Here is a 288358-nt window from a genome sequence, read left to right as displayed (position 1 = left end):
CGCTTTTATACATCAGTCGTCGAATGTTCCAGAGTAATCGCTGGGACCCGCTTGCCTTCTACAAAGTTCTACATTATTCGCGTCGTGCACACATGCGATCAGATTACACAAGGTCTGGCCTGGTCTTTTGGTTGACAGAAGTCTAAGGTGTTCCTAATTCTATTTGCTATAGAATGTCTGTATGGGGAGTTTTCAGCTTACAACGACACGAAAATTTCCTTGGACGTTAGACGTATACAGCTTCGCTGTAAAAGATTGAAGACTGGGACAAGAAAAGGCGACTGCCAGTTTCCTCCAGGTGTGTTAGTCTGGAGGTGCCGTCTTTGTGAAGCAGAGGCGAAAGAGGTGTATTGCCTCCGCCGGGTGCCTTAAAGGTCGAAACACGGCTTCGGCTAAAACTCCATATTCCCCTTGTCCTAGACACGGCTCAGCCATGCGCGGCTACACGCGGGAGGGTCTGACCCCCATGTGCTCTGGTACGTGGTGTCGCATGATGGCAAAGGCCTGCTGACGTAGACGCTTACGCAGGGTTTTGATCGATATGATGCGCTATAATGAACGCGTGTAAAATGTACGTGTGTATACAAATATCTGTGTTGGTGGTATGAACATCTCTGCGTGACGGAAATACACAGACGTATGTTATACACTTATATGTATATACGCATCGTGTACAGCATATTTTATATTTATATAGGCGTAAAATGACTATCTTCTCTGCTCTTTTTGTATTTCTCGTGGGAAGAAAGCATGGATGAGTATATTCTTTTAGCTTCTTATATCGTTTGCCAAACTGTAATTGGTAAGAAGGATTTGTCACACATTTTAAGCCATTAGCCTCGGTCCCTGTAGTAGGGTCTGTATTAAGTCTACTGAAAATAAGAACGTGATTATCCAAACCTAGGCCGCACTTATATATACATGTTATTTCATGTCTGCAACAACATCTGGAAACATCATGCAAACATCAACATCTGGAAATTGGTTATAAGTTCATGAGTGTGCGGCAAGGAAGGCGACGTGAAGTGCGGCCAATGAAGGCGCGGCGAGAAGGCCTCGAATAGGGCTACGTGCTCCGATGAAAACATCTTGATCTGCATTTCTCGCGTCTGCACAAAGTAAAAGCAATCAAAAGTATGCGCTGTTTGCGTTATTTTGCGCAGGAAAGCCTCAGGACAAGTCGCTGGGTATTCAAGGGGGCAGTCGCTGCGGCATGTACAGCTGGCTTCCTGTACCAGGCGGTTGGACTAGTGCTGTACTTTCGCGGATACCCTGCGCTGGTGTCAACTGTATTCGCACACAACGCAGCCGAGTTCCCGGCTGTAACCCTCTGCCTGGCCTCCTGGTTAGTACGATTGGTTACTGCAATGCGTCATGGTTAAGTCACTTGCAAATTCCAGCCGATCTGAACATCTTTTAATATGTAAGCATTTTTGGTGAGTACCCAGCCAAATCTGTCTTTTGCCCGAGAAGTGTAAAGCCTTGTATCAGCAGAAAAAAAGCGTAATACCGTAAGCTAAGACATTTTCTTGTTCTCATAGTGTAAGTGTGGACGGATGATAGCTTTATAAGCAAAAAGTAACAATTGAAACTGTAGGAACCGAAGGCCCACAGTGAATTGCCAGTTATTAAACACATGACTGCGTTGACGTCGCGGCTGCGATCGTCGAGCCTATGTGCCTGATGGCAGTAGTCCAGTCTGTTCTTGCACTGCGAGGCTCTGTGAGTACTGTTCACTACATGGCTCCGCACTCCCCCCCCCCCCTAGCGATGAAGGCACTGCCATTGAGCGGTTGAAGTTGTGGAGATGGCACTGCAGGAGCCGCGATTAGCTGGCTTCAAGCGGTCAATGAAAATTGCCTGTTCACGGCCGTTGAAAAGAAGTGTAAAAAACTTGGATTCACGCTTGTGGGCTTTGAAAGGACCGTCGTAAAGAGCTTGTAAAGGAGTGCGAGTACCGTCATGACAGATAAATACGAGGCTGCTATAAAGTAATCATGGGCTCATGTAAACATTTCTGCGGTCGTTACGAAGCGGCGGGGGTATAACAGTGGTCATTGCAATGCGAAGGTGGTCGGCGTCAAATTGTAGGTCAGCAAATGGCAGTTCTGAGGCGAAGAACTCACCGGGAACGCGAAGTGTCGTGCCTAAAACGAGTTCTGCTCAGGAACACAGTGCATCTGTTTGCAGAGCTGTGAAGATCTAGTGGCACAAAAGGCAGCCGTTCTGTCCATGGAATCATGGAGTCATGGGAATGAAGTGCTGCTTTTAGGTCACGATGGAAGCGTTATACCATGCCAATGGAATATGGGTAATAAGCTGTCGTTCGTATGCGCGTTGCACCCGGAACAAGGGAGACAGTTTGAACCGGGAAACAGTTGAAAGAGGGACGAGTCGAATTGTCTTCCTTTCTCTGTCGTTATGGTGTTTGGCACAGCGTAACGAGAAATCTAGGTATTTAAGGTGGCCCGGGCTACGGACTCTCAACCAACGTGAGAGAGTGGCATTGCTTCAGGCCAGCGTGTGAAGCAGTCGATACAAGCATGTATCGCTGGTTCCAGAATGGTGGCAGTGGATTAACCATGTCGATTTGATGAATATGGCCGAAACGAACGTCTGGTGGTGATAAATGATGAGGCGCGCTCATAGTGTGCCGAGTGACCTTGGCGAGCTGACACTTCATGAATGCCGGAGCCCAGCCACGGACGTCCGCGTTCATACGCAGCCACCGATAGCGGGAAGTGATCAGAAGTTGTGTGGCACGTACTCCAGGGTGCGATAAGGAGTCTAGTGCGTGAAAAACTTGCTGCCGAAATGGTTGTGGAAAATATGGTTGACGATTACCCATAGACATATCGCATATCACTGTGACGTTGCAGCCAAGCCGTAAGATAGCTTTAAAGCGCAGAGAATTGTTGGCAGAAAGAGAAAATAATTAAAGCAGGAAACCAGACAAACAAACCCGCTTTGGTGAAAGCGGTTGTGATGGCGTTCCGGTCCCGTTGATACGATGACGTTGAAGGGACGACGCATCGTCCTGACAACTCTTCCCCACTGAGTTCAGTACATACATTTCTTTCTTTGGCACCGGAAAAAGGGATGGATAGACATACTTAGGCAAGCGAAAGCAAGTAAGCAAAAGCGAAGTAACAGCCGAAACAAAAAATGTTTACGCCTTATTCGGCAATTCTTCTTATTTCGGCAGCATTTTTCAAGCGCACTCTAAACTACAAAGCCGAACGCTGCCACCAGTAAATAAAGCAGAAAATGAAAATTTCTGCACCAGCGGGCTTTGGAAACAAAGTACAGTGAACCAAATTCATCCACATATTGACTGCGCCTATCTTCACGCAACCACAATTAATTAAAATTTTCGGATGTTCCTCAATAACTTCTCCGATCACAACTGCTGAGGTCGCCCTCGAAGTGCTGTCGAAGCGCAGGACCCATTACCTCCAAGAACATGCAGCATGAGCCTTGCTTTGCGCCACCTTGCTTGTCTGGATTGACATTTCGTATCAATACTGTATAAAAAAAATTTCCCCGGCCTGGGGCATATGTTGGCCTGCAGAAATTCTATGAAAAAATATATATGGCGTAACGGTAAGCTTCATATCCGAGCAGAACCGAAGGCAGGCAATGGGCGTTTCTGGGTGAGATAATGAAACCCGCTGAATGCACTGCCTGCTGCATGGAGATAGAAAGGCTGATCCCTGCATGGAGCATTACTGCCACCGGTACGAGAAAAACCGAAAGGTGTTTTAAGAGGCGGCGTTAATGATAGACATGAATGCCTACAGAGTGCAAGTGCTCGCTTTCAGTTGTTGAGAGCGCTGCCGATGCGTCGGTCGATGCGTTGGTGAATGACGCCGCACGATGTGCGCAGGCGTGTCAGCGTCGATGCACCACGCAGGCAGCTGAAGTTCCGAGCGGAATCGAAGGCATGCTATGAGTGGTGCTGGGTGAGATATAATGACACCCCCTGAATTCACTGGCTACTGCACGGACCTTGAATGCTGCATACACGCGTCCAGCATCATTGCCACCGGTACGAAAAAACAAAACGGTGTTTTAAGCGGCGGCGTTAATGATAGACATGAATGCTGCGGGATTCTCACCCCCGTGCTCCTTGGACAAAGGAACGACAAGACAGTAGTGCAAACAGTCACAAGGGCATTCATTGCACCTTTCCTAGATGAATGCCTGCTACCCGAGTTGCTATCCCCAAAACATGCCGGTGGGTGCGCGATAAATCTAGGAAGTCGGACTCACCGCGACCGGATAACGAGCGAATATGTTCGCCCATACGGAATCCCAACGCCTGGTCGTTCGCGCATACGGTCACGCGAACGTTGGCTCGTTCCGAGGAGGCCACGCGAGACGGTCTCGCAGAAGCATGGATCGGCGCACGCGCGGGACGTCCGCGGCTCTCGCCGGCCCGTAACCCAAGGACAAGAGCTTTCTCCTTTTCGCGGCTAAGTAACCCCGCCAGTAGGCGGCGTTAGCAGCGCAACAGTCGCGCCATCTCGCGAACTGCGCTTCAACCACACCGACCACCGCGGACCCCAGGGCACGCGGCGAAGCCGCATTGCAGGAAAGGGAGCTATGCGGAAAAACAAGGCATCAGGGGACGCGTGAGAGTCGCGCGTCCGCACAATGCCCACTGAGTGCAAGCGCTGGCATTCAATTGTTTAGAGCGCTGCCGATGCGTCGGTCGATGCCTTGGTGAATGCCGCGGCACTATGTGCGCAGGCGTGTCAGCGTCGATGCACCACGCAGGCAGCTGAAGTTCCGAGCAGAATCGAAGGCATGCTATGGGTGATGCTGGGTGAGATGTAATGGCACCCCCTGAATGCACTGGCTTCTGCACGGACCTTGAAGGGCGCATACACGCGTCTAGCGTCATTGCCACCGGTACGACAAATACAGAACAGCGCTTTAAGCGACGGCGTTAATGATAGACATGAATGCCCACTGAGTGCAAGCGCTGGCTTTCATTTGTTTAGAGCGCTGCCGATGCGTTCGTGAATGCCACGCCACGATTTGCGCAGGCGTGTCGCCGTCGATGCGCCACGCAGGCAGCTCAAGTTCCGAGCAGAATCGAAGGCATGCTATGGGTGATGCTGGGTGAGATGTAATGGCACCCCCTGAATGCACTGGCTTCTGCACGGACCTTGAAGGGCGCATACACGCGTCTAGCGTCATTGCCACCGGTACGACAAAAAAGAACGGTGCTTGAAGCGGAGGCTTTAATGATAGACATGAATGCGCGCTGAGTGCAAGCGCTGGCTTTCAATAGTTTAGAGTGCTGCCGATGCGTCGGTCGATGCGTTGGTGAATGACGCCGCACGATGTACGCAGGCGTGTCAGCGTCGATACACCACGCAAACAGCTGAAGTTCCGAGCAGCATCGAAGGCATGCTATGGGCGGTGCTGGGAGAGATATAATGACACCCCCTGAACGCACTGGCTTCTGCACGGACCTTCAATGACACATCCACGCGTCTAGCATAATTGCCACCTGTATGATAAAAACAGAACGGTGTTTTAAGCGGCGGCGTTAATGGTATGCATTAATGTCCACTGAGTGCAAGCGCTGGCTCTCAATTGTTCAGAGCGCTGCCGATGCGTCGGCCGATGCGTTGGTGAACGCCGCGGCACGGTGCTCGTAGGCGTGTCAGCCTCGATGCACCGCGCAGGTGGCTGAAGTTCCGAGCAGAATCGAAGGCATGCTATGGGCGGTGCTAAGTGAGATATTGGGTGCGATCTTGCACGCGTTCCAAAATAGAACGGAGGCGGTCCGTTCCATCGAGCCGCGCAAGATTGGTCAATTTGAACCGCGACGAACGCGATGACGTCAATTGTCACGTGAGCCATGAAGTCTCACTGCTGATAATCATTCCTTGTCGTCTGCTAACGGAAGAACACCACGGAACGGACGGAGAGTCGGTCCGAAGCGATAGAACAGATTAGAACAGCTACCAGACGGCTTGTATTGGATTAGAACGTAAGTGCTTGGCAGAGTTAGCATCTTTCGTATCCGGTTCAATCCAATTCCGCGCTCCCAACTGTTGAAGAACATGGCGTTTGCTTTCTCTGCCGTGCCTTTTCGTGTCGCCTGTGCGGCTGCTGCAGACGCACAGAGACGACGACCCGAGGTAGATGATGCACTTGAAGAGTTGACGGAACACAAGTTCCGTCAGTATTTTCGTCTGTCCAAACGAACAGTGCGTAGCTTGTGCGACGAGCTTGACCCTATCGTTGGATTCCAGTGAGCCAGTGGCCTTTCCACAGAAAGGAAGGTGTTGTGCGTGCTGCCATTCTTCGCTACCGGAAGCTTCTAGAGGAGCGTTGGTCGCGAGGAGCACGTAGGCATGGCACAGTCGGCCGTGAGCAGCACAATTCACGAGATGACGGAGGCCATCATTTCCGTGTCTGCCCGGAGAAAGTTGGTGGACTTTCCCACCGTCTGCCAAGGATGAGGCAAAGGCGGCGTTTGCGCGACGCGGCGCCATTCCAGGCGTGCTAGCGTGCGTCGACGGCACGTTGATCGCCATTATCAAGCCAGAGGGACTCAGCCCGGCCGACACGGCGAGCTTCATGTCGAGAAAGGGTTATTACGCCCTAAACATCATTATCGTAAGTACCGTTGGAATGTTTTACTTCAGACTGTGGTCGCCATTTTTACTCGCCCATAGTAGCAATTGTTCAGTTTAATGTCCAAGGTGGCATAACTAGTAATGTAACGATTAAAAGAGGACATGCGGGGAACTGTTTACGAGCTCGTTGAAGTCTGACATGCCGGGAGTAATGATGAGTGCCATGTGTTTGTGTGCATAATCCGTCTGCCGTTGCAAAATTGTGTTTTAAATGGGCAGCAGTCGTAGCAGAAATGGATACACTGTAGGGAAGACACGATGGAAGCATTTTGAACGCGGAAGTACTTACATCCATTGCATGGGCTGGCTTTGGCTTGTATGGGTGTTCTCGCGCAATATCGGGCCTGAAGTTTTCATTTAGCTAACAATTAGTGCGAGCCATAGGCGTACACAAAAGGGGGGGGGGCATTTGCAAGACCCTGTGCACGCCTATGGCTGAAACAGTCTGCTACTTGTACCAGCGTACATGTATTCTGTTCTGCATATGAATGGCAAAACGGATTTCGAGCATATCTGCAGCGCTATTTCGTATTGCTCCCCATTACAGGTGTGCAACGCGGAACTTCGCATTCTTGTTGTGGACCCCCGGTTCGCGCCACGACTCTTGGGTGTGGCAGCATAACCCACTGCGTGCACGCCTAGCCGCACAACTGCAGCCTGGGAGTGTCTGCTTGGTTAGTATTCGTAATGCGTACCCCTAACTAGGGCAGAGCACTCACTTGTCACTTTCTGTAATAGGAGACTCAGGATATTCCCTCGAGCCATGGCTGCTTGTTCCAGTACCTGGCAGCCATGCCGGCACCACCTCTGAAGGCCACTACAACCGGGAGCACGCATCCATGCGCAATGTTGTGGAGAGATGTATCGGGGTGTTGAAAAGCAAGTTCCACTGCTTGCAGCACTTTCGGACACTGCTATACAGCCCCGATAGAGCAGCGCGAATCATTTATGCATGCGTTGCTCTCCATAACATTGCCTTGAACGCGGGCGACTGGACATTGGACGATTATGGTGCGGAAGTGCCACCAGCTGAGGAGCCAGAGGAGCTAGGAGACATCCAGGTGCTGGCACCACACGACGTGTTCCTCAGAGGAAGGCAGCAGCGCAGCCCCGTTGTCAACCTTTTCTGAAAGACACAGGACTGGTGAGTTTTCATAATATATAATTTATATATACAAATTGCAGCGCCCTTAGGCTATCACAGGGCTGTGTTTGTACAGCGGAAATACATTAAAAAATTTGTATACACAACAAGTGTACCTTCATACGGATGGTCAATGTTCCAAATCCACACATCCGACAGATTATGATAATTTAAACACAAACGAAGTACACTTATACAAACAATCCTTTAAATAGAATTCAACAGCCGTGGACTCGAAAACAATTGTACCTTCTTCACTATGCAAGAGTCTCCAAGGCTGCCACTTATTAACAGTAGTACTCGTGAAGCAGTCGTAAGGCAATGCTTCATACCCCTTCATCTGTGAAGAACTGCATTTGCTGCTGCTCCCAATCTAGCATTGTTTTGTGCAATATGCACATCACAGAGTGCTTCTTTCCTCATGTAACATTAGAAACACGACGCTACATCAGCTTGTATGTGTTGTGTGCATTCTGTGATATGCCACTTTCTGTAGATGCAGCAGTTACTTTCCACTCATGTCCAAACATGTGTTTGTTTCGCCATAGTTGGTGGTTAAAGTAACGGGAAATTGGCACAAAGTACTTCTTTCCTAGTGCAACATGGAACACGGTATCAAAGTGAAAGTGCAGCCTTTTCTTTAAATATCACATGAAATATGAAATGGACACATCCCTTGACCCATCATAGTCATGACAGACTTGATTGAAGCAGTACATATGATTGGCACTATGTGCTCATGGTGACCATCAGCAAAAGGTGCGCAAAATTTTCATGATAACACACCAGAATGAACGCAACCGCGCATCCTGTGCATTCGGACGCTCAGTGTGCATTGGTAGGAACGAGGCAATATGCTTGGTAGCCATCTCTTGTGCTACGTGTATCAAAACTTCTGTGCAAGCATGAATACGCAGGCGAGGCAAGCAAGTAAAGCGTAATGAATGCGGATTCAAACACAAACAAAATGTAACGCTGAGTGTAGCGACAACGTTACACTCGTCGCATGATGTCCAAATGGTAGACGTAAATTAACGTAAAAGCACAAAAAATAGATAGGTCAACTTTATCACACTCTATGATGACAAGTACATCACAAGCCTTGTAGTACAACATGCTTCAGGTAGCAAAACATGTGACAACATTGCAACATCAGCATCACACAATTCGTTTTCACCACGGCACATAAAACTTGCAGTTACATTTACGTTACCTTGCAAGAAAGTATGACTTTCACAGGTATGTCCGTTCCCTTGTCAGTGTTATGAGCCACTGACTAGAAGCATTCATTTCTCGGCAGCAATTGTAGTGCGATGCTAAACACCAGGTGAATCACAATTGCAAAAAGGTGAGTGCACGTGCCAGCTGTGATGATACATGTCACATAAAACATGAATAATTGGCTCTACAATTTCACAGCACCCAGAAAGTGTCAGACGTGAAAGTTATTCTTGCAATGACTCCTTGGAACGAAGACTAGAGGAAACCAATCACTGGCTTGGTGCAATGATGATGGTCATTTTAATTTGTGAAAGTATGCAACTTAAAGAATGACTAATTTGGGGCTCTGAAAAAAGGGCACATTGTAGTTGTTGCACCTTAGCCTCACTGTGCCGAAATGAAAATATCACAGTGCAAACACTATGCGGTAATGCTTCATAATGAGTGCAGTAAGCAGTGAAGCAATATAAATATCACAGTACAAAACCCATACACAGAAATCGACCACTATTTGTAATGATTCCGGTGTCAATGACTAGGCGCCTTCGAAATATGTAAATAAAGAAAGCACGCTGGCATTGCCGCTGGATAAGAATACATAGAAAGAGGCCAATACTACAGAACAAAAAATGGGTCCACGCATTACACCTTTCAACCAAAAAATCCTCCTGTATTACTCATAAAGGAAACTTAAACACTAAAACTCAAACAATAAATAAATAGCACAAACGGAACTGATGAAACACAAATGAATAAAATGATATTGAAGAAATGATAAAGTAATTTGTCTTGTTGCAGGTGCGCAGCGATGTCTTGCGCTATGGTGCGCACTTGCTCCCAGATCCCTTCCTGAGCTGCTGCCGTCCGCTCTGCCGCGACAGCGAGGTGGGTAGTGAAGGCCTCGATTCTCCGCAGCACCTGCAATGAATAAACATGGAGGAACTCTTCGCATCAGTTGCTGATTACTCGCAACCAGCTCACGGCTGGAAGCTGCTGTTTTCAAGAATTGCAACATGCACAACGATTCCCTCTCTGTTGAAAAGCCACTGGCCTGATGACATCCTTCGGCAGCGTCAAGCGTCGCGTACAAGCTATGCCCTCTTTGTTTGGACAGACAAAAACCTGCCGGAACTACTCTTCCTTCATCTACTCAAGTCCATATCTCACCACCAAACAGTCCTTTGCAGGGCTAACCAACCTTTTGCCCGGCGGCTGATCGTTGGCAAGACACGATACCGAGTCCTCTATACAACGCATATTTCTTGTTTACATCCCAAGCTGATTTGTTTTTCAGATTCATGATTTACTTATAACAAAGCATAAAGAATATTTATGTCCTTCATATAAAATGACACCAAAGGACCTACCAACCTGCAGCATCGCGTCGCCCTGTTCCACGCTGCGGGCGCACTGCGAGGACATCGTCGTCAATGTATCCACCCGTCGCGGTCGCTGTCGACGTGGTGGCCGAACAGGGTGCTGCAACACTGAAAGGATGCAGCATTTTCTACAGTTGCACTGCATTCTACGGTACGAATAAAAGTAGCTATGGCCATTTTATGGCTTATTGGGCTAGTTTAAAAAAAATACGAGAGCTCATTTTCTTTAACAGCTTGAGGATCAATAGCTTACCAGGTTCAGCGGCCACCCTTTCGGTACGTGACGCACCGCGCGGTGGATCCTCTGCCGCTGTACAGTAAACACATTAAAAGTTTACGAACTGCACACACATTTGGCGATAATTAAAACACTCATTCCTCTGATGCTTACGTGTCGCTGTGCTCCTCACGCCCGCAGCCTCGTGTGTAGCTTGGACGACGACTTCCATGGCGGAGGTAGGGACGTCAGCCTGCTGGAAAGTGTCATAAGCGTGGCTATTCGTTACAGTGCCTATGTTACAAGTTTTCGTACTACACATTCGCGGAAATATTCTGCAATTATTGAGTGCTTAATGCTCCCATGTATTGCCGTCCTCGTGCACTTCCCTGAAGGCATTTTAATTCTGTGTTGATCACTTAATCCCCCTTTTCCCGAAAGCGCAGCCAACTGAGATTCTAGTTGATTAACTTACCTGTTTTTCCATTCTCTCCTACGCTATTTTCCTGCTCACCAACGGTGTCGCGTTCCGCTAAAGGTACCAGTTACAGATAATGGCCCACTCTAAACCGGCACCGTTCAGGAACCCATGATATTACGGCGGCAGTGTGCTTACCTCTTGGTAGGGGAGGTCGGTCACACCGTGGAGGCGGACCGTCCCGGTGATCTGTAGGACTCGGCCACGAAAACCGTGTAGCCGCCCCCCTCCTGTGCTTCTGAAAATACACGCCAATGTCGAAGGACAAATCGCCCAGATCATTAGATGGTCACCCACCTTTGTTCTTGGGCATTTGCGGCAGCGTCGCGGCGGGCCTCAAAAACCTGTTTGAAGGAAAAATCACACATCCACCCGTTCGTAGCAATTGCTACAAAGGAAACCCATACGGGTTCCTCCAAAGGAAAGCCTCAAAGGTGAAGAAAAATTCGTCCTGGTCCGGGACTCGAACCCGGGACCACCGCCTTTCCGGGGCAGCCGCTCTACCATCTGAGCTAACCAGGCGGCTAGCAGATGGCAGGGCGAAGTCGAATTTGTCGACAACACGAAGCAAAGGCAAGAGACTCTTACTTCTCTCCACCTTGCGGGTTTCCGCAGAACTACTACGTCAAAAACCTGTTTGCGCCACCACTCCTGCCACTGCTCAGTGGTTTTGACAACAGGGCCTTCGCTGTTCAGCGCGTCGGCCAGCTGCTGCCACAGCCGTCAGCAGTCGCCAACAGTGAAGCGCGGCCCCAGCTCGCTGGATCTTATAGCCAGCTGGGGATGCTGCTCCATGAAGGCGACCACCGTCTCTCTCTGTGCCTCCGACACACGTGGCCCCTTCACCTATGCTGCCACGTTTAGCGCCATGGCTTCCAGTGCTCGACTGAACGACTGAACCAACCGCTTCAAAATTCCCGCCGTGTGCTTGAAACGGGGTGGTGCCTAGCGCCATCACTAAATGTTCGTTTCGCAAAACTGCGACACCACCTAGCGCCATTTGAAGATATTAACCGCAATATTTTGTTTAAGTCGTTGCGCATTCCAAATTGAATCTTTGAAAAGCAACACCAACACATTTTGCTACTCAGTCATAATAGCAAAATATTTCTCAACATGTTGGAAACACTTCTCAATATATTGTTACGTAGGAAGACGCCGACGAAAAGCTATTTACAAGTATATTTACAAGGCAAGACGCCGCAGTTGACCAAGAGGCAACAGCCCGCGCTAGCTTCCAATCGTCGTCTTCGTCTTCTTCCTACTCGGCTCTTCGTCATTGGGAATACTACCCCGTAGCACTACCCCCGGCGGCAAAAGCGCCGTCCGGAGCGACTAAAGGCCGGACTCTAAAGCAGTGTAGTAGCTCTTGGGCCTACTGACGTGCACGACATCACTAGACACCAGAGTAGATGACGAGGTTGAGCTCACAGGAGCAATTTCATAAGTCACAGGCGTCACCTGGCGCAGCACGCGGTAGGGCCCTGTGTATCGCGAAAGGAGCTTTTCGGAAAGTCCGACGTGACGACAGGGCGACCACAGGAGCACGAGTGCACCAGGCGAAAACTGTACGTCACGGTGGCGGGCGTTGTACTGACGCTGCTGCGTGGTTTGCGAGTCCGTCAGTCGAGCACGGGCAAGCTGGCGTGCATGATCGGCGAGGGCGATGGCGTCGCGCGCATACTCGGTTGTTGAGGTCGCAGCAGGAGGAAGTACAGTGTCAAGGGGCAAGGTCGGTTCGCGACCGTAGAGTAGATAAAATGGAGAAAATCCGGCGGTGTCGTGCCGGGAAGAATTGTAAGCAAAGGTGACGTAAGGAAGGGCAACGTCCCAGTCGTGGTGGTCCTTCGAAACATACTTGGACAGCATGTCGTTAAGAGTACGGTTTAACCGCTCTGTCAGGCCATTGGTTTGAGGATGGTATGAGGTAGTCAGCTTGTGTTGAATAGAGCAGGAACGCACAATGTCGGCGATAACTTTCGAGAGGAAGTTACGACCACGGTCAGTAAGCAGCTGTCGCGGGGCGCCATGCACTGAGATAATGTCACGCAAGAGAAAGTCCGCGACGTCAGTGGCGCAACTGGTAGGTAGAGCCCGCGTGATAGCGTATCGGGTGGCGTAATCAGTTGCGACGGCTACCCATTTGTTCCCAGAGGATGACGTGGGAAAGGGACCGAGGAGGTCTAATCAAACAAGAAAAAACGGTTCCACAGGGACGGTGATCGGCTGGAGATGACCGGAAGGTAGCACCTGAGGCGTTTTCCGACGCTGGCAGGGATCACAGGCAGCAACATAGCGTCGGACGGAGCGAGCGAGACCAGGCCAATAGAAGCGGCGGCGGACGCGGTCGTACGTGCGGGTTACCCCAAGATGTCCTGCAGTGGGTGCGTCATGCATCTCAAAGAGCACAGTCTGTCGTAGATGTTTTGGCACGACAAGAAGAAGATCAGGGCCATCAGGGAGGAAGTTCCTTCGGTACAGAATGCCGCCCTGGAGGACATATCGGTGAACGGATGCGTCGGTAGGTGTAGAGCGCAGACGCTCGATAAGTACTCACAGCGATAGGTCTCAGTACTGCTCATCGGCGATGTTAGCGAAGGCAGACACAGAGAAAATGCCGTCGGCGGTTCTACTGTCGGCGTCGTCAGGCTCGTCTACCGGATAGCGAGACAGGCAGTCAGCGTCCTTGTGTAGTCGGCCAGATTTGTAGGTGACAGAGAACGAATATTCTTGGAGGTGTAAGGCCCAGCGACCAAGTCTTCCTGAAGGGTCTTTCAATGAGCATAACCAACAAAGCGCGTGATGGTCTGTGATAACGGAAAAGGGTCGGCCATATAAGTATGGGCGGAACTTCGCAACCGCCAAACTAGGGCCAGACACTCACGCTCAGTGATGGAATAGTTGCGCTCCGCGGGCGAGAGGAGCCTGCTGGCGTAAGCGATAACACGGTCGTGGCCACGCTGGCGTTGTGCCAGTACTGCGCCAATTCCGTGACCGCTGGCATCAATACGGACTTCGGCAGGCGCAGAAGGATCGAAATGGGCCAGAACGGGAGGCGTTGTGAGAAGATCGATGAGAAGCGAGAATGCAGAGGCCTCGTTATCGCCCCACTGGAAAGGGGCGTCTTTTTTCAAAAGCTCGGTTAGGGGTCGGGCTATGGCCGCGAAATTTTTGACGAAACGGCGGAAGTACGAGCAAAGGCCGATGAAGCTGCGCACATCCTTGACACACTTCGGAACAGGGAAGTGCGTAACAGCATGGATCTTGCCTGGGTCCGGTTGCACTCCGTTCGCGTCAACGAGATGTCCGAGGACGGTAATCTGACGACGGCCGAATTGGCAGTTCGATGCGTTGAGTTGCAGACCGGCTCGCCGAAAAACGTCCAGGACTGCTGAGAGGCGCTCGAGGTGCGTAGCGAATGTTGGGGAGAATACTATAACGTCGTCCAAGTAGCACAGGCACGTGGACCATTTGAAACCGTGAAGAAGGGAGTCCATCATGCGTTCAAAAGTGGCAGGAGCGTTACATAGGCCGAACGGTATCACCTTGAATTGATAAAGACCGTCGGGTGTTACAAAGGCAGTCTTCTCGCGGTCGAAATCGTCCACGGCAATCTGCCAATAGCCTGAGCGAAGGTCAATAGAGGAGAAATAGCGAGCACCGTGGAGGCAGTCAAGGGCGTCATCAATCCGAGGTAGGGGATACACGTCCTTTTTGGTAACCCTGTTAAGGTGCCGATAATCCACGCAAAAACGCCATGAGCCATCCTTCTTTTTTACCAGCACAACCGGTGACGCCCATGGACTACATGACGGTTCAATAATGTTCTTGGCAAGCATTTTGCGAACTTCGGTGTGAATAACTTGACGCTCAGCCGGTGATACTCGATACGGGCGGCGATGAATAGGAGGGGCATCTCCGGTATTAATGCGATGTTTAACAGCTGTTGTTTGGGCCAAAGGACGATCGTTAAAGTCAAAAATATCTTGGTAGGAAATCAGAACGCGGTAGAGCGCACGAGCGTGCTCGGACGGCATGTCGGGTGCAATCATTTTCTGTAAGTCGGCGATGGGACAAGTTGCCGACTGCGATGGTAGAGGAGGATCGGTTGAATTGTCGTCTACTGAAATCGATGCTACAGAGTGATCCTCGAATGAGCAAAGTTGGGCCAGAGACATCCCGCGTGGCAGCACTTGTGTCGTCAAGCCAAAATTGACCACCGGCAGGCAGACGCAATTCGCCGTAATAGATAAAACAGTATGAGGTAGTGTGATCCCGTGTGTAAGGAGGACGTCTTGCATAGGAGCCGCGATGTAGTGACCGTCGGGCAATGGTGGGGATGACACGAAGTCAACGTAAGTCAGTGCCGAAGGTGGCAAGCGAACGAAGTCGACGGAACTGAAGCGAGTAAGGTGTTGTTCAGCGGGATCCAGAACAGGCAGGTCAAGGCGGAGAGTACTGGCGGAGCAATCGATGAGAGCAGAATGGGCGGAGAGGAAGTCGAGGCCGAGGATGATGTCGTGGGGACAGTGAGCGATGACTGTGAATAGCACGGTAGTGGAGCGATCGGCGAAGGAGACGCGGGCGGCACACATACCAATTACAGGGGCTGTTCCGCCATCGGCGACACGGACAACAGGCGTCGTGGCGGGCGTGATTATTTTCCTCAGCCGGTTACGAAGATCCGCGCTCATTACCGACAAATGCGCCCCAGTGTCTATGAGAGTTGATACAGGAACACCGTCGACTTGCACGTCAAGAAGGTTCAGATGAGTGGGCAACGTCAGGAGAGGATTTGGCGGCGTAGGGAGCAATGCAGCGTCACCTCGAGCGCTGCATCGTCCAGTTTTCCGGCTGGGAGCGGCGTCCGAAGGCAGTCGGCGAATAGGAACGACGGGGCTGGGGAGAGCGAGATTGTCGTCGTTGGGGCGAAGGCGAACGAGAATAAGGGCGGTTCGGCGCAGGAGAATCGGTGGCGGCATTATCTGAGCGGGCAGCATAGGGACGAGAAAGGCCACCTGGGGGGCGAGAGTAGGCAGTATATGTAGACTGGTTCAGGGAACTCCAGCGACTGCGACAGTGCCGAGAAATGTGCCCAATTCGATGGCAGTGAAAACAAATTGGCTTGTCGTCTGCAGTGCGCCATTCAGAGGGGTTGCGGAAACGTGGTGGGTAAGAAGGTGCGGGACGGGGTGGAATCGAAGAAGCCGGGTGGGGATCAGGGCGATGGGCCGAGCAGATGGTGTGAATACCCATGTTGGCGAACTCCTGGCGGACAACTGCCTGGATCAGGGAAACAGTGACTGCAGGTGCATGGGAGGGGCTGGATTCGAACGCAGCCGGATAGGCGGCCTCGATCTCACGCCGGACAATCCTGGTAACATCGCCAGTGTTGTTGGGACGAGGAGCGTCGGCACAGGAAGATGTCGCTGGGGTGTTGGGCAGAGGGGCAAACTGTTGGTCGATACGTCGGCTTTTAGCGAATTCCAGGCGGCGGCACTCTTTTATAACGGCATCCACCGTCGCGACGTTGTTAAATACGAGCAAGTTGAAGGCGTCATCGGCAATGCCTTTGAGGATGTGAGAGACCTTGTCGGACTCAGTCATGTGTACGTCAACTTTGCGGCATAGAGCCAAGACGTCCTGAATGTACGTGACGTAGGGCTCCGTTGACGTCTGCACACGACCGGAAAGCGCCTTCTGCGCGGCAAGTTGGTGACCGTAGGGATTGCCGAACAAGTATCGAAGCTTTTGCTTAAGCGAATCCCAACTGGTCAGCTCATCTTCGTGCGTCCGATACCAAACTCGAGGTGTGCCACCGAGGTAAAAGACGACGTTGGCGAGCATGATAGCAGGGTGCCACCGGTTATTCCGGCTGACGTGTTCGTACAGGCTGATCCAGTCCTCGACGTCTTCCTCATCTTTTGCCCAGAATAAGCCAGGATCACGGGGAGCGGAGAGGGTGATGTAGGTCGTCGAAGTGGCAGCAGGTGTCGGAGCCGGCGGTGTCGGGTTGTCGTCGCCGGGAGCCATGAAGGTAGGCTCGACGTACCGTCCACTGCGAAGCTCCGTGACGAGGTACAGGGAACGTCCACCTCCACCAAATATGTTACGTAGGAAGACGCCGACGAAAAGCTATTTACAAGTATATTTACAAGGCAAGACGCCGCAGTTGACCAAGAGGCAACAGCCCGCGCTAGCTTCCAATCGTCGTCTTCGTCTTCTTCCTACTCGGCTCTTCGTCATTGGGAATACTACCCCGTAGCAATATTATACGGTCCCCAAACAGACGTCAAAAGCGTGACGCAGCCTTCGACTTCGCTCATTGGCTGTTTGCTTCCTCTAGTTCTCGCGAACATTGCGGACCGCCTATTTCGTGACGTACAGAACGGACCACCTCCGTTCTATTTTGGAACGCGTACAAGATCGCGCCCATTATGACACCCCCTAAATGCACTGGCACGGACCTTGTAGGGTGCATACACGCGTCTAGCATTATTTCCACCAGTAGGATAAAAACACAACGGTCTTTTAAGCGGCGGCGTTAATGATAGACATGAATGCCCACTGAGTGCAAGCGCTGGCTTTCATTTGTTTAGAGCGCTGCCGATGCGTTGGTGAATGCCACGCCACGATGTCCGCAGGCGTGTCAGCGTCGGTGCACCACGCAGGCAGCTGAAGTTCCGAGCAGAATCCAGTGCTCGCTATGGGTGATTCTGGGTGAGATATAACGACACCCCCTGAATGCACTGGCTTCTGCACGGACCTTGAATGGCGCATCCACGCTTCTAGCATCAGTGTCACCAGTACGATAAAAACCGAACGGTGTTTTAACCCTTTACTGCACCTTGTTGCATTTGCGCAACATTCTGATGAACGGTGTTAAACAGAGAAGCAAAGTCCAGTTAGAGCTGCCTGTACATGTTGTTGCATTGCCGCAACATTCGTATAAAAAACGAGCCACCATGTGCTGCCATCTGTGCTGATTCTCCGCATCTTCTACCAAAACAAACGTGGCGCAGGCTGCACGCGCCTGCGAGCAGTAATACGGATAAGTTTTGCTAATTGTAAATGTATTTCTCCATAAAACAAAGCCCCCCCCCCCAAAAAAAATTCTTACGCTAAGCTCCACATCCTCCTAACTCTGTAGATAAAAAAAACATTGTTACCTTGGAAGTTTGTTCCTGGCGACGGAACGTTGCTATGTCGCGCAAATGCAAGAATGGGTGAAAAATGGCTCCCGAACGCTTTTATGGCCGAGCAATTCCTTCCGATAGTGAACGCACCCACCTTTCTAGGAGCGACGACAACCACGAGTGTAAATCCGTTTCGATGGAATATGTGTGCAAAATGTTTTCTGGCCGATTTTTTTTTTTTCAGAAGGATGCGGTGCATCCGCACGCTGCTGTGTCGCATCGTCACGTGCACAGCCTTACGTCTGTCCTTCTATGTTCTAAATTTTGACAATAACACGAAAACACTGCATTGTCTCCTGGATGCACGGGAATCTGCACCACCTAGTGCATGAAGTGTAGGAACAACCTGTGGCGCACATGCAAGTACAATTGCTTAGTTTTGTTCCACACTAAATCATAGGTGCACCAATGATTGTGACGCGCAAATACATGCTTGAGTATTAATCGCACTAAGTCTATCTTTCACCTTCAACTTCTTTATTTGTATGTTGTTGCAAATATGCAACGTACCCTTTGCAACGTTTCCTTTTGCAACGTACCCTTTGCAAACGTTGCAACGTTTACGTTGCAATATGCAACGTAAACCACAGAAATTCTCTAAAGTTAGTTTCCATGGGAATGCAGGTACTGTTATCCTTCCCTACAACTCCACGAAAAATATTTTGAGGAAAGAAAAAAAATTGTGCAGTAAAGCGTTAAGCTGCGGCGTTATTGCTAGACATGAATGCCTACTAAGTTGATGCGCTGGCTTCTAATTGTTTACAGCGCTGCCGATGCGACGGTCGATACGCTGGTCAATGCCGCGGCACGATTTTTGCAGGCGTGTCAGCGTCGATGCACCCCGGCTTCTCATCCGTACACTCGAATGGTAAACGTAATGTTACCGTGATTTATATTTTGTAATTTTAAATATTTGGGGCAGCTAAATAAAACTCCCTGAACGCCCCCCCCCCCATCACCCCGCACACACACACATATCTATATAGTTGTGATGGTCAAAAAAGCACCATGACTCCATTGTTATAGCATAAAAGAAGAAACACGACGTACGTGGGAACACTTTTTTTTATTGTCAAATGTTTATGTTGCTGGGCCACCAATCGTAAGCGATATCTAACAGGACATCAGCAGCCATTTTACACATTTCTAAAGTGTTGCTACTCATGCGCAAAATTACTCGGCAGTAAATTGATGCGACAGTGAAGATACACAGACTTCAAGCATGCATGAGGTAACGGTGCGCACGACGTTGACCTTTAATCGCCATAAGAACCTGAATGTGCGGTATGCTACATTGTGATACGAGTTAGGCACGGCATGAATTACGTGTCTTAACGGCACTATGCGCACATGGCAAACAAAGCAGAAGTAAACAAAGCTATAGGACGTGCAACATCACAAACAGAGAAATATGCAAAAAATAGATACAATGCGCTGTGCAAAAAATAAGAAAAACATAAAACCACTGGATGACACGCAATAAAATCTCGTTAAATTGTTGAAGCTAGACTGTGAGTGCACTTGTGTGTTAGTTTGTGCCCGACCTTACCGTTTTAAACTTAGAGATGAGGAAATATTCGCGAATTTTCCACTCATGGCGCGAGGGAAACCGGATTCCGATACATCTGCGTTAATTTTATCAAAGGACTCACCAGGCATCATGACATGCTTACGTAGGGGCAATTTCGGAAGTGTTTTGGCTTGACGCGTATGGTAACTAAATCGCGTTTTTAAACGACCTTCCTTTTCGGCCAACATATTGCATGTTACAGGTATCGCATTCAAGCATGTACATTTTGTTGGGACTGTGACAGTTTAATTTGCTCTAGATTTTTAACTGAAAACCAGTGAAGGAGCTGGTGACGATTTGCGTCGTTGCCATGTGCGCACAGAGTTTGCTGCGCGATTTCCCACAATGAGCGCAGCTATTGTGTTTATGGACAACGAGCTTTGCAGATGAATGGATATCGCAGAGGTTTCTTGACTGTCTGTAAACGACCCTCACTAGTTCTAGAAAAAATATTTTTTAGCCTTCGTTTCCACTACACTATTAAATAAATTACACCCTTTTGCCCCGCAACAATAATCGTCATCTGTTTTGGCCGCATTTACTTTCTTTAACGCGGCGAGCCCGGTACTTCCCAGTAACAAACGGCATGCGCGCTATCAGCATGACATTCCCGACAGTATTCCCGACAGAAAAGGAAGTAGCGGGCGCGGCGTTTTCAAGAAAGGAAGCGCAAGCAGGGCATATGACAAGTATTGTTATGTGGCACACTCTAAAAACAAAGAGAGTGCCTGGGCACTCTCTTTGAGGGAGTAGCGGCTTGTCCCATATTTCACTCTCTTTTCGAGAGTAGATCTACCCTCTTTGAGAGAGAGTAGGTCAACTCCTGTTGACAGAGTTTTGTTGCTCCACCGCAAGGGATTGCTAGTACTCTTCCGCAGAGTGATAATACTCTTCCCACAGGGAGTGCTAGTACTCTTCCGCAGAGTGCTAATACTCTCACCGCACGGGTAATGGCACTCCACCAGACCGAGTACTTCTACTCCCCCAAACAGAGTGCTAGTACTCTTCCCAATACCCCCTTAGCGAAGTCCTGGCCACGCATGCAGGCAGGAAATCAGATCAAATTAGGGTCGCTGATATACCGTTCCCTAGGCGGCTCCTCAGAGTCAGTGGCCCAATTCCAAGCGGCCTTCAGAATAGGCGTGAGCAAAGTTATGCAGGATTTTAAAGTCATTTTTCCTGGCTATTTGCTGCCTACCATGAGGCGTGACTGCTCGGAATCGGCCTATGCGTATGCGTCCCGAACGCCACTGCGGAAAAAAAAAGCTAATTAACATTTAATTAGCTAATGATCTTCGCACATTTCACAATCAGGAGACACATAGTCTAATTAGAACACAAGAGTCGAGGGAAACACATACTTATCGTGAACCACATTACTCTATACATCACGTAGATTCGAACCCGCGTACACTCGCATCTATACATTTCAAAGCACACATGCTAACCATTACACCACAGAGCCACCACGCTCAGTCGTGTTCTTTTAGAGGTTATATATATAACTAATGTATTTGAGGAATCGGCTGCGGTGGGTGGAGTTTCTCTGCAGTGTGCTGTGCTGTTGTGTACTGGAATACGTTTGCGTTTGCATCATTTCCATTCCTTGCTACGACTAACAAAGGAATACAACGTAGACGACGACGTGAGAACTATTCACGGCTTGTCGTCACCCCAGGAAAATAACAAATGTGCCGTTCAGCTCACGATCGAGTGCTTTTCCAGTCCATGCATTATATGTTCTCCGAAAATACGCGGATACAAAGTATCGTGCCAACCATCCACGTATGTGAATTTAAGTCGCGCGTATACTGGTGATCATTTCTGTTTATTTTTTCCGCCAGTTCCATTCGTATGTGGTCAACTGCGACGCCAGTACCAGGCATTTCGACGTGCCTCACGCTGCCGTGTAGGCGTTCTTTTCAAGTGCGCTAGTTTAGAGTTCGGTTCAGTCCGCTGTGAGCTGTTGTCCTGCATTAGCAGCGGATCGTTAGCGTTTTGAAGAGCATGCATTCCAGGATTTGGAGACTGCTTATGCCGACAGCCGCGTCACATGCATTGGCACGCATGTTTAAATGACTGATGTGTCCACTTGTTACGCGTGCACTGCTCGTATCCTGTGGTAGTGCTCGTTCTAAAAGCTTCGAAGACCATCTACATTCATACGTGTGTTCAATATATATGCACAGGATGGACTTGCCGGCTAGTTGGTTGAGCATTTTAGAAGAAACAGCGCAACGCAAGGACGACGCAAAAGCATGGACCACACCACGAAGCGCTGGTGTGGTTGATGCTTTTTTTCATCCTGGTGTTTGCGCTGTTTCTTCTTCCTCTGCGCCTAGATGAGCACGGAACCCGATTTGGCCAGGATGATACCATGAGTACTGCTCGAGCCAATATGTAATACGTGCTGCGAGCATACGCTCCATCAGCTTGTCTAACGTTGAGGTTAGTGCTATTGGGCTCATATGAGCGATATTATCTAAGGGTTTTCCGCGTTTAGGACTAGGGACAATTTCTGCATGCAGCCAAGAATCGACCATGACTCCTGTAGCCCAAACTTCGTTTATGAACCCCAACAGCACTTCGAAAACCTTGCCTTCGGTGTTTTTATAAAGCTTATACGGTATGCCATCCGGCTCTGGTGCCTTGCATGGCTTCGACAGGTCTATTGCCGCTAAAGATTTCGCCATAGTGAAGACAGCTTGTATACCCTCGATGTCGGAGAGTGTAGGCGGCGCGACTGCGTTCGCGGAAAGGCAGTTTTGAACAACGAAAGAAGGCGGTGCTGTGTCTAAATCCGGAAAAAAATGTGTGGGCGACAGTTTCTGCGAATATTGCTGGTGTCTGGCCCGATGCTAACAGGGAGCAGGCTGCGGGTTCTGGAGGGCGCCGACCCCGCTCCATTACTCGGAAAGTGGGTCCAATAGAGGCATTGGACGACGAAGGTCCAAGAGAAGAGCACCAGTCCATCCAGCAGCCAAGTTGTAAGCGGTGTTTATGGCGCCGAGCTACTGCAGTAAGTCGTTGGGCCTCTAACCGAAGGGTATTTGATGCAGGGTCACGTTCTGATGCAAGTTCTGCTTGGCGGGGCGACGCCCAGACGCAGAAGTTGCAAATCAGGAGCGGTTCGCGATTCACCAACCCACGACGTACGTGTTGCCTCAGCTAATGGCGCCTTAAGGCAATGGGACGGGTCCAGCATGCAGTTGGATACAGTGCTTTCTGATATCGCCCTGTATCGATCCCAGTCCACCACTCGACATAGTCGGCGGAGGCGGCCTTTTCCGCTCGAAGATAAACAAAGGTGAATCGGATGATGGTCGCTACCCCAGCGGTTGGGTTCACATGACCACGAGACGGTCGTCCTTCCTAGCCACCAAGATAAGTCCCGTGAGTGTGGCGGCGCGCGAGGGTGGTCACGCCAACGAGTAGGCACTGGCACATTATTAAGCAGAGTGAATTGGTCGTCGATAAATGTGTCCAGCACACACGTACCACTCGCACTGGAAATGGCGTCACCCGATGTAGTGTGGAGCGCGTTAAAATCTCCTGCTACCCAATGGGGAAACCAGGATGTTTCTGTCGTATACGTGCGCCAACCAGCCGAGACAGAACCGAGCCGCACGACCGCTGCAGGGGCGGGCATAGTATGAAACGATGATAACGTCCGTGCGTTGGAGACCAACCAATACGGCCACGACTTCTTGCCATAAAGTACACCATTGTGAAAGATCAAAGAGGGTCTGATGAAGACTGCATGTTACATAAGCTGCAGCCTTTCCTGGAGGGACATCGGACGTAGCACTCCTACGATCTAACATTGAAGGCGATGAGTATGCCACAAATCCTGAAATGGGTGACAGGCCGTTGGATTCTTGAAGCAGTAGAGCCCAAACACGCAGCTTCCTATATCTGAGACCCTGACGCAGCTATCCGACCTTTCCCGCGATGCCGCGACAGTTCCACTGTAAGATGCCTTCTGGCAGACTTGAAGACGTAGCAGCCATCATAGATTAAGATTGGCCACTACAACTGAGGTGAGATGCTGGAGCTGTTGCGCAACGAAGCGCAAGAGTTCTTGGGGTGAAAGAGGTTTCGGCGCACATGCCAGGTTAGCCATATGAGCAGGACTAGACGCCGACCACGAATGGGACGACCGCGCTCCGTCACGACGACGCCGGAGCACTGTGCGGTGTTCCTTGAGACGTTGGACTTCCTTTTCAAGGGTTGCCAGGCGAGCGTCGATCTCGAACTCTTCTTTTGCCAAAGGAAGCGGCGTGTCTTCTATCGATTGTGATGGAAATAAAAATGACAATGCTGGAGTGAGGCGGGATGCTCACTGGATCTTCAAGCACACTCAAGGCGTGGTGACTACGAAGGTTCTTCGGCGATATCCCTTGATCTTCAGATAGCGTTATCAACTTCGACATCAAGTCGGTGATTACGCCGTGTTGCTTCAGTAAATCCATGCCGAGGATGGCGTCTCGTGGGCACTGTTCGAGGATAACGAAAGTGACTGGATAAGTCCCGTCATGAACGCTAATTCTTGCTGTGGAGATACCAGTCGGCTTTAAAAGGTGCCTTCCAGCTTTTTTGAATTTGAGGGCCGTCCCATGCAGTCCCGCATTTCTTCAGCTTGCCAGCGAACAATCCAGTGATGACTGAGTAGTCGGCTTCTGTGTCTACTAAGGCTCCAAGTTCCAAGGGCGTTTTGATGGCGAGCGGACTCGTGGCAGCATCTCCTGGAGGCCGCGGAATCTACAGAGCGCATAGATTTCAATTCCAAAAATTTATGGGTATAATGTTCTTTTAAATTTTTGGTGCGAAACATGCATTGACATTTCCAAAGTCATGCTTTAAACTTTCAATTCCGCAACTTTGTGGGTTTAATATTGTTATAAACATTTGACGCCAAAGGTGCATTTTCTTTTCTAAAGTCGTACATTGGACCACGCAACGCGACAAGGAAAGTTGACAAAGCACGCATCAAGGTCTGGAAAGTTTTGTCTCGCAGGCGTACGATACCGAGCAGTATGCGTATGTTTCTCTATGGACCAAGCGTCTCACGTTTTCCTCGATATTCCACTGGTAGGTGCCCGAAGTGCGCATTTGATTGCGGTGAATATGCTTTCCTTCGCGTTTTTTTTTCGTTTCGGTGCCCCCGCCCCACAAAAGAAAGAGAGGAGACGTTGCTGTGGCGTAGTGAATTGTCGCATCGTAAGAGTTCGATTTTGGTATTCTCCTTTTGCGCAAAGTAATGGGCGACGCGACGCTTCAGTTTCCGGACACTTTTATTATACCATTGCGATAACAATTATACGGACATTCCAGGCGCATTCCAGCCGTCGAAGTCGCCCGCATGTTCCGTAGAAAGTCCAAGGGCGGTAACATCGGGACCGCGTGCCACATGCTGCGTGTGCGAATTAAAGCGCAGGGCGGGGGGTGGCATGGGTCAGCCGACGATGGTGGCTCAGTGTTGTATGCGTAACGGTGAAAAGTGAGGAGGAAGCGCGCCGCCTTCTGCCGCGCGCGGTTATCAGGGAGAGTGGAGCGAGCAGAAGCGGACCTTAGGATTCTGTGATCTGTGAATCTATGATTTCGCAACATGTTTACTTGCCTTGTTTGACACACTTTTGCCCTTTATCAAGCTGCATCTTCACATCTGTATATTCCATTATATATTCACATTTATAAGGTACGAGGGCGAGCCAAATGAAAGTGAGCCAACCTACCTGGCGCAATAATGCTTCAGTTCATTCCCTGCGAGGCACGCGCGTTGCACACAGGTATCTCTCATTCACAAAACTGACACGCAGGTGTGGGGACAAATGCTTTTTAATGCTCTCATAGACTGGGTTGAACATGGTTCCGTGAGATGATGGGCGCTCAAAAAGTTGGACAGCGTGGTGTCGTGAGGTTTTTGACAGCTTCAAGTGTTACCAAAAAAGAAATTAGTAGCCGTATTACTGCCTTTTACGTTGAACTTTGCATTTCATTGGCCGCTCTGAAGCGCTGCAGCAAAGAGTTGAAAAAAAAACATGTGAAAGTTTAAAAGACGATCGAAGAGTGGACCTAAGCCACCGTGCAGTGACCTCCAACGCAGTTGCAAACGTTGATGAGCTGATTAGACAAGAATGGGGGATAAGTACCGATGAACTGACAGAGCATGTGAGCAACATTAATGCTTCGGTTCACACCTATAATTCATGAACATCTCGGTTATCGGCTCTTGAGTGCGCAATGGATGCCCAACATTTTGAAACACCGCCAGAAGACAGAGAGGTTGGGCGCTGCCTTTGCTCATCTCAACGGTATCACAATGAGGGTTACGACTTCTTATCTGCAATTGTGACCGGGGACGAAGAGCCTGAAGCAGGATGTCCAAGCTTACGCTGGAAACATTCGAATTCACCACCCCCAAAGAAAACAAAGGCCGTCATTTCCGCTTTAAAAGTCTTATTAATTTTTTTTATCGTCAGGGGCCATTACTGGTCAAATTTGCAAAACCTGGATAAAATATCAATCGTTTCCGGTATTGTGAAACGCCGCATAGGCTGCGTGTCGCAATCTTGATCAAACAACGTGGAAAATTGACGATGGGGTCATCTTGCTCCACGACAATGCCCGCCCTCTTGTCCCTGATGTGGTTAACACAAAATTGGCAAAGGTCAAGTGGAAAACGCTGGAATATCCGCTCTACAGCCCAGACCTGTCGCCTTGGGACTGCCACATTTTAGAGAAATTGAAAAAAGAGCTCAAGGGAACCAACCTGATTCGTGTGGACGACGACGGGAAAGAGTGAGCTACAGACGTTTTGAAGCAGCAACCCGAGCAATTTTATGTGTGTGTATGTGTGAAAACTTTTACTTCCGTAAGGGGTGACACCGGATTTCCGGTACGGCTCGCAGGCGTCCAAGGAGCCCGATGTCATCCTAAGGGGCAGGGGTTAGTAGACGAAGCAGTTTGTCGCTTCGAACCACTGGGGAAGCCCAGGGACTTGAGGAAGGGTTCATTATATGCCGGTCAAGCATGTCGCATACATTTTTTAATAACTGCGTTTGGTAAGAGACACTCTATATGGACGGTGGTGAACTGTGCGGGAGCCATGGGTCTGAATGTGATAAGTGGTGACAGGCGTTTTACCGATGGCGGGTGCATGGACGTCGAACAAGGCACCGTGTTTTTTTAACAAATCGAGTAGATCACCAGTCTGAGTAGGCGAAAAGTCTGGGCTGATGGAACTTGTCACAAGAGAGCAAGAAGAGTCGAGAGGAGGCAAAGTTGACTACGCCAGTGCAACCTTCAACGGAACGAGGACAACGGGTTGAGTATCAAAAGCGGATGTGATAACTTATCCACAGGCCAACAATTTGGTATCGGGAGTAGTATTCAATGCAGTAACCACTGCACACACATTAGTTAAACGAAGAAGGCTGGGAGCGACCACAATTCTTCTAGATGAATTGCGACCATAAGGGTGTATGAACAGGTGGACGTGTAAAATATTGGCGGAACGAACGGCGATGACTTGTTCTCTAGGCGCCCAAAGCAGATAATCTGCGGCTTTTACGAAAGGGCTATGCGCATCATTGTAGAATGGCATCGCTGACAGGTGTCGGTCAGGGAAAGGAGGCGCTGGCGACAGCTGATAAACGCGGAGGCGGACGACAAGAAATCCCAATCGAAAATAAGTTTGAGAATTGTCCCACCTGTTGTAGCTGCTGACTGGATCGTACTAATCAAGCCAGTCTTTTGACTGGCTTGATTAACCGCGTAATCCGATGAATACTTGGGGGTCAGGTTGACGGCTGTTGATTGTCGAGACAGAGGAAGACAGGACATAGATTGCGGCGTCAGTTGTACAGTGTGGGCTTTGACTGGACATTGCAGCATAGGGCGTGTTGATGCGACGACCCGGGCGGAGCTCCAGGGGGGAAACGTTGAGAGGTCTTGTGGAACAAGGAGCAGCTTCCACGACTTCTGAGGAGACAAAGAGAGAGAGAGTAAAAACTCTATTGAACATAAATAAAATAAAATAAGGCACGATGGTTGGAGCCCCTATTCCAGGGCCCCACTGGCACGAGCGGCTCGCTGGGCTTGGTCCAGAAGAGCCAACTGACTCTCCCGACCCTCGTCCGCAAGCCATGCCTCCCACTGCCTATTCTTTATTAGTGGATGTTGGTGTAATATGGGGCTGTCTATGTGCGGAGGCCTCCTGGGGCACTCCCATGTAATGTGTTTTAGTGTGGGTGTGTCTGTGCACCACGGGCACTCGTCATTGAACCTCGTGGGGTGTATTCTGTGTAGGTGGTGCAGGTTGGGGTATGTATTCGTCTTAATACGACGCCAATCCCTCTCCTGTTGGCTGTTTCAATCGAGGTGAGGATGTCCAAAACGTCTCCGCTCCTGTCTTTGCGGTAGAAGAATGTCACGACAATTCGGTGGAAGGTAGTCGCTAGGCCATGCCGTTGCTCGGACGTTTAATCCTCGAGCAATGCGGTCTGCCCTCGCGTTTCCTGCCAGTCGCTCGTGTGCCGGACACCATACGATAGTGTGGTGCTCCTCTAGTTGAGTGGCTAAAATTTCGATTATTGATTTGGGTGCCGTTCCATGTAGAAACCGGCGGCAAGCCGCTTGTGAGTCGGATAATATGACAGCCGAATTGGTTTGGTGCTCGGTGTCCTGAATGGCCAAGGCGATGGCTGCAGCCTCTGCCACGCATGCCGAGGCGATTTTGAAGGATGCTGTTGTTATGTTATTGTTGCATGTAGATACTATGGTGAAAAGGTCCGAGCTAGCTCGACTGGCATCCGTATAATACACCACCAGTCCCATGCCAAAACGTTTGTGAAGGGTCTTTACCCTTGCTCTGCATCGTCCGGGAATTGGTACTTGGGGTGCATGTTTTTGGGAATTGGTGCCACCACGATGTGCGATCGAACGGGGCGATCTATCTGTGCCATTTCCTCTCCGCAATACCGGGGTCTCAGGGGAAAGCCTCACCTCGCCAATACTTCCCTGCCCTGAGTTGAAGAACAAAATCGTTCTTTCTGAGCATATAACGTCGCGGATGCGTACTCGTCAAAATATTGTGCACGCCCAGTCCCTCGAATCTCTCTGTGCTAGCGCATTCGGGAAGACCAAGGGCGGCTTTGAAGGCTTTTCTTATTATTGCAACTGCCTGTATAATATCTTGGTTTGTCAAGGCCTGATACGGAAGGGCGTATGTGCTTTGGCTAATTACGAATGCGTGAACCAGGCTGATGGTCTCTCCCTCAGTTAGGCCGTCTCTGCTTCTTGCCACTCTCCGTATTATTCTGGCCACGGTTACTGTGACCGCCTTTACTTTTTGAAGGGTGTGGGATATTCCAGCGTTCTACTGTATCCACATCCCCAATATTCTGAGTGTCTCCACTTCACGAATTGGCGCCCCGTCGAGAGTCAGAGCGGCACCCAATCCTTCTTTCTTGCGTATTTCGCACGAACCCGAGTGAATTCCGATTTTTCGGGCGCGCATGCTATGTCCGCCACCCTCGCGTATTCCACGACTGCGTCTATGGCCTTTTGAAGGGTTTCTTGCTGGTCCCCGTAGGACCCCTGGTGAGCCCAGAACGTGATGTCATCGGCATATATCGCACAGCCAAGATTCGGGTGTTTATCTGGCTCCAGGGCTAGGTTTCTCATCCCTACATTAAATAGCAGTGGAGAGAGTATAGCTCCCTGAGAGTACCTCTGTCAGGACAGTTGAAGGTGTCGGACCTCGTGGAGTCTAATCCGATGGTGGCCGTGCGGTCGCTGAGGAACGAGCGCACGTGGTTATAAATTCGCGTTCCGCAGTTCACCGCTTCCAGTCCCTCCAGAATAGTGTGGTGGCAGATGCTGTCGCAGGCCTTTTTGATGTCCAATGCCAGTGCAAACTTATCGTCCGACCCTCTGTTGGGGTGCAGGACCTTGTGCTTTAGTAGTTGAAAAACGTCCTGCGCCGACACGTGGGGTCCTAAACCGAACATGTTGGAGAGGAACATGCTGTTTAGCTCTATGTGGTTCGAGAGCCGCACCTGCACAACCTTTTCAAAGAGTTTCCCCGCGCACGACGTTAAGGAGATGCGTCGAAGGTTGTTGATGTTACGAGGCTTACCTGGTTTAGGAATGAGAATAATTTTTGCTTCCTTCCATTCTTTTGGAAGGACGCCGTCCTCTGTCCAGACCGTGTCGTTAAAGAATTTGGTCAAGCCCTTTTAGCGTGTCACCACTAAGATTGCGAATCATTGTGTTCGTGACCTGATCCATGACCATGAAAACCATGACCATGACCATGGTCATGAAAACATGACCCCAGGGGTCATGTTTTTCCTGAAGAGGAGTGTGCCGCTGCATAAACCTCTTCAAAGGTTATGGGGGCGTACAGTTGCGGCTGGTCCTGACCTTCGTAAACGGGTTTGGTGGACTGCCCGGTCGGAACAGTTCCTACGTATATCTGTTTAATTTCCTCTTTCATGTCAGCTTCGCGACCTTCAAAGTCGTTTTCAAGCAGATTGAGTGTGCGATTCGCGACTGTTTTTGTTCCTCCCGGGTCAATCATACTTCGAAGAATGCGCCATGTTTTCTTTGTAGTCAACGTGCCCCGAAGCGAGTCGCTGAAATGACGCCAATTTTGCCGCTTAACATTTGTGCGTATTCGTTAGCTTCTTGCGCTAGCTGAGCTATCCGTATCCTGAGTTTGCGATTAAGCTTCTGCCTTTTCCATGTTATTGTGAGGCCTCTCCGGGCTTCCCAGAGATGCAAGAGGTGACGATCCACGGCGGGAGCCTCTGTTGTCGTTTCAATTGTTGTTGTGACCCCAGAGTGAATAACTCTGTGCTGCTCCACCCATTCTCCTACTTCTGTTATACTGCCGATTGTTTTCTCTTTTTCACGAAATTTGGTCCAGTCGGATAGCCTTGCCTTGCCAATAGCCCTTGGAATCGACGCTGCATTAACCGATATGCTTAAGATTAAGTGATCGCTTCCTAGGTTTTCACCTACGTTCGTCCATCGCGTCTCACTTTCCTTGTTAGTGAACGTGAGCTCGGGGTAAGTGTCCTCGGACACGCTGTTCCCGATTCGCGTTGGCAGATCCTGTTGAGTTAGCTGGAAAAGTCTGTAGCGCTCTAAAACGTCTGCTATCAAGATACCCTTGGGATTGACTCTACTGTAGCCCCAGTTTGAGTGTTGTGCGTTAAACTCGCCTAACAATATTAATTTGTTCCTACCTTGAGCTAATCGCAGCGCGGTTGCCACCAGGTTTTCGAAATCCGCCTGTTTTTCTCTGGGAAAACTATAAATGTTGACAATAATTGTTCTAGGTTCGCCCCTTTTTTGCTGCCAAATCGTGATTATCTGGTGTTGAACAGGTTCCCAAAAAAATAATTTACGCTAATCGCGACATCTTTCTTGGCAAATGTGGCTACCTGAGGGTAATCTGGGTGAGCATAAAGTTCTTACCCTTTGAGTGTTTGATTTTGTTTCCCTATTTCCTGAATACAGATAACGTCTGGAGGGATTGGCGCCGATTCTATGTAATTCGTGAAATTAGCCAATTTAGTTCGTAGCGCGCAGAAATTCCATTGCCAGATTTCAATGTGTCCGGTGTTTGTGCTGTTTGCCATATTATCCATGGATATTACTGTCACTGTCAGTGTGCTCTATAGCTTTCGGTGTCCTGGTAGGAGTTCCCGGACTTTGACTGCCCCTCTTTCGGGGGACGGCTGCGGCTTTTGTTTGCACATGCTCTACCATTGGCTTGTGTTTGTGTAGCTCTGCGAACATTAGTTGCATCTTTTGTGCTAACTGTTCCAGCGTTACCGATTGAGCGCTGGAGGCAGTACTTTGTTGCAGTGATGTCTGCGGTGGTGATTTGGAAGTGTGGTGCGTAATTTGTATGGGTTGCTGTGATGTGCTGTTGTTTGCCATGCGCTTAAAAGCTTCAAACTCGGCTCTTAGCTCCGGTAAATTGTTTCAAAGTATTTGTTTTCTTCTACTATTTTCTTGTACTCTGGCTTTTGTGTGATTGGTGTAGGTGTATTCTTAGCATTGGCAGGGGGAGATGCGACTTGCACCCAGCTCACCTGATTATTTTGAGGGGTGCTGCATGCCAGTAGGATCCCTGGTTACTTGTTTCTTGGGGCCTTCTTCTTTTTTGTCTGATGTTGCTGCTGAGGCGCCTCGGGTCGGGATGCCGACCGTCTTCTCTGGCCCGGCTGCCCGGAAAAAGATCGGCTCCGCGACGGCGAGCGGGTTCTGGAGCAGCTGCGACGATCCATCGCCGGAAGGAACTCCAGCTCGGAGTCGTCGTCTTCGGCGGCGAACCACCGTAGCTGGCTCTTCGTTGGTTTTTTACCCGCCGTGGTTGCTCAGTGGCTATGGTGTTGGGCTGCTGAGCACGAGGTCGCGGGATTGAATCCCGGCCACGGTGGCCGCATTTCGATGGGGGCGAAATGCGAAAACACCCGTGTGATTAGATTTAGGTGCACGTTAAAGAACCCCAGGTGGTCAAAATTTCCGGAGTCCTCCACTACGGCGTGCCTCATAATCAGAAAGTGGTTTTGGCACGTAAAACCCCAAATATTATTATTACTTTCACAGCTTTAAAGGCACCGTATCACGAGCAGAGGGCGCGCTATCTACACTAACTAGACCATACACTGCGCATCATAAATCATTATCATTGCGCATTATAATGATTGTCCATGACACGCATTTTGGAATATACAAAAAATGAAATGCAGATGTGTTCACGGTACAATACATACAAACATGACTCTCAAGTAAGTGCCAGCGGTTACAATGGTTATGTGTAGTGAAAAGAAAATGACTTAAACATGCAGATACGAAGGCGTGATGTTTAGCACATGGCATCTCTAAGTGCAACCTCGAATTATCTAAAAATTAATATGTTAAGCGTACAACTTCGAGCCACAGCGACATACGTCAGAAAAGCCACATGTAAAATAAGAGACAGAAAAAAGCGCTGAAATCATGTGTGTACACTGTGTGGGAAGTGTATATTTGTGCTCAATCTGAAGTTAGACAGGTTAGTTTTCCTTTGTTTTCATTTATTCCAGACGAGACAGTGTTAAATTTGTCAATCAGGTAAGATTCGCCAAGCTCGCGGTCATGGTTGGTGCGGAATCCAGATTCGAGTATTGTTACTTTGAGATTATTAAATGAGTGGCCCGGCATGTTAACATGTTTCGAGAGTGGTAGATTTGGTTGGGATTTGGCATGTGACCTGTGGTTGTTAAAACGGATCCTGAAAGGTGTTTCAGTCTGGCCTATGTATTGCATGTGGCAAGTGCCGCACTCGAGCAAGTACACTACGTTATATGAATCACAGTTGAAACTGCCTTTAATAGTGAACATGAATTGGCTGGCTGGGCTGGTGGCAGTCAATGTAGGCGTTATATGAGCGCAGACTTTGCAACGTGGTTTATTGCAGCGGCTGTAACCGGTCGGGTTAGAAGTGGCCATTTTCGAAGACGTTAGTATGTCACCTATGTTTTTCGAACGTCTATACACGACACGAGGTGGCTCAGGAAAAATCGCTTTTAACCTGTCGCTTTGGGTAAGAATGTTATAGTGTTTGCGGAGTATGCCTGGGAGCTTAGGGTTAGATGCGGAATGCGTGAGTATCAAATTAGCCGACTGGGAGCCACTGGGCTTGTTTCTGCCTTTAAGAAAGTCCATCCGGTCATATCCTGCCGCTCGGTGTATCGCGTCATCGATCATCTTCTCTGGATATTTACGGTTGAGAAGTTTCTTTTTGAGTTCCTGGCAACAAGAATTAAAATCGCCTTCTTCGGAACATATGCGCTTAAAGCGCTGTGCCTGGCTATATGGAATCGCAGTCTTACAATGACGCACGTGGCTGCTTTCAAAATGAAGAAATTGATGATTATCAGTTGTCTTTTTGTAGAGTTTTGTGATTAGGCGTCCATCGGCAATGGTAATCGTGACGTCAAGGAAGTCTACAGATGACGGTGAGTAATGATGTGTGAATTCGATAGCGGGGTGTGCCTGGTTGAATCCAGCAATGAAGTTTAGGAGTTCCGTTTCGCTATGTGCCCAAATACAAAATATATCGTCGATGTAGCGCTTAAAGTAGATGGATTTTAGTCGTACACTATTAAGGAACGCGTCTTCGAGCACTCCCATAAAAACGTTCGCATAGTTGTTGGGGCCTATTTTAGTTCCCATCGATGTTCCACTAATTTGTACATAATGAGAATTATTAAATTCGAAGTTGTTAAACTCGAGAACTAACTTAAGCAGAACCTCGAGGGTTGAGCTATCAATCTGGCTATTACATTGGAGGTGTTCATAGGATTTCAAGACAGCCTGAATGCCATCCCTATGGGGAATATTCGTGTAGAGGGAAGTGACATCCATCGTTACCAGAAGCGAGCCTTCGGGAACGGTTAGATCTATTATGTCATTAAGAAAAGCATTAGTATCCTTAATGAAAGAAGAAAATGTGGCTGGAATAAATTTGATTAGAGTGTCGACGTAACGAGAGATGTATTCTGTGACTGTTCTGATGCCGGATACAATGGGACGGCCTGGATTATCTGGTTTATGTATCTTGGGCAGCAGGTAAAAGCGCCCGGCTATTGGACTAAGTGGGATCAAGGAGCGTGCTGTTTTATCGTCGATCTTCTGCTTCTTCACCAATGCTTTTATGGTCTCCTTAATGATGGAAAGGAATTCGTCGGTAGGATCACAGGGAAGTTCTTTATAAAATGTGCCGTCAGATAACTGTCTTACGACTTCTTTTTTGTAATTTTCTTTTGTCATTATCACGACCGAGCCACCCTTGTCCGCCGGTTTAATAACAATATCATCGCGCGTGCTTAGGCTTCTAAGAGCATCGGATTCGCTAGTTGAAAGATTTCTCTGGAATGGGGCGCGTGTCTTGTAGGTGTCGAGCACGTCGCAAGAAACAGCTTTGATATATAGGGCTAGGCATTTGTCCCGTTGTGAGGCAGGCGTCCAGTGTGTGCGGACGGTATAGCTGGGTGGTCCTGTTTACTGCTAGCGCGGCCATGAAAATATTCTTTGAGTCTTAAGTTTCGGGAGAAGTTTTCAATGTCTTTCATTAACTGGAATTCGTCGAAGCCCACGGTGGCTGGACAGAAATTGAGGCCTTTTGAAAGAACCCTTTCTTCCGTAGGCAGAAGCGCAACATGGGAAAGGTTAACTATGGCAGTGGCCGGGATGGTTGTTTCCGGCAATGCTTTAGCAACTGGGATTACACAAGTTGCCGAACAGGTTTGTTTGGTAGAGTATGTTATCGCCCGGACATTGTCCCGTAACAGTTTCCGACTTTTTATTTTGTTTAACGCGTTCACCTTTCTTTCTTCGTAAACATTCAGCAAATGTACTTCATGCGGGGCAAGTTGGCCAACCAAGGTTTTTCCTACATTTAAAAGTGAACTCGTGATACGGTGCCTTTAAAGCTGTGTATGTGTTGTACACGCGTTACTGTACTCTGACGAAGGCTGGTCCACCAGCTGAAAACGTTAAGTAAAAGAAGTCTGCCAAAAAGTTCGTCGTCTCTTTCCTGCGTATATATATATATATATATATATATATATATATATATATATATATATATATATATATATATATATATATATAGATATATATATTGTCACGTGGTGGTGACGTTGAAGCACACAGTAGCAATACTGTGAAGGAAAAACTAAATTTTATTGGGCGAACCTGTGCCCACACAAACAGGCTACACTTATTGCACAACGATAGCGGCGAACACGGTCGGCGATCGTCGAAAATCTGATCAGCGGGTCAAGCGCGTCGGCTTTTATACATCAGGCGTCGAATGTTCCAGACTAATCGCTGGGACCCGCGTGTCTTCCAGAAAGTTCTACACCATTCCCGTCACGCGATGAAATCAGATAACATAAGGTTCGGCGACAACAGACAGCGGATTGAAGCATCGATAACTTTCCCGAAACTTCGTATATATGCAGGCGCGTTCCGCGCTGTGCGTTAACATTTTTTTTAGGCGGCGAAACGTGTCCTCCGATAAAGACAAGTACACGTGTCAGTATATATATATATATATATATATATATATATATATATATATATATATGTTGAAAAAACCAGGCTTAGCTTGGTTAAGCCAAGAATGCGTTGCATATTGCGCGGTCAGGTGGTGGCTGCGGCCGCGCGCAACCGCGCCAGTTGGGGCCCAGCTTTTCCTCCGTGACGTCACGCGCCAGCGCAGCGCCCCTAGCGGGAGGAGCGGGAGTCAGGTGGTGGCTGCGGCCGCGCGCGACCGCGCGAGTTGGGGCCCAGCTTTTCCTCCGGCTGTCGTGACGTCACGTGGTTGCGCTAAAGGTCAATGGTCGCCGCCCGGTCGCGCCCAAGGGCTGAACTGAGTGATTGCAATATGCAACGCATAAAAACCAGGCTTAGCTTGGTTAAGCCGAGAATGCGTTGCATATTGCGCGGACAGGTGGTGGCTGCGGCCGCGCGCGACCGCTCCAGTTGGGGCCCAGCTTTTCCTCCGTGACGTCACGCGCCGGCGCAGCGCCCCTTGCGGGAAGAGCGGGAGTCAGGTGGTGGCTACGGCCGCGCGAGTTGGGGCCTAGCTTTTCCTCCATGACGTCACGCGCCGGCGCAGCGGCCCTAGCGGGAGGAGCGGTAGTCAGGTGGTGGCTGCGGCCACGCGCGACCGCGCGAGTTGGGGCCCAGCTTTTCCTCCGGCTGTCGTGACGTCACGTCACGTGGTTGCGCTAAAGGTCAATGGTGGCTGCTCGGCCGCGCCCAAGGGCTGAACTTAGTGATTGCAATATGCAACGCATAAAAATCGACTACCAACATTATGAAAGCACTTTAGTACCGTTGTGGCCGAGGAGGATGTCACCAGCGCAAGAGGGGACACAGAAACCAAGAAAGGCGACAAGGACAAGCACCTTGGGCCGAAACTGCACTCAAATGTTCAATGTTTTCGTATCGTTCGTGGCCTCACTTTTCTATTCGAACCCCTCATATATATATATATATATATATATATATATATATATATATATATATATATATATATTGCAACAAAGGGCGGTCCACTCCGAATCGCCGTCAGTTGCATTTCGCTTCTCAAAGAGACAGGCAGCGTATAGAGTGAGCTCCGCAGCCCTTTGCAATGTGATGAACGCACATTAAATCATGGATGCTCGACCTCAAAGAGTTCTGAAGTGATGGCAACCCATTTCCCTCATATTTACCCCTAACTTGCATTTGTCTTATTTTGATGCTGTAACGCTTTCGAAATTTTGACTTTTGCTTATTGTTGTACATTCATTGGTACATATATGTCTGGCATTTCGCAATAAAATATTTTTTTTTGCAGGTACAACACTACCAAAGTTTGCGACTACTTTCCGAAGAACTGCACAAAAAACGACATCGTAAGAAGCACTCTGCGCCAGCGGCAACCATCATTAGCACATGAGCCGTTGCTTGTTTTAGTGGCACTCTGACTTCTTTCGCGAATCACCATCTCAAGTATCTTTCCCATGGCATGGGCACGAATTTAGTTCTTGATAAGTGGGTATTACTTGCACAAGAAAGCAAAAGGGCTATTTTACTAAATGCCAAATTTTACTAAGTAACATTTAAGCTAATAACTTCTTTTGTTCATTCACTTTCTACTTCGGCATACAGACATAAGACAACAGACATACCTTGCTACATCTCATCAAAATTCATCAAAAGTTGGCGAAGGAAGAGCAAAAGAAGCACAACAGAATTGGATGCGCGTGGAATTGGATGGCGAGCAGGCAGTGTATTTCGTCCTTGTCATTATTTAGACATGTAAATGCGTATCGCTTTCTTTTTGGTTTCCTGAACAACATTTCCCAAATAACTGTATGCTTTCCCTAAGTGTCAGAATTTCATCATTAGCACCCCATGCTACTTACAAGTCTTCCGATCCCCCCAAGACCATGGATGCGAGGACTTGTGCAATGACAATAGAGATTGCCATGGCAACAACGCCTGCCTGGGACGTGCTGATGTCTGGAAATTACTCGGTGTTCAAATTTGCGATATAAACTACCACTATTTCGGCTTCTGTTAGGTTTTCTATAGAAAACAGTATCTGATGTACGTTCTGCAGTAATGTTGCTGCGTTATGGCCCGCCCTAGAGGGATGACGTCTCGACAGCATCTTCTCGAGCTTTCTGGTATGGAACGCTCTTTATAAGAGAAGGCGACAGTAAGACACACAGATAAGCAAAACGTTGCCCGTGTGCCTTACATTGCGCCCTTGTCTTGGAAAACAAAGTACGTTCGCCTTTTCTGTGAAACTGCTGCCACATGCGAGTTCACAAATAGACGTGGACAAAGGAACGATAAGGAAACACGTGGCACAATCTTTCGACTGTTTTTAGAGCGTTGTCACCGAATGTATATGTGCATACGTATGACACGCGAACATGCACATATCACCCTTGGATCAGCCAAGAGGCACTTTTTTTCGGAAGCCATGTGACGCCACATCAGTGCAGTGCTCATGTTCGTGTATTACATGTATGAGCATGAATATTTGAATCTGTAAGCGAAAGTTTAGTCTGTTTCGATATAAAGCCGGCGCAAAAAACGGACAAGCGTTTGACGAGCTCATAGCCACCCGTAGAACACTTGACATTGTGCACAAGCACGCCGTAACAATTTCACAATGAATTTTACAAGCACAGTAAACATGATGACGCAGTAAGTTAACATGCATGAAATTTGTACAAGGGAAAAATGACTAGAATGCATGCACAACAAGCGGTTTGACTTCGACAAATAAGGCTTAGGTGGTTAGCTAATGAGCAGATATGTAGTTTCGCTAAATAGGCATTTACCATAGCTTTAATTTGGGACAAGGAGCAGGACAAAAAGATAGATCCGTATCGTCAGCGTAAATGACCAGATTAGGTGATTCGTGAATGCTAGCGGTATCATTGTGTATAAAAAGGAAAATTGGTCCTCATGTGGATCCTTGAGGAACACTGTGCTAATTGCTCGGAGCGTATGGAATTTACCTGAACCGAGTGCGATCTATTATTCAAATAGTTCTTTAGCAATTCAGGTTCAATACCACGTATGCCAGGACTGTTAAGCTTGCGTAGAAGGGTGTTGTCATGAACGCAATCGAAGCCTTTTGGAAATCTAAGAAAAGGAAAAGAGTTTATGTTTTTCGTTTTGATATTGCCAATAATTTGTATTTTACTGGGAACAGTGTCTGACCAGTACATTTATATTTAAGGAATCTGTACTGCGAGGAAGTTATAACGTTGTACTTTCGGAAAAAAATTTCGAGATGAGCATTGCTGACTCCTTCAAAGACTTTTGACAAACCGGTTAGAGCAGAAATTGGTCTGTAATTACATATGACATTCTTTGTTCCACGTTTATAGACTCGTATACACGTGCTATCTTCACCTGATCTGGGTACACTCCACTTTCTAACATACGATTTGCGATGTAACACAAGAGATTGTATATAAAGGAAGATGCATGCTACAGTGGTACTGCGTCTATAGCATGATGTCCAGGTGAACCATGATTTTTCACAGTATGAGAATTGAAGGTATTTCATGAGTAGACATTGGCATAAGCGCAATATAATTTCGCAATGGAATGACTAAGTTAGAATGTGTGTGCAGCACTGATCTGGTCACCGACGTTAATTTAGAATCTCCCGTACAAAAGAAAAACTAATCGAAAATGTTTGCGGGGTCAGTGCCTGTAAGTTCACAATTGTCCGACATAACAGTAAGAGCCGAATCTGAATTGCGTTTATTCGCTACAGAAGGAATTTCACGCCAGATTTTTCAACAATAGGTCTGTACTTATGTAAACTGATCAATGTAGTCAGTTGCCTTAGCTGTTCTTATGTCATGGTTGAGTTTATTTGTGCGTTTTTTTATTTTGTGAGAAGATTAACATAACGGCTCTAGATAAACTTCTGATGCAAACATTTTTCCGTCCTAATTCTTTTGTCCAATTCCCCATTGATCGATGGCTTTTTAAACTTCTTATAAGATTTCACTTCTGTTAGTGTAAAAGCATTCTTGTAGAACTATATTGCAAACGGATGGACAGTTGGGCGAGTTGGAACGGTTACGTATTCTTCGTTGTATCGCGAAGGTACACAGACGAAGACTAGGAGGAGGCAGGATAGCACTCGTCCTGTCTTCTTTCTCTCTTCCTGTGTCCCTTCGCACTATATACCAAGAATTCTGGTAGATCCTGATAAACTGTTTAATACATCCAGATTATGTCTCCTTTAGATCAGTTGTATTGTACAAATTATCCCAATGTGTACTTTAAAGTAATAGTTTACACGTACTCATCGTATTAGCCTTAATTACTCCGTATAACCATGGGGCGTTCATATCGCTGCATCACAGGCAGGAAACAAACAATAGGAAAATTATCGCTGATGTCATAGGAGAGCAGTGGCTTAGCCAGAGATTTCGTTCGGCTGGGGCTCACGTTGCAGCTCGGCCTCCTCCTTATTGAACTTGTCTGGGGATCAAATACATGGGTAAGTCTATTGCCATTGCCATCGCCAAAGATGCTGCAAAAGAATTCTTGAATGCTACGCAGTGTTAAGATAAGTAAAATGTGTGTTTTTATGAAAGATTATACGCTTGTAAAAAATTGCGCCAGAAATAACTGATATCAATGCTTCCATGTTTTTTGTCTATTTAATAAGTGATGAAAATATCACACGAACTTATGAAATATATCAGATTGAAACCAGAAAAGCAGTGCATGCTGCTGATATGAAAAATGTAAAACCCATGAAATTAACAAGTTGAGGATAAATATTTTAATGAAACTTTTTCGTTGACGAACTTTACATTTTTGTAAATATGCAATGGCCAGGAAAAATCTCCATGACGCTGTGTTTTGTTCCAATGTATTGAACAAGAGCAGCTGTCAGCGGTCGTGTATTGTGAGCAATGCCCGGAAATTATAGTCTCAACAGAGACAATATATAGAAAGCAGTTCTGCAAGATATACGAGGGCGAGAACAAAAGAAACTGAGCCAATGTGAATATATATCACAAACGGGGTACTTTATTTAAATGTGGCCTCCATGAGCCTTTAGGCATTTGTCCCACTGACTGAAGAATTGCATGATTCTTGTGTCATAAAACATCTTGGGTTGCAGCTTCAAAAAATATTGGAGGACGAATAAGCTTCGCCTTTAAGAGGAACCTTTAGCTCGGGCCCAACTCCGACGCAGCGTATTCAATGTTAGCGTTCTTCCAAGATTCCGGTACGCTCGAGGTCATGAGGCATTGCGTATACAGGGTGGCCAGTTTCTCTAGAACAATCTGTCCACCATCCTTCATCAAATCTGTGGTTACCTGATCCTTCCCAGCTGCCTTCCCCCTTTGCATATCTCCCAAGGCTTTCTTTACTTCTTCCGGCGTTACCTTTGGGATTTCGAATTCCTCTGGACTAATTTCTCTTCCATTGTCGTCGAGGGTGCCACTGGTACTGTATAAATCTCTATAGAACTCCTCAGCGACTTCAACTATCTCATCCATATGAGCACTGATATTGCCGGCTTTGTCTCTTAGCGCATACATCTGATTCTTGCCAATTCCTAGTTTCTTCTTCACTGCTTTTATGCTTCCTCCGTTCCTGAGAGCATGTTCAATTCTATCCATATTATACTTCCTTATGTCAGCTGTCTTACGCTTGTTGATTAACTTCGAAAGTTCCGCAAGTTCTGTTCTAGCTGTAGGGTTAGAGGCTTTCATACATTGGCGTTTCTTCATCAAATCTTTCGTTTCCTGCGATAGCTTACTAGTATCCTGTCTAACGGAGTTACGACCGACTTCTACTACACACTCCTTAATGATGCCCACAAGATTGTCGTTCATTGCTTCAACACTAAGGTCCGCTTCCGGAGTTAAAGCCGAATACCTGTTCTGTAGCTTAATCTGGAATTCCTCTATTTTCCCTCTTACCGCTAACTCATTGACCGGCTTCTTATGTACCAGTTTCTTCCGTTCCCTCCTCAGGTCTAGGCTAATTCGAGTTCTTACCATCGTATGGTCACTGCAGCGCACCTTGCAGAGCACGTCCACATCTTGTATGATGCCAGGGTTAGCGCAGAGTATGAAGTGTCATTTCTAGTCTCGCCGTTCGGGCTCCTCCACGTCCACTTTCGGCTATCCCGCTTGCGGAAGAAGGTATTCATTATCCGCATATAATTCTGTTCCGCAAACTCTACTAATAACTCTCCCCCTGCTATTCCTCCTGCCTATGCCATGTTCTCCCACTGCCTTGTCTCCAGCCTGCTTCTTGCCTACCTTGGCATTGAAGTCGCCCATCAGTATAGTGTATTTTCGTTTTGACTTTACCCATCGCCGATTCCACGTCTTCATAAAAGCTTTCGACTTCCCGGTCATCATGACTGGATGTAGGGGCGTAGATCTGTATAACATTCAGTTTGTACCGCTTGTTAAGTTTCACAACAAGACCTGCCACCTTCTCGTTAATGCTATAGAATTCCTGTATATACCAGCTATAGTCTTATTATTCAGGAATCCGACTCCTAGTTCTCAGCTCTCCGCTAAGCCTGGGTAGCACAGGACGTGCGGACTTTTCAGCACTGTATATGCTTCTTTTGGCCTCCTAACTTCACTGAGCTCTATTTAGACTAGATAACGTTCTAGCATTAAACTTTGCCAGGTTCATATTCCAATGGCGGCCTGTACGGAGCCAGGGATTCCTAGCACCCTCTACTGTGTCGCAGGCCTGACCGCCGCCGTGGTCAGTTGCTTCGCAGCTGCTGGGGACTGAGGGCCGGGGTTTGATTGTTGTGTTCATATCGGAGGTTGTGGCCAAGTACTGCACCAGGGTGGCCAATCCTGCTCTGGTGAGGGAGTGTGTTACCGGTTCAGGTCACCGGCCACACTCCAGGCCTGTTTATGCAATTTTATGAACACGCGGATTTTTTTTAATCCGGTGGAAAATTGCGCGGCACTGGGATTCGAACCACGGACCTCTTGCACGCGAGGCGGGTGTTCTACCTCTACGCCACCGCTGCATCTATTTTTGACCGTTTTATTTTGACCAAATATTTGACCGTTCGAAAAAAATAGAAGCACGAAGTTTACAAATTCATAGGTCTGAATCAAGAACTGATATCGCGGTTCTGTAAACGGCATCCATTAGATCTTTCAAAGCGGACAAATTGATTATGTCATTTGACATCTTACGTGAATTTGTTACGTTGGTTACAACGGTTTTACAAAAGTTGTATTTCCCTATCACTACATTTTTTATATTCATGTGTAACATATCAATTTTTTCCGCTTTGGATGTACTATTAGATGCAATTCACAGATTTGTATTATCGTTTTAGTGGTTGAGTTACAGAGCTGTAAACTTGATAGTTTTCATTGAAATTTTTTTATTTTCGCCAATTTTTAATAAAAAATTGACGACCTAACTCAAAAATTCGAAACCAACAGTCACTAGATTTTAAGTTTCTCTTTTAAATGCAACAAACCTCGTCAAACATGGTGCAGTGGTTGCCGAGAAAAACGAATTTTCCTTTTACATGTATTTAGATAGGAGCACTCGAGCTAAAGCTTCCTCTTAAGAGCGGAACGTGAAAACATTCAAAGATCCCTGGCTGCGTCTCACGCTTCCCGGCAACTGCAGCGTATGTAACCGCAATGTTTGCCGAGAAACGCTCGCGTAGAACGCTATGCACGAAGGCGGGCTTCCTGGTCGAAACACGGCTTCTTGCAGGGGCCGCGGTCAGGTGGAGGCGAGCGCCATCTGGAAGCCTTTCAAGGAAGTGGGCGCGCTGTTCCGTGCACTTTGAGATATTTATGCGCCGGCGTGCGCAAATGGCGGACGCCGTGTCCGGTCTGTGCTTTGTAGAAACGCTGCAAAAAGGTCTTGTTTGAGTTTTAGCGCAACAAAATTATGTTTTCTCATATTAAACATCACAATCCCAGAGTAATCATTTCTGTAGGTTGTGTGTAAGTCGTAGTTACGATATTTCCACCTATTCTAGCTTAAGAAATTCAATTAGTTCAGTGAATTGCTTGCGACCTATGAACGGCCTGGCTGTGTCTGGTTGGAAAACCTTTTTTGTCAATGCGACATGTGGCATCGGACGCGGAACGCCGACGCCAGATTATCTGCGACACGGGCTCCTTGACACTATCGTTTGAAAAGTCTGTGACACTTTCATGTCAAATTGACGAGACGAATTGGGTTCCCTTGAGCTGTTTATTCTATTGCCCCAAATGTGGAAGTCCCAAGGTTACAGGTCTTGGCTGTATGGCGGATATCACAGTGTTTCCCATTTGAACATTGCCAATCTTGTGTTAGCCACATCAGCGTCGTGGGGACGGGCTTTGTCGGGGAGCAAGACGACTACATCATCAATTTTCCGCGCCGTTTGGTCTTGATCGGGACATGCAGCCAATCCGGCGTTTCACAATACCGGAAACGATTGATAGCCACTCCACGTTTAGAAAATTCGGTCCGTAATGTCCCCTCACGATCTAAAAAAATTCAACAACCCCTTTTCCGCGAAAATGACGACCTTTGCTTTCTTAGGGGGTAGTGAATTCCAATGTTTGTAGTGTAAGCTTTGCCATCGTGTTTCAGGATCGTAGTAGGGGCACCATGATTCCTCATAGGTCACAATTGCACGTAAGTAGGCGTCACCCTTACTGTGATACCGTATCAGATTTGTCAAGGCAGCGCCGAACCTCTCCGCCTTCTGGCGATGGTTCAATATGTTGGGCATCCAATGCGCACATAAGAGCCGATAGCGGAGATGTTCACGAAATATGGTGTGAACCGAACCGTGACTGATGTTCACACGCTCTGCCAGTCCATCGATGCTTATCATCCGTTCTTGTCTAATCAGCTCATCAACATTTGCACTTGTGTTTGGGGTGATTGCACAGTGACTTTGGCCCGGTCTTGGATCGTCGTTGCAACTTTCACGTCCTTTTTTGAACTGCTTGCTCCAACGCTCCACAGTGGCCAATGAAATGCAATGTTCAACGTAAAAGGCAGCCATACGGCTACTAATTTCTTTTTGGGAAACACCTTAAGCTGTCAAATACCTCACGGCATCAGGCTGTACAACTTTTAGAGCGTCCATTATGTCACGTAACCATGTTCAACCTAGTGCATGCGAGCATCAAAGAACATTTATCCTCACTACTCCCGCATGTCACTTTTGTAAATAAGAGATGCCTCTGTGCTAGGGGCATGCCTCGCAGATAATGAACCGAACCATTATTGTGCAGGCAATAATGGTTCGCTTTCTGTCTCACTATCATTTTACTCGCTCTCGTACGTTAGAAATGCGAACATACAATGGGGTATACAAAACTGAAGATACAGCTTGATAAAACGCAAAAGTGTGTCATTGGATACAATGCTCAATGCACATGTACACAAAACTTCTCAACAAGAAAACAGAATATACGTAGAAGCCTCCTATAGATCTTGGTATGTAAGAAAAAAGTCACTGTATATAGTGCGTGAAACAAGGCAAGTAAACATGTTGCTAAATCACAGATTCATAGATCACAGAATCCTAAGGCCCGCCACTCCCCTTCTCCTCCACTCCGCATGATAATCGCGCGCAAAAAAAGGCCACGCAGTTCCTCCCCACTTTTCTTCCTTGCACACACACAACACTGAGCCACCATCGTCGGCTCATTCATGCCACCCTATGCCACCGCCCCCCCTACGCTTTCCCTCGCACAGGCAGCATGCGGCGCGCAGTTACGACGTTATCGCCCTTCGACTTCATACGGAACATGAGGGAGACGGCAACGGCAGGAGTGCGCCTGCACTGTCCGTATAATGGTTATCGCAACAATACAATAAGACTGTCCGGCAACTGAAGCGTCGCGTGACCCATTACTTTCAGCAAAACAAGAAGCACCGAAATCGAGCTTTTATCATGTGACAATCTTGGCCAATCCCCATGAGAGGGTATGCGCCAAACTACAGCTCATAATCATCATCATCATCATGCAACGATTCACTGCGCAGCAACAATGTCTTTTCTCTTCTGTGGGGCGGGGGCACGGAACGAAACGAACGCGAAGGAAAGCATACTGACAACAATCGAATGCCTTCTTTGGGCACCAACCGATGGAATATCGAGGAAAACCTCAGACGCTTGATCCACAGAGAACGCAAACGCATACCGCCCGGTATCCTACACCGGCGAGACAAGACTAACCGGAAAAGTTGCCCTGAAGCGAACCCGTTGCAATCCGCCGAGTCCCCACAGTGATGGCAGCGAGCGACTATTGTTTCGTTTAATCGTCTGCTATCCCGAAAGCGTCCAAAACATTGCCAGGCGAAAATTCACTCGGCCAGAGAAAAACAAGCTCGCACCGAAGTGCGCCACGTGGTGTTCGGGGCAATACGAGAGAAACGCATGCGCTCTGGCTGGCTCTGGCAGCCCGCGGGTAGCGAGAACAAGAAAATTGAAGAGGCTCAATGTGGTCCTCGCGAATAAAAGTCAAAGTAGAAAATTAAATAGGAACGTAGTTACCTTTGCTGGCTATAGTGTCTTCACATGGATGCTTTGCGCTGGTAAAAAAAAGGTTGATATTATTTTCTGTGACATGACAGCACAAATTAACCACCACAACGCGTCGTCTTATCAGATCTCGAGGCGTGCTTTCTCAACTTAAGAGTAGTACACTCTAGTCAACTTATCTGATAGTACGTTGATTTGGCTTGTCTCATTGTGTGGTCCAATGTACGACTTTAGAAAAGACAGTGCACATTTGGCGTCAAATGTATATAACAATATTAAACCCGCAATGTTGCGGAATTGAAAATTGAAACCATGACTTGGGAAATGTCCCTACACCTTTCACATCAACGGTTTATAAGAAGTTTATATTCATAAAGTTTCGGAACTGAAATTCATACGCTCCATGGATCCTGCGGCCTCCACCAGATGTTACGACGAGCCCGCTCGCCATCGAAGCACCCTTGGAATTTTGCGTTTGGATGAGGCTCCTTCCTTTATGCGATTCCCGATGTATGGGTCTTGCCACGAAATCCAACCAGAGTTCGTAATGATCGCACCGAAATGTCTTTTCTAGAATAAAAAAGGCATTCTAGACAATGTCCGGAATGATTTCCGGTGACGGGGCTGTTTTGGTCGGCGGTGCATAACAGCACGAAAAAATTTCGGGGGAGTGCTGAAGACCCATAAGCACCCCTGCCCCCTTGGCTGGGGCCCTGTCGGAGAGCACACCAGAGATAATGTTATTGTACATCGTATTTGTAATACATACGTCTAGTAGACTACTTGTTTCAACAATTACCCTTGTGGGTAAATATATACAATTCCAGCAGGGAACGGATGCGAAAGTAATACTGAATTTCATATCACAGAAATTGTTCCATACTGAGTAAATATTTATTTCACCCATAACAAGTACACGTCGGTAATAGGTCAGATACACCAGTAAACTTTCTTGGTAGTCGAAGAAATGCCGTTTGTTACCAGTAGGAGGTTTGTACATGGCACATAACTATACGTTGGTAAGAGATACAGTAGTGCATTCAACACTACAATCTATTACACAAAATTCGTCTATGACAGAATTTTTGTACAATTTTTCCCATATACCGCGAGCCTACCACCGCTACCACGAGGCCTTACTAATCCATTTAACCCATGTAATCATATAATCCAGTAGATTTGTCAAAGTCGGAATGATCCTAATGTGATGTTAGCCATGTCTAAATATACACCAAAAATCAAGTTTACAATTTATGGAAGTAAAAACAAGTTCATCTGGTCATCCTTGTGCTTGATACTACGAGCATTAAGATGAATGGCACTCAGTCGTTTCTCTACATAGCCGAACTTCGTTCTAAAGTCTTCGACATTATAGCCAGCACAAGTTGGTCGGCATTTCGTCGCCATGATACGACAGTCCATCAAGGAAAACTTCACCTTGTCATTTTTTCCACATTACAGTCATCAGTGATCCCGGAGCGTCAGTCAATTCACTTTGACGTGCAAGTACGTTGCCCCCAATAGACATTGATTTCTTGCGTTCAATGGTGGCATCCCAACACTGCTTACTAAACTGCTATTAATGCTTATTGACATAGAGAGGCTTTCCATATTAGGAACTGAGCACATTGTTATTAAGCTCTTCCTTCCTTGCTTTAGAAAGTAACGCTTTCCTCTTTCCTTGTCGAACAAAAAGAACTGTAATGTTCGTCCCGTGGGAATTCCTTGTTTGGATGTGGCGACATGTATCGATGTCTAAGTGACAGACCGGTAACGTCGCCATGTTTTATTACATCAGCAGGCTCTGCATTCATCTTTACACCCTTTACTTCCAAATAATTGGGCTTCGTGTAGTGCCGTAGCTCTTCAACTTGTAGTCCCAACCACTTGTTATGGCTCCTCAAACCTTCGTACACTTAGCAAGTTCACTGGCTTCCTTTAATAATGGCTTAAGCGCAGAGGTGATCTTCGCCTCAACGCAGGCGTCGCTAAATATTTCACTCTTTTTCACAGAACCTAGTTTGAATCTCATTTCGCGTTTGAAATCATGAAAAGCTTTTTCTAACTCTATAGAGAGTTTAGACAAAAAGAAAACAAACAAGAGTAATGAAAAATATGGAAACCGCCAAAAGAATGGCAGCAGTGCCACATTTTTACACCACGCTGTAGCAGTATTGACCGGGTTTTTATATAAACCATTTCAAGTAAGCACTATGTTTGTCCTTGCTTGTGTACCCCTTTGTTAGGGGCGTGTGAATGTTCGAAATGCTCAATAAACTCGCCCATCTGGACGTGCGGACCACTCAGACACCAGATTTCACTCCATTTCAGATTTGTTGCACTTATGTGTGTCCGTAAACAAGAGACTAGTGGGTAGGTATTAGCGTGAGGTAGAAAGACACGAATAATATATTGGGTGTTAGTAGGAAAAAACAGACAAAGAGATAAACAGACGTATCGCTAATGCACTTCGTGCCTTTTTCTTTTATTATGAACAGCCTCCAACAATTCTCGTGCGAGCCTGCCACTACTATTTCCCACTTTTCAGAGCACAGCTCTTTGGCGCCCGTTTGCGGCTCGCGTCGCCGTTGAGCCTCGCCGTCAGCCAACCAAGGTCACCATCCGTGCGCTGCCCTAGCTGCGCGCGCTCCTGCTGCCATCTCTTGCGCGCGCCTGACGTGTTCTCGCCTATCCTCTTGCCCTATCCTCCGCACAGCGCCGTTGCGGTGACTGTCGCCGCTACCGTCCACTCCGGCTTCGCCGTCCCTTCTCTCGCTGTCGCGGCACAGCCGCGGTGCCGGCAGGCCCCGCACACTCTCAAGTTCAAGAAATGGCCACAGAGGGCGAGAAAATCGACCGCGCCACTGCTAATAAAACGAGCATAGTGGAAGCACTCAAGGGATGCCCCAGTTAGTTTCAATGTCTCCCGCTTGGGGCGCCGTATTAAGAGCAATTTTTACTTACAAACTTTCTCCTACAATTACCGAAGCATGTTTATTACATAAAATAGGCCATAATATTATTATTGCTAATTAGATACTGCACTTCTCATTAGTAAGTTTGCTGTTTTTGTCATTATAAACGCAAATAGCGTTCAGCTTCATCGATCTTCCACGTGACCTCTGGCCTGGATTTAATATTTTCACCGGCATTTTCGAATGCATGGCTGCACGGAATCATTCGTTCGGACACTTAGACTGGTTGCTTTTTTGTTGCTAAAACTAGTTTATTGCGCTTCGATGTCTCCCGTTATTTAACTTGTGGTGAAGTGACGTGTTTGTAAGCGGACATGTAAGCCCGAAAGCTACGTTTCGGTCGTGAGCCATGCATCTGCATCGAAACGGGAACCGCATTCTGCGACTGAGGACAGCAGTACCGGTGAGTCGTTCAATATCGCTGCCTGAATCCTTATGTAATATCGCTCTCGTTAACCTACAGGCGGAGACAAGTTAACGAACTAGATGCTGCATTACATATAGGCAGTCAGGATCCTCCGTTGCTGCTTCTGAAATAAACTTTTAGTTGCAAATTCACGAAAGAGAAAGCGACATCGGAACACGCGTCACATTTTGTATCTCGTTGTTGCTGTAGCCATGGATGACAGAGTAGCTTTACCAATTTATTTTTTTCGAGTCCGCCTGCAAGTTCTTTCGCCCACAGAATTGAATAACCTTTTGATAAACTGAAGCTTAAGCACTCAATTTAATCTATCAGACAGTTTCTCGCATGATAATTCACCCATATTTCGTACCTGTTCGTTCCAAATGTTCATGCTGTTCGGTTTACCTGAGGACATTTCTTTTTGCATTAGTGAAGAGGTGCATCAGGTTCATGCAGAAAAAGAATGCACCATTTCTAATAGCTTCACGTCTTTTTTTGCTTGTGAAGCCAGCAGTGTGATCTCTTCTAGTGTATAAATGAACGCACAAATGTTCTCATTTGTGATCTTAATAATACTTAAGCTGCTGACATGCGTTTGAGTTAGGCAGACATGAATTTTATGGAGAGTAGCAATATTTATTTACCATGCTGCTAAGCACCCTAGAACAAACAGTGTAAATTTGCAGGTGTTCTGTATTCACAAACCATTACAATGTATATGCCACACCTTTTCGCATTTCATATTGCAGAATTGTGCTTATTAAATTTCTGATCCAGCCAAAATTTGTTCCAGACATGCAGTAATGAGGACGGCACCAGCATAAGCAACAAACTCCACGAAATAAAGAGAAGCTGCTGCCTGCTACAACAAGGTCACTGTGTGGACTTTGGCTGCTACTACAAGGTAAACAACACCTGGTTCAGAAATAAATATGCTTGATATATGCTGTATTGGCTTGCTAGTCTTGAGATACATGCCATTTTTTGTAGCGGATGATATGATCGTTTGTTGGTATTTACAGTTCAGCATAATTGGTTCGAACATAAAAGAAAACACTACATGAGTTTGGATAATCTCTGCTGTATCTCAAGTGTCACTGTTCTGCCCCAAAAGAGTCTGTGCCAAGCACATCTTGGTCATCACGGGAGCCCCCAGCTACACGAACAGGAAGGGGCCAGAGTCGAATTCGCAAGGCTTTGCACCACGTACAAAGTCGTTCCAGAAGTATTTGGATGAGATATCAAGTCTACAGACGACTGTGTCAAGAGTAAAAAGAGCCTCTGCCATCATTCCACCTGTACAGATATTGGCCAAGTCATCCAGGTACCTGAACAACAAAAATTCTTTGTCTTCAGATGTATCTGCAACCTCTGAACAAGTACAGACGCCGCTGGCCAAAACAGTTCCGCCAGCTTGCCCTTCCTTAATGAGCTTCGTGGCCTTTTTAAATACCATTTGTGCTTAATATACTTTTTTCAGTGAATGAAAGCTTTTTTCATTCCACGTTCTCGTTAAAGATCATTCCTGTTTCTCATTAAAACATTAAACGCCAACCAGTTCTTTGCTCATACTTAATACCGGTCACTGTCTAGTAGCATAACATATGTGTATCAATATATTGTAGTGTACGTTGCCATGTGCAATTCCTCTCCTGAAATAACTGATGTGGCATTGGCGTGTGTCTTGCATTAACATTTGCAATGTTTGCTATGTAGCATTAAACTTTTCCTAATGTTTTTGACTTTCAGTGCTTGCAAGGTAGAGTGGCTTCTTCCTTGAATGCAAGCTTTCTTATTCCCATATTTAATTCCTAGCCTCGTTCAGAATTGCTATTTTTGCTCGACACCCTGTGTTTTTGCGCAAGCTACATTGAAGTGATCTGTTGCGGAATCTTGTTTCGCTGCGGTCCGACTTGGTACTCGTCACCGTGTTGCCTTTCTCGTATGTGGAAGCCTGGTCAGTTGCATTGGGAAACAGTCTCTCGAGACAAGCACCCGCTCCTGCAGTCCGCACAGCGACATAGACTCCGAATTTTACACGCACCGTAATTGGTGCTCCCCATTCCATCCTTTCCTGCTGCCTCCAGTGTGCAAATTTTGCTTGTGGCCACCCTCGGCCATGATTTGGCGTCAACGAATACTATCAAAACATGATTACATGGTTCGAAGTGTATGAAGCTGATATCCACATTGGAGGAAACGCATGCAAAAGTGGCTGCAAAATGGTGATGCCCACAAAACTGAACATGCCCATATTTAGAGAATGTGGGGCACCACGTGTGAGTTGCATATTAGCGGCACGCGAAAGAACCAAAAGAAATGTGCAGTTTAGAAAGGAGGTAACGCTGAAATACCGGGTACTTCGTGTCGCTATGTTGGCTGCGGAAGCAGATGCTTGCGTAACCCGATTGCATTGCAATGCAAGTTGCAAGTAGCAACCAAAAGACCAAACAGGATTCCGTAAAGGCTACTCAACAATAGACCATATTCCCACCATCAATCAGGTGATATAGAAATGTGCGGAATATAACCAACCCTTATATATACCTTTCACTGATTAGGAGAAAGCGTTTGATTCAGTCGAAACCTCAGCAGTCATGGAGGCATTACGGAATCAGGGTGTAGACGAGCCGTATGTAAAAATACTGAAAGATATCTATAGTGCCTCCACAATCACCGTAGTCCTCCATAAGGAAACCACCAAAATCCCAATAAAGAAAGGCGTCAGGCAAGGATCAAGGATCAAGGAGCAAGGATACGATCTCTCCATTGCTATTCACAGCGTGTTTACAGGAGGTATTCAGAGACCTGGATTGGGAAGAATTGGGGATAAGAGTTAATGAAAAATACCTTAGTAACTTGCAATCCGCTGATGGTATTGCCTTGCTTAGTAACTCAGGGGACCAACTGCAATGCATGCTCACTCATCTGGAGAGGCAAAGCAAAAGGGTGGCCATAAAAATTAATCTGCAGAAAACTAAAGTAATGTTTGACAGTCTCGGAAAAGAACAGCAGTTTACGATAGGTAGCGAGGCACTGGAAGTGGTAAGGGAATACATCTTCTTAGGGCAGGTAGTGACCACGGATCCGGATCATGAGACTGAAATAATCAGAAGAATAAGAATGGGCTGGGGTGCATTTGGCAGGCATTCTCAGATCATGAACAGCAGGTTGCCATTATCCCTCAACAGAAAAGTGTATAACAGCTGTGTCTTACAAGTACTCACGTATGGGACAGAAACCTGGAGGCTTACGAAAAGGTACAACTTAAATTGAGAACGACGCAACGAGCTATGGAAAGAAGAATGATAGGTGTAACGTTAAGGGATAAGAAAAGAGCAGATTGGGTGAGGGAACAAACGCGAGTTAATGACATCGTAGTTGAAATAAAGAAAAATAAATGGGGCATGGGCAGGACATGTATTGAAGAGGGAAGATAACCGATGGTCATTAAGGCTTACGGACTGGATTCCAACGGAAGGGAAGCGTAGCCGGGGGCGGCAGAAAGTTAGGTGGGCGGATGAGATTAAGAAGTTTGCAGGAACAACTTGGCCACAATTACTACATGACCGGGGTAGTAGGAGAAGTATGGGAGAGGCCTTTGTACTGCCGTGGGAGTAACCAGGCTGGTGATGATGATGATGTAAGTTGCGCATCTTCGATGGCGACTATCAGTGCAAATAGGTAGGACAAACTTTTCAATCTGCTTGCGCTGCTGGTTGTTGCTTGTTACCAGACCACCATGTTCGACGAAGGCAAGCACTATGCCTGCAGCCGGACGGTTTAATGTGCCGTAATCGACCCGTGTGCGTGTATGCTCACTGTTGTCATGTCGATCATAGCCAATGTGTAGTGCATATCGCCAATGCCTTCTGTTAGAGGTATGCTGAAATGATTTCATTGCATAGCCTCATTTCAATACTTTACCACTTGGTCATGGTTGCCGTGTTACATTCTCGGATGTGGCGGCCTGGTCAGTTGCATTGGGAAACAGCCTCTCAAGGTAAGCATCTGCTCCTGCAATCCGCACTGCGGCATATACTCCCTCTCTACACGCACCGTGATCGATGCGCCCCGTTCCGTCTTTTCCTGCTGCAGCCTTGTGCAAATTTTGCTTGTGGCCTTTCTTGGCCGTGATTTGGCGTCAACGGAGGCTATCATACGTGATTACATTGTCCGAAGTGTATAAGGTTGATATCCACATGGGTGGAAAGGCCTGCAAAATGGCGATTCCCACAAAATATACCATGTCCATATTGAGAGCAGGTGGTGCACAAAGTGTGAGCAACGCATTAGAGGCCACTGAAAGAACAAGAAGAAACGTGCAGGTTGGAAAGGAGGTAACGCTAAAATGCCAGGTAGTTCATGTCGCTGTGTTGGCTATGGCAGCAGATGCGTGCATCACACAATTGATTCGCAATGCAACTTACAGCGATTTCCAATGCAAACAGGTGGGGCACTGTTAGTAGACCGCCATGTGCGACAAAGGTAAGCACTGTGCCTGAAGTCGGATAGCTGAATGTTCTGTACACGACCTGTAGTGCGTTAATGCTCACTGTTGTAATGTGGATCTTAGCCAATGCACAGTGTATTGTATGAACCTTATGCGGGGATTGAATGCGGAGCCTCATTTGATCATGGTTGCCGTGTTATGTTTCTTGCATGCCGCGACCGGGTCAGTCTCACGAGGTAACTATTTGCTCCTGCGGTTCACAAAGCGACGATGACTGCCAATTTATACACACCGTAATTGGTGCTCCCCATTCGACCTTTCATGCTGCAACAGTGGGAAAATTATGCTTTTGGCCCTTCATCAGACGTGATGAGCGTGAACGGAGACCAGCATACGTGATTACATGATTCGAAGTGTATGAAGTTGATAGCCACATGGCTGGAAAGGCCTCTGCAAAAGTTGCTGCAAAATGGTCATGCCCACAAAACTGACCATGCGCATATTGAGAATGTGAGACATCAAGTGCGAGTTAAACAGTGGCACGCGAAAGAACGAAAACAAACGTGCAGGTCTTAAAGCAGCGAACGCTAAAATACCGGCTAGTCCATGTCCCTCTATTGGCTGCCGCAGCAGATTGCTGCGTCACCCGCTTGCTTTGCAATGCAAGTTACTGCGACTGTCGTTGCAAACAGGTGGGGCACTGTCCAATTTGCTTGCGCTGCTGATTGTCGCTCGTTATCAGAACGCCCTGTGCGACGACGTAAGTGAGCTTCTCAGCGCATTTCAATATGGATATTTTATTTCTGCTCTTGTACGAGAAGGTGCACTGCTTTTCTTCTGCCAAGAAAGTCCCACGTCCTGTTCACTCACTTGTTGGTTATTTGTATGGGCGTCAGTAGAGGCCCTTTGGTATCCTGACAATTGGAACGCACCATCTACGCAGCAGTCTAAGCACTGAAGCATGCCGCATAGGCAACAGGGCGAGCACTGCGCGTATCAGCGCACGCCACCGGCGGAAAGCGGCCATATTGTATTTTGCTCTAAATAAACTGCACTTCCGCTTTCTGTTTGAGCAACGCCATCTGGCGTCCGCCCCGCTAAGTTCCATTCTAATCCTAAGTTCCAAATAAGCCGCTGCCTATTTTTGTACCACTTCAGAAGGTACAGTTTCCCTTCTCTAATGTTTGTTCTTTATTCTATGGTGCCAGAAGCGGGCGCTCCGTTCCTCTGTCTCTGTCTCCGTGTAACTTGGCCGTGCGGCTCTCGGCCGTGTCTCTCGCTTCCCCGTTGGCGGGGCGCCTTCCTCAGTGGCATTTGTCGCCTCTGGCAGTGTGCCTGCTTGTCCTTGTCCCGTCCCCACTCTTGCCCTAAACCTCCCCTTACGTGGCGCAGTGCCGTTGCGGTGCCTCAAAAGACAGTTATAGCGTTTTGTACCCTTACTTGTACTTCCCACCCAAGCTTTGTGCGGCCACATTAAGGCCTGTCTGTGAGTTAATAAGTGTGTGATCTCTACTCAATACCCCTGTTTTCCACCCGTCACCTCATCACACCTCAGAAGAAACATTAAATAATAATTGCTTATCTGCCCCTCTTCGCGGCGGTGACGCACTATCAGATGGCACGATGGTGTGTCGCGAGAACGCCGGCTAGATAGCGGCGGACCGCGGCGTGTGCTGCCTAATCCTAAACGTAGAACCGCTTCCTTTCGGCACTGCGTATTCTCTATGCGGTTGCCAGTTGTTGAATAAAGGCAGCAGCTGCGCTCAAAGATCACATCACCAAGAAGCGTAATCGTCGGCCAGTTTTTTTTATTGCGAAAGCAATACTGCTCGCACTTTCGACTCATCGGTGGTCGTGGCGCCTCCTTACACAGCTGCGCGTCACGTGACCGTGTGACGTCACGCCAGACCGAGAGACGGGGCCCCTGCTCGCGGCATCGATGGTGGAGGCGAAGCCTTGCGCGCCGCTGCTGTGGCGCTACCGAGAGAGCGCGCGCTCGCTGGTGTGACGTCACGCCAGACCGAGAGACAGGGCCCCAGCTCGCGGCATCGATGGTGGAGGCGAAGCCTTCCGCGCTGCTGCTGCGGCGCTTCCGAGAGAGGGAGCTCGCTGGTGTGACGTCACGCCAGACCGAGAGACGGGGCCCCAAATCGCGGCATTGATGGTGGAGGCGATGCCTTGCGCGCCGCTGCTGCGGCGCTACCGAGAGAGGGCGCTCGCTGGTGTGACGTCACGCCAGACCGAGAGGCGGGGCCCCAGCTCGCGGCATCGATGGTGGAGGCGAAGCCTTGCTCGCCGCTGCTACGGTGGCTAGAAAGGGAGGTGTGAATACCGGCGGCGCAAACGTGACCCCACAGCGCACCGATGCCGCGGGGCGGCGCTGTTGACAAAGGCGGGGTAAGCACGCAGCCGAAATTAAAGCCGAAATTAGCGCCTCGCCAGCCTCGCGTCGGCTGCATGTCTATCACCCAAGTGAAAGTGAGCCCGTTTCGGGTATCGCGCGCTTTCTGCGAGCGTCAAAGAATGAAGCTTTATCATGAAAACAATGTTATGTCAGCCCACATCATTACTCCTGTGAAATTTTACGGGCCCAATGCGCACTGTATCGAGATTCAAACACGTTTTGTCTCTGCGCATTTCGTGAGACGGCTTTGGGAGTTAGGGGCTAGTGGGGGGCTTCGAAAAAATTTCGACCACTTCGGTTTCTTTAACACGCACTGACATCATACGGCACACAGGCGCCTTGCATATCGCCTCCCTGAAAATGCGACCGTCGTCCTCGAGATCACCAGTCAATCACCCTATGGGTGCCGTAGGACCTGTAAACTGCAGACATTACCTGATAACGTCTGGACGTATTTACAAACCACTTTTTGTCTGCGCTTGCAGACCTGTAGCATGTCATTTTGACGCTCATATAAGCAATTTACTATGATTGCAGAGAGTGAAGCAACAGATCTGGTCATGAAATCGTTTATTTACCAGTGAGGAAAAAATGTACAACACACAAGGTTTCTGTGTTTTTCGTTTCTTCTCACTGCTGTGCTCATTGACACCTTTAAGCAAGAAGTGAATCATTGTGAGGCAATAAAAACGTATAACTGAGGCTGTCAGGGTAGCAGAATGGTCTAGGCAGCCAACCTTTGGTATTTCACCAATTGACTGCAAAATCTCGGCCACAGCACGCAAGCGTGTTATAAACGAGTGAGTTTGTTTTCAAGGGCATAGTCCAGCTTATAGAACGATTCTGAGGGATATAAAAGGCCCCCAAGGTCCCACTCTTTGGATGCCTCTGATGGAAGCTCTCTGCAGGGGGATATTGCCTTTATCACTAAGACATGCTGCTTCGCAGTCTTCACAATGAGTGGGCAAAACACGACTTCTCGCCACATAACCTGCAAAGTAATAAACTAGCCGTGCGTCGCTGCGGTTCTCAACATAACTTTGGTGGTCCACAGCATCTCGCCCTCGAATGACGGAATGTCCCGAGGAACACTCCAAAATAGGCGACGAGACAAACTGCACAGCGGAGGCGCAGGTCAGCGCGGGAGTACCACGCCGTAATACCACGCCGCGAGCAGCAGCGCCACGTTCCCCCTGGTGGAATCGGTGCGCAAGGGGGTCACGCGCGCCCGAACGAAAGCGCCGGCGGTATTCACACCTCCCCTTCTAGCCACCCTACCGCTGCTGCGGCGCTACCGAGAGAGGGCGCTCGCTGGTGTGACGTCACGCCAGACCGAGGGACGGGACCCCAACTCGCGGCATCGATGGTGGAGGCGAAGCCTTGCGCGCCGCTGCTGAGGCGCTTCCGAGAGAGGGTGCTCGCTGGTGTGACGTCACGCCAGACTGAGAGACGGGGCCCCAGCTCGCGGCATCGGTGGTGGAGACGAAGCCTTGCGCGCCACTGCTGCGGCGCTTCCGAGAGAGGGCGCTCGCTGGTGTGACGTCACGCTAGGAGGATAAATGGGGCTACAGCTCGGCTCCTCGCAGTGGTCCACCCATTGGTCAACCATGTCGCAGTGGTCCAACCACGCCCACACCATCAGCCGAACCAAGGCGCAGCCAAGGGTATTGCTTTCGCAATCTTCCAGGCTTAACCAAGCTAAGCCTTCAGCCAATTTTTCATTCCGTTCTCTGTGGCTCACACTTGCAGACAGTGCAATGAGCAGGTAAGTGCGCATTGCCTTTGTTCTTTAATGATTGGTTGTGCTCGTGCTCATTGCCTCCCTGCAAGCGTGAGCCGTAGCTTCGTGCGATGAAAATACTGGACAAAAATATAGTGACACGTTGAAACGAGAATAGTTGAAGGCGTTCCACATAAGAGAAGAATAGGTATGAACCATGTTTCATCGCCTAACAAAGGCAATCGCACACCGCAGGACGCGCCTGGTTGCATCGGAAGTTTCTGGAATGCTATCGATTGTTCCAGCAGCTGTCTGTCACCGAACCTTGTGTTCTCTGATTGCATGTATGCGCGACGCGAATAGTTTAGAACTTTATGGAAGACACGCGGGTCCCAGCGATTACTGCGGAACATTCGATGACGGATGTATAAAAGCCGACGCGCTTGACCCGCTGGTCAGATTTCCACAACCACGGATCATGTTGGCCGCTATTGCTGTCACTTGAACATAACTTGCTTATGTGGGCACACGTTCGCCCAATGAAACGCAAGTTTCGCCATCCCTCTCTTCACCGTCACTACCACGTGACATATGGTGGAGGTCCTTGTTTTTGCATGTACCGGATGCCCCCGACAACCAGTGATCCAAGCCCGGACCGCAAAGACAAAACCAACGTCATCCCGGATCATAGAGCAAGTCGCCGGCTGCAACAGCTGCCCCCGGAACACGGACTTTTACCTGAAACGACCAAGATCGTTGAGAAGACAACGCCAATGGTTGCCCAAGCATCCCCCATTCTCCTGCAACAACCTCGGGACCCACCACCCTTCCATGGATGAGCGACTGAATACCCGAAATCCTGGCTCGTGACCTTCGAACTAATCGCGACTTTCAACAACTGGGACTCCGACGACGAGCTGCGCCATGTATACTTCTCCTTGGAAGACGCCGCCAGAACGTGCTTTGAGAACCGGGGGTCGACCTTAACAACATGGTACCTATTCCATAGCGGCTTCCTGCGGGCCTTTACGAGCGTCGTGCGGAAGGAAAAGTCCGAAGCTATGCTAGAAACCCGAATGCCACTACCAAACGAGAATCTTGCCATCTTTACAGAAGAAATAATCCGACTATTCAGCCACGCCGACCCGGAAATTTCCGAGGAGAAGAAAGTCCACCTACTCGTGCGTGGTATGAAGGTGAAACTTTTCGCGGGAATGGTACGAAGTCCACCTAAGACCATCGACAAGTTTCTACGCGAGGCCACCAGCATCGAGAAGACACTCGAAATGCAGAACCGGCAATTCAACCGCCGCATGAACTCAACAAACTACGCCGGAGTTCAGTCATTGGCCACCGACAACCTGCGCGAGACTATCCGAGTGGTCGTGCAGGAGGAGCCACAGAAGCTGTTTCCTTCATCACAGCCTCAAGTGGCTTCCATTGCTGACGTTTTACGTGAGGAGTTCCAAACTCGGAGTGGCCCCTGAATCGTATCGCCGCAGCCTCAGCCGCAGGCGGGGACGTACGCCGTTGTAGCCCACCGTCAGGTTCCCCCTCCGCGTCCACGGCAGGGCCTAGTGACGACACATTCCCGTCATCCACAACCACCCCCGCCGCCAGCACGCCAACCCATCGCTCCACGCAGCATTTCAAAGAAGACACGCTCCCCCCACCACCGTCCGCTTTGCTATCGGTCCGGAGAAGCCGGGCACATCTACCACCGATTCCCTGACCGCGAGATGGCACTGCGAGGGTTCGCCGTCAATCCACCGCGTCCATAGCAAGGTGAATGCCCACGTGAATCGCCGACGATCTCGCTGCCACACAGTGGAGACCTCGATGACCGTCCCGTTCGCGTCACCAGGCCGCTACCTGTCGCCGCAGCGCCGTCCATACACTGGCCTAGCCCACGGCCGGTCCGTCATCCCATACCAGGAAAACTAAAGCCAGCAAGCGATGGAGGTGTGGTTGCTCTTCATCGAACTGACGAAGATCCTCCGCCGCCGACGAAGACGCCGAAAAGCCTTTTTCAACGAAGTATTGCCACCTGCAGTAGTGGGCACAGCGCAAGAGAAGTGGCAAGAAGAACAAGATGGAAGAAGCGCCCGTGCTACCCCGCCCGCTCGATAGCCAGTTCCCACCACCGTGTTTTTCTGCATTAAACGCCGTGAGTCCTCTTTGAAGACATGTGACAAAATGTTAAAAGTGCAGGGTATTTCTTACTCATGCCGCAGACCCCGCCTGGAAGCGGAACCACCAGCCCAGTACCAATGGCTCGACCGAGACTCCCGTCCATCGGGCGAGCCATAGGGTTCAGTGGACTGCCTCTGGAAGACCACACTGCGAGTGCAACCACCTCAACTCGTATGGATATCATGATGACTACCAGTTACACATTTAAGAACCCACGGGTTCCGAAGTCGTTCCATGGCGACGTGTTCGAAGACGTCGAAGTCTGGATGGCTGACTTTGAGCGCGTGGCCGACTACAACGAATGGGACAGCGCGACTAAACTTAGAAACGTCTGTTTTTGCCTGGTGGATGGCGCGCGCTCGTGGTGTCAAAACCGTGAGGAGCAACTGACGTCATGGCATGAGTTCCGCCGTCAGCTCCTATACACCTGCGCCAGTGCTGATCGCCGCGAACGAGTAGAACGCGCGATACAGGCCCGCGTCCAGCTTCCCACCAAAAGTGTCACCACGTTCGTCGAAGACATGACGCGCCTCTTCAGATCAGCAGGCCCACTAGTGACTGCTGACAGGAAGTTGCGTCACTCGATGCGAGGAGTCAAGGAGCAGCTTTTCGATGGTCTTGTGCGGAGCCCTCCGAAGACTGTCGCCGAATTTTTATTTGAGGCTGTCAGTATGGAGAAGATGCTTCAGCAGCGATCGAACTACTACGAGCAAGAAATGAGCGCGACTTCTCATACCGATATTTTTTGCGGCCACCGTAGGCAACAGCGATAACCTCTGAGAAATCATCCGCACCGTTTGCGCGAGGAAATGCACAAGGTTTACAGAGCGTCACAGGCTACAGTGAGCTCCATTGCGAGTGTTGTAAAAGATGAGTGCACCTAGCGCTCCGGTCCACCTTTCCTCTTGCTAGCACCGCGCCTGCACCGCGACGGCGTGCCACCTACACGGAAGCCTTCAGGCCCCCAGCTTCATCATCCCCGTTGTTTATTCACGCCGCTCACCCCGCTGCACTTTCACCAGCCCAGAAGGTACACTACAATCGCATAACGACGCACTCCTCCAGCTTTTCCCCCAGCCGGACCTCCTGCTGCGCTTCAGTCGGAGCAGCCAGTGCATTACGCCCACGATCGAAGCATGAACCCTCGGAAGACGGGTTTGCAGTCCTCTGTGCTTCCGCTGCGGGGAGGCAGATCATTTGTACCGCCAATACTGACGTCTCGGGTTGCGGGGCTCTTTCGCCTATTCGCCACCACCTAGAACTTGCCAACGACCACGGGATATTGAAGATTGTCTGGCTCAACAGCGCACGCCACCGCCTACTGGGCGACACTCATGCTTGCCGTCGCCAAGGCGAGTTTCACCATCGCACCAGCGATATTCGAGCGCAAGATCTCCAAGTATCCGCCGGGAAAACCAACTACAGCTACTTTTTGGGGTGAGGCCGCTGGGAGCAGACGCGCTGAAGACCTCCGATCGAGGTGAACAAGAACGGGCGCCGATTCGACGTCAACTACAGCTGAACAGAATGACGGGCTTTCGCTCGACATACCGGTGGTGATTGATGGTTACGCGGTTAACGCTTTAGTGGATACCGGTGCGGACTTTTCTATCTTCAGTGGGAAAAAGGCGACGCTTCTGAAGAAAGTAATTACCCTTTGGCATGGTTCGCAGATTGTTCGTCTCCTGCGATAGCTTACTGGTATCCTGTCTAACGCAGTTACCACCGACTTCTATTGCACACTCCTTAATGATGCCCACAAGACTGTCGTTCATTGCTTCAACACTAAGGTCCTCTTCCTGAGCTAAAGCCGAATACCTGTTCTGTAGCTTGATCTGGAATTCCTCTATTTTCCCTTTTCCCGCTAACTCATTGATCGGCCTCTTATGTACCAGTTTCTCCCATTCCCTCCTCACGTCTAGGATAATTCGTGTTCTTACCATCCTATGGTCACTGCAGCGCACCTTGCTGAGCACGTCCACATCTTGTATGATGCCAGGGTAAGCGCAGAGTATGAAGTCTATTTCACTTCTAGTCTCGCCGTTCGGGCTCCTCCACGTCCACTTTCGGTTATCCCGCTTGCGGACGAAGGTATTCATTATCCGCATATTATTCTGTTCCGCAAACTCTACTAATAACTCTCCCCTGCTATTCCCAGTGCCTATGCCATATTCCCCCACTGCCTTGTCTCCACCCTGCTTCCTGCCTACCTTGGCTTTGAAGTCGCCCATCAGTATAGTGTATTTTGTTTTGACTTTACCCATCGGCGATTCCACGTCTTCGTAGAAGCTTTCGACTTCCTGGTCATCATGATTCGATGTAGGGGCGTAGACCTGTACAACCTTCATTTTGTACCTCTTATTAAGTTTCGCAACAAGACCTGCCACTCTCTCGTTAATGCTATAGAATTCTTGTATGTTACCAGCTATATTCTTATTAATCGGGAATTCGACTCCTAGTTCTCGTCTCTCCGCCAAGCCCCGGTAGCACAGGACGTGCCCGCTTTTCAGCACTGTATATGCTTCCTTTGGCCTCCTGACTTCACTCAGCCCTATTATATCCCATTTACTGCCTTCTAATTCCTCCAATAGCACTCCTAGACTCGCCTCACTACATGACGTTCTAGCGTTAAACGTTGCCAGGTTCATATTCCAAAGGCGGCCTGTCCGGAGCCAGCGATTCCTAGCATCCTCTGCTGCGTCGCAGGTCTAACTGCCGCCATGGTCAGTTGCTTCGCAACTGCTGGGGACTGAGGGCCGGGGTTTGGTTGTTGTGTTCATATAGGAGGTTGTGCCCAAGTACTGCACCGGGGTGGGCAATCCTGCTCTGCTCTGGACGAAAGATCTGATCAAGAAACGCCAATGTATGAAAGCCTCTAAACCTACAGCTAGAATAGAACTGGCAGAACTTTCGAAGTTAATCAACAAGCGTAAGACAGCTGACATAAGGAAGCATAATATGGATAGAATTGAACATGCTCTCAGGAACGGAGGAAGCCTAGAAGCAGTGAAGAAAAAACTAGGAATTGGCAATAATCAGATGTATGCTTTAAGAGACAAAGCCGGCAATATCATTACTAATATGGATGAGATAGTTCAAGTGGCTAAGGAGTTCTATAGAGATTTATACGATACCAGTGGCACCCCCGACGATAATGGAAGAGAGAATAGTCTAGAGGAATTCGAAATCCCACAGGTAACGCCGGAAGAAGTAAAGAAAGCCTTGGGAGCTATGCAAAGGTGAAGGCAGCTGGGGAGGATCAGCTAAAAGCAGATTTGTTGAAGGATGGAGGGCAGGTTGTTCTAGAGAAACTGGCCACCCTGTACACGCAATGCCTCATGACTTCGAGCGTACCGGAACCTTGGAAAAACGCTAACATAATTCTAATCCATAAGAAAGGGGACGCCAAAGACTTGAAAAATTATAGAACGATCAGCTTACTGTCCGTTGCCTACAAAGTACTTACTAAGGTAATTGCAAATAGAATCAGGAACACCTTAGGCTTCCGTCAACCAAAGGACCAGGCAGGATTCCGTAAAGGCTACTCAACAATAGACCATATTCACACTATCAATCAGGTGATAGAAAAATATGCGGAATATAACCAACCTTTATATATAGCTTTCATTGATTACGAGAAAGCGTTTGGTTCAGTCGAAACCTCAGCAGTCATGGAGGCATTGCGGAATCAGGGTGTAGACGAGCCGCTTGTAAAAATACTGAAATATATCTATAGCGGCTCTACAGCCACCGTAGTCCTCCATAAAGAAAGCAACGAAATCCCAATTAAGAAAGGCGTCAGGCAGGGAGATACGATCTCTCCGATGCTATTCACAGCGTGTTTACTGGAGGTATTCAGAGACCTGGATTGGGAAGAATTGGGGCTAAGAGTTAATGGAGAATACCTTAGTAACTTGCGATTCGCTGAAGATATTGCCTTGCTTAGTAATTCAGGGGACCCGCTGCAATGCATGCTCACTGACCTGGAGAGGCAAAGCCGAAGGGTGGGTCTAAAAATGAATTCGCAGAAAACTAAAGTAATGTTTAACAGTCTCGGAAGAGAACAGCAGTTTACGATAGGTAGTGAGGCACTGAAAGTGGTAAGGGAATACATCTACTTAGGACAGGTAGTGACTGCGGATCCGGATCATGAGACTGAAATAATCAGAAGAATTAGAATGGGCTGGGGCGCGTTTTGCAGGCATTCTCAGATCATGAACAGCAGGTTGCCATTATCCTTTAAGAGAAAAGTTTATAACAGCTGTGTCTTAGCAGTACTCACGTACGGGGCAGAAACCGGGCGGCTTACGAAAAGGGTTATACTTAAACTGAGGACGACACAGCGAGCTATGGCAAGAATGATAGGTGTAACGTTAAGGGATAAGAAAAGAGCTGATTGGGTGAGGGAACAAACGCGAGTTAATGATATCTTAGTTGAAATCAAGAAAAAGAAATCGGGGGGGGGCATGGGGAGGACATGTAATGAGGAGGGAAGATAACCGATGGTCATTAAGAGTTACGGAATGGATTCCAAGGGAAGGGAAGCGTAGCAGATGGCGGCAGAAAGTTAGGTGGGCGCATGAGATTAAGAAGTTTGCAGGGACAACATGGCCACAATTAGTATATGACCGGGGTAATTGGAGAAGTATGGGAGAGGCCTCTGCCCTGCAGTGGGCGTAACCAGGCTGATGATGATGATGATGATGATGGTTCGCAGGTTCGGATGGCTGGTGGTCACGTACTTACTCCACTGGGAACTTGCACGACTAGAGTTCGGATTGGAGGATCGACATTTGTGGCGAACTGTCTTGTCCTGCGCGAATGCTCCCGTGACTTGATTCTCGGGGTTGACTTTCTACAAGAATACGGCACTGTTATTGGCCTATGGGATCGTGTAATCACGTTCTCAGCCGACCGAGCAATCGAAGGGTACGACGACAACCGACGTAACGACGCCCTTCGTGTTTCCGCCGAAAGCGTTACGCTTCCTCAACGATCCAATGTCCTAGTCGAAGGTATGTGCGGTGGAATGCGCGAAGGTGAAGTTGTCGCAGAAAGCAACTTATCTCATCTACGGATGCAAGGTGTTTGTGCGGTTAGGTGTGTGCTACAGCTAAGTCGTGGCCGTTCTCAGTTGCTTGTCACCAATTTCAGCAACGAGCATCACCACCTTTTCCGCGGTACTTCGATTGCGTTTGCCGACAGAATAGAGAACATGACTGAATATTTTGCCTCTGAAGCCGTGGGGATGCCTGACAACTCTCTGGGCAATACCGACATTAATTGAGAGCTATCGAAATACAACCAAGCAGCACTGCGCGAGCACTTGCTTGAATTCAGGGCATGCTTCGCAAGTTCATCTAAGCTACGCCAGACTTCAATCACAAAGCACAGGATCATCACACGCGACGACGCACGTCCGATACGCCAGCAGCCCTATCACGTGAGGCGAAAGAACGAGAAGCATTTCGTACGGAAGTAAAAGAGATCCTTGAAGACCGCGTTATCGAACTTTCCAAGAGCTCATGGTCGTCTCCGGTCGGTCTTGTCAAAAAGAAAGACGGAACACTACGCTTCTGCGTCGACTACCACAAGCTATATAACGCAACTAAAAAGCACGTGTCACGTATCGACGACTCGTTAGACAGGCCGCAGCGTGCCCAGTATATTTCGTCACTCCATTTGAAAAGCGGGTACTGGTAGGTTGAGGTAGACGAACGAGACCGCGAGAAAACTATCTTTGTGACTCCGGACGGCCTCTACGAATTTCGAGTGCTCCCTTTCGGCTTCTGTTGAGCCCCTGCTACTTTCCAGCGAATTATGGATACCGTACTCACTGAACTGAAGTGGCAGACTTGTCTCGTGTACCCTGATGACGTAGTAGTCCTTTCTGGAACATTTGAGCAACATCTTCACCGCTTGCGGCATGTGCTACAAGCGATCCGTTTGGCTGATCTCACGCTTAAACCAGCAAAGTGCCTCTTATTATGAAGAGCTCAAGTTTCTCGGACACGCGTCCTAAGCGCCAGAGGAGCTCGACCCGATGTCGACCCGATCCCGACAAGCTTTCCGCGATTGCAACAATTCCTGCTCTGGCCGACAAGAAGGCCGTGCGACGTTTCCTAGGCTTGTGTGCGTATTATCGCCATATCATTAAAAACTTATATCTGTTAGCGGAACCCCTGACTCGCCTTACGAGGGATGACACGCCATTTGCCCGGACGAGTGAGCAACAAATGTCCTTCGCTGAACTACGTCAACTCATGCAGTTAGCACCCACTCTGGCACATTTTGATGACGACGCTGACACCGAGGTTCATACTGCCGCCAGTAACATCGGTCTTGGTGCAGAACTCGTCCAACGTCTAGACGGCATTGGAAGAGTAATAGCTTATGCTGACCGTTCGCTGTCCCGTGCTGAGTCGAACTATTCTGCCACAGAAAGAGAGTGTCTCGCGGTTGTGTGGGTGGTCACGAAGTTTCGCCCTTATGTTTACGGCCGTCCTTTCAAAATGGGGAGAGACCACCATGCCCTGCGTTGGTTGGCAAAAACGCGATCTTTCAGGACGACCGGCAAGGTGGAGATTGCGGCCAGAGGAATTTGACGTCACTATCATTTACAAGTCTGGCCGCAAGCACGAAGACACTGACGCACTGTCGCGTGCACCTGCCGAATCACTCAGTCAAGAGTCAGGGGCTGATGACGGCTTCCTGGGGGCCATTACTGCATCGGATTTGATAAGACGGCAGCGTGGCGACGCGGAAATTCGACTTATCATTGACCACTTAGACTGCAGGCGAACAACCATTCCACGCCATCTATGTCGCGATTGACGTCTTTCTGTCTACGCGACAACGTGCTTTCAAAGAAAAACGCCCGTTGTAATGGCGGAACCTACCTCCTGGTGGACTCGAAAGACTTGCGCGATCACATTCTTTTCAATTGCCCCGACGAGCCAACATCTGGCCACTTAGGCTCCTCACGAACGCTTGCCAGAGTACGCTATATGTATTACTGGCCCAGGCTTTCGGCAAGCGTCAAACAGTATGTTAAAGGCGGCCGTGAATGTCAGCGGCGAAAGTCACCGCCCATGAAGCCCGCCAGGTTATTCCAACCTATTGAACCACCTCATAAGCCATTCGATCAAGCCGGCTTGGACATTCTTAGGCCTTTTCCTCTCTCGACCGATGGCAACAAGTGGGTGATTATCGCGGCTGAAGATTTGAATGAATGAACAAATGTATGTTTATTTCATCTTGCGTACAATTTCAAGAAAGGAGCAGGGGCAAAAGGCGCACAGCGCCTGACGGGGACCCTGTACCCGCAATATGCGCTATTATTATACATTACTTAGTGGTAGTTCTTTGGCAGTGAGCGGACACACATAACATTACATATTTTTACACATTGTACACGAGTTTACACAAACTGAGAAACAGAGTTCACAACATAATTGGGTTAAAGTTTGTTTACTGATATAGACGGTGAAATAATAAAATGTTCCCCTTTGCCCCCTCCTCCCCTTTCCTCTCCCGGTCCACAAGCAAAAAAGTACAGGTTACACATGTAAATTACCATAATACACTACACTGCAGCATATAAACGTGAACATGTATGTATCCCCGTAAAACATAAAAAAGGAAAAAAGCAGGTTATATATTTATGTTGCAACAATCGCTCTCTCAAACACTGTGTTAGCAACAATTCCTTCACATGGTTTTTGAAGGCGTTTCTAGTCATACTTAAATCAATGTTATCTTCTAGCTTATTTAGGATTGTTAGTACTTGGTACCTGGTTGTTTGTTTACTATAATTGGTCCTTGTGTTTAAGGTCTGTTTTCTTTTTAGTCTCATAACGTAAGGAACTTCATTAATGTTTTCGTGTATATATAGTGAATTTGTATATATATACTGTAGTAGTTTAAAATCATAAACGTCGTTAGCTTTAAGCATTCGGTATTTAAAAATAACGGTAATGTTCTTAGTTCAAAACATGGTCCCTGATAGTTTTCATAAGTGCGCAATATTTTCTTTTGTAGAATAATGAGCCTGTTGTAGTTAGTTTTTTTTGTGGTACCCCTTACCAATGTGCCGCACGATCATCTGGAGTAGAACAGTGAAGTATATATGTTTTGTTTCAGCAAGATAGGTATTAAGTGTGCAATTTTATACAAGCATCCAACAGATCGGGAGAGTTCGGTAGCTAAATTATTAATGTGTACATTGCATGAAAGGTGCTCTTGGAACCAAACACCAAGAAACCTTTGCTCCTTAACCCTGGTTATCTGTTGCCCTTCAAAAGTTCAAACTATTTCCCTACTTAGTAGCGAAGTAGAGCTATGCCACAACGAGATGAGCCAACACGGACGCGCTCCCATAAGCCACACCTTCTGAGGTCGCGCAGTTCCTCATCTGCCACATTGTATTGCGCCATGGTGCACCGTTCACTGTAATTACGGACATAGGGACGCGTTCACAGCACAGCTCATGCAAGAAATTTTTCAACTGAACACCAGGCATCGAGAGGCGACTGTGTACCATCCGAAGTCCAACGGACTTACTGAGCGACTAAACAAGACCATCACGGACGTGATCTCTATGCATACTGACGTCCAGCACAAAACATGGGATCATATTTTGCCTTTCGTGACCTTGGCGCACAATACCGCCGTACAAGGAAGCACGCGCTTTACTACGTTTGGTCTCCTTTACGGCCGCGAAGTGCAGACGATGCTAGGCGCTATGCTGCCGCGTCAAGTCGACGAACGCCTAACTACAGACGCCGAAGAATTTGCTCAGCGCGCTGAGGAAGCTCGCCAGCTTGCGCGGCTGCACATCGGTCAGCAGCAGCATGCACATGCACGGCGCTATAACATCCGCCACAGACAAGTATGCTACAGCCCTGGTTGCCAAGTGTGGGTGTGGACTCCCGTGCGCCGCCATGGCCTTAGTCAAAAATTGCTCAGCCGGTATTTTGGCACATACAAAGTGCTGCGCCGCATTAGCGACCTGAACTACGAGGTCATTCCGGACAGTGCGGCTCAAAAACGGCGTAGACAACAACCTAGCCCTGATATCGTTCACGTCGTACACATGAAGCCATATGTTGCGCATGCGTGATTATTATTTTTTTCTTCATTTTTTTTTTCATTTTCGATGGTTGTGCTCATATTTGCAGCTATTGCGGTTACCTCTCCGGTTCATGAAACTCTGCATGTGACGTTTCGCGACTGCTGTACTTAATGTTTTCCTGTCGCTGTGACTGTGATCTTTGCGCGAGCATCTGTCTTGACCCATGTTTCTTTGCCACCTCTTTTTCTTACACCACTTCTTCACTATCGAGCCGATTCTCTTTTCGAGGAAGGGGGAAAATGCCACCTGCAGTAGTCGGCACAGTGCGAGAGAAGAGGCAAGAAGAACAATAAGGAAGAAGCACGCGTGCTACCCCCGCCCGCTGAATATCCATGCCCCACCGCCGTGTTTTTTCGGGAACCAGCTGTCTGAATTAAACGTCGCGAGTCCTCCTTGAAGGCACGTGACAATATCAACGCGACGGCGCCATCCCGACGGAGCCAGAATGTCAAGAATATGCCGACTTAAAACGATCTAAAGACGCGACAATCCAGCTTCAGTTCAACACGACGTAGCCGTGATCCGACGCCAAGACCTAACCGCAACGCAAGAAAAAGAACCACAGATCTCGGCGTGCTTCTCGAAGGCCACGCAATCACCGCCTTAGTGTACACAGGAGCCGACTACTCCATCAAAAGCGGACCCATCGCCGCACAGTTGAGGAAGGTTAGGTTGCATGTGAAGGCCTTCAAATTCGGACCGCTGGCGCACAGCTAATAGCGCCGGCGGGAATCTGCACCCCAAGAGTTCCATTTCAAGACCGGACCTACCCTGCCGCCTTTGTTATCCTCCAACACTGTTCACGAGACGTCATTCTCGGCATGGACTTCGCGAACCAACACGGCCCACACGAACCAACACAACCAACCAACCCAATTCAAAGTCGATAACGCTGTCGGAAGATCAAGTGATACCGCCGGAGAGCTGTCGTTGTGACCACGCCTTGAGCGTGCTCGAACATAAAGCCAGCATCCCGCTCCACTCCATCATTGTCATTTCCGTTGGCACCAAAACACCTGCAGGCGCAGAAGGCGTCATTGATGGTGACCAACGTCTAGTACTCGACCGTGAAATTTGTTTCGCAAGAGTGATCGCTCGACTGCACGGAGGAAAAGCGAAAGTGTTGCTGACAAACTGTAGCCAGCAGCTCAAGCACATCAACAAGGGCACGACGATCGCATACATCGAGGAAATCCTAGAAACCAGCAATGCGTTTCTCCTCTTGGATTGTGCCGCATTAACACCGACGACTGTAGTTCCTGAACCACACTTCGACATAAATGCATGTCTCCCCGTGATTAAGCAGCAACAGCTGAGAAGTATGCTTCGACGATACAAAGACTGTTTTTCGACGTCATCAAGGATTCGAGAAACACCAGCTACAAAGCATCGCAAATTAACCAAACAGTGCGCCTAACCACTCCGCTAGAGCCCTTATCGAGTTTCGACGTGAGAACGTGAAGCTATAGACAACAAGTCGGCGAAATGCTGCGCGACAACATAATCCAGCCGTCTAAGAAACCGTGGCCATCTCCTGTTGTCTTAGTGGAGAAGCAGGACGGAATCCTACGTTCTTGCGTCGATTATCGCTGACTGAACAAGATCACTAAGAAGGGCGTACAGCCCCTCCCACGAATAGACGACGCATTGGATCACCTCTGGAACGATAAATATATCTCGTCGATGGATCTTAAGTATAGCTGCTGCCAAATAGAAGTCGACGAGAGAGATAGCGAAAGACTGCCTTCACCACTCAAGACGGCCTCTACGAGTTGAAGGTCATGCTATTCGGACTGTGCTCGGCGCCTGCAACGTTTCAGCGCATCATGGACAAGGTGTTAGCGTGGTTGAAGTGGCAGACCTGTCTTGTTTGCTTGGATTACGTCGTCGTCTTCGCCGGAAATTGCGACGATCCCCTTAGGCGGCTTGCGACAGTACTAGAGGCCATCAAGTCATCAGGGCTCATTCTGAAGCCGGAAAAATGCCGCTTCGCTTACGATGAGCTTCTGTTCCTAGGCCACGTAATAGGCAAATCTGGCGTGTGCCGCGACCCACAGAATACAGCCGCCATCGCAATGTTCCAGCAGCCCATCGACAAGAAGGCAGTACGTAGATTTCTTGCCATGCGTGCCTATTATAGGCGCTCTGTCAAGAACTTTTCACGTATTGCTGAGCCGTTGACACATCTAACTAAATGTGATGTCTATTTCAATTGGGAAACGCCGCAGGCCGACACATTTGAAGAACTCAAACGACGCATGCAGTCGCCACCGGTACTTGCGCACTTCGACTAGTACGCCGATACTAAAATCCTAAACTGTACTCAACCATCCGCCGCCAACCGCTCTGTCGCCTTCACACAACAGCGTGATGCAGGTACCTTTTCCGACTCTAACAACACCGACGTCGAAAATTCGCTTCAACTGTATGAACGGGTGAGCACTAGCGACAACTGGGACCCGCTCTGATGCTCACAAACATAATATTTTACCTGACGGGTACAGCACAAGTGTGGTTTCTTAATCACGAACAGGAACTCACGAGCTGGGAGGTATGTAAGCAAAACAGCACATCGATCTTTTCGGCAAACCCCTCGAACGCCGCCGTGTTGCGCAGATAGAAGTTGCATGCCGAGCTTAGACTTGCACCAAGTCCAATGTGACGTACTTCCAGGACGTGCTCACGCTTTGTCGCAAAGTCGATGACAAGATGCGGCAAACGTGAAAAATTGCGCATATCCTCAAAAGTATCGAGAATGGCACGTATACACTCCTGGTTTTTAAGAACTCGTCCACAGCGCAAGACGTCATAAATGAATGCCGATGCTTTGAAGAAGTCAAAAGTCGCCACGTTACTCCGAACTTTACGCGTCTTCCGAACACAGCTGCGACGTTTACCAGCGAGGACCTCCTTCTCCCACCCGTTCCACCCGTTCCTGCTGGATGCGATACTAGTGTGTGCATCATCCGCCGTGAGATTGGAGCTGCCTCCTCAGTTCCCCTTCAGGTGCGTAACCTCGACAAGTCCTATGCAGCCATTTCCCTAATCCAAACTGTTGTGCGTCAAGAAGTATCAAACGCAGGATTACAGCCGCTTTGCCCAGCCAACAAACCTGACCGCCGCCCATCCGCGGCACCTTAATTACACGGAAGCCCAACCATTCGACCTTGTTATGAGAATTCCACAGAATAACGCACTTGCAAAGACAGGCCCATTTACTTCTTTTCTGGACGCCTTGGACATATTTCCCGCCATTATCGCAGTGCTTGGAACTCGCAGCCTCGACCGAGCTATCGAAACATCCGACGTCCAGGTGGTAGTTCCCGAGGGCCGCTACACAATGACCACGACAGCGTTCCGCCATCATGGCTAGCACGATCAAAGTACTCCTCTTCGCCGTCCCGACAGCTGCCCCGCTCACGTCTGCGTCGTCGCTCTCCTTCTCCCTCATACTCCCGCTGCTCTTCAGAAAACGGACTGGCGCATCTCCGAGAGGTAAGCCTGCACGACGAACCGGCCCGAAATCCCTCTGCTCACACTACGGCCATCACAACTTCCTCAACGTAGACGTGGATGGTACACCTGTCATCGCACTCATTGATACCGGCGCCCACATACTGGTCATCGACTGAAACGTTCGTATTCGTCTGAAGAGAGTTCTTACCCCCCCTCCGATCGATATAGTCGGAGGAGCCGGTGGTGCGACTCCGGCTCTTTCGGGTTTGTGTACCGCCCATGTAACTGTTGCCGGACGTCACTCTTCAGTTTTGTTTTACGTTTTGGATCTGTGCCCACATGCAATCAGCTTAGGACATCACTTTCTTCCAGCACATTCGGCTCTTATTGACTGCTCTGCAGGGGTTATCTGGCCTTGCCTCATGTCATTGAGCCTGCTGATTCTGCGCACTATTGGATGTGTTCCTCAGTTTACACTCGTGTACCACATCTTGTCGTGACATACTTCGACGTCTCTCCTGATCCTTCTGTGGACGACGGCGATTACATCATGTCGCCCAACGCTGCCGTCCCCTGTTCGCAGAATGGCATGTTCCCACACTCGGTCATCAGTGTAAAGGGCAATGCCGCATGTCTCCCTATTGTGAATTTTGGACTATGCCCTCAAGTGATACCTTAGGGCATATCTCTTGCAACCCTAGCTCCAGCCTCCGACTATCATGTTACCCCTCTTAGCTGCTACTGCTGCTGCTATTTATTCGAACCCAACGACGTTAGATAACATAACGAAGATGATCGCCACTGACCGAACAAACGCACACGGTTCGGGCCCTGTTGATGTCGTATGAGGACATTTTTGATCTCAGTGACCGACGAATGGGCCAAACAACACTTCTTAAGCATTGCATTAACACCTGCGATGCCAAACCCATACACCAATATTCCTATCGTGTCTCTTGTGCTGAGCGATAAGCTGTACAAAAGGAAGTTGACAAAATGCTTGCCCTTGATATTGACACAATGATGTGGGGCTTCCACACCGCGGGACGGCGCGCGCAACGGCCGGCACCATGGAAGACGACGAAGCGCGTAAGCTGCACGCTAATCTTCTGGCCCGCCATTAAAGAGAAGCGTCTATTTTGTAAGACTCGTCTTCAATCTACATTTTTCTGGTGGAGGTGCCGGGGTACATGCTACCATTCCCAGATCGAACGTCGCCTACAAGCCTAGTACGAAGTCCGGTCGAGCTGACTCATGTTCACGTACGGAGAAGCCGTCGACTTCAAGGACTGCCACCTGAGCACGAGCCTCTACCCAATCGAGTCGCAAAGATGGAGTACATTAGTTCCGTCTTCTTCCTCAACGGCACCGACCGAGGTCGTCCTTAACCAGCCGCGAATCCTTCCATGGGGACACTTTCGAGGATGTTGAGGACTGGCTCGATCACTTTCAGCGTGTCGCAGAATTCGACGGCTGGACTCCAGAACGCAAGCTACGCAACGCCTACTTTGCCCTCGAGGACTATGCGCGGACATGGTTTGAGAACCGTGAGGCGGCCTTATCGACATGGGACGAATTCAGACGCCAGCTAATCAGCACATACGCCAGCCTCCATCGCAAGGAGCGAGCCGAATCTGCAATTCAGGCGAGAGTACAGCGGCCGAACGAAAGTGTCGCAATGTTTGTCGAAGATACGTGCCGACTTTTCCGACGCGCGGATCCATCCATGCCGGAAGAAGAGAAGGTCAGGAACCTGATGCGTGGTGTCAAGCAAGAGTTATTCGGTGGCCTAATACGCAACCCACCAAAGACCGTCGCAGAGTTTCTCGCGGAAGCCATATTAATGGAAAAGGCACTGCAGCAACGAATAAGGCAGTACAACCGCAACGTGGCGACCCTATCGCGTGAGCCTGTCGCTATACCCTTGGACAACACCGACGCCTTGCGGGAGCTCGTTAGGCTTGTTGTCCGAGAAGAGCTCCAAAAGCTACAGGTGGCTCCCGTATCAGTACCGCGACTCGCTCTGGCTGAGGTCGTCCGGGAAGAAATCAGGCAGGCACTACAAGTCACGGAGCGAAGCGAGGCACCAGAGCCCGAGGTACGGCAGCCACAGCCTCGCATGTCGTATGCGGAAGCTGCGCGAGCTTCGTTTTCTCCGACTTCTCACGATGCGCGCGATGTCCCGGACTTTCATGGTGTGCGCGCCGTTCAACAAGCGACTGCCGACTTCAGGACTCACCACACGCCATTCATGGCTGAAACACGACCACCCCGCATGAGCGACGTATGGCGCACTGCAGACCGGAGACCCTTGTGTTTCATTGCGGTGAAGCCGATCACCTATACAGGGCTTGTCCTTACCGCTGAGCTGGGCTTCGTGGATTTTCACTGAATGCGCCATGGCCACGCAATGGTGAACGCCCACTCGAGATTGAAGCCTACCTCGCGGACGCCACCAGCTCGTTTGGCCCACGATTCCGTGACCCCCGGTCACCGTCACCTGCCCAATACAGGTCTTCCAGCCCCGTCTTCACGCCGAGCGCAACAAGGCGTCGCTCACCCAGCCCTGCCTCCCGGGAAAACTGAGTCCAGCGACCTGCGGAGGTGAGATCGCTGACGTTGCGAACGCTGAAGATCCTCCACTACGACGACCGCGAAATGACGTAATTGAGGTGCAGAGAAAGCAGTGTAGTTCTGTGTCAGTATCTTGCGACGTACCAGTTACCATAGATGACCACGAAGTCACGGCGCTAATCGACACGGGTGCGGACACGTCTCTTATGAGCCAGAGTCTCGCGCGCACACTGAACAAAATTTCGACGCAATAGACCGGAACTCAGATTCGTACTGCAGCAGGGCATCTCATAACTCCAATGGACCGGTGCACGGCACGAGTCAACATTCGGGGCTTCACGTACATCGGCGACTTCGTCATTCTTCCTCAATGTTCAAAGGACCTTATACTCGGCTTGGATTTCCTTCAGGCGAACGGTGCCACCATCGACCTGCAAGAGTACAGAATTAGATTCGCTACTACGCGAGCCATAGCGAACAGTAATGACAACGGCAGTGACATCGCGCTTCGCGTAGCTGACGATCACGTCACGTTGCCACGCAAGAGCAGGGTGCTTACCCTTGTCCGATGCGACATGGAAGACGACGCCGAAGGAATTGCTGAGGCCAACATCCCCCTGCTTCTTGAGCGCCACATTTGCATAGCCAGAGGGGTTCTTCAGGTGCGAAACAAATGTTCAGTCGTTTTGCTAACAAACCTTAGGAACGAGTACCGCGAGGAACGTACCGCGAGGAACGACAATCGCATTTCTTCGCGAAATCATTGATGTTAATGCCATTGCCACATTGGAAATCACATCGTCTCAGCAATCTGAGTTACCCAGCCTCAACGAACGGATTCATGTTAACGCTGCTCTACCGGCCAGACCATCAAAGAGACCGTCTACTGAGTCTCGTGAATGAATTTGCGGACTGTTTTTCAATGTCGTCCAAAGTACGGCGCACCTCCATCACAAATCACCGCATTCTTACGGACGGGTCTGCACGTCCTGTTCGTCAGCATCCTTACAGAGTGTCTCCAGTGGAAAGGGAAACGATCAAGCATCAGGTGAAAGAGATGCTCCAAGACGACGTGATCCAGCCGTCCACAAGCCCGTGGGCCTCCACTGTAGTGTTAGTCAGAAAGAAAGATTATACACTACGGTTCTGTGTAGATTACAGAAAGTTGAACATTGTCACCAAGCGCGATGTTCATGCATTGCCACGCATCGACGACGTATTGGATCGTCTACAACATGCCAACTTTTTTTCTTCGTTGGACCTTAAATCAGGGTACTGGCAAATCGAAGTTGATGAACAGGATCGTGAAAAAACAGTGTTTGTGACACCTGAAGGGCTTTATGAGTTCGACGTTCTCCCCTTCGGTCGCTGTTCCGCACCTGCCACCTTTCAGCGGATGATGGATACCGAGCTAGCTGAACTCAAATGGCGAACCTGCCTCATATACTTGGTCGACGCCGTCGTGTTCTCGCGCACGTTTCACGAACCTCTCGCACGACTCGAGAGTGTCTTCGCTGTGATCCGTACTGCCGGCCTCACCATCAAGCCTGAAAAATGCTACCTCGGGTTCCAAGAGCTCAAATTTCTTGGCCATGTCGTTGGTCCTAAAGGTGTCCGACCAGACCCCGACAAGTTAGCTGCCGTCGCCGAGTTTTCGCCACCCACAGACAAAAAGGCTGTCCAATGCTTCCTTGGTTTGTGCGCATATTATAGGCGCTTTGTCGAGGGATTCTCGAGAATTGCTGAGCCTCTGACACGGCTTGCACGCGACGATGTACATTTCATTTGGGCGGACGAGCAGTAGCAGTCGTTCAATGAATTGTGCCAGCGTTTGCAAGCGGCCCCGATACTTGCTCATTTCGACGAATACGCTGACACCGAAATCCATACTGACGCCAGCAATACGGGTCTCGGTGCAGTACTTGTGCAGTGGCAAGCTGGTGCGGAACGCCGCATTGCTTATGCAAGCCGCAGTCTCACCAAGGCTGAGAAAAACTACTCAACCACTGAAAAAGAATGCGTAGCAGTTGTGTGGGCAATTGGTAAATTCCGACCCTACTTCTACGGTAGGTCCTTTAAGGCTGTCAGCGATCACCACGCCCTGTGCTGGCTTCCCAACCTCAAGGATACTTCAGGCAGACTAGCCCGTTGGAGCCTGCCCTTACAAGAGTACGATATTACAGTTTTATACCGATCTGTAAGGAAGCACAGTGACGCTGACTGTTTGTCACGCGCACCACTCCCTACGACGTCATCGGACCCTGACCATGACTTGCCATTTGTCGGCGTTATCGACGCCATAAAGATGGCTGAGCACCAGCGCGCTGACGCTGAGCTGCTGCCGCTGATCGAGCACCTCCAAGGAGCTGAAGGTGTTTTACCCCGCTCGCTCGTGCGCGGCTTATCATCATACCACTTGCACTGCAACGTCCTTTACAGGAAAAACTGCGGAAGCGGTCCCAATACGTATCTCATTGTCGTGCCGTCGGTGCTACGCCAAGACATTTCGAAAGCCTGCCATGATGAGCCACGCGCGGGACAGCTGGGATTCGCTAAGACATTAGCATGGACACGACAGAAGTATTTCTGGACCCGGCTTTATTCTTCTGTGCAACGGCACGTGCAGACCTCCTGCCATTGTCAGCGCGGCAAGAAATCACCAGTTAAACCGGCTGGCTTTCTCCATCCTGTAGACCCTCTTCAAGCACCGTTCCAACAAATAGGAATGAATCTACTTGGCCCATTGCCACTGACCTCTTCGCGCAACAGATGGATAGTCGTCGCTATCGACTTACGACTGACCAACTTAGAGTGCGCCGACTGATATGGGAGCACTGGCTTGTTCGCACGAGGCTCGTATTTCCAGCGTACATGGTCGTTGAAAAATAAAAACTTAATGTAAAGAAATCGGATACTTCCGTCAATCGGCATTTCATACGTTATTTTTAGAGGATATAAACCCCCGCGTATGAAAGAAAGTGCATTAGTGGTTAAAAAATCAAAACAGTTAGAGCTGCACTCAAGTAGAACTAAAAAGTCATCGACGTATCTAAAAACTAAGTTGGTTAAGACGGGAAACACAAAGACATGCTTGTGAAACGCATTATGTAAGTCATGCCCGGAGCTGATGACCGAAAGCATCGAGGATCAGATCCCCCGTCTTCGATTGGCAGGTTACCCTAAACATGTACTTATTAGCGTTGCTGAGGGTCTGCTCAAGTCGAAGCTATCAAAGAATTCTGCCAGTGCGCATTGTGTAGATAAGAGGAGCGTTGCTGTCATCCCATATATCCACGGCCTATCGCACCGTTTAAAGAAAATAGGTCAACGTGCGAATGTTAGGGTTGTGTTTTCATCTTCTACGAAATTGCAATGTCTGTGCAGACTAACCAGACCAGGCCTCTCTGATAAGCGCACGTGCAAAAAGAAACACCAGGAACCGTTTGTTGAATGTGTGGAATTAGTTGTTTACAACCTTCCCTTAAAGTGTGGGAAGAACTACGTCGGGCAAAGCGGAAGGTGCCTCAACGAGCGTTTAAAGGAACACCGGTATAATGTAGCAGAAAAGCAGGGGTGGGTTCCTTGACGCCCACTGCAGGCATTGCAGGTGCACTGTTGCCGGGGTGGATGATGGTGACCACTCGACGTGTGCTCCAGCATACAGGGACTGCTCCATTGTGGGAAGAGCCCGAGGTAGGATAACTCGCGAAATTATAGAAGCAGAAATGATTGATAGGCTTGGGGATAACTGTGTGTCAAAACCATCGATTGCCCTGTCTCGCAAAGAGTTATCGTACCTGCCCGATGGTCTGTAAGGGTTTTTTTTGCAAACAGCGCATGTATGATGTACGCGAAAAAGTTGTATATATGTATGGGTCGCTTGCTCGAAATAAAGATTGTTGAAAATTAGCGCCTGTGTGTGTCACGTCTCACTTACGTCCTTGTCTTTTTCACGCGCTATAAGCATCCACGATCGGCTTTAATCTCTCGTACATACAGGCGGGTGCAGTAGTAGAGCAGCAGCTTCCAGGTTTATATTATGCGGACGACATTGTGTTGCTGGCTAACAAGCAAAGTGACTAGCAGCATCTGGCTGATATCTGTGGACAGGAAGACAACAATTTAGGTTTGAAATTTACTGCAGTAAATCAGGTGTTATGGTATTCAACGAAAAGAGTGAACAGACAGTGGCGATACAGGGCCAGAAAATACCTCGGGTAACAAAATATAAATACCTTGGTATATGGATAAACTAAGACAATATATGTATGTTGAAACAGGAAAAAACAATAACAGTGAAGGGGAAGAGAATTGCAGTCATAATGAAGGACAGGGTGCTATGGGTATACAATAGGTACGAGGTGCTCCGAGGTATGTGGAAAGTTGTAACGGTTCCGGGACTTACTTTTGGAAATGCGGTTGTTTGATTTAAATCAGGGGTAAAATCAGGACTCGATGGGAACCAAAGGCCAGTGGGTCGCCTCCCATTGGGCGCTCACGGGAAGACGACAAATGAAGGTGTGCAGGTTGATGTGGGCTGGACTAGTTTTGAAGTGAGGGAAGCTCGCAGTAATATTGAGTAGGACGAGCCACTGAGGAATATGAAAGAAAGCAAATGGGCTGGGAGAGTGTTGAGGTATCTGTACAGGAAAAAACATTGATTCACAGTGGAGGAAAAGAACTAGGAAGCCTACCAGCAAGTATGCGGCCTGTAGGGTGGGCAACACACCAACAAGGAACGTCGAGCATAAAGTCACAGAGGCTGAAGTAATCTCACGGGCGGCGGCAATGGAAAAGAAACCTGCCATGAGGTTTATTTTCCATTGATACAATTGATGATGACTCAAAGGGAAGCTCATTACTTTTCAAAGTGAGATCGGGATGCCTTAGAACATGCACCTATAAGGCGAGATATAAGAAGGAAGTAGAAGCATGTGCATGCTGCCGTAGAGCTAGGGAAACTATGGAGAATTTTTTATTAGTATGTGAAGACGTCTACCCAATGGTCTATTTAAGTGCTACTGGCCTCCTTGAAGCCCTTGGGTTCATCGAGAGCCATGGGAAAGTAAACATGTCCGCAATAGGCATTAGTAAGAGGCCATTGGAGGATTGGTGGAAGAAAAGTATGCAAACGACAAAAAAACTGAGACGTACAAGAGCACAGTTCGCAATAGGGGATCAGAAAATATTGGTTGTGGGAGTTCATAGTGTTTCTTTTTAATTATTTAACCTAGGTAGGACATTAGGCAGTGTAATAGCAAGAGCTTTGTGGCGCAACCCACAGCGCCGTTCCAAAGGGGACGCTCATAACATCCATCAACCCATCCATCCATCCATCGATACCCCATCGCGTGCCTGTGTCAACAGCAGCAACGAGAGAAGGTAGCTCCTGCGTGGAAGTAGGTTTGGGCAAAGGCGCACGCCAGAAGGCGTCAGCAACTTTGTTTTGCGCAGCAGTGCAATGTTCGATGGTAAAATGATATTTTCCAACGTGGATAACTACCGAGAAAGGCGACCTGCTGTATTTTGTAAACGCTGCAGCCAACTAACGCAATATGATCTGTTTGTACGGTAAAGAAGGCACCGCCCAAGTACATGTCGACTTTTTAAGCGCGAATACAAGGGCAAGATATTTGCGCTCAGAAACAGTGTAATTATTTTCTATGGGCGTTAGAGTGCGTCTTGACAACGCAACTGGCTGCAACTCACCCTTAAATTCCTGTAGCAAACAGCGCCTAGACCGTAGTCTGTAAATTCTGTTTGTAACACAAAGCGCTTGTTTAAGTCGGGTAGTTTTAGAGCTGTGATCTCAGCAATTGCTCTAGTCGGTGTTCTAAATGTGTTGTGCTGAGATTCACCCCAAGTGCATTTAACGCTTTTCGGCACTAGTTCATAATGCAGAACCGTGAGCTCTGCTTAGCGCGGTATGAAACAACGCTAGAATAGAATCATCCCCGGAAAACGCTGCAAGCTCTTGACGTCCCGCTGGCAAGGGAATCCTGCAATGGCGTGATGCTTCGTGGCATTACGACTTAGCTGGCCATCGTCCCCAATAAAACCGAGCAAGTGTACTCTTGAGCACACTAATTTGACTTCTTTGTGGTTCACGGTAAGCCCCGCTCTGTGCATTTTTGGAAGAACGACGGCAAGGTGTTCCAAGTGTTCCTTAATATTGCGCGTGAAGATGACGAGATCATTCATATCGCTTAGTTATTTCATTTATTAAGCACAAGTAATTTCCCCTATGTTGTCCTTGGTGTCAGTGTTTGTTGGCTGCTTATGATATAAGCCACTGTTAATTTGCACCGCACTTCCTTTGGAACAACATCCATTAGGTGTTGGAAAGAACTAGGGGAGTTCTTCACACCAAATGGCATGGCGACAAAATTAAGATCTCTTCACAGCAAGTGAATGCTGTTTTGCGCATGTCAGCTGGCTCCATTTCAATTTGCAGAAATCCCTGAGAGCAATCGACTGTAGTCAACACCCTTGCACTGCCCAGACTTGATAGAATTAACTCAATTGAGGGAAAGGGATAAATAGCCCGCACATTGGCATCCTTTAAGAGTCGATAGTCTATGCATATGCAAGTTGTGTCAGCTTTCTTTAGGCGCTAGAACGATAGGAGAAGCCCCAGAGCTTTCGGATGGTCACACCATACTGGTGTCAATTTATTGCAGAGCCACATCCAGTAGCGCCCTTTTCTGCACGCTCAGTGGCCTTGGGTTGCAGACACAAGGTTTTGTGTTTTCTTTATTGATGCAGTGACGCAGTACAGGAGTGGAGCCCGGATTTTCCGTGAACACCTGGCTGCGAACACCTACAGCACGCACACGAGCTGTCGTTTCTGCGCATCCTCCAAAGTGCATTTCTCGACAGTTTCCCGTATCTTAGACGGCAAAGCAGAGTTAAAGAGGAACTTGGCCGAGTCATGATCGCTGCGCACTCAAGGAAAAGCCAGAGCAAACTTACACGAATCACTAGTGCAAGTCACTTGAAAGCCGCCGTTTGCCAAGTCCAACACTCTGTTTTCACGGGCGATAGAGCCCCGGCCCAGTAGCATTGGGTACTGTCAACTCCGGGCGGCAATAAATAAAATGCTATCGATACGTCTTTTCCATGAGAGAGAGCTTGAGGGACACCGGCACTCGAGCTGTTATTAATGCCACGTTAACAGCTCTCAAGCGCGTATTCCATTGGGCAAGTTGCACTTTATGCGTCTGGCACAAGGGAAAAATGTCATCTTCAACGAGAAAGATTCTGGCACCAGTACCTAGAAGTGCGGATAAATCCGCGCCTAAAATCTGAACCTTGACGTATGGTACAAGAGGTAGCAGAGCTAGTGCGCTCTACGCCGCAAACAGAAAGAATGTCAGTTTGCTCATCCTCGGTAATTTAGGCCTTTGGCGGTGTTGGGGAGTTCGTTGCCACCACAAGCCGTAGCAGTTTCCCTGGGTTGAAACACGTCGAGTCAAGGATGTCATCGGACACTCATGCCAGTAGTGTCCATGTCCACTGTAGCATGAGCCAGCCCGGCATGCATCTTCCCTGTACCCTCTTGGTGCCCACGGCCTATAAGCGGCACGAGAGGGACCTCCAGTGATCACAAGATTTCGTTGCCGGCCTGATGGAGTGGAATGGGGTGGTGGTTGGGAAACGCCGTTGCGGGTTCCCCTAGTCGTGTACGGCAACGGCCACCGCGGAAAGTTTCCACTAATTGGGCCAAGAGAACCGAGTTCTCTATGTGGGCCCGCCATGGAACTTCGTGTCTGGGGACAGCACGACGATAATGTGTCAGTATTTGTCTCCCTCCAGGCACACGCTGGCTCTAGGAAAACGTCGTCAGGTGGTTGCAGAGCGCATCCGTGATTTGCCGGGCGAATCCCGCAAGTTTCTCAAGGTAGGGTATTGAATGGCAAGTAGATATGACCTGATTCGAGGGCGGCACCTTCACAAAATATGGGCAACCTTAGTGCACTCTGTGGCGCTGGGATTAGCACGTCGATAAGGTTCCTGCATCACCCTACATATTTTCGCAGACCGTCATCTGGATGTTGCGTTCGCGCATCCAGCTCCCATCGCATGTAGTGGTGGTAGTCCACAGGCAGGAACACCGCCTCGAACGACGCGACGCATTGCAACCAGGAGAAGAACGGAGGCTGCAGGCGCAGCCACTGTGTCGCGTTACCTCAAAGAACAAAGGGCAGCACTTGTTCGAGCAAGTCAAGCGCCGAGAAACCCAAAACCGTCCTGTAAAGACTAAATCATCCAGAAAATCAGTGACATATTTCCCGGTGTAGCGGTCCCTAAACGTTGGAACGTCCAACGTCAGCTTCGTCGGTACCACGGGCTGCACGCGTTCATGGCCCGAACGCACGGCTGTGGCTATGTCCTCGAGCCAAGCCGTTCCTGTCCTGCACAACGCGGCGATCTGCCCCATAGGCGACGAGGCCATCGCGTCTTGTCGCTCATAGGCTTCACCGGCTCCACCTCCACCACAGTTGAGATTGCGAATTGCTGTTCATCGGCTGCCGAGATTGCCTTTAGCGGCGAAGAGCGCATTGAAATGGAAAAACACAAAGCAAACGAGACAAACAAGGCGCAAACGATATGGCCACACAAATAACGCCGCACAAGAAGTTGAAACCCAACCGCAAAAGACACTACAACCACTACCGTCAAAATACCAAGAAGTCCAGGTGCCCTGGTGCCTATCTTCCGAGAGCCACCAGCTGGTGCCAAGTTACATGCGCCAAATGTGGGCTGAGGGCTGAGGCTTCAGAGCCAGTGGCCAGCTGACGCTCTCAGACACGACACAGCATAGACAACCTTTTCTGTCCGAAATCCTAGGCCAACTGGGTCTGCTTCTTAGTCGCCTTTCCTCGCGCTCGTTCCTCGTTCCTGGCGTTATAGCTAATGGAAAGTAACATGCCACCCCTGTCACCCCTCCATACATTCCAATGGCTATCGCTTTCGCCTTTTCTGCCTTGGCGACACGACTGAACACTCGTGCGAAAATTTTCACATGTTCACGCGTGAGCTAAAAAGGTAACTATTGAATTCTTGTTAATTACTCAAGTTTGCATTTCAATTGTTTGTGCAAGTAGTGTCCGCCGCTTCGAGTAGTCAGCAGGCCAAGCCAGTCACTGCAAGACATACCGTCAGCGGTCTCCAACCATGCGCTGCAATCAATCCAATGAGATCGGCCATTACAGTTGAGACTGTGTGCTTCAGACGCCTTCATCTGAAACCTTCAACGCGGGCAACCGAGAGCAGGGCGCCGCGTAAATCGTCAAGTCCTTCAACTGTCACTAGGCCCGTTGACAGGCATGCCCACGTAGCTACTCCGGCTAGGTGAGCCACTGGAAAGCGTTGAAGCCTTAGTGGTCAGCGGCGCATCTTTTAATTTCATGACACCAAATTTGCTCCCCATTCGGTGCCATCTGAAGATGGCTACGATCGCACCAGCCGGCCTCCTCATATCCGACGGCATTCGTCTGCCATCCCTTGAAAAACCTCGATGATTGTGACTGCTTTCGGAAAAAGAGTAGGTGTCCTATTCACTGTGTTTCAAATCCTCCATAATTACTTTGTTTAGCGCAAAATATCGGACACAAGAAAGACGACCCAGGACAAGGCGCTACTCTCAACTGACATCGTTTTATTGCGTCACTCCTTTATAGAGAGCAGAAACTATAGGAACATGCGCCGTGAGCACCATGTGCAGGAACCACCAACATCGGATCACAAGAACGCACTCATGCCACAAAATCTAAAAAACCATATTCAGCACTGTACAAGGTTAAAGAAGGCACACTAATGCACTGTGACCCCAATGAGTGTATGAAGAATGCTTCCGATAACTCTAGCGCGTTGGTATCACGGATCTTATTCAAAATCATAGTATCACGAAACATCGCTTTGCACTTGCATATTTTACAATGTTGCGCCAAATGGGAACCTGTGCCTGTTGGTATGAATCGCTCATGTTCCCTAATGCGCTCGCTAACACAGTGGCCTGACTGCCCTACATACACTTTGCCACATGACAACGGAATATTGTATACCACAGCGGCGCTGCAATCTACAAACTTCGCGTGGTTCTTTTCACAAACTGGTTTTCTACTTGTTTTAGAATTACCACTGCACAACATTGACAGTTTCTGAGGAGCAGAAAACACTACCAGAATTTGGTATCTAGTGGCGACATTCTTTAGATTGTGAGCCACTCTATGGCAATACGGCACAGCTTCAGGCCTCTTCTTTTGTGTAATAGAGTTACTTTTGCGCCGCTTCCCTTTCACTTTCTGAAGAAAAACCTCTGAGACTGACGTCACGACCACACTTTGATAACCCGCAGCCTACAACCTATTTAACTGTGCAATGAAACTTTGGTTCACAGAATGATGACAAGATTTCATTAATTAACGAAGATTCTAGAAACATCAAAGCAAAGGCGCGTTTCACAATCTTTGAGTGCGCAGACGCATTAGGTAAATGTTCCTTACGTGCACGTGGTGAGTACATCCAACAGACGTGACCTGTTTGTATGGATAGCTGCAAATCTAAAAACTGGAGTTTACCGTCCCTAGATAGCTCATCTGTGAAAGTTAAACCTTTGCCATTGTCATTGAACAGAGTTAAAATGTCAGCTACCGTAACGGTGCATTCGTTGTTAGTCTATATTATCACAACAAGAAAATCGTCAACATACCTAAAAATTTGATCCGAGTCATTTTTAAAGCACTCTGAAGAGCGCGGTCGACAAACGATAAAAAAATATTACAAAGAACAGGCGCTACACATGAACCAATACACACACCATTTTTCTTAATAAAAAGCTTATTTTCAAACCAGATAAAAGTTGCACTTAGATAAAATTCAAGAAGGACATGAAATTTTCCGAGGACCCCCCCAACCCGGTTGTAGTGCTAAAATCTACTTCACCGCTTTCTTCAATGCACGTCATGACACTACGAAATAGCTCATCGTGCGGTATTGAATTATAAAGATCTTCGACGTCTACACAAAAAATGTCGGCTACTGAATGGTTGTCTTCCAGAAAGGAAACAACATCGAAAGAAGTCTTTATGCCATAAGGAGCATCAATAGTTAAATGCTTCAACTTTTTCTGCAAAAAGTGGCTAACAAAAACCTGCCAACAGTTGTTTTCACTGACTATTGTACGGGAAGGCACATACGGTTTGTGCGTTTTTGCAGTAAAAAAAACCTCTAGAGCAAGCACCTTGCATTGTTTTACATCTTTCACAATTTTGGTGAGGCCTATATTTTCCAACAAAGAAACGGCATTGCGTTTTACCTTCTGAGCTTTCTCGTCTGCCTGAATGAAGTTCTTGTCGACAGCCTGAATTGATTTTTTTTTGAAGGCAGCAGATGGAGCTATCACGAAACCGCCCTCTTTGTCAGTCAGTAACAATCCAAGTTCATTGTCTCTGAAGAAAGATACTGCTCTCTTGATCACAGCTGTCGAAGGTGGCGCGTTCTTGGTGACGGTCCTACGAATACAATCCACTCCATCGAGGAGGCACCGCTCCTGGTCCTCTAGTCCTGGTCCTCTAGCATCGCAAGGAAAGTAGGGCTCGAGGACCAGGAGCGGTGCCTCCTCGATGGAGTGGATTGTATTCGTGGTTTGTCTTAGGATTTGAGCTATCGTTCAGATCCTTAGCCCACCCGTAATTTGGAGCTTCAACTGGTGCCCAACACCGGGCGTATGCATGGACTTTAACAACGCCAGGTGCATCATAGAATTGCTCCGTCACGAGGCGGTACCTGACTTGCCAGCCAACACAGTCGGAAATAAAATGCTGTCATCGCGTATGCGCTCTATATTTCGGTTGGCCAGCCACGCGGTCGCGGGAGCTCGCTTCTTTCTAATGGCACTTCGTCGTTGTGTAAGCATTTATCTTACTGTCGTACGAGAGTAGGCACCCTCTCAACATGTGCACTAATGCGCACATGTTGAGAGGTGCACTAATGTGCACTAATGACCGTACTTCCACCTAAGCACAGAAAAAATGAACATGTTTGCCCACTACCACCGCTTTCTTTTCCAGCGCTGGCAACATCTACGGTAACTATACCGTTGTCTTCTGCTGCGTGGGTACCCGTTCGTTGCTACATGAACGGATGCTTACATGTAGATGTATTTGTTGACTGCACTATCTACTCACGATCGAGCAAAGAATTTGGAGACCAACGCTCTTTGCTGCGCGTCTCCTTCTGTATTTGCTGCCCTGATGTTCAACCTATCAGACAGCCCGCTGCGCTTACTCTGGAACTCTGTTGGCGTCCGGCGCAGCCTTTCAGCCCTGCTTCGTCCTGGCAGCACTGTAGCACTGTACTTCTCCAGCGAGTAGCGATGACTCCGTCGAATGAAACGTATTGCACTTCGGCCCAAACTTAGTGGCATCCAAAAAGTTCGATATCCAAGCATTTGTTGTAAAAATTCGAAGTTGGTTAGCCTCATCACCACCCGCCGTGGTTGCTCAGTGGCTATGGTGTTGGGCTGCTGAGCACGAGGTCGCGGGATCGAATCCCGGCCACGGAGGCCGCATTTCGATGGGGGCCAAATGCGAAAACACCCGTGTGCTTAGATTTAGGTGCACGTTAAAGAACCCCAGGTGGTCCAAATTTCCGGAGTCCTCCACTACGGCGTACCTCATAATCAGAAAGTGGTTTTGGCACGTAAAACCCCAAATATTATTATTATTATTAGCCTCATCACCGAGCGAGCTTGGTTGTACTACTGTTGCTCCTCACAAAATCAACACTGGCTCCTACGCACCCGTTCCACACAACTCTCCTCGTGTTTGGGCTTCTGAACGCGCTTAAATTACAATTCATGTGGAAGATATGTTACAGCGCAGCATCATATCTCCTCGTTCAGTCCTTGGTCGTCCCCAATAGTTCTCGTGAGAAAGAAGGACTGCACTATGCGAGTTTGCGTAGACTATCGCCGATTGAAAAGCATTACCACGCCGGATGTATATCCTCTTCCCCGCTTCGACGACGCATCCGATCGGCTTTACGCGGCCAGATTGTTAACTACATTCGGCCTCCTCTCCATCTGCTGGCGTGTCGCACTCGCCGAGAACGACACGGAGAAGATTGCTTTTAGCACAACGGGCAGCCTGTACCATTTTAACCGCCTTCCTTTTGAGCTCACAAATTTACCTGCAACGTTCAAACGACTAATGAACCAGATCTTTGGACGCTTGAAATGGTCGACGGCGTTTGAACATTTGTATGACATCATCGTTTACGCTCCAACGTTTTACAAACACGAGCGGCGTTTGAAGCTCGCCTTGCACACTCTACATGATGGCGGGCTCCACATAAAGCCTTCAAAGCGTTTGACTAATGAGAACTTCTGCACTTGGGCGATGTTGTGAGTGTCCATGGCATCAGCCCTGAGCCTTCGAAGTTACAAGCTTTAGCTAGCATTTGGCCTCTTTAATGGCCGAACAAGTTAAAAGTTTTTTGGGCTTCGCTTCCTACTTACGCCGTGTGTCGTCCCGGGCTTCGCCACTCGTACTGCACCCCTCGATGAACTTCTCAAGAAAAATCAGGAGGGGCATTGGGGCCCCGACCAGGAATCAGTCTTTAATGGCATTAAGGTGACCCTGACGGCTTCCACCGACATTCGCCCACTATCAAGATCACGCCGAAAGAATCACCTACACTGACGACAGTGGTCTTAGGGAGCTTCTTATACAATCAGAAGGGAATGAAAAACCCGTTGTCAATGCCAGACGCCGCCTTAGTGAACGAGAAAATCGCTACCGCGCTTTAGAACTTGAGTGCGTCGCGGTAGTGAGAGCCATTCAGAAGTTTTAGTCTTACATTTACGGCAAGCATTTGGCTATTGTTATAGAGAACGGTTCACTGCACTGGCTCCAAACAAGGAAGATCTAAATGCGAAACCGGCCCGGCGGGTCCTCAAGCTTCCAAACTACAGCTTCCCGGTCGTTCATCGCGGTTGTTCCTGCTACTTAGACACCGACTACTTGAAAAAAAGGGTACCAGCGAAACACAACGGACGCGCACACAAGGAAAAACCGTCCGTGTCTAACGCCTTTTCCTTGTGTGCGCGTTCTTTGTGATTGGTTGATACCCCTTTTTTCAAGTTCATCATGCACCAACTGGCCGAAGGGCTTGCGCTAATGCACACTGACTACCTTTCACGCAACCGTGCCGTTATTAACTACTATGCACCGGCATTTTCAGTAATCGCTCTCCGAGCTGCACAATAAAATGATATTGAAATCTGTGACATTGTCCGGAGCTTCTCCAATGATACCATACCACTACAACTAAGTGCCGCCTCGAAAGATTTTTATCAGCGTATACAGTACGGTAATGCATCCTTTGTCATCGACGTACGGGAAGTGAATCGTACCTACCTGTGGTGCCTATGCCCTTGCGACCACTTTTCGCGTGCGGCGACGCCCCCTCTGTTGCCCACCTCGGTCAGCAGAAGACTGGTTCGCGTTAATTAAGAAATGTTTCGGTGGCCTGGTATGAGCGCCGACGTTAAGCTGTACGTGTCATCCTGCACCAGGCACGTACCCAGGGAGGGCCTCCTCCCCCGCCCCCCCACCCCGAAATCAAGCGGCATACCGTCCCCCTCTCTGCCCACGCCACCACTCCTCAAACGTTCCAATAGCGCTGCTAGACAAATGTTGAGACTTGGCAGTAATTCAGCGGTGAACATTTTGCTGCCCTTTTCACTCCTTTTGGATGGCGGTAGTTATCGGCATCTCGTGGGGTGTGCAGGCCAGTTTTCTCATGAATTCGGTGCCCGCGCGATTAACTCGAGATGCATTCACAGCTGTCACCATCTATTCAACGGTCACACGCATCGCTTTTGCTCCATTAGTTCAACCTTCTTTGTTTAGGCTGACCCTGGAACCCGCAGAGGGATTCGGTTCTTAGTCAGCTGATTTGTATGCTCGTGGAACGAGTTGTGGCCGGGAAAAATGCCAATGGCTTTTAACTTTCCCTTTTGCTTCATTATTTCCTCGAACGACGGCTCGCCGCGACGCTGGCAGATAACCGGTACCATATACACGTGATATGGGTTATATAAGGTGGCAAATAAAATAATTTGAAACAGCGTCCATCATGAAACCCTGCAATAACCCATAAACCCATAAGCAATATGACTGTCACTTGTTACCACGTCTGGTTTTCCCTAATTTTACAGCACTTTTCGTGCAAAATTGCCAACTGGAAAAAAAAATCGCGAGGAGTTGAGAAATTAAGCAATCTACTAAGGCAAAGAGCCAAGGCCAAACAGCCAAACTAGAAGAAAAAGCGAAAAATAGCAAATTTAACCGATATTTATGAAAACGTTTATGGGTCAACTTCTCTTTATTTAAAAAGGAAGTAGAGAACACACCGCCGCAAGTGGGGAACAATTACGTGTGTTTTGAATGACGCTTCTACAGTTATCAGTCGAACGGCCTGACGTAGCCATTTCTCTGCTTTCCTTATGTGGGTATTTTTCTAACCTTTCGTGGTGGGCGTAGTACGTCTAGAATCGCAGCGTCCTGCCCTCTATGCGGTTGTATGGGACTGACGGCCACACATCGTTGCGCAACTTCCCAAATAACAATACGAGTCAATTTTTGCACTTGCTAGAGCAGTAAACGAGGAATCCAAAAGAACTGTGATTGTTCCTCAAATATATATTTCTGTATAATTCTTCCAGAGCTAATTAAAAAAAATACTACTATATTATACAACTTAAGTTTGCAGTGAAGCTCTACCCACGCCCTCATAACCGCCACCCACTAATCCTCCGCGAGGCTACAAATAATTCGTACTTCAAACTTTTCCTGTTACCCAAATAAGGCAGTACCCACAGAAATAAAATGACTAGCGCGAAATTTTATACATTTTCCCTCGCTTATAACAGTGGAAAGACGAAATCCTAATTCTTTATTGAACTGAAATAAAATGCTTGCTTCGCTTCAACTAGATATTGTCAAGTTTCACTTCAGTTGGCAGTGAAGTTTCATGAGCAAAACAGGCTCAGATGTGAAATAAACTGTACCGCAGACTTTTGAAGACCGAAATATACTCACAATCCAGACACTTTGTCTATGTCTGTTGCACACCTCATTGCTTACCCGCCGTGGTTCCTGAGTGGCTATGTTGTTGGGCTGGTGAGCACGAGGTCGCGGGATCGAATCCCAGCCACGGCGGCCACATTTCGGTAGGGGCGAAATGCAAAAGCACCCGTGTAGTACTTAAATTTAGGCGCACGTTAAAGAAGCCCAGGTGGTCGAAATTACGGCGTGCCTCATAATCAGAATGTGGTTCTGGCACGTAAAACCCCATAATTTAATTAATTTAATTTAATCTCATTGGTTTTGCCAATGAGAAGACTCTTCAAGAACAGCGGACGCTCCGGAGCTATCAAGCACGCCGCCATTTTGAAAAGGCCGCATGACGATGATTTGTTTGCTTCTGTGATTGACAGGCGGAGTAACACAACCCCGCACGATGCGTTTGCCTAGGTTGCTAAATGCTGTTTGTTTTGAAGTTTTATTTTACGGTAGAGATCTCTATTTACACTTTCACGTGTTTACTTGTCCTGCGCTTCTTTCCTGCGCGAGTCTATTTGATGTGGTTCCTTGTTTGCCAAATTTTATACTGGCGTATTGCTAACTTCCTAACATCCGTCAATTTCTTTCCCCCTAGCCAACATGGTTTCGGCAAAAATTATTCCTGTGACACCCAACTTGCTCTTTTCTTGCACGACTTACATTTAAACCTAGATCGTAACATACAGACTGACACAATATTTTTAGATATTGAAAAAGCGTTCGATAAGGTCCCTTATGGTCGTCTCTTAATAAAGTTATCCCATCTTAACATTCATAATTGTGTTCTAAGCTGGATTCGAGGGTTTTAACTAACCGTCACCAGTTCGTATACGCCAACTCACAATCTTCATCCTTACCACCCGTGCTTTCAGGCGTACCTCAAGGTACCGTTCTTGTTTCCCTCCTTTCCTTAATATACATCAATGACCTACCCTGTAACATTTCTTCTCATGTCCGACTCTTCGTAGATGATTGCGTGGTTTACCGTGCAGTTACTAACCCCACCGACCAGTTGTCCTTACAAAATGACCTATCACGCATACAAAACTGGAGTAACACTTGGCTCATGTGATTAAATCCTCGGTGCGTGCCTGTCCGGCACCATTTGTCAAGCTATTAAGGTCGTCACAAACCCACAACTTGTGCGCTTGCAACTAGTCGCCCCTCCTAAAGAACCGTTCGATATCGTGGACTTTGATCACATGGGCCCGTTTCCTCGCAGCAAACATGGCAACAAGTTTTTCGTTCTGGCCATGGACAACCTGACTAATTGGGTAGAAGTTTGAGGAGTCTCCGATTCTGCAGCCGCTCATGTCATGACCTTCATTACCGAATGCCTCATATTTCGGCACGGCTTTCCGTAGTTGCTGATTCCCGACCGTGGCACGGCATTGATGTCGCGTACCTTCAAAACTTCATTGTCTAAACATGTAATACGGCACGCTGAGGCATCACCAGCACGTTCACAAACAAATGGAGAGGTAGGGCGCACCAACCGCATCATAAAATACATTATTTCCTCTTACGTCTGTCCCGCACGCGACAAATGCGATGACAGCGTCACTGCTGCGGGTTTCGCTCTAAACTCGTCTCAGCAGGAGGTCACTCGCACCACGCCCCTTCAGCTGCTCTACGGCAGGGCGTTAAGGTTACCGCAAGAACACCTTCTTCGTTTCGACATGTCTCTGAAAAACGCCCCACAAAGGTGCACCCCTTTTCTGCCGCAAGGCTTTGCCTATCAAATGCAGAAGTGTTGTATACTGATATCGCGTGTCACACTGCATTTTCATGATAATGGCTTATCGGCCACGCAACGAGCAGTGGGCAGATCACATGTCCGGCTGATACGCTACAAGAAGTAACGACTGAAAGGGGGCTTATTGCAGCTCGTACGAGGTATTGCAAGTAGCTCTTGATCGCGAGTCCTAGCCGTTCGCATCAGCAGCCCGAGTTCGGGTCTCGAGCCGCAGCGGTGGCAGTCCGCACAGCGCCACATGCATGTTACCCACTACAATTGCCCCCGCGGCGAAGAGGAGCCATCCTGGCGACCTAAGGTGATTACACGATAAGGGGGTCGTGGTACGGCTTCAGGCGGCTGACGTGAACCGTCTCGCGGCCACGGCGGCGTTTGTCCGAAGATGGCGTCACCGGTTCGACCACATAATTCACCGGCGATGTACACGCGACGATCCGCTACGGACCCTGATATTTCGGAGGAAGCTTTGGGCTAAGGCCTGGAGATTGGCAGGGCAGCTGAAGTCAGACGTGAGAGTCCACGGCGAAGGACTGTGTGGGCTGCCCGTTGTCGTGGCGATCTTTGTGGATTCCTTGGGTTTCCGACCTGAACGAGCGAGCCAGTTATCGGCACTCTTCAGCATGGCGAGCAACTTCGGAAAGAGGGGTGAATTCAGAGGCATCCGGATGATATGGTAGCACGGTGTCGACGGTAGTGGATGGTTCACGTCCATAAAGAATGAAAAATGGGGAGAAGCCTGCGGTAGCATGAACGGCGGTATTATACGCGTACGTCACAAAAGGGAGGACATCGTCCCAATTGGAATGATCAGACGCAACATACATGGTGAGCATGTCACCAAGAGTGCGGTTGAACCGTTCCGTTAGACCGTTAGTCTGTGGGTGATACGCTGTAGTGGTACGGTGAATAGTGTGGCAAGCGGCGAGTAGCTCATTAATAACTTCGGACAAGAAGACACGGCCGCGGTAGCTGAGCAGTTCTCGCGGTGCGCCATGCCGTAAGATGAAATGCCGTAACACGAATGCGGCGACATCGCGAGCAGCAGCCGAAGCAAGTGCAGCAGTTTCGGCATATCTTGTGAGGTCGTCTACTGCGACAATTATCCAGCGATTTCCTTTAGCAGTGGATGGAAGAGGCCCATAAAGGTCAATGCCAATCCGATCAAAAGGACGTGCAGGACACGGTAAAGGTTGCAGAGGGCTCGTCGTATGAGGAGATGTCTTACGTCGCTGACAGGCTACACATGACCGAATGTATTTCCGGACATAAGAATGCATGCCGCGCCAGTAGTAGCGCTGGCGGAGCCGCTCGTAGGTTTTCAGGACGCCAGCATGAGTTTGTTGTGGGTCGGCGTGGAAATACGTGCATATGTCGGAGCGCAAATGGCGAGGGATGACTAGCAGCCATTTGCGACCGTACGGCTGATAGTTTCGGCGGTACAAGATGGCGTCCAGTAGCACGAAATGGGTGGCTTGGCGACGAAGGGCTCGAGGGCATGTAGCCGTCGAAGAACAGTGAAGAATGTCAATGAGAGACACAATCCACGGATCTTTCCTCTGTTCAGACGGCATGTCAGTAACAGCAAGTGTAGCAATGGGGCACTCTATGGGTGAGGGTGGACTTTCGTTGGATCGCATGGGCGATCGGGAGAGTGCATCGGCATCAGAATGTTGGCGCCCGGATCGATAGATGACACGAATGTCATATTCTTGGAGCCGAAGAGCCCAACATCCAAGGCGGCCTGACGGGTCTTTCAGTGACGCCAGCCAGCAGAGCGCGTCGTGGTCTGTCACAACCTCGAATGGATGGCCGTACAAGTAAGGGCGAAATTTGTTTAACGCCCAAACTATAGCCAAACATTCTTTTTCTGTGACAGAATAATTGGTTTCTGCCTTCGTGAAGGCACGACTCGCATATGCAACCACATATTCCGGAAAGCCAGGCTTGCGTTGCGCAAGGACGGCTCCAAGACCAACGCCACTGGCGTCCGTATGAACTTCGGTCGGTGCAGTCGGGTCATAGTGGCGTAGAACAGGCGGTGAGGTAAGCAGACGACGCAAATTGGTGAAGACTTGGTCACATGCCGGAGTCAAATCGCGAAGGTCACCTGGGCCAGCCAGCAGCTTCGTCAGGGGAGCGATGATGCAGGCAAAATTGCGCACAAAGCGTCGAAAATAAGAGCAAAGGCCGATAAAACTTCGGAGCTCTTTCAGTGTAGTCGGCCGCGGAAATTCTGCGACAGCACGAAGTTTGTCAGGGTCCGGAAGGACGCCGTTTTTGCAAACGACATGGCCAAGTATGGTCAGCTGGCGGGCGCCGAAGCGGCACTTTTTTAAGTTAAGTTGAAGGCCGGCGGTGGCAAGGCAAGTAAGGACTTCGCGTAGACGAGAGAGGTGAGTGGTGAAATCAGGGGAGAAGACTAGCACGTCGTCTAAATAACACAGGCACGTCTTCCATTTGAGGCCTCGCAGAATATTCTCCATCATTCTTTCGAATGTCGCGGGCGCATTACAGAGGCCGAATGGCATTACTGTAAACTCATACAGGCCATCAAGCGTAATGAAAGCTGTTTTCGAGCGGTCGGATTCATCCACTGACACTTGCCAATAGCCCGATTGCAAGTCCAAAGAAGAAAAGAATTCATCACCATGTAGACAATGCAGGGCGTCATCTATGCGTGGTAGAGGATAGACATCTTTTCGTGTAATCTTGTTGAGGCGACGATAGTCCACACAGAAACGAATCGAGCCATCTTTTTTCTCAATGAGTACTACGGGCGATGACCAAGGGCTGCAGGATGGCTTGATAACACCACGGTCAAGCATGTCTTCAACTTGCTCGGTCATGACACGACACTATGTGGATGAAACGCGGTACGGACGCTGGCGTAATGGTGCGTGATGTCCCGTATCAATGTGGTGAGAGACAGTGCTTGTGCGGCCTAATGATGCTTGGTTCCAGTCAAACGAGGCGTGAAAATCATTTAAAAGAGTAATTAGCCACTCACGTTGTGCCGGCTCGAGGTCATCGGCAATGGAGCGACAAAAAACATCCGGTGGTACTCGGTTAGATGGCAGATGGGGTGTCAGTGCTGCTACGTTGGCAGTATCTACGTCGTCGGCCATAGGGAAATGCACAATAGCGTCAGCGTCCATAGACTCGACGGTACCAATAGTCTCGCCACAGTTCAAAGCCAAAGTGTACGAATTTGGGTTCGAAATCAGTATTTCTGCAGCACCATGCTGAAACGTGAGGAGGGCGAAAGGCAACAATATAGGCTGGCGGCGAATGAAGACGGCAGCGGGTGTAAACATGACCGTCGCTTCGGCAAGCGATGCGCATGTAAGAGGGACTAATACAGCACTGTGAGGAGGAAGGTCAGTATCTGAAGCTACACAGATCCTGCTAAGATCCTGAAGTTGACAGTCGTGAGATGGCAAATCGCACAGAACGGAGAACTGAACCTCAGCACGTGCACAGTCAATGACTGCATGATGGAGCGACAGAAAATCCCAACCGAGAATGGCATCGTGGGAGCAACAAGTTAACACAAAGAAATCAATCGAATACAATATGTCTCGAATCAGCACCCTGGCAGTGCACATAGCGACTGGCTGTACTTGTTGCGCACTGGCTGTTCTAAGCAATGGAACCGAAGGCTTCATGGTCACTTTCCGCAATGTACGACAAAGCTTCTCACTAATCACGGATACAGCAGCACCTGTATCGACGAGCGCAAGGGATTTGATGCCATCAACGGACGCTTCAATAACGTTAGCGGGGGGAAAACGAGGACTTTGATGTTCCGACGATGACGCAGTTCGTGCCTCAGGAACTGCAGAAATCAGTTTTCCGCCTCAGTAGTACTGGTACTGGGTCTACGACGCATGGGTGAGAGTGAGCGCCGACGAGGAGAAGGCGAGCGACGAGTGCCGTAGAGCTGTGACTGCGGTGCCGGTGTGTCATCAGCAGCGTAGACTTCCGGTGGTGGTCATGAAGGCATACGGAAAGGTCGGAAGTCGGAGCTGGGTCATCGGGGGGTGCCCACGAAGGCCGTCAAGCGCCGGCGGCAGAAGCGCACTACATGACCCGGGGTACCACCGGCATAGCATATTGGGCGGTTGTCAGCAGTGCGCCAAGGATTTGGACCCTGCTCTTGTACACTGAAAAAGGGATCCGGCGGCTGGCGAAGCGAAGGCGGAGGAGAGAACACGGGCGGGCGAGGCGCTGAAGGCGGAGGAGAGAACCCCTGTAGACGAGGCGCCCGTGCAACGGCTTCAGCATACGTCAGAGGCGCGGCCACGGGAGCCGGCTGACACGCAGGTGGAAGAGCTTCGGTCGCCTGCTCTTGAATTATCTGTCGGAGCGCTGGAGCCAAATATTGAGAAGGCTTCTCCGTGGTCGGCAAAATCGAGAGCTGTCGTGCGACCTCCTCGCGCACAAATTCTTTTATCTGCGTCAGCAATGTTGTGTGGTTGTCGCCAATAATGCTGCTAACGAATCTACCGTAGGCGGTGGGCGCCGAGCTAAGATGCGTTGTTTCCGTAGCTCGTCAAAACTTTGGCACAAATTGATAACTCGGCCACCGTACGCGGATCCTTCGCTAACGACATCTGAAAGGCGTCCTCATCAATGCCTTTCATAATGTGTTTTATCTTGTCCTGTTCTGACATTGACGGATTCACGCGCTTACACAGGTCAATGACATCTTCGATGTAACTTGTGAAAGTTTCACCGTGATGTTGCGCACGCCCCCGTAAGCGTTGTTCTGCACGAAGCTTGCGCACAGCGGGGCGCCCGAACACTTCTGCGAAACTTGTTTTGAATGTGCTCCATGTTGCAAAATCGTGTTCGTGGTTTCGGAACCAGAGGTTCGCGACGCCGGTTAAGTAAAACAGCACGTTGTGCAACTTGGTGACGTCGTGCCACTTGTTATGCTGGCTCACCCGTTCGTAAGATGACAGCCAATCCTCCACGCCGTGATCATCGGTGCCGCTAAAGATGGCAGGATCACGCTGGCGCAACACACCGGAAACGATGACCGCGGGAGGCTGTGGTGCATCTTCCTGGGTGGTTTCGTCAGGCATGGTCGCAGCAGTCGGTAGCGCCCGGCTTCGGAGTTCCAGTTTCCGAGGTCTACCCCGCAGCTCCACCAAATGAAAGGGGGTCTATTGCAGCTCGTACGAGGGATCGCAAGTAGCTCTTGATCGCGAGTCCTAGCCTTTCGCATCAGCAGCCCTAGCTCGGGTCTCGCGCCGCAGCGGTGGCAGTCCGCACAGCGCCACATGCATGTTACCCACTACAATTTCTGAAAAAAAAAGTGGACTCCTGCCAGGCCCTCCGCCAGGCTCGGCTCCGGGCTCCGCTAGCAATACTGCGCCACCAAGCGCCTTTCTATACGTCTTCTCAGCTCGCACTTTCCAACCTGGCGATTTAATCATGGTTCAACGGGCACTGCGTTTACCTCGGCGCTGCGAAAAATCCTTACCCCGGTTTCCTCGCCCTTTCCGTGTTGTGGAATCTCTGGGTCCTGCGACATTTCATTTAGCCGCGAATTCCGAACTTGATGACAACTGTCGCAAACGCACTTTTCCAACATATGCCAGCCAGATGATGCTTTACGTCCCGTCCCTCCTAAAACCTTCCCTGAACTCCTGTCTTACTTCTGTGCGAACTCGACGGGAGAAGGAGCGGCGAGTCTAACGATAACTAATAAGGCCGCAAGTGAAAAAGGAGGAAGAGAACGGCAAAAAAGGGCATAGAGTAACAGTGGGTAAGGGGAATAGCTGGTTTTTGGGATGACTTCGATTTGGGTGCGTCGTGGGCTGTTTGGAACCCTGTCAAGGCACCGGACTCCCGCTACAATATTGCCAGCGCCGAAATGCCAGCACCGAAAAACACCATCGACGCTCCCTGCCGGGCGCCTTCAACCGCTCGACATTCCTTTGGAGCCGTTCTTTCCCATGGGCTTGCACTTAATTGGCCCTTTTCATCTATCAACATCTGGCAACAAGTGGGTCGCTGTAGCGACAGATTACACCACGCGCTACCTTATCACCAGAGCTCTTCCAACGAGCTGCGCCACGGATGTTGCCGATTTTCTTTTACGAGATGTGATTCTGCAGCATGACGCTCCATACTAACTGCTCATTGACCGTGGTCGGACATTTCTTTCTAAAGGCATTGCCGACATCCTGCAGTCCTGCTCAACCAAGAACAAGCTGACTAGGTATTACCATCCACAGACTACTGGTCTCACGTAGCGTCTAAATTTTACCCTAACAGACATGCTTGCAAAATATGTCTCGTCCGACCTTACTGATGGGGCTTTGCCCAACACTATGTCACTTTTGCATATAATTGTTCGCGTCACGACAGTTCTGCTTGTTCCACGTTCTTTCTGTTCTTTGGCTGAGAACCCACATTGCCAATAGACACATACCTTCCATCCGACGCAGCACACACCAGCGAGTATGCATTGGACGTCATCACCAGGGCAGCCCAGGCACGCGAATTTGCCCGCGCTCGCCTCTTTACCTCGCAATAGAAGCAATGGCGTTTGTAGGATACCCAACACAGAGACGTCCACTTTTCGCCTGGATCTCTAGTACTCCTGTGGCCCCCGAGTCGTCACGTTGGCCTGTCAGAGAAACTCCTGTCTCGGTACACAGGCCCATATCGAGTGCTGCGTGCCGTGATTTTAGTTACGTACGAAATCGCCCCAGTCAGTACCAGTGCCTCATCTGCCCCGAATTCCCCTGACGTTGTGCATGTCGCACGCCTCACACCGTATTACTCTCCTGTTATCGCCGATATTTAGACGCACCGGGACGTTGCTTGCGCCGCCAGGGATAACGACAAATGCATACTGCGTGTTTCTTGTGGCCGATGCACGCGGGCGCCCCGATGAAGTCGACGAGCGCTCTCTGGCTCGCGAGCTGTCCGCTGAACTGGCCAGCGCTGCATTGTCCTTTGTAAATATATTTTGTAAATAGTCTCCTGTTCTTCATCCTTCGTTCGCATAACACTACATATAATTGTCCTTTCAATCCCCTTAGTGAACCGGTACGTTGTATCCCGGTGTACAAATATATCACACGCGCTTGGCATTCACTCATTGTTACACGCATTTTCATAATCGTGATTTGAGAAACCCATTGAAGTGTGTGACATTAATTGTCACACACTTCGAGCCCTATATAATTACGTATTAGAGGAAAACAATATCGATTTCAAGAAAAGCACTTCATACAAGTCAACGGCATATGAAGAAGCACTAAAATCGGTCCCAATTACGCCACCATACACATGTACATAGTGGAATAAAAAAATGACTAACCACATAAATAACGAGACGTACATACTGGAAGAGACGTAGCGCTGACACTGCACATGGAATAGTAATGCAGACACACAAGTGGAGAGCAAAGAAAGGGGTACGCTAAAAGGAAACCTGATGTACTATAAGTAAACTGGAAATAAGTGCTAACTTGTGGCGGTTGCTACATGAACGAAAATGAAAGCGAGTAACAGCGCAAAGAACGAGACGCGCCGACTGAGACAGAGGAAGCGCTGAAACGATGTAGAGGCTCGAAGGTTCACGCACACAATTGGACAGAGAAGAAACGGATAGGGCAAAACAGGACCCGAGTTACAAGAAATAAACTTCAATAAAATGCCTGCCTGGATCAGTCGGTACAATCGATCAGTCAGTAAAGTAAAAAATTACGAGTAACAGCTCAAAGAACGAGACGTCCGGACTAAAGCAGACGAAGCGCTCCCACGACGCAGTGGCTAGAGCGTTCACACACAATAGTGGAGAGCGAAGAAGCGGGTGCGCTAAAATGGCACCCGATGTAGGAGACATAAACCGTAACTAAGTGTCAACTTGAGCCAGTTGCTGCTCCCTTGAAAAAAAAAAACGTGTAACAGTGCAAGGAACGAGAGATGCATACGGAGACAGACGAAGCACTGAAGCAAAGCAGTGGCTCAAAAACATGCACACACACAAGTGGACAGCGAATTTGGGATTAGTGTAAAACGGCGCCCCATGTAATAGAAATAAGCTGCAAGAAAGGGCTATGTTCGGCCGGCCACCACATGTCTGAAATGATAAATAACAGCGCAATGAAAAAAGACGTGCAGAGTGAGACAGATAAAGTGCTCACACAATGCCGTGAATAAAAAATTTGCACAAACAAGTGGAGACCGAATAAAGGGGTCGAGTCAAAGAGCGCCCGATGTACCAGAAATAAAGTGCAGAGAAGTGCTAGCTTGGGCCGATGTATACACGCCTGAAATAAAAGGAGTAACAGCGCCAACAGCAGCACGTCCAGAGTGAAAGAAACCAAGCGTTGACAAGAGGCAGTGGCACGAAGGTTCACTCACAGAAGCAGAGAGCGAAGAACGGCGTAGATAAAAAAGGTCCAATTTGCTGTAAATCCATTCCAATAAAAAACTAACTTGTGCCGGTCGGTAGATTTCTCAAGTAAGCGAGTAACAGCGCAAAGAACGATATTTGCAGGATGAGACAGACAAAGCGATGACAGGACGTAGTGGCTAGAACGTTCATACGCACAAGTGCAGAGCTAATATGGGGGTTCGCTAAATGGCGCACGATGCTGTCTACTAATTTGCTACCACAATCGATGCTTCGTCTTTCGGCCGAAACTGCGACTTTTTGTTAATTAGTTCAATTTGTACCTGTATTCTCATGCAAGTAATGTCCATTTCTTGTAATATTCCATCTCAAAGAATGGAATCATGCTCTTTGCCACAGGTGATACACAAAAACTCTAAATCTTAAAAATCATCAACCTATACATTCACCCGAGTTCACTCGAACTAATGCTCGGCTACCAGTGCTTACTAACCTTTCTGCTCGCGCCTACTCAAAGCTGTGAACTCAGGTTAGAACTCAGGTCCACTCAATATAACTGTCACTCACTTTCGATGATACTTGGAATCACTTCTCTTCAGACTCACGTCTACTCAAATTCAGCCGCACTCATTCACACTCATGTCCAATCGCGGATTGCGTCTGTGTTCCCTCTTTACCCGACGTATATACAATCACTATGGACCGAATAATAATGAATCCCGAAGTATGTTCACGAGTGCTCACCCGCCTTTTTATTATTGCTGTGTCAGTGCCCCGTAAATCACAGCTTGCTGTTCCCCTTTTAATATTCATCCGATAATGCCACAGCTGTCAGTTGACGCCCTAAAGGAGCCCTAATGATGTACGTATAGCACATTTAGGAAATTGCGTCGAGCCTTTGTATGCATAGTGAATGTTTATATCTGTATAATGTTTTGAACGAGTAAGGGCTGCTACAATAAAATGTTGCCTCTTGTGCACTTGCATCATTATTCTGCACGTGAGTTGAGGCTCTGCATCTTTATGAAGAACGGCGGGAGCGTCACTGTGTCACGACACAAATGAATGCACAGCGCATACTTAGGATAATTGAAACGCATCGACAGCGAAGACAAGCAAGTGCACACATGAAAGCGCTAACTTCAACATTAGCTTAAAGGTCCTTTATGTCTACTGAAATCACGTTATTACTCCTTACCCCACGACAGCCTGCTGGCTTGCGTAGAGGAGTGTATAGATAACTTTGGCTCAGTGGTCTTTCATAACTATGCTGGCAGTTATGCTAGCGATTTCCTACAACTACTAACATTTTACCTTCGGTCGACCTTCATAGAATAAAACGCCCAACCACTTTCGCAAAAGCAAGGGATTTGTATCGGCTGTCCCATTGGTCCTGTTTTGAGTGATCTGCTCCTAGCAAAACTGGACAGGGCTCTTGACAGCAGATTCAAATTTTCCAACGTTCTTAAACGTTTTTAAATTCGTCGATGACTCCCTTTTTTTGCGAACAGCGACACTAACCCGATTGATTCCTGTACCACTAGCATTATTTTTACCCTACGCAAAGGCTTGACAACTCTACAACTAATCTATAAGCGGCCGGTTGCGGAAAAATTAAGATTTTTGATATTAGGTTTCATTTTAGTAGTGATAACACCTGTTGGTGTTATGAACCGCTAGCGAACAAACATCTGCTGCCGTCCCATTCTTAGCATGCAAAGCTTGCTGAAAGGATGGTCCTACTTGACGCTCCTAAACACTTCTTTGAAACCTTGCCCACATTTCATTGATCAGGCGCCCTGGAACCAGGTCGAAAGCTGATGTTTCAATTAGTCCACAGGTCACCGTGGCGGAAAGAGTGCTTCATAAGATAAACACCTGCACCACCGAACTAACTGATAGAGCCCATAAGATAGCTTTAGTGCCTCACATTCACAAGATTATTTACAATCTCGTAAAGGTTGCGGTTCGAGCAAAGGTAACTGTGGTGTTCAGTGCTCCTAACAAGCTTGTCAGCTTCTACAAAAGAAGCATACCTGAAAATAAAAATCTGAAGGGTTGCTCACAGAAGCATAAATCTAAGTTTGTTGATTGTGGTAACTAGGCCGTATACAGAATCCTGCTAAGCTGCGGCTAATAGGTCATGTGCGCAAGTCGAATGACGGCCTTCTCGCCTTGCGCTACAGCACGTGCGGTTGTCACCAACATTTTCACGATGCTTTTGTCACAGCCGAAAAAGAAAAGCTAGTAAGAAAGATTATCAAGGCCCAGTGGATAGACAGACTGGGCACGCTATATGTCAGCACGCGATCTGTCGATTTATCAGAAAATAACTTGTGTTTGTTCGTGCCGATATTGAATAGTTTTATACTCATGCGCACTCACTATCATTTACGCGTGCATATAGGTGCGTAGCGCTTAAAAAAGAAAACCCAGGACACCTAAGCACTTATATGTTGTGAATGCTAAAGTAATAATGTCTAATTGAACGCCGATAAGCGGTCCTCTGATTCTTGCGCTGCGAGTTGTGCTCTGGGCAGTGTTATCGAGTTTTGCAGCTCTAATGCCATCTCACTGCATCGGTTCGACGCATCTGCACTTCGCCTTTCTGCGCTAAATGCTCTCTGCGTTCTTCGCCGCCAATCGATGCCGCTCCGCTTCGCGTTTTCGAGCCGAGTACACGCTCGTCTTCCGAGCCACAGTTCGCTGCATATCGCAGGCGTTCTGCGCTTCGTCGCTGTATATGCGTTGTCGAGGCGCGCTGGTGACGTGGTGTTGCGGCGATGCCTCTCTCGTCAAGCAACACCTGGCGCGCTAGATTGGAAGTAGGTGTTCCGATTCGGCCGCTCTTCCGCGAGGAGTGGCCGTGAAGTAGCGTCTCAGCCAATGGGAATTTGGGCGACGTTTCGCTGCGGCAGACAAGTCCGTCTTTTTCGTTCAATAGCCCATTGGATGTTTTCGCATCAAAAATAATTGTTTAAATTAGCGCATGTGTTGTCTTGGCTCTTGTGTCCCTGTCTGAAGTTAGCGCTATTTTTGGGATATTATTTTTTCCTCCACCATGCTTCGCCGTGCGCCTCGATGTGGCAGCTTTGAGTGATTAGGCGTGTAATTTTACATTTCATTTCTTTGGATGTGAACTATATATATTGTAAGCGGGGAGCGCAATTGCAATTATGACAATGTGTATTCTCTTTTCAGATGTTCTTCTACATCCAACCAAAATTCCTCGACTCTGTGGACATGCGCCGTTTTGGATTCCCGGATAACGAAAAATTATTCACTTGCCGTATGACTTCCACAGTGGATACTTGCGAGCCGTTCGATTGCCGAAGTTCGTAAGTCAGGCGTTGTACTCTCTGTACATTTGGAAATCAGCAGAAGCACTGATTGTTACGTGCGTGCATTTAGGAAACATTGGCTCTAATTCTGTCACGTAGTTTGTTGTCGTACCATGCCGAACGCACATGCGGTATTCTCTTGTAAAGGTTTTTCAGCCAACAATCCTGAGGGTTTGCGAGGATGGAGGCAAGAGATGTGTAGGACGTCATTGTTGAGTACACACACAAGTGTATTTGCAATAAGGACGACAGAATTAGCTGGCCATCTGCCGCTTGTCTTCTCGCCGCGTTTGTCCCTCCTCTACAACTGGACCACATCCCGTGCACGCGTGGTCCAGTCGCGGTGAACTGCGTCACATATCGTCGTTTATTGTCTTCTTGAATCTTCTTTTAATGCAGTGGTATTAGGAGTGGCAGCGGCAAAAAGGGTATGACTGAAGTGTAGGACGCCTGTCACGTGGTATACACAACACACACACACACACACACACACACACACATATATATATATATATATATATATATATATATATATATATATATATATATATATATATATATATATATCTGGCGAGACAGCTGTTAAGCCTCAACGATTTATTGTGCCGGTCGCGCGCTGAATACGATGACGCTGGCCATGATGATGAATATATACAGATGAAGAAGATGCAGTGGTAATATAATGCTCACACAATTGCCCCCGCGCGTGGAAGCGGCCAACCTGGCCGCTGGTTATGGCGAGAAACGCCGTATGAAATGCTTTAAACGAGAAACATGCACAATCTCCGTGACACGGCAGCGGCCGTCCAAAGGTGGAACAACTGGAGTGACACGATAGTTAACTACCGAAGTCTGTTCCCGAACAATGTAGGGCCCGATAAAACGGGACTGAAATTTCTCGCACAATCCAGGAGCGCGAACTGGCGTCCACAGTAACACTTCGTCTCCAGGGTGGAAGGAAAGGACACGGTGAGATGCATCATGGCGAATTTTGCGGTCTTGTTGACTGGCGTCGGTGTTGAGGCGGGCACGTTGGCGACATCGGGCAATGCGCGAAACGAACTGCTCACACACTGATGTGGACGAAGGCACCGGGACAGCGAAGAAAGAAGCGTCGAGGATAGTGAGCGGTTGGCGACTATACACGAGCAAAAACGGCGAGTATTCCGTAGTGCGTTGGACAGCCGTGTTGTATGCGAAAGTGACGAATGGTAGAATGACATCGCAATTGGTGTGGTCGGGGTTGATGTACATAGACATCATGTCGGACAGGGTGCGATGAAAGCGCTCTATGAGACCATTAGTCTGAGGGTGGTAGCTGGAAGTCGTTTTATGAATGGTATTGCACGCACGGAGAACATTGTCGAGTAGTTTAGAGAGGAAGGTCCTGCCGCGGAAACCCAAAGGACACGTGGGGCTCCGTGCCGTAAAAAGATGGCTTCCAAGAAAAAGGTTGCAACCTGCTCTGCGGATCCCGAAGATAGTGCGGCTGTTTCAGCGTACCGTGTTAAGTGGTCTACAGCTGTGGCGATCCATCGTTTATCGCCAGTAGTTAAGGGTACCGGTCCATGGAGGTCGATACCAACGACTGCGAAAGGAGCTTCAGGACACGGGACAGGTTGGAGCAGTCCAGCCGCAGGTGAGGTCAGTCGCTTGCGGTGTTGGCAGAGCGAACAGGAAGCCACGTATTTCGCTACGCTGGTTGGAAGTCCAGGCCAAGAGAAGCGGCTGCGAATTGGCTCGTAGGTTTCATGGAAACCAAAGTGACCGGCAGTGGGATCGTCGTGAAAGGTCTCCAATATCTGGGCCCGAAGTGATCGGGGAACGACAGGAACCCAACGGTGTCCTTCGGGATGAAACACGTACCGGTATAATATCGAATTTTCGATCTTTAAGTTCTTCAACTGCCGACGGAGTCGAGCGTAACGTGGGCGAGACGATCAGCGAATACGTTCCATAACGGAGTAGCAGTAGGAGTCATTACGTTGACTAGAGGCAAACGTGTGACAATGACTGGATGGGATCCGGTCGAGAGCTGCGAGCGAAGGGAATGCATGCGACGCGCCCTGCGGTTCCCTCACGGAAGGTGGCAAGCAAGCAGCGTTTGATGACGGTGGTAGGGGACAACGAGAGAGAGCATCGGCATCCTGGGGTGCGATCGGAGATGGTTGTTCGGCGCGTTCGTTCGGTTACCGGCGCGCGCGGTTGGCCTACTCCACGCCGACCTCGCCAGCCGCGGGGCGCGGCCACGTTTTTGGTGACGTCAAAATGACGACACGCTCCTGTCAATCATCCTCCCACCGAGCATTTCGTCTGCTAGGCGCCGAACGCTACGGGAGCTGGGAAGTTTGGAGCGATCATATGGCTTCGCATTGCGCGTCTGGTGGATTGGATAGGATCGAACAGGCGACTGCGGCATGGCTCGTTTGAATCCAATCCATAGTTTAATTCGAGAAAATGGCGCTTCCGCTGGGAACTTAGGTTGTTGCGCTGGCGTTTCTAGAGGAAGGAGGAGAGCGGGTGGCGGTGCGAAACGCGTTTGAAGAAATGACAGAAAGTGAATTCCGGCATCGTTTTTGTTTCTCGAAAAAAATAATTCGTTGGTTGTACAGAAAAATCGACCCCATCATCGGTGCCAACGAGCCACTGGAATGTTGTCGCTGCCTCTTGAAAATTGCACCACTCTTCCCGTCGTGTTTTTTTTTTTTATCTCGCTGTGCGCGACACCACCTAGGGACGACGCAAAGAAACTAATAGTTATAAATTGCAGTAGTCACACGAACTACTATTTCAAAACGTGTTTGGGCTTGAGAAGAAAAAGTACATTTTTTTAGATAAAGATTTCATTCATTTGGAAGAGGAGAAACAATTCGTTTTGTAGTATACTGTCCGCAAGCAGACGGCAAACGACGGAAGTAAACTTCCGGGGAGGCCACCGTTTCCTAATTTGCTGCTCTCTCCGCCCCGCTGTCACAAATTTTGCGTACTGCAACTTTGTAACGTTGCAGCAACTGAACAGAACGCGTATCGAACAAAATATCTCCGATCGCGCCCCTGGTGTTTCTTTCCAGACTTGTCGGTGACGTCGAAGTCGTATTCTTGTAAGCGGAGTATCCAACGGCCGAGACGTCCCGTTAAATTCTTTAGCGTCGCCAACCAGCACAAGGCGTGGTGATCAGTAACGAACGTAAAGTAGCGGCCGTGCAGATAAGGCCGAAATATTTGGACGGACCAAACAACGGCAAGACACTCTTGCTCGGTAATCGTATTAATTTTCTCTGCATCTGTTAGCGTGCGACTTGCGTATGCAACCACACGTTCTTCAGAATTTTGCTGACGTTGCAGAAGAACAGCGCTGATACCGTGTCCGCTGGAGTCAGTATGTAGAAGAGTGGGTGCGGTTTTGTTGAAATGACAAAGCGCATGTTCGGACGTGAGGGCACGCTTGAGGGCGTCAAAAGCAGTTTGGCATTCGTACGACTATACGGAGGTTGCTCCAGAAGGAAGGAGTTGGATGCAGCGGCGCCGCAATGGCGGCAAAGTTACGTATGAAGCATCGGAAATACAAAGCTAGGCCAAGGAAGGTACTATATATATATATATATATATATATATATATATATATAACCGAGAAGAAAGGGGGTTAACCGAGGGGCCCGATTTTTATTAGTCATATCATAAGAAACCAACAAACAGACACCAAGGACAACATAGGCGAAATTACTTGTGCTTAATACATGAAACAAAGAAACGATAAATTAATGGAAATTAAAGTGGATGAAAAAACAACTTGCCGCAAGTTGGAACCGAACCCACAACCTTCGCATTTCGCGTGCGATGCTCTACCAATCGAGCTACCGCGGCGCTGTTTTCCCATCGACTTTCTTGGGTATTTATGTGTCCTAGTAGAATCCTGGGAGTGTTAGCCAGCGCCACCACTGACAGACTTTGGCGGCGGACGTGGAACGTCCTTTATTGCCGCAGGCGTCACGAGAAGGTGATCTTTTTTGGTGAAGGCAACCGGTGAATAAACCACATATGCTACCTGAAGGCATCAATGTTGCCGGATTCGAGACCCTCGTTATGTAATAAACGAGAAGAAAGGGGGTTAACCGAGGGTCCCGATTTTTATTAGTCATATCATAAGAAGCCAACAAACACTGACACCAAGGACAACATAGGGGAATTACTTGTGCTTAATAAATGAAACAAAGAAACGATAAATTAATGGAAATTAAATTGGATGAAAAAGCAACTTGCCGCAGGTGGAAACGGAACCCACAACCTTCGCATTTCGCGTGCGATGCTCTACCAATTGAGCTACCGCGGCGCTGTTTTCCCATCCACTTTCTTGGGTATTTATGTGTCCTAGTAGAATCCTGGGAGTGTTAGCCAGCGCCACCACTGACAGACCTTGGCGGCGGAAGTGGAACGTCCTTTATTGCCGCAGGCGTCACGAGAACGTGATCTTTTTCGGTGAAGGCAACCGGTGAATAAACCACATATGCTACCTGAAGGCATCAATGTTGCCGGATTCGAGACCCTCGTTATGTAATAAACGAGAAGAGAGGGGGTTAACCGAGGGGCCCGATTTTTATTAGCCATATCATAAGAAGCCAACAAACACTGACACCAAGGACAACATAGGGGAAATTACTTGTGCTTAATAAATGAAACAAAGAAACGATAAATTAATGGAAATTAAAGCGGATGAAAAAGCAACTTGCCGCAGGTGGAAACCGAACCCACAACCTTCGCATTTCGCGTGCGATGCTCTACCAATTGAGCTACGGCGGCGCTGTTTGCCCATCAACTTTCTTGGGTATTTATGTGTCCTAGTAGAGGATTAAATCTAACATATTATTACCCCGTGTAGGCTGCGTAACAACATGAAACAGGTAAAAATGTGAGGTTAAATTCATGAATTCTGTAGAAGTATTACAGCATGAAGTAAAATTAACACATTCGACACAGGAAAATTGAAGTCGCCTATATAGATGGCATCAAACGGGTGAAGCTTCGTCACTGATTCTATGCTGCTGCGCAATCCATTAATAAATGATATAGTAGAATTTGGAGGTCGGTAACATACACCTATAAGTGCTCGTGAGGATTAGAACATGCGTGCAGCCAAAATAATTTCTAGGCTAGAGTATCAGTTAGTTACATAAGGTGGAAGTGTGTTTCTTATTCCTAGAAGGACGCCACCGCCTCTTTTAGCTTTGCGGTCATATCTGTGAATGTTTTAGTCGTGAACCGATTCAAATATTTCTTTATCAGATATATCCGGATACAACCAAGTTTAAGTTAGTGCAAGTATGTCAGATTTGCTAACTTCAAGGAAGGAAGAAAGCTGGTCACGTTTACGCACAATGCTTCGAATGTGAGTGAACGATAATGATACCGCAGGAAAGGCATGATAGGAGTTAGACCGGTTATAGCGTTTTGGACACGTGCTGTCCCGGAGCTATCTGTTGGCAGGAATAACAGAGTTAGTAGCGCTATAAAATGTGCATGTCTTGTTGTCTATGCGGAGCCTGTCAACTTTTAGTTTGAATTGTTTTTTCTGTGTCTCGCGGATACAATGAGCTATCGTCTTGCCTGCCGAGTAGCTGGGGAAATGTCTTCACTGATACCAAATGACGATCCTTTAATTTACGTGCAGACATCAGAATGTTTCCTTTGTCCTTAAAAAAGGTTAATTTTGCTATTATCGGCCTGTGTTTATTGTCACTGTGCCTGCCTATGCTATGAACGCGTTCAAATTGGTTATTTGTTACAGTAATTTGAAGCTTCTCTGAGCAGAACTTCATTATTTTTTGTTCTGATGCAGTGCAGTCTCCATTAGGGGCGTCATCAATTCCAAATACACAGAAGGTTAGAGCGTCGCATCCGATTTTCAGTGCTATCACACCTAGATGAAATGCTAGACAGCTGGTCAGTAACACTGCACGTGTTAGTTGTAGTCGTGACAGTATCGGATGTTTGCTGTTGAGATATCTTGCATGTTTCCAAAGCTGAAATTCTGGCATTTAGGAGCTTAATTTCATTCTCGGCGGCTGCGCACCTTTGCTTGCTTAGGGTCAATTCGGCAAGTAAATTAGCCTACCCCTCCCCAAGTTTAGAAATTTGTTCCATGGCTAAGGCAAAGGCATCTGCCTCCGCCTTGCTCATAGGACCTGGATTACTTTCCACATCGCCGGAAGACATAAGCAACAGACTCGACAAGAAAGAGCATGAGCGTTTTAAAATAGACAAACCGCTGTTCAAAGGATCAAATAACGGTGGTGGGCACGACACTGCAATGAAACAGTAAGTACTAGACCTAATTTAAGGTGCTGCTTCCAGGTAAAAAAAAAACTAGGGGGTTTTACGTGCCAAAACCACTTTCTGCTTATGAGGCACGCCGTAGTGGAAAACTCCGGGAATTTTGACCTCCTGGGGTTCTTTAACGTGCACCTAAATCTAAGTATACGGGTGTTCTCGCATTTCGCCTCCATCGAAATGCGGCCACTGTGGCCGGGATTCGATCCCGCGACCTCGTGCTCAGCAGCCCAACACCATATCCACTCAGCAACCACGGCGGGTGCTGCTTCCAGGTAGCTAACGTGTAACAACAACGGTGGTAAGTGCGGCATCCTTGCTGCGGTGTCGAGCCCCAAGTGGATCGTTGCGTACTGACGCTTTTGTACTGCTCTGGCGGTTCCAAGCGAGGCAAACCCACGCTCAGGTTGCCAGCCCAAAAAGACGGTTTCTTCTAGAAATGACTCTAGGCGATCCATAGTTCACTTAGCCCAAGAGGCGACGTTGGAATACTCCCGGCTTGAGCGAAACGGCTCCGCATGAGGCGGACCAGGCGAAGACGGAAAGTTGCCGCAGGAGTGGATCCGGGAGGAACCGCGCGTCAATGGGCACATCGAGGAAGGCCATTCTGGAGAGGCGTCATCCGGAAACAGTTGGCTGGAGCTGAGCGGCCCATAGCACATCGCCAAGGTAGCGAGTGCCTTTAACAACAACGGTAGTAAGTGCGGCATTCTTGCTGCGGTGTCGAGCCGTAGCAAGGATGCTCCCTTGGACCATCCAGCAAGCAGCCGGAGCAAGTCGAGCCGCATATATATATATATATATTTATATATATACACAGGACTGGAGCCGCGAAACATGCACGATATCAGTTCTTGGTGGGGTAGGAAACGTCGAAGTCACTGGTGATGTCTCATATGTTAGGCTGGTGACTTGGCGAAGAACTCGGTATGGCCCGACGTATCGCGGCAGCAGTTTTTCGCAGAGGCCGACACGACCGGGGGGGGGGGGGCAACCAAAGCAGGAAAAGTGACCGAGGGCTGAAATGAGCATCCCGACGACAACTGGCGCAACGATGCTTTTGGGTAGTTTGAGACGCCAGAAGACGATCACGGGCAATGCGACGTGCTGGGCCGCGCGAACAATGGCCTCGTGAGCGTAGAACGTGGTAGCGTTGGCATCGGAAGGGAGCAGCGAGTCAGGAGGCAGGAGTGGGTAACGGCCATATAGTAGATAGAATGGAGAATAACCAGTGATATTGTGACGCGACGAATTAATTGTATGCCAACGTGACAAAGGGTAAGGAGCAGTCCCAATCGCGGTGATCATCAGACACGTACATGGAGAGCATGTCCGTGAGCGTACGGTTGAGACCCTTTGTAAGTCCGTTTGTCTGTGGGTGGTTAGCCGTCGTGAACTTGTGGGACGTTGAGCGAGAGCGAAGGTCGCCGACAACCTTAGAATGAAAACAGCGGCGTCTGTTAGTCAGTAGCTGACATGGCCCAGTTGAAGAAGACAACAGGAATTCTTGTTGCAACTACAGAAATTTCTGTTGTACGACAGAAGTTCCTGACGTTTCTGTAGTTGACAGACATTTCTGACGTTACGACAGAAATTCTGATGTCGCAACAGAAGCTTTCTGTCGCGATGACCAAGAGTTCTGAAGTCGCAACAGAAACGTTCTGTCGCGACAACAAGCGTTCTGAAGTCGGAACAACAGCTTTCTATCGTGACAGCGACTCTGACGTTACGACAGCAATTCTGACGTCACAACAGAAACATTCGGTTGCGACGGCGAAGAGCTCTGAAGTCGCAACAGAAGCGCTTTCCGTCGCGGCCCTTTAATATTGTATGTCAGTTTTGCATCGGTTGTGTACACTGTACTTTTCTCTTGCGCGGTATTCAATCGTGCTTCTCTGAAGCCGGCAGTGCTGATAGCACCGACACCGGTATTAGAGTCGACGTGGCCAATTGTTATAATTGTGCCTTGACGATGCGGCAGCAGCAACGCCCTACCGGCCTTCTCAAAATCGGCCGCTGATCGAAATCATACCATGTGCGGGAACGGCTGCGTATCCGTTTTGTTTTATTTGGTAAGATGTGGCACACACGCCTGTGGACTTACATGTGCGGTTACACTGACACATTAGTTATTTTCCCAGAAAGAGCGCACAAGCTTATGCGAGGCGGAAAAGAAGTTTTGGGTTGTTCCACAAAGTTGCGTAAAAAGCTGTCTCACTCAGGTCTCATTAATCTGGTACAGTAATGAAGACTCATCCACGAATGTTTATGTACCTATTTTGCATTGAACACACGAATTATATGCGCGCTCAAATGTGTAAAGAGCGAGAGACAACTGTAGAAATTAGCAGTAACAACCCTAACAGTGCCCCGGTCACCATTGTCTATTTCTGAATTTCTTATTCAATATGGATATCGTACAGCGAAATCGATGTTCTCTTACTCCACGATGTACCTGTCGATGCTAACAACACTTTTGCTTTTCTGGAGATGCGGCAGTTGACGCGGTGGAGTGAAAGCGCATCTTGGCTTTTAAAATGCAAATGGAAACACCAACGCAGACAGGGATTTTTACTGTTGACATAGCCAAAATGTACTCTGGCAGACATGTTCGGCGTGGTGCAGTGGTAAGATGCTGGGCTCGGGTTCATCAGGTCACAAGTTGGATTCCCGGGCGGAAAGTTTTTTTTAAAACAACTTTTATCTTTTTATTTTTTGTACTAGTAAATTTACTTATCCTTAAATAGGTCGCTGTCAATTTTTAATTTAATATTGATCAGGAACTACAGAACTTTCGACTATAGGACGTCACACAACAGACAACATAACTACAGACGACAGAACTATAGAGAACAGAACGACAGAAACAGCGTCCCAAAATACGACAGACTGAAAATTTCCTGTTGTTCTTCAAGTGGGGGGGGGGGGCACCATGAAGGAGGATCACTTCATGGAGGAGAAAATCAGCCACATCAGTTGCGCAGCTCTTAGGGAGGGCCCGCGTTATGGCATAACGCGTGATCTAGTCCGTCGAAACGGCCACCCACTTGTTGCCCGAAGATGAAGTTGGAAATGGGCCAAGGAGGTCCAGGACGACGCGGAGAAATGGCTCACTGGGCATATCTATAGTCAGAAGGTGCCCAACGGGAGACAACGAAAGCTTCTTGCGGCGTTGGCAAGGTTCGCAGGTAGCGACGTAGCTTCGAACAGAGCCATATAGCCCAGGCCTGAAAAATTGCCTGCGCACATGGTCGTACTTACGGGAGGCACCCAAATGACCAGCGGTGGGCACATCGTGTAACTGCGAGATAATTGGTGAGCGCAGATGTGGGAAACGACGAGAAGCAGTTCAACACCATGTGGTTGCATATTGCGTCGATATAAAGTCCCCCGTCTTGGAGAACAACAAATATATGGAGCAAAGCATCGTGTGGTTCCGAGGTAAGGCGTTCGATGATGAATCGTGAATATGGGTCACGACGCTGCTTGTCGGCGATGCGTGAGAAGTCGGAGATCGACAAAACGCAGGTTTCGGGGTCATCGGGTAGGTCGACAGTATAGCGGGAGAGGCAGTCGGCGTCATTCTGGAGCCGCCCAGATTTGTAGGATACGGAAAAGGTGTAGTCTTGCAGACGTAAAGCCCACAGGCCAACACGGCCTTTCGGGTCTCTGAGTGAGAATAGCCAACATAACGCATGATGATCTGTCGCGACGGCGAAATGTCGACCGAGCAGGTAAGGGCGGAACTTAGCAATGGACCAAACAAGGGCCAAGCATTCACGTTCTGTTATCGAGTAGTTGCGTTCTGGTGCTGAAAGAAGACGGCTACCATACGTGATCACGTGATTGTTGTACCACTGTCGCTGGGACAAGATAGCGCTAATCCCATGGCTGCTTGCATCAGTACGAACTGCAGTGCAGGCATGCGGATCAAAGTGACCCAACACGGGTGGATTGATAAGGTAACTTATAAGCGTGGAAAACGCTGCAGCCTGGTCGCGTCCCCAACGAAAAGTAGCGTCCTTTTTGCGAAGGTCTGTGAGAGGACGAGCGATTTCGGCAAAGTTCTGGATGAATCGCTGAAAACAGGAACACAGCCCTAGGAAACTTCGGACACCAGTAGAAGAATGCGGAAGAGGAAACTCACCAACGGCGCGAACTTTATCAGGATCAGGCTGGACGCCAGCAGTGTCAACCAAGTGACCAAGTACTCCTATTTGGCGGTGGCCGAAATGGCATTTTGAAGAGTTGAGTTGTAGGCCAGCTCGTCGGAAAACAGCAAGATTAGCTAAGAGTCGGTGGAGGTGGCTCTAAAACGTCGGTCAAAAAACAATGAAGTCATCAAGGTAGCAGAGGCATTACACAGTCCGAAAGGCATCACTTTAAATTGGTAGAGACCACCCGGGGTGACGAAGGCAGTCTTTTTGAGATCTAGTTCATCCACTGCGATTTGTCAGTAGCCAGAGCGCAAATCAATCGACGAAAAATAACTGGCACCGTGTAAGCAGTCCAGCGCGTCATCAATACGCGAAAGCGGATACACGTACTTTTGGGTAATCTTACTAAGGTGACGGTAATCGATACAAAATCTCCAGGTGTTGTCCTTCTTTTCAACCAAAACGACAGGTGACGCCCGCGGACTGCAGGAAGACTCGATAATATCTTTGGAGAGCATTTTGTCCACATCCCTTTAGATCGCCTGGCGTTCAGCCGCAGAAACATGGTAGGGCCTACGGTGTATAGGAAGAGCGTCACAAGTGTGGATTGGATGGGTGACGACACGGGCTTGACCTAGCGGGCGATTGCCAAATCAAAGATGTCTTCATAGGACATCAGCATGCGGTGAAGGGCGTCGGCGTAAGCAGGTCGTAGGTCAGTAGCGATCATTGGCGTAAACTTTTCGTTGCGTGAAGTAGGAGGGACACAAGCTCCATCATTGTCGAATCGTGGTTCGGGCGTAAGAGCAGCTACTCCACAGTCTTCCAAAGCGTACAGCACAGCGAGAGATACACCTGCAGGAAGCACTAGCAGACACGAACCAAACTTCAGAAGAGGAAGCCACACTCGATTGTTGGCCAGAGTTACAATTGAGCTTGGTAGTGCTATTTGACGTTCCAGGAGGACGTCGCAAAGTGGGGACACCACGTAAGGACCATCTCGATGTGGTGGAGAAGGCGACATGAGGACGTAAGTCGCAGCATCAGGTTGCAGTTTAACAAATTCAGTAGAATGAAGGCGGGACTTGTCGTTGTCGGTCGGGTCGGCAAAGTATTGGGGCAGTTCAAGGCGAAGGGTGCCGGTCGTACAGTCAATAAGGGCTGAATGAGCAGTCAGAAAGTCGATTCCAAGAATCACTTCGTGTGGACACTGGGCCAGTAGCGCTAACAGGGCTAACACTGGACCGCCGGCAATGGTAACACTGGCGGTGCACATTCCCATCACGGCAGTTGTACTACTGCCATTAGCTACTCGGACGGCCGGCGACCGGGCAGGTGTCAGGACTTTACGGAGACGGCTGCGAAGATCTGATCGCAAAACCGACACCTGAGCGCCAGTATCGATGAGGGCATGAACGGGTATATCATCAACAAAAATTTCAACAACGTTAGGTGGAGCAGCAAGGGTCAGCAGAGGTTTTGCAGTCCGAGTCGTCAATGCAGCCTCACCTCCAGGGGCTGCATTGTTTAGTTTCCCGAGAAGCGGCCCGCGTAGGACGTGGACGAGGGACGTCGAGGCGTAGGCGAACGGGATTGACGGCGTTGCGGCGAGGGCAAGCGGCTAGTGATGTTTGCCCGAGAGGGAAGGCCGGCATGGTAAGGTTCAGAAAGGTGCGACAGAGGCCGAGTGTCTGGGTCGAAGCGGCGATCAGCATATGGTCGAGGCGAGGAGTACTAGCGGCTACTACGGTAGTGGCGGGAGATGTGGCCGATCCGGGAGCAAGCAAAGTAAATTGGCCTTTCATCCGGTGTTTGCCACTCAGAAGAGTTCCGATATCGATTCGGGAATGACTATCGAGGGGCATCAGAGGCAATGACAGGAGCGGCAGGGGCGGGACGTGGGCGGACGGCCGACTGGATGTCCATGTTTGCAATTTCTTGGTGGACAGCAGCTTGAATAAGCGAGATAGCCATGTTGTTATGCGTATGAGGGCAGTGAGAACTTGGAGCCATAGCCTCAAGTTCGCGACGGATGACCTGTGTCAAGCTTGGCGTTGTAGGCGGGTGTGACGCCGGAGGGTCGTTGCAGGAGGAAGTGGCAGCCGTATTCGGAAGAAATCGAAGCATGTACGATGCTCTTCGCGTGCTCGAAATTCCGGCATTCCCTAATGATGGACTCGACGGTTGAGCAGTTCCTGCAATGCAGGAGGTTGAACGCATCGTCCGCGGTGCCCTTCAAGATGTGTTCGACCTTATCGACCTCCAGCATGCCTGCGTCCGCTTTACGGCAGATAGCCAGAACGCCTCGAGTATACGCGACGTAGGATTCAGTTGATGTCTGGGCTCGAGACGCTAGCTCTTGTTTGACCTCCATTTGACGTCCCAGAGGTCTTTCCAAAAGATCGCTTAGCTTTTCCTTGCAGGAGTCCCAGCTTCCAATGTCGGCTTCATGCGTCTTGAACCATACCTTTGCGGTTCCTCCCAAGTAATATATCACGCTGCCCAGCAAAAATGTGGTATCCCGCTTCTGGTGCTTACCGACGCGCTCATACGACGTCAGCCAGTCTTCGATGTCGACCTTGCCAGTGCCGATGAAGATTCCCGGGTGACGTAGCTGGGTTAGCACTACTTCTACTGGTGTCTGAGCGGCGGAGGAAGCGTCAGTAGCCATACTGTGTCACCCTGCTCAGCGGAACAGCGGAACCGATGTGACGCCCGCTGCGAAGATCCAGGATTGGCTTGTGGCGATATTACCCCGCACGTCGACCAAAATGTTACGGGGAGAAAATATATGTATTTACAATATGTACAGTTACAAGGGGGCAGCTCGTGACCAGGGTAACACAATCAACCGATCTTCCATACCCAGTAATCTCTTCTTGATGTGCCACCGTCACTGTGTCGTCAACGGCACAAACGCATATGCCACTATATATATATATATATATATATATGTGTGTGTGTGTGTGTGTGTGTGTATGTGTGTGTGTGTGTGTGTGTGTGTGTCACTGATGCTGCTGCTCCACTACCTTTGAAGCACTGTAATATGGCTCCTCTCGCTGAGGAAGCCCTCCGAGTGAGAAGTCAGTGGGGCTTTTGTTGAGTAAATGGCTTCAGGCGGGCGACATGCGTGATGTCGGTCTTGGATGACCGTCTTCCACTGGATGTAAGGCGCGCAATTCTATAATTCACCTCGCTGAGACGCTCATGTACAATGAATGGTCCAACAAAGTCGGCGAGCAGTTTCTGACATAGACCGCGTTTACGCACGGGAGTTCATAGCCATACTAGGTCACCCCGATCGTAAGTGACTTGCCGGTGTCGACTATTGTATTGGGATTTGGATTGCTTTTGTAAAGCTAAAGTACGTAATCGTGCGAGGCGCCGAGCCTCCTCCGCTCGGCAGAGGGTTTCCGCGATACAAGCGTCCTCGTGATTACCAAGAGGAAAGATAGTGTCCAATCTGTACCTCGGGAGAAAAACGGACTGTATCCAGTGGTCTCATGTTGCGCCGTGTTGCATGCGTAAGTGACAAACAGCAATACTTCGTCCCAGTTCTTGTGGTCCAAGCTTACGTACATGGAAATCATGTTCACAAGTGTTCTGTTTTTACGTTCTGTCAAACCATTCGTCTGCGGGTGATAAGGCGTTGGGTGACGCAGTTTGGAGGCGCCCAAACGTAGAGGTTTTTCAACAACATCAGCTATGAACTGACGGCCACGGTCGCTAATGATCACTCGAGGGAGACCATGACGAAGTATAATGCAATGCACCATAAACTTTGAGACCTCGCCTGCATATGCCGGGGGTAGTGCTGCTGTCTCGCAGAAGCGAGTTAGATAGTCGGCACATACTATAATCCAGCTGTTGCCTTTGGAAGAGCCTGGGGACGACCATATGAGGTCGATGCCTGCAAAAAAAAAAAAAGCCGCCTGCAAAGCGCAAGTGGCTACGTATGTCTCCGTTGTCTTGCGCATTTGAGGCCAGTAAAATTTTTCTTTGGCACGATGGAGTGTCCACATAGACCCTAAATGACCTGAAGTGCGATCATCTAGCACGGCGCGCAAAGCAGAAGAGCGGGTGGCTTCTGGCGCCACGAGAAGAAACCGTGCACCTCTCGCGGAGAATTTTTTATAATACAGCAGTCCATCCCGAACACCAAAACTACACGATGTCGACTCTTTGCGCGGCAGAGAAAAATGGCTCTGAACTCGGATCATGATGTAGCTCTCTTGCGAAGGTTGTGGCATCTGGGAAATCACGGTGTACGAATGCGATGAGGTTGTCAAAACTGTCTGCGTCGCATTCCGTTGTACTAAGAGGCATCAGGGAAAGGCAATCGGCGTCAGGATTTCGTCGGTCGCGCTTGTAGGATACAGTGAAGATGTACTCTTGTAGACGCAGGGCTAATCGTGCAATGCATCTAGATGGATCGCCAACATTCACGAGCCAGCACAAAGAATGATGATCGGTGACGATCGTAAAGTGACACCCATACAGGTACGACCGAAATCGTTGTACCGCAATAATCACAGCAAGACATCCCTCCTCAGTCACCATGTAGTTAAACTCGGATTTCTTTTATGACCGACTTGCGTAGCCGATGACGTGTTCTTTGTCATCCGAGCGTTGAACCAGAACAGCACCAAGAACTACGCCACTCGCATCTCTGTGGACTTGTTTTGGCGCGGAAGGATTCAAGGGTCGGAAGATCGGTCGCGACGTCAGTAGAAACTTCAGCTGTGGAAAACAAACAGAAAAATGAGGCGTCCACTCGTAAGCGGCGTTCTTGTGCAGGAGGCTTGTCAAGTGATGAGCGACGTCAACAAATCGAGGAATGAACCGCCTAAAATAGGAGCACAACTTTAGAAAGCTGCGATGTTGTTTGACAGAGTGATAGTGCTTGGAATGCTTCTACATCCTCTGTCTTCGCAGGGTCAGGCCTGACGCCGTCTTTGTCCACAGGATGTCCGTACCCCAAGGCTTGGCACTCACAAAAGTGGCGCTCTTTAGAATTGCGCACAAGACAAACAACCTTCTGTATGCAGCTGAGGACAATGCCGAGACTCATGTTGTGCTCGTGAAGCGTGCGCCCAAAGATAACACCGTAGAGGTAGCACATGCATATCTCCCACTTTAAACCTCACAGAATAGTATCCATGGGTCGTTCGAAGGTGGTGGGTGCGTTGCACAAGCCGAACGGCATGAGATTGAATTCAAAAAGACCGTTGGGAGTTACGAACGCTGTTTTGCCGCGACAGCGTGAAGGAGCTCGTGTCGTAGAAAAGACGGTCTCGTCGGCGTCGTTGGCCGTGAGCGAGAAATCCTGGTAGATTCACAAAAGACAACTTGCAAGATGGGCTGGGTGGGAATCGAACTAGGGTCCCCGGAGTGTGAGACGGAGACGCTACGACTCAGCCATGAGTTCTTTTTTTCTTTATTGCAAGTTCTCGACGTTTTCACATACTCGTACATCATTTGAGCAACACAACCAAAAACAACAAAGTAAATAAATATTCCACGCGTCATGTAGAAAAAGAAACATTCTGTAATACAGCGGCCGGCACAACTTGGCTCACCTTGTATATTAAAATTCGTTGAGGAATGCCAATGCTTCAATCCTCGGTATCCACTCAGGTACAACAACTTCTCCTTTTTGTACTTCAATAAAGCGTGACATGTGTCCACGAAAATGCAGGCGCGCAAGCCGCGCGTCTGGGTCACAATAGAAGCCTTCCATTCGGGCTCGCCATAGACAGTAGAGGCCTGTGAGCATGATGAGGTCAAATGGGACCCCGTCCTCATTATCTAACGGCAGAAATCTGATGCCGTGCGGATCCAACAGGAAATCTTTCTTTATGGTTTTTTGGGGGACATTCCAAAAGAACACCCCCTCCCAACAATGCAGGAAAACATGGTCTACTATTTCTGGTTTTTTGCAAATCAGAGTTGGAATCCCAAAGGCATGTATAAAACCGCGTTCTTCCAAAAACGTTCTCACTGTCAGAGTGCCCGTGTGAAGCTTGAAGAAACTCCTGGCTGCAGGTGCACTCTTCTTACGCGTTTTAAAACATTGTTACCTTGACCTCTACTGTATATGGTTCTGTACATTGCCGCTGGAAAGATAACATCACACAGGTCACTGCACAATTTTTCTTTTTACACTGAACGGATAGTCATTCGAAAACCGCACTGACAAAAAACGGACACTCGCTACTATCTCTTTAAAAAACGAATGCAGTACCAGGCATTATTTCACTGCTGATAACAAACTCTGGTAACGCATAACAAAGTCTCACTTGACACACCGCTCTTAAGAACGGGTCATTGACGTCATGAAAGAAAAAAAATCTATTTACAAGCTTTCGCACGAAAAGGTGTGCCAGACCCAGGCCCCCATCTTTCACTCGCCAAAAAAAAAAAATTCGTGCGGCTAAAGCGTTCCCAGCTGGACGCCCAAATAAAGACAGCAAAAACTCGATGTAACTTCTGCACATACACTCGCGAACCATACAACACTTGCATAATATACCATAATTTACTAACAAAAAATAATTTGCACACTGTCGCTCTGGCCAAAATTGAGAAGTGTGCACCTTTCTACCTCTGCGCTTTTTCTTGTGTTCCGTTCTCTTTTTCTAGCCATAAATCATCAGTTTTCTTGTAATTTTCAAGGGGAACGCCGAGGTACTTTACTGGTGTTTCAACCCATCTCACGCCAGCAAATCTGTCGGGGCCTGACGGCCACTCGCCACGCCAGAACCCCAGGCAGTTTCCCAAATTCACAAAGCTCCCCGTCACTTCTCCAAACCTTGGTACTACCGCAACGGTCTCCAGCAGACTCTCTTTTTCCGTACAGCACACAGCTATATCATCAGCCTCACAGCTATATCATCTCCGGCGCGCGCCTAAGCGAGCGTGCTGAAGGGCCCCAGCCCTGCACCCAAGCATCCGGTACCAGCCCCTCGTGCCTCTCAACGCCAGCACACGCACGATACTGCTGCTCACCATGCAAGCAGTCAGCACCATGCTGCCAGCTGACCATCCGCTCCAGGCCATCTGCCTGCAGGCAGTGGCATGTCAACAGCGACACAATCACCATGGCTAGTCGCCCAGCCAAACGTCGGCCGCGCATCCTGCAATGGAACGTGCGCTCGCTGCGCCGACGACATGACGAACTGTCCGAACACCTACTCCTGCACGAGTACGACGTGCTCGCGTTGCAAGAGACATACACGCGCGACTGGGAGTGCAACCTTCCGGGATTCGTGGGATACCATAGTGCGACCACCTGCGAGTTACGGACTTGCGCCAACGTGCAGTGCTGTGATCCGCTCCATCCACCCGGTCGCTCCCACGCGTCTATTTACGTCCGTGCGCGCCTTGCCCAAGCCCGTCGTTCGTGTGGCCGACATCGTTCCCACCTCCGTAGAGTGTGTGGCTGTGACTGTGCGCGTTGGGGGGGGGGGGGCGACACTTGTGTCGCCAGCGTGTACGTGCAATCCGTGCAGCGATGGGATACGTCTTTCGTGGAGAGCCTTACCGCGCGCATTTAACGGTGACTGTGTTGTGTGCGGCGACTTTAACTCTCACCACACGGCATGGGGCAGCAGCCGCTGTGAGCCTAATGGCAGGAACCTGCTGAACTCAATTCACTCCTCTGGTCTGTTGATCGTCAACACCGGCAGTCCCACTTTCGTGCGTCGGAAGGTGCGCGGGAGTGTGATAGACTTATCGCTGGTTAGCGAACGGTGCCACTATGAGTGGGTACGCAGCCCTGACACTCAGGGTTCGGATCATTATCCGATCTCGCTTGAACCACTCGGTCTGAGCCGCGACCGGACCTGTACCTATCGCATCACCGACTGGTCTCTGTTCAGGACGCTCTGTGCCACGCCCTCTCCGGCGAACAACGACTTCCTCACGCACATTTCGAGGTGCGTTGTCGCCGCGACCAAGTCGTGTACGGTGCCCGCTGGAACGCCGGCGCCCGACATCAAACTTTAGAACTTACGCGCGGCACACCGACGCACTGAATGCCGCGCCATCAAAAGCGACAAGGTGGAGCACTGGGCACTTTACAACCGCCTTGATGCCGCGTGCCGTCGTCATTCCAGGCAGCGTCGCAACCAGAGCTGGCATAGTCTCTGCCTCTCCTTGGAGGACACTCGCGACAAAGCACGCCCCTGGCGCATTCTCGCCGCCCTACTTAGTCCCATGGTCCCCCGCCGCTCTGCACTCTCCATCGCAGTGGCCCGGGGCTTGAGTGCAGAGCAATTAGCCGAACTCTTCGCGGATACGTTCGCTCCGCCGTCTGTGTGCCCTGTCACAGCCGCCGTCGAACTTCCTCCACACAACATGGTTGTACGCCTCGCTCCTATGCGCTATTTCCCAACGAGCGCAATTCTGGAGCATGTAGAAGTGCTGTGTTCTGCTGAGTTCACGCTCAGCGAGTCGCGCAATGTCTTGAACAGACGCAAACGTCGCTCCGCTCCCAGTTCCGACAGCGTTACTCATAAAGTCCTGAGGAACATTGACGCAGCTCAGCTTCCGTCACTTCTCGAGGTCTTCAACTCGGTCTGGCGCAGCGGCATCATTCCTGCCGACTGGAAAGAGGTGATCGTCGTTCCCATTCTCAAGCGCGACAAACCAGCCTCGAACATCAACTCCTATCGCCCAGTATCGCTAACCTCGGTACCCGGCAAAACAATGGAGTCCATGGCTTTGCACCGCCTTGAATGTATTGCCTCCGCCCTAGACGCCTTTGCCCCTGAACAAAGCGGCTTCCGCCAACTGCGCTCGACAGCTGATTCCATCGCGGATGTTGTCGCTACGCTCTAGGACGCGGCAAGCCGCCACGAAGCCGGAAACCTGGTGCTGCTCGATGTGGAACGCGCGTTCGACGGCCTCCCGCACGGCACCATCATTCAAGCGCTTCACGAGCTGCGTATCACCGGCCGCCTACTGGACTATGTCTCGGCCTTTCTTAACGACCGAACGCTCAGAGTGCGCGTGGGTGACGCGCTCAGCACCCCCCGTAGCGGGACCTCTGGTGTTCCTAAGGGCAGTGTCCTCAGCCCTTTCCTCTTCAAGTTGGAGCTGGCAAGGCTCCCTGATTTCATCCCGAAGCTGACAGCCTTCGAAGTCCGTGTGGCGATTTACGCTGATGACATCGCTCTTTTTGCTTGCGGGCCTACGCACCATGGCTACCAAGTGCGTCACTCACTTCAGTCGGCGATCAATGCCGTGGAAGAATATCTTGGCAGCATAAGGCTTCAGCTCTCCGCGTCAAAAACCGAGGCGCTGCTAATTCACCCCCGTGCGAGCCGTGCACGCTTCGAAGTGCCAACTCTCTCGCTGCGCGGAAGCGCCCTCCCGTGGCAGAGAAAAGTCCGATACCTCAGCCTCCACATCGACTGCCGCCTCAACTTTAACGCGGTCACCACACAACTCTGCAGGGACTCCAGGAAAGTCGCAGGCGCCGCACGCTCCCTGCTTGCCCGAGGCCGCGGCTGCACACCGCATCTTGCGCTCCGAGTTTACAACTCGATCGCGACGTCGCGAGCGCTCTACGCGCTCCCACTCATCAACGCCAGTGCAGCCAACTGGAAGGCCGTCGACTTCGAGCACCACACCGCAGTTTCCCAAATGTACGCGCTTCCCCGCTTCTCGCAAGTGAGGGCAACTCTCGCCGAAGCGGGAAACTGGCAGCCCTCACTTCGCGCGCGGAAACAAGCGCTTCACCATATCGAGCGTCTGCAACGGTCGCCACAGGATCAGCGTCTCATGTGCCGCCTCCACATCCTCGAGGGCTCGGGCGTGGGCCATCGTGCCACCGAGTTCAGCACTCGCATCGCATATTTGCCTCAACTCCTCCCCCTGCCGCCTTCGCCGCACGCCTCCGCGCTCCTCGACATAAACATCACCGTCCCGGGCGTCAAGAGCAAGCGACAAACAGCACTGTGTGCCATGCAGCAGGAGACGGCTGCATTGATCTTCGAACATCTGCGCGACCGACTCCTAGTGTACACTGACGGATGCGTGTCCAGTGACGGTTCCGCCGCTGCCGCGTGCACGGCACCGGACATTTCTGCGTCTCGACAGTGCCGCCTTCGTTTTCCTGCCTCGTCGACAGTCGCCGAACTCGCGGCGATTGACCTCGCGGCTGACCTACTTCTTCAGCAGTGCGGTGTCTCGTCTGCCGCGATACTGTCGGACTCGCGTGCGGCTCTGTGCATGCTGAGGAAGGACTATGCCGGTCTTCCGCTTGTGCAGCGCGTGGGGTCAAAACTGCGCCATCTCGTAAATCAGGGCTGCGATTTGGCATTGCATTGGGCCCCCGCGCACATCGGCCTGCCCGGCAACGAAGCGGCCGACGCCCTTGCGAAGCAAGCTCTCTCGACTCGCTTCCCCGTCGCCAGCTCCGTCACCCGTTTCGACGTGGCCAAGACGGCGATACTGCGCATCCTCCGCGCGCAGCACCCGGATCCGCGTGTTGCTGCAGGTACGCCCCCTCGCCTCCTCCCCCGTGCGGGACTCTCCCGCTGGGGCCGCTCGTTTCTCCTTCGGCTGCGCGTCGGCTGCTACAACACGGCCGCCAGAATGCACAGACTGCACGGAAGAGGCAGCCCCGCGTGCTTGGATTGCGGCGAGGAGGAGACGCTTGAGCACCTTCTGCTCCGCTGCCCGGCCTTCAAGTTGAGCGCACTGCGCTCTTTGCATCATACCGTCGTGTGGGACTGCCCTGTGACTCGGAGGGAGCACTTCTCTTTCCGGCAGCCCACCCTTCCATTGTCGAAAAAGTGCTTGCTGCCCTACTTGACTTTTCCTGTGACACGCAGCTGAGAGCGCGGCTGTAAGCCCCGCATTGCTTCTTCAACCTTCTTGTTATTTTTTTCCGCCTTCTTTTCATTCTCTCCCTGATCTTTTTCTCCCGACTCCCCTTTCCCTGTGCAGTGATGTTGAGGTGTCCTCCTCTGAGACAGTTACGGCACTGCACTTCTCTCTCCCTCTCCTTCAAAAGTCACTACAGACACACACTGAACTTGCTCGCCAGTTTATATTGGGCTCTGTCGGCGATACTCTGTACAGCTTCTATCGTAAAGGGTGCGCTGATGCGGTATTTATGCGATGACATATTTGAGGCATCGTAATTTGAGACGTCTTGTAACTCTGTGAAAAGTCATACACTTGCGAGTGCTTGAATAGAACATCCAATAACGTGTACCGCTCACTCGTGGTGAGCGACTTCACCATCTGAAGTAATGTCGAGTGCGATGGGCATGGATGGAGGGACTCGTCTGCGGCCTCAAGTACAGCCAGTAACGCCGATGTCTCTTCTTTGAAGAGAGCGAGTTTCATGCCAGAAGGGAGAAGTATGGGCTGGGCCGCGTAGTTCATTGCCCATAATCCAGAGTGTCCTTCAACCACCGACACTAAACAATGCGTAATGAAAACGTTCTTTACACAGGCCGACTGAAGAAGCTGCGTTGCAGCATCGGATGTGGCGGGCTTGGTATCAGAGGAAATGACTGGAACCTATACCACGCAAAGAGAAGGGGGGGGGGGAAACGATGATGTCCTCAGAAACACAAAAGGCACTGTCTTGACGTGACGAGTTCTCCATGAGTCCTGTTATAACCTCGTGTTGTATCAATAGCTCGCCACATCGAGAGTCAACGGTTGCACCACACTCCTGCAAAAAATTGATGCCTATGATAACATCGTGCTTGGATCGAGGAATAACGGCGAATTCAGTGGGAAATACTTTGCCGCACAATCAGACATCCGCAGTACAAACACCGACCCGCCACAACCTGTCACATCTAACACTACGAAACGTAGAAATATTGTTCCAAGAAAACATCACTTCTTGTCCCAGTAGGGCTTCAAAATTTACTCATCACGGAAATTGTTGCCCATTATGCACAACAGCCATTGTATGTATATCGTGATCAAGCACGTGAACTTTGTTTTTCAGCCTAAAATTGCCGGAGGAATGTCGGTTGGCAGCGAACAGTATCCAACAGCTTCACCACCTAGTTTTCCGGTGGTGGCGATAGCAGGCGACGCCGCGGTGATGCTGACGGCGCAGCACGTGGAGCAGGCAGTGGCGTTAACCTGTCATTGGAAGCTGGTGATGGGTTCCGGAAGCTATCTCGACGAAGTGCACGATTGGTCGGCGGGCGTGGAGCCCATGGCGTGAAATAGGCTCGATTATTTGACTGGTATGTCGCTCGACGAAGTTCTTAGAAATATCGGCTGCGGTCGCAAAACCTGGCGATGTGGCCAGGGACACGGAAACTATAGCATACACGAAGAGGCCGAAATTCTTGGTGCCGCTCAAAGCCTTCATTTCCGCCAGCATGCATGGAGTATCTGTCATGATCGCCATATTCTCTTTACCCTGAATAAGTGGTACGGTACCGCTGCGCCGGATAAGAAGTGTGGCGCTGCAGCTCAGTGTTCAAGCGAGGCCGGTTCGTGGGTTCAAACGGAAACACAGTTCTATAATCGGCCACGTCTGCTGCATTAATAGAGGGTTGCCACGACGCAAGCGGTATTCCGGGCTCGTTTCCCCGAAAGTCGCCACTACCACAACGGCCGATTTTGGGGCACCGGAGGAGCTCTTCCCGGACTCTCTGTGGCATCGCCGAGGACAGATCGGATGGTGTACCTACGGCAATGTTGAATTACGTCGGCCACATATCTGTTTTCTTTGGATATCAAGAACTGGTATACATCTTCAGCTATGCCCTTAAGAAGAGACGCACCTTATCTTCATCGGACATACTTGAATTCACGACTCTATATAGCTTGAGGACCTCTTCTATGTATATAGAAAAAGTCGCGCCAGCGAGTTGGGCCCTTTGGGGCAGGGTCTGTTCAGCTCGCTTCTTCCTCGTTCCGGAGTCCCCAAAGCACTTTTTCAATTCTTGGACAGACGCATCAGACATATCAGAGACATGATAACCGTACCTCCAATACCCACGAATATGCATCCTACCCGCCATCAGGGTAGACGGGAAAGCAGAGCACGCAATGTACAGAAGAAATTCGGTAGCAGCAAGGATACCACATTTGTAGACGCAGCCAGATACAGACACAAGCGAGCCTACACAGCAGTGGTGATAAATTACGAGGGAAAATGCACGACGAGCGCTACAGTCAACACACTACATGCAGAAACCGCGGACAACACACTACATGCAGAAACCGCGGAGGAAATAGCTATTGCGCTAGCCATTGCACGAACACCAGCGGGTGTAATCATCACTGATTCCCAGACGGCCATACAAAACTTCGCCAACGGTCGAATCTCCCTAGAGGCACTACGACTCTTAAAATTAGCTAATAACCGCGACAAAAGTGTCCATCTCATCTGGACACTCGCTCACACACTACCAGACGGTAGCAATGAGGTGGCGCACCGCATGGCTCGAGAACTTATGGACCGAGCCTCGGTTAACCCCGCCTCGCCGACTACCGATGAGTGGCAGTGGGTAGATCGAATGACCTGATTTCACGAAATTACACAACACCATAGATTGCAGAGGCGTACATTCCCACCGCCGCACCCAAAATTAGGCAAAGTCCAGTCTGTAGAATGGCGGCAGTTACAGACAAGTGCAGCTATTATGCACCTAATACACCCAGATTTATACCCAACGGACAAGTGCAGACATTGCAACTATAGACCAACCCTGGAGCATATCGTATGGGAATGTACGGCTGTAATACAGAGTAACGGTGATGCAGCCTCAAACAGCGACATCCTCCGCGCGCGCTGGGAGTCTGCATTGCTCAGCTCGGACCTGCAGCACCAATTGTGGGCCGTCCAGCGAGCCGAAGAAGCTGCCAAGGGCCAACAACCCTTGGCTGAAACCTAGGCAGGGTCCAGGCCCACCCCACCAAATCACAGGGCAGTGAATAAAGTTATTTGAATGAATCAGCGCGTCCCAGGTCGTAAGTGTGTTCTGGTGGTTGTCGTACCACATGAGATCAGTATTTGTCAGCGCGAACACAACATTCGACAGATGAGCGGCGGAGTCCCAGCCGTTATGTTTGCTGACCCGTCGGTCCTGCTTCAAACACTCGTCCACGTCCTCAACGCTAGTCCCGGCAAAGCCTGGCGGCTCCTTGTACAGTTGCGAAGAGCCCATCGGCCTCGGAGTTTCAGTTTCTCGCGACAGGCCTGCTGTTGAGGATGGTGAAAGTCCCGCCAGTCGACGACTGCGACGAGCTTTAGGTGGTAGCGATTCCGTCGTTGGATGCTTAGATATCCAGCACCTCCACCACTGTGTTACGCGGTGTGTAGGTGTTTGTTTCAGGGATCCGTAGGGCCCAGTGGGTGCCGGTACTGCACGTCGTCTTTCTCTTCCTCGCTTCCCTCCTGATGTTGTTGTTGCTGCTGAAGCTGCTGCTCCACTACCTTTCACGCAGTGTAACAATATGAACAAGAAGGTTCACCGACTGGCCCAATTTTTATGGATCATATCATAAGACGGGCCAACAAACAAAGAAACCAAATAGAACGTAAATGACATTACTTGTACCTAATAACTGAACTAAAACAATAAAAAATAAAGCGCAAATAAAGTGTATATATATATATATATATATATATATATATATACACATACATACATACATACAAACACCTGTGCGTGTGCGTGCGTGTGTGTGTGTTGTGCAACTTGCGGGGGTCTCCTCCGGAACAGCACCTCAAAATGTGCTGAAGGTGTTTTAAATCATGGATCCGAAACATCGACGATTTGCGATGTAATGTCAACGCATTTCTCTGGTATTCACCGCTACATCGGCACTGAACATTTTTTCTTAACGCATCAGGCCCTATTTACATGCATTTGTGAAGAAAGAGATAAGTGACTTTGTACTACGATTACCCATAGTACATAGGCAGTATAAGTACAAACGCATCAAAGCCCGCGACAATTGTGAAAGCCGAAAAACAATCAGTGGCCATTCAGTATTATGTACACAACCCACGCTTTTGCATTGTAATTCGAAGACGTGGTTTTGTATCCCACCTGCAGCCAGTCATTTCTTCAATCAGATTCAGTTTCAATCATTTACCATTTCTTTATTTTTAATTAACATCTTAAAATAATTTCCCCTATGCTATTATTTGAGTAATTGTCTCTAGCTTCTTATCACTAATAAACACAGGCCTATCGATTTCCTTTTTCTCGTTCACACATAAAAACACATACATATATAATGTATGTATATATGTATGTATGTATGTACGTGCATAGCTACACACATTTTCTTCAAAGATCTCCGATCTCCTCGCCACCTCTACGACGTAACCACCCACCCACACTTCACACTCACACGTTTTCCACTTCGGCACTCCTATTCCACACGCATTAAAACGTTGTTTGCTAGAAAGGCCGCGTGCAATATTGAGTCCTAGACAGACCATCGTGATGGGGGATTATGCTCGCCATGCAAAATTCTAACATTGTTACTTGTGTATTCGCTCCTATAGGCACACAACTGTCAACGTTGGTTTGGCTGTTTGGCGCGTGGCAAAAACGGAACACGTGACCATGTTTTTTCTTTACTTCCACAGAATCAAACTGCAGTTTCTCAGGACCCCCGCCAACATGTGCTTCACTGTGGATCCGGAACTTCTGGCGCGAGATCACGTGTTCTTTAAGTGCAATGCTCCCTGGATGTACGGTACGTACCCGTGATAGTCCGTTTTCCCACCTGTATTATGGGTGCATATGGGTTTCAATGCTACGTTTCACCAGTGGGGTAATCAATTATATCCGGCGCCTCTAAAGACGGTATCGCGCTCGCGATACCAGTAGCGAGCTTGGGGCCCCAAAAAACGTCCGGTCATATGCCTATGCATCCTCTAGACTCGAGCGAAAGCTGTGTTTATTACTTGTCGCGATTTATAGAAAGATGCTTGTTGCACTTTCATATTAAATAATGGCGCATAATGCCACATGAGTAATGCTTCCCATTTTTCTGTGTATTTACGGCATATGTGACTTGTAAAATTGCAATTTGGTACTTATTATGAGACAATGTACATGATAAAAATGTTCACAATTTTACGGCTTGTTTTAAAAAGAGCTTAAGCTTCGGGGCTCCTATCTAAATACACGCGAAAGAAGTCGTTTTTGTCGGCAAGCAGTGCGCCAAGCTCAGTAAGGTTCAGTGCAATTTTTTTTGTTTATGCCTTCGATTTCTCGAAAAATATGATTGAAAATCACCAATTTTAAAAAAAACGAAGCCATCAAGTTTACAACTCCAACACATCAATGAAAAATTGCATCACAATCCTGCAAATGACATCCGAGTCATTCCACGCAAAATATCCCTATCCCTAAGCGAGACTGTCGCCGATACTTTAGGGGAAAATTGGACTAGTTGGTCAGTGTGTGAGTGAAGTTTCAGCAAAGCATTTTTATCCAAGAAATATTTTGGTGACGCAAGCGCTCTTTAAATTTTCCACGAAGAAGGAAATGCTGGTTTGAGATAAACTTTCTGCACTCAAGGGTAAAATTAGGCACCAGTGACAAATATTATTATATAATATTCTAATGGCACGGTTCTTTCTTGGCACATTATAGGCGAACAAATTTATCAAATATGCCAGTTAATTTGGCTAAATACCAAGCGAAAAATTCTGCGTTTTTATTAGGTTTTTGCGTAAACCTCACTAATGCTTAATTCACAATAACATTTTACCGCTTTTTCTGCAGCTAAAGTTTTTAGTAAGCCTAATGTTCGACAACCACAGGAAGCACTTTTCCAGAAAATTATTTCCGAACTTGACGACAGGTTACATTTTGACGTTGTTCCGAACTCAATAAAGCATTAAGGCATGTCAGATAAAAATAGTTGAGATAGCTGATGATTTGGATAAATTTTAAGCTTGGGATCTACAAATTTTATTTCAAATAAATTTTGTTTCAGGAGGGAAAATATTCTGGTAGGCCTCATTGGTGTGTGTCTTCACTGCAAAGCAAGTGTGGGCCACATTCGAATTCCCGTCATTCTTATGAACTCTTTACGCATATAATATGGCATATGCTATTTGATGCGTGGTAGATTTTTCGTTTACGGTGTTTGAATGTTGCTGTCTCCTCAACTACGTTTACGATAATACATTTGTGTGATGAAACTAAACCATGAAAAGTTATCAGACACGAGATATTGAGCACGGCGCTGATTCACTGTCTTATAAAAACTGTCTTGTAAGATATTCAAGAATCTAAATCATTGATACTGAAAAAAGAAATTTGCCTTACTTTACAGAAAGTTTGCTGGTAATTTGTGACCGAACACTCTTCCGTAAATTAGGAACGGTCATTTCCGTAGGACGGACTACTGTAAAAGAGAGACCGTAATACAATATACGAGTGCTTCTGTACCTAGAAAACGGAAGACTCTGTATTCTGAATCTGTACTATAACCGTTAAAGTACGGTGCTTCTAGTATTCAGAAAACGGAACACACTGTATGCTGAATTTGTACTATAACCGGTAAAATACAGGTGCTTGCCGTATTCAGAAAATGAATGACTCCGTATGCTAAATCTGTACTATATCCGTTAAAGTACAGGTGCTTCCCGCATTTCATCTTGCAGAGCATATCCATTGTTCCAAGAATGTGCCATCGGGGACAAAATTGCCCAGGACGTGCGAGAGTCGATCGAATGTTATGGTGCACTATTTGCTGGGATCAGCCGTGCTACCATCTGCGTTCGGAATGTGCTTACGTGACCCACTGTTTTCAGTGGTCTTGAACAGAAATGCAATTTGGTGAACGCTCGCACTTCCAGGGTACTTTTGTCCACGATAGTACATCTCCTTTAATGCAAATGTCATGAAGGCAGCTTATAGCCAAAGCAGCAGGTCACCATTGAGAAAATTGTATTGCCAACACACTGACATGGCTGCAGAGATAAAACACTTTGCACTTTGTGATATGAATGCACTGCATAGCATATATACAAAAAGGTGCAATTTCAGTCCTCAAGTTCTTAGATCACAGAAGCAACTTTATTTTCTTCAATCACTCGTCTTGCACTTCTTCCTGGTGAAAGCTGTTCTTGACCCCAAACGCTTGCAAGGATAAACTTGCTGCTGTTAGGAGAAATAAATAGTATTCGTGAATATCCATCCTAAAGAAAGCGGCAAAAAAGTATAATCACAGAACACGACAAAGCAGTAACTTCTGTGTTAGGAAAACATGTAAGTAGACCAAGATTGTTGGAACAAGGGATGTTGCTGTAGCCAACATTTCGACATAGGTGCTTGTCATTAGGGTAGCAAATGTTTTCCTTGGCTGTGTTGTTTTGAATTGTGCATAGCTCACTGGCCCCTAGCCTCATTGGGGGAGAAGAAACTGGTGCATATAATAGGTGAAGAGAAGCCAAAGTGTTAAAATAAAGGAAGGAAGGGTGTGCTTAGCAATGGTGATTGTGATGGAGCGGGTATGAGCACTGCTGTCAGTACTTGCTAAGAGTAGGGGTGGCCAAAACAGAAAACGATGTACACATGTAAGCAGTCATTAATCCAGTAGACCTAATCTTCCCAGAAGACAAAATAGGTATTAAGATAAACAGTTTGCACTTTTGGAAAAAGGAAACGAAGAGTTAAGGAAAATAAATTTTGTATCAAGATGCATCTGGTTAAGATCACTGTAAATGGTAAATGAAGGCGCATTATGAATATATATTTTGTTGAAAGCCGATGAAGAAAATATATATTAACCAAATATTAAAAATAGGGACATTAAAATTAAACTGGGTATCACCATAAAACAGTAAAGAACAGCCTGTGGAAAAAAATGGGATGGACAATATGATAACCAGGTGCAAGATTGCAAAACGTCGAGCGCTGTTTATATTCATGCTGCTGTTGACGGCTTCACGTTTCTGTCTTCCTACGGAACCTTTGTCTTACTTGAACAAGGAAATGGCTCATTTTTTAAACAAGTCAGCTCAAATGCAGTTCCAAGCTTCAGCATTATTATAATGAAAGAAAATATTGTCAGTTCTCCTGGGTGTGCTTTCATTCACCAGTTATTTCCACCGGTGTAAGCTCAAAATTTAATGGTCTAAATGGACCTTAGCTCATGGCAAACCATAAACTGGTCTTTTTTTCAACATAGATGCCTGCACATTATATGTGTTGGCAGGGGTGCTAGCAAACTACATTATACTTGTTGCCACAACCAAAGTGAAACTTGGTAACAGTGATTGAAAAAAACCAGCATTCCACAATACTGATTCAAGTCATCTGGAAAAGTTGCTTAAGTTAATGTACACCCCCCACCCCACCAGACACAATTATACACCACACTGACTGTCATGGTGTCAACCATGCTATTATAATGCTAGGCATCAAGTAGGAGAATTAAGGGATAAGAGGGCACAATGCTTTTTGTTAGAACATCAAATGTGATTTACATAAATGCTACATTCCAACAAAGGAGCAGCCGATAGTGACCAATGCATACGAAAGCTAATGACATTCTGTGCAGCAGAATGTTGACGATGAGGTGTTATGCGCACAAGTGCATTTTGCACAAGTGCAAAATGACATCCTGCAGTTAAACCTTGTGCCAACATTAGAGTTTGAAAAACACCACAGTGGAAAGCAAAAAGTGCTAAATTTGTTGAAAATTACTAAAAATTATTCGATTATTCATTATCTTTACTGTTCGTTAAAGATTCACAGATTGTTCCCTACGGGTGCTGTAAACAGGCACCCTGCTTTTACAGTCGTAGCAACAATAGTCTGTGGCACAGACAAGAATAAATGCTCATGAAGTTTATGCAAGAGTATACCCTACAAATTACACCCCATTTCACATTCCAATGTCGTAGAAGAGGAAGACGAAAAAAACTACTTTCTGGTGGAGGATGCCTACCCCAGAATAGAAGAAACAAGTGTACCCTAAACGTTGCTGCTGCCGATACCTGTGCACTAGCAGTTACATATAATATGGCAGTTACAATTGTTTTTCCACAAGCACTGCAAGCTGCTGCCAGTTTACCAGTACACAGCTGTAATAAATTTAGGGTAAGGTAAAGCTCTCTAATGGATTTATCTCATATGACACAATTGGAATGCAATATTCTGCAAATAAGTGAAGCGCGATGTGCCATCCCATACAATGAAACACCTTTGAAGAATCTGAATCACCCCCTGCACTCTTAGCAAATGTAGCAAATGTTTTCCTTGGCTGTGTTTTGGATTGTGCATAGCTCACTGGCTATGCACAAGTTGAAAACGCCACGCCTGCTACTTTCCTGTCGGGAATGCTATCATGCTGATAACGCGCATGCCGTTCTTTACTGGAAAGTACAGGGCTCGCGGCGTTAAAGAAAGGAAACGCATCAAGGCAGATGACGATTATCGTTGTGTGGGAGAAGGGGCACTCTAAAGGGTGTAACTTTGCCTAAGAGTGTGGGCAGTGACGAGGTAAAAGAGTGTGTTCTGTGTAAAGTAGTGCACCTGTATAACCTAAAGCTGTGGAGAATGCATTTAGTGTCAGCTGTGAAGGTTTCTAATTTTAATTGCACACAGTAAAAACATCCGTGCGGTTTTGCAAAACGCAAACCCCCTACCTTTTTGTTTTTCAAAGGTAATGACACGTAGGGCCATAACATGTACATTATGGGTTTCGTTCCCAAACAATCAATGTGAATAGCACCACCCTAAGTGTTATGTGCCTTCTGTCTCACATTTTCTGTCAAAAATTGTTAGTGTCAAATGCTGCGATCGGCAGAGAAACGGATTTCTGGAGCAATACAAAGTATTAAGTACTGTAATCTCAGTACTTTCACTGCTGTTTAAGTATTATCGGGTCTTAAAGTAAAAAAAATGAGGAATAAATACAACATGTACATTTCACGTCACAACCCTCATGAGGTATTTAGTAGTCTGGATTATAAAGGATTCCAGATTTACAACGCAGGACAGATTTTATTCCACTGAAAGAATGGCATCATGCAAATGATTCTGCATTTGGTGCTATATTTATTGGTATTTAGTTCAGTTGGAATGTGTGTCTATTGTTAGCGATATTGCTTGACATGTTTTAGATTGACTGTTTACCTAAATTTAGGCAAATTCGTATTCGCAAATAACCTTGTATGACACCAAGAACTTGCTTAGCAGGAGTATTTCTAAGATTTGCAAGATATGAGGCTCTTGAACGCATATCTAAGCCTGGGGTGCACGCCGCCCCCTAATCTCATCATCAGGTTTCTGGAACTCATCTACGAGGTTTCTTATGATGTATGTAAAGTTGCTTGAATGGGAGAAATAGGGAAATTAAACAGGTGAATTACGCAGCATAAGAATGATGTCAGAAGGAAGCAAGCTTCAAGAAGCACTGTCACTCAATTTGCATAGACTATCAAATGCAAGAATTATTTGAGGTGATTTAAAATTCTGGCATTGGAACGAAATGTCTTTTAATCTATATATAAACTCCGATTATTCACTCTACTAGCACTACCTTCACCAGAAACATTCATAATCATTATCCTGTCTAAGCCACATCATCCTAGCTAATATTCAAGCCTTCATGAGCTGCTTTTTTTACTGCTAATTCTCTGAGGGAAAGAGGTATTCGTATGAAGACGATATCTTATAGTTATTACCCGTTTTTTGATAAATGATAAGGGAAAAACATCACACCAAAAATGTGTTGAGCTTGAGCAAGCTCTACGTTTGAAGCTGTTGATTCTTTTTTCCCTTTGCCATCATTGACCCACCTGGTTAGCTAAGTAGACAGAAAAGCTGCAGGAGAAAGGTAGGGGTGCCAAATTAGACTTGTGCCCCAGGGGACCTTTTCATGGTCACTGGAGGAACTGCCTGTGGCCTCGGCATCTTCCTTGAGGGCCATGGTCATGTCTATGAAACCTTGTCTCCACAGGCTGCACAAAGAAGGATAATTTTCTGAGCTAAGTCTTTGTCTTAAAAGAACCCATTTAAGTTGCATTCGTGGCTTTGCACCACAAAACTGACACATGACTGGCCACTCAAGACACTTTATGTGTATTCGCAGGCTTATTCCTTGGAAAAACACTTTTATGTAGCACACAATGAGTAACAGTAACAAAAAAGTGTATCAGGAGGCTTTCATATTGCTCTACAACTTTTCATTGACACATTTCATTTACTTATTTGAGATATTTATTAACTAATTAAGAATTATGTAATTAGGCAGAATGCAAAAAATAATCAGAGTATCTCCAAGCGACGGCAAACATTACCTTCATTTTGTCTAGTTACATCGCATTTACATATTTCTAAATCTTGGTGCACGATAGTTAAGACACCCTGTAGATCAAAAAAACAATATTACAATTTTCATAATCATCTCTTGCGTGTTACTGGTGCCTATGGCTGCTTCAAGTTATTCTTTCAGTACGGTACAAGCAGTTTTGAAGTGAAATTGTTTTGCATCGAGGGCGTGTAATCTAGAAAATCAAGCAAAAGGTCAAGTTGTGTTCACTATTCAGATGTTTAACTAAGAAGCTGCAGGAAAAGGAAACAGGACACAACACCTAATAAACAATGCAAAATTTGAAAATTTAAACTGAACAAGAAACCAGTTTTTCAAAACACAGAAAAAAAGCCAGCAGCTTACGTCGAATACACCCTTGCTACGTACTCCAAGTGAAGTTCTTACCGCAATGCTTGGGCACCATATGAACGTAACAATCAACAACTTTGAGCATAATATTAACACCACTAAATGAACTGGCCTTTGAAGATTCTTGATCTGAAATCCTCAACGACTTGTTCTGGCATTTAATCTGTCGAGCTCAATCTGTATTCTCAAAAGCTGGCTCTCGGCCATAATTTCTCTAAACGCAACATCAGCTTAAATATCAAGATAGGGTTGACCCGTAAATAAAGTGGATAATGCATGGCAAACATCATGAACACTCTTACATGTTAACCAGAGGGTTCACTCATGCAGCCATGAAATTGTGATGCAGACACGATATATTGAAGCTGGTTTTGTGAAGTGTCTCATGATTCCAAGGCTTCTGCTCCAGTTGTGAAAGCTGTCTCCACTACCTAAATAAGCGATGACAATAAAAAAAGAACTTCAACATGCTCACAATACGTTGGCCATTTGCAAGTAAACAGGGGTGCTATGCAGGATGCGCCGAGTTTCTCGTTCACCCGAGTTTTACCCGAGTTTGCTCGACGGCAGTCAGTGAACGGAGATAGCGCGAAACGCGCCGAAGGTGCAGGCAAAAAAATATGTAGACAAAAAGCCGCGTATGACAACATGAGCGCACCCTGCGCGGCACGCTGCTTCCACGTTTCAAGCGCAGAAGGCTGCACAACGAAACGCGCCAGCGCCGCGTATTGTTCTCAACGGATTATCGCAACTTAGCGATACCGTGACTGTCGCGCTGTCTGTCTGCACACTTGCCGTGAGCCGCTTGCCACGCCTTTCCCGGGCGCGTCAAGGGCGTGCCTCCTCTTTCGGGCGCTATCTTTCTTTCCTCTATCGAATGCGAACAGGGTACATGCGGCGCATTCTTGCACCTACACTTTCACTCAAACGAATATGTTAGAATACAACAAATAAAATAACGAAAATTTTTATTTCTCTAAGTACCTGTTTATCGTTTTCAACGCTAGAAATTTGTGATGACAAACGGAGATCGAGCAAATTATTAAATTTTGCACTTCTTGCCGCGAGTGGCGACAGTGAGGCGAAAGCTTAGAAGCGGTACATTGAAGCGTGTCGCACGCACGAGGGCCTTCATACGGTGATAAGTCGCCTAGGGGAGCTGCAGAGCTATTCTCAATAATGTCGGTCATGATCCATGGAGGGTCATGGCCACTCTTTCTCTATTAGGCGAATAGAAACGCAGCGCCGCGGTACGGCTGTTCATCGCAGGCGCTTCACTAGGCGATTAAGGCCCCCCGCTTTACCTACTAGGGACGAACAACGGCTGTCGCTGCGAAATGGCGGTATGTTATTTTAGAGTGCGTAGTGACGCAGTTCAGTTAAAATGTACCAGTTTATCTTTATGCGCGAAGCCTCTGCGATACATTGCGAAAAGTGCGTGCCTCCCCAGCGACACAATTCATCGCTTGTCATCGCTTGCCCAGTGAAGGTGCCTCTGAGCGCATGTACGCAGTATATGAGTGTGTTGTGCAGTCGAAGGTGCTTGCGGATTACCTCTGCTGGAGCCAGCAGCGATCGCAGATGGATAGCGTAACGACACCGCAGCACTCGCATTTGGCAGGTGAGGGCTCTTGTGTGTAGTTATGAAATCAGATTTCGAACGGAGAGAGGTGTTGGAACTGTTGAGTGCGCAGTGCTTGTGATGAAGAAATGCCATTGCACTGGGTCTAGAAGAGCGAGCGATTCTCGGACGCTGAACGTGTTTACGACGCTGTGGCTCCGTTTCATCACCGATGACAGAGCAGCCATCTCAAACGACTGCTGCAATACGCACTCCTCAGCATCGTCGTCCCCCTCGCCGCATCGACGCCTTGTGAGCAGCTACAGTGACGTGCCGATAATTATTTACTGTGCGCTACGCGCCACAATGCAGGCAATGAAACCGTGTTGTGCGGCCATCTCAGCCCGAGAAGATGTATGCATAAGCGAGCGAGTCAACGCTTTGGTTTTGATAGTGGTGCTCAGTACATCACCGATGACAGTGCGTTGTGCGCGTTTTATGTCGGCGGTCAAGATTGTTGATGCCTCTCAGCTCGACACCGCGTCGCTGTTGCCGGAAGATAAGTTGGGCGTGGCCCAACTGTAGTGGGTGCGCGCACAAGAGTTACATGCCTCGCGCCGGGCGTGACCTCTGGTTTTGATTGACAGGCGAACTCGTGCTAAACTCGCACATCGCGAAACCCCCTCCGAGTTCAACTCGGAAACATGGCGGCGGCAGCAGCAGCCTGTTTCATTGCATCTAGCGGCAGCAAGCGGCAGTATGACCGTCCGGACCCGTTCACCTACATGACCGACGGGGAGTTTCAGCGTCATTTTCGCCTGTCGAAGACATCAGTGCGCTGGCTGTGTGACGAGCTAGGCGAAGACTCGTCTGCGGAGACAGCGTGGCGGGCTTCATTCGCTCACCGTCGTAGAGCAAGTCATCTGTGCGCTCCGTTTCTACGAGACTAGGAGTTTTCAGAGAAGCGTAGGCGCCGAGCGTTACATTGGACGCCATCAAACTACTGTTAGCAACTGTGTCAGAGATGTGTCTGACGCACTTATCGATGCGGCAGTGCGTAAGCGGTGGCTAGCTTTCCAGAATACGGCGGCTGAGCGGGCATATATAGAAGAATGCTTCCTACTTCGTGAGAACATTACGAACGTAGTCGGGTGTGTCGACGGAACGTACGTAGGAATTAAGGCGCCTTCAATGTCAGCGTTACTGTGATTAACATTGAAGCAATGTTTAGACATGCTATATTGCCAAATTTGTCACTTCTGTGTAGCCGACTTAAATTTTGTGTTAGCGACATCTCACATGCGGCTGCTTATGATACTGATTTTTTCGCTGGTTGATGACTTTTTGCCGATTGTTCTACTTGTCTGTCAGGGTGCCTTCCAAATGGCTCACTTTCTTGGGAAAGAGGTTAATTAAGTATAGATGGATAAATGGATATCACAAATCGTGTAAAGTAACCTATGAATCCTAATATCATAAAGAATTTGGGGTTCTTCATTGGCGAAGTTACTTAGTATGCACAATGCTGAATTTTGGTCATGCGTAATCTATCGGCCGCACTATAAAACAGCGAGGCATTGCACAATTTGTTGCAGCGTGAGATGTGGATGTTGCGCCAAGCCGGTTGTGCCTGTGCATTTGTGGCGAAATGAAAATGCATTGAGAATCTTAGTGTGTTGGCTTGCATGAAGAAAATACTTCAGATTGTTTGCTCTGTTCACCGTCGATGCATGTGCCAGAGGTTCAGTGTATCTTTTTTTTTTTTTGGAGGGGGCGGCGTTATTCTGGATGGATAAATTGTATATTTTCGTCTCATAATGGGGCTCTAATTCTTAAGCAGTAGAATAATGCACATCCAATGCTCTGCAGAACTCTCTGTACGTGAAGATGTCATGAACCACCAAGGCAAAATTACATATCGGGAGAAATGGGGTGCAGATGCCAATGAAAAGTGGGTCTTTAACCCACCATGATAAAAATAAAAATTGCAGAGCAAATAGACCATTTATACAGCGTTAGAGTAATGATTACACAAAACGTGATATGCTCAAACGAGTAAACGCTTGCCGCAATGCCAAAGTAGGCTGAGCGACATGCAGCGTATATTGGCATTGAACATGTCTCGTAACCGTTATTTTTATTGTAAGCCCTCGCTGTCACACCTTTCCCTCCGACACTCCCTTTACTGAAACGTGGCACTGTCTTTCCATTGGTGTCATGATGATAATGGTAACGGCAGCAGCAAGGCTGGTTAATGCTTGCCCCTTTGATTCCTGTGAGTTTAGTGGTAAAGGATATGGCACGTGCATACATACACCTGTGCTGCAAAATTTAACATTTGTGATTTTTTGGAGAGCTAATTTGTGTTGGGAAATTTCAAAGATGTGCACCATTGTGGCCTAATAACTAGAGCATTGGTGATGTTGAAGACTGGGTGTATTGGTATAGTAGCTTGAAGTTTAATTGCACAACAATTTGACGGGACACAAAGAAGAGAAATACACACAGCAGAATGCTTTGCTGTGTGTGTTACTCTCCTTTGTGTGCCGTTGAATTGTTGTGCGATCCAACTTCAAATAGAGCATTGGGCTTCCTTGGTGCAGGACCGAGGAAGTGTGAGCTATTCGACAACATGCCAGTGCGTTGGCACACAATTATGGAAGTCGGAAGGTTTGCAAACAAAGCTTTGCTTTCAAATCCACCTGCTCATGTTATACAAGCACTGATTGAAAGAACCATCATACAAAAATAATGGTGAAATCAATGGCCTGTGAAAAGTGTAATTTGCATATTGACTGTTGACATAATAGGTGCCATACCGGCCTCAAGATTGTACTGGACAGAGCAGTTTGTTTCCTATGTGAAGCACAACCTCCCATTACATCCTGTGCAGACAACCAAGCTCAGTTTGTTTTGACGTGCTACACTACATTCACTGTAATCTGTTTTTGATTCTAAAGAAGTGCCAAACACCACCTCTTTTTCAAGGACGTCATGGGAATATTTGGCAAGACCTTTTTACAGCTCCTCATAATGGAAGTGTGGCCAGCCAGCTTTGCTTGGATGCCTTTATAGATTTCTGCTCCTGATCATTGTGTGCTATCAAGTTGCAGAAGTCTATGCAACTGGTGCAAGGCATTACGTGTTTCTATAGTCGGATACAACTTTAGGAGGCTGCGGAATCTGCACTTTAAGGCAGGTGAACACAAGCTTGCACCAATGGGCACACACTCTACACTGACCTCGTGCCGCCGGACAGACTAATACCTGCTCGTTGGAGAGGAACTATTTCTTTTGACGTGGAGGCAATCAGCTGCTGCACTTTGGTCTTCTGGGCGGGGCCTCTCTTGTCTTCTGAAGTTTTATCCGACTGTAAAGGTTGCTGCTTTTCATACAACACAAAAGGACAAAGTGTACAATTATTTGGCCTATGAAATGGATACATCAGAACTGTGCTATGCAAGGGCTTAAGATGTGTGAAATATAGTACATGCAATTATAAGACAATGTTAAAAATATGTGATATCGAACATGCATGTAATGGCACATTTGAATCGGGGTGTGTTGCAGTCATATGCAGTCTATAGGTGATAGCATTATTAAGCTCCTGCTCTTTCCTGTCTTCATTGTGAATTACACACACCGTTCATCTTGTGGCTAATCAACACGCACTGTATTCTTGCACATAGAAAGAACAAACAGCACAATGACGTGTATGCTGCATTAGTGTATTTTTTATTTACATGGTTCAAGAGTGGCACAGGTTGTCTTACGTTTTTGCCTATTTTGAAGGGACACCAATGCATGTTACAAGTCTCCTAATATGCACAGCACAATGTTTATTGCAATAATTTTATTCATGCTCTTGAATAATAAACAAAATAATAAACTGAAAGCTCCTTTATAAGGTGTCTTCTGGGGGCTCGACTGGAGAGCAGTGAGGGCACAGATACTACTGTTGCAGAACAGCCCTCTGGACCTCTGCCACACTCTCAGGAGCACGTGCCTGGCGCTCGCCTACTGCCACCAGGCAGATGAGTGCCTCCAGCAGCAGAATGTTTTGCTGCAAAAAAGTGTATTGGAATGAATCAGCCGCATACAAGCCTTTTCTTACAAAGGAAAATGCTTGTTGCACTATTAGTACTAAGTGCCCTTAACTGCGGAAACCTCTAGTGTAGTATGCATAATAAAAGAATGCGTTGGGACAACGTTGCTTTATTTTTCATAACTGGGGTTTTCTTTTTCAGAGCCAATTGTCATGTTGATTAATGTGCCAGCAGCTAAGATGGCCCCGCACCTTCACGAGTCTCTACTGTCAGCACCACAAACCTATTTTGGTTTGCTGCAAAACAAATGCCTCACCCTACAATCCCGTCTTATATGAGCTGATTGCATCCTATGCCTACAAACATCATATTTTTGTCCCATTACGCAATTTTCTACCATACTCGGCTGTAGTTCCCTCTCCTTGACATCCATTCTGTCACGCTTATGTAATCACCTGTTATGAATTGGCAACAAGTGACCGAATACGTGCATGGCCTGCCTGCCGATTCCATTTTTTTTCTTAATCTCAACTAGCATATCATTTGCCACGGTTTACTACGCCACTGTCTTCCTGCCTTAATGTTATCTCCAACAATTTTTGGTACTTCGCTTTCTGCACAGTCCTCGACATCTCAAGTTTCTTTGTTAACCTCCAGGTTTATGTCCCATATTGCATAACCGGTAGAATGCAATGATTCTAAACTTTTTTCAAGGATATCGGTAACGTGGCGATCACGATTCGGTAATGCCTTCCATGTGCTGTTCAACCCATGAAATTTTTGTATGTTTCCTGCTTTACATCAGTACCTGCTATTGATATTTCACCTGGATAAAGATACTCTTCCATAAATTTTGCGGGCTTAATGTCACTCATGAATTTCTGTTATCTCACCAAGTTAGTGAAGGTTACCTTCATCTTTTCCATATTTTCGCGGGCCCACTTGCATGTAGAAGCACGAACACTCATTGGTTCTCACTGCCTTCTTTAAACTGCTGGACATTCAGTTCGGTACTACGAAAGCGACTGAATCCGTGCACTCTTATTATGCTAAATATGAAACAGTAGAAATATACTTATCTGCAGTTTGTCGATGTCTCCTCCACTGTGTTGGTAGCGAGATCCATCGTCGGTACCACCTCCTTGTCGCATCGTAGCTATATAGGATGTCTGCCTTTTGCCCACACTATGTAATGTTCGTGACGCTCGCAGTCACGCAGAGTGGAGAAACTCAGCGCGCTCGCAGAAGCAGCACCGGAAAAGTTGTTTCTTCAGCACTGCGCCGTAAACAGTAGGTGCGCGTTGCGATCTGTAAAATCGCCGAAGCTATTGGCAGTCTTTCGGGGTGCACGGAAAGATTGCTCACGGAGGAACAGAACTATGCAAGAAATAGTGGTCATCGTCGAGCCTGATCACTACGTCGCGCACCGCAAGCTCGTTGTACGAGTTTGTTTACACTGGGCGCCTCCGATGCTTAGCCGCCATGCTCGCCCGGTGAATGGATGTGATGGCGCTACCACAGCGTTCCCTCGTGGTATAATGCGAAGCGTACTAAATTACAAATTATTCTAATGCACATTCAGTGTACATGTTGTAAGCTTTAAAGTGATTTTAAACCGCGTTAAACTAACTAATAATATTGTACTAAATGCGTTTGTTTTATAACTCGCTTGTGCATGTAATGCACTCGGTGGAACGACAAACAAGTGAAAGAAGGCACGACCATGCACCGACGGTATGATCACGTGAGCCCCAGTTTGTCGACCGCCCAGAAGGCAACGCCCAAGGAATGATAGCCACCCAGAGTGAATCTAGATAAACCAATGAAACTGGAGGCTTGTCGAAAGATAAACTGTGTCTCGGTACCATTCGTGCTTTCATCTTGGGGTGTCGCCAGAGCTCGTGAAGATCCCGAGTTTCGCCAAACTCGGCGCATCCTGCATAGCACCCCAGCAGCGTTTTTGGGCCTTCAGGTTGCCTGGTGCAAATCTACTAGCCACAGTACTTGCGTCACCCAGTACCAGCCACTTTAACATGCAATGTGTTCAGAGCCCTTTCCCTCTGTTTTTCTGGTTTGGAAACAGTTTACCATGTGTTCAGTAGGCGTCGAGAAAGGGGACAGAAAACACTGTGCACCACAGATTTCTAATATGTTTCGCTGGATGCAGCACACCGCACCAGATGCAGGTGAAGCCAGTGGAAATGCGGTGTCATGTAGTCGCTTGTCCTGGAAGCAGGGCCTATGGAGGACTAACTAGTGCGTGCGATCAGATAATATCGCTGCCGAAAAACTTTTCTTTGTGGTTTTCCACATTTTAGGAGGTCTGTACATGTCTCGTAAGCGCTTTTATGACAATCTGAACCCGTATACGATAGTGTTCTCTGACATCAAATTTTTTCTCATTTACCAGTGTTTCCATTGCACGCCACTTATGTTAGCAACACTGTAGACACTGCAATGGCAATGAAAAAATTCTTAACACCTCGAAACACTGCTTGGGTAGTTTATGGCACATCAGGCAGCCATGTTAGGGGAAGAAATGGCACACACCCGTGCAAAGGAAGTGGTGCCGCAAAGTTGTGAAGCACCAACTTCCGGGACAAGGTTGGCTTCCGTCGAGGGCGCTCGATCTGCTGTCCATCCCCTGTAGTAGAGATCAGTGGTGTGAACCCTTTTATACTGGCTTCTTTTCTAGTCGGAACCTTGACAACAGCTTCCACCATACTTTTTTGAATCTGCAACATGTGCAGAGAAAGTCACATCACTGTGCGTTGATTGTATGGCTTTATTCTTCTACACATTCTGTCAAATCATGAAATAATCCAGTTCGCACATTTTTACTACTGTATATAGACAGTCTAGTTACTAGACACGCGAAACATTACCATCTCTCTGACAGAATGCAACAACAGAAGCGTACACTGTAAAGCTACACTAAAATTTAAATTGATGTGACACCGTATGAGCATACAGTATGCTTACTGTATGCTCTAGCCCTGTGTCAAGTAAAAGGTAATTGTCAATCATTTATGGTGTATTTCTACTTATTCTGGGTCATCAAACTGTACAATCAATGTTCCAAGTTTACACATTGTTCGCTTTTGATTGCCTATGTGATCCGTTTCCTACTTACGCATGCATTAATACCACTGTAATAAGGAAAAGGAGTTAGAAAAAGAAATGTCGTGATAATCTTCCACATTTGCTGAGGGCAGGAGCAATGGCCAATAATAGCATGTGGTTGAAGCTACATAAATACTCAGTTTTCACACAGCTTAATTGTTCAGCAAGTAATAAAGAGGTATGCTGTGCACCTCTGCATGACCAATAAAATCTGACTACTTGACACTGCACTGAGGCTGCTGCTTGGTACTGTTCGGCAGTTCGGCTTTGGTTTTCTGATATACAGAACTGTTTAGGTACCAGTAGTTTACTTTGCGATAAAATGGAGCTTGGAGCACTGGTCATTTGCAGATAAATAATGAGACAGCAAATATAACACAAGGATAGGAATGTGGGTCTCTTGGAAAAAGTACATACACATTATGATTATGATGTGATGGGATGCCACAATGAAACAGAAAGCAACGCATAGAAGTGGACGGCACTTCCATGCCACCAAGGTTATTGGACAGACAGTACTACAGAAGTGCCCGCAACACAATGTGTTGGCGGGCTAGTTGGTGTGAATCCATAAATACTTTGTTAAGCGCAAAACAATGGACACAAGAAAGACGACCCCCCCCCCCAGCACAAGGCGCTACTCTCAACTGACATCACTTTATTGCGTCGGTCCTTTATAGATTTAGAATCTAGAAGAACATGCGCAGTGAGCACCATGTGCAGGAACCACCACCAACCGATCACAAAAGCGCACTCATGCGACGGGATCCAAAAAACCATATTGAGCACTTCACAAGGTTAAAGGAGGCACACTAATGCACAGCACTTTTCAAAATCACAGCACTTTTCAACATCACAGCATTTTCCAAAATCGTAGTATAACGAAATATGGCTTTGCACTTTCATATTTTACAATGTTGAGCCAAATGGGAACCTGCGCCTGATGATGGATCGCTTATGTTCGCAATGTTTCGTGATACTACGATTTCGAAAAAGAGCCGTGATACCACCGCCAGAGAGTTATCGGAAGCTTTCTTCATACAGTCATTGGGGTCACAGTGCATTAGTGTGCTTTTTTTAACCCTGTACAGTGCTCTATGTGGTTTTTGGGGATTCTGTCGCATGAGTGTGCTCTTGTTATCAGATGTTGGTGGTTCCTGCACATGGTGTTCACAGCGCATGTTATTCTAGATTCTCCTGTCTGCAAAGGAGGGACGGAATAAAGTGATGTCAGTTGAGAGTAGCGCCTTGTTCTGGGTCGTCTTTCTTGTGTCCGTTGTTTTGCGCTAAAAAAGCAATTATGTATTCCTTGTGTGTGTTTGAAGACAGCTCCACACGCAGTAGCGATTCCAGTATTGCTGCCCAGTGGTTTAGCTCGCCGCAATTTGTAGTGCCACAAAATATAAGCAGAGAAACCTGCATTATAGTCTTGTTGCAAACAAGAATATAACGTGAAGTGCATTCTGAGGCCAGAAACTATAAAAAAAATTTCATGATGCACCACTGTACAGAGTTTTATAGCAAAGTCAAATACATTTAGTGTAAATATCACACTATGATGGTACACAATGGTGGTAATCTGTAATAATATAAAAGGTGCCTTAATGTTACAACAAAAGTCGACACTACTTAATAATAGCGCTGTAAAATTTAGCATGCAGGGGCACCACTTGGTTAAACAATAGTGATGTAATGTCTATGTACACAAGTATTACCCATGCATTTCTGCCATTGTCCAAATAGCATAAATGAATGGGTAATACTTGTATACATAGATATTACATCTCTGTTGTTTAACCAAGTGCGTCAGCTATTTCTGCCTCATAGAAGATTAGAATTAAACCATAAATTATATATAGTCACCCTAACAGTAACACCTCATTTGAACTTCACAGTAAGTAGACGCCTGTTGATGCCAGCCTCCCCCAATGCTAAACTGTGCTGCATGCTTTACAGAGAAATTATTGTGGTATCACTCAACTCTGAAGCTATTCAGGACTGCAGCAGTGTAGAAGACATCTACAAATGTCCCATTTCATGTATAACAGCCTGAATTGCTTGCACATCTTACCAAGTGCAAATTACAATTACTTCGCCTTGTTTAGCATTTTTGCCTGCTAGACCACAATCCAATGCCATCAATATATTAACATATTACCTCAAAGAACCTAATTTGGCTTATAGATTAACACCTTCGCATACTGCCACAGCTGCACTCTGTCATATGCGTTGCAATCATAAAGGAGTGCTTGTCCACCAGCACTCCAATGTCACTAACAGTGATCACCTACACAGCTAAGTAGATGGTCATGATTCAGGTAGCAAATATAGCTAAGAGAAAAAAATATCCACTCACTTTTTGAGCTACAATGCTGCGATAACTTGAGAGAGATGGACCCATTGCAGGCAGCAGACCTCTTCTCACCTCCAGCACCAACAGCAAATTGCCTTTCAGTAAAAGAAAAGGATTGATTAGTGATGATAATTTACCTTGTTTTTGCTGAGTATCAATACAATCTGACTTTCATGCATATCCACTCTCCGCTTTAGTAATACAACTGTATTCATAAAATAAAAGAGTCTATGATGATACCATTCGCTTCTCTTGTATGTCCAAATTTTTTCACAGGTAGTCAGCGACTGCTATTGCCTCGAACGTTTATTTCCGTATTCTAACAGAAGTTCTTGTGTCGGATACAGTATGCTCTCAAGCCAATACAAGCGTCAATACAAGTGCGCAACTGAACGCAGCTTTATTCTACACTTTAAACGCGAGTGAGCAAAAGGTTAGAAGTACCTCACGGAAATTGCGATCGAGCCGATCGCGCTACTACTGGAATCGACCTGAAAAGATAGGGTGATCCCTTTCCCCATCCATGCGTCATTTTTGCCCTAAGACGTTGCATGGTGGTCTTTTGAAACAATATTTCTGTTCGCGACACCGGCTTACCACACATCATTTTAACACCTACGTTATGCAAACTAAATAAGATTAAAATGGGCTTACCTCATGAGCAAGTTACGAGCGCGCGTAGACTGTTGAACACCCGTTGAGAGCAAGCAGGCTATCCGTGTCCAAGCGCATACGTGCACCCAAACACAGGACAACTTCTTCGATGCCGCAGCGTGCAGAGTTTTGTACACGAAGTGAAAGACATCCAGCACAAATATCTCCGCGCGATGACGGCAAATGACGGGCGCACAAGCGTACACAACACAGCGACAAATTCGGAACTTTGCCAATTCGAACTTGCCGAGACCCAAGAAGCGTAACCATCCATCGTTTCTGTTCTTCGCTCCCGATGCGTCAATCTCTCTTCCTTGGGGTCTTGCTCCACTCTTGAGTACAAATCAAGAGATATTTACGGCAAATTAACAACTTTTACAACACGACACCAAAAATTCCGGCTGACTACACATGTGCAGCTCCGTCTGCCACTCCTAACGGACGCGCAGCGCGCGCGGCCCCCTGGTGCCGCACTCTGTGAGCGCTGAGAACAGAACAGAATCGGTTTCGTTTTCGCATTTGTGCTCTAGTTACTGGAACTGCAATATAATTGCTTGACAATTAATTGAATTATAAAAGAGGAGAACGCTTTCTCTCCCACAAGTTAGTGCGGTTTATACAAAGGGAGAGAGAATGCAAGAAGCAGAAAGGCAGGGAGGTCAACCAAAGCGTTCGCTACTGGGGATAGCAAAGCCCTGTGCTGCAATGAAGTGCAAAGCAGTGCACTGCGATGCGTCCATAAGCTCTAGTATAGTGATAATTTGGGCTACTTGGTGCATGTAATGAACGGGTAAATAATGAGTTGTGTCGTAACATTACCCATATATAAAGCACATGGAACTAATGGCGTTCCATTTTAGGTCAAAAAGAAATAAAGCTTGAATCGTTACATCCCGGCACTGGCCATTCTTTCTTTCCGTATTATTTTTTCTTCTTTTTGACAGTACACACAGTACTAGCACGGTAATAGGTCCTTCATCTTCAGTGACCTTCCAGTAGTTTACACACATGTCGGTGCACGTTCGCGTTCTTTATTCTACCGTACAAGAACGAGCGCACTTACCGGTCTTGTTTCAAGATGACGCGCCAAATGTTTGCGATTACATCTTATCACAAGAATTAACACATGAACAGTGAAGATTATGCGTAATCGATTTGTCTCAATGAATGGGCAGTTATTGTCACAGACGAGATATTTTGTAAATATTATGGGAATGAGTTAAACCAACTACATTGCAGTTCAGCAGTGCCCTTAGACATTTGGGTTATTTGCTTGCCGCATTCGAAAATTTCATCCGACCGTTGTACCTGGATCTATAGGCCGCCAGTCCCCTTCGAGACCATTTGTTGCAAAATGTAAACGCAGTTACGGTCATTATACCACTCCCTGCGTTTCGGTACTGATTTAGAGTGCGCACAATTTTTGGCGTATAGAGCACCAATGTCATTCCCAGTGCACCAGCACCTGAATGCTGCAAGCTTGTTTACGTATGCACGTATGTCCACGGCTCTTCATTCACTTAAACATACATGCTGTGTTATTAACTACAAAGCGCTTAATTTGAGAACATTGCTAGAAAACGCATGTATTTTCGCATATGATCAACGTTACAAGGCCCATATGCGCGGCAAACTGCGACCGCAACAGAAGATGCGTATATTTATACGATCTGTTATTGCAGCTTTTGGTAGAAGGCTAGCTCTCACATTTTGTACGCATCCTCATAATGCGTAAAGTTTGCGTGTTCAATAAAATATTGTTAGCTGAAACTTTATGAGTACGAGCGCTCATTCAGACAGCTTAAGTTTTCTCACAATAATACGGATGTTCGCATCACAAAAATACGGAATTCTGTCTGTTTCGTCCAAGACAGTGAACAGCCGTTATATGTTTACAGTGAAAATGTCCGTAAAGCTTAAAACGGAGAGCACTTTCCGTATATTAACGGCAGATTTTGCCGTATTTTTGAAATATGACATAGTTTCCGTATTTTTACCTGCAGTTCTCCGTATAACGACGGAAATCCTCGGTATAATGACGGAAATTTTTTACAGTGATATATACTCCGCACCAACCGTGGCGTATGAGACAAACGTCAATATTCTAGTGAGTAGGCTATTGTGCGCTGTGAGCCTCCGTGGGCCTGGTCAAGGCCCGTTTTCATTCTGCTGTGAAACAACAGAGACGAATTCAACATGCGCTTATTCCGCCTCCGCGATGGGCATAATGAGGCTAAGTTAGCCACTAACTGCCGCTACAAAAAATTCACTGACGAGTGGGATACACCCTAATGCGAAATTTAAGCGCAGCTCCATACGTGTTTTAATTTCACGATATATAGGCTTGCGCAGACAATCTGTCTCGTGTGTACCGTGCGTTGCAAACAATGTGGCACGCTGCAGAATTCTAATATTCCAAGAAGATTCCATGGTGACGCTTTTGAAGATATTCAAGTTTGGCTGGACAAGTTCGAGCATGTCGCCAGTCATAATAACTGGGGCTCCCAGTAAAAGCTGGATAATGTTTATTTTCTTTGTCAAGACAGTGCGTGGACGTGGTTTATGAACCGGGAGAGGATTTTGACCACATAGGGTGCCTTCCGCACCCAGCTGCTGCAGACATTCTCTAGTAGCGACAGAAGAAACAACGCGCAGCACCTTCTCGAATGCCATATTCAAAAACCAAATGAGAGCGTTGCCATGTTTGCAGAAGATATGGCCCGCCTTTTCAGCAGACCAGACTCTGAGATGTCCAAAGAAAAGAAGTTGCGCTATCTCTTGCGCGGAGTGAAGGAGGAACTGTTTGCCGGACACGTGATGAATTACCCGAGGCGTGAGCGGCCGCATTTACCAAAGAGGTTACCACTATCGAACGGGCACTATAGCAGTGGTACCGCCAATATGATTGCAAGAACTCACAGGTGAATTCTACCTGAGAGCTGCTGCACTTCCTTGCGTGAAGTCATTCGAGAGATTGTGCGAGAGGACATCCGGCAGTTCAGGATTGCTCCCATGGCACCAGCGGTGGCTTCTGTCGCTGATATCATCCGGGATGAAGTTCGACAGGCCTTTTCTTCGCCCGACTCGCAGGCGGTGCCGCAACGATTAACTTACGCGGCAGCTGTTTGTCGTCCACCTCCTGCCACTTTGATGCTGCTGACACCGTCAACCACTACGATGTAGTCATGACCGCCACCCCGACGCCCGATTTTCGACAGTCACCGCCGCTGCCAGCTATGCCGTATCGCCGACAGCCGATCGCTGCGCCTCGGTCTTAGGGAGAATTCCCTGCCGGCTACCCGCTTCTAAAGACCGATTTGTGGCGCACTGCTGACCTCCGGCCGCTACGCTTTCATTACGGCATAGCAGGACATGTTTACCACGCGTATCACTACCGCGCCACCGAGTATACATTTTCCAACTGCAGTTACGCTCTGTTTGATGGTGCATGTCCCTGTGACGGAATTCTACAAACTTCCAGCCGGAACATTCAAAGACACCTAGATCGCGTTCCCCATTTCGGGCTAGTTACAGCCCACCGACCCGTCACCATTTTCCTGACGCCTCTACGGGCAGGTCCCCAAGCTCGCGCCGGGGAAAATAGAGGCAGCGACCTCCGGGGTGAGGTTAGAAACTGTCTAGCTTTCCAAGAAACGTCATTACCGCCAATTCATGACTCTACAATTAAAAACGATTCCAACCACACCTCGTTTAACCCACGCCGTCAGCGCCGATCTTGTCGTTCGCATTGACAGCCACCAAGTGGCCGCTCTCGTCGATACTCGTTCGCATTTTTCGATAATGAGTCTAAAGCTGGCTGACAGACTAAAGAAAGTGAAGACGCGGTGGACCAGGCCCAACACCTGAACTGTCGGTGGCCAGTTGATGACGCCGATCGGAGAATGCACATTCAGAACTGTAATCGCCGGTTCAGCCTTCGTCGCCACGCTCATTATTCTCTTTGTGTGCTGTAAAGAACTTATATTGGGGATGGATTTCATTAGAGAGAGTATGGTACCGTGAATAATGTCCGCGACCTCGTTTTTACATTTTCGATGAGCTCAGACGACGTCGACCCCGCGGAACACCAGCGACCCTGCTTAGGTATCGCCGACGAGGACGTGGCCCTTCCACCGCGAAGCTGTTACCTCGTGCTTGTAATCGGCGACAACTTGCACACCGGTACTGGAGTCGCTGAACACATCTACGCACTGGTACTGAGTCAATCGAGGCGTTTGCATCGCCAGGTCCGTAATTAATGTACTCGACGGACATGCTGAACTCCTACTGATGAATTTTAGCAAGGAACGTTTTAGCAGGGCACGGCTGTTGCTTACTTCAACGAATTTACCCCACTACAATATTTCCTCAGTGCAGTACGTGGCGCCTCCCGTGCTTATGCCTGCCCCTGTGGTTAATGTCAGTCTCCCTTTATCGCCCGTCAAACGCGACAGCCTCCTTCTGCACATCGATGAGATTAAAAGCTGCTTCTCATATGCGTCACAGGTTAGCCAGACGCCGCTCACCAAGTACCGTATTGTCAGCGAAGCCAAAGCCAGACCAAGTCGGCAGAATCCTTATGGTGTAGCACCGAAAGAGCACGATGCAACACAAACACAAGTGAGCACGATGCTTGAGGACAGGGTTATTCGTCGATATAAGAGTCCTCGGGCATCGCGTGTCGTATTGATGAAAATGAACGGTAGCCTTCACCTCTGCGTCGACTATCGGAAACGCAACCTGATCACAGAGAAAGATGTTTATCCGCTACCTTGTATTGATGACACACTGGACAGGCTGCAAAACCCACGTTACTTTTTGTCGATGGTCTTCAAACACGGCTACTGGCAAATCGAAGTTGATGAGAGAGCCCGTGAGAAGACCGCTTTTGTGACGCCCGACGGACTTTATGAACTTTAGGTGCTTCTCTTCGGTTTCTATTCTGCGCCAGCAACATTTCAACGACTAATGGACACGGTACTCTCCGGCCTCGAATGGCAAACCTGCCTGGTGTACCTCGACGACGTGAATGTTTTCTGCGCCACGTTCGAGGAACACTGACGGAGACTGAAGAGAGTCTTTGAAGCAGTACGCTCAGCTGGTCTAACTTTGAAACCGGAAAAATGCCATTTTGGTTTTGAAGAACTATAATTTTTTGGTCGTGTCGTTAGTCGTGAAAGTGTCCGACCTGACCCTCCTAAAATCGCTGCCATCGCTAATTTCCCTACGCCATCTGATAAAAATGTCCTGCGACGTTTTCTGGGCCTTTGTGCCTTTTACTGACGGTTTATTGCGAGATTTTCGCACATCGCGTGGCCATTACCACATCTCACCAGAGAGGATGTCCCCTTCGTGTGGGACGAAGACCAGCAGAGGGCACTTCACGGCCTCCGGCAACGATTGCAGGTGCCTCCTGTGCTCGCACACTGATGAAGACGCCCCGACGATTCTTCATACCGATGCCAGTAATGTCGGCCTTGGCGCAATGCTTGTACAGTTGCAGGACAGCACGGAAAGAACGATTGCTTACGCCAGCAGGGCGCAATGAAGAACGGAGGCTAACTACTGCACTACGGAAAAAGAATGTCTAGCACTGGCATGGGCCGTCGTGAAATTTTACCCATAATTGTACGCTGCCTGTTTCCCTGTTGTCAGTGATCACCATGAACTTTGCTGGCCGACTAATTTAAAGATTCAGCTGGTTGGCTTGCGCGCTGGAGTCTTCGGCTCTAGGAATTCGACTTCACTGTTGTACACAAATTGGGGAAGCGGCACACCGACGCCGACTGCCTTTCTCTCTCCTGTTGAGACTGCAGTGCACGACGAAGTGCAGTGCACGGCTTTTCTAGGCATGCTAGATACCGTCGCCGTTAGAAGCCAGCAACCCGAAGATGCAGAACTGGTTCCTCTTATCAGTTACCTAGAGGGACGAAGAGGCAGCGTGCCAAGGTTATTCGCCAGATGGTTGCCTTCATATTGCTTTCGTCGCGACGTTTTTTTCTAAAGATAACGTTTGACCTAGTGGCGCCAGCTACCTATATACTCGTCATTGCCGCATCTCTGCGCGACGAAGTCCTACATGCCTGTCACAAAGAGCCAACCGCCTGTCACTAGGGCTACACCCGCTCGTCGGCGAGAATTTGGCTAAAGTACTGCTGGTGGATACTTGCGGCGGTCGTGAAACGTTACATCCCAAAATTCCTGGACTGCGAGTGCCGCAAAGCGCTACCTGGCAAGTCAGCTGGCGTGTTTCATCCTGTTCAGATACCGTAAGCGCTGTTCGAACGAGTTGGCATGGACCTTATAGGTCTGTTTCCACTGTCTACTGTGGCAATAGATGGACAATTGTCGTCAGAGATTATCGTACTCGATACGACGAAACTGGTGCTATGCAACGGGCAACAGCAGCCGAACCAGCACAATCTATTTACAATGTATGTACAAGCAGAGTCAATGGCCTTAAGATGGATGACTACCTACAACACGCAGCAGCCAGTGTCTCGCGATCTTCTTCCTCTCTCTCCTTTTATCCTTCCGTAATAGGACCCCTGGGTGCTGAAGCGCCGTTTAGGTGCATGTTAGGCGAAGAACTGCGAACGAAGTATGACTTCAGCCAGGGAAGGAACTCTATGTCAATCAGCGGCGGACTTGAGGATGGATGAAACTGTAACGGCGCGATCTTGTAATTGACGTCGTTAAGTTGACGTAGGAAATCATAAATCCCTGTGTAGCGCGAGAGAAGCATCTGGGATAGGCCGACCTGATGACATGGTGACTAAAGGAGCACCAAAACACCTGGGGCGAACTGAACATCGCGATGGCACCCGTCGTAACGTTCTTTTTGCCTGTGCTGCGAGGCTAATAAACGAGATGAGGCGACTTGACCCGCCATGTGAGCGCGATGGATAACTTCACGAGCGTACTCAGTCGCAACACGTGGCACAGAAAGTGGGATGGTGTCAACCGGCAATGCGGAGCCGCGACTATACAAAAGATGAAAGGGCGAATATCCTGCGCTGTCATGTCGTGACGCGTAGTACGCTAATGTCACGTAGGCCAGCGTGGCGGCCCAGTCGCGGTGATTGTTGGAAACGTACATCGACAGCATCTTTGAGTGTTCCGTTGAGACGTTCCGTAAGACCGTTTGTTTGTGGGTGGTAGGCGGTTGATAGCTTGTGCTAAGTGGCACAAGGGTGGAGGAGGTCTTCCACAACTCGAGAAAAGAACGAGCGGTCGCGGTCTGTAAGTAACTGTCGAGGAGCACCATGCTGGAGAATGACGTTGGGAAGAAAAAAATCGGCGACGCCAGTTGCGCAACTAGTCGGCAACGTCTTTATTATCGCGTAGCGTGTCGCGTAATGAGTAGTGACGGCAGTCCACTTATTCCCTCTAGTCATTGTCAGAAAAGGGCCAAGCATGTCAAGGTCTATGGGAAAGAAAAGTTCATAGGAACATCAATTAGATGGAGTCGTCCGACAGGTGGCAGGGGAGGTTTCTTCCGGCACTGACACAATTGGTAAGTTGCGAAATAACGACGCACAGAGCGTAGAGACCCGGCCAGAAGTACCAGCGTCGTAAGCGGTCGTATGTACGCAAAATTCCAAGGTGTCCCGCCGTCGGTGCGTCGTGAAGTTGTTCGAGAACGACGGATCGCAGATGACGAGCATATCCAGCTTTTCCGGACGCGTACCGACTAGCGCCCCAAGCGGGCCCGGCACGAAGCTAGCATGTTTTCAATGGAACGAGCAGGTTTTTCGCGAATAACAAAAGCTGCAGGCGAATTATTGAAAAATGCAGGTGACAAACGTGTTCTATAAGACAATCTACACGATCCAAATGCAGTGACCACGCTATGGCACGTAAGATTTTTGTTCCCACACTGGTTAAAGATTTAGCAATGGAAGGCTATGGAAACGACGAAAATTTGTACTCGATTTTTGAGGCCAGAACGATGCCCGTGATAAAACTACGTCGTCTATCGTAATACCCAGTGCAGCGTATGTACTCCGGAGACTCAGCTTTCGATTGATGCCTATCTCGACTCTCCACATATGGCGTAAGACTGTTCCCAAAAGCGATTTTTGTAACACTGTCGTGAAAAATCACGTGGTATCTATAAAAACATGAGCCTACCGCTTGGCCAAGCCTCGGAAGCCGTGCCCGAGCGGTAGAATAGCGCGCACCTTTATTCCCACTTCACGGTGGCCGCGGTTCGATTCCCGCTTCGCAGTTTCTTTTAACCCGCATAGAACCTAGTTTTGGAGTCTTTCACTAGATGGCAGAAACACAAAACCCAAGATTTGGTTTCGGTTCTGGTTTTTCAGCAGTCTCCTATCAGATGGCAGAAACCAAAGCTCAAGATTTACTTTCGGTGCTGGTTTTCCATTGGTGCTCTTGAAGTATTTGGTTTTCTATTTTTCCTTCTTAAAACGTAGCAGTATCGTGTTCGTTTGTTAAGTCATCGCTTTTATGAAGATTTTATTCATTGGACATCACAACTAGAAGCTTGCGCATAGCTTTGTGTTATTAAAAAAAAAAGCTTTCGTGCTTTGTAGCACGGAACCTGGGAGAACAAAATGGCTACTCTCATTGCGTTCTTCCGGAAGGTCCATTTTCTTCGACTTTCGGCTGTCCTTAATGGCACACACTCCGAGCGAATCAGGTCCACCTGGGCCACAATGCCACCCGGTGGCCAGTGCCATTCCTATGCAACATTCGCGTGGACAAAGGGTCTGCTAGGCGGAGTCGCTGCCCGAACGTTAATTATTTTGAAAGATTCATCCAAATGAAGATGTGCAGAGTCTGGATTAATAGCTACTGTCAATGTGTTCTCTACAGCCAAGTGGTATGAATCCGTAAGTGTGGCCGAAAAAAAACCATTTGAATAAATGTCCCGTGCTGTGTCTGCCCCGGTAGCTCTACAGAGAAGCTAGCTTGGCTAGCCGTCAGCATTTAGGATCAACATATGGTGTCCCTCGTTCGGTGCATTTGCTTTTAATGCGCAGCATCCTTTGGCGAGTACCGCAGCAGTTTGGTAGCAAAATCGTGAAAAATTGTGTCTGTAACGCCAAAAGCTTGACGCATTTCCCATATAAATACATAGGTCTTCATAAAAAGGGCTGGGGTGACCAACTTGAATTTGGAAGTGGCATCAGCATAAATTTGGGCGTGATACAACGATGGGCAAAGTTGGACTTGGTAGTGATATGAGAATAGCCCTACCTAAATTTAGGGTGACATGGTAGTGAGCCAAGCTGAAATTGAGGCTGATATGGGGGTGGCCCAACCTAAATTTGAGGTGATATAGGGGTGGGTAAGCCTAAGTTTGGGGGAATATGGGGGGTGGGCAGGCCTGGATATGGGGATGATATGGGTGCGGGAGAACCTAAATTTGCGGGTGATATTGGGGGTGGGCCACCCTAACCATGGGGGTTATATGGGGCTGGGCCAAGCTGAATCGGGGGGGGGGCGGTATGGGGGCAGGCTAACCTAAATTTGGGAGTGATTTTGCGGTGGGCCATCCTAAATTTGTGGTGATAGAGGGGTGGGCCAGGCTAAGTTATGGCTGATATGGGGGTGGGCCAACCTAGATATGCAGGTGGTATTGGAGTGGGCCAATCTAAATTTGGTGGTGTGTGGAGGCGGGCCTATCTGTATTTGTGGTGTGATGTGGGGTTGGTGTTACCTAAATGTGGGTGCAATCTCGGGGTCGGCCAATATGAATTTAGGGGCGATATGGGGCTGAACCATCCTAAATTGTACGGTGCATCGACTTGAAATTTGGGGTCGATTTATTGAAATTCGTGGGTTGACCAACTTCAAAATTAGGGGTGGCCCAATTGAAATTTCGGATTGGGCCAACTTGAAGTTTAAGGCTGGGCGAAATGAAAATCGGGCGTGGCCGACTTTAAATTTGGGGCTGGCCTAATTTAAATTTGAGGGTGTGTGAACTTGAAATTTGGGCGTGGGCCTAAGTAATGTTTGGGGGTGGGCTAAGTGAAATTCGGGGGCCTGTTTACGAATAGTTAGACAACACCAGTGGTGTTTCTGCATCCTTTTCATCATCGCAAAGTACGTATATTATTAATTGTTAGCCAACACCCCTCAAGGTGAGCTACCACCCGAGCCTTCCCAGCCCACTGGGCTAATAATGTCACAGGAGTACTCTCATCGTGACGACTGCGTCGTTCAATGTGGAGATCCAAAAGAACTTATCGCAGACCGAGCTGACAATTTTGACACCAATGTCATCGCTAACACTACTCGCTCGTGCTAGACGCAACACAAGCTTACAACGATCATAATTCAACTTTCAATCGCAGACTAGTCGACACGCTCTCTGTGCACAATTTCGCCAATCATCTGGATAGGAACCTTGCTGGATGTTTTCCTGTTATGTTGCGTCGTTTTTCACGGAGGCCTTCTCCCGCAAAGAGAATACATTTTTGAGATTGACGAGGCAAGCTAGTATATAACTCATCTCATACGAAAATGAAAATAAAGAAAATCTCATAAGAAAATGTATAAAAGTTATAGTGATTTTTCAAAAAAGATATATATATATATATATATATATATATATATATATATATATATATATATATATATATATATAAGTAAATAAGATTTAAAATTATATTTTTCGACCGGGCATGACAATGATTTCTTCCCGCCTGTCACAATGCTTTGACCGAAAACCTAATCATTTTGATCGAACGTGTTGCCGCAATACTATATGGGCTAAACGTACAAAAGTGCGGTGCGTGGTGACAGCTTCAAAGCCAGTCTATTTTGCGTACCGATGTTGATATTGTAGTAATGTGGAGTTTTCCTCTTCATAAGAGCACAGAAAAAAAATATTACAGATGGTAACTGAGCGCAAAGTACGTTCGAAGATCTGAAACCAGCGATTTTTCGCTAATTTGCAGGTTGGCCTTCTCGGCTGGTCCATCGCTGTCCGATCACTTCAACGAATTTTGTTTGTGTGCAACTGCAGCAAAAACGTCGATACTACCGTTTCATTGTCAGGACCTTTATGCCCTCCACACACAGAAAAAGGACACCACATAATTGGCACACACACTTTTATAAACTGATCTTGTTTTCCTAATTTCAGTGTAGCGAGGTGTCTGCGAACGGAGCATTTTCTTAGTATCAGTCCAGTGTTAGCAGTGAGAAGCAGTTTGGTCGACCATGCCATTAGTGCATACTAGCCATTGTGGCACTTTACTGTAGGGCAGACCGCCGTGGTTGCTCAGTGGCTATGGTGTTGGGCTGCTGAGCACGAGGTCGCGGGGTCGAATCCCGGCCACGGCGGCTCCATTTCGATGGGGGCGAAATGCGAAAACACCCGTGTGCTTAGATTTAGGTGCACGTTAAAGAACCCCAGGTGGTTGAAATTTCCGGAGTCCTCCACTACGGCGTGCCTCATAATCAGAAAGTGGTTTTGGCACGTAAAACCCCAAATATTAAATTACTGTATGGCAAGTGAAGTGCTAAAAACATGGTGTGCCTTGCCATTTCGGCAGGTCGTCCATCCATTATGCTATGGTGACGATCAACGTTGTGTCCGTCAGGCCTCCTCTTCATTTTTAGCTTCACCATCGCCAGAGCGGACAGAGAAAGGGAGCTTTCTTCGCAATCAGCCCCAGTGGGATTCCACCACTCGTAACTGTTGCAATTTGCATTCAGTGGCTGGGCATGCTAACCACGTCCTCAGTTTCACAATCGCTAGAGCGCGCAGAAAAAGGAGAGCTTTGGTCGCCATCACTACCACGAGGTTATTCCTGTGCACAAATTTGGTACCAAGCTCCATGTCGTTAATTACAGGCCAATTAGCTTGTTGTGCACCGCAGGTAAAGTGATGGAACACTTTGTTTTCAAACACATCGCCTCAATCTTGGAAGACAATATTTTTTCTGGAGCTCAACATGGATTTTGTCGCGTGTATCTACTGTGACACAGTTAATTCACACTACCAGTGATTTTTGTAATACCTTTGACAAAGCAGAACAAATAGATGCCATTTTTCTGGACTTTGAAAAAGCCTTCGACCGCGTACTGCATAGTAAACTTTTGCTGAAACTTAGACACATCTTGCAGAATCGACAAATTTTACAGTGGCTTGATTCATACCTATCTCACCAGCAACCGTACGTCCAGTTATCCGGCTCAAGCTCGCCCATCGCTCCAAAATTTTCAGGAGTGCCACAGGGCTCAGTCCTTGGGCCGCTTCTTTTTCTTGTATATTTAAATGACCTAAAACTTGACTCTCCTGTGCGGGCCCGTTTTTTCGCAGATGACTGCGTAATTTATCACACAATTCTTACCGAAGGTGACCAGCTCATTCTAAATAACTACTTGTGTGCTGTTAGTAATTGGCGCCAAAACTGGTCGATGACATTAAATGTCACGAAATGCAAGCAAATGACCTTAACCCGAAAGAAAGATCCACTGAAGTATTCTTACAAAATTAATAGCGCTCCTCTAGAACCAGTACAACAATTTAAGTATCTCGGCGTAACGATCTTCTCGAACCTGAGTTGGAGCCCCCACATTAAAAACATAGTTTCAGTGGCATCCAAACGACTACGGCTAATAAGACACCGGTTAAAACATGCAACCCCTAAAACAAAACTTATAGCTTATACTTCGCTCGTGCGTCCCTTACTGGAATATGCTGACGTGATCTGGGATCCGCACACTAAAACGAATGTAAAAAGTATTGAGCGGGTTCAGAGAAAGGCACTGCGATTTGTACACCACGCCTACGGAAGACAGGTATCGATATCTGATCTTCTTAGCCGCTCCGGTTTTCCCACCTTGGAATCTCGTCGAAAAATGCACCGTCTGAAGATGTTATTTGCAATAATTAATAATCGGACTAAATTAGAATTCCACACTTACATGCAGTACAACAGAACCCGACAGACTCGGCACAAACACGACAAAACAATTATAATGCCTCAGTGCAGAACCAACACATACAAGCTGTCCTTCTTTCCTAGAACGATAGCAGACTGAACAAGTTACCCTACGATGTGGCCACCTTATCATCACCCGATGCATTGTTTTCAGCAGTCAGTTCTAGCCAATAACCTTTGTGTGCCCTGTTTCTTTTTTGGCTTTAATTGTAACGCGTTTGCGTCTTGTTTTGTTTGTTCCTGATTTGCTTCGCAGTAACCTTACTGTGTGCCTGTGTGGTTCTCTGTTGTAACTGTTACTGTTTTTTTTGTGGACCATTATTATGCAAAACGTCATGTACCCACTCCTGCCCTGGCAACCAAAAGGCGGCCGGCAGTATTGAATAAAAAAAGACCCATGTCGATGCAGATATAAGTACGTGCAGGGGCTGGGCACGCTAACTTCTGCGCTACCACCTGCCGCCACCAACTTAAATTTTCCATGCGTACCTGCTTCTTGTTTTCATAGCAGACGCATGCAGCACTAACGCGGATAAGAAAAAAAATCTCAGTGCCTTTCCACTCTGTGAAGAAGGAGGACCTACAAAGCTGTGTATGTGGGCCCCTTAATGGCGAACTGCACCTCTGCCGCGGGTCGGCCCGGCATTGCACTATCTTCGGGATCGGCCCACGTATGGGGAATGCTTAAAGCTTCCTTCACCGCCGCCGCGGGTTTATCCGGCATTGTAATATCTACGGGATTTTATTCTACATGCGGACACTATAGTGGAGAAAGTAGCCCCTAAGAGGAAGCTTTAGCTCGGATGATTTTATCTAAATATATGTAAAAAGAGAAATAGTATTTCTCGGCGACCACTGCACCAAATTTGACTAGGTTTGTTGTACTTTAAAGAAAACGTAAAATTTAGTGACTGTTAGTTTCGTATTATTGATTTAGCTCATCATTTGTTTATTGAAATTTGGCAAAAATCGCAAATTTTCGGAAAACGAAACCATCAAGTTTACAACTCTGTCATTAGGCAATGAAAAATGATGTCACAATTCTGTGCATTGCATCTTACAGCACATCTAAAGCGGACAAAATTAATATATTACACATGAATATCAAAAGAAAATTAGCGATATGGAAATACAGCTTTCGCAGAACCCTTGTACACAACGTAACGAATTCACGTAAGATATAAATCGACATATTGAATTTGTCCGCTTTGAACGACCTAATGGATGCCGTTTACAGAACCGTGATATCTATTCTTGATGCGGAGCTATTAATTTGTCAACTTCGCGCTTCTATCTTTTTCGCACTTTCGAATGTCTAAAATTCTTCTAAGAACATTCAGGCCCTAAATGGAAAGTCCGCTTCCAGAAGTCACTAGAATTTACCTTTCTTTTAGAATCCAGCAAATTTCAGTAAAATCGGTTCAGGAGTTATCTGAGAAAACCGTTTGGGCGTTTTACATCTATTTGAATACGCCGCGCTGGAGTTGGGCCCGAGTTAGAACTTCCTCTTAAAGGCTTAGCTATATACAAAAAAAAAGAATTAAAGAAAACAAATGCCTCAGCCGTCAATACCGACGCCCAAGATTTCGTCACGATGGCACTGTCACCATCGGCACGGCTCCGTGAAGAGCTACCAAGCTGTTCACTTTTCTTATCTTCCTTTCCTCGGTGGCAGTGCATTGTCTTGATGCCAGCGACGCGCTATATCTGCACAATCATTGCGTCATGCATTGCTTCTGCGACCAAACAAGCTTTCGGCGGCACACGTCCGCTGCTATATTGACAGTAAGAATTTAAAGGGCTTGCCTTCGAAACAAGAGCGTGAATAAAAATCGAAATCCGACTGGCCGGCCACAAAGAACATGCTCACGGGGCCATACTATTGATGACAGCATCACAAAAGACTAGGTGCGGTCAGGTTGACTTCACAGGTTTGCAAGTAATGACTGACGGTCTAGTTGCTTCATTACCACAGAAATAACAGCGCTTCAAGTTCTTAGCGCAGTTTGTGTGTGGTTCCTCCTTTGTATCCCGTCTTAAAGTGCTATTTTGTGACTTTACACATGATCTTTTTCTGCGTCAGTTACGCCCTCCAAGAGCGTTTACTTGGAAACTTTTTGTTCGCATGCCTCTTACAGAAGCATGTTTATTCGAAATTTTTTCGCTTGCGGGCTGCATAATCTCGAGGACGGGCTCCAAGCGGCTCATTTTCTTTAGCCATGTAACATAAATCACTGAAAGGTTAATTAACGTAGCCTTGTTAATATGCACACAATTTCTCAACGTACTCCGCATCCAAAGGTTACAAATCTCAACACTCACATGATAAAATGATGTCACAACTGCTTGTCTTGGTTGAACAGTTTTGTTCGGTGCAGTGAGAAGCAGCCGGCATATTAGTTGTGCGGTAGGCTTCTTATAAAGTAAGTATGACAGTATGGACAGGTTATCTTGGCGCAAATCAACTTCATGAGCTTTAGAGGAAGCTTTATAGCTAGGGCCTAACTTCGACGCGGCCTATTCATGTACATGTAAAACGCAAAAACGGTTGTCTGAGATTACCCCTGGACCAATTGTAATGAAATTTGTTGCACGTGAGAGAGTAAGTTAAATTCTAGCGACTGTTGGAAGCGGAATTTCGATTTCGGGTCTGAATTTCGTGAAAAGAATTTTTTAAAATTCAAAATTTCGAAAGTAATCGACGCACGAAATTTATAGATTAATAGCTCTGCATCAAGAACAGATATCGCGGTTCTGTAAACAGCATCCATTAGATCATTCAAAGCGGACAAGTTCTCTATGTCAATTTATATCTTACGAGAATTCGTTACGTTGTGTATGAGGGTTCTGCAAGATCTGTATTTCCATATTACTGAATTTTTTTAGATTCATGTGTAACATATCAATTTTGCCCGCTTTAGATCTACTATTAGATGAAATTCACAGAATTGTGACATCATGTTTCATTGCTGAGTTACGGGAGCTGTAAATTGATAGCCTCGTTTTCAAAAAAATTATCAATTTTTGCCAATTTTCATAAAAAAGTGGCGACCTCAATCAAGAATTTCAAACCACCAGTGAATAGATGTTAAGTCTTTCTTTTAAATGCAACAGACCTCGTGAAATTTGGCGCAGTAGCTGCCGAGAAAAGCGAATTCTGCTTTTACATGTACTTAGATAGGAGCATCCGAGCTAAAGCTTCCTCTTAAGCACATGTGCCCAACCATGAACTTCTGCCTTTACAATGGACTATTCTCAGCGCCACGGCACATCACACAGGGTGTGCGGGAACATTGTCCAGGCTACTCTTTAGATTTCTGAGCGCTGGTGGCGTCAGGCTCGGTTTCGTGCCATCATCAGGAATTAAAACAGCTGCCTGGGGGAAAGCATTGGAACCATTTTCCTGACTTGGTAACATATGAATCACTGCGGACATGTACGTTAGAACGAAAAGTACTGAAGTATTAGGATGACGGTTTCGCTGCATGTATTTTGGCTGTCTAACGTTAAGATATAAAGAAAAAATGCTGTGCTTTTGTGACAATTAATGCTGACATGAAATATGAGCTGCGACACAGTACCCGTAGTGGAACTGGCCCCTGGACTACAGGGCTACATTGAACCACGAAGTGCTGGTTTGATAAATACCAGTTTTTTGAAAGTGTTTAACTGTTGAATTTTCTGCATGTCGGCGCCGCTGTGCAGTCCTTGGGGGACCTTTTTACCACGAGCACTATGTTTCAGCTAATATTAAAAGCAACTGTATTCTCTTCTTTATTTTGGGGGGGGGGGAGGAAGTTTTTTTATCCTCTAATCACTGTTCCAACGTTATAGGTTAGCTCAAGACGCACCTGCATGTGTTCCTAATATCCAATATGTTGTCACGGATTAAATAGCGAAAGAGCGTTATCTTATCAGATTGCGCGCGTGAAGCGAATATTGGCGCACATTCTCCATAACATTTGAGGACCCGAGATTGCGCTGCAATGTACGGGCATTCCAATCAGATCAACCGATGTCTTCATCCGTAGATCAGATCCAGAGGGAGCACTACTATGCGCGCAGCAATCGTTGTGCTTGGAGTGTTTTCCAGCGCAAGCTCACCTTTTAAAATATGTCATATTCGTCACACTCTTCTCGAAGTGTTTTGTTTTTCACATCACTACAACGGGTGAGAGTATAGACGTTCTCCATCTTCATTGAGTGAACACTGCAAAACGAACTAGGACTCTTCTTGGCGTCTGCGTTTACACATTTACCGCAGCAATTTGTTATTCATAACTCACTTTTAATTTAGGAGGCTGTAAAAGACCGCAACCTTATATTAACATAAGGTCTTCATAACACAGAAAATTTAAATGCTTATTAGTCGGCTTTCACCTCATGCTAAGGAATTTCAATAAAGATATACTTATCATAATTAAAAGCCTATCCGCCTGTCAACGATTCATCGGAGTTCCCCTTTGCAAGCGGATACCGACTTGCAGGTGGTTCATATCGGGGGCCCTTGACATATGTCCTACCGTCAAAGAGTTATTCCGAATGTTTCATATCAGGAAGGCGTGTTACCCTCCTGCCTTTCATTCCCGTTCGAAAACAGGCGCAAGACGAAAGTGCTGCATGAAGAGCGTCGTTAGTCCAAACCAACGAGCTACCGTAAGTCACATCGCCTATATCGCTGTCATTTAGGCTGAGATAAGAAATGTATATTTTAAATCGACGCATCACGAATCATTTCGGTTCCCGACCAGCCCAGATTGGTTTCGTTCATTTCGTACTGCGCGCTAGCGGCTAATAGTAGCTCAAGGAGCAGGGCGCTAAGTGTGGATGTGGCAGAGAAGGCGCTTTTTATACTGTCTCGACACTCACCGAAAATTGCACGCCGTGCTGCTGGCCATTCCTAGAAAATTGTACATCTGGCGCACAGCCATTTGCAACAGAGCAACATTGTTTGGCGATGAGAGAGTCCAGGTGAGAGGCAGGGTAGTTATGGAGATCAAGACACGCTATTTTCAGCAGCAACTTATGGTTGAATGAATGAATGAATGCCTTCATTTATTGAGAAAAAGGAGCAGCAAGCATCAGTGAAAGCACGTCTCGGCACATTGGGAAAGAAGCGAGGCACAAAGAGAGGAAAAGCTGGAGCCCGGGTGGCAGGCAATGTCGCATTTTAGGGTCGAGATAATATAAGCGAGAGTTGGTGAAACCAGTTGAATTCCGGTGTAGACGTGTGATGTGGCAAGTAAATGATTGGAGTCACCGCCCAGCATCCGTCCTTTGCGGTAGCATAAGAACGCGTTAGAAGACAGCGTGCCGTCTTGGGCCTCGTTCCAAAGATATCCAAGCCAATAATATATTAGCAATCATGCTGTCGTTTCTATGCAAAGAGGTTATATATTTAAACTTCTGAAGTGACAGTCCAATTCGCCGCCTACGGGAGCGCGTGAAGCCGCCGGCTGCCATATTGTTAGGCGAAAAGGAAGGCGCCTAGAGTACGTGGCCGCGGTATACGGCGCAGCACTCCCTGTGCTTATGGTTCTGCGAGGAAAAACAAAATTAAACCCCTTTAAGAAGTGTATCAGTCCGCCTTTGTGTGTCGCTGTTGTCAAAAAAATGTCATGTTGGTGGGCGCCTGGTGTTCTGTGCCTAATAAGTTGCGTGAACTGAAAAACAGTCGTGTTTCCTGTTTTCATCATTCAGTAACCTGCCACATGCATCGACAGTGTAATGCCCTTTCGTCGATACATGGTGCTGCCCGCATTGACAGCGACATAGCCTCGAAATATATCATCCTTATGCAATTATCCGGACAGGCCGCCATTGAAATATTAAAATGGCAACGTTTCACGCTAGAATGTTATCTAGTGAGGCGAGTCTAGCAGTGCTATTGGAAGAATTAGAGGCCAGTAAATGGGGTCTAATAGGGCTCAGTGAAGTTAGGAGGCCAAAGGAAGCATATACAGTGCTAAATAGCAGGCACGTCCTGCGCTTCCGGGGCTTAGCGGAGAGACGAGTACTGGGTGTCGGATTCCTGATTAATAAGAATATAGCTGGTAAGATACAGGAATTCTGTAGCATTAACGAGAGGGTGGCAAGTCTTGTTGTGAATCTTAAGAAGAGGTACAAAATGAAGGTTGTACAGGTCCACGCCCCCACATCCAGTCATGATGACCAGGAAGTCGAAAGCTTCTATTAAGACGTGGAATCGGCGATGGGTAAAGTCAAAACAAAATACACTACACTGATGGGCGACTTCAATGCGAAGGTAGGCAAGAAGCAGGCTGGAGACAAGTTAGTGAGGGAATATGGCATAGGTTCTAGGAATAGAAGGGGAGAGTCATTAGTAGAGGTTGCAGTACGGAATAATATGCGGATAATGAATTCCTTCTTCGGCAAGCGGGATAGCCGAAAGTGGATGTGGCGGAGCCCGAACAGCGAGACTAGAAATGAAATAGACTTCTTACTCTGCGCTAACCCTGGTATCATACAAGATGTGGACGTGCTCAGCAAGGTGCGCTGCAGTGACCATAGGATGGTAAGAACTCGAATTAGCCTAGACCTGAGGAGGGAACGGAAGAAACTGGTACATAAGAAGCCAATCGATGAGTTAGCGGTAAGAGGGAAAATAGAGGTATTCCGGATCAACCTACAGAACAGGTATTCGGCTTTAACTCAGGAAGAGGACCTGAGTGTTGAAGCAATGAAGGACAATCTTGTGGGCATCATTAAGGAGTGTGCAATGGAAGTCGCTGGTCTCTCCGTTAGACGGGATACCAGTAAGCTCTCGCAGGAGACGAAAGATCTGATCAAGAAACGCCAATGTATCAAAGCCTCTAACCCTACGGCTAGAAAAGAACTGGCAGAACGTTCCAAGCTAATCAAAAAGCGTAAGACAGCTGACATAAGAAACTATATTATGGATAGAATTGAACATGCTCTCAGGAACGGAGGAAGCCTAAAAGGAGTGAAGAAAAAACTAGGAATTGGCAAGAATCAGATGTATGCGTTAAGAGACAAAGCCGGCAATATCATTACTAATATGGATGAGATAGTTCAAGTGGCCGAGGAGTTCTATTGAGATTTATACAGTACCAGTGGCACCCACGACGATAATGGAAGAGAGAAGAGTCTAGAGGAATTCGAAATCCCACAGGCAACGCCAGAAGAAGTAAATGAAGCCTTGGGAGCTATGCAAAGGGGGAAGGCAGCTGGGGAGGATCAGGTAACAGGAGATTTGTTGAAGGATGGTGGGCAGATTGTTCTAGAGAAACTGGCCACCCTGTATACGCAATGCCTCATGACTTCCAGCGTACCGGAATCTTGGAGAAACACTAACATAATCCTAATCCATAAGAAAGGGGACGCCAAAGACTTGAAAAATTATAGACCAATCAACTTACTGTCCGTTGCCTACAGAGTATTTACTAAGGTAATTGCAAATAGAATCAGTAACACCTTAGACTTCCGTCAACCAACGGACCAGGCAGGATTCCGTAAAGTCTACTCAACAATAGACCATATTCACACTATCAATCAGGTGATAGAAAAATATGCGGAATATAACCGACCTTTATATATAGCTGTCATTGATTACGAGAAAGCCTTTGATTCAGTCGAAACATCAGCAGTCATGGAGGCATTGCGGAATCAGGGTGTAGAGGAGCCGTATGTAAAAATACTGAAAGATATCTATAGCGGCTCCACAGCCACCGTAGTCCTCCATAAGGAAAGCAACAAAATCCCAATTAAGAAAGGCGTCAGACAGGGAGATACGATCTCTCCAATGCTATTCACAGCATGTTTACAGGAGGTATTCCGAGACCTGGAGTGGGAAGAATTGGGGATAAAGGTTGATGGAGAATACCTTAGCAACTTGCGATTCGCTGATGATATTGCCTTGCTTAGTAACTCAGGAGACCAATTGCAATGTATGCTCACTGACCTGGAGAGGCAAAGCAGAAGGGTGGGTCTGAAAATTAATCTGCAGAAAACTAAAGTAATGTTTAACAGTCTCGGAAGAGAACAGCAGTTTACGATAGGTAGCGAGGCACTGGAAGTGGTAAGGGAATACATCTACTTAGGGCAGGTAGTGACCACGGATCCGGATCATGAGACTGAAATAACCAGAAGAATAAGAATGGGCTGGGGTGCGTTTGGCAGGCATTCTCAGATCATGAACAGCAGGTTGCCATTATCCCTCAAGAGAAAAGTATATAATAGCTGTGTCTTACCAGTACTCACCTACGGGGCAGTAACTTGGAGGCTTACGAAAAGGGTTCTATTTAAATTGAGGACGACGCAACGGGCTATGGAAAGAAGAATGATAGGTGTAATGTTAAGGGATAAGGAAAGAGCATATTGGGGGAGGCAACAAATGCGAGTTAATGATATCTTAATTGAAATCAAGAAAAAAGAAATGGGGGGGGGGGGTGGAGCATTGGCAGGACACGTAATGAGGAGGGAAGATAACCGATGGTCATTAAGAGTTACGGAATGGATTCCAAGGGAAGGGAAACGTAGCAGAGGGCGGCAGAAAGTTAGGTGGGCGGATGAGATCAAGTATGCAGGGGCAATATAACCACAATTAGTACATGACCGGGGTAGTTGGAGAAGTATGGGAGATGTCTTTGGCCCTGCAGTGGGAGAGGCCTTCGGCCCTGCAGGCCTTTGGCCCTGCATCATTATCATCAGCCTGCAACCAGGCTGATGATAATGATGACGATGATGCAATTTCTTTAAAAAATCACTGTTTGTGGGAATGAGTGTTTTTGGTTTAAACTTGGAAAACAAGAAAAAAATACAACGGTGGGTCTCATTTTAGTCCGGCGTTTCAGTTTTATCCGAAAAGAGTCGGTGAAAGCAAATTTACAATAAAGCTAAGGTGGCGCACGATCTGCACTTAGCCGCAAGCACAAGCACTCCAATGAGAGTAAGCTGCCAAAGTTAAGGTCATGTGTCAGCTGGCGGCACAAGCAATCTTTACTTTTTTTTCGTTTCTGCGTCCGTTCTGCCTGCGTCTGCGACGAAAACGAGGAGTGGGAAGGCAGATAAACAGAAATTGGTGGAGGCAGGTGGTAGCGTAATGGCTAGCGTGCCCATCTCCCAAATGCAAGATGATGCATTTGGGAGATGGGCTCGAATCCCGGTGGTTTGTTTGTGAAGACAGCTTTGTGTGCTCTCTGGTGACTGTGAAGCTCAGAATGAGGCGGCAGCCTGACGACAACCGTCGCCGTCAACGTAACAGAATAAGCGGGCGTGCAAGGGCACCCCTAAAGCCGAAAGCACATTCAGCGGAAATACACTATGCTCTTGTCGACAAAAAAAAAATGTGATGAATAACGAGCGTTGTTGAGCGAGGCTGTAGACGTATAATGTCACCATAGACAGGACCACGGTCCAATCCCGGTGCTCAGCGGAAATATACATCTACAGCGTGTCAACTAGCGTGTAATTGATACTTCATTAAGGTCGTTGCGTGTTTGTGTTATGTCTAGCAGGAGAGAGTAGTCTAAGAGATGACACTGGAGAGAAGGCGGTGAGAGAAGTCCGCGAAAAGTAATTGAGGATAGCCATATTTAACGTCGACGCCATGTTGAATAAAGCCTGCGACTTCAGATGCTCAGCCGCCAAAAAAGGCTTGAGTGGTACCATACCGCTGGGCGTATTTGGTAACCACAACGATAAACACACACTTTGCGGAAGTAAACACAGGAAAGGAACGTAGTGAGTTGGCCGCCCTTTTCGAGCTCTGGCATAGTTTTAAAAATGAATGTGGCGAAGTATGACGCACAAAATAGTGTACGTAAACCCAAATGAATCAGCGTGGTCGTACTTGCGCGACACGCCATGGTGGCCTGCCACCTGGACATCATGAAGTTGCAGCGATGAGAGTTTTCATTGGGTACTTGAGAATAAAAACCAGCACATCAGAGACGTCCGAGGGACATTTCTAGGGTACAAGAGCACATCCCCCCCCCCCGCAAAAAAAATATGAATCACGTATATAAGCTTACGAATGGGGACATCATAAGATGGAGCACTACGGCGCTTTTTGATCTTGTTTAGGATGACGTCAGCATTTCATTCAGCGTTTATTTCTGAGAAAATGAGCTGAAGTGCCGTTTATTTGCATCACAATGGCAGGCGTAATCAGGCAAACATTGACAGCATTTCATTAGAGAGTGCCTGTCTACTCTGTGGAGATTACGTATGACAATGACAACAAACACAAAAAGCTTTGCTTACGTCGATTCGCACATACGTGTACACATGATTATTTAGACTATCAATATATATGCTTAAGAATAGCAATTAATAATGCAATATTTGCATAGCATGCTAACGGACGACGACACAGTGACAGTGCTCAGTTCTTGTGTACTGACTTTTGTGTGAAGGTGAAAAACCAACATATCCAGGTATACATCTTAATACTTAGGCAGATCTTGACTTGCAGCTGCGGCGGTAGCCCATGTGCGGATAGAAAAGTCGCTAGCAAAATAATTGGGGGCATCTCAACAAAACCGATAGGTCAAAATCAAAAGCCGTCCACGACGGCGTCTCTCGTAGACGCTGTCCGATGTTCGGACGTTAACAATGTGTGCCGACTGAACAAATGCTGCCACGGAGTGCTTCCTCTGACGTTTAACCTAGCTTGTTTACTTCGTAGCATCAAAGGAACGAAAATAAAAAGGGAAATAAAAAAGGAATAAAAAGAACCGTATCAAAAGCCCGGAATCAATCATCGCTCGTCGCGACTAAACGCTTTTAGGATGATGAGTCATTTCCAGGCGACGAACGGCTACGCTTTATCAAGAACACCGATAACGCCGGCGGGAGAAGCATTGTGACGGAGTTCAATGCGCAGGGATAGCTTTTAATTATTTTATTTTTGTTTTATGGATGTTATCACGCGTCACCGCGGGAAGTTTGAAAAGTTGAGGGTCAGTACATAACGTGGTGGCACTCACGCGAACTAAACCGTCGTGTCCAGAATAGCTGGATACGCGGAAGGACAAGCAGCCGTTCAGGGCTGTCAGGGTTGATATTGCGGCGGTAGAGGATGCCGTCGTGCAGCACGAACATGCGGCACGTGCAGTTGGTGTTGCCAGATTTCACTCTGGCGATGAGGGACTGTATGGATGCGTCGCGTTGTTGTATGTCGGTCATGTGAGTCAAAGCCATCATGCAGGTCACCGGATCATGCGCAGCAGGGTGGGGAGGATCCATGGGGTTGCGAGAGAGGCAGTCAGCATCCTTGTGGAGACGTCCAGGCTTATAGTTGACAATAAATGAAAATTCCTGGAGCCACGAAGCCCCGCGACCAAGTCGTCCTGTGAGGTCCCGGAAGGAAGACAACCAGCAGAGGGCGTGGTGGTCTGTAACGACCGAAAACATGCGGCCGTACAAATATGGCCGGAATTTGGCGACAGCCCAAACTAAAGCCAAGCACTCCTGCTCCGTAATGGAATAAGTTCTCTCGGCAGATGACAGCAGGCGGCTGGCGTAAGTTATCACGCACACGGTACGATTCTGTTGTTGAGCCAGAGTAGCGTCGATGCCATGGCCGCTTGCGTCAGTATGGACTTCGGTCGGTGCGGATGGAACAAAGCGGGAAGTATGGGAGGGGTGGTCAGAAACTCGATGAGAGCGGCGAACGCGTGAGCTTGCTCACGGCCCCATGAGAACGGCGTGTTCTTTAGAAGATCTGTCAAACGTCGAGCAGCGTCGGCGAAATTTTTGACGAAACGCGAAAGTAACAACATAGGCCGACGAAGCAGCGCACGTCAGAAGCAGAACGTGGCACAAGGAAACTTCGAACGGAGCGAACTTTTTCCGCATGTGGTTGTACACAGGATGCGTCGACGAGGTGTCCCAACACGGTAAAAATAACACGGTAAGTGGGTAGACGCCTTTTGCAGTGATCTTGTTTAAGTGGCGTTAATCGGCGTAAAAACGCCAGGTACCATCTTTTTTTTTTCACAAGGACGACAGGCGAAGCCCTCGGGCTGGCTGATGGTTCGATGACCCCTTTGCGGAGCGTTTTGTCCACTTCTGATTGGATGACTCTACGTTCAGCATGCGATACACGATAGATACGCCGAGGAATAGAATTCGTGTCTCCAGTGTTGATGCGGTGGTGAACAAGAGATGTTCGGCGTAAAGGCCTGTCGAAGAAATAAAAGATTTCACGGTGCGATTCGACGAGGAGACGTATGTCCATGGCCTGTGCAGAGGTGAGGTCAGGTGCAAAAATCTCCGTGAAGTCATCGTTAGTGCACAGGAACTGCGAGCTGAAATTGGCGCTAAAGAACCACTCTCAGCATTCAAACTTTCAATGTAAAATTTGGAAGTATTAGAAACGCTGGCCAAGAACATGCCGGCTGGAAGCACATGAAGCAACAGGCTGAAATTCAGAAGCGGAAGAACGACGCCGTTATCAGTAATCGTCACCAGCGTATACGGAAGAGCAACGTTTCGGTTAAAAAGCACGTCGGTGATGGAGCGAAGGATATATACACCGTCAGGAATATGTGGCTGTGAAGTCAAAGTGACGTAAGTGACGGCCTCAGGGGACAGACGCACATCTTGAAGCGAACACAAGTGCGGCGGAGCGGTGCTCGGAGCATCGGCAGCTTGAGGCAGTTCCAACTGAAGAACGCCGGTTGCGCAGTCGATGACAGCGGAATGAGTGAATAAAAGTCCAATCCATTGATAACGACGTGAGGGCAATTGTCGATCACAGCAAAGAGAAGTAGGCCGGCCGGCTATACCTAAACGCACGGTACACATCCCAAGAAAAACCCGTACGGTGCCGTCACCCACACAATGCACTCGGGCAGCTGCTGGGTCGAGGACCTTCGTTAAACGTCTACGTACTCTAGCGCTCATCACAACGTGGGCTCCAGTGTCGACGAGTGCTTGGACAAGTACGCCGTCTATTTTAACGTCAGTGACACTTCTCTTTATGGGCAGGCAGAGGATTTGCTGCAGTAGTAGGCAATGCAGCACCATGTCCGAGGGCTGCATTTCTTAGTTTTCCGAAAGGGTGCGGCCAAAAGCCACGGGGACGAAAGGCGATGTCTCTGCGGCGAACGGGAAGATGGGCGACGTGCTTGCGGTGAACGAGACTGGTGTCCGCGCGGCGTTCTTGAGCGACTGTACCACGTGCCACTGCTGAGTGCTAGTTCTTGTTCCCATACATGGACTCATCTAGCACTGTAGATAAGAGAGAAAAAGAACTCACCGACGATAACAATACTCCCTAAGGGGTAAATTGAGCGCAACTCTATACGTGTTTTCATTTCGCGATATATTGTCCGGAGCGGGCAACCTGCCTCATGCGGCATATTGAAAGCAGTGTGGCGCCACTGCCTTGGAAATCGGAAGATCGCAAGAGGCAGCATGTGCGATTCAGAGCAGTCGCCGCATACAGATCTCCACTCATGCAGTGCTTTTTTGCCATATGTCGGACACACGCTACTCTTGTGCCATCTCTTGTGCCTCTGAGCCTGAAGATTTTCTGTGAAGAGCTTTGTGATAGAGAGCCACATTCACATGTGTTTTAGCCTTTCCTATAAGCGCACTTGAATACTGAAGCTTGTTGCTGCTACAGGAACGCTAGACAGCATTCCTAACGCTTGGTGCCGCCACAAAGTAGAGGGGAATTCTGTACCCAAGTACAACTATTGCTTTTAATAGTATACTCACACTGGTATTTGGCATGCGTGACGGGACGTCTCAGGAGGTGACTTCTAAGCTCGGAGACCTTCAAGGACTCCAAGGCCACTGTTATACAGTAAGATAGCTGTCATTTCAAGCAAATTGCTGGGAATTTTCGAAATGTTTTTATTTTCAACAGCTAGTATTCTGGGCACGCACGAAAATGTCAACCGCACCCGGCCATTTCGTGAATTTTGCAGCGGGAAATCTGTGCTGAAGTTCAAAGGAAGAGCGTTTGGTGCTGTTTACATCCTACTGCCTTGCAGCAGCAGTATTGAAGGACAAACAGGTCGATGATTAAGGACTATATTAGGAAGCACGCACTAACTCTCGAAACACGATGGGGAGCGACGTAGCTATTGATAGCGCTTTGTGCAGTTCCACACCAGTTTTAGCAATAAAGAATCCTCGTGACATATTTTCAAAGCCTACAGAACTCGCCGAATAGCCCTTCCCCCCCCCTCCATATGCAAACATGTCATCACTTAATCTGCTAGGCGAATTGAATTATTCAGATGAACTGCAGGAGCGATCTGATCTGGGTTCGTTGGTGCATGCTTAAAAGGGAATCGAATATGGTGCTAAAGACAGGGCGAATGAATACTTTGTTACGTCTTTCGCCTTCGTTTTCCCCTGGCAATAGCGCTGTTCATTCTCGTCAAAATATTCGTATATTTTGGTCGCCTGACCATGTGACACAGCTGCGTCGTCAGGCTATTGTTTTTCCTTTGTATCCTGCCTTCAATGTCGCACTTTATTCTATCGGCTCATCTTCACTATTATAATTAGCTGAACAGTGTCTAACAGCTTAACCGTGGCTACACTTAGTAGCCATGGAGCGCATGCGCGGAAGTGCTAGAGGCAGTCGACGCGGCGACTCTGCGGCTACGGTGCAGCGCAACTAAGGACGACGTCACGAGGTCAAATCTCCGCCGCGACTGCGGCATTTCGATTGGGTCGAAATGCGAAAACGCTCGTGTCCCGTGCCTTGGGGTCACGTTATAGATCATCTGTTGTTCAATATTATTACGGAGTCCCCCACTACGGAGTGCCTCATAATCAAAACGCAGTTTTTGCACGTAAAACCCCAGAATTCAATTCAATTCAGTGCTGATTCAGAATGCATGTTGTTCATTCATTCATAATGCAGAAAGAATGTTGTTGCGCGACGCGCAGTAACAACGAAAAAGGACACTTGCAAGAAATAACGAGCCGCTGTGTGATGTAAACGCATGGCGCAGTAGTTCGAACACCGCAACGACACATGCGAGAGCCTAATGCACTATTTAAAGATTCTTTCATCGCGTGTAGGCTCGATGAAAGGAGGTGCACAATGCCAGCGCTCAAATCACCTTTGTTTTTAGAGTGCAGCGTTTAGGCACCCGTTCCTACGGCGAGTGTCGGCGTCGGCGGCGTAACCGAGCGAACGAGCATGGCAAAACATGAAAAAGCGAATGCGGAGAGGGATATCAAAGCCACGAATGGTGGAAACCAATGAGAGGGTCAGCTTCCGTGACATGCTCGCCGGAAACTGGTGTCATGAGAACCTGCCCGGCCGCTGTATGCGCACCGGTAACAAACTCGTGTCAGGTCCCAGCCGGAGCGCTCGTTTCGTACTACAGCGCCTCAACTCTCGCTCGCGCTTGTTTGGTTTACTTGGCTTGTTCTCGTTCACGCTTCTTTCGATTGTCACGGTTTGCGATTGTTACAGAGTGCAGCTCATAGGCGCCCGTTCCTGCGGCGAACGTCGGCGACGGCGTCGGCGGCGTGACCGAGCAAAGTAGTGCGTAACCTAGCGAACGCAGAAGCGGAGAGGAGGATGCGGCGGCGATGGCTACAAGGTGGCACCAGAGCCGTCCGTGTAGTCTGGTAGATTTGTAGGCCGCAACTCCTATGAATCGCCCATCATCATCATCATCATCATCATCATCCTGGTTACGCCCACTGCAGGGCAAAGGCCTCTCCCATACTTCTCCAATAACCCCGGTCATGTACTAATTGTGGCCATGCCGTCCCTGCAAACTTCTTAATCTCATCCGCCCACCTAACTTTCTGCCGCCCCCTGCTACGCTTCCCTTCCCTTGGGATCCAGTCCGTAACCCTTAATGACCATCGGTTATCTTCCCTCCTCATTACATGTCCTGCCCATGCCCCCCATTTCTTTTTCTTGATTTCAACTAAGATGTCATTAACTCGTGTTTGTTCCCTCACCCAATCTGCTTTTTTCTTATCCCTTAACGTTACGCCTATCATTCTTCTTTGCATAGCTCGTTGCGTCGTCCTCAATTTGAGTAGAACCCTTTCGTAAGCCTCCAGGTTTCTGCCCCCTAGGTGAGTACTGGTAAGACACAGCTATTATATACTTTTCTCTTGAGGGATAATGGCAACCTGCTGTTCATGACCTGAGAATGCCTGCCAAACGCACCCCAGCCCATTCTTATTCTTCTGATTATTTCCGTCTCATGATCCGGACCCGGCGTCACTACCTGCCCTAAGTAGATGTATTCCCTTACGACTTCCCGTGCCTCGCTGCCTATTGTAAATTTCTGTTCTCTTCTGAGACTGTTAAACGTTACTTTAGTTTTCTGCAGATTAATTTTTAGACCCACTCTTCTGCTTTGCCTCTCCAGGTCAGTGAGCATGCATTGCAATTGGTCCCCTGAGTTACTAAGCAAGGCAATATCATCAGCGAATCGCAAGTTACTAAGGTATTCTCCATTAACTTTTATCCCCAATTCTTCCCAATCCAGGTCTCTGAATACCTACTGTAAACACACTGTGAATTGCATTGGAGAGATCGTATCTCCCTGCCTGACGCCTTTCTTTATTGGGATTTTGTTGCTTGCTTTATGGAGGACTACGGTGGCTGTGGAGCCGCTATAGATATCTTTCAGTATTTTTACATACGGCTGGTCTACACCCTGATTCCGTAATGCATCCATGACTGCATGACTGCTGAGGTTTCGACAGAATGAAACCCTTTCTCGTAATCAATGAAAGCTATATATAAGGGTTGGTTATATTCCGCACATTTCTCTATCCCCTGATTGATAATGTGAATATGATCTATTGTTGAGTAGCCTTTACGGAATCCTGCCTGGTCCTTTGCTTGACAGAAGTCTAAGGTGTTCCTGATTCTATTTGCGATTACCTTAGTAAATAGTTTGTAGGCAACGGATAGTAAGCTGATCGGTCTATAGTTTTTCAAGTCTTTGGCGTCCCCTTTCTTATGGATTAGGATTATGTTAGCGTTCTTCCAATATTCCGGTACGCTCGACATCATGAGGTCATGAATCGCCCCTACGCGTCGTCAACGCGCTGGCTCTGCGCGATCTCCAGATTAGCGAGGCAATCGCGGCACACGTTGCTCCATTTGCTACGTGCCGCATGAGACAGATTGTGTGCGCCAGCCACTATATCGCTAAATTAAAACACGGACACAGCTGCGCTCAAAGTTCGCATTAGGGAGTATCGTAATCGTTCGTCAATTTTTATTGTGTTTTACTATTCACCTGCGAATAATGTTCAAAAGCGTTATGTGGCATCATACTAGGTAACAAAGTGTCTTTTCTTTATATTCTGTGCCTGTCGATTTTTTCTCCTAATAGGTTTAATTGCCCTCTACATCAAAATACGGACAGCTTATCTGTATTTCGAAAACGGAACTCACCTCTGTTTCCTTTATGTATAATCCCACCGTTTTCCATAAAACAGAAACATCTACGTAATGTTTACATTGGGTCTGACCATAAAATTCCGGAATTTTTCCGCAGTTACTGAGTGATGAATAATCGACAGTTAGAGGCAGGGGGACCATGAATATGGCACATCAGTTGAACGGTGTCCCGTTAGGTGGAGGCCAGTTTCCTCTCCAAATTTCCTGTGGCTTGCATGAGTATCAGACCGGAGCGATTCTGCACATGTATTCTGTGTATTTCAGACACGCGCGTAAACGACAGCAACACTCCCTGCGCTCCCCTCTGTCACTTGGTGGTGGCATTTTTAAAAGCGTTTACTCTCTAAAATTGTTTACAGCCTTAAGAGTGTTTGCTTGTTCCTTGGGTAACACCCCTACCGCAAGCGCTTTAAAATATTTAGTGCCCTTCCACTCTTGGAATAAAGATGGCCAGCGAAGGTGCATTTTGATCAATACATTGATTTACATGGTTATTTCTATAATAATTGAATAAACGCATACACGTAACTTCGTGGTTGTTATCGTCTTTATTTCTTCTCACGTGTTACCACAGTGTCCATAGCTGTACGGTCACTGTGGTACACCGCGATCGGCGTTGCTGCTATGCTAGACATGTTCTTGGCAAAATAAATCAATACATGACTGGTGACGCATGGTCGGCACATCGACGTACGTGTAGCACTCAATTCCAGATTGTTCCAACAGGAAGGATGCAATCCACTTGCCGTCGGAGCGCACTAGGTCGACGTTAGCTTCTCCCACTGTGACGATCGACTTCGACGAATGACATCGAATGAAAGACGTGTATTAGAAAGGTCTCAATATCTGGTTTGGACGTAGCCGGAGCGACGTAGTCCGTCACGGTGACCATCCGATCTTCTTTCTGAACGGCACATACTCGATCTTCCCGACCCATCGGTCGCTGCGCGCTTGCCGGCAGGGGCTTCTCGTCGCTTTCACGCCCATTCGCGCTTTTGCTCTCGTTGTCGCTCTCTGAGAGCACGTTCTTCTTTCTAGCGAACTACGCGCGTCTCTTCCATAGCAAGTCCAAAGCAGCGGGGGGAAACTCCCCGGTTTCTGTGGCAGAGGTAATTGGCGCCATCTCTGTATTGGGCGAACGCAAAAATCCGTTTCCCTTGCGTGGCCTCGTAGATCATCGCGCGCACGCGCGTCGATCCAGATGGCCGAGCCCTTCCCCCTCCCCATCTCCTCTCCAATCGCCCTCCCTCGTTACACCCTCTCAACGCTCTCACTTACGACTGTCTCCGCGCACACGCCGTGCGGCACCGCCGGCCCGGAGCCAGCTCAGCCCGCTGCATGACGTTTCATGTTTCGTTATATGCTGTTATCGCGAAGCGTGTGCTACTGTGCGTTGACCGGCGTGGCTAGTTTCGTCAGTTTCATGGTCCTCGGTAGCTGTGTGCTTGTGCTCCGCGATGTTTCACCCGTTACATGACTTGTACCGCTCGTGCATCGTGTAGTGGTATACAAATACCTAAAGAACAAGCCCTGAAAGGTAGTTCTGGGTGCGTAAAGACAACAGGTGAGCGCTCAGACCCAAGGACATCAGAAGGTTCATGTACACGAACACAACCCTGTCCATGTGTGTGCTCCATGAGGCTCCGGACGTCGTTGCGCCTTGATTGTGCTACACTTGCCTCCTCCCGGTAGAGAAAGCTGACAAATAGACGTTCCTCCTCATTGTCACCTGGTCTATGACTTGTGTTTTTCTGTGCCAAGTCTCATTCTGGAACTTTAGTAACTTGCCCAGCGTTCCATACCGCCCTCAGTGCTTTTTCTCTGCATCGCGTTCTACAAACGTACTAACAGCTGAAAAATTATTGTTAGTGTTTGTGTACTATCACAGCAACCCCCGATGGGAAAACCGCGCGAATGACCTTCATGTGTAGGCATGATACGCTTTTTTTTTCTTCTGGAAAGCATGAACATTGCAAGTCTCCTACACGCAGATTTTTGCAGTTCGTGTTTACAATACAAAGGAGAGCCCAGTAGGTACGACTTAGTGCATTAAGTGACGTAATTTTATTGGTAAGCATTGCATTCGGGTGGAAAGGAAAGTCGTGTTGTTGGCTTATTTTACCTGGTCTTTGATTGAGGAATGCCTTTCTGCGAATGTTTTCTATGTGCTGCTGCAAAAGCCGACTACCTTCTGTTCCCCTTGCCACCGTTAGTCAAGTTGTGGCCAAGTAATAATAATAATAATAATAATATTTGGGGTTTTACGTGCCAAAACCACTTTCTGATTATGAGGCACGCCGTAGTGGAGGACTCCGGAAATTTTGACCACCTGGGGTTCTTTAACGTGCACCTAAATCTAAGCACACGGGTGTTTTCGCATTTCGCCCCCATCGAAATGCGGCCGCCGTGGCCGGGATTCGATCCCGCGACCTCGTGCTCAGCAGCCCAACACCATAGCCACTGAGCAACCACGGCGGGTATGGCCAAGTACAAAATAATGGGATAATGTGTATTTCAGTTTTTAGTACAATGATATTTTTTTCTGCCATGTTTTTTCAATTTTTTCAGCAGTAATGAAGATGTCCCAACTCTCTTATAGGAAGTAGCACTCAGAGTGCTGGCTCCCGTATAAGGCGCGCCGGTAAAAGCATAACCACCGATGACTCATAGTGACAAATGTCAGCTCAATTCTGCAGAACATGGCAAAAGATTGATTTGCAATAATCAGTTTCTCTTTCCTTCGAGTTGTCGATTGATTGGCCCTGGCATTGCGATTTCCTCGCCTATTGGTTAGTTGAGATAGTAGAGCGGCGGCCCCAGAGTGACGTTGGTCCCTTGTTCGAATAGCGCATCAGGACTACTTTTTCATCAACTGCGAAACTTTCTTGCTGAAAAACCGTAGGGGTTTACTTTGTAGCCTGGTGCTAAATCGGGTGTATGAAATTTTTTGTACAACAGTGTACAACAAAATGACACCTTCTGAAGCATGCAAACCGCGTCCTTGAATAAAAATAAATTACGGGGTTACGTGCCAAAACCGCAATCTGATAATGAGGCACACCGTAGTGGGGGAGTCCGGAATATTTCGGACCAACTGATGCTCTTTAAGGTGCACCTAAATGTAAGTACACGGCTGTTTTCGCACTTCATGTTTATCAAAATGCTGCCACCGCGGCCGGGATTCAATCCCGTGAACTTGTGCTTAGCAGCCAACACCATATCTATTAAGCAACCACGGCGGGTCATCTTTGCATAGTTGGATAGATCTTTAGATAGATAGAACCAGCTGGGATGGTTCTTGATAACGTTTTATTGATCGTGCTTGAAAAAAAAAAAGAGTTGCTCTTTATTCGAGAGGTGTTTCTTGCATTCACGTGATGCTGCGCAGAACTGAGCCTGGAGGCCACTTGGGACCGCAACCAGTTTCTGAACACGTATCATTCGTACGCACATCCGATGCTCCTGCACAAGTCGCGGCGCCACCTGCCGGGGAAACTGGAGAGCGTCGTGCTTCACGACGGGCGTCTCTACGAGGTCTCCATTCAGCAGGTAAGGACTTCGCCGTGGCTACTTGCGGTCATCAGCATCTGCCTAAATTTATGCCCACAGGAGGACGAAGGGCTCTCCAAGCGATCTCCTGTTTACCCTATGATGCGCTATCCCGCTCTAAGTTGCGCCTGGAAATTTCCTAATTTTATCATTACATCTACTATTCTGCCGCATTCGACTTCGGTTCTCCTCCATAAGCACCCTTTTTGTAACACTAATGGTCCACCGGTTATCTGCACCCCGCATTACACTTTGAGTACTAAATGCTGTTTGCGGTACTCGGCTGCAAAGTCAAAAAGTCGCAGTTTCACCCGAAAATGAAAGCTTTACTTACACTAGCAAAGACACAACTGCACAAAGTAATGTTCGTAACTTTATCAACCGTATACCTTTCATTATAATAGCAATCTTTAGTGCATCCTTCCCGCCACACTTAAATATGCAGCACACATAAGCAAAGTTGCTTGTATGCGATGTTGGGCAGTCGGCAAGTAGTACTCCCTTTATAAAGATGACTATTGAAATGTTATTGGCATTTTGGTGATAAATTGTTTATTCAATATCATTTCAGCAATATCTCATCAACAGTTTTTGAAAGCACACATCTATAACTCAACAAAAAAGTTTTGAGTAGTTCAGAACAATAAAGGCGTTGACGAAATGGTGTTAACTTATTGTTGAATAATATTCAGTATTATTGAGCCTGACTGAACAATAGTTAGATTCTAAACATATAAAACGTAAGTAGATATTTACGTACTTTGCATATATATATATATATATATATATATATATATATATATATATATATATATTAATGCCGGGCGGAAGCATCTATGGTTACTGCACGCCTTTATTTGAAAAGGTGATGGCAGAGAAAGTTAAGAAAGTTCGAATCTGGGATTTCACATGCCAAAACCACAATTTGATTATGAAGCACGCCGTAGTAAAGGACTCCGGATTTATTTGGACAACCTGGGGTTCTTTAATGTGTGTCCAAGGCACGGTACATGGGTGTTTTTAATTCCCCCGCCCCCCCCCACCGAAATGCCGCCGCCGCGTCCGACATTATATCCCGCTCACTGGGGTTTAGCAGCTGAACGACCCAGCCACCTCGGCGGGTGCGGCGGAGAAAGTGGTGAATATGGTTTTAAAAAAAAAGCGTTTCCCTTTTTTGAAATCCCTTAGCGCACACTAGAACGAAGAAAAAAGTTTGGCACCCGTCCTGGTTACTTAGTGGCTATGCTGTTGTTCTTCTAAGCAAGAGGTCGCGGTATCAAATCCAGGCCACGACGGCCGCATTTCGATGGGGCCGAAATCCGAAAACACCCCTGTACTTAGATTTAGATGCACTTTAAAGAACCCCAGGTGGTGCGAATTTCCGGAGTCGCCCACTACGGCGTGCTTCAAAGTCAGATAGTGGTTCCGGCACGTAAAACTCCATATTAAAACAAGGTTTGTCCGATATCTCCGACATGGTGTTCATATTTTACATAGAGGCAAAGATCTTTTCTGTGACGTAGACCGGGGGCTGGCCAACGTGGAAATCTGCTTGGCCACCAAGCACAATCCGTGCTGCTATACTTTTCCGGTGAGAAATATTGTAATGCAGAAGCGCACGCACAAATGTATAAAGAATAGAACGACAGGCCGTCAGCGATTTGCCATGATGTTGAACTGAGAAGCACCAACTGCGATAATTCTGTGCTTTTCTGGTGAATAGTTCAGTTCGCATGGTTGCTGCACGTATTACTTAAATTTTGAAATCCAAACAATGATAACTGTGCGCGCACACATGGCGCGGCGTTTGCGGCATTTGCGGCGTTTGCGGCGTTTGAATTTTACACCATGTCCCCTCCACTCCGTGAGCTTCGTTCGGTGCACTGCGTTACTACGACAAAGAAAGTATATCATAAAAGAAGCCAAGCAGAAAACTTTCATACACTTGCAAATATCAGCAATGGTTAAGAAATGACATTATATTACGAAATGTATAATGACAGTTACAATTACTGCCAATGTAAGCGTATATTTGTATGCGCGTACTTGCATGAATGCATGTTTTGGCTGTCAACTCTTTGGCGCATTCCTGGAGTACGTGCGCGCGGTTTGCTTGATAGCTTCCTGTGTCTTCTGCGCTCTTGGTGTGCTTCTATGTGTCTTCTATGGCATATTCTGCTTGTTGCTCGCTATTTATGGGCTTCTTGTCGCGTCGCACGTAATCATGATCGCCTCCGATTCCGCCACGTCAAAGGTGAGTGAGCGCAATTGGTGAGTGTTTCGAATGCCCCTTGTTCGTCCATTGCGACGGGCTGAGCAAAAGCGCGCAAATGCCTGTGCGCTTCTTCCGCGCGCCTGAGCGCTCCTTTTCATTGCTAGTACTATCCTTCCGTTGCGAGAATTTGTTGTACAGCACTAGGTTTGTGGTAGTCAACATGGAGTTTTGTCCTAGTTTCAAGTCGGAGTGCGCCTGTGGCGACGTAAAGCAGCAATGTGGCGCCATCTAAACCAGGGCATGTTGTACGCCACGATTTCTGGTACGGTGTTCGAGCGCCCATTGAGTTCGCCTATTAATGAATGCAAAATAATGCGACGTGAAATCATCCGCACTGTACTGTAATCAAACATATTTCGTTCGCATCACGCCGTCTAGTACATGACGTGTGAGCAGGCCTGTAGCACCTAGGGACGGTGGAATCGGCGAAAATGTATTCTGTTGCGCTGTTCGCTTTGGTATCCCATGCTCCCGCGTTGGGGCAAGGACGCCGGCACTCCATGCGGTCGACGTTCGCGCGATCAGAAAACATGTAGGAGGCTATATATGGCGAGATAGTAATAAACAGTTTCAATGGTGTACGTGCGATTCTATATTATAGGTGAGATAAAACAGGGGTAGTGCCACCGAATGCTCGAAAAACACCGGTTATGCTCCTTGCCAGCTGCGTGGGCTTTGTCTTCCACCAGTTCGCGCGTGTTCAAATTTCATTTTCGCATGTTCTCCGCTCGATGGCATCGAGTGTTTCGCGGAAGTGGCTTCGGGTAGGCGCTCTTTGCATTCACGGAAAAGGCAGATTGCAGGACATTCTAGCTTCCAGTTTACTGGGATAGAACATTCAAAATAATGTAATCGTGTGTAATTACAGCTTTTGGCATTTGAGTCACTCATTGATTTCACCAAGTTCTAAAACGAGTAGCCAACCAGATGCGTGGGCATATCTGTTGTTTGGTCCCATTGTGCTTACAGACGGCATATATGCATTATCGACAACATAAACGCCAAAAAATTAGCAAAGTTTCTTGCGATCATAGAAGTAAATAGTTATGTCAAAAAGCAATTTTTGTCTTAAAGTCGCACACTATAAAAGAACCGAGTGAAGGGGAGCCCATTCTTGTGAACTAAACGCTTTGCTACAAGCTTGGAACAATGCTTTGTCGGTGGAGCAGTTCTATGAAATGCTTTCTTTGAGAGTAATCAAAACTTCAGTTGCAGGAGCTAGACGGGGACTAAAAAATGCAACATTATCATCTTATTTAAAGCAGCTGCTTTTAACATGTGGCACGAACAGCTAAGCAGGTCAGCAAAATTAATTTCATAATAAGGCGAGGAATTAAAAATAAATTATTTGCCTACCTGACAATGTCTGTGGCAAGAGCAGCCACAGTTTAATGTTCTCAATGAGCCATTTATATCCGTTGATTTATGTCAGCTTAATGGTGCATTTAGCTCTGCTGATTGTTGCTTTCGGAGCGTCAGGGCTTCACATTTTAATGCTGGCATCGTTTTCAGCTCCAAAATGAGCGGGGGGACACCACAACCGGAAAGCGAAAGGTGGATTCCTCGACCATTCCTTCTCTGGTTTCATCGTGATCAAATGCAGTGATGCCATGAGAATGCAGTGCAGGGAGCAGAAGAAAAATATTTCTGGTGCAACTGCAAGCCTTTCTTCCATTGATCGATTGGTGCGCAGTGCCTTCAAAGCAGTCATCATGACTTTAAGCACTCTGCTGAGAGACTTTGCAACTGCGCCGAGACTAGGAGCAAATTTCAGTGTCACTTGTGAACAAATAAACGTAGAAGTGAGGTGAAACAGCGCGAAAAAGACGAGTACACAAGGAAACAAATACCACAGACAAGCGCTGTACTCTATCATGATAGATGACAGCGTACTCTGTACCCTGTCATCTATCAAATACCGCTCAGCTGTGGGAAATCTTATATAGGTCAAACGGGACAGTGCTTCAATGAAAGAGCTCGTCAGCACAGCACCAACCTAAAGAATGGCTATGGGAGTCATTTAGCTGGACACTGTAACAAGTGTCAATGCACCCCCATTTTGTAAAGGCAAAATTCATAGGGAAAGGAAATAGTAAGAAGGAGAGGGAAATAGTAGAGGCCTTTCATATAAGAAAGGAAGGCGAAAAATGTGTAAGCACTCCCTCTCTTGCCTTGTCGGGAAAAGAAATCACATTTTTGGAAGAAAGATTAAAATGTTTATGTGCAGATGTTTTTGCGACTGATGTGCGCATGCCTATGCTGAAGAAGGTATAAATGTCCGGTGAATTTCAAATAAACTTCCAGTTGGCAGTAAAAAAACAGCGCTTGTCTGTGGTATTTGCTTCCTTGTGTACTCGTCTTTTTCGCGCTGTTTCACCTCAGTTCTAAGTATGAACCAACTAGCCCTCATTAAGATCTTACTAAGGTAAATAAACGTAGAGTGTGCCTTTTCCGAATATATGCCTAATATACGAGGGGCATTCGGAATTCAATTCGGGTCAAGTACACATATTTCTACCTCTAGCAGAATAAATGTATTATGTCCTATGTCCTACAGCAGTGCACTGCTAGGGCCGTGAAACCAAAAGAGCAGCACCCATTGAGAAAGAAGGTTGAAGAGCGAGCATTGATCCGGGCTTTCTGCATTTCAAGGGCTAAAATGCAGAAAGATTTATGCCGAGGTGCACGGTGCGCATGTCATACTGTACCCAGCGTGGCATGAATCTCCTTGTCATTATGCCTTTTTAAGATGCGAAACTGGGTTAGTGCTAATAAAACAATTGGAAAATGGGATGCAGAGGTGGCGGGAGGTGGAAGGGCACCGCTCTTGATCAGCCGGTGCACGCCCTCGGTCCTAATGCCAGTGATACCTTAATGACAACCAGTGATGCATGTCATCCTATTATTCAGCCATGTGCATTCCTTGTTTTGTATTAAGGGGACATTAATGATACCTAAAGTCAATTTAAACTAAAAGACATCGTTTTAAATATCCACTTTTGATAATTTCTTGATAGTAGGTTGACTATTCGAGAAAATGAAGCGGAAAGTTCAATTTTGATTATCGCCTCAAAATTGTGGCGCTGATACCTGATTGTGACATTACGGATTTCAAGTCTTTTTACAAACATGGGTCGTTTTGGTTCAGTACAAGTTGACGCTTTTTTAATTTCCGTCTTTGGGTTTCTTGGTGTACAATGAAGCAAATAAAAAGTTAGCCACACCCGAGCAGACACAATCAAAATCTATGACGTCACAGAAAGCTGGTGCGGGAACTTCAAGGCAGCAGTGCCACCAATCTTTCCTCTTGCGTCTTTTAAAGTTTACTTAGCCTTTCCATCCGCTGTCTGTGACCGAATCTTGTGTAATCTGATTGCATGTACGCGCGACGCAATTAATGTAGAACTTTCTGGAGGACACGCGGGCCTCAGCGATTACTCTGGAACATTCGACGACTGATGTATAAAAGCCGACGAGCTTGACCCGCTGATTAGATTTTGACGATCGCCGACTGTGTTTGCCGCTGTCGCCGTTCTTCAAGTGTAGCCTGTTTTTTGTGGGCACAGGTTCACCCAATAAAAGTATTGCTACTATGCTCTTTATACGTCACTACCACCTGACAATATTTTGAATTGAAATGGCTCAATAGTGCTTCGACAATATGCCATGGGTCGATTATCAACACAGCTCGATACTTCCTCAACGATTTTTCAACATTGCGACAACGCGCGTTCGATGCGACTTGTTGACGTTGACCAATGGCATTCATATCTCCTAACTATTTTCTAAGGGCCATACGTTTAGACAACGGGACAATACCGGACTACTAATAACAAAAAATGTAGCAGATCTTTGAATATAGCGAAACTTCCCATGAATATATAATGAGTGTTTTCTGTGCAATTTGTTCGCCGTACCCGACATCCCTTTGGGTAGTGATACAAACAGGGCAAAAGCAGACACAGAAAACAAGAAGTGACAAGAAAAGCGCTGACTCCAGCTGGCGTTTTTCAGAAAAATGCCATGAATATAGAACCTCGTGCACGTGACCACAACCACATATATTTGTTCACATTATCAAGACTACAGCATATGTGGTAGTGATCATGTGTGCGAGTGTTTATATTCACGTTTCTTCCTATAAACGCCATTTCGAAGTCAGCGTTTGTCATTGTCACTCCTTGTTGTGTTCTGTGTCTGCTTTTGCGCCTTTATATTACATGGAATACGGACTAGCCCAGTCAGACACCTTGCTCCCTTTGGAGGCGCAGATGCGAACATTTGCCAGGCGGCACAACCCATGCGCAAGGTGAGGCCATCTCTTCCAGTGCCCTCTCATCGCGGCTATCCGCGTCGTGGCCTCCTCGCCCTTTCCCCCAGCGGCCAGTGACCCACATGTGAAGGTCGGCTTCCCCCCTCTACCTTCCACTGCTACGGTCGAAGTAATGTAAGCCATCGGTCCTAGATGGCGCCGCTTCAAGCAGCCAAGTTTGGAACTACACCTGGCGACAATTTTCTGTGGCAGAATGACCTGGGCTACGGAGCCGAAGCACACTTGTCTCCCTAATGTCTCCCTAATGAAAACGTCTGTAGACTATTCAGGGCAAATGAGAATTTACCAATGACTCTTTGTTTTATAACGAAACGTCCACTATGCCATGTCTATCAAGGTCATTCATCACGTCGCAATGACGTTGAGCCGCCGAAGCGCATGTGACAGGTGTGAGGTCACGCCATGCGATCCGCTTTGGAGAGGCGTCGCAGTTGCACTTGCTGTGGCACCAGGTGACTAGGTCCGCTGGGCACCAGGTGAACAGGTCCGCTGCGGCAGCAGGTGACTAGGCAAAGGTTAAAGGGATAAATATAGTCCGACATACCGTGAGCGCGCGCTCGCGTTAGGTCACGTTGGCGTGAATGGTGTGTGTAGTTCGACCGATGGTTCGACGCACTGCCACAGCCAACGTAACTGGACGCGGTGAACTCACTCCGATACGCCCGGTCTCACGCACCGATTACGTCGGACTATAAAGGCGTCTCTAACGGCTACTTCGCCGGCGCTTCGTCGCTCAATCTCGCCATGGATGAAGCACGCGCCGGTGCGATCGCGTCGACTCTTCGCCGCAGCCACCAGGCTGTCGTAACACCCTGCCCATAAAGCTCGCCGGGAAGAAGAACTGAAGAACCGTGTCTAACTATGCTTAAGAGCGCTTTCACTCGCATAACTAGGTTCAAGCCACGTTAAACCCCAGAAAATCTATGTACAATATTATTTCATAATTATTTAATAAAAATATTGCGGAGTAGAAGGAATTCCATTTCACGCCTTTCAGATTTTGTGGTTTTTCGGCGTCCGTAGCTCTTTTTCACCACCTTCAAACAAATATGGCGTTCCCCCGCTGCAGCTCGTCAACGTCGCCTATGGAAGAAAGTTCGCCGCGTCTCGTCAGTTCACCAGTTTTGCCAAGAGTTCTCAAACCAAAAGCTCTCCGTGCCGGCCAAGACACTGGTGCATTCCATTTACGTGCAAGTAAGGAGAAGCGACTCGCAGCTGTTTGTGAGAGCTGCATGTCGGAAGGTCAGTGAGCTCACTGATGTTAGCCAACGCAGTGTCTTCCGGATCAAGCGCGACGTAAGCTCTGGCACCCGGAAGTGACCAAAGCGGAAGCGCCGGTGTCTCTCAGCCTACATGTCCATGCAAAAACCGGGACAAGACTAACTTCATGAAAGTTTCTCTTCGCAGCTCTACGAAGAAAAGTGTATCAGTACTTTGTGCGAAATAAAATTCCGAAAGCTGCAAAAGTGGATCAAAATGTGGACAGTGACACTTGCACCAAAATGCCTATAATGAAAGTGCGAACGATGCAAAGGCTCCTTATTGATATCGGTTTTTCCTTTCGAAGGCGGAAGAAAAATTGTGTGATGTACGGGAGAAACGGCGTTATCATGTGCCGACGGCACCACCTGCATACCGCCTGAGAACTTCGCACCGATAAACGGTACGTACGAAAGTCGGTCCATTTTTGTAGCGTGTAGATGAATAACTATATTTTTTTCATTCACCCAGCAACCAATATAACGAAAAACGTTCTCTCGAGACGCAACATACGCGACGCGCGTTTGGCTGCAATTACGTGGAATCGTAGAGGATGCGACGTCAGGTTCCGCCCAATACTCTTCAGTGAGATCACGGTCGCGTCCAACCTTTCGGTGCTCGCAGCCGAAACAAACACAAGCGATCTTGCTTGCCAGTTTTGTGCATGCATTATTTCAGCAAAACACTCATTGAAGTGTAAGCAACAAACGCCGCTGCATTTTCCAGACTCACGTCATGCATGATCGCATTTCTAGGGTAGCAGTGCCGCTCCCGCCCCTCACCTGGCCAGCCTTTTTATGACGCACTAAACCATACGCCTTCGTTGTTTGGTAGCAGGAACAAGCGGCCCGTGCGCATTGTTTGATCATATTAGCTGAACAGTGCTGACTGTCTCATTGCTTCTCCTATCTTTCGAAAGTGCGGTAGTTATAGCTGATGACAGCCTTCAATTAATTTTTATTGTTTGCCCTTGCAGACCAATACACTCCCTTGACGAGACGTGGGTCAATACAGGCCACACAAAGGAGAAAGTATCGGAGGACGTGAACGTCACCGCAGGAGGAAGATGCTTTTCGGCAAGGTTTGACAACAGGGCTTCGTGCTCCATGCGGCAAAGGTGGCAGGCTGATCCTGTTGCACGCCGGTAGCGAGGATGGCTTCTTAAATGTTGCGTGTTTATTTTTCCCAGCAGCTAGAAGAACTGCTGACAGCCACAAGGAAATTAATAAGCCGCGCTTTGAGAAGTGGTTCACTGAAGAACTTTCGTCTAACATCAACCCGCGCAGTGTCATAGTAATGGACAATGTCCCTTACCATGCATAGCGTTCACCTCGAGAAAGTTAGAACGTCGTCAACACGAAACAGCGACATTCAGTGTTGGCTCACGGAGAAATACATCGCATTTTGCCTGGACCAATCAAAGGGATAGTCATTGGAGCTTGTGAATCAACACAAAAATATGTTTACCGCCTATCGCGTGGATGTTGTCGCAAAGGCTGCCGGACACGATGTCTTGAGGCTCCCTCCGTATCATTGCGAGTTCTATCCTATCGAACTGATATAGAGCCAGGAGAAAGGTTACGTCGCTTATAACAATACCACATCCACCCGCTGCGTCGAAAAATTGCCACATAAAAGCATCAATCTTGTGACCGCAGACAATTGGCTTGGGGCATGTGCTGCATGGGCATGTGCATGTGTTAAGAAACAAGAGGAGTTCTGTCAATGGGACGCAGGCCTTTGACCAGATTGTAATTTCACTGGGATCGCACTCGAGCAGCGGGAGGGATGCGAGTCACAGTGACATAAGCAGAGTGGAAGAGCTGACGTGAACCTCACCGCAATCGCGGAAGGCACCGCAACATTTTGATGTGTACTTCTACATATGTCACACACTTTTGCTAGTCCCAAAGCATTACAATCGTTTAATTCTGAAGTTTTACGTGTTAAAACACAATATGATTCACGGTGTAGTTAATGATTCCACAGTTTACACCGGCCTGTGTTTTTAGAGGGCTCCTAAATATAAGTGTATTGGCACTTTTTCATTTTGCCCACAGCGAAATGTCGCGAAATATTTTGGAAATACAGCCTTTTTTCGTAGAAGGGATTAATAAAGTGCTTTGCAGTGGAACACCACATGGAAAGTCGTTGCACTGCATTGCTATACAGTCTTGCTCTCTCTCTCTCTCTCTCTCTCTCTCTCTCTCTCTCTATATATATATATATATATATATATATATATATATATATATATATATATATATATATATATATATATATATATATATATATATATATATATATATATATGATTGAGCACTTTCAATGACGAATCTCGCACTTTTATGATCACAGAAAAATGATAGCTCTGTTACAAATAATATGTGGTTTCGGATTTGATATGACCCGAGCATTCTGCGAAAGTGCGTTGTTCATAGCATTGCCATGTGTACATGCGGTAAATATGTATGATCCGTGTGAAAGTGGCTTAAAGTGTAATGAAACGTGTGTCAGATTTATGGAAGATATATATATATATATATATATATATATATGTATATATATATATACTTAATAAGAGGTACAAAATGAAGGTTGAACAGGTCTACGCCCCCCACATCCAGTCATGATGACCAGGAAGTCCAAAGCTTCTATGAAGACCTGCAATCGGCGATGGGTAGAGTGAAAGCAAAATACACTATACTAATGGGCGACTTTAATGCCAAGGTAGGCAAGAAGCAGGCTGGAGGCAAGGCAGTGGGTGAATATGTCAGGGGCACTAGGAATAGCAGGGGAGAATTATTAGCAGAGTTTGCGGAACACAATAATATGTGGAAAATGAATACCTTCTTCCGCAAGCGGGATAGCCGAAAGTGGACGTGGAGGAGCCCGAACGGCGAGACTAGAAATGATATAGACCTCATACTCTGCGCTAACCCTGGCATCATACGAGATGTGGACGTGCTCGGCATGGTGCGCTGCAGTGACCACAGGATGGTAAGAACTCGAATTAGCCTAGACCTCAGGATGGAACGGTAGAAAGTGGTACATAAGAAGCCGATCAATGAGTTAACGGTAAGAGGGAAAATAGAGGAATTCCAGGTCAAGCTACAGAACAGGTATTCCGCTTTAACTCAGGAAGAGGACCTTAGTAATGAAGCAATGAACGACAATCTTGAAGGCATCCTTAAGGAGTGTGCAATGGAAGTCGGTGGTAACTCTGTTAGGCAGGATACCAGTAAACTATCGCAGGGGACGAAAGATCTGATCAGGAAACGCCAATGTATGAAAGGCTCTAACCCTACAGCTAGAATAGAACTGGCAGAACTTTCGAAGTTAATCAACAAGCGTAAGACAGCTGACATAAGGAAGTATAATATGGATAGAATTGAACATGCTCTCAGGAACGGAGGAAGCCTAAAAGCAGTGAAAAAGAAATTAGGAATTGGCAACAATCAGATGTATGCGTTAAGAGACAAAGCCGGCAATATCATTACTAATATGGATGAGATAGTTCAAGTGGCTGAGGAGTTCTATAGAGATATATACAGTACCAGTGGCACCCACGACGATAATGGACGAGAGAATAGTCTAGAGGAATTCGAAATCCCACAAGTAACGCCGGAAGAAGTAAAGAAAGCCTTGAGAGATATGCAAAGGGGGAAGGCAGCTGGGGAGGATCAGGTAACAGCAGATTTGTTGAAGGATGGTGGACAGATTGTTCTAGAGAAACTGGCCACCCTGTACACGCCATGCCTCATGACCTCGAGCGTACCGGAATCTTGGAAGAACGCTAACATAATCCTAATCCATAAGAAAGGGGACGCCAAAGACTTGAAAAATTATAGACCGATCTTCTTACTGTCAGTTGCCTACAAGCTATTTACTATGGTAATCGCAAATAGAATCGGGAACACCTTAGACTTCTGTCAAGCAAAGGACCAGGCAGGATACCGTAAAGGCTACTCAACAATAGACCATATTCACACTATCAATCAGGTGATAGAGAAATGTGCGGAATATAACCAACCCCTATATATAGCTTTCATTGATTACGAGAAAGCGTTTGATTCTGTCGAAACCTCAGCAGTCATGGCGGCATTACGGAACCAGGGAGTAGACGACCCGTATGTAAATATACTGAAATATATCTATAGCGGCTCCACAGCCACCGTAGTCCTCCATAAAGAAAGCAACACAATCCCAATAAAGAAAGGCGTCAGGCAGGGAGATACGATCTCTCCAATGCTATTCACAGCGTGTTTAAAGGAGGTATTCAGAGACCTGGATAGGGAAGAATTGGGGATAAAAGTTAATGGAGAATACCTTAGTACCTTGCGATTCGCTGATGATATTGCCTTGCTTAGTAACTCAGGGGACCAATTGCAATGCATGCTCACTCTCCTGGAGAGGCAAAGCAGAAGAGTGGGTCTAAAAATTAATCTGCAGAAAACTAAAGTAATGTTTAACAGTCTCGGAAGAGAACAGCAATTTACAATAGGTGGCGAGGCACTGGAAGTGGTAAGGGAATACATCTACTTAGGGCAGGTAGTGACGGCGGATCCGGATCATGAGACGAAAATAATCAGAAGAATAAGAATGGGCTGGGGTGCGTTTGGCAGGCATTCTCAGATCATGAACAGCAGGCTGCCATTATCCCTCAAGAGAAAAGTGTATAATAGCTGTGTCTTACCAGTACTCACCTACGGGGCAGAAACCTGGAGGCTTACGAAAATGGTTCTACTCAAATTGAGGAAGACGCAACGAACTATGGAAAGAAGAATGATAGGTGTAACGTTAAGGGATAAGGAAAGAGCAGATTGGATGTGGGAACAAACGCGAGTTAATGACATCTTAGTTGAAATCAAGAAAAGAAATGGGCATGGGCAGGACATGTAGTGAGGAGGGAAGATAACCGATGGTCATTATGGGTTACGGACTGGATTCGAAGGGAAAAGAAGCGTAGCAGGGGCGGCAGGAAGTTAGGTGGGCGGATGAGATTAAGAAGTTTGCAGGGACGACATGGCCACAATTAGTGCATGAACGGGGTTGTTGGAGAAGTATGAGAGAGGCCCTTTCTCTGCAGTGGGCGTAACCAGGCTGATGATATATATATATATATATATATATATATATATATATATATATATATATATATATATATATATATATATATATATATATATATATAATACAGATTGCCAAAAGCTCTCGACAACGTTACACTGCCCGGCAAAGTGATTTATTACACGCAAATAAGCCCATTCTCTCCGGCAGGGGCGAGTAGCCACTGCTGGAGCGATTGCCGGCAGCCATCGTTTATTACTTTCGGAGCGGGGCAGCCTGCGGCTATTCAGAAGACAGTCCAGTTTTGTTGCGTATATTAATGCATTCTTAGCGCGTACGCGTCACTTTCACACGGTAAGTTTTTGCTGTTTTGTGACTTCGCGTGAGAGGCAGGTGAAGTGGGTGCAGCTCGAAAACTTTTGACCAATAGCCTAGTGCTAATTGCAAAAAGACGCCGAATCAGAACTAACTATTTTTATTTTGTTCGGTCAAATTATGCATGATTAGTGTGTACACGTCGTATGGGATGAGGAGCTATCGCGGTTTTCGTGACGTCGCGTGACAGACAGGTGAAGTGGGGGTGGTCCAAAAAGGTTTTTGACCAATCGCGGTGTGCTGATTACAGAATTGGAATAGCTTTTGTTATAACGCTCCTGGTTGCGTATGAGGCGCGAATTGTGTAGAACTTCCTGCGAGACACGGGGGCACCACCGATTATTCTGGGAGCTTTGATGACTCGTGTACAAAAGCCGACGTGCTTGACCGACTGATCAGTTTTCGACAATCGCCGACCGTGTTCGCCGCCTATCGTTGTGCTTTGAGTGTAACTTGCTTTTGTGGGCACAAGTCGGCCCCAGAAAAAGTTAGTTTTGTCATTCACAGTTTTTCAGCTGTATTCGTCAGCGGCACTAGTACGTAACCATCAAATAAACAAATAGTTCAGTCAGGCCATCGGTCTGAGGATGGTACGATGTAGTGAACTTGTGCTTGGTACAACAAGACTGCTTGGTACAACAAGACACCAAGAGGGCCTGCAATTGGTGCGTCACGAAGCTCACGGAGAAAGTGTGAGGGAAGGTGTTGAGGGACGACAGAGAGAAGGGAAGAACTGTTGATGTGAAAATTAAGGCGTTGAAAAACGCCGTCCTGGTGGACGAACCACCGTATGGATAGGTCAGTAGGCACCGATTCAACTCACACAATGAGGGTCCTCAAGGTGGCATCACGGCGTTGCTGGTAGGCACGTTAGGATAACCTCGAGGCTATACTGAGGTACCGGTCACCAAAAGCTATCGGCGAACTGAGACCCTTTCTGGAACTGGTGAATTTTTATCTCATATTCATTCCAGACTGCGCGTCAGTATCTTTGACGAAGCCTTTGAGGAAAGACGAGTGGTGGACTTCGGGTGAAGAGCAGGAGGCGGCACTGCATGACTTCACGAGGCTGCTCGCTGACAGGGCCGGGTCTAGCAGCCCGACTTGAATAGCGAGTTTGTGATTCAAAGAGACGCAAGCGACCTGCGTTTATGTGCAATTTTGCTTCTGAAGCAGGGAGGCACTCTCCGACCGGTTGCTTTCCCGAACCGTTCATTGATCCCACCAGAAAGCAACTACTCGGTAAAATAGAACGAGTGGTTCGCGATAGTCTTCACTATGTGAAAGCTCGTCGATGGCGTGGCATTCGAGATAGAGACTGATCACATCGCTCTCACTTGGTCGAGGCGCTTGAGCGGGCCGAGTGGCCAACTGGCACGTTGGGCACTGCTGCTGCAGCGTTACGACTTCACCGTGCGCTACCGCAAAGGAAAAAGCAATGGCACAGCTGACGCAGTTTCGCGAGCGCCAGTCCGAGGCGAGGGAGAAACCCCAGTCACAGCCCGAGTAAGGAACCCTAACAACCGTGGATCCTGGGCGAGAGCGTGATACACGTAGACGTTGTCTGTTCCACAGGAGTTGTCTTCAGCATAGAGGAGCTGTTGGAGGCTCAGCTGAAAGACTCGTTTTGACGAAAAGTGCTCGGTAAGCTTCGGAAGCAGAGAGGCGTGGCCGTTGCGCACATGGAGGCAACTGGTATTGCTGTTGGTGCGGGACGCTCGGGAGCAGTTGGTACTGCTGTGAGCGCACTGGATTCTTCTCTGCTGAATTTAGACGGCGTCCTCCTTAGGTATATTAGGTACAACCAAGGAAGACACAAGTAAGGCGTTTAATGTGGTGATACCGCGCGCGTTGAGCGGAGCACTGCTACGCTACTTTCGTGACTCGTGCATCGCTGTGCACACGAGCGGCCCAAGACTTAAGTTGTGTCGCCTCGCTACCTGGCCAGGCATGAAACGGGACTTGATTCCCTACGCCCGCTCGTGTCATGTGTGCCAAAGCGTGAAGTCCCGAGGCGGACGATCGCCCGGCTTCATGCGGCCTATCGACAACCAGACATCCTGGCAAATCGCGGCGTGTGATGTCATGGGACCGCATCCCACCACACCACGCAGGAACAAATTCTTGCTGGTAGTTACAGTGAATGGGTGAAACCTTTCTCTCTGTCAAAACTGACTGCACGAGTTATCATGGATAAGTGATGGGGGTTTTCACCAGGATTGGCTCCCCGGAGCAGTTGATAACGGACAATGCGTCCTACTTCACTGCGACGGTTTTCGTTGACTCGTGCGCTACTCTTGGCATTAGGCACAACAAAGCGACAACCTACCATACTCAGTCGAACCCCGCTGAACGAGTCAATCGCAACATTAAGCACATGCTTGCCGCGTTCTCTAAGAGGCATAAGTACTGGATGTCTACTTTCCAGAGGTTGGGTTTGCACTGCGATCGACAGTGAACCGCTCAACTCCGTATGCGCCTTCTTGTCTCAACTTGGGGAGAGGGCAGCCAAATCCGATGGGTAGGGTTCTCGCGTTTCGCAGCAGAATGCCAGTCGTGCCCGTAGCACGAGCTAAATAGGCGACGCACCTACGTACCTAGGTGACGGAATCTTTACACAAAGCACGCCGTAATCTTCGCACTTCGGGTGCACAACAGAAGGCGCTGTACGACCGCTCACATCGGGACCTCTGCCAAAAAGTACGCCGTCTGGTGCTTCGAAGCCAGCATGTTCTCAGCTGGCGCCGAAGTGGATGCGGCCGTTTGAGGTGAGAGAGAAGGTTTCCTCGCTTGTTTACCGGCTCTAGAATATGAAGGGAAGCCGATCGGCGGGCTGGTACACGTACGTGACCTGAAACGCTACGCGCCCTCGTCATGAGCAGTGGGATGAAGGTCAGACCCTCTCTCAATCGCGTCGGTGAGAGAGAGCAGCCGCAAACGAACAGCGAGCCCGCAGCCGCGCTGCAACTTGCGTAGCAGGCGTAAGTAATCTGTCTACTATAGTTTCGTAGCCAGATGACTGCGAGGAACATCCGTAAGTCCGGGCCATGTGGCATACCGCGTGAGCACACAGCCGCGCCGTGCTAGCACCTTGGTAGTTCCTGCCGGGAAGCAAACGTGTAGTAACAGCACAGCGCCGAGCATTGACGACGAGTCTTCGTTCCAGTCTTGAAATAAACACACAGGCCACGGAGGCAAGGTGGCGTGAACGTTCAAGGCTTTTGGAAGCGGCGTGTGGATTGGCCAAAGACTATAGTGAAGACCAGTGCGGTGATTATCCTGTGCTGTGAATCATTGATGATGCGTGCGACCATTCTCTCTCGTAACGCGCGTCGATGGCGTTCCCCGATCCCGCCAGTCATGCTGCTTATCACAATGTCGTTCCATGCAGTTGGCTAATTCAATTTAGAGAAGCAGGAAATGAGACACGGCCGTGCGAACGGCCTGCAGTACTCGCGGGCACAACTGACTCACTTGCGGTGCTGACGGCGCTTCGCTGGCCTTGCAGCCACACGAACCGCTAGCCGGCACCCAGCAGGCGACCTCCCGTCTTGCGTAGCCGACGCTTGGGGTGCATGAAGAGCCACCTTCATGCCCCGACTAGGATCCCGCCTCGCAAGCCCGAGCAGTGCCGCTGAGCACGTGCCATCGAGTCGACACCGCCAGCGCGACGCTGAAGCCGGCGCCTGCAACGCTTGCTTGTTCGCCAACGTTGGTGGAAAGTTAGGCGAATGGGCGAACGAACTCCTCGGGCGTACCTAGGTGCCAGCGTCAACGTACGAGGAGTTAAGGGGAGGAGGAAATGTAGGGAGCACATGTGCCCACCTTCCCCTGCGTCCTCGCGTCATCGCGGTCGCACGTCGCGGACGCGTCGAGAGCCGGCATAGACACGCAAGACACTCTCCCCGTTCTCCCACACTCTTGCGAAGTGCGGACCCTTTCTCTTGACTCGAGGGAAGGTATCTGACTGGGCGAGGAGATTACCCTCCCAAAGGTAAAAGGGTATCAAACTGCGTCACCGGGAGAGCACTCTCTCTGGCGCCCGACCACTATCCTGCCGGACTGGATTACCTGCATCAACGCGTGAGTGACCTCGTTTGCCTGACTATCCCAGGCCACGAGGCAATGCTACTTATTACTTATTGCAGAGAGGACTTCCCTCTGCCAGTGTGGTTGCCAGTGCGAACCCGACGTAGCTACGTCTACACGCTCTGCGGGTAGTGAGTGGAGTACCGTGGAACCACTGAGTGTGGCTAGATCCGGAGCTCGCCTTCAACCCTAGCCGCATGCAGAGCGTACCTCCACAATCTTTAATAAGTATCGCCTTCTTGACTGCCCTAGAAAACTACCAAGGCAAGCCGAGCTTCTCACTATAGAAAATTGAGCCAGATTACTTCGTCTTAAGTTTATTTTCTATCTTGTTAATGACAGCGCGAAAATTAAAGTGAGTAACTACACGCTGCAGACAGATACACTTAGTTCCCGAACAGAACACACTAAGCGCTTAACGGAATACAGATTTCACAACGACGTACTCAGGTACTCTTTCTTTGCACATGGAATCTATGAAAGCAACAGTTTGTCTGATGCTGTCAACTGCACATCGAGTGAAGCTTTTATCTCCAATACGTTTTCTTACCCCGCTTTTTGTTTTGCGGCTCATAATTCTCTCAGTACCTCTGCCGGGTCTTGCCTCTTGCGCAATGAATATTCAGTGTATCTACGCTTTCTTTGCGCTCCTTTTGTGAGCTATAACATTCAAGACGCCGTTGACTACTGTTTTTCTAATCCTTCTACAACGCTTGTATAATGAATATAGAGTGCATATGTACTGCCTTGTTCCACTCAAGTTATCTATGTCCGCCGTTCTGGTGGACGAACCACCGTATGGATAGGTCAATAATTTTTTTTTAATATATGGCGTTTTACGTGCCAAAACCACTTTCTGATTATGAGGCACGCCGTAGTGGGGGACTCCGGAAATTTTGACCACCTGGGGTTCTTTATGGTGGATCCACACGACGGACGAAATCCATCTTTCTCGCGACGGACGGCGCATCACGTGACTACGCGTCACGGATTTGTGCCGTCCGCGCGTCGTCCGCGACCCCCACGGACGGAAAATGCCGAGCTATTTTTCGCATCCGGATTTTGGGGGTCGAATGCTGCGGATTTAGCCTAACATGCTCTACAGTCTGGCAACAAGCGTGGCTTTGGGATCTTTCTGTGACAGCTTCATCGCTGCTGACATCATTCGTGTCTGTGCGCGCGCGACTCTACACGAGGCACTGAAATGAATCTGAGCGACGACGCAACAGTTTTTTTTTTACATCTGGTAGAGCAGTTCCCCGCGTTGTGGGACATGACGCTCACCGAATACGCCGACACGAGAGCCAAGGAGACTATTTGGCAGCGCATCGCCAGCGAAATGGACCTGGAATGCCCAGCGCACGGGCCATATGACACCAGTAAGTAGTCTTAACTATATATTTCGGCGCTGTCACGTGGATAGACTTCGTGTACATAGCGTTGGACACGTCGGCGTCTAGGAGTGACAGGATTCGTTTGCTTACTGCCAAACATGCTGTTGCAGCAGAGGCACGGTCGCTCGATGAAAACGCAAGGTTTGATCAAGCGCCCGTGGCATAGATCCCAAACGCTGTTACTAGCGGATGCCGACATCCCTGGCCACCGACGCTAGTCATACGTAATATTGCGGCGAAAGTGAAGATATTCACGGAAGTAGCCGTCGAAGAATAGCACGTACGTCTGCGTACTGTAATGTGGAAGGCGTTGTGGAATAATAAACGTTGTCTGTACGTGTGACGTCGTTCCCACGACAAAGTGATTTATTTATTTATTTGTACATATTGCAGTCTATACAGACCAATCAAGTGGACGTATTTCTGCAAACACTCATTTAAGACAAGAATAATATGTGTTCTTGTGTTAGACATATGGAACAGAAAAGGAAGAGAGAAAAAAAGAAAGAACAAGTTCGTCTTCTTGTACTCTAATAAAGGACGATATTCACACTATCAGAAAGATGCACTGGGAAAGTCAGTGTCATGTCATATGACGACATGGCGACTGACATAACAACACAGCGAAATTTTTATGTGGTACTAATAAATATCTTTTCATTTACAGAAGCCCTACGACGCTTCTTCGACAATAAGAGACGCACCTACCGCTTGGAGAAAAAGATGGTGGAGACAACAAAGAGCGGCATGGCATGCTCAGATGTTTACCGAGGCCGTTGGCGCTTCTATAGCATTCTTAAGTTTTTGGACGCGGCGAAAGTGAACTGCCAGCGTTCGGTGAGTGGTGAAACTCACCAAGCTATGCCGGAGAGCTCAGAGGTAAATTTCCTTTTTTCGTCTGTGTGATAAACCGCTTCTGCTAGATGAAATATTGGAAGATATGTGCTATTTTTAATGTGCGCTTAGCTGCAGTAAGATGTTACAATAGCAACATGCCGTAATACGTGTCCATTAACATATCTTGTTAAGCATATTGAAGTAGCTGCAAATGCTGTTAGGTGTAGATCGGATATGATAATAGTTTTGGCACTTAAGTTCAAATTTTGCATTTTTGTTTGTGTGCTGCAGTAATAAGTTATTGCTTGCAGATAATTACTATATAGGTTTTAATAGCAAACGATCCTCTTGTTGTTGTCTGAAAAGAAACTGATAAATTGTGGAAGTACAAGAGACTTAATACATTATTTTCCTTACTGCAGACAGCCCAACTCAATGAGACTCCAGATGCCACAGATACAGAGACCACAGCGCTGGAGGATGACAGCAGTACCGTGGCTGACGTACCGATTGGCAAGGCATCTGCTGCAAGCTGTTGTTCGACAGTGGGGAGGAAAAGACGACAATCTGCTATGTCGTCAGCTGATATGTGGACCAAAAGGCAGCATGTGCTGCAAAAGATAGCAACTAGCATGGACCAACCAGCAAAAGCTACACAACCTGAAGATGCAGCTGAATGCTTTGGAAAATTAGTTGCTGCACACATGCGCCTCGTTCCCAAAGCTGACATTATCGCATGCCAAACTGCCATGCTGAAGACCCTAGAAAATTATGTAGACAGGACTTAGCAAGTTTGTGTGACATCATCTCAAATGAGAAGTTAGAAAGAAACTCAGTTGTTTGAATAAAACACTTTTTGTTTGTATTCTAGCAGTTCACTTGTCATTCCCATAGTTAAAAATGCCAACACTTTGGCAGGGCACAAGACGATTTCTCCCTTATAATAGAGACAGCATGTTCAATTTCACAAAACAAGTTTAATGCATGATACAGCATAATACAAGTGCAGCTTGCATTGTCTATACAACCTTAAGGTCTTCTGTATGCGTCTGCATCCAAGTGCGCTGATTGCTGCTGCCATGACACAGCACCCCTGCCATTTAGAAATGCACATAAACTCTCTCGCACTGCAGAACCAACAGCATTAATTCTTCCACGGGAACTGGGCTGTGCAGAGAACAGTGATCCGGAAGACGTCTCAGGACTCGAGTCAATAGAGTGCAAGTCCATGGCGAGAAAGTTGTGCAATACACATGCGGCATTTACCATTGCTATCACCCTTTCGGGCTCAGCATTGATTACAGTGTGCAGAAATCTGAATCGATTTGCAAGTACTCCAAAGGCGTTCTCAACGACACGCCGGGCCCTGGATAACCTGCAATGTAAACACAAATCGTTATGTTTCATATCTGTTACACCACTGGAGAAGATGACAGCAGGCTTTAACTACCACTAAATATTACAATGTGTAAAGTGTCCCCACTGGTTTGCTTGCCCCAACCCAGCAAATGCATTAATTACACTGGGTCATCTCGAAGCTTTCTATTATTTCATAATTGCGACAATTCCGGAGTTATCACGTGTTCGATATCACCGTTACATTTCACATAGTGCCGCTTCAGTATAGAGGCATAAATTACCTGTAATTAAAGATTGTCTTCTCTTCTGTTAAGGAAGAGCCCCCATAGGGCTTCGTCAAGTTTCTTCCTATAGGGAAGGCGTCATCTGCGACGAACACGGGTGGCAGGAGCACATCAGGCGAGCTTGCGACCTTCACAAGTTCTGGAAGACCAGCCGTCATGTTTGATACACGTGCTTGTAGCGGCGTCGTTTGCCAGACGCCCGCATCTCCTTGTGAGCCGGGTGCACCAACATCCGTGTACAAAAACTTGTAGTTGGCATCAACGACGGCAAACAGTATAATGCTGAAGCTCTTCTTGTAATTTCTGTACACGGTTCCAGAATTCGCTGGCTTCGTAATTAGTACATGTTTCCCGTCCATGGCTCCAACGCAGTTTGGAAAATTCCAGTTTTGATTGAAACCTCCGATTACATTTTTCCACTCATCTTCGGTGCAAGGCCTTTTCAGGAAGTCATTTTTCATCTCTTCATAAATCACCGTACACGTTTGGTGAATAATGTCATTTACACTGGAGTGGCCGAGCCGAAATTGTCGACTCAAAGAGTGGTGGCTTTCTCCTGCATATACGACAAAAAAAGAAAAGCATATCATCAGTAATTAGCAGAGAAATTCTAAGGCAACGAACTTTTACATCAAGGATGGCCAAGCTGTTAAGAAAGCTTTCGTAGCCTTACTATTTTACTTCCTGAAATCTGACGACTTTGCAGGCACTTCACAATAGACGGTGCAATTCCTTCTCTACCCGCGAGCATTTTTCAAACTGCGCACGTAATTTAAACCCAGGAGCCTGAGATACAACGCATGGGAGCGATGTTTTCAGTGGAAATGAAAAAACGTGAGGCACTTGCCTGAAGCGAGGTATCGTAGCGTCACCTGTAGCCTTGTTTCCGCTGGTATTGCTCGCCGCATCACGGTGTCCTGCCTTCCTATGCGAGGTCCCACACGCGACAGCAACTGAAGAAACTGCTCCCTTGTCACTCGAAGCAGCCTCCGGTATTCTTCGATGTCACTCACCAACACCTCTCGGTACAAGTGGTTTTGCATACCGAGATGCTTGTTGGCGATATAGTCCTTTTGCCAACAAGACCTCTTTCGGTGAAACAAATACTCGTCATCATCCAATTCGGACAAAACAACAGCGGTAACACTGAACTTAGCGTCACACATTACTTCCCCCCTCTCCTTTGGCTTCTGGATTGGATTGGCGCGGCTCGCTACGTGCTTGCGCGCGCTTTTCCGAGCGCAGATTGATGCGCGCCTGGTTTCTGCACTAGGTGTTTACACCATCACTTTTTCGAGCGCAGATTGGTGTGCGTCTGGTTTTTGCACTAGGCTTTTATACGATCGCTTGTCGCTGCTTTCCTTTTCTCTGGTTTGATTGAACACATCGCTCGCTGCTCGCGCTTATATATAAGAAAACGCTGCGCCGCTGGCGTACCGTGTACGTGAGCGCGCAGCAATGCCGGGAAACATTCATACAAAAGCAAAGGGTGAGAACACTGCGCTTTGTTTTTCATTACTTTGTCATGTACCTTCACACTGGGTAGCGCCGAGCGATCGCTTCTAACAAACGCAGAAATGAGTCTTTGCAGCGCGTGTGGCCATTAATTGACTACCCAACCAGTGGCGTAGCTAGGTCGTCTGGCACCCGGGGCCCTTAGCTCTTCTGTCACCCCCCCCCCCCCGGTTGTAGTCGAGGAAGGCGAGGATATCGACAATTTTCGGGTGTTTTCAGACGTATATGACACCCCCCCCCCCTACTGGCCCCGTGCACCCGGGGCCCACGGCCCCCCGGCCCCCCCTGTTGCTACGCCACTGTACCCAACACAGCCATGTGAGGTGCGACTCCAGGCGGAGAGGAGGTGGCGCTTCACTTTCTGCATGCCAATAACTTTCCATCTTTTTGCGTGTGAACGCCCGTGATCGGGTCCACAAATTTCATGCTGTCTGGTTTAGTTTCCCATTGCAGATTGAGGCTCACTCCGTTAGCATCCACTAAGTTCGGGATGCAGTTGTATGCGGCCCATTCAATCGAGGCCGCCTGATGACGGGCGACAAGGTTCCGCCGAGCCGGCAAAATCACGGCGGCATTGCAGACCTTGGACCATGGGTATTCGGCATGACCTGCGTGACCACCGGGCAGTTCCGACTATTCAAGGTCGACAGACGAGACGCGGCGACGGTAGGCCCCATTATTGCAGCCAACGTTGAACCGGGAATTTCGCTTGCCGCGAAGGAGGCGTTCATCAATATGCACAATCCTTCGGGGCCACCGAGTGGGTGTCGCGCCAGCAGCTCGTCCCGCACGACCTCATGAGCTATCGCGGGCATTCACACGCAAAAACTAGCAAGTTAATAAACTGAAGCGCCACCTCCTCTCCGCCGGCTGCAGGGTAACTGCACCGCTGCTGGAGTCGCACCTCACATGGCTGTGGTGGGAGTCAATTAATGGCCAGACGCGCTGCAAAGACTCATTTCTGCGTTTGTTAGAAGCGATCGCTCGGTGCTACCCAGTGGTAAGGTACATGACAAAGTAATGGAAAACAAGGCGCAGTTTTCTGGCGCGCTTACATACACGGTACGCCCGCGGCGCAGCACTTCCTTATATATAAGTGTGAGCAGCGAGCGATGTGTTCGAAGACCAGCGCAAAAAAAAAAAAAAAGCAGGCGCACACCAAGTATGCGCGCCTGCACCAAGCCGCACCGAATCAAGCCAGAGAAAAGGAAAGCAGCGACAAGCGATCGTATAAAAGCGCAGTGCACAAACCAGACGCACACCAATCTGCGCTCGAAAAAGCGACTGTATAAAAGCCTAGTGCTAACACCAGGCGCACATCAATCTGCGCTCAGAAAAGCGCGCGTAAGCACGTAGCGAGCCGCGCCAATCCAATCCAGAAGCCAGAGAAAGGGGGGAAATAATGTGTGACATTAAGTTCAGTGTTACCACAACAGCCATCGCAGCCAACCGACGTTTTCTTTCGACCTCCATCTTCATTCTGAGTGAAAAACACGCATGAAAGTCTTTGTTACACTGATGGCGCCATCTAGAGTGAGTAGAAGCAAGCAAACATTTCAACTTACGGCCACTGAGATCCGCCCGGGCCACCACAACGTCTTTGAGGCCATGTTCAGCCAATACAGCCACTCTTAAGCCTACACGTCGAGAATCTGAGTATGGCTTTCGAAAACGGTGCCCACTCATCACGAATAAATTGCTGTCGAAGCTTCTGGACACACATTTAAACCAAATACAAGCCTCAGTTTGAAAGTTACGGGCCACACAATGGACGACGACGACTTGACAGGTTCGAGGCGGACGGGGGTCACTTCGGGCGGTGCCGCCATCTTTATTTTTCCGGCGCGGTCGTCTGCTCACTCCGTCCGTCGTCTGGATGCGCTTCGCAGCCGGACGGGCGGCGGAGAAAGCGTCCGCGGGACGGATTTGCGCGGAGCCGTCCGTCGTGTGGATACACCATTAACGTGCACCTAAATCTAAGTACACGGGTGTTTTCGCATTTCGCCCCCATCGAAATGCGGCCGCCGTGGCCGGGATTCGATCCCGCGACCTCGTGCTCAGCAGCCTAACACCATAGCCACTAGCAACCACGGCGGGTTGGATAGGTCAATAGGCGCAGCTTCAACTCGCACAATGAGGGTCCTCATGGCGGCATCACGGCGTTGCTGGTTGGCCTTGTCGAAAAGTTTGGAGATTGAGGGAACACAGGCGGAAGCGTACGTGCCGTGTACGCCATGTGTGTCTACGGGGTAACGGAAACAAGCAGTCGGCGTCGGCGTGCTGGCGCCCCGATTTGTAGACCACTAAATAGGAATAATGCTGCAGCCCCAACGCCCATAGTCCAATCTTCCCTTTGGGTTCTTTTAAGCACGAAAACAGAGAACGTGATGGTCAGTGACACAGCAAAAGGAACCGGCCATACATGTAGGCACGGAATTTCCCAACCGCCCAGACAAGAGCCACACATTCTCTCTCTTTCTCTCTCGGTAATGGAGTAATTTCGCTCAGAAGGTGATAAAACGCGGCTGGCGTACACAATAATACGGTCACGGGCATAGTTAACTTGCGACAAGACAGCAGCAATTTTGTGGCCACATGCATCGGTAAGCACTTGTGTAGGGGCTGACGCATAGAAATGGCCGAAGATAGGTGGGGTGGTGAGCAAGGTCGTGAGTCCAGAAAAGGCATACCTTTATTGAAAAGCTTTGCTTGCTGTGGTGGCAAAACGTTTAACAAAGAAGCGGAACTAAGAGCGAAGGCCTAGAAGCTGCGGTCATACTTGGCTAAGTGTGGCACATGAAAGCCTTTGACGGAGCGATTTTTTCCGGGTCAGATCGCATTCTAGAAGCCTCAACCAAATGTCCAAGCACAGTTAACTGCCGGTCACAAAAATCCGCTTTTTTCGAGTTGAGCCGCCGACCTGCCTTGACAAAAATACAAAGAATAGCTGAGAGTCACTCAAGATGTGCGCCGAACGCAGACGATGACACTACAATCTCATCCAGTCAGCATACACAACTCGACCATTTAAACCCTTTGAACTGGAGCCTATCGTCCTCTCAGAGGTGGCCCGAGCGTTACATAAGTCAAAAGGTCTAACCTTAAATAGGTAAAGTCCATCCGCCGCTATAAAGGCCGTCTTTTCCCGATCGAGGTCATCCACACCAATTGCCAATACCCTGACCGAAGCTCGATGAGTGAAAAGTACTAGGTACCAGAGAGACAATCAAGAGCATCATTTATACTGGGAGTGGGTAGATATCCTTTGTTGTGATGCAGTTGAGATGGCGATAATCAACTGAGATTGTCCCCGTGCCCTCTTCCTTTTTTATGAACGCGACATGTGACGCTCAGAGACTTGACGATGGCTCAATGGTGTAATTTATTAGCATCTTTTCCAGTTCAGCCTTGGTGAGTTGGCGCTCGTTGCTGAAACCCGGTAGGGTCGTCGCTGAATTCGCTGAACATCTCCAGTGTGGATACGGTGTTTCACAACGGATGTCTGGCCCATGGGACGGTCGTGTAGGTCAAAACTATCTCTATAAAAATGCAATAGGTTATGAAGAACTTCAGCTTCGGTAAGCAAGACTTTCGGGGTAATAATTATCGCAATGTCATCGCGAGAACAAGTGGCAAACTTGCAAGGCTCACAGGAGTCATCGAGGACAAAAGTCTCACCGTAGCGATCTCTTAAAGCATTGATCCTGGGTAAGGATATTCTCTGGGGTAGCACTAGTTTTACCCGGCCAAAATTCCCAACCGGAAGGGACGTACGGTTATCGGTTGCAGGCAGCATTGTATGGCAGCACTGAAGGACGGTGACGATATGCGTGAGAAAAACAGCAGTCAGCGATCGGGGTAGCGATGTAATCACCATCTGGAACTTGCGCCGAAGGTGACTGATCGATGTACGTCAGGACCTAAGATGGCACATCTACAAAATCAGTCGGACTTAAGCTAATATCGGGTGGTGCACGGTGATGGGAGAACAGAGGAAGGTGAAGGTGAACAGTACTTTCGGAAACAATCGATGAGCGCGGAATAATGAGAAAGAAAGTCTAGGCCAAGTATCAGGTCATGGGGGCAAGCATGATGAAAAGAATGACAGTATGGCGACCAACAGTGCCTATGTGGGCAGTAAACATTCACACCATGCCAATCATTCTGCGTTCGGCGCTGCGTACGAGCCGACTTGTGGCAGGTGTGGGAATTTTGTTAGGTCATGGCGTAGGTGAGTGCTCATAATGGAGATGTGTGGGCCGGTATCGATGGGGGCTGTGATATGCGTGCCATCCACTTGAACATCTAAAAGGTTGGCTATGTAGATAGCGCCAGTGGATGATTTTGCTACAAATTGCGCATTCCAGGTCGTTAGCGGAGACAAAAGAGAGCCCAGTCGGGCTGTATAGACATATCGTCGTCTTCGGGGCCGTCGTCGTTCTCTTCTTCGCCTCACAATAACAAATTCTATCCAGCTTTCGGTTTAGGCTCCTCTGGACAACTTGAAGCCCTTGAGTTAAAGGATAGGCTGGTGAAAGTACACGTGTCTGCAATAAAGACTAGCAAAAGGTGTGGATATTGGCGGCATAAAGTGGGGAGACAACAAATAACTGAGTCGTGCCAAAATAAAGTTCCCTATGTTGTTTCAGAAAGTTTGATGCCGGGAATTTTTCGTGTGTATGAAAAATATAGCTAGGACATTAGAAAAATAGGAAAGAAGGCTTGCTGCCGCAAACTAGCGCCCCGTTTCGAGGGCGACGCTGACAAGATCCATCCGTCCATCCATCCGACTGTCAGCGATTCGCTGAGGATGCACGAGCAACAGCAGAAGCATCAGCAGCTGCTGCAGCAGACGACAACGAGTAAGCTAAATAGGTGCAGGGGCATTCGCAAAGAAAGCTTCGCGTTATAAATCAAATAGCATTTTCTGGCTAACTAAGCTAACATGCACGGTGTCAGCGATGCAGATATCTCACTCAGCAACCGCGAATACTCACTGTCACAACCTTCGCGTTATCAGCGCAAGAAGAAAGGGACGCAACCTGCTTCCTCTCGCTTCAACGCATTGCCGAAGCTTGAGATTACGGCACTTCCAACCCTTGGCGAGTGAGAAGACAGTGCACATGCCACCGACCAATCCACGTCTTGCGCGCTTTATCACGTGACCTCGAACATTGGCCGTGCATCAAGGTACCATTTCTTTCTTGGCCGGTTTTCACGCTTGCACGTTTTCCCTCGCACACAGAGTATACAGCGCGCGTGGAGGTTTAGAATCTTATCGAACTTGGACTTCATACGTAACCTTGCGGCGATTATGACAATGAAGACTAATATTTGCGTGCAGTGTCAATATATTTACTATCGCCATAAAATGCAGTAGATAAAAAAACGCGAACTTCAATCAAACTTCTTAAAGCAAAGCATTCTTTGTGTAGCCCCTGCGCCTCTCTTGCTGACCGTTGTTGCCGCTGCTGTTGCTCATGCGTTCTCGCTGAATAGCTCACACTTGACTGCGTGACAGTGGCGCCATCTAGGAGCGATGACTCATAGTAATTCACCCGCAGCAGCGGAGGGTAGAGGGTAGAACTGGGGTAGAAGCAGGCCTGCGCCTGCTGGTCGTTAGCTAATAGTCGAGATGGCGAAGGGGCCGTGAAACGGACAGCCGTGCTGAGATGAAAGAGAGGGCGCGGAAAGAGATGTCCTCACGTTGCGCACGCGCTGTACCGCCTGGAAACCCCGGGGAAAGTCACATTTGCGCCTCCAAGAGTGGGTTGGATACCCCAAACAAAGGCGGAGAGACCCAGCTCGCCTTTTTCAACCCTTGTAACGCTGGTTCAGTTCAAACAGCCCGTTTTTATGAGATCGACCAGCTGTTGTACTTACCGCGGAATTTTATGTGAAGCAGCTAGACCATAGAACAATATCAACTGCTGCAGAACTGGTCGCTATCCGGGAGGCACTTCGATTTCTCTCCGAGGAGGCTCTTCACGCATGGACGATATTCTGCGATTCTAAGCCAGCTCTTCAAACGATTGACTGCGTCCTCAGACGGGGCTTTATTATTGCATGGCTATAGAAATTACAGAGCATCTCGACCACGCAAATAGAAACAGCCACAATGTCACCTTTCAGTGGATAGAGTAGAACTTGTTGCTGGGCGAGTTGGTTGGGATCTAAAGAATACATTGTTGCGCCAAAAAACGAAAAATAAAGACTTGGGAAGGAAGAGTACGAAAAGACAGATTGAGCGCTCAATCTGTCTTTTCGTACTCTTCCTTCCCAAGTCTTTATTTTTCGTTTTTTGGCGCAACAATGTATTCTTTTCAGTGGATACCTTCACATTGTGGTGTCATAGGCAACGAGAAGGCAGACCCTGAAGCGAAAAGTGCTTTGAATAATGATTCTAAAGCACGCATTTCGTTCTCAGAAACAGACACAAACGTTCTACTTCGTCGCGTAATACGCAACCGTACGCTAGAACACTGAACCAGACTGGATCGACGGCACAAGCCGGTACATATATGGGACCAAGAAATGATATTTCGTTTTCCTCGCAAGCTCAAACAAAGCCAAACGAGCATGGTGCGCCGGATTCACCTTGATGTTGCAGTCACCAACCGTTATAGACATCTGATAGGTGGCAGTGATACTATCCCGAACTGTGAATAGTGAGGTACCACAAACATTTAATCCTATATTTTGCATGTGTCCCGAGTGCGCGCAAGAACGACCATCAACTGGTCTCTTCCATTGCAAAGGTTTATAAATGCCGCTATCGGGCGAGTTTCCTTAGGTCCTTGGCCAAATTCAAACAGCGCAGCCCTGATAGAAAGTGCCGCTATAACCTTTCTCCATGCTACTGGCCTGGACGCACGGCTTTAGAGATGGTACAACTATGTGAACTTGTATATATGGATCTCTTTCAAATAACATCATCATCATTCATCAGTCCTTTTCCCCAGTGTACAGCTGCAGGCCAGGGAAAGTTATAGCGCAGGCCGATCTCTCTGCCTGTCTCTAATTAAATCTCTCTCTCGTCATGTGAAGCAGAGAGTGTACAGCTACAAAGGGATCTAAACAATGCTATGTTTTCGTGTTTTGAATTGCAACATGGCCCTCAATCTGTTCAAGTGCAATCTGTTAGGATTCATGGAACAAAAAGCAGTCCTTGATGGCAAGCTACGTCGTGAACGCAACACAGCTGTCCTTTGCGAAAGAATGTAAGTGCCTAGAAAACATTTTTTTTTTCTAGCAATTTAGTGTGGAATGCGCAAGCACATTGTATCGAAGGCTAGCAACCAATTAAACTTCTTTAAACACATCGTTAAGCAAAGCACCAGCCTGTCTAAAGGAAGCTCTGTATAAGTCGCATATACGCCCACTATTAGAATACTTGTGCAGCAATAAGGACCCTTTTGCTAAGGTTGCCAGCGATGCTCTTGGGCGTTTGCAGTTGCGAGCTGTCCAATTCGTCACAGGTGATTAGGACTATTCGAGAATGTCACTGGAAACCAGAAATACAGTAAGATGGTCTCTTCTAGAAGACATATGCAAGTATTTACGTTTTTCAATTAGGAAGGAACAGCGCAACTACGACGATCACGAGAGAGAACGATCTCGTGTTCCTCGTAGTTGCGCTGTTCCTTCCTAATTCAAGTATGCACCATCTAGCCCAAATGAATGTTGTCCTGAGCCATGTATTTACTTTTGTTTATCTTAAAAGAACAGCTTCAAGTGAGGGTCAAGAACGCAGTAGCAAAACTGTGAAAGACGTAAGTAAGTGGGCGAACTTGTGCTCCTGAAAGCAAGTGACATTTACAGCAAGAAGTTAGCGGCGAACATTGTCGGCAGTCGCCGAAAATCCGATCAGTGGGTCAAGCACGCCGGCTTTTATACATGACGCGTCCAAGGTGCCAGCGTAATTCATGTGGCCCACGCGCCTTTCAGTAAGTGCCTCGCAATTCGCGTCGCCCATAAGATGAGGTTACACAAGGCTCGGTGACAACAGAGAACAGATAGAACCATTGATAACATTCGAGAAACTTCCGGTACATGCAGGCGAGTCCAACGGTGAACGATAACTTTTGATATTTGTAAGCCGTTGAAAAGAAGTCGACCAAGAAAGATGAACAGGTGCACGTATCAATATTATGTTGCTTGACGGGAAATAAAAAGAAAGCTACATGCTACGGCCTACATATACAGGGTATTTCGCGTAACTTGTGCCCAGGATATAAAAAAAAACTGCTTAGCCCCAGCGCAATAAAACCAACGGCATATGATTTGCTGTCATGTGGCGCTCATTGGGGTATTTTTGCGCTACGCCTAATTAGCCATTTACTGAGATTAACTAAAGCGGACGTCACTCATCGCGCCACTAACTAGCTCGTTATATGATCGCAGTGTGTGTAAGGCGAAATGGTTTCTTATTATAGGAAATACCCACAGAGCAGAATCGACGAAGAAGCGTGTACGTGTCTTGATAATGATGATGATAATTTTCATGAAATTGCACCTATCCACAGCGGGGAATCAACCAAAAAGCGTGTGGTACCTATCGCGCCATGAACTACCTCACAGGGGCGTCCGTGTACACAGGCGTTTGGTAAGTTGCGCCACCACGTACCGGAGCACATGGGGGTCGGACACACCCGCTTCTAACCGTGCGCGGCTTAGCTGTGTCCAAGGAAAAGGGGATCCTCGAGGTAGAGCCGATGCTGAGTGTTTGCACCTTTAACGCCCCACGGCGGAGACAACGCGCCGCTTTGGCCTCTGCTTCAATTAGACGGCACCTCCGGACGGACCCATACGAGGGAAATCGGTAGTTGCCTTTTCCTGTCCCACTCTCGAATCTTCGTCTTTCTCTCTTACTTTCAATTTTTCCTGTCTTCTACTCCCTTCGTTTTACTGCCGATTTTTTATGCAGCAAGGGTAAACCTGGGGTACTTTATTCAACCTTGTGTCTATTATATTAGCATCAGCGGCTATGTACAGCGGGCTGTGGCGTTTCCTTCGGTTATTGAGTTTCCCTTTGTTGGGCCCGATGACGGGCGGCTGGCGTGGCCGCCGAAATTAAATAGATATGCATGGTTATGTCTTCCTTCACCCGTCTGCCTGATCGCCCTCTTCACAAAAGTGGACGCAGCGAAGGCAGGCTGCAGATTTTTTTTTGGCCAATCAAAAGAAAAGTTCCCAGGATTTCACGTAATTCGTAGGGAAAATCCTGAAGAGAGAGTCAGAATAATTTTACCTTTGACGGTTGCGAGACGACTAACCTAAATAATTGGCTTAGGCGATGAAGTCAGAAAGCTGGCTAGAAGCGCCCTCCTGGTTGACGTTGACGAAGACCAAGAGACAATCAGGGCCATTGTGCGCGATGAACTACGCAAGGTCCTGCTTTCGTCGCAGCCTCAAGTGGCCTCGATCGCCGACACGGTGAAAGATGAGGTTCAGCGATCGCTTCGGGTTCCTAAGGTTTAACCTCAGTTACCGCAGCCCCAGCCAGAAGCGATGACCTACGCCGCCGTCGCACGCCGTCAAAGCGCCCTCCGCGACGGCGCCAGGGCCCTGTAACGCCGCAATTCTGTCTTCCGCCGCCGTCGCCGCCAGCACGCCCACCCGTCACCCAGCGCACCTACGCGACGAGGACGGACATTTGGCGAGCCCCCGACCACCGCCCGCTCTGCTATCACTACGGAGAAGCCGGCCATGTGTACCGCCGATGCCCATACCGCCACTTGGGACTGAGAGGGTTCGCCGTCAACGCACCGCGTCCACAGCTTGGGTAGCGCCCACGTGACATCGCCGATTACCTAGTCGCCACTCAGTGGAACTCTTGACGACCGTCCCGTTCCCCATCACGAGGCCGCTACCTGTCGCTGCAGCACCGTCCATACACCGGCCCCGCCCGGGCCCAGTCAGCGAGCCCTTATCCGGAAAACTGAAAGCAGCAACCGATGGAGGTGTGGTTGCTGTTCTTGGAACTGACTAAGATCCTACGCCGCCGACGAACACGCCGAAGAAATTACCTCGATGCAATAACGACACGCCGCCATCCTGACGAAGTGTGGAAGCAAAGAATACGACGACGAAGGACCACCTGCCCACGTCCCACACCAGCCACAGGTCAACGCGACACAGCCGTGATCTGACGCCAAGACCTAGACAAAGAACCACCGACCTCGACGTGCTTCTCGATAGCCACACAGTCACCGCGTTAGTCGACACAGGGGCCGATTACTCCGTCATGAGTGGACACATCGCCGCCAAGTTGAAGAAGGTTAAGACTGCATGGGAGGACTCTCAAATTCGGACCGCTGGAGGACACCTCATTACGCCAACTGGAATCTGCACAGCAAGAATTACCGTTCATGACCGGACTTACCATGCCACCTTCGTTATCCGCCAACAGTCTTCACAAGACGTCATTCTCGCATGGACTTCCTGAACCAACACGGCGCAATCATCGACCTGAAGTCGAAATCGATAATGCTGTCGGAAGATCAAGCGATACCGCCGGAGAGGTCTCGTAGTCACCACACCTTGAGTGTGCTCGAAAGTCGTCAGCGTCCCGCGTCACTCCAGCATTGTTATTTCCGTCGACACCAAAACACCTGCCGACGTAGAAGGCGTCATCGAGGGTGACCAACATCTACTGCTCCACCGTGAAATTTGCGTCGCAAGAGGGATCGCTCGACTCCACGGAGGGAAAACGGAAGTGATGCTAACCAACTTCAGCCAAGAGTTCAAGCACATGAGCAAGCGCACGACAATCGCGTACATCGAGGAAATTATGGAAACGAGCAATGCCTTTGTTCGCTCAGACTCTGCCGCATCTACCCCGCCGACCATAGTCCCCGAACCAGACTTCGACGTAAATCCAAGTCTCCCCATGAGCAAGCAGCAACAGCTCAGAACTCTTCTCCGACGATACAAGGATTCGACAAACCCCAGTTGCAATGCATCGCATAATAACCGAAGATTGCGCTCAACCACTCCGCCAGAGCCCGTATCGAGTTTCGACGCGAGAACGTGAAGCTATTAGGAAACAAGGTGACGAAATGCTCCGCGACGACATCATCCAGCCGTCGAAAAGCCCGTGGGCAACTCCTGTTGTCCTGGTGAAGAAAAAGGACCGAACCCTACGTTTCTGCGTCGATTATCGCCGACTGAACAAGATCACGAAGAAAGACATATACCCCGTTCCAAGGATAGACGACGCATTGGATCGGCTCTGCAACGCTAAATACTTCTCGTCGATGGACCTCAAGTCTGGATATTGGCAAATAGAAATCGACGAGAGAGATCGCAAAAAGGCTGCCTTCTTCATTGCCAGACGGCCTCTACGAGTTCAAGGTCATGCCATTCGGACTGTGCTCGCCGCCTGCAACATTCCAGCGCGTCATGAACACGGTGTTAGCAGGATTTAAGTGGCAGACCTGTCTTGTTTACTTGGATGACGTCGTCGTCTGCGCCGGAAATTTCGACGATCACCTTAGGCGGCTTGCGAGAGTACTAGAGGCCATCAAATCATCAGGGCTCACTCTGAAGCCAGAAAAGTGCCGCTTCGCTTACAATGAGCTTCTGTTCCTAGGCCACGTGATCAGCAAATCCGGTGTACGCCCCAACCCGCAGAAAACAGCTGCCATCGCAAAGTTTCCGCAGTCCATCGACAAGAAGGCAGTGCGTAGATTCATTGGCATGTCTACTTACTACAGGCGCTTTGTCAAGGACTTTTCACGCACCGCGAAATCGCTAACGCATCTAACCAAATCTGAAGTCGAGTTCAAGGGGCAAACGCCGCAGGACTACGCATTTTAAGAACTAAAACGACGTATGCAGTCAACGCCGGTACTTGTACATTTCGATGAAGACGTCGATACCGATATCCACACTGACCCCAGTAGCCTAGGCCTCGGTGCCGTCCTAGTCCAGGAGAAAGACGGATGTGAACGGGTCATATGCTAGCCGGTCGCTGTCAAAAGCGGAAGGCAATTATTCTGCGACTGAAAAGGAATGCCTCACCATCATTTGGGCTACAGCGAAACTCCGCCCTTATCTATATGGCAAGCTATTCAAAGTCGTAAGCGACCATCACGCGTTGTGTTGGCTAGCTAACATAAAGGACCCTTCAGGACGGCTGGCGAGGTGGAGCTTCAGACTGCAAGAATATGACGTCACAGTAATCTACAAGTCCGGACGAAAACACTCAGACGCCGACTGCCTATCACGCGCCCCCATCGATCCCCCGCCGAAAGACGACGAGTATGACGACGCCTTCCTCGGAATAACAAGCGAAGAAGACTTCACTAAACAGGAACAAGCAGACCCGGAGCTAAAAGGCCTCGTCGAGTATTTTGAAGGGAACACCGAAGTAGTACCTACGGCATTTAAGCGCGGATTGTCTTCATTCACATTACAAAACAACCTGCTCTTAAGGAACTTCTCACTAGTCCGCGCCAGCTACCTTCTTGTTGTTCCGTCAGAGCTGCGTCCAGAAGTACTGTACGCCATTCACGACGATCCAACCGCTGTCGAGGATACAGGAAAGGTATTACTTGTCGCGTCTGACCGCCGACGTCGCCCGTTACGTCAAGACATGCCGAGACTGTCAGCGACGCAAGACACCGCCGACAGAGCCAGCAGGATTACTACAGCCGATCAAACCTCCTTGCCGACCATTTCAGCAGATCGGCATGGATTTGGTGGGACCATTTCCGGCGTCAACATCCGGAAATGAGTTGATAGTCGTGGCGACGGACTATCTCACCCGCCTCGCTGAAACTAAAGCTCTACCGAAAGACAGCACAGCCGAAGTGGCGATATGTTTCGTCGAGAACATTCTGCTGCGGCATGGTGCCCCAGAAGTCCTCATCACCGACAGAGGAACAGCGTTTACAGCAGAGCTCACCCAAGCCATTCTGCAGTACAGCCATACAAGCCACAGGAGGAGAACTGCCTACCACCCGCAGACGAATGGTCTCACGGAGCGCCTGAACAAGACCCTCGCCCACATGCTAGCATTGTACGTCGACGTCGAACAGAAGACCTGGGATGCCGTCATGCCGTGCGTAACCTTCGCTTACAACACGGCGGTGCAAGAAACAACACAGATCACGCCGTTTAAGCTGGTTTACGGCAGGAAGCCGACGACGACGCTCGACGCTATGCTGCCGCAGATCACTGACGAAGAGGATCTTGACGTCGCTACCTATCTCCAGCGCGCCGAAGAAGCCCGACAGCTCGCTCACCTACGGATCTAGAACCAGTAGGCTACCGACAGCCGACACTACAACCTCCGATGACACTTCGTCGAGTACCAGCCCGGTGACCGTGTTTGGGTTTGGGCACCTATACGCCGACGAGGACTGAGCGAGGAGCTTTTGCGTCGCTATTTCGGACCGTACAAGACCATCCGACGTATTGGTGCATTGGACAATGAGGTCGTGCCAGACGGCATTTCGCTATCACAGCAGCGCTGTGGACCTGAAATAGTCCACGTTGTGCGACTCAAGCAGTACTACCAGCGTTAATGAACTTTGGTACTTCGCGTAACTGACCTTTGGACTTTGTTTGTTTTTGTTCTATTGTTACTTTTGTTTAATAAGTGTCCTTTTGTGTTGCGCTCTCATATTTGTAGCATCGGGACGATGATTTTTGAGAGGGGGATAATGACACGGTGTACATCTTTGTCTTTATCGGGCGACCACTTCTCACCGCCTAACAAATGTTACTGCACAGCCCAGGACGCACCTGCATGTAAAAGAAGTTTCTGGAATGTTATCGATGGTTCCATCCGCAGAGTTTCACCGCAACTTGTGTAATCTGACTGCATGTATGCTCGACGCGAATAGTGTAGAACTTTGTGGAAGACACGTGGGTCCCAGTGGTTACTCTGGAACATTCGATGACTGATCTGTAAAAGCCGGCGCCCTTGGCCCGCTGATCTGGTTTTCGACGATCGCGGAGTATGTTCGCAGCTATCGTTGTTCTTTTATTATTGCCTGCTTTTGAGGGCACAAGTTCGCGAAATAAAACGCCATTTTCTACACTCAGTTTGGATGCCTTCTTCACCGTCACTACAACGTGACAATATTGCACATAATTCATATCCCTTGGTAGATTTAGCGCTTGGACCTTCCATACTTTTTTAGTTACTTAGAATGGAAAATAACAAAAAATCTGTTTAGAAGGGACCACTTGCCGATGACTCTTATTAACACAACACGACATTTGTCCCTATGTACGTGGCTGGAAAGCTTACTTGACTAATTGGAAGCGTTTTAAGGCATCTACTTGCCACAAGATTTTATACGCGATTTTAGCATAAATGATGCTGAATATTTTGCCGCTTCAATTATTGATACAGTCAAAAAAGTTCATTCCACAAACGAACAGCCAATCATCTAGCAAACGTGTTGCTTGCTGGAATGAAGACTGCAGAGATACGCGAAAAAGACAGAATAAGACTGGAGCTGACTGCGCTAATATCCAATGGTAGAAAATTTCATTGCTTTTAAACTTATCAAGTCACAACGACGGCGCACAAAACGGCAGCCTAAGAGAGCAAGCTGGGAGAGGTTTCTCTTAGGCATCAATTCCTATATCCTGGAGGCTAAAATATGGAATTGAAAAGGGCAGCGGATCAACCCATTAACCTTGATCGATGACCAAGGGCACACCTTGGAAAAACAGGCCGACGCCCTTGGCATGCACTTCATGCTTGTACGAAGCTCCATAAACTATTCAGAATCATTCCTTAAATATAAGCATACAGTAGAACTTAAGCCAATAAACCGTATATGCAGACCACATCTTCCGTACAGCTGTCCTTTTGCTATTTCCGCGCTTGGAGCTGCCTTGAGCGTCTGTATGAGCTCTGCACCGGGAGTTGACAGAATCATGTTCTACATGATTAAAAATCTACACAGACATACAGCTGGCCCTCCTGGAACTTTTCAACTCTCTTTCGGGTGCTGGATACCTTTCATCCTCATGGAAGAAGCTATCATAGTACCAGTCTTGCAACAGGGCAAAGACCCATTCGCCATTCCAAGTTACCGTCACTGACACTCACGAGTTGCTTATGCAAGCTCTTCCAAAAAATGATAAATCGTCGCCTTTTACATTTCCTTGAATCGAAGAAAATGCTTGAACCTAATCAGTGCGGCTTCAAAGAGGGTCAGTCGACTACTGATCATCTTGTGCACACTGAAGCAAACATTTGCGACGCCTTTATCCATACGCAGTTCTTTCTTTCTATTTTCTTGGACATCGTGTAGATATGAGCAAAACGAGACCAACGTTTCGACAAGTGGGCTTGTCGTTTTCAAGGCGACATATGCTTTCCTCGGCGTAGTATATATAGGCAGGGTACTTCAGAAGGCGAGATGGCGTAACACGGGTGGGTGCGGTAACGGCGGAAGGTGTGTTAGCGGCGAGGGCGTACAATTGAGAATAATATAGTGCTGTGCACAAGGCCGTTGACATGGCCGTGTGTCAGATAGCGTGTCAACAGTCGCGTCCACAGCACCCCTCTATTACCTGCTTCGCTGGATGTCGTGGTCTGTCGTGTCTCTGAAACAGATAATAAAAGGAACGGCACAAAAAGGTGCTCGTCAGAAAAAAAAGTTGTATAAGTGGAATAAATATACAAATAAAAAAGGAAAGAAAGAAGGGAAAGAAAGACTAAGCAACGAAACTAAGTGTAGTTGCCTATAGCTGGAAACTTACCATAGCCAATAGATTCTAAAGCTCCCTTTGTAACATTTATGCCTAAGGTTTGCAATGCTTTGACCTTAAGAAAAAGGCATTATTCTCTGCATTTTCCTTCGCATTCAGAACGGAAACTCGAGCGCCAGATGTAGAGCTTAAGCTCACCAAAGCTAAGCCGTGCTTGGTCGAAATGCCCAGCTGAGGCTTTGGGAAGGTTTTTATTTGTATCCACGCGATGTCCATTTGATATTGCCACGTAGTAGTGACGGTAAAGAATGCAGCAAAACTGTGATTAACGAAACTAGCCTTTTATTGGAGGAACTTGTGCCCTCAAAAGCAGGCTACACTCAAAGAACAACGATAGCGGCGAAGACACTTGGCGATTGTCGAAAGTCTCATCAGCGGGTCAAGGGCGTCGGCTTTTATGCGTCAGTCGTCTAATGTTTCAGAGTGATCGCTGGGACCTGCGTGTCTTCCACAAAGTTCTACACTATTCGCGTCGCGCATACATGTGATCAGATTGTACAAGGTTCGGTGACAAACAGCGGATGGAACCAACGATAACAATCCAGTAACTTCCGATACATGCAGGCGCTTCCTGCTCTGTGCGATAACATTTGTTAGGCGGTGAAACGTGGTCACCCGATAAAGATAAACAAGTACACGTGTCATTACCTCCTCCTAAAAACGTCGACCCGATGCTGCATACAAACGAAACTAACAAACAAAAAGACCCGTAGCAAAGAAACAAGAAAATAAGGAAGTTCATGCGCGTGCGTAAAAGGCCCTAAGACGCACCACGTAGATAGCGGGCGGCGCCGCTGTGAATAAGAATTGCCGTCTGGCGCGACCTCATAGTCTAGTTCCCCAATACGTCGGATTACCTTGTAGGGGTCCGATATAGCGCCGGAGTAGTTTCTCACTGAGTCCTCGTCGGCGTATCGGGGTCCATAGCCAAACACGGTCGCCGGGCTGGTACTCGACGTAGCGTCGTCGGAGGTTGCAGTGTCGGCTGTCGGTACGCTGCTGGTTGTTGATACCTAGGCGGGCGAGCTGTCGGGCTTCTTTGGCGCGCTCGAGATAGGTGGCGACGTCAAGATTCTCTTCGTCGGTGACGCGCGGCAGCATGGCGTCGAGAGTCGTCGTTGGGTATCTGTCGTAAACCAGCTTGAACGGGGTGATCTGCATTGTTTCTTCCACCGCCGTGTTGTAAGCGAAGGTTACGCACGGCATGACGGCATCCCAGGTCTTGTGTTAGACGACGACGTACATTGCTAGCATGTCGGTGAGGGTCTTATTCAGGTGCTCCGTGAGACCATTCGTCTGTGGGTGGTAGGCAGTTGTCCTCCTCTGCCATATCTGACAGTACTGCTGAATGGCTTGCGTGAGTTCTGCTGTAAATGCCGTTCCTCTGTCGTAGGTGACGACCTCTGGGGCGCCATGTCGCAGCAGGATGTTGTCGACGAAGAATTTCGCAACTTCGGCGGCGCTACCTTTCGGCAGAACTTTAGTTTCAGCGAAGCGGGTGAGGTAGTCCCTCGCCACGACGATCCACTTATTTCCGGATGTTGACGTCGGAAACGATCCCAACAAATCCATCCCGATCTGCTAAAATGGTCGGCAGGGAGGTTCGATTGGCTGTAGTTGTCATGCTGGCCTTGTTTGTGGTGTCGTGCTTCGCTGAGAGTCTCAACAAGTCGTCACATAACGGGCGACGTCGGCGGTCATCCTGCATCCTTTCCTGCATCCTCGATAGCGTCCGGGAGAAACTGAAGTTCCGACCCCTCGGATCGTCATCTAAGGCGTGCAGTACTTCCGGACGCAGCGCTGACGGAAGAACAAGAAGGTAGTTAGTGCGGTATTCTGAGAAGTTCTTCTTCACGAGCAGGTTGTTTTGTAGCGTGAACGAAGACAATCCGCGCCTAAATGCTCTAGGGACAACGCCAGTCCAAATACTCGACGAGGCTTTTTAGCTCCGTGTCTGCTCGTTGCTGTTTAGTGAAGTGTTCCGCGCTTATTATTCCGAGGAAGGCCCCCGCAGGGGCGTCTGCGTCAGCAGGCGTTTGGTGTGTTGTGACACCACATACCCGAGCACACGAGGGTTGGACCCTTTCGCGTTTAACCGTGCGCGGCTTAGCCGTAACCGGGGAAAGGGGATCCTGGGGGTTGAGCCTATGCCGGGTGTTTGGACCTTTACGGCCCCTCGGCGGAGGCAACACACCTCTTTGGCCTCGGCTTCACGTAGGCGGCACCCCTGGACTGACCTACCCGTGGGAAATCGGTAGTTGCCTTTTCCTATCCTCCTCTCTAATCTTCGTCTTTCTCTCTTCCTTTCAATCTTTCCTGTCTTCTCTCTTCTATTTACTGCCTACTTTCCTGGCAGCGACGCTTAACCTTGTGTGGGTGGCCAACCTTGGGTACTCCAGATTGGGTTATAGTAGCACCGCACAACTGGCGAGGGCTTGTCTTACTTGTAGGATCTGCTCCGTCCCCGTGTTGGGCTCGGTGGTGGGCGGTTGGCGCTGCTGCCGAACTCAAGACCCCTATATGGCTTCAAGTAAACCACTATCCCTTGATCGCCCTCTTTTCAGAGGGCGGACCGATGCAAGCTTCCAATTCTTTTTGAAGAACAATGAGGAACACTTCCCTAAGTACCATGTCATACACAGTGAAGGCAGCACAAGCGTGCGCAAATTCTCCCCCTTCTTGGTGGCGAAATGCCTCGCAAACACGATAGGACCTGACTACAAAGCCACAAAGATGTCCAATGGAGACGTACTCCTTGAATTGAAAGATAAAACCCAATATGATAAAATGAATGACTTAAAATGCATTGTCGATGTTGCAGTCACTGTGTCGGCACATCGAATCATGAATACGAGCCGTGGAGTAATTTCTGAAGACGAGTTCTTGGAGCTTAGTAACGAAGAGCTGCTTGAAGGTTTTCAGGACCAAATGTCATCAAGATAGAAAGAATCCTATTCCGCAGGAATAACGAACAAGTTCGAACAAAGCACATTGTATTATCCTTTGGTACCAGTGCGCTGCCTAGTACATTGGATGCAGGCTATATCAAAGTACGTGTTAGGCCGTACATCCCAAATCCTCGACGGTGCTTTAAGTGCCAGAGGTATGGGCACGGATCCCAGACATGCCGAGGAAGGCAGACTTGCGTGAAATGCAGCTCGAACGATCATCCATCAGACACTTGCGACTGATTTCCACATTGCGTGAACTGTGATGGAAGCCATCCAGCCTACTCTAGAACGTGCCCTAAATGGAAGAAAGAAAAAGAAATCATTGCATTAAAGGTCAAAGAAAATAGAACATTTCACGAAGCAAGGAAACGTCTGTCATAGTTACACAAGCTTTTCCGAGGTGGCGCGACGGGGGCAGCGTCACAAATCCCTCGGGAGTCTACCGCGGTCACTGATAGTGGTGTGGTAGTCACTCCGCCTGCCCCCTGGTGGCTGCAGCAAGTGCTGCTCCGTGAACATCGAAGGTGGACCTGCCGACTCCGGTTCCGCAGGTCTCAAAGCTAATCCGAACTCCACAGCCTGGGACGCGAGTTTCAGTGCTTAGTTCACGATCCTCCACCGCCTCAGAGAAGGTTATGGAGGTCGATCAAAAATCCCCGGCGCCATTGACGCCGAAAGATCAGCGCTCTCAGGAGCGCGCTAGGTGAGAGAAAATTCCTGTAACTGCTCAAAGAAAGGGACCGGTAACCTAAACGGTTACCGCCCTTGTATACATATCAATCTATATTTTACACGTGCTCTTGAACACAAACAAAAATCTTCCTCGATATAGCTACACAAATAATTCAGTGGAATGCCTGAGGCCTATTTCGCAATCTAGATGACGTCAAATATCTATTAGAGGAATATCAGCCACGACTGTTCTGTGTTCAAGAAACACATTTAAAGTGGACACACGAGAACTTCTTAAAACAATACACAGTTTTCCGTAAAGATAGAAATAATGGCAATTCTTCTTCAGGTGGTGTGGTAATCATAGCCCGAAAGTCAGTAGCATGCCAGCATGTATCACTGCGGAGTTCATTTGAAGCAGTGGCTGTTCGGGCTATATTGTTCAACCAACTCATAACTATTTGCTCCATATACATACCGCCTCATGAACGGTTTGACGCAGCAGAATTGGAAAAGCTGACTTACCAGCTTCCCGAACCCTATATAGTAATCGGAGACTTCAATGCTCACAGCACATTCTGGGGTGACTCAATATGTGATGCGAGAGGACGGGCAATAGAAAACTTCCTTCTTTCTTCTGGAGCCTGGCTATTTAACAAGGCAGCGCCAACCTTTTACAGTTCCGCACACAACACGTATTCATGTATAGACTTAGCCATAGGGTCCGCATCACTTCTTCCGTACCTGGAATGGACAGTTATCAGCAATCCATATGGGAGCGATCATTTCCCAACACTCTTAGAAACAACAAAGTCGCCCGATGGACCAGCTTACCCCAAAAAGTGGAAACTTCATACTGCAGACTGGTCGAAATTCAGAAACATATGTAAACTTTGCCTGGAAGATGTGGACCACTTAGGTGTAGACGAACTGGCTAGCTACATCACTGAACACACCCTCTGTTCTGCTAAAAACTGCATACCTCAGTCCTGCACAGATAAAGTCAATCCAAAGCCGTGGTAGAACAAATACTGCGAAACTGCAAAGAAACGCCAGAACAAAGCATGGAGTAGATTTTCACGCTACCCAACCACAGAAAATCTAATAGAATTTAAGCGGTGCAAAGCAAATGGACGCCGTATCCGCCGAATATCCAAAAGAGAAAGCTGGACACGCTACATATTCTCAATAAACTCATACACGCATGTTAGCAAAGTATATAACAGGATACGTAAGCTAAAAGGACAACGTACGAATCCTTTTCCTCTCGTCACTGGCTCTGGTGATTCAATAGAAGATCACGCAAACACTCTTGGCGAGCACTTTGAGAGAGTATCAAGTTCGGAAAATTATTCCGAAAATTTCTTAAAACATAAAAGAATAGCTGAAAATATTCCTCTGCGTCCAAAAAAGTCTTCAGACGGGTACAATAGACCATTAACGTTCCATGAACTCAAGCTTGCCCTAGGCTTTTCTGGGGGCTCGGCTCCAGGTTCTGACACAATAACATGAAATAATCAAGAATCTGCCTTATGAGACACTAAACTGCATCTTAGGTCTTTACAATAAGATCTTTGCAACTGGTCATATACATTCATCTTGGAAAGAAGCAATTGCCCTATCAGTACTCAAACACGGCAAAGACCATACCTTAGTTAACAATTACAGACCAATTGCACTCACTAGCTGTTTACTTAAAGTATTTGAAAAAATGATTAACCGTCGCCTTCTGTTCTTTTTAGAATATAATAGTATACTGGACCCTCGCCAATCTGGCTTCCGAAGATCGAGGTCTACAACCGATAATCTAGTTCTCCTTGATTCATATATACGTGATGCATTTGTACATAGCCAATAGTCTCTATGTGTTTTCTTTGATCTTGAGAGGGCATATGATACTTTCTAGCGACTCGGTATTCTGCAAGACCTGTCATACTATGGAATTTGTGGTAGTATACTGAATATCTTGCGAAATTACTTATCTGAAAGAAAGTTCCGCGTAAGAATTGGCAATGCACTATCGCGCACTTCTATTCAAGAAAACGGTGTACCACGGAGGAGTGCTAAACTGCATACTTTTTATAATCAAAATGAACTCTCTCCGCTCTGTTATACCATCAATGGTGCCTTATTCTGTTTATGTGGACGACATCCAAATCAGCTTCAAATCTTGCAACCGGTCCATATGTGAACGCCAGATACAGTTAAGTGTTAATCGGCTCGCGAAATGCGCAGACGAAAACGGGTTTAGATTCAGTGCAGAGAAGACTTCCTGTGAGCTGTTTTCTAGACGAAGAGGGGTATGTCTTGACCCTTGCATTACGATGCATGGGAGATGTCTGGTAAATAGAAAAGAAGAAAAATTTCTGGGTGTAATTTTCGATAGTAAGCTAACCTTCATGCAGCATATAAAATAGTTGGAACTGAAATGTCTTAAAACCATGAACCTTTTAAAGATTTTATCTCATCAATCGTGGGGAACAGATAGGTATTGCCTCCTATCTCTTTTTAAAAGCCTTGTGTTGTCACGCATAGACTATGCATGTATTGCTTACCAGTCGGCTTCAAAGACAACACTTAAGCTACTCGATCCTGTCTATCACTTAGGTATCCGCCTCGCACTTGGTGCCTTTCGTACGAGCCCTGCCCAAAGTCTCTATGCAGAGTCAGATCAGTGGCCGCTAGATTATCAGCGCACATATCTCGGAGTCACTTACGCAATAAGAACCATGTCGCTAAAACAACATCCATGCAAAGCACTCATAAGTGATCAGTCCACAAATCAGTTGTATGCAAACAGGCCTTCTCACGCCCCGCCGTTCCCGTCAGCAGTAAAATGTGTTGCAGAAAAACTCGAAGTAGATTTCACAGATCTGCAGGAAAGCGACTATTTTGAACCCATCCCACCTTGGGATGAATGTACAGTCACCTGTGACTTGTCCTTTACAGAACTTAACAAAAAGAGTTGTCCAAATGCCCTCCTCCAGCAACATTTCCTGGCTCTAGAAGACAAGTATAAATCTATGGCATTTTTTACTGATGCTTCAAAGTCTGCAACTTCGGTATCATGTGCAGCCCATGGCCCGAACTTCTCCAACTCTAAAACCTTGCATAAACATAGGAGCATTTTTACAGCGGAAGCGTACACTATTCTGACAACTGTTGAGCGTATAGTACAGCAGAAAATACAAAAGTCTATAATATATACAGGCACTTTCAGTGTTGTCACAGCCCTGTCCTGTGGCAAAGCAAGCCGAAACCCTCTATTAAACATGCTCCTTAAACACATTCACGTAGCGTATAAACAAAACTTAGCTCTTGTTGTATGCTGGGTGCCAGGCCACTCTGGGATCGCAGGCAATGAAATGGCGGACAAAAATGCTGGACAAGAGGCTCATCGGAATACCGTTGATGTAAGCTGGATAACTGGTGTGGACATGAAACCTGTGGTACGAAAGGTTCTCCGTATTCATTGGCAAGCTGAATGGGACAAGCAAGTTGAAAATAAGCTCCAGCTGCTTAAACCGCAGTTAACCAAATCTTTCCCACTGAAGCTTGATAGACACACCGAAGTCACACAGGCACGACTCAGAATAGGACACATTTACGGCACACACAAACACCTCTTGGCTGCAACTGACACACTGACGTGCACACGCTGCGGTGCGAACTTAACCGTCTTACATGTCCTCATGCAAAGTCCTGAACTTCACCAAGAGCGAGTGGCTCATTCTGGGGAACTTTACTCAAATCATATACCCCCTCATTCCCCAATCTTTTTATCAGCGGATGCATTCTTCAGTTATAAAAGAGTGCTTAATTATCTTGCAGAAAGTAACTTTCTAGACATTATCTCATATCATCCTAAACATCAGATTGTGCCTCACAGGTGAGGCACGATCTGATGCACAGAAGTTCAGCTCTCTTGCAGCTCTCTTGCACTTCTTCCGTAAGCAAGAATTGTACAGCAAGGGGCTCGGGCAATCCGCAATAATTTACCCTGTGTGCATATAACCAATGCATTTATGGCTTTATATTTATCTTCGTAATTATTTTAGAATTACTTCACCAGTATTTATAGATTTATCTTACGTGTAGGACTCTATACAGCCTCTATTTTAGTCATAGCACCAAACCCACAATTTTACTAAACCAAACCACATGTCCTGGCACTCTTTGGCCTTAGATGCCCTTCTGCCAATAAACTTCAACCATCATCATTCCGAGGAAGGCGTCGTCATCCACGTCGTCTTGCGGCGGGGGATCGTGAAAGGCAGTCGGCGTCAGAGTGTTTTCGTCCGGACTTGTAGATTACTGTGACCTCATATTTTTGCAGTCTGAGGCTCCACCGCGCCAGCCGTCCTGAAGGATCCTTTAAATTAGTTAGCCAACACAACGCGTGATGGTCGCTGACGACTTCGAATGGCCTGCCATATAGGTAAGGGCGCAATATCACTGTACCCCAAATGATGGCGAGGCATTCCTTTTCAGACGTAGAATAATTGCTTTCCGCTTTTGACAGCGACCGGCTAGCATATCACCCGTTAAAGTCCGTCTTTCCTCTGGATTAGGACACCACCGACGCCTACGCTACTGGCATCAGTGTGGAATTCGGTTTCGGCGTCCTCGTCGAAGTGCGCAAGCACCGGCGGCGGCTGCATGCGTCGTTTGAGTTCTTGAAATCCGTCGACCTGCGGCGTTTCCCTTTTGAACTCGACATCACAGTTCGTTAAGTGAGTTAGCGGCTTACCTATGCATGAAAACTGCTTGACAAAGCGCCTGTAGTTGTCGCACATGCCAAGGAATCTACGCACCGCCTTGTTGTCGATGGGCTGCGGGAACGTTGGGATGGCAGCTGCCTTCTGCGGGGCGGGGCGTACTGTAGATTTGCTGATGACGTGGTCTAGGTACAGAAGCTCATTGTAAGTGAAGCGGCACTTTTCCAGCATCAGAGTGAGCCATAATGAGTTGATGGCCTCTAATACTGTCGCAAGCCGCCTAAGGTGATCGTCGAAATTTTCGGCGATGACAACAACGTCATCGAAGTAAACAAGACAAGTGTGCCACTTCAATCATGCTAGCACCATGTCCATAACGCGCTGAAACGTTGCAGGCGCCGAGCACAGTCCGAATGACATGACCTTGAACTCGTAGAGGCCGACTAGCGTGAGGAAGGCGGTCTTTTCGCGATATTTCTCGTCGACTTCAATTTTCCAGTAGCAAGACTTGAGGTCCGTCGACGAGAAGTATTGAGCGCTGCAGAGCCGAACCAATGCGTCGTCTATCCGTGGAAGGGGGTATACGTCCTTTTTCGTGATCTTGTTCAGTCGACGATAATCAACGCAGAAACGTAGGGTTCTGTCCATTTCCTTCACCAGCACTACAGGAGATGCCCACGGGCTTTTCGACGGCTGGATGATGCCGTCGCGCAGCATTTCGTCCACTTGTTGCCTAATAGCCTCACGTGCTCGCGTCAAAACTCGGTAATGGCTCTGAGGGAGCGGTCGAGTGCACTCTTCGGTTATTATGCGATGCTTTGCGACTGGTGTTTGTCGAATCCTCGATGACATCGAAAAGCAGTCTTTCTATTAAAGGAGAACACTTCTGAGCTGTTGCTGCTTAATCGTGGGTAGAGTTGGATTAATGTCGAAGTCTGGTTCGGGAACTATGGTCATCGGGGTAGATGTGGCAGAATCCGAGAGGACAAAGGCATTGCTGGTTTCCACAATTTCCTCGATGTACGCGAGTGTCATGCCTTTGCTGATGTGCTTGAACTCTCGGTTGAAGTTGGTTAGCATCACTTCCGCTTTCCCTCTGTGGAGTCGAGCGATTCCTCTTGCGACGTAAGTTTCACGGTCGAGCAATAGACATTGGTCGCCCTCGATGACGCCTTCTAGGTCAGCGGGTGTTTCGGTGCCGACGTAAATAATTCTGGAGCGCGGCGGGATGCTCACTTGATCTTCGAGCACAATCAAGCCGCGGGCACTACGAGAGTTCTCAGGCGGTATCGCTTGATCTTCGGACAGGATTATCAATTTCTACTTCAGGTCGATGATTGCGCCGTGTTGGTTCAGGGAGTCCTTGCCGAGAATGGCGTCTTGTGAACACTGTTGGAAGATAACGAAAGTGGCAGGGTAAGTCCGGTCATGAACGGTAATTCTTGCCCTGCAGATTCCAGTCGGCGTAATGAGATCTCCTCCAGTGGTCCAAATTTGAGGGCTTTCCCATATCGCGTTAACTTTCTTCAACTGGGCGGCGATGTGTCCACTCATTACGGAGCAACCGGCCTCTGTGTCCACTAAGGCGGTGACTTCGTGACCGTCGAGAAGCACCTCGAGGTCGGTGGTTCTTTATCTTGCGTGACAGTTAGATCTTGGTGTCGGATCACGGCTGCGTCCCGTTGACCTGTACCTGAGAGGTACTTGGATTGATCTTCAGCACCTCCACCAGATGTCACGTAGTAGTGACGGTGAAGAGGGAGCAAAAATGTGATTAACGAAACTAGCCTTTTATTGGACGAACTAGTGCCCTCAAAAGCAGGTTCCACTCAAATAACAACGATAGCGCCGAACACACTCGGCGTTCGTCGAAAATCTGATCAACTGGTCAAGCTCGTCGGCATTTATACATCAGTCGTCGAATGTTCCAGAGTAATCACTGGGAACTGGGCGTGTTCCACAAAGTTCTAGGTATTGGCGTCGCGCATACATTCAATCAGACTACACAAGGTTCAGCGACAGACAGTGGATGGAACCATCGATATCATTCCAGTAACTTCCGATACATGCAGGGGCATTCTGCGCTGTGCGGTAACATTTGTTAGGCGGTAAAATGTGGTCGCCCAATAAAGATGAACAAGTACACGTGTCAATATGACGTTCATTGATTGTCCGGTTTTATCGATATAGTGTTTCTTACAGAAGGAGCATTGAGGCTTATAAATTACATCCGGACTTGTTCCAGTAAAGCTAGTTTTCACTTCGTGCGTATAACTATTTGCGAGGCTTTTAATTTTAATGCCACTTTGAAGGTGCATGCAGGTTTTGCACCTGGGGTGACGACATTCTTTTATTTCAGGGGAATGATGTTCGCTGACTTCTGCCTGTACTAACATGTCTTTAAATTTCTGTTGAGGCGTTAGGTAACGCTTCGTGCATCAGTGAACGCTTTTCTCAGATTCTCGTTACTTGATAATATTGGGTTTTATTTTCGAAAGTTGTTATGTTTCCGATGGCATTCGACTGTTTTGTTATAAACCACCAGCCTTTATACCAAAAATATTATAATGCCATCCCAAGCATAAACATCCTACGAAAATGCCAGGCAATATTACCAAGTAATGACCCAGTCGAAAAATGCACGACACCATTTCTGTTTTTTATCGTTTACACCACAGCGGGTTTTCAGACAGGGGTATGTTGTGCCCGTCCTGATGTATGGGGTGAGCCTGGTCTGATGTGTCGGTTGTGCCTGACCTGGTGTGTACGGTGAGCCTGGTCCGGTGTTTCTGGCGTGTACGGTGAGGCCAGCCTGGTGCGTCTGGTGTACCCGTTCTGGCATGTACGATGAGCCCGGTCAGGTCTGCTTGGTGTACTAACCCGGTGCTTTTGGTGTGTTCGACGGATGTTTAGTATGCTTGCTTGGTACTTTTTGTATCCTCGTGTGGTCTCATTGGGAACATGCTTGCACCTTGTGATGTGTGTGAAAAATTTTATCATGCATCAGATATCTATATATCATAAATAGTTTCATGATATATAGCTATATTATCAGTTTCATGCTGGAGAATGCGCATTTGCTATGGTGAGGAATTATTTTTTATTTATTCTGTAGATGCCAAGGTGCTGCAACATCAGAGGCAAAGGAGCAGTGCTAATGTTGGTTTATTCGGTACATTAAAGGAAAATAAATTTTGCTTTGAAAATATGAGCATAAGGTAACTTAAGTGCAATAAATCTCCTTGCACGCACTCTGTTGCCTTAGGAACTAAGTAATTTGTCAGTGCAAAATACTATATGTGGCTGCGTAGATTTTTATTTCTCAGTAAATTCTAGCTCAACTTGATGCCCAGATATAGAGAATAAAGTTCATACAGAAGAGCACACGAGTGTAGAATGCTCATCCGCTCTGCAATGGGTGGTCCCTCTAGTCCAGCACCCTTAGCTGCCCTTTTCACTCGGTAGACCAGGTAGAGCTGGTGCGTCGGGCCCAAGCTGGACAGTGCCGCTTCCCATTGCTGCGTGGCAATGAAACTTGAAAGTCCCGTGGAAGCCACGACCAGTTCACAGCCAGTTGTACCCTCTGATGCTTCCCAGAGACACAACACAGCCTTAAATAGACAAGTACAGCAGTTCTACGCATGGCTACAAAGTCTTCATGACATCAATCAAAATTTGTTTCCAAGTATTATGTTTCCAAGTATTTGTTTCCAAGTACCAATTTTATGTCATTAAGTACTGCAAAGGAAGCGAAGTGTATCTAACTTTGCGATAAATGGAACCGGAAAGAGCAGGTACGTCCACTGGCTTAACGAAAGGCGCTACACCGAAAATTATGTGGCTTACGCTTGAGTGAAGCTGATTTCAATTAAAAATTTTTAATTAAGGAGTTTCGTGAGCCAAAGTGGAGTATTTCAGATTGGTGAAGTGCAGAAATAAGTACAGGTTGTGCCAGCCAACCAGAAGAGCTCTCCTAGTACCCACCTATAATCACCCTCTAAACAATTGGTGAAAGCCGACTCTTGGCTTGTGCTATGAGGCTATCATTACATAAACCATAAAAGTACATACATTTTACCATGCTTTATGAGAAGGCAGAAGAGTAGTACTATAAGAGCGTAGGTTTGGGCATGTTGGTATTCCATAACCTTTACGTTTTTAGCGCACGGAAAGGGACGAGAGACACAAGTACGACGGATACATAGCGCTGTGTCCACGTCGTAACTCTCTCGTCATTTTTCGTGCGCTAAAATGCAAAAGTTACAGTACTATAAACTTACTGATAGTGACATAAATGGTAGCAGTGTTCTAGTTCAAATCAATATTTCGAGCTTATCAGCCCTGACTCTCATGTAACTGAGAAAGCTGGTGCGAGACCGAGTGCGAGACAAGGGACAGAAGGGCGACGACAGGACGCAAAAGCTATCAATTCTACATTTATTTTGCTGGAAGGAACGAAGAAAATATTTACACTGCATGTGCACTTGCACTGCACAGTTCTTTCAGGAAGAGAGCACAAGTTTCAATGCAGAAGTGCAAAAGCATAACAGTGCTTGCATTAAAATAGAATAATAAGCACGAACTGAGTGCTATTCCATGTCATCTAGAGAGCATTACTCTTTGTCATGCAATCATATTGTACTGTTCCTCAATGATTTTGTTTGTCAATCGGTTGCCGCAGCTGAATAATCCGAACCTGGTGTGTAGCATCAGTCGTGTCAATGCATCATCAAGTGGGACAAGTATACTTGTCCCTCTAGTGAATTATGGTTCTCTCCTGGATGCTTGTTGAGGCACCAGCCAGTCTGTCCCATGACACATTTGAATAAATATACAATTGATCACAGGAATAGGCTACACTACCCCTGACGCACACCACACAAATTTGTTCGTATCTATAACGAAGCAAGCCTCCCTTGCCTGAATGCCTTTATCAATTCACTTGTGGACTGTTATGCACACATACTTCCAGAACAAAATAATGTAGGCACTATATACACGTATCCACTAGTGAATTGAAAAAGGCGAGCAGGCAAGCGAGGTTTTCTTGTTTACAGTTATCAGGAAATTTGTCTAGTGTTTGTCAGAGGCAATGTACGGTATTCCTTTCACATGTAGCCAAATATACACAGGGCAGACTGGTCAGTGCCTAAATATGTGCAAAAGGAACCACTATATTTCCTTCAAAAAACCAGTATGCTCACCTGACTTGGTCGTGCATTGCCGCAACAAGGCTTAAGGCCGCATTAAGATTTTTCATCAGTTTTCGCCCATGGTGAAAATTTTACAAGGGGAACCAGTGGCCACATAACCAGTACCAAATAAATGTGTGAGCTAGCCCCCATTATTAATGCATGAAAAAAGGCACCCTTTCTAGATAACAAGAAACAGAAAATACTCTGTGCCTATGAGCTTTTTTATACGAATACCGTTTATCGTGAATTTATGCCTTTGTGTTAGAACTTACAACTCCCCACTGAAAGAAATTGTGCACTATATAAGCAGACATCCAGTGCTACTCATATTTTTAATCTTTCCATCATAATAGTCAGTTGTTAGCAGTGATCATGCTGTATGGTTTCCTTTCCCTCCCTGCATAAATTTTGTCCTGAAAAGTTATATGAGCTCACCGGCAAACTCAAAAGGACACTACAAATTTCACCTAGTGGACATGGCTGGTCTTCAGAAGCTGCACAAATACGGTGATAGGTATTTGTTCGCATACTGTAGCAATAGTAAGCGCAAGCTACCTTTGACATTGCTGCCATACTCCAGCTCTCACACAGCTATAGTGCTTAAGCGCCACAGAAGTGCAAGTGCACAACAAAAGTAAGCAGGCACACCAACCATAGCTTTGACTTCAGCAGTCACAACATAGGTTGTTTCATGTAGCTAAAAAACTTGCTAATATGTAGAAAATGGCTATAGATACTTGCACACCTAACGTAAAACCACATTAGCTGAAGTGCATATGATGCTTTTTCTAGACACAGGTGTTTTCGTCAAGAATACCTTTACAATTACAGATACTGCTTTCCCTTTCTCCGCCCAGTAATCGAAGTCTTACGGATAGCATTATAATTTGAACTTGCTGGTTGAACATACTCTGACCTGAGCATCACGAAGCCGAATGAAAAGACTGCTCACTGTGCCGAGCAAAAACATAAGATAAAACAGAACACATAGAAAAGGACCCAACACATTAGAAATATTTCTCTACAGCTGTAGAATTAGTGCCAGTGCCAAGCAGAATGTTCTACGATGGGCTGTTGAAATCAAATTCATTTGATGAGCAACACTGCAATAACCATCAAAGGCCATAGCAAGAGCAATCAGACAATTAGGCACTATGGACGAAATTGTGTGCTTCTTTTATGGTAGATCTACCAGTCAACTATGAGGCTTATGCTGTATTGACTTGAAGTGAAAAAATGTAACTGGGCAGACTAGCAGCTGCTACAATGCCAAATTGCACGAATGAGGGTAGCTTGCGTAGAAAAAAAGAGAAAAAATGCGAGCCTACTAAAAAACACCTCAATACTGTAGTAACTGCAGCACAGTGAATACGGGATTTCGTGTATCATTTCAAAGAATTCATGCCCACCAAATGTGTGTTTGGCAGTGGCAGTTATTCTGGGATCAATACAGTAATAATTGTGAATATCAATGTTATTAAACAATGGTAAGCACACTGCGTGCTTAGACTTGTGACATATTTGGCCCCCTGCACTACGAATTCTGGCATGTGTATGCAGTGAAAACAAAAATATGCTGCAATAAACGCTACAGCATAGAAACGAGCTTCAAAACAATAAAACCCTTAAAAATTTAATACATATATATATATATATATATATATATATATATATATATATAGAGAGAGAGAGAGAGAGAGAGAGAGAGCGTACAAGGCAATAATTAAAACTAACTTGCGGCCTAGCAACTGATGCAAGACAACATAGTAATCATCAGGACATGTTAGCTCCACTTTTACATAGAACACCATAATGTGGGCATAACGTCTACGAACACAAATACGCCTGAACGGACCATCCAGATTATGCGTCGTGCTGCAGCATTTCTGGGGGCTCCACCGTTATGTGCACACTGTTGTGGGTCACGGTTTCACCACTACAAAAGAAGTTCTATGTTATATACTTATGGCAATGACACATGAAGCTGTGACATTATGAACACATGCAAGGAGCACATAAACATAGTCACAAGAATATTGTCTACATTAGTGCAAGGTGGCAGAAGAGCACAAGGTCGAAGTCATTGATGAATGTCATAATAAGAACCCTCCATCACGTAAAATTTTAAGACACGCAGAAAAAGCAAAGTGCAAAGAAATAGCTGTTTACGTAACAATTCATTATTGTTCACGATAGCTTAATCAACTTTCCCCTGTCAGGTTTGGTTACGTCAAATTTATGTCAACACACCTTGTTTAAAAGTAAGCTGTACAAGTAGCAGTTTGTCATTGCTTACATTATTTCGCCTAAAACTGCTCGTAAACTCAAGATGTTGTAAGCAAAGATCATATATAACGTTGAAGCATTCGTAAGCGACGAAACGTCATTGCACTTATGATCGGTGAAAAGGCACATGAGTCACTGTTATGCAAATTCAGCTGAAAAGCGGGAGCTTGCTCATAGGCGCAAATTACTAACACGATTACTTCCGTACGTAATCTTTCTCACCGGAAAAAAATGCTTTTCAAGATTTTCAATTTCCCCTTGAGGCAATAAATTTGCGTCACTAAATTGTGACAATCAGTACTCAGCAAGCACTCGTTTCACTGTTTACGTGGGAGTTCTATTTCCTATGTTCGCAAGGCACTTACGCACACACAAAGAACACGCACAACACGCGTGTGGTTCAGATGCACGATTACTTGCTTTTTTCATCCTTACGACGTGCTCAAAAAGCACCCTCCAGGTTTACGGTGCTGCGATGTTACTCCATGCATACATGCCGTTGCGTAGTAGAGGAGCTGAGGCACGCTGATAATACGCATTTCATTGCAACGTCCACCCAACTTTCCACGACAACCAGAGACAAAGGTCCGCGGCATGGAAATCGTTGGTCGACATTTGCCAGGCGCATACGGCGAGTTCCCAGAGAGACACAAGCTATCTTCTGGCACTTTTGTATGCGTGAACTCAGTCACATTTCACAATACGAAACACAAAACCACGTGATTACACAAACACATCTCATCAGCACGCACAACCAACCGACACGTTGAAAATAGAGAACAGGGTAGACAAATGAATGCTATGAGCGTCTCCATATCCATGCGACCTGTGGCGCCCCCAACAGGTCGCATGGGGCGTGCGTAGATGTGTCTTCTTGTTGTGGCCTCCGTGATGCTTAAAATATTAACGAGTACATTGTAGTTTTTTGTCGTTTGGCGCACAACTACACATGCTGTTGTGATACAAAATTGACCATCGAACTTTCTTTGTTGTCCGCCATACCTTAGCGCAGAGAGAAATTTTATGAGGTATTTCTGATTTTCAATAACTTCTCCCAAATGCAGCCAGAAAAAGCATGGCCTTCGAGATCCACTTATGTAATTCTTTGGAAGCCGTGTCAGGCCATGATTCAAACAATTTCGCTTGAGAGATAATGTGTGTTTTCAAGCCCCTCCGGGACGTTTCCCGCTCCTACCTGTGATACCTGCGCCGTCACTTCGTTTGAAATGATTTTCTGCAGCTGTCATGTGCAGTGTGCGATGTTTCTTTGCGCATTTTAACTGTTTCAGTCAGGAAGCATCGAATCTGCGAGGGTTCATCGCTCGTTTGGCGCAGGTTACGCCTGTGTCGTCCGTATTTCCTTTCGTGTCGGTGTGTTAAATTGTCACGGGTTGCGCTGCTGTCGTCCGTGCCTTGTGTGTTTATCGTGCGACGCAAGAATCTCTGCAGTGCGCATGTGTCCCACATGTTGTGTGCCACAAATGTGCGGCGGTGTACGATGTGTTTGTAGCCAACTGCCGCAGTGCATTCCAGCGAGTAGACGCAGCTGGTTACACCTAGATTTCTTTGTTTCTTCATTATTTTTGTTATTTACCTGCATCTGCGATAGAAACACAATACATTGCCATGCAGTTGCATAGTGAATGTGTAAATTTGTGTTTTGCCTTCTTCAGTGAGTGTTCTTTTAAAAATGTTCTTGCTTGATAGTAAAAATGTGCAATGTGGTTGAATTAATCCTGGTCTTTATTCCTTGAGAATTGCAGTGAGGGGTAACTTTAAAGATTTTAGGAGTCCCGCTGTGCACATCTAGCTATAAAGCAAAATATGTAAACTTGTTCCAGTATGTGAATTTTACTATGATGTGTCAGTATCTCAACATGTTCTCGGTGCTGAGGTCTTGCAGTATGTTAAAGTAAAATGCAGTTCCTTACTAATCTGAAGCAGTGTATGTCATTTCTTCATATTATTTGTTCCAAGTAGAGTGTCTTCATGTGTGCACTGCTGGCTTTACGAGTTAAAAGACACTTTGAGATACTATTGAAGAGTATGCGTTGCAATGTTTCGACATGAAACCAGGAGTATTACATATTGTGCCATGGATAGTTACTTTATACTACTATTTATATGAATGCACACAATCTGATTCTTCTATTACATGTAGTTTGTAAGTCATAAAACAAAAATTCTTTAAGCCTGCGATCACAGTATGAGTTCACACAATCTTGTTAGTTTGGCAGTTGGCGTTGCAACTAAATTATTGTGTATGTGGGATGATTATACGCATTTGTCTGGACAATAGTAAAAAACGCGGCATGAGCAGCTATCTGCTCATTAGAAAATAACTTCCTAGGTCACACTACTGCTAAAGTAACAGATTTCTTCAGCGATCATGTGCGGTTTTCTTAGTTACAGATTTGCCAAGCCATCTGTTAGCACAGTGTTTGTGTTTAATAAGTATCTATCCTTTCTCCCATTCACTTTGCACAATTATTACCTGGTTCTCACCTAATGTTTAATGTATAATAGCGTAAATAAAAGCAAGCATTATGAAGCTTGAGTGTTAGGTATGAGTACCGACTTTCAGCACATCAGTGGAAAGTGATCTTATGAAAGCTAGAAACAGAAACTTCTAGTCATCATAACCGCTTTTTTGTACCTTCCTACAATGTGAAGGATTGGTACGCATTCATTAGTCATTACACTAAAATATATTGAAGCAGCTTGTTTTCCAAAGTTCCTATTAACCAGCCATGTGGAAGCGGGACACTTGGATAAATGAAGCATAATATGCATAGCGCTGTTTGTCTGCCATTATTTATTTCCCGTGGAACTCCTGCTTGTGCCAGAGAAAACATTGACCATAGAAGTTTCCGTTATATATATATATATATATATATATATATATATATATATATATATATATATATATATATATATATATATATATATATATATATATATATATATACACGCAGTGTATCGCCGTTTTATAAGGCAGCTTTATCGTGTATCTTGACATTTTGCACTCAAATGTGTAACTTCGCACGCATTGACACTTTTGTGTTCATGTATACAATGTCACAATTCAGCTGCATGTAGCAGTGGCGTAGAGGTAGAGCATCCGCCTCGCGTGCAGAAGCAGCGCGGTTCAATAAATACCGGTGCCCCGCAATTTTCCACAGGATTGAAAGAAATCCGCGTGTTGATAAAATTGCCTAAACATGCCTGGATTGCGGCCCGATCGCGGTGACCAGAACCGGTAACGCACTCCCTCACCGCAGCAGGATTGAGCACCCTGGTGCAGTACTTGGCCACAACCTCCTATATGAATACAACAATCATATCCCGGCCATCAGTCCCCAGCAGCTGCGAAGCAACTGACCACGGAGGCGGTCAGAAGTGTGACGCAGCAGAAGGTGCTAAGAATCTCTGGATCCGGACAGGCCGCTGCTGGAATCTGGACCCCGCAACGTTTAACGCTGGGACGTTATCTAGTGAGGCGAGTCTAGCAGTGTTATTGGAGGAATCAGCCGGCAATAAATGGGATATAATAGAGCTAAGTATTTTAGGAAGAGAAATTATGCATATACAGTGCTAAAAAGCGGGCATGTCCTGTGCTAGCGAAGCTTAGCAAATAGACGAGAACTAGGAGTCGGATTCCTGATTAATAAGAATATAGCTGGAAACATCCTAAAATTCTATAGCATTAACGAGAGGGTGTCAGGTCTTGTTGTGACAGTTAATAATAATAATAATAATAATAATAATAATAATAATAATAATAATAAGAATAATAAGAATAAGAAGTTAATTGAAGGTCGTACAGGTCAACGCGCCAACATCCAGTCATCATGACCAACAAGTCGGAAGTTTCTATAAAGACGTGGAATCAGCGATAGGTAAAGTCAAAACAAAATACACTATATTGATGGGCGACTTGAATGCCATGGCAGGCAAGAAGCAGGCTGGAGACAGGTCAGTGACATAGGTTCTAGGAACATTACGGGAGAGTTATTAGTAGACTTTGCAGAACAGAATAATTTCTGGATAATGAATACCTTCTTCCGGAAGCCCGATAACCGAAAGTGGACGTGGAGGAGCCCGAATGGCGAGGCTAGAAATGAAATAGACTTCATACTCGGCGCTAACCCTGGCCTCATAGAAGATGTGGACTTGCTTGGCAAGGTGCGCTGCAGTGACCATAGGATGGTAAGATCTCGAATAAGCCTACACTTGAGAAGGGAACGGAAGAAACTGGCACGTAAGAAGCCGATCAATGGGTTAGCGGTAAGAGGGAAAGTATAGGAATTCCGGATCAAGCTACATAACAGGTATTCGGCATTAACTCAGTAAGAGGACCTTAGCGTTGAACCAAAGAACAACAATCTTATGGGCATCATTAAGGAATGTGGAATAGAAGCCGGTGGTAACTTGGTTACACAGGATACCGGTAAGCTATGGCAGGAGACGAAAGATCTAAGAAACACCAATCTATGAAAGCCGCTAACCTCACAGCTAGTATAGAACTGGCAGAACCTTCCAAATTAATCAACGAGCGTAAGATAGCTGACATAACGAAGTATAATCTGGATAGAATTGAGCGTGCTCTTAGGAACGGAGAAGCCTAAAAGCAGAGAAGAAGAGACTAGGAATACGCAAGAATTAGATGTATGCGTTGAGAGACAAAGCCGGCAATATCAGTACTAATATGGATAAGATAGTTCAAGTGGCTAAGGAGTTCTATAGAGATTGGTACAGTAGCAGTGGCACCCACGACAATAATGGAAGAGAGAACAGTCTAGAGGAATTAGAAATCCCACAGGCAATGCCAGAAGAAGTAAATGAAGCCTTGGGAGCTATGCAAAGGGGGAAGGGAGCTGGGGAGGATCAGGTGACAGGAGATTTGTTGAAGGATGGTGGGCAGATTGTTCTAGAGAAACTGGCCACCCTGTATACGCAATGCCTCATGACTTCGAGCGTACCGGAATCTTGGAAAAACAGTAACATAATCCTAATCCATGAGAAAGGGGACGCCAAAGACTTGAAAACTTATAGACCGATCAGCTTACTGTCCGTTGCCTAGAAAGCATTTACTAAGATGATAGAATCAGGAACACCTTGGACTACTGTCAACCAAAGGGCCAGGCAGGATTCCGTAAAGGCTACTCCACAATAGACCATATTGACACTATCAATCAGGTGATAGAGAAATGTCCGGAATATAAGCAACCCTTATATATAGCTTTCATTCATTATGAGAAAGCTTTTGCTTCAGTCTAAACCTCCGCTGTCATGCAGTCGTTACGGAATCAGTGTGTAGACGGGTCGTATCTAAACATACTTAAAATATCCATAGCGGCTCCACAGCCACCGTGGTCCTCCACAAAGTAAGCAATAAAATACCAATAAAGAAGGGCGTCAGGTAAGGAAGATACAATCTGTCCAGTGCTATTCACAGCGTGTTTACAGTAGATATTCAGAGACATCTATCGTGAAGAATTGGGGATACGAGATAATGCAGAACACCTTACTAACTTGCGATTCGCTGATGATATTGCCTTGCTTACTAACTCAGGGGACCAATTGCAATGCATGCTCACTGACCAGGACAGGCAAAGCAGAAGCGTCGGTCTAAAAATTAATCTGCAGAAAACTAAAGCAATGTTTAACAGTCTCGGAAGGGAGCAGCAGTTTACGATAGGTAGTGAGGCACTGGAAGTGGTAAGGGAATACTTCTACTTAGCGCAGGTTGTGACTGCGGGTCCGGATCATGAGACTGAAATAATCAGAAGAATAAGAATGGGCTCTGGTGCGTTTGGCAGGCGTTCTCAGAACGTGGACTGCAGGTTGCCATTATCCTTCAAGAGAAAAGTGTATGACAGCTGTGTCTTACCAGTACTAACCTACGGGGCAGAATCCTGGAAGCTTACGACAAGGGTTCCACTTAAATTAGGACAATGCTACGAGCTATGGAAAGAAGAATGATGGGTGTAACTTTGAGGGGGATAAGAAGAGAGCAGATTGGAGGAGGAAAGAAACTGGAGGTAATGACATCTTAGTTGAAATTAACAAAAATAAATGGGGGCATGGGCAGGGCATTAATGAGGAAGGAAGATTACCGATGGTGTTTAAGGGTTACGGACTGGATTCAAAGAGAAGGGAAGCGTAGCAGGGGCGGCAGCAAGTTAGGTGGGCGGATGAGATGAAGTTTGCAGGGACAACATGGCCACAATTAGCGCATGACTGGGGTAGTTGGAGAAGTGTGGGAGAGGCATTTGCCCTGCAGTGTGCGTAGCCAGGCTAATGATGATGATGATGATTATGAATTCAGCCTATGTTTTCTGTCATAAGTTGAAGACAGCTCTCATGCAATGCTTTCCATTGTAATGGTTCCCATATTTAAAATATTCAGTTTGCCAATCTCTCATCCTGACACCCACCGTGGTTGCTTAGTGGCTATGGTGTTGGGATGCTAAGCACGAGGTCGCGGGATCGAATCCCGGCTACGGCGGCCGCATTTCAATGGGGGCAAAATGTGAAAACACCCGTGTACTTAGATTTAGGTTCACGTTAAAGAATCCCGGGTGGTCCAAATCTCCGGAGTCCTGCACTACCGCATGATTCAAATCAAAAAATGGTTTTGGCACGTAAAACCCCATAATTTAATTTTTTGCTCTTCCTGACACCACATTGTGTCATTGACGTTTTTCCATGATATGATTATCTCTACACAATTTACTTTACATAGAAGCTTCATCACAACCGGTGGACTTACATCCACTTTCCTCTACCCTGACGAAATGTGTCTGCTCATCACCACACCGACACATTTAAATGGTGTTTTTCTCCACACTATACAACTTTGGAATGCTTTACCCGATCATGTTCATTCTTTAATTGTCACCATGCTGAGTTGTTTGATCTTGTATACGTTAACCACTGAACTTACATTGCGTTTTGTTTTTTTGCGCTTTTCTTATTATTTGCAAAATTTGTACTCTGTATACTCCCTGTTCCTGCAATAGCCATTCGTGGCTACAGTATCTTGAAATAAATAAAGGAACTAAATTTGAATCTGATGGCTGTTCTAACTTGAAAGGAGCCAATTTAGCATCTAGACAACCTTAGTCGTACACAAACCGGAAAAAAACTATAACCCGAGGCCAGTGTACAAAAGCTAAGTATACATCACAACGTACTAGCATGTACGCCAGACAGCATCCGCCTTACAGAGATGTGCACACCAGATCACTCTAATGTGCATACTAGAACACATCAAGCAGCTGTGGTGTGCACACCAGAATACACAAAGCCACTCTGGTGTACACACCAGGTAACACCAGACCATGCTCGTGTTTGCACTAGGAAACACCAGAACACGTCATACCGGTGTGGCATATTTTTCAACTGGGAAGCGTCTGAGGAAAGCGTTCCCGGATGTACCAAGGGCTACCTATCGCTGTAACAGAAACTTTAAAGACATGTTAGTACACGCGAAAGTCCGCCAACATCATTCCCCGTAATAAAAGCATGTTGTCGACCCAGTTGATGGTGGCTGCAAAACCCGCAGGCACCATCAAAGACACATTAAAATTAAACGCACCGCGAATAGTTAAACACACGAAGCGAAAACTAGCTTTACTTGCACAAATTTAGATGTGATTCATATGCTTGGATGTTCCTTCTGCTAGAAACAATATATTGGTGAAACGGTACAATCAATGAATATCAGAATAAACGGATGTCGCGCTGACACAGCTAAAAAGCTTCCCAAAGCTGTCATCGAGCATTTCAACCTACCAGGTCATAACTTCGATCAACGTAAACTCCACGTCTTGCAGTCAAATTTCCGTTTCGAACAAGAAACAAATTCCAGAGTAGATACCTTGTCCATGAGTTCAAAACATTGCAACCAATAGGCATAAACATTTCAAATGGAGCTTTAGAATGTATTCGCTATGCTAAATTTCAAACTCTAGGTAACAGCACTTAGTTTGCTTGCTCAGTCTATTTTCCCTTCTTACATTACTCTTTATTGCGAAAGCAATACTGCTCGAGGTTTCCGCTCTTGGCCGTCGTCCCGGAGAATCCACCATTGACCTTTAGCGTGACCTATGTGTGACGTCATACCAGCTCTGGAAAAGCGGGGCCCCAACTCGGCTCGTCGCGATCGTCCCAGCGAATCCTCCACGGTATGTCGGATGATGTGTATAAGGTGAAGCTGCAACGATGTGCTGCAGCTAAAAAGCGGCGGCGTGCGGAAGAAACGGATGAAGAGCGGGAACAACTTTTAGCTAAACATCGTGCATATTATGCAGCCAGTCGAATGCGTTCGACATCTCTTGATCTGGGTGCATCTACAAGTATCATGCATGCTTTCAATGCTGGCGCGACTTTGGCGACACCTGATCGTTCGACAGCAAGCCTTATGGATGCTTTAAATGGCGACGAGACTGCATCTACACGTTCGATGAGCAGTATGGAACTCTACAACCTGAACAGAAGATTGCTTTCTCAATCCACTAGACTTAGCCAAGCTAAGCCTCTGCTAATTTTTTTCTTTTATTTATACATTTATTCCATTCAGGTAATTTTTTTTCACGAGCACCGTTTTCTGCCGTTCCTTTTACTATCGCTTTCAAAGACACGATAGCCCACGACCTCTAGCGAAGCAGGTTGTAGAGGTTTGCTGTGCCCACAACCGTTGACACGCCGGCCTACACACGGCTGTGCCACCGGCCTTGTGCACAGCACTGCCCTCATCTCAATTGCACACCCTCGCCGCAACACACCTTTGGTCGTTGCCACACCCGCCCGCCTTACCTCCTCTCCCCTTTAGAAGGACCCTACCTATACATACTGCGCCGAGGAAAACATGCCGCCTTGAAAAAGACAACTCCACTTGTCGAAACGTTGACTGCCGTTTTTACCTTGTTCTTGTTTTGCTCATCGTCTTCAATTTCAATCTCCCGCCTTCCCCGTGTTTTCCCGGAACATGTAGACATGGCATTTTGTGAGAGCTTTCAGAAATGGGTATTCGAGGGAATATGCTTAATATGACTGAAAGTTACTTATCGCACCATACATTTCGTGTTAGGGTTTGCAGTGCTCTATCCAGGCTATTTACAGAAGAAACTGGGGTACCGCAAGGTGGGGTATTAAGCTGTACCCTCTATATCTTCAAAATGAGTTCCATGCACTTATCTGTACCGCAGAGTATGTTTTATTCTGTATACGTAGATGAGTAAAATTAGTTTCCAAGTCATGTAACCTTGCTATTTGTGAGCGACATGTCCAGCTTGGGTTAAAGAAAGTGTGTAAATGGGCAGAAGAGAACGGCTTTAAACTGAATCCTCTTAAAAGCTTCTGTATCCTTTTCACACCAAAAACAGGCTTATTTGCAGAGCCCAATGTAGGACATGACGGCACATACCAGTTGCCGCAGAAGATAAATTTTTAGGGTTGATATTTGATTCAAAACTAACCTTTATTACCCACTTAAAGAACCTCAAAGAGCAATGTTTCGCAATTTGAGACCACATTTTCTTTCAGTAAGTAAGTTAGGAGCTTTCTTTAGGTTAGCTTTTGAGGAGTTCTGAGGCTTGAAAGACGTTCTTCGAGCAAGCGTCTGTTTCGGGAACTAATTATTAATGAATAGCTACGCTTTCATTCTTTGTGAGTGACTTGAAACGTGAAGGTCATTTTGTTAAAATTCAATAGTAACCACGTGTGTATTGGTTAACCTTTTTTTAGAAGTGTTTTCTAAGTTTCATTTCTATGTTTCGCGTGTTGGTTTTCAGTACGTGCATCATTTCCACGGGGAAGTCTTGTTGGTTCATTTAGTGCCAGAAGGAAACACAATGTGACTGAGTAACTCGTGTGTGTTGATGGAAGCAGCATTCTGAGTTTTTCATTAAGCGCGCGTGGCACTAGTTAATAGCAGCCGTGTTTTGAAAGGTTCTTGAGAGTACACAAGTGACGTAAGCTTAATCATGTTGTTCACTTCATGTGTGTCCTGTATGGACAAAAAGAAGAAACGTGAATGACCTTTAGGAAAAGTCTGCGAGAGACGCAAGTATGCGTTGTCAATCATGACGGCAAGATTATTGGCGCAATTTTGATTCTGTAAACGTAGAGTTGATGTGATTGTTCAGTGGTACCGGTACATGTGATAACTGGTCCACTGTGATGGAGTATGAGCAGTCTCACTCATTAAGTGAGGGTGGCTAAGGTGTTTTGAAGCATTGGTTATTTTGAGCCGGTTGTTTCAGTAAACTGACGTATTACCTTCCTTCATTTGAATAACGAGATGGGTAGCTTTATTATAGCCTAGAAGGCAACCTCGTAGCTTCAAAACTTTTCTTGTGTATGGATAATAATGGTTGTTTTCATTATTGTTTAGTTTTTCATGGTTCCTTTGCTACGGCAATATCACATCGGCGTTGTCGGCTTCAAGGAGATATGCAAAGCTGATAAAACCTGGTTCAATCTGCCTTATCAAAATGGGAGAAAAAAACACAGGGTTGAGTTCGATGTAGTAAGAACCTGGCAAGTCAAGGGTCAAGAGCGTGGGCTAGGACGTCGGGCTGTGCTATGTGATTTTTTTTGGTGTACGTTATCCAGGGCACGGGATCCAGGAATTCCTCACATGAAGCTCGTCGCCAGTATTCTACACGCTTCGTCGGCGTTCTTGATGTCCACAGAAATGCATTCATCAGGTATTCAGAACTTTCCGGGCGAGGAGAAGTTGTTAGATACGGACCATTAACTAACACCGGTCAAGTTCTCCGAAAGCAACCACTCGGCGTCGCACTCCAATTATGGCGTACAGGTGCGCATCGACCATGCCATCGGACCCGTCAGGCACTTTGGCTATCCCGCCCCCATGTACCGCGCGTAGAACTTTTGCCTCGCCCCGGCGTGACAGTTCCCGAAACTGCAACTGGAATCTAACACGGTTTGACGTAGTTCACCCTAGTCCTAAGAAATTCTTCTTGTAGCACTGGAATGTCGTTCAAGACGAGCCGTCCCCTCCAGCTGAACGACTTCTAGCCGAGGAGACAACACCGGATGAAGGCATTTATCGGTGAATAGAGCTGATGCAGCTCATTGGCCGAATATGACGGCACTTGCATGGGCCCTACAATTAGATGAACATGAGGACACCTGCACGGGCTCGATGATAGCGGAATAGGTGGTGACTCTGAAGGACTGAAGCGGGTATAAGCCAGATAACTATCGTGAAGGAAGAGACGTTCTTCTTGCCCCGGGCTGCAGCGCCCGATTTGCCGCCGGCCGTCGATAACTATTTACGGTAATATTGTTTTCTTCTATTTGTGTACATAATGCATGTCATAATTTCTCTTAGTCCTCCTCAACTTCGGCCCACGCCCGCACGCAACGGCAAGATGAAATAACATGCACCTAATGTGTAAGTGCACGAGCGTTTTTGCTTTTCGCCCCGTCGACGCAATTATATAAGTGTTGATTTTTTGGTGGTGCTTTCGTAGTGGCGCCTAGATATAGTGGTAGCTTAAGGCTGGTTTACGTCTGCACGCCCGGCTTCAGTTGTCTACTCGGCAAATTGGCACGGTGTGTATACCTCAGAAATACGAGAAACGTTACCGTACCGTATCCTGCATTTCAATTTATCCGGTTTGTCCGCAATGGTTGTCTTGTCACAGTAGTAGCATTTCTTGCTTTCCCTTACGCTGTCTTTGCACTCTCACGTACTCCCTCCATGCACGCGCGTTAGTGAAAAAGTGATGCAGCTTATGCGATGCTTTTGCAAGGATTCACGGATAATACAGCAGTTTAGAGGGTTCTGTGACGACGACCAGGGAGTTCCAAAGGGCATTGAGGTTACACGATGAAAACTTCCAAAGGGGCGTTTCACGTCACCTAACACCTCTGGCGCGCACCTATATATTTACAGGCTCTCAACTATCCCCAGATGGTTTGCTAGGCAGCAGCACAAGCTGCCGTAGAAAAGTCGAAGGAAGAGGCAAGGAAAGCTTCGCTTTAAAAGGCGTTGATTTGCTTTTGCCAAAAAAGACGAGATGTTTCCGCGCATTTCGAACGGCTGGTGCAATATCCTCACAAACGCTGCAATTGCTCTCCTTAAGCTGGCGACCGTTTGACGAAACATATTCTTTAGCTTTACAAACCGCGAATTTCACAATGATAGCGTGGTTCTGACGTGGTGAGTGGCGTGCTACTCGGTGTGCACGCTCGAGTTTGTTTGTGACAAGCCTTATGCTTACTAGGTCATGGATTTTGTCGATTAAGAATTTTTCAGATTACGCGAAAGATTCAGGTAGGTGAGAATTGGGAATCTCATATAAAATACTACAGCAGAATTTATCTCACACTGACTGTCGACGGGTAATGCTAATAGCAATGGAACAATGTAGCGACACACCACGGTGAAACGACAGCGTGACAACGATGCCATGACGACAGCCGTATGGCGACGATTACATGATGAAAGTCCGATGCCGAAGTTAGAATGAGGGTAATGGAACGAGGGGGACGGCCTCCTGATGACGGTATGAAAACGAATGCATGACGCTGATGCAGTGGCGACGATGGCATAACAACAGCGTGACAGCAAAGGCATGATGACGTGTGTATTTTGACACTGGCGTGACGATAACTGTATCATGAAACCTGTATGACGACGGTGGCTTACGATGACAGCGTGACGAGAGTGGGATGACGAAGCTGCAGTGTTGAGCATGGCCCGACCACGATGGCATTACGAGGACGGTCTGGCAATGGAGGCATGATAGCGACTGTCTGAAGATGACGACATGATCAGGGTTACATAATCACGATTGAATGACGATAGCGTGAGTACAATACAATGAAGAAGAAAGCTTGCTGTTGATGGAACGGCGAAAGTGCAATGAAGATGACGACGTTACAGTGGGATGACGTTACTGAAGGGATGGTAATGATAAATCCACAGCGTAACGACGGCAGCAAGGCGACGACTGTATGATGACCATGGTGTCGTGATGACGGTCTGACGATAGTCGGATGACAAAACTTGAACGATGACGATGTAACGACGACGGCGGCATCACGACCCCGAGTGTACACTTAGTGGCCCAAGCTATTCGATAATCTGAATCACTGTGTCGGAGAAGAAGGCATCACGATGCTAATACGACGTGAATGATACCACGAAGATGGAATGACGACCATTGAATGGGCCCGACTACATCACTATAGCGGTCTGACAACGAATGCATGGCGCCTCTATAACGACGCTGGCATGAAGACGACATCACGAGCGTCAGATGACAAAGCGGGAGTAACAGCGATGCAACGACCACAATGCCAGTACGACCACAAACCTGGTGACCCTAACTGAGAGCAGCTTGGGCCAATGGGTTCATTGAGAAAGCATGACGACGATGGCATCACCAAATCAAGATCTGACGCTGGAATTACAAAGGAAGGTCAACGACGTCATGGGCACTCGGACCAGATACCTGGTGGCCCAAGCAGGTAAAGAACTTGGGCCACTGGTATGGCGTAAGAGGATAGATAGATAGATAGATAGATAGATAGATAGATAGATAGATAGATAGATAGATAGATAGATAGATAGATAGATAGATAGACTGGAAGCGGCTGAAGTATGCAAAGAATGCTATCGACATTAATATTAGTCTCTTTCTTCGCGAATGGCATTATCTTCGGTTTTTGCTGCAAAACACCCAGCGAGCAGTTCCGGTAGTAGCAGGGCGCGCAGCTTCTAATTCACTTCGCAGGGGTATCCATACCTAGTAATGTTGTTCGAGTTTCGTCATGCGTGTTTTAGCTCCATTAAGCTTTTACCGCCTTTCAACAATTAACTCTTCAGGCCTTGTACTTGTGCGATTACTTTCTTTTGCCGAACTTAGTTTGTGTATTTCAGTTAAGGTGTCACACTAATGTTAGGCCCAGTATTTGTTTCATTGTCGCCTGATACCAACAGCAAAGATTGAATAATAATAATAGTAATAATAATAATAATAAGCTTTATTCCCGTCAAAACGATGGCGGTGCCGTGGGTAAAAGCCGTTGAACAGCTTGACTAGAGCTCACGGTCCCCTCTACAAGGCAGTATAGGAGCATACATGAAACATACAGGAATCGAACAAAAGACAAACGCAAAATTGATTAGATTTATAGCATTACAAGGAAATCAATATTAAAATTGTTCAAAGACATAACATATCACGTGGCGCAGTTCGCGAACTGTAGTATGAGCTAAATCGATTCCACGTTTATTCAGAATATTAAGAAGTTTAGGCAAAATACACGATAGTGTACCTATAGAATAACTAGCACGGAGCGTGACCCCCTTCAAGTATTCAGACTGACGTATAGTATAGGATGTGGGCTTTATTTCCAGCTTGGCGAGGTGGCGAAAAAAATTTGGATTTTCTTTTAATTCGCACTTAAAGGTAACAATTAGTCTATAGCTATACAATTTACAGACAGGCATTATATCTGTTTTAATGAAAATAGTATGTGTATGAGAATTGTAGGGGACATCAAAAAGAAGCCTAATTATCTTTTTTTGTAGGATGTACACCTTTGTTAAGTTAGTCACTGTGGTAGATCCCCATACTAAGAAGCAGTAAGAGAGGTGAGAGTAAAAAGAAATTATATATCAGTTTTTTTACGCTGAAAGGTAATATCGCCCTACATCTGGATAAAATACCAACGACATTTGGCAGTTTAGTGCAAACAGAATCTACATGAATATCCCATAGCATATTTTGCGAAAACGTGACCCCAAGAATTTTAATACTACTTCCTATTTCTATTTTACTGGTGCCGTAGAAAAGATCTATGTTCATATTTACTTGTTCTGATTTCGGTCTCAATAGCACAGCCTTAGTTTTGCTGGTGTTAACCCCTAACTGATTTGCTACAGACCATTCCAGAAGTTTTACAAGAGCGGAGTTTGCTATGCAGTTCATTTGCTCACAGTCTGTAGCGGAAAAAAATATGCTGGCATCGTCGGCGTACAATATATATTTGGCTTCAGCGCATGTATTTACCAGATCATTTATATCGATATTAAAAAGAAAAGGTCCACGAATGCTGCCTTGAGGCACTCCTCTTGCAATCGGTTTTTGGTCGGAACAGTGCTCACCTATTTGAACATACTGCCGCCGATAGCAAAGGTAACATTTTATAAGATTCCAGCAATGGCCGCGCCCTCCATACAGTTAAAGTTTTTTGAGTGAAATAGAATGAATAATCCAGTCAAATGCTTTCGTGAAGTCAATGTACAGGCCTAGTACAACCATCTTACTTGAAGACTGTGATAAAATAAACACTTTTTCTTCTGTCAAGGCTAGTTCCGTAGACGTATGCTTTCTAAACCTAAATTGAGCTGGGGTTAGAAGGTCATATTTCTGAAAAAAAAATTAAAAGGTGCTCATGAATAATCTTTTCTAAACCCTTTGAAAATATTGGCAACACTGAGATAGGGCGATGATTCTTGATGTCATTTCGATCACCTTTTTTGAACAATACTGTAACCTTAGCCACTTGCATTCTTTGTGGGAAAACTGCACTTGAGAAACAAAGGTTAAATATATGAGTAAGAATCGGTGTGATAAGATCCATAATATGTTTAAGAGGTCGAATTTGCATACCTTCAACTTCACAACTAGAGCTGTTTTGAAGAGACATAAAAACAGACCGAACTTGTTCTTCGCTAACGACCTCAAGAAAGAAAGTAGATTGGTTACTCGAGGGCACGAATATTGAAAATTCAGGCACTGGAAAATAATCGCCACACTGCACAAAATCGTTATTAAATATATTCGCCAGGGCGCCACCGGATATCTCGATTTCACCGATTTTAAGTTTATCTGTGTTTGGGAACGAGTTACTGCGATTTAAAACAGTGTTCAACTTTTTCCACAAAAGATCAGGCTTACGAGAGCAGGCGTCAAGTTCCGCATGAAAATAGTTTTGTCTGCTTAGCTTTATTTCTTTATTTAGCTGATTTCGGTACATCTTAAACTCCTTGAGTTTTGGGGGATGTTTAGTTTTTATAAACTGATGGTACATTGGTATTCGTCTCATTGATCTTTTTAATGAGCTCTGGCGTGATCCAAGGCTTGCGTATTTTCCTACTAAGTTTCACTTGCTTAAGTGGAAAGTGCCGTTTATATATTTCAGCGATGTGATCAACGAACATGTTATAAGCCTTGTCAGCGCAATTAATCGCAAGAAGATATTCGAAGTCAGAATTTAGCACGTCATTCCTGAAAGCATCTAGGCGAGTAGGATTTATTATTTGAACATTTATCAATTGTTTTTTGCTATGATAATTGTGTGTATCTAATATTTCGAAGGTAGGAAGGTGGTCACTCAAGTCACAGGTCATCACACCCGCAATGTTATTTTCACTGACCGGGTTAGTAATTATTAGGTGTAACAAAGTTTCGCTATGTTCTGTGATGCTAGCAGGCAAAATGATTTGGTTTGAGCACCCGTTTGAAGTAATAAGCATATTCATAGTGGTTTTGGCTGCTGAATCTTCTAAGAAATCAATATTGAAGTCGCCAGCAGATAGAACAATGTAACCAGCCTCAGACGTAAACGATAACAACTCTTCGTAGAACGCAAAAAGTTTTCAACATTTCCATCGGGCAGGCGATAACATACAGAGAAAACAGAATTGTTCACTTTCGCTCTCAAAACCTCGTAATCACAGGAAGAAACACAGAAATGAGAAAGCAGTTCACATTGTATTCCTTCCTTCAGTAGCATCATTACGCCGCCGCAACGACGATTTGAGCGGTTTAAGGAGAATAACTGATAAGGTGTAAACCCGAAGTGACCATGATCATTTTTACACCGCGTTTAGGTGAGCATTATCACATCAAACAGAAATGAAAAACTCGAAGTAAAATGCTCCATAGTATCTTCTTTGTTATAAAGGAAAGGAACATTCATGTGAAGGCATTTCAAAGCGCTTATTTGATAGCCCGAGACAACAGCATTCACTTCATGTGGCAAGAGAAAGATGTGACGTGTTGATTCACACATAAAATACTAAAAGAAGCAATATTATCAAGATTGAATGTTCAGATAGATCACGCGGGAAGGTCACGTTCACTGCGCACGATGACAGAACAATCGCCGACTGCCTTACACAGATAAATCTTGCCATTTCTGAACCAGACATATGTGTAGCCCTTTTCCTTTGCCAACTCCTTTGCTGTTAGAAACAGTGGCCGACATCGGGTTGTCATATTCTCTAGTATAGAAGTACTGCTTTCATTGTCTCTCAGTTTCCGCCTAATTTCCAACCATTTATCCCTGGTGGCTTGTCGGGCATATCGCACGATTATTCCTGGGACCTTGCCTGCTTTCGCCGGAAGGCGGTAAATCGCATCAACATCCAGTTTGCTCAATTGTGGGACTTCTAACAAACCTGCCACACTGTTCACTTTTATCAACAAGTCTTCGTTCGGAGTAACCTGAATTCCATGAAATTACAAGTTTAACCGATGGTTTCTCCATTCAAGTTCACTGATTTCAGTGACCAGCTTTTCAGTCTCCGTCTCTCTACATCGGGCCTTTTGCTCAAGCTTCTCTACCCTTGCTTTCACATTTTTTGTGTCGCTTTCTTGCACAGCAACACGTTTCAGCAGTTCATCATACTTGTGACACATTACTTCAATAATTTTTTCGATGTAAGAAACCGTCTCCTTTAGAGGCACCAGCCGATCGAGCTTTTCATTCATGCTGACCAGTAGAGACCGCAATCCAGCCAACTCTTCCCGAGTTACTCTATCACTCTGATTTTCTTCCTTCTGTTTAGCTGCTTTGCAACTGGGACATGTCCACTTTTGCTTTCATGACGCGCTTCGGCATTTAAATTGCTTTTCTGTGAGACTAGCACAGTGTCCAATATGGTAAGATTAGGTACATTCCACACAAGACATAAACGCCTCTTTGCGGTCAACAGCCTGATTACAGGAAAGGCAAGTATTGTTTCCCAACATTTGGACTGACAGTAAATTCAAGAAGCAAGGAACAACCAAAATACACAGGCTTTGCAAGTTGGCAGCACGGCAGCGACAGCAAATTTACAGCTACAAAGGCGCAAAATAAATGCTACCAACCTGCGAAAAGCAGTGTTGCGTTTAGAAAAGCGTCCACATGCTGCCACCGCTGCCGAGTGCCGGGTGGTTCACGAGTCCAGCATTTATTCTTGCAGCTGGTAGCCTGCAGCCGCGCTCGTTGTTGCAGTTTGTCGGTGGGTTCCGCAAACACGTGCCCACTGCTACGATCAATGAAGCCCAAGTAGACGGCCACATCAGGCCAGGCAACAGGATTGCGGGAGAAACGAAGCTGCGAAAAGCAGTGTTGCGTTTAGAAAAGCGTCCACATGCTGCCACCGCTGCCGAGTGCCGGGTGGTTCACGAGTCCAGCATTTATTCTTGCAGCTGGTAGCCTGCAGCCGCGCTCGTTGTTGCAGTTTGTCGGTGGGTTCCGCAAACACGTGCCCACTGCTACGATCAATGAAGCCCAAGTAGACGGCCACATCAGGCCAGGCAACAGGATTGCGGGAGAAACGAAGCTGCGAAAAGCAGTGTTGCGTTTAGAAAAGCGTCCACATGCTGCCACCGCTGCCGAGTGCCGGGTGGTTCACGAGTCCAGCATTTATTCTTGCAGCTGGTAGCCTGCAGCCGCGCTCGTTGTTGCAGTTTGTCGGTGGGTTCCGCAAACACGTGCCCACTGCTACGATCAATGAAGCCCAAGTAGACGGCCACATCAGGCCAGGCAACAGGATTGCGGGAGAAACGAAGCTGCGAAAAGCAGTGTTGCGTTTAGAAAAGCGTCCACATGCTGCCACCGCTGCCGAGTGCCGGGTGGTTCACGAGTCCAGCATTTATTCTTGCAGCTGGTAGCCTGCAGCCGCGCTCGTTGTTGCAGTTTGTCGGTGGGTTCCGCAAACACGTGCCCACTGCTACGATCAATGAAGCCCAAGTAGACGGCCACATCAGGCCAGGCAACAGGATTGCGGGAGAAACGAAGCTGCGAAAAGCAGTGTTGCGTTTAGAAAAGCGTCCACATGCTGCCACCGCTGCCGAGTGCCGGGTGGTTCACGAGTCCAGCATTTATTCTTGCAGCTGGTAGCCTGCAGCCGCGCTCGTTGTTGCAGTTTGTCGGTGGGTTCCGCAAACACGTGCCCACTGCTACGATCAATGAAGCCCAAGTAGACGGCCACATCAGGCCAGGCAACAGGATTGCGGGAGAAACGAAGCTGCGAAAAGCAGTGTTGCGTTTAGAAAAGCGTCCACATGCTGCCACCGCTGCCGAGTGCCGGGTGGTTCACGAGTCCAGCCTTTATCCTTGCAGCTGGTAGCCTGCAGCCGCGCTCGTTGTTGCAGTTTGTCGGTGGGTTCCGCAAACACGTGCCCACTGCTACGATCAATGAAGCCCAAGTAGACGGCCACATCAGGCCAGGCAACAGGATTGCGGGAGAAACGAAGCTGCGAAAAGCAGTGTTGCGTTTAGAAAAGCGTCCACATGCTGCCACCGCTGCCGAGTGCCGGGTGGTTCACGAGTCCAGCCTTTATCCTTGCAGCTGGTAGCCTGCAGCCGCGCTCGTTGTTGCAGTTTGTCGGTGGGTTCCGCAAACACGTGCCCACTGCTACGATCAATGAAGCCCAAGTAGACGGCCACATCAGGCCAGGCAACAGGATTGCGGGAGAAACGAAGCTGCGAAAAGCAGTGTTGCGTTTAGAAAAGCGTCCACATGCTGCCACCGCTGCCGAGTGCCGGGTGGTTCACGAGTCCAGCCTTTATCCTTGCAGCTGGTAGCCTGCAGCCGCGCTCGTTGTTGCAGTTTGTCGGTGGGTTCCGCAAACACGTGCCCACTGCTACGATCAATGAAGCCCAAGTAGACGGCCACATCAGGCCAGGCAACAGGATTGCGGGAGAAACGAAGCTGCGAAAAGCAGTGTTGCGTTTAGAAAAGCGTCCACATGCTGCCACCGCTGCCGAGTGCCGGGTGGTTCACGAGTCCAGCCTTTATCCTTGCAGCTGGTAGCCTGCAGCCGCGCTCGTTGTTGCAGTTTGTCGGTGGGTTCCGCAAACACGTGCCCACTGCTACGATCAATGAAGCCCAAGTAGACGGCCACATCAGGCCAGGCAACAGGATTGCGGGAGAAACGAAGCTGCGAAAAGCAGTGTTGCGTTTAGAAAAGCGTCCACATGCTGCCACCGCTGCCGAGTGCCGGGTGGTTCACGAGTCCAGCCTTTATCCTTGCAGCTGGTAGCCTGCAGCCGCGCTCGTTGTTGCAGTTTGTCGGTGGGTTCCGCAAACACGTGCCCACTGCTACGATCAATGAATCCCAAGTAGACGGCCACATCAGGCCAGGCAACAGGATTGCGGGAGAAACGAAGCTGCGAAAAGCAGTGTTGCGTTTAGAAAAGCGTCCACATGCTGCCACCGCTGCCGAGTGCCGGGTGGTTCACGAGTCCAGCCTTTATCCTTGCAGCTGGTAGCCTGCAGCCGCGCTCGTTGTTGCAGTTTGTCGGTGGGTTCCGCAAACACGTGCCCACTGCTACGATCAATGAAGCCCAAGTAGACGGCCACATCAGGCCAGGCAACAGGATTGCGGGAGAAACGAAGCTGCGAAAAGCAGTGTTGCGTTTAGAAAAGCGTCCACATGCTGCCACCGCTGCCGAGTGCCGGGTGGTTCACGAGTCCAGCCTTTATCCTTGCAGCTGGTAGCCTGCAGCCGCGCTCGTTGTTGCAGTTTGTCGGTGGGTTCCGCAAACACGTGCCCACTGCTACGATCAATGAATCCCAAGTAGACGGCCACATCAGGCCAGGCAACAGGATTGCGGGAGAAACGAAGCTGCGAAAAGCAGTGTTGCGTTTAGAAAAGCGTCCACATGCTGCCACCGCTGCCGAGTGCCGGGTGGTTCACGAGTCCAGCCTTTATTCTTGCAGCTGGTAGCCTGCAGCGTCGCTCGTTCTTGCAGTTTGTCGGTGGGTTCCGCAAACACGTGCCCACTGCTACGATCAATGAAGCCCAAGTAGACGGCCACATCAGGCCAGGCAACAGGATTGCGGGAGAAACGAAGCTGCGAAAAGCAGTGTTGCGTTTAGAAAAGCGTCCACATGCTGCCATTGCTGCCGAGTGACATGCATATACTCGCCAAGAAGTACCAGGCAGCATTAAGGACTCGGGGGCTGCACCAAACAATAATCACTGGATTTGTTCTTCAGAACGCTGTGTTTAGCACTAACCAGCACGGTGAAAACCAGCGAATAGATGTCAGCGTTGGGTGCAGCCAACGAGCCCACAAAGCAGTCACGATGGTTGCAGGTGCTTTATAGTTGACGTTCTTCAGTTTCCCTCAAGTGCGTGATACCATGATGGTTCGAGCAGCCAGTACTCCAATGCCTATCCACGTTCATCCGGTGAAGCCAAAGACGGCCGGCCACAGTGATTTCTGCAATGATTACTAGAGGGAACTCTAGCGTTGCCATTGTTCAGACACCATGATGAAATTTGTTTGACCTTCGTGCTTGTGTCGTCACACATTCTTGTGGTAGCGTTTATTACTGTTTGTCTACCTTCAATAGACTACATTTTAAAGCAACTTATACTATTGTTTTCAAATGCGGAAGGCAATAATTCTATGCAAACACAGATCGCTGCTGATAATTGCAGTGGTTGCACTTGTCCATACGTGCGTACCGCAGTGGATTCAATATCGCACTTCGGTGCTATAAGTCTTGTTCGAATCGTGCAGTCGGACAATTTCATAAAGGTTATTTATTTTTCATAACGGATTACATTCTTGAAAGTGATCAGTTTGCAAGACCACGAAGTGGTTTAAAGCCAGGAAGAAGTTTAGGCAAATCCATGTACTAACCATCATTGCCATGTCGGCAGAACTGCCCTGCTTCCAGATCCCGTGGACACTAGCGCCACTGTTCTTTATGCTGATTGTATGAAACTATGCAGGTGGCAGGCCATGTCGCTTCTGAAATCTGTGGGGCAGCAGCGCATGCTCCAGCGATGGTGCAGGCGGAAACATGGGAGAAATCAGAGCAACAATCATCCGCGCTGTGAAAATCAGTGTATTAGACGCCAGCGTTATGTTGGGGCAACTGAGCCCACGCTTCGTGCCCTACAATGAACTCATCTACAGTGACTACCTAATATAGCATGCGAGAAGAATGCGAAAAGCATTCGCCGCGCAACCCCCAAGCACATATCTATGCTGCAAGCCCAGTGGTACAAGGTAGTGACCCAAGTTGCCGTCCAAGATGTTCATTCAATAGATGGCGCTGTGGATTCTGAAGGAAGCGTGAGAGAAAAGTTACGCTGCAGTACGTGGCTCATGCACGACGCGTTTCAGCCGTGGCAATATCGTAGACAGTCGTTCAGATATGCTGCCGGCCATATTTGTTTATTTGGTGCGTTGCGTTTGTGAGGTGTTGACTAATAAAACATGGCCACCTTCGTTTACCATATTCTCATTCATTGCATAGCAGTAGTCTCGACTCCGACACCTTGAACGCCTTGACATGACATCCAGGGGAGTATTGGCCTCGAATTTGAGGTAACGTATACGGTTAAAATAATTTCGAGGTAATGCCTAATACTGCCACGCACAGAGACAGAAAAATGGCCTCAAATATTGCTGCATGGGACACGTGTCCCGGGAGATGTGGGTATAACTGCCAAGACTTGTCGTTTTGTCCATTTTCATTTCAGTTTTTCCTATTCCGTGTTCATTTTCTAAATTTTTTCCTTGGGTTAATTATCCGTTGGCCTTCATAAGTTTGTTACTAACAAAAACTGGGGCCCTCTGTTGCCGGCAGTTTCGCGATACTTTTTCTTCAGCAGTGCGCTTGATTTTTTTTGCCACTAATGACACACATTTATACTTCACTTGTTTTTTTAATTAGCTAAACAGGCTTTCTCGCCACTAGGCTTCATTCTGTACTGAAGTCGCGAATAGCAGCGGAAAAATTTTCGGCTTCTTGGACGTGTTGGCTTATATGCGTTGTAGCGCAAAGAAACAAGGACATAGCGCCAAAGGTGTCAAGTACTCTTCTTTGTCCGCGTTTGTTTGCGCTAGAATGGCTCCAGTTCTTAGAGGAACTTGCTGTTGTCCTAGCTGGTACCTCATAATCGTAAAACTACTTAGAGCGCAATGAACCCGCCGCATTTCCGCAATTACCCCGAAACTGCCCCCAAGACACTGCTGCTCACTACCATTACCGTTTCTTTGACCGAAAGTAAACGCAAACTTGTTCAAAGTGACCCATGCGCACTCATCATGAAAGCAGCACAATCCAAATCACGGCTCTGACAATGTATGTGCATACGTTGCTAGAGCCTTCAATAAAGTAAGACCACTGCAATTTGTTTTACCTCTGCTTCTCATCAGCTCGAAATAGTAGTTCCCGATAGTCAATGGTTTTATTGAAATGATAAAACTCTAGCAGTCCTTACACCTTACACGGTTTCTTTATTTTCTGCCTATGCGGTTGATGGGTTCAACTGACTTTATCCCAGACATGTCATTCAAAGTTGCTGTACCATTCCAAGTTCAAATTCGCACCATTTCTCGTTTCTTTCCTTGAGCCCTATACTAAAATAATGTTGCAGCGGCTACGAATTATCAAACCTTCAAACTGACATTGTTTGAGCACATGGCCATTACTTTGTTTTCGCACTTGTCATGTTTACTAGAATACTGCTTAACTCATGCAAGAGAGCAACCGCACCATTGAATTATATTCCTAAATGCCGCTATTGGAGCCTCTACGTGGGAAATAGGAATCAATCAATCACTCAAGTCTGGACGGAAAGTTTTGCATTCCTTCTTTTAGAAGTCGGCTCTGGCTTCCTATTTCCTTTAGCTGCATTTAATGAGCCCTGAGTTTTGTACGCACCGAGTGTCTTCTCAATATTACCACTATGTATGCTCCCCGTGAATATGCGTTTACGCTGCTGAGCATGGGCTTCAAATCTGAGGTTCGGCAGCTGCATTACAGTGAGGGTGGAATACTCAAGCATCGTCCATTCAGTTCCCGTTAAAGAACTCCCGTAGTCAACATGTGGTTTTCATACTGCGGCCTGCCTGACGATTGGGCCTTTTTTGCAGCATAAAACCGAGTATATAACGTATAAACACTTATGTATTACAATTAGGCAGAATCGTTCAAAATATATTAAGAAATTTTATGGTAATGGAATGAGGAAATGAAACGTTAGAACAGTTCATTTGCAGTTTTTATTGCGCAGCCATGTGTCATGGTACCTTGAACCTATTTTTCAGAGCGTGATTTTACGCCTTCCAAAGCCGTATCCCACTAGATGCGTGGAATACGACGCCAGAGGCCAGCTGGAGCAATCTTTCGGCTACGAGACGCAGTCGGTGAGTGTTTCAAGATACTTTTACTGCTTCAATGCGACGTGCAACCAAACCTGTACGTATATGGTCCCCAACCTATAAAAGTTAAAAAATAAAAAGCAGTGCTCTAGTGTCGCATTTTCTATGCGTACTTGCACGACAGTTTCAAGTCTGTAATTCAAATTTTTAAGCTTTACCTGTGGTGTAAGCTTTGCTCTTGATCTCAAGCTCCCAATACCCTTTGATGTTTGTAGTTCCTGTTTCCTTCATGGCAACCAAACCTGTACGTGCAACCAAACCTGTACGTATATGGTCAACCTAGAAAAGTTAAAAATAAAAAGCAGTGCTCTAATTTCCCATTTTTATACGTAATTGCACGACAGTTACAAGTCTGTAATTCCAGTTTTTATGCTTTACCTGTGGCGTAAGCTTTGCTCTTGATCTCAAGCTCCCGGTACCGCTTGATGTCTGTAGTTGCTGCTTCCTCCATGGCAAACTCCTCAGTCGCAACCGAGTAACAGAAAAAAAGTCGAGGCATGGTCGCGCCTTGACTTGCACGGTAATTTCACCGTCACCAGCTACTGCAATATAAATTAACCTGCTCAACGTTGACACCCAAGTTCCTACGTGACCAGAATAATTCCTCTAGCACTGCTATCAATTCATATCTGGCCTGATGCACCGCAGGGCTGGTCGGCTTCTTACATACAAACGGCTTCGCACAGTGAGCCTCCTCTAACAGAGAATGATTTGATGATGATGATTGCGTAATATGCCGTAAAATACTTCAGCAGATTACATAATCGTGCTCCAATCCGGTCTTAACGCTGGTTTTTTTCGGGTGTACAACATTTCAATAAAAATTAAATTTAACTAAATGTAAATTAATGCATGTCTCTAGAGATACCAGCCAACCTAATCTTGTATAAAGTATGTGCACTGTCGCGTTAGAAAATGTATCCCCATAAAAGCATCTCGGCGTGCATATTGCGTCCAACATTCCTTGGAATACTCGTATTCAATATTCTACTAACAACGCCAACCGCATGCTGGAATAGGCCCAACGTAACTTTTCCAGATCACGTGGTACACTTAAGCTTACCCGAAAATACCGTTTTATCGAGTAGGAGGAACATAGCCTCGAAAAAGAGCTCTCTGTCGCTCTCCTGCTCACACTGCTTCCTGCGAATCGCCATTTCTCCCGGTGGAAGCATGGAACGGTAGCGGTGTCTTTGGGAATTAGCGCGATTGAAAGGTGCTCAATTTGTGATTGTGGCAGTGTTAGATGACTCAGGGCCAACGGGCTACCACCGAGCAGTAATCGGCTGCAAAAATAACTTCACAAGCTAAAGCGCCTCTTCAGCCACGGCGGTTCCGATGATTCCGCCACTGCGGTTCCAGACTTTGGATTGCCAGCATAAACAGAAACAACTTGACGCCATCCCCTTCGCTGCGTGTATCTTCATAAAATGGTGTTTCCAGTGAGCGCACTGCGGTGAAACCAGCATCCACGATCAATTTTACATATGAACGAGAGGTGCGTATTCAAGTCGGTAAACTATCCCAATTGGACGAAGTGAACTATTTATTCGTGCACGCGCGTTAAAGGTATTCCTTTCGAAGGCGTTTTGAGGTTATCGTGCTTGGCAAGCAACATTCTATGAGAAGTTAACGGGGGAATTATGAAAATAATATGTGCGACAAAGCCTTCCACGCCTTCCACGCGCGTGCTTTCAAATCTCGCCAGCGAGTTGTCTGGCCGACGCCAGGCATCGCACGTAGCATTAATTCACAGAACGATCTTGCTGTTACAGAGGATTATTGTTCGTTTTTCCGCTCTTCCGAGGCACCCAGGTTTTCATGCCCAAGCACCGGTCGCGACTGACGAGTGCGTTTTTTCCTTCAACACGTCGCGGCTGTCTGGTTGATTGGGGCACATTCGCAGCCACTGTCGAGAGGTCGTTTTATCGAGCACTCCGTTGTAGGTGCCCTGCTGATTGAATTACTGCACAGTTGTTTTATTCACGAAGCTCGATGAACGGGTGCCAGGTGGCGACATCAATGAAAGTGCTTATTAAAAGCTTATAGGGAATTACTTTGCGTGCGCTGCGTTAGGATGGAACCTATGGAAGACAATTTTAACTCCTTCATTTGTCTATCCTCCGGTGTTTAGCGATTGTTTGTGCCGTCAGACTAAGTCCGCGTTGAAAAATGTCACATTCAAAAGTTGCTTTCCAACTAGAGGGGAAGCGTTCCCCGTCACTCTAAAGCAGCCGTGGTTTGTCTATCCTTCGGTTTCTACAGAGTTTATGCGATCAGACCATGTGCGTGTTGAACAACGTCACTGTTATAATTTCCTTTGAACTAGAGCCAGAGCTTTTGTTGTTGCTATAATGCAGCTGTGGTTTCTCTATAGTCCGGTGTCCAGCTATTGCTTATGCCGTCAGACCAAAGGCGCGTTTAACAACATATCTTTCAAAATTTGCTTTCGAACTAGAGCCGAAACCTATGTCGTTGCTTAATTTGCATCCGTGCTTTTCTATCCTCCGGCGTCTAGCGATTGTTTATGCCGTCAGACGAAGTGCGCTTCACCAATGTAACTTTCAAAACTTCCGTTTGAGCAAGAGCCACAGCCTCTCTTGTTGCTCTAGGGCACCATGGTTTACCTATCCTTGTTTCTCTACAGATTGTTCATGCCTTCAGATCAAGTGGGCTTTGAACAATGTGACGTTCAAAATTTGCATTTCAACGGAATTTCACGTTGCTCTAAATTAGCCATCGTTTATCTCTGCTTTTGTGTCTAGAGATTGTTTATCCGGTCGCACTGAGTGCGCGTTATGCAAGCTGACTGACGTACTTTCTTGTTAATTAGAGCCATTTTTTGCGAATTAAATTGCGAAGCTACTGACAACGCATGTGGGACAAAGAAACAAATAATAAGCTGCATTTGGTTAAGCCAAGGATAGGTTTCTGGCCCCCCGTTACAAAAACAAGACGGACCGATGTCCTATACTGTACACTCATAATAGGACACACATATGGCACTCACAATTTTCTGCTTACTGGCAACGAACCTCCTACCTGTGGTAGATGTGGTGAAAGGCTCACCGTCCTCCACGGCCTCGTGGAGTGTCGGGAAGCAGAAAGAGAAAGAAAGAAACATTTTCCTCTAGCGTACTAATATTATCTCCCTCTCCCTCCCGGTATGTTTCTTGGCAAGGAACCCCTTTTTACTACCAAAGCTGTCCTAGGTTTCTTAAATGATGTGGTGTTACGTGTGAATAGCCCAAAAGTATCGTAGCGCATCCTCTCTCTAGAGGATACTGCTGTGATAGTAGTCCTTGTACAGCACACGCCTTTCAGGTCCTTGTGCTTCAAGGACTTTGTTAGGGCAGTGGTGCTTTTTCAAATTTTTTATCGAGATGACAAATTTTAGCACGACGTAATTCTTTACAATGTTTCTTTCGTGTCCTTGTCACGCTTCATAATCATAGTCATAGTTTTATTACCTGTAGCTATTACGCATATTGCAGTGACCGTCTTTTAGGCCTATTTACAGCCCTGTAACATTCATTGCTTGTAATTTAACGCTTCACATTGATTTCATTACCATTGCCTTGGCGCTCTTTGGCAATACCTGGCCCGTTGCGCCATAAAACACAACACATCATCATCATTAGTTTACAAAAAACCTAGAAAGTAAAAGACCTCGAACATGAACAGGTAAACAGCTAGTTGCGCTGTACATCCAAGACTGGCCCCATCACCCCGAAAGCAGAGCCACCAAATTCGGTGCTCGCGTGGAGTTCTCAGCGCGATGCAAAGTGGCTTGTACGCACTGAGACGTAAACAACCATACGCATAAAGGGTCGGTAGACAAAAAAAATACTACCATGCCTTCCACTGCGTTCACTACAGGGGCCCTATAACGTAAAACTATTCCAATATGTTTCTATTCCATTCTTCTGACGTCAATTCTGCGTAACCACCAACGCAAGCACCGGGCGGTCACCCGCAGTGTTGTCTGAACAGACCAATCAAACGCTCTCCTCGTTCATAGGAGGTCACTTTTGTTTGCTTGAAAAACGAATAACATTGCCTACACTGAGCGGCTTGTCGTATCTAATTGGCTGACAATAGGCGAGGAGAACGCTCAAGTGGAGAGGGATTCGATGGGGCCGAGCCACTGCACTGAAAGTCGATAACCGGATGAAGAGGGTGGTGCCGGCGCCTACGATTGGTCGGCTTTCACTTACTTAGCTTGTGGTGGCTGGTCGAAAATCGCGGCGGCATGCAACGGAAGCTCAAGAATGACGCTTAAACGGACCCTCAGCAAAGAAGAATTGGCAGAATGAGGGGGTAAACGTCCCGAAAGTGCTCGAAAACGTTACACGGCCACGCAAGAAGTTTTATTATACGCAAATACACGCATGCTCTCCGGCAGGTGCGAGTCGCCAGCGTCTGAGTGATCGGCGGCAGCCATCTTCTATTCCTTTCGGAATTGGGCAGCCTGCGGCTGTTCCTAAGAAAATTCAGTTTTGTTCGGCATAATAATGCATCTTTATCACGTACACGTCACTTTGACGCGGTGAGTTCTTGCGGTTTGGTGACGTCGCGTGACAGGCAGGTGAAGTGGGTGCAGCCCGAAAACTTTTTACCAATAGCCGAGGGCTAATGGAGAAAAGGGGTCGAATCAGAAATAACTGTTTTTTCTTTTTTCTGTCAAATCATACATAATCAGTGTGTACACATCATATCAGATGGGGAGGTATCGCGGTTTTCGTGACGTCGCGTGACAGACAGGTGAAGTGGGGGTGGTCGAAAAAAGTTTTTGACCAATCGTGGAGGGCTGATAGCAGAATTGGAATAGAAAAGTTTGGAAGAGTTTTACGTTATAGCACCCCAGGACTTGTTTAGCGCAGCCCCCCAGTGAGCGACATCGGCGGTTTGCTGTAGATGCTGCCATCTGGTGAAAGTGGGACGGTTACGCTCCGTCACGGTTCGCAGTGACGGAGCGTAATCGGCAATCTGGAAGCACGTGATTCTTCTTATGCTTTTGACAGAACACGTCTGAGCGACTAATAAACGTGTGCTTATGTGACTCCTCGTCTAGAAAAAGAGAAAGAAAGCTAAATGGCTAAAAAAGGTACAAAAACTGCGATTGGTGAAACTAGCGTTTTACAGGGGCAAACTCGTGCCCTCATAAGCAGGTTGCACCGAAAGAACAACGATAGCAGCAAACACAGTCGGAGATCGTCGGAAATCTGATCTGCTGGTCAAGCGCGTCGGCTTTTATAGACGAACCATCGTACATTCCAGAGAAATTGATGGTGCCTGCGTATCGTCCAGAAAGTTCTACACCATTCGCGTCGCGCATATATGCCATCAGTATAAACAAAATTCAGTGACAATAGACAGCGGATAGAACAATCGACAACATTCCAGACACTTCCGATACAAGCAGGCCCGTCTCGCGCTGAGCGATAACATTACTTCGACGGTGAAAAGCGCTCATCCGAAAAAAGATAAGTCCACCTGTATATGCCCCCTCTCGAAAAGCATCCTCCTGATGCTACAAACATAACAGGAGAGCGAAAGACAAAGGGTCAGTTATCAAGGAAACAAAGTCCAAAGGAACACAGTCTAAAAAAAGCAAGTCCAGCGGGCAGGCAGTTCATTAGCGCAGGTAGAACGGTTTAAGTCGCACAGCATGGACTGTTTTAGGTCGTGCGCGGCGCCGCTGTGATAGCGAAATACCGTCTGGCACGACATCGTAGTCGAGGGCGCCAAAGCATCGGATGAACTTGTAGGGTCCGAAATTGCGGCGTAAAAGCTACTCGCTAACTCTTCGTCGGCGTATTGGGGTCCAAAGCCAAACACGGTGGCCGGGCTGGTACTCGACGTAACGTCGCCGAAGGTTGTAGTGTCGGCTGTCGGTCCTCTGCTGATTCTAGATCAGCAGGTGGGTGAGCTGTTGGGCTTATTCGGCGCGCTAGAGTTAGGTGGCGACTTCGAGATTCTCTTCGTCGTAGACGTGCGGCCGCATGGCGTCGAGAGTCGTTTTCGGGTTCCTGCTGTAAACCAGCTTCAACGCCGTGATCCGTGTTGTTTCTTGCACCGCGTGTTGCAAGCGAACGTTACGTGCAGCAGGACGGCATCCCAGATCTTTTGCTCGATGACGTATGTACATTGCTAGCATATCGGCGAGGATCTTATTCACTCGCTCCGTAAGACCATTCGTATGCGGGTGGTAGGCAGTTGTCCTCCTGTAGCTTGTCTGGCTGTATTGCAGAATGGCTTGGGTAAGCTCCGCAGTAAAAGCCGTGCTTCTGTCGGTTTCCGGGATTTCCGGGACGCAATGTCGCAGCAGGATGTTCTCGACAAAGAATTTCACCACTTTGCTGCGCTACCAGAGCTTTCGTTTCAGCGAAGCAGGAGAGGTGGTTCATCGCCACGACGATCCACTATATTTCCAGGTATTGACTTCGAAAAGGGTCCCAACAAATCTCCCGATCTGCTGAAATGGTCGGCAAGGAGGCTCGATTGACTGTAGTGATACTGCTGGTCTTGTCTGTGGCGTCATCCATGGCTGTCATTCTCGGCATGTCTTGATGTAAGGGGCGATGTCGGTGGTAAGGCGCGGCCAACAATGCCTTTTCGGTATACTCAATAGCGTCCGGAAAAATCCTAGATGTGCAAAGGTCGGGTCGTCATGTAAGGCGCGCAGTGCTTCTGGAGGCAGCGCTGAGGGAACAAGAAGGCACTTGGCGTGGCCAGATGAGTTCTTTACGAGTAGGTTGTTTTGAAGCGAGAACGAAGCTAATCCTGGCTTAAATACACTGGATCCACATAGGAACCACTTAGTAGCTGGAACTTTTTTTGCAAAAAAGCTCCCTTTATATATTTGAAACCACGTTCCGCATACTTTAAAAAGTAGATGGAACAGTGCACCACTTACTTTTACTTATTAATTATTTGGATCATCGTTCCACATAAGAGTATACGGAACCATGTTCGAAATGAAAGGGTTCTTTTAGTTACTGGAACGTTGATTCACATAAAATAGTCATGGCTATATCCGGTGCGCCGTTCCAGGTATTTTCAGACCTGCTTTTTATATAAAAAGGTGTTCCAATAGACAGGAAACTGTCTATGGGTTCCCACTTCTGCAATATTTCTGCTTTCCCCTGTCAGTACAAACTCAGGTCATACGCCAAGCTGGCTGATGCATTTGTGTCAGAAGGAAACCACCGGCATTGTTTTGACAGCACAGCCTTGGCATGTGGCCTGCGATGATACCAACAATTGGAAAGTAGAAATTTTAGCAGCAGTGTGGCCTCTGGAAGTTCCCAACAGTTGCCTATTAGAGCACAGTTCTATATAAAAATAGGTTTGAGGTACCTCGAATGGCACAGTCGAAACTTTGGCTTCGCCTGCCGGATCCTGCTCTGGCCTTTAGCTGCATTTAAAACAAAGAAGGTACCTAAATTAAAACACCAATCAACCAAATTATTACACTCCTTTTCAAAATGAGTAAACTTTATTGAGTGGCAGTGTTGCATACACCTATGATATGTTCGTCTCAAATTTCATAGAAAATGACTAGTCAACAAGGAACAAATACCAAAAAGGAAAGGAGACTAGGCCCTAAGTGGCATTCACATGTATGACCCTATATTAAAAAAGTGGGTAATAAAAATGGCCCCAGACATAAGTGCACCATCTGCAAATAAACTTGCACATTGGCTCTGGAACAAATAACCATTAAACAGAGACTATAAAATATTCCTACGGGGCAGAAACCTGGAGGCTTACGAAAAGGGTTCTACTCAAATTGAGGACGACACAACGAGCTATGGAAAGAAGAATGATAGGTGTAACGTTAAGGGATAAGAAAAGAGCAGATTGGGTGAGGGAACAAACGCGAGTTAATGACATCTTAGTTGAAATCAAGAAAAAGAAATGGGCATGGGCAGGACATGTAATGAGGAGGGAAGATAACCGATGGTCATTAAGGGTTACGGACTGGATCCCAAGGAAAGGGAAGCGTAGCAGAGGGCGGCAGAAAGTTAGGTGGGCGGATGAGATTAAGAAGTTTGCAGGGACGGCATGGCCACAATTAGTACATGACCGGGGTTGTTGGAGAAGTATGGGAGAGGCCTTTGCCCTGCAGTGGGCGTAACCAGGCTGATGATGATGATGATGATGATGATGATAAAATATTTGAAGGTTTGAAGGTTTATTTCCGCAACTGGTGTTGCGAGGACAGCCAGGGAAAAAGCTGTATAGACAGCTTGAGAGGTCCTGGCTTCCTCTTACAGTGCAGCATTGACGGCGGCGGAGTACAACAACAAACAAAACGTGAGGAGAAAAACAAAAAAAACAAAAAAACACGTACGTTCGGTACAGAGAATGAGACATGCACGTTCAGTACGCAGTACATTGTACTTGTACAGTACAAAACTACACGAACATTTGGGGCAATTCTTTCAGAGAAATATTAGATAAATCAATATTCTCGTAGCAGTACAAATGGTTCAGAAGTGTCGGTAAGGTATGCTGCAACATTTGTTTGCAGCATACTTACGGACACTGTCTTATCACAGAAAATGGCGTAACTCTAATGCGCAAGTATCTGTCTGCCATTTACTGAGTTTACGCATCCCCGTTCCAAAAATATTCAGCACTCTAAAATTATACGAAAAGGGCATAAAACAAGGGGTTTGTACAGTTGGATTATCGCACGACCAATGAAGAATATAGTGGATGAGATATTAAAGGGGAAAGACAGTGCAAGCCAAAATAAACAATGGAACATTCGCACACAAAAACTTGGCAGAAGCACGCGCCAAATATCACAACAAAAACATGAACACTAGAAACAATACAGTTGGCAGATCACAGATGTACGTATAATACAAAGCTAATTCTGACCAAAACACTTTATAAGCACCCTGAAAAAGCCTCCCACTTCAGGCAAATTACTTGTCCCAGCATTATATAGCTTGGGATAACTCATCCCAAACATTAACATAAAAGCTAGTGTAAATGTTTATAAAATTTTATGCACCAAATAGCTGGAAGCATGTTACATATTTTAAAGATGCAACAAGGCAACAGCGAAATACAATGGTAAGAAATTCTGGAAAACAAGTGATACATATTTAAATAACTAAACAACTCAGCCTTGAAAAATGGAAGTGAAATATCCTAAAGAAAATAAAAGAAAAAACAAGCCAGCCTTGAAACATGGAGCCGGCGCTTTCCCCTGGTGATAAAAAGCGTAAAAGAAGGCACAACTTCGCATTTTCGTAACTGAAATGTTGCTTCTACCTACCAAACATTTAGCACATGAATATTAGGCCTGACTGCTTGAGGTTTTTCAACAGAGACAACCTTAAACGACATCAAGCCACTGTCAACTGGCTCACCCTTCACAACAACTGTCTGCACAAGTCCTAAAAACTGTCCAAGAAGCGTATGGGTACGACAAGCTTAAAGTAAAATATACAGTCAATATACTGCTTCTCAGGTGATAATGCAGGTGGTAAAGCCACGATGTTTTCCCTGGAGGCAATTTTGAAGTTACGATTCTCTTTCAAAATGCATGGGCCTGGCGGAGACCTGTTGCCAAGCTCTCGTGCCTTTAAAGAAAAGAGAAGCAGCAAATTTTAACTACACAATGGCTTTAAATTGTGGTGCTCGTGATAATACTCTTTCTATAAAACTAATAAGTTATTTCACTGATTTCTTGGTTTCTCTTCTTTCAACCCTGCAAAAGGTGCCAGTGTGCACAAAAATTTTATGAGCATGCAGCATCGACGATTGCTTAGTGTGAATGGAATCACTGCTTCATTTCTGGAAAAAGCGTTACGCTTTTCCAGTTGAATGACCTGAACATCAATTGGCTTTTCCAGCCTTGAGGGATTTTAGTTAGCAGCCAAACAATATATTAATCTATGCGTACTTCATACTTCGTGCACCTTCCTACTACAAATAAATGTCCTCTTTACTCCATTATGTGCTTTCTGGTGATGTTCTGACGCTTAACATAAGAATGGCAAGAACCTGTACATAGAGTTTTGTTTCTGTTCCTTGTACTGTGAAGACAGTACCTTCAGCTGCAAGTTCATTCACTGTTAAAAGAAAGTCCTGCAGCAATTCTGTTTGACTCAGTGGTTTTAGGATCGTTTGACTGGCCTACTCCAAGAAAGAAAATTGAGTTAGTTTGTGAACGCTTCGAAGGTGGGAAAATTGCAAACATGATATAGAAAATTGTCAGTTTTGCACAGGCCCCTCGCTTCATTCTCAATGGGTTAGCCACCTCCACACCATAAAATGAAGTACAAAATTTATTTTTAATTGAAAAACTTTACAGCATTTCCATTTTACTTAATTCCAAGTACTTATATTTTCAGTTTTTACAAAAATTTCAAAGCAGATTACAGTTGTGAGTTTGCTTCGTAAGAGGGCTGGAAGAGTTGTAAGTTGGCTGCTGAGAATGCAGTAAATGATATACCTAGAAACCTCGCTAAACCATGCGTAACAAGAAGGCAAGACTGTACACAAAGCACTAATAAGCATCGCCAATTATAACACTGTAGAACACCTAAAGAAGGATGAGGTGGCGGTGCTTGTTTAGGGCTGCGAGAGTGCTATTTGTTCATCTCGTGGTTAACAACGGCGTGAGATAATGGGGATGAAAAGCGAAAGCGTACAACACGTGGGACTTGGAATTTCCAACTGCCGTACTACCAAAATCTAGTTGGAAGTTCGGCACCATGTTGTTTTACGTGGATCCTTTTCATTCCCGTTCTTTTGCGTCGTTGGTAACTACAAGTATCAGGCACGACCTTGCCCACATCAACCTTTTGCGACTCTTCCATCCTAGAAATGGCTTAAGAAGTACACAGTGACTAACGTTTACTGTATTTTTCATTTGAATAACAGGCCAAATAACAATATTCAGTCGACAAGGCATTGAATTTTCCTGTAATTATAGTAGCGTGCTCTTCAACGTCAGGCGCTCTATTATCAGCAACAACGAGTCGCTAAGACATTCGCTCGAAACGCTTATAAGGGTTTTAATTTTTTGGGGTAATGCCGTTAGCAGAGTAGTAAATCAGAGGATCAAATATGATGTGTGCACGACTCTATCTTTTTCGCTTTTGCAGCATCAGCTTCAATGCATGCTATAAAATTTTTTGGTATGGCCGCACTGAGCCTATCTTGTAGAAGAATATGCTAAACAAATAATCATAAAACCTTCTACAAATGACCTAAAAGAGTCATGCTAATAAGAGACAGCATACCTTCGTGTTGCTCGGTGCAACGCATATGACACTGGAATTGATAGTGTACAAAAAATATGATTGTAGTTACAATTAGGTAATCTATTTTATTTTAGAAATATGTACGGGTTCTATTGTACTTCAGCACACAGAAAAACTAAAAAAAAGAGCAAGACTGAAAGCGAAGGAATGATATCCCAGAGGTTCTAGATATGTTGCTCCTTTCCATCGGTGGCGGTTTCAAGGCTTTTTTTTTTTTTTTCGTTTGCAATACTCAACTGACCCAGTTACGACTCCAGAGACGAAAATCGCTTAGAACGCTTGCACATCATTCAGGACAGGTGGTTCAAACCAACTAAAAGTTGAAGAGGAGCCTTCTTACGAAACAAAAAAAAAACATCCACTGCAGAAGCCCTGGTAAGGTTTCATCGCTAAACACTTAGAGACAAAAATATTTGAACATGTTTTAGGCTCACCTGTAAATGATCCATGTGCGACCAGTGAATGTCCTCATAATATGCACCACCCAAGCGGCTTATAAGCTTGGGTGGTGGCTTATACGTGGCTTATAAGCTCCACAGTGAGCCGGAACTCGTCGCAGTCGCACTCGTCACAACGACCCCTCTGTACGCCCGAGATGTCTTCGGCCACAGTGGATGCCACAGCCATGACGTGAAGGGTTCGTGTAGAGACTGGAAATAATGTTCTCATTTTTATTTTTCATACAGAAAAAAGAATATTTGTCAGAAACTATCCAAGTGGAAACAGCCATATTCCGTTTCTGCAAAGGTTATTGTCGAACAGAGAACGTAGCTATGTTTTCAGTATATTAAGTTTGAGGACGTGCAGAAATGGCCTAATTTTTCTGGGCGCGTCATGATGTACGAACTTAATCAGCACGTACGCGTTGTAGGCAATTGTTCTGTCGTGCTACCAAAACTGACGTCCACGGCATAGAAGTGGCGGCACAATGTCTGAATACCAGGTCAGGCATGTGTTCCTCCCTTTCTTCCCTCCACGAATGAAATATTTTTGTTAACTAATATAAGGTGGCGCAATATGGTCACATTATAAAGCGACAGCAGCGTGAGCTCACGTTACTGCGAAGACAAACACTGTCCCTTCCATTTCTCTACGTCAGGGAGCAAGCTAAGGGTAGCGTGAACATAACATCTGAAAAGGCCGACGGCACTGGAAGAAACATGAAACTACCTCACGTACACAGTCAAACCTAGGCAGTGCGGCCGCCAACGCCTTGAACCATCATTAACAGTTATGCGGAATGGCATTTTACTCGCGCGCTCTCCTTGGTGCATTACGTGCGGGCAAGGGGCAAGGACGAAGTTTCCCGGGACGAAGATCCCGGTTTCGCAAGCACTGTAGATCCATACTACCGAGCAGAATAAGACAACAGCGGGAATAACCCACAAGTTTTAAAAAATACCGATAAGTCCAAGGACGCAGGCTCTTACAAACTTGCTTGGAAGTTGCTAAGCGTGCGAGCGCGAGGAGATGGCGAGCGGCAAACACGCGGTCGCACGGTGCGAAGATTCACACCCGCTGTCAGCTAAAGCGACCGTCATTATCCTACTAAGCAGCATACTGTAAGGGGCATACAGATTACTGGGAAGCTAACACGCGAACCAGCAACGTGGATGGAGTCATAAATGTCGAGCGGATTCCGACGCACGAGCACGCAAATTGACGCGAATTGCAGTTTACCGATTACATTTCGCCAAAACAAAGTAGAGTTGCACGCTACTAATTAAAATTTCCGCGCAGAATTTAAGACAGCATGAATGACAAAGTACGCATAACAATTCGATGTGTCTAATCGCACTTTGTCTCGCGATTCGCAATTAGGCGGAAAAACTGCTATCATTCCGTCATCTACATTGCTCTATTAGGAGCGCTGGAAACAAATCCGCTGGGATGGTACTCAAATTAAGCTATCGGACTATATAAGCAGTAATGTCTTCCTAGAGCGAGTTTAGCAGGCGTGCCTGAATTCAACTGAATACACAGGGCAGCGTAGCGGTATTCTACCCGACACAGTGGTATTCTTGGTTTCACTGAGCCACAATCGTAACGAGCACATACATATGCAGCACTGACCTTTTTTTTTTTTTTTGCGCCTGCTGGCAACTTCATCACTCCGCCTCGTTCAGCAGCGAATACAGTGATACAGTCACAGGATCGGAAGAATATCGCAGTCGGTCGTCCACACAAAGTAACGGTTTCCGCCAAATTGGCTGACACCACACCACCTCCATTTCTAGTAACTCCAATAAGGCGCGGCACGCGCCACTGTACTGCGCCTGCCACTGGTGGCGTTGGTGAAATATACAGTGTTCTAGAAGGGGGCAGTGGGCTCACTGTCGTATCCCTGCGCCGCTCCGCCGCGGCGCACTCAGCGTCGACTTCCCGAGTAGAACTTGTTGCTGGGCGAGTTGGTTGGGATCTGAAGAATACATTGTTGCGCCAAAAAAGGAAAATAAAGACTTGAGAAGGAAGAGTACGAAAAGACAGATTGAGCGCTGAACTTCAACTGATTTTATTCCCGCATGCCCGCCAGGGGCGCTGACGCATGTTTCACCTGAAAAACTTCTCTTGCCTCGTGTTGCGGTTGCAGTGGTGCGCTCGGTACAGCTCGGTTGGTTCGGCGTTGTCGGCGCTCGACTGCAAATACCGCCGGCGTTGTATGCGTGGCAATATCTCTCTGTGCCTGTGCTGTGCTTGGTGCTTGGCTCAATGTGTGCGTGAGAATGCCTGGCCGCCGTCGAAATTACTGTTTCGCGCACGGGTGTCGGACTGGATACAGTCGTGCGAAGGATGCACCAAAGGCGTCTTTGTTCACCCAATTTCTCATTACGATGAACTGCACGTCTTTTTACAGTTTAGTGAAAACCGTGACATATGGTAATGCGGATCCATGTGCAGTAGCTGCCTTGCTAAACACACAGCAGAGCAGCGCAAGTTGCTCTCCCAGCAACAACTTGTGGGACCAGGTAGATGCTCTCATTGTTTCGGGGAATTTACCAGGTGCCGAAGTAGTGTTGTCTTCGGTCGATCACGACCAGCACATAGAGAGGAGCGACTCTCGGATAACCTACTATGTGTCTGGATATGTCGCACGAAAGTGCGTAATGAAAACAAACTGCCAGGATTGCATGAATGCACTAACCGTGTCGTCCGAAGATGAGAATCCTCGGCTTGCTGCGTTGACAGTGCACAGGGGTAGAGGCGGGCTTCTCTACCCACGTGGAACACTTTTTTCCTTTGTAAAAATGCTTGAAGACATGTTTACTGAATGCTTTAGCAAAAAACAACTACATGCTTTTAGCATCTTGGATGTGCTTAGTCTGGTGAAAGCAAAGTGCTCGCACAAAATTGGTTGCATTGAGCATTCAGCCGAACTCACCAAGAATGTAATAAGCTTTTATATTACAACGCGGTTCCATTTTTTTACAAAGGGCATTAACTCGGAAAAACACGAGAGAAGGAAAACAGTCATGCACACGAAGATCGCGAAAACTTCCTGAGGCGAGTCTGCAGGTGCATGTTTATATCAATTTGTAAACATCTCCACTTATAAACGTTCAGCCTTCTTGAGCCTGATTTTTCTGGTCCACATTCCTTCCTCGTTTCTTTGTAAATAAACATTGCATAAATGTACCTGGATTTTATATTTCCTTTCTATATGCTGTGTCGTGTTAACAGTGCGAACGATGTCATGCATACAAATCATGAGCTTAATACTCGAAAAAGTGATTATCTAATGTTAAGTGTCGTGGAAAAAATTTTGCTTTGTAGCGCGCATTCCCGCTGCAGGCCAGTGATTACGAAAAAAAAAGGCAATGCTAAAATTCTGTCCAATATGACTGCTGCATTAGCGAAACCACATTGCACATTTTAATAGCAGGAAATAAAAGAGGATCGTCCGCTGCTTCGCGCCCTGTATATGCGTTAATAGCCAGGCGCGTTCATCCGCGCTTCCGGTACAAGACATCGCCTACGCTCCGTAGATCAGCCACAGCGGCGGTAATTCTTTTCTCTGTACACTGATAAGACGCACCAGAACAAGTATCGCGCATTGCACATCGTCCCTGTTGCATTTCTTTCGGGAACTGCAGCAATGCGCGGTACCCGTTCTACTCCGACATGGCAGCGAGTTTCAGGTGACGCTGCGAACCGCGCCACCTGTCGGCGGCGACACGAAGTGCGTCAAGCGCCGCCACCATGTGAGCGCACTACCTCCTTCTAGAACACTGTAGTGAAATAGAACGTTTACAACTAGCGGAGGAAATGCTCAGAGATGGGGGCGCTGCGATCGTTACAAGCGTTTGCACATTCCCGTTTTCGCACTTTGGTGTTGTAGCAGGTGAAGCCCCACTGTACTGCGTGTACAACGCAAAACGCGCTGGCGAGAAGACCTAGTCAGACGTCGCGCATACGCACCTGGAAGTATGCCGATTGGATGGGTGATGTGGCCCATGGCCGGCCCGCGGAACAGCGCGCGAAACATGGAGTGGCGTGAAAACTCCGCGGCCGCGGCGCTTTTTTTTTTTTTTTCTGTCCGGAAATGACAACGCGCCGCGCGCCCTCAGTGCGCAGTGTTTAGGTTGCAATTATATATATATATATATATATATATATATATATATATATATATATATATATATATATATATATATAAATAACCGCTTAGCATGTTAATTTCTACTGAAGTTGTTTCGCGCTGCTATCTGTGAGCGCGCACAATAAGTGTACGTAATTCTTGAAGTCAGCTTTTCAGCGTTGCTGTTTACAACAATAAGCACAAAATGTGCGCTGCTTCACTTGCCGCGTTTGCTTGACCACAGCAAGCCTGGTCATTACCGAAAAAAAAATATAATGCGACTCTTTGTTATACACATGACAAGATTACTCGTATATAACCAGGTGAAAGTGTGGCACAATTTATTAGAAAGTAACGTAGCGGCCCGTTTCGACACAGTTCTCTTCATCCTAAGCGTCAGCTCTGCAGGAAACTAATCAACACGGGAGTAGCAGGAGACGGAATTCGGGTCATTCAGTGTGCTACAGTTACCATGAAGAAATCGATGTTTACACTGTGAATTTTGCCTTTGTTGAAGTGCATAATTTAGAAAAATAATATGATATCAGCATTAATGCACACAGTTTGCTGCGAATACGGTGAGGTATTTGAAGTTCTCAAAGTTTAATTTCGTTCCCCACTTCTGAATCGTATAGAGTCGACTGTTCCCTGCAAACTGATATTTTTGTTTGCTTGGGAAAAGAAAGAGCCATCACGAGCAGAAAAATGCAACCACACTTGCATGCGTGTAACCATGCGGAATATGGCGCAACGTGACCCAAGGGCTCATTATAATTGAAGGCTGTAGTCACTGACATATTGCTTAAACGTTGAAAACTGTGTATCGTACTAGACCACAGCGAGCAAATGGCTGAACGTCGAAGCAAAGCCGTTGTTTCTATGGTGCTACATGTTAGTCAAACGCACAACACCCGATAGCCTCAACAATTGTTTCGTAACCAAGGTGTCCAGAAAAGCGCGCTGTCCACCAGAAATTCTTGAGCCCAGGCAGTTATGGGCTTCGTCCAAACAGCAGAGTGGGCACCGAAAGACGCCAGACCTTCTAGAATTCAAGTTATTAATTTTAGACACGCTAAAGTAAACTTGAGAGACGAGCTAGTTGAACATTTGTCATTGAATCTTAAGCGCAAACTGAGACACGCATAAGAGAGGGCAGCGACCCCAATGCTTTGGTGTACTGCGCGTCTGAAATTAGTGACAGCTGCTACACAAAGGCTGTTTGAGCGCCGCAGACAACCTGACAAGAAGTTCCTGCAAGTTCTGCTTTTCGCTAAGATATATCCTTTGCTTGCGTCGTTTATTCTTTTTGCGGCGTTGTTGAACAGGGATTTTGTTTTATGTAAAATGACAACACTAAAAATTCTCCTTGGCAGTTTATAAATGTCAACTGCTGTAAGATAGCTTCACAGATACAGCATAAGTTCCTGTAATTTCATATTCCATGTGTGTATGTGTCAAGAGGATCTTCGCCCAAAGAGCGCCAAATTTATATGTGGTCCAATGATGTAGGTAATGCACGATGCACTGCACATTTCACTGCAGCGCACGAGTTATGTGGAACATGACATAAGTAAAAAATAGGCAAACGCACTGTCTATAAATTTTACTGGAACTTAAGTGGAACGATAACTGGATCATACAACATTGCCTCCTCCCCTTTACGAAGTTCCAGATAAGAACGATAAACATAAAGAAAACAGAACGAACGTTCCACACAAGATCCACTTGTGTGTCTCGTTCCACTTATTAACAGTTCGGATCCAGATAAAAATATGTGGATCACACTTTTAACTGGAACTTACATGGAACCAGACACCAAATACTCGACGATGTTTTTTAGCTCCTCGTCGGCTCGTTGCTGTTCACAGGAGTGTTCCGCGCTGATTATCCTAAGGAAGGTGTCGTAATCCTCGTCATCTTATGGCGGCGGGTCAATAGGGGCGTGTGATACGTAATCGGCATCACAGTGTTTTCGTCCGCAGTTTAGCTTACAGTGATGTCATATTCTTGCACTGTGAGGCTCCACCGCGCCAGCCGTCTTGAAGGGTTCTTTATATTTGCTAGCGAACAAACGCAACGCGTGATGGTCGCTCACGACTTTGAGTGGCCTGCCATATAGGTAAGGGCGGAATGTTGCTGTAGCCCAAAGGATGGCGAGGCATTCCTTTTCGATCGTAGAATTTTCGCATTCCGTTTTTGACAGCGAACCGATTGCCTAAGTTATCACGCATTCAAGTCCGTCTTTCGTCTGGACTAGGACGGCACCGAGGCCCAGACTACTGGCGCCACTGGATTTCGGTATCGGCGTCCTCGTCAAAGTGCGCAAGTACCTGTGGCGACTGCATGCGTCATTTGTGTTTTTAAATGCGTCGGCCTGCGGGGTTTCCTGCTTGAACGCGAGATCACATTTACTTAGATATATGAGCGGCTTAGACATGCGTGAAAAGTCCTTGACAAAGCGCCTGTAGTAGGCACACATGCCAAGGGATCTAAGTACTGCCTTCTTGGCGCTGGGCTGCGGGAACTTTGCGATGGCAGCTGTCATCTGCGGTTGTAGGCAGACTCCAGATTTGCTGATGACGTGGTCCAAGAACAGGAGCTTGTCTTAAGCGACGCGGCACTTTTCCGGCTTCAGAGTAAGCTCTGATGACATGATGGCCTCTAGAGCTGTCGCAAGCCGCCTAAGGTTGTCGACAAAATTTCCAGCGAAGACGACAACGTCATCCAAGTAAACAAGAACGGTCGGCCACTGCAATCCTGTTAAAACCGCGTCCACCACGCGCTGGAACGTTGCAGGCGCCAAGTGCAGTCCAAATGGCATAAGCTTGAACTCATAGAGGCTGCCTGACGTACGTTTGTCTGAGGGGCGTGCGTATCTGCGTGTGCGCGTGCGAGGCCGAGTGTAAATGTGAATGCGGGCGAGTATGTGGCGTAACTGTGTGTGTGTGTGTGTGTGTGTGTGTGTGTGTGTGTGTGTGTGTGTGTGTTTGCGCGAACGTGCGTGCGTGGGCGCGTGTAAATGTGAATGCGGGTGAGCATGTGTCGTATCTCTGTGCGTGTGCGTTTGTGTGAGGGTGCGCGAACGGGCTGCATCGTGTGTCTGAGTGTGTGCTGGCGTGGACACGTGAAAATGTGAATGCAGGCCAGCATGTGTCCTATCTCTGTGTGTATGCGCCTGTGCGAGTTTGCGCGAACGTGCGTGTGTGCGTGCCTGCATGCGTTGGCGCGTGTAAATGTGAATGCGGGCGAGCGTGTGTCGTAGCTCTGTGTATGGGCGTTCTAGTGAGCTTGCGCGCGAACGTGAGTGCGTGCGTCTGTAAGTGCGTGTATGCAGGGGCGCGTGTAAATCTGAATGCGAACGAGCACACTCTAAAAACTAAGGGAGTGCCGGGCACTCTCTTTGAGGGAGTAGCTGCTTGTCCCATATTTCACTCTCTTTTCGAGAGTAGATCGACCCTCTTTGAGAGAGAGTAGGTCAACTCCTCCTTGCAGAGTTTTGTTACTCCACCGCAAGGGATTGCTAGTACTCTTCCGCAGAGTGCTAATACTCTCCCCGCAGGGTTAATAGTACACCGCCAGACCGAGTACTTCTACTCCCCCAAACAGAGTGCTTGTACTCCTTCAGAACAGAGTGCTAGTACTCTTCCCAATACCCTCTTAGCCAAGTCCTGGTCACGCATGCAGGCAGGAAATCAGATCAAATTAGGGCCGCTGATATACTGTTCCCTAGGCGGCTCCTCAGAGACACTGGCCCGATTCCAAGCGGCCTTCAGAATAGGCGTGAGCAAAGTTATGCAGGATTTTAAAGTCATTTTTTCCTGGCTATTTGCTGCCTACCGTGAGGCGTGACTGCTCTGAAGCGGCCTATGCGTATGCGTCACGAACGCCACTGAGGAGAAAAAAAGCGAATTAACACTTAATCTGCAAATATCTTCGCAAATTTCACAATCAGGAGTCACACAATCTAATTAGAATACAATTGTCAAGGGAATCACACATACTTATCAAGAATCACAATGCTCTATACATCATGTGAATTCGAACCCGCGTACACTCGCATTTGTACAATTCAAAACACACATCATAACCATTACACCACAGCGCCGCCACGCCTAGTAGTATTCTTTTAGAGGTTATATATATACCAAACGTATTTGATGAATCTGCTGTGGTGGGTGGGGTTTCTCTGCAGTGTGCTGTGCTGTTGTGTACTGGAATACGTGTGCGTTTGCATCATTTCCATTCCTTGCTACGACTAACGAAGGAAGACAACGTAGACAACAACGTGAGAACTATTCACGGCTTGTCGTCACCGCAGGAAAATAACAAATGTGCCGTTCAGCTCATGATGGAGTGCTTTTCCAGTCCATGCATTATATGTTCTCCAAAATACGCGGATACAAAGTATTGCGCCAACCATCCACGTATGTGAATTTAATTCGCGCGTATACTGGTGAGCAACTGCGACGCCAGTACCAGGCATTTCGACGTGCCTCACGCTGCCGTGTAGGCGTTCTTTTCAAGTGCATTAGTTTAGAGTTTGGTTCAGTCCGCTGTGAGCTGTTGTCCTGCATTAGCAGCGGATCGTTAGCGTTTTGAAGCGCATGCATTCCAGCATTTGGAGACTGCTTATGCCGATAGCCGCGTCAAATGCATTGGCACGCATGTTTAAATGACTAATGTGTCCACTTGTTACGCGTGCACTGCTCGTATCCTGTGGCAGTGCTCGTTCTAAAAGCTTCGAAGACCATCTACACTCATGCGTGTGTTCAGTTTATATATGCACAGGATGGACTTGCCGGCTAGTTGGTTGAGCATTTTAGAAGAAACAGCGCAACACAAGGACGACGCAAAAACATGCCACACCACGAAGCGCTGGTGTGGTTGATGCTATTTTTCGTCCTTGTGTTTGCGCTGTTTCTTCTTCCACAATACACGCACACCACAGGTACGCGAAAGTTTAGGAGCATAAGTGGTTAACTCTGTTTTCCCCGTTTTCTCTCAGTGTCAATGGCAGAGTGCGTTGCCCGGAATTGTGCACGCTTACCCCCATATGCAGAAATGCATCATAACTTGAAGCCCATGCTTGACTTGATCTAAACGACGCAAGTCGTGAACGCACCAAAAGAAAGGCAGTGAGCGTCTTGGGGGACGTTCGCACCAGGCGTCGTTTATATCAAGTCAAGCATGAGCTTTGTATTGAGATACATTTCTGAATACGGGGGCTAGACATCTGCTTCTTCCAGAAAATGTCGAAGAAACGCCCGCCAAAACCAGGCACATTCGTAAACTTAACTAGGCAATACGAAGCTCCATAGAAAAAAAGAAGAGTGGTATTAAAAGCTTTCAGTATTTTTCTTTACTCCAAAATAGTTGCACTCTCGTGGCTTCACTGTACAGAGATAGTGCAGCGTTAGCTAGAAAGCATGAATTTCCTAACTCCATGCCAAAATAAGCTTGTAAAATTATTTAGGCGCTAGAATCCAGGGTTTGTAGCGAGCCTTGAAAATCCTTTATTTCTAAAATGCCATTTTCAAGGCATTGAAAACCCTTGAATTTTTAGAAGTACTGGAAAGTCCTTAAACTTGTACACTTGGCTAGACTTAGCAGACATTGCCAAGCGCTTTTTTCCTTTCTGTGACACTCTTTCGCATGTCACAGAAAATTGTCTCTGGAGGTAATAGAGGGAAAGCGACATCCTTAAAGTTGAAATTACAAAGGAGCTGCAGATACCAGTTTTATGCACATGGAACCGGCGACAAATGTGCTTGGAGGAGCAGAAGCAGGAAGCTCAACAGTTGAGGCTTTCAAAGAGAAGCCGTGAAGAGTAAATTGAGAGCGACAGACACAATAAAAAGAAATTAGAAATGACTATTGCTTATTTGATGGTGAAAAAAGCTGAGGCAACAGATGACATCACATACACTGTCAAACCAAACAGTATTCAAAAACTGCAAATGTTGCAGGTCCAAGTAGTTAATTGTGCTATTGCAGAAAAACTTTGAGCGCTTTCTTGAAATGCTTCCTTGTGTGCGTTTAGTGGTGGGCGGTGAAAGGCAAATTAGCAGTCTTTCAAATGTTTGAAATCACTGAAATGCGATTTGTTTTGTTTTCTTTTGTTTGCATTAAAGTTAACGGTGTTCTTGAACAAGTTATTGCCTGTCCAAACTACTACACACATTGCACGAGGTCCTTGAAGTTACTGTGTCGGGGCCTCGAAAGTCCTTGAAAACCATTGAATTTTTTTCTTCAATATTGCTACGAACCCAGAAGAACAACTGTCATGGAGTAAAAACCTTGGCTGAACAGGGGCTTATACGCAGAGCACAGGAAGACTAGAAATGCAGTAGGCATGGAGGGCCCTGAAAAAAATGTGCCACATCCGCTGGTCTGCCTTATGTTTCTGCACCGACTGTCGCATTTTTAATAGAAGTGCACTTTCTGTTCTACTCCAATAAACGCAACATTACGAACTCCAGTGTGGGGCAGTCTTTCAGCCAGTGCAGAACTTTTTCTGTACATCCGAGTCAGCTCTGTCATTTTTCCAGCATTGTAGTACAAGATTTGTTAAACTGGTTTAGCAGAATATGAGCAGTATACTCTTAAATTAGCTGTTTATTTGTATGCACAAGTTCAGGTCCTCAGTTTGGTTGCATGACAAATTGCCATACCTCAATAGATACAAGAAACAATTTTATTACAGTTTAATAAAATCCAAACAGTAATAATCACAACAATATAATGACATACATTTCTTTTCGTACGTATACAGCCCATGTCTTGGCAGCGTATAAATTCAACTATACACCGCAAGTACTGTGTCCTGACCACTATTATTCACATGTGTAAAACCATCACAGCAATTCAACAAATATCACAGTAATTAGTGACATACACTTTGTAACTGCTTTACATGAGCATAATGTATACAAATGGTCCCTGTGTACCTACACATGATTAGTGCCACCCGAGTACTATTACTCACAGGTGTAAAACCAACAAAGCAGTTCTTTAAAAAATATCACAGCGCTTAGTGACGTAGATGCTGTAACTCCCTTGTAGAAACTTAATACAAACACGTGAGGACACAGAAAACTAGCAGTGGGCATACATCGGAATACCACCGCCTCAATACTAATTCACAAGTGTAAAACCAACCAAGCAGTTCTTTAAAGAATATCACAATGCTTAGTGACATACATTTTCTAACTAGCTTATATAAGCTTTATACAAACATGAGAACATACACAAAGCTAGCAGTGCACCCGCATAGAAGTGCGGCCATCTGAACACGATTATTTGCAAGTGTAAGCTCAACAGAACAGTTTGTTATAGTGACGCACATTTTGTAACTGCCTTATACAAGCTTAGTGCAAGCACAAGAATGCAGAAAAATATAAATTAAAAACTTGCTCTATGCATACACAAACAGATCAACACAAATGGTAAACACCGCTTTGAAGACAAATGTGACTGTGGCAAAGCGCAGTGCTGTGCCGGTTGAAATTGCCACCCACAAAAGTATTGAGCAATGCTTAAACCACAGGCAATAAAGTGCTGAAAGACTGCGTCTCTAACGTAACTATTTTAATTCAAATTTCTTGAATATAGGGCTCGCTTGCAGATAAGGCATCTGATCCAACTGACCTGATTTTACACCTGCTACATGCATACAATGCACTCAGATATAACTGGTAATAATAATTATAAAAGGCATTTAAAAACTTGATAGTATGATGAAGATGCATGACTAGAAAAGTTCTGTCCCCCTCGTACTTGTTAAAAAGGTGTAAGTACGACACATGTTCTTTTTTTCCTCAATTTTTGCATTAATGGACAGCCGGGAACCTCGAACCGACACAAAAAAAAAGATACTGCTATGTTAATAGTGTTATGAATAATTTTTTGCGAAAGCTTTTTTACAGACAAGTTGCAGTCTCGTTTCTGGAGGTTGAGCTGTATCTTGCAAAATAACTTGAAAAGTGGTCACATGGGAGCATGACACTATATCATAATGTTAGTTTCAGTTGACTCTCTTGCCCTACAAGTCGCTGCTCACTGTGGCCAGTGATGCAACAGCAGTGTCTGTGTGATTTTCATCACACTTCCGTCCTATGCCATTCTTACCAGAGTTGGCGGCACATAGATACCAAAATTTCGATAGTGTTGGTTTCTCAGGTGGTTGCTTTTGATTTGCTCAATATCAGCTGGCACTTCAGCTACATCAAACTTCTTTTTTACCTCTTCAACAACAATATCAACAACAATCTTATGACACCTGTGTTGTCTTTCTAGTTGCCTACAAAGACCAGTCAATCTTGCAACAACACTGACAGTCTCTACTATCTTGTAATGGGGGAGAGGTGTGTCCCACTATGTGTTCCACATTGTTGTCACTATGTGGGCTGGCTGGGGAGGCAACAACTGTAATATGTTTGCATTTGCATATATTAAAGTGATGCTTGTACTGTGTTATAACACCTAACTTAGTCTCGCACTTGCTGCACAATAACACTGGCTCACAGTCGTGGTGAAAAGCTTTTGTATGTTGAGCAAATGAGTTGTATCCACTACAAAAAAAGTCAGTGATAGCACACATGTTGCTCTACCAGGCCTGGTGTGGTTCCTTCTGACACTGCTGCTGATGCTGACGCGCTGCTGCTTGCCTCGTACACTGTTGCAGCTGCAGTAGACATGGCAGTCTCTGTATCTATTGCTGCCGTGTCATCTGTCATGGTAACTTCCAAGTGGTATCGGGCTCACTTCTGCAACAGAGATGTTGTTTGCCCCTTAAGGGCTCTCATGATCCGGGCCAATAATTTCGTAGGCATTGTCTCCTGCATCGAAGAACCAATAAGAACAGCATGAATTAATAAACATAGCTCTAAAAAGTACGGACATCAAGACTTAACCACAAGCTTTGCACATAAGTGACCGGGCTTAATGAATAATACTTGCAGGAGGAGTTACACAATTGTTTGTGTATATTACAGTAAAGCCTCATCAGAAGATATTCAAGAGGCACGGGAAACATGTCTCTCGAAACCAAAAATTTTAAGACACTGAGGAGCCAGACTAGATCACTTTATTATGCGTCATCACTAAAGTATGTTTTCATATATCTGAAGGAATAAATGCTCAGGGTGGCTTAAAGGGCCCCTAAACCACTTCTCGACATTTTTTGAACATTTCAAGTAAACACGCGTATCGAAATCAGAATGCCGTCACGATCGACGAAGCCAAATGCCAGAGTGCGTAGCACTGCCGGAGCACCACAATATGAAGAAAATGACCCCGTGCGCCTCTCTGGACCTATCCTGCACACCCCAGTTTGTCCTGACGTCACCAGGCTGTCTCTGATGATGTCACCAGTTTCCGGTGCTGTCGATTGGTTGAACGAAAGTGTACGACTGCCGGCAAGGCCTGCAAGCAAATACACACACTCCTTCTTCCTCGTCGCGTTGCGCGCGATGCCATTGTGGGCAGCCAATGGGGGCAAAGAACAGAAACG

The 288358-nt window shown here is 47.3% G+C and overlaps 1 protein-coding gene across 1 annotated transcript; it reads left to right on the top strand.

The window, feature by feature from the left end:
- Positions 1-124109: 124109 nt before the first annotated feature.
- LOC142566621 (uncharacterized) lies at positions 124110-265657 on the top strand. Its single transcript, XM_075677458.1, has 6 exons — positions 124110-124586; positions 124734-126589; positions 131491-131600; positions 184001-184161; positions 262864-262962; positions 265625-265657. The coding sequence occupies exons 1-6, from the start codon at positions 124110-124112 to the stop codon at positions 265655-265657; spliced, it is 2736 nt and encodes a 911-aa protein (XP_075533573.1).
- The last annotated feature ends 22701 nt before the right edge of the window (positions 265658-288358 follow it).

This window comes from Dermacentor variabilis, unplaced genomic scaffold (genome assembly GCF_050947875.1).
Source record: "Dermacentor variabilis isolate Ectoservices unplaced genomic scaffold, ASM5094787v1 scaffold_13, whole genome shotgun sequence".
Classification (NCBI taxonomy): domain Eukaryota; kingdom Metazoa; phylum Arthropoda; class Arachnida; order Ixodida; family Ixodidae; genus Dermacentor; species Dermacentor variabilis.
This window is presented reverse-complemented; position numbering and strand designations above follow the sequence as displayed.

What these genes read in the sequence shown, in the direction of transcription:
- LOC142566621 (XM_075677458.1), top strand. Translation starts at nt 124,110, where the DNA reads ATGGTCCCCCGCCGCTCTGCACTCTCCATCGCAGTGGCCCGGGGCTTG. An exon ending in CAATGCTCCCTGGATGTACG is followed by an intron (nt 131,601 to 184,000) that starts GTACGTACCCGT and finishes GATGCTGCGCAG; the next exon opens with AACTGAGCCTGGAGGCCACT. An exon ending in ACGAGGTCTCCATTCAGCAG is followed by an intron (nt 184,162 to 262,863) that starts GTAAGGACTTCG and finishes CCTATTTTTCAG; the next exon opens with AGCGTGATTTTACGCCTTCC.